The sequence below is a fragment of the Amblyraja radiata genome, chromosome 2 (assembly GCF_010909765.2).
Source record: "Amblyraja radiata isolate CabotCenter1 chromosome 2, sAmbRad1.1.pri, whole genome shotgun sequence".
Taxonomy (NCBI): Eukaryota; Metazoa; Chordata; class Chondrichthyes; order Rajiformes; family Rajidae; genus Amblyraja; species Amblyraja radiata.
In genome coordinates this window covers 47201995-47490352 of record NC_045957.1, presented here as the reverse complement: position 1 = coordinate 47490352, position 288358 = coordinate 47201995, and the positions used below count along the sequence as shown (strand labels likewise).

The following is a 288358-nucleotide window of genomic DNA, read 5'->3' as shown; positions in this document are numbered from 1 at the left end:
CCGATCACCAACCCCTCACACTCACCCCCTACGACGTATTCGTGGCACTGAGTAGGACTAATGCACGTAAAGCTGCTGGCCCTGACGGCATCCCTGGGCGCGTGCTCAGGGCCTGTGCTGCGCAGCTGACAGACGTCTGGACTGACATCTTCAACCTGTCACTTGCCCAAGCAGTTGTCCCCACGTGCCTTAAATCCACCTCCATCGTGCCAGTGCCAAAACACTCCACTGCGGCAAGCCTCAACGACTTCCGCCCAGTTGCACTTACCCCCATCATCACCAAGTGCTTCGAGAGGCTGGTCCTGGCATACCTCAAAAGCTGCCTACCCCTCACACTGGATCCCTATCAGTTTGCCTACCGCAAGAACAGGAGTACGGAGGATGCCATCTCAACGGCACTTCACTCCGCCCTCTCCCACCTCGACAACAGAGACACTTACGTAAGAATGCTGTTCATCGATTACAGCTCAGCATTCAACACCATTATACCATCAAAACTGATCACCAAACTCGGTAACCTGGGCATCGACCCCTCCCTCTGCAACTGGATACTGGACTTTCTAACCAACAGACCCCAGTCTGTTAGGTTAGACAAGCACACCTCTTCAACCCTCACCCTGAACACCGGCGTTCCACAGGGCTGTGTGCTGAGCCCCCTCCTCTACTCCCTCTTCACCTATGACTGCACACCTGTACATGGTACTAACACCATCATCAAGTATGCAGATGATACAACGGTGATTGGCCTCATCAGCAACAACGATGAGTCGGCCTACAGGGAGGAGGTCCAGCACTTAGCAGCATGGTGCGCTGACAACAACCTGGCCCTTAACTCCAAGAAGACCAAGGAGCTCATTGTAGACTTCAGGAAGTCCAGGGGCGGCACGCACACCCCCATCCACATTAACGGGACGGAGGTGGAACGTGTTTCTAGCTTCAGGTTCCTGGGAGTCAACATCTCCGATGACCTCTCTTGGACCCACAATACCTCAACTCTGATCAAGAAGGCTCACCAGCGTCTCTTCTTCCTGAGGAGACTGAAGAAGGTCCATCTGTCTCCTCAGATCCTGGTGAACTTCTACCGCTGCACCATCGAGAGCATCCTTACCAACTGCATCACAGTATGGTATGGCAACTGCTCTGTCTCCGACCGGAAGGCATTGCAGAGGGTGGTGAAAATTGCCCAACGCATCACCGGTTCCTCGCTCCCCTCCATTGAGTCTGTCCAAAGCAAGCGTTATCTGCGGAGGGCGCTCAGCATCGCCAAGGACTGCTCTCACCCCAACCATGGACTGTTTACCCTCCTACCATCCGGGAGGCGCTACAGGTCTCTCCGTTGCCGAACCAGCAGGTCCAGGAACAGCTTCTTCCCGGCGGCTGTCACTCTACTCAACAACGTACCTCGGTGACTGCCAATCACCCCCCCACCCCCCGGACACTTATTATCACTTATTATTATTTATTTAAATCATTTGCTATGTCGCTCTTCCAGGGAGATGCTAAATGCATTTCGTTGTCTCTGTACTGTACACTGACAATGACAATTAAAATTGAATCTGAATCTGATCTGAATCTGATATGGATTTCAGCAAGGCATTTGGCAAGGTTCCACACGGTAGGCTGCACTGGAAGGTTAGATCGCATGGGATCCAAGGAAAGCTTGCTGACTGGATAGAAAATTGACTTCATGGAAGGCGTGATGGATGAAAGACATTCTTGCCATAGAGGGAGTACAGAGAAGGTTCACCAGACTGATTCCTGGGATGTCAGGACTTTCATATGAAGAAAGACTGGATAGACTCGGCTTGTACTCGCTAGAATTTATAAGATTAAGGGGGGATCTTATAGAAACTTACAAAATTCTTAAGGGGTTGGAAAGGCTAGATGCAGGAAGATTGTTCCCGATGTTGGGGAAGTCCAGAACATGGGGTCACAGTTTAAGGATAAGGGGGAAGTCTTTTAGGACCGAGATGAGAAAAACATTTTTCACACAGAGAGTGGTGAATCTCTGTAATTCTCTGCCACAGAAGGTAGTTGAGGCTAGTTCATTGGCTATATTTAAGAGGGAGTTAGATATGGTCCTTTTGGCTAAGGGGATCAGGAGGTATGGAGAGAAGGCAGGTACAGGATACTGAGTTGGATGATCAGCCATGATCATATTGAATGGCGGTGCAGGCTCGAAGGACCGAATGGCCTACTCCTGCACCTAATTTCTATGTCTCTATGATGGTAAGTTGTCTTTTGGACTGGAGGCCTGTGACTAGTGGTGTGCCTCAGGGTTTGATGCTGGGTTCATTGCTGTTTATTACCTATATCAAAGATTTCTATATGATGTGAACGTGCAAGGCATGATCAGCAAATTTACAGATAATACTAGAGTGGATGGTATTGTAGATAGCAAAGATGGTCGTGAAAAATTGCAGCAGCATCTTGATTTGTTGGGCAGATAGGCTGAGGAATGGTTATTCGAGTTTAATACAGAGACGTGCAAGGAGCTGCATTTTTGGAAGTCTTACCAGGGCAGGACCTACACAGTGAATGGCAGGGCTCTGAGGAGAGTTGTGGAGCAGAAGGATCAAGTAGTGCAGGTTTGTGGTTCTTTGAAAGTGGTGTTACACGTAGATAGGATGGTCAAGTGGCTTTTGGCACATTGGCATTCATCAGTCAGAGTATTAAGTATCGAAGTTGGGAGGTCATGTAACACTTGTACAATACATTGGTGAGGGCACACTTAGAGTATTGTGCTCAGTTTTGGTCACCCTGTTAGAGGAAATACGTTGTTAAGCTGGAAAGAGTGGAGAAACAATTCACCAGGATGTTGCTCAGGCCCTGGGGAGAGGTTGAACGGACTAGGACTTTGTTTCTTGCAGTGCAGGAGGATGAGGGGTGATCTTATAGAGGTGTTTAAGATCATGAGAGGAATAGATAGGGTAAATGCACAGAATCTTTCACCCACGGTAGGGGAAATCAAAATCCAGAGGACATAGTTTTAATGTGAGGGGGGAAACATTTTAATGGACAACTTTTTAAACACAAAGGGTGGTAGGTGTATACGAGCTGCCAGAGGAGTTAATTGTGACAGATACTATCAAAACATTTTGACAGGTACAGGTGCACAACCTTTTATCCGAAATTCCAAATAACGAAAAGCTCCGAATAGCGGACATTTTTTCGGACCTTGAAGAAAGGTCCTTGAAGACGTTCACCGAGGGCGGCCCGCAGAGGTGACAGCGGAACCTCCGGTCGGTCCTCGAAGAAAGGGGAACTAAATCCCCATTCATAAAAGAGAAGGTGAGGGTATATTGCGCGGGAGGGTTAATAATTGACAATCTGCTGCTGCCTGCCCGCTGAGTTAAAATGTTCCCATGGTAGACTATCGATACACAGTGTATCGTGAGTCTTGCGTGGGAACTTTTTAACTCAGCGGGCAGGCAGCAGCAGATTGTCGCTCCCTTCAGTTTCACCCCACCTACACCCCTCTGCTTCCCGGCCATGTGTGTGACCCCTTCCCTCCCCTCTCCAGCTCCCCGCCCATTGCACCGGCGCGGGGGCTTTGCACTGTCTTCACGTCGGCGATGCCAGCAGGTCAGTGCCAGTCACCGGAGACGTCAGGACCAACGGGACACCGACCCCCAGGCCCACTGCAAGCATGGAGATCCCAGAGACGCACAGCCCAGCCCCGTTCCAACTCCAGAGGAACACGCTCCCCGTAGGGACAGAAGCTGATGGTGTGCAAGGTACGTCTTGTTCTTGGGGTTGCGGATGAGGGGGCGCAGCTCGGGCTGTGACGTCTCCGGCCACCCCCCTGTACAGGAGCTGAGACTACACTGTACCGCCCTTGCAGGTGAGCAGGAGAGTGGGGTTGTTTGCAGTTGCAGAGGGAGGGGGCAAGGGCGGTACAGTTCCCAGTCTCAGCTCCTGTCCAGGGGGGTGGCCGGAGACGTCAGGACCAACGGGACACCGACTGCAAGCACGGAGATCCCAGAGACTCACAGCCAGCAGCAACTCTAGCCCAGCCCCGTTCCAACTCCAGAGGAACCCGGGTTGCGGATGAGGGGGCGCAGCTCGGGCTGTGGGCGAACTGCCACTTGTCGCTGTAGCGGCCCATCGGGGAGCGGGTTCCCGTTGGTCCTGACTTCTCCGGCCACCCCCCTGTACAGGAGCTGAGACTGGGAACTGTACCGCCCTTGCCCCCTCCCTCTGCAACTGCAAACAACCCCACTCTCCTGCTCACCTGCAAGGGCGGTACAGTGTAGTCTCAGCTCCTGTACAGGGGGGTGGCCGGAGACGTCAGGACCACCAGAAGCCGCTCCCCGATGGGCCGCTACGGCGACAAGTGACAGTTCGCCCACAGCCCGAGCTGCGCCCCCTCATCGGGACACCGACCCCCAGGCCCACTGCAAGCACGGAGATCCCAGATCAGCAACTCCAGCCCAGCCCCGCTCCAACTCCAGAGGAACACGCTCCCCGTAGGGGCAGAAGCTGATGGTGTGCAAGGTACGTCTTGTTCTTGGGGTGGCGCAGCTCGGGCTGTGGGCGAACTGCCACTTGTCGCCGTAGCGGCCCATCGGGGAGTGGATTCCTCTGGAGTTGGAGGGGGAGGGGGGTATTGTGCTGTTTGATCGCCCCCTGCTATCCCAGGGACAGGGAGACACAGCGGCTTTTGAGAATAGTGGGCAATCACTTCCAAAGTTCTGCCCACACAGTCAGTACACCTCTCCTACACTTGTCTCCCGCACTAAGATCATCTCGCAGAGAATGATCCCAGCCTAACCCTCCCTATTCTCTCCTATTCTGCAAGAAAAAACTACATTGAAAACTCAAACTCGCGATCGAGTAACTGCCGGGATCGAGGCGCAAACTCGCGACCTTGCGGATATGAGCCGGGCACTCTACCACTGAGCCAGCCGTTAAAATCTACGCTAAAAATCTTCCATTCCGAAAGCCGAAAAATTCCGAATTCAGAAAAGTGTCTGGTCCCAAGGCTTTCGGATAAAAGGTTGTGCACCCGTACATGGATTGGATAGGTTTAGAGGGATACGGGTCAAATGCTGGCAGGTGGGATGAGTTCGATGTTGGCATGTTGGTCAGCGTGGCCTAGTTGAACTGAATGGCCTGTTTTCACGTTGTGTGACTGAGAGGGTGGTAGGTGTCTAGATCATGCTGCCAGGGGTGGTGGTGGAAGCAGATACAATTATGGCATTTAAAAGGGTTTTATATAGGCACATGGATATGCAGGAAATGGAAGGATATCGTTCATATTCAGGCAGATGAGATTAGTTTATGTTGCCCTCATGTTCTTTGCAGACATTGTGGGCCGACGGTCCTATGCCTGTGGTATACTTTTCTATGTTTTTATGTTAAAAAAATGCTCAATGTAAAACTTTGTTTGTTAAGTTTTGAGATACAGCATAGAAACAGGACCATCGGTTCATTGAGTCCACACCATCCATCAATCACCTGTTCACCCTAGTTTATGCTATCCCACTTTTCCATCCACTTTTTACACTGGGGACAATTTATAGACGTCAATTAACCCACAAATCCCTGCATATTTGGCATGTGGGAGAAAACCCACATCTTCACAGAGACGACATTCAAACCTCTCACAGAAAGCACCCAAGGTCAGGTTCAAACTCAGGTCTCTAGAGCTGTGAGGTAGCAGCTATTGCCACAATGTTCAGATTCAGAAGATGCAGAAAGTAAAGATGAGAGTTCAGCAAGCAATTAAATTGGCAAGTTGGTCATGATTTCAAATGGGTTAAATTGCAATAAGGGAACCTTGTTGAAATCATATTTAGAGTAGTGTTTGCAGTTTTAGTCTCTAAAACAAAGAAGGGGTGTACTGGAATTAGAATTCGCGCAGTATATTTTAACAGCATAGATTTCTAGGGCTATCCTATGAACAGCTTTGAGAAGCTTCGGCCCAGGTCCCTAGCATTTAGAAGAATGAAAGGCGATCTCATTGACACCTACTAGATTTTGACAGATTGACTGAATATGGGCTGAGCCTGTTTTTTCTTAGTGGGGTAAAATTAAGTAGATAACAGATGACAAAAATAAGATATTCGCCCAGAAGCTTTAATTTTTACTTTCCTTCACATTTACAAATTCAAGTGAGTAAACTACCTTCTATCTGTTCTAAAAGCAAAGACTTATGATCTTAAGGTTTATTTCTGCTACTATCTTATCTTCAAGGGTTAGCATGTAATTATGAATTACAATCAAAATTAATTGAGAAGGATATAGGTAATTCATAATTACATGCTAACCCGTGAAGATGGATCAAGGCTAACTAGTAAATACAATTGGAAACCACAAATTAAATTGCAAAACTTCATATAGATTTTAAAAATTTCAATGAAAATTTTAGGCAACATTATCAATATAATGTGTAATGTACAGTTTAATGTGGATAAATGTGAGGTTATCCACTTTGGTAGTAAAAACAGGAAGGCAGATTATTATCTAAATGGTGTCAAGTTGGGAAAAGGGGAAGTGCAACGGGATCTGGGGGGTCCTTGTTCATCAGGCAATGAAAGTAAGCATGCAGGTACAGCAAGCAGTGAAGAAAGCGAATGGCATGTTGGCCTTCATAACACGAGGAGTTGAGTATAGGAGCAAAGAGGTCCTTCTGCAGTTGTACAAGGCCCTAGTGAGACCACACCTGAAGTATTGTGTGCAGTTTTGGTCCTGTCGAAGAACATTCTTGCGATTGAGGGAGTGCAGCATAGGTTTAAAAGGTTAATACCCGGGATGGCGGGACTGTCATATGCTGAGAATGGAGCGGCTGGGCTTGTATACTCAGGAGTTTAGAAGGATGAGAGGGTTTCTTATTGAAACATATAAGATTATTAATGGTTTGGACACGCTAGAGGCAGGAAACATGTTCCCGATGTTGGGGGAGTCCAGAACCAGGGGCCACAGTTTAAGAATAAGGGGTAAGCTATTTAGAATGGAGATGAGGAAACACTTTTTCACACAGAGAGTTGTGAGTCTGTGGAATTCTTTGCCTCAGGTGGAGGCCGGTTCTCTTGATACTTTCAAGAGAGAGCTAGATAGGGCTCTTAAAGATAGCGGAGTCAGGGGATATGGGGAGACGACAGGAACGGGGTACTGATTGTGGATGATCAGCCATGATCATATTGAATGGTGGTGCTGGCTCGAAGGGCCGAATGGCCTACTCCTGCACCTATTGTCTATAATATAAAGTTATACTAGGAGTTATTATCCTTAATTTTTCATGCTTACCTGTAACTGAAAATGATGCATCTGCTAAGCTTTTGTCAAACAGTTGAGAAGGAAGGAAGCCTGAAGGAGAGGGAGATTGGTCTGATTCACCAGCCATTAGATTGTTGGGTGAACTCAGGTCTTCTCCAAATACTGCTTGCCATTCCCTGCCAAAGTCACCCTCTTCCAGTGATGTCCCATTTAGTATTTCATTCAGCAAAGCCATTTCATCCTTGTCGTTTGTTTGTGGTTCCATGGAGTTGATTAGTAGTTCTGTTGGAGCTAAATTTAAAATTGAAAAACAAAACACCAGAAATTGGAAAATGTAGAAGCAAAATGAAAAATGAAATCTCATTCTCAGGTATTACAGAACGGCATATTTGTGATGCATAAAATTATAACAACACTCATTTATAAGGAGAGCTTAATTTTGGAGAAAAAGCTTTATAATTATTATTCATTTGCCATACGTGTTTCAACTTATGTGGTATGAAAAATGCTGCAATGAAACAACAGCAATTTCTTCAATGTCTGTTTCTTGAAAAAAAAATTATATTTATTCCAAACACATTCAAAAACCATACTAACAATTCATTTTTCTTTTCACACGTCATCTCTCTGGGGTTTGATTTTCCATTGTATTTCCAGTAAACTTTCAGAAAAGTTTAGAACCAGTTTTCGTTAAATAATGTGGTTTAAATCTGTAATCTTCTTGACTTGTCCAGTGTTACTCACTTAGAAATGCTCTGCAATTGAATCCAGTGAAGCAGAAGCAAGGGAAAGATCAACAGTTTTGCACAAAGGCACTTCTGGTGTATAATCAGCCACAACTGCACACCGTCTGTGTAGAACCACAAGAAATGGGGGAAGATATTAAATGAATACTTTTCATCTATGTTTACTGAAGAGAAGATAATGGAAGCTAATGAGTTGAGACATAGGAATTGTGTTATCTTAGATCATATACGAGTTACCAATCTTCAGCCACAAGTGAAATTCTGGAAGACTGTCGGATGGCTAATGTTGTACCATTATTTACGAAGGGCAGAAAGGGAAGCCAGGGAACTATAACGAGCCTGATATCACAAATTGGTAAGTTGTTAGAGGAGATTATTAGGGACAGGATCTACCAGCATTTGGATAGGCACGGACTGAAGAGGAATAGTCAGCATGGCTTTGTTCATGCCTTGCAAATCTGATGGGAGATTTTTTTTAAAGAGGTCACCAAGAGGGTTGATGAAGGCAGGGCAGTGGACGTTAGCAAGGCCTTTGACAAGGTCCAACAGGGTATGTTAGAGTGCATGGAATCTAAGGAGAGAGTAGCTGACTGACTTCAAAACTGGCTTAAAGAAGGGAGTGAAAGAGCAATTGTGATGGGTTGTTTTTTTTTTTTAATTCAAGGCCTATGACCAGTGGGGTCAATGTTGGTTCCCCTTCTGTTTGTTCAATAGATTAAAGGATTTGGATGACAATGTAGTTAATGTTGATAGTAAATTTGCAGATAATACCAAAATTAGTGATACTGTTGACATTGAGGAAGGTATGTCTAAGTTTACAACAAATGCAGATCAGCTGGGAAGGTGGGCCAAGGAATAGCAAATTGAATTTAACTCTGACAAGGGTGAGGTGCTGCATTTTGGTATATCAGACCAGGGTAGGACTTGCACAGTAAATGTTAGAACCCTGGAAAATGTTGTGGAACAGAAATATCTGGCAGTACAGGCACATGGTTACTTAAAAGTGGTGAGTCAGGTAGACAGTGTAGTGAAGGCAGCATTTAGCTGAGAAAATGACATCATGATGCAGCTATACAAGTTGTTGGTGAAACCACACTTGGAGTCCTGTGTGCTGTTCTGGCAACCTGGCTACAGGAAGGATGTAGAAGAGATTCACCAGGATGTTACCAAGGCTTGTGTGAAGTTATTGGGAGAGGTTGTTGAGGTTGGGACCTTTTTATTTCAGTGTATGAAAGTGAGAGGTGACCTCATTGAGGTTTACAAGGTCATGAGGGCGTGCATAAACTGAATGAATTGAATAAAAATGTATTAGCCAAGTATATTCACATACAAGGAATTTGCCTTGGTGCTTTGCTCGCAAGGGTAAAAACACGATATACAGTAGTCAATTAAAAATAAAACACTATAATTTAAACGTGAATATAAAGTACCAGAGTAAAAAGAGGCTACAGACTTTTGGCTGTTGAGTAGACCTACTGCTCGTGGAAAAAAGCTACTGCTGTTTTTATGTCTGGCTTTGGCGGCATTGATAGTCCGGAGTAGCCTCCCAGGGGGAAGTACTTCAAAGAGTTTGTGGCCAGAGTGGAATGCTCACAGAATATTTTCCGAAGGTAGAGGACTTTAAAACTAGAGGTTTAAGGTGAGAGGGGAGAGATTTAAGAGGGACCTCAGAAGCAACTGTTTCACCTAGAGAGTAGATCATATTTGAAATGAGCTGGCAGAAGCCACTATACAAGTAGTTACGATGAAGAATTTAAAAAGACATTTGGACACATATTGATAAGGAAGGGTTTAGAGGGCTATGGGTTAAATGCAGCTGAATGGGACTAGTCCAATATGCCAACATGGCCTGCATGAACACGTTATGCCAAAGGACCTGTGACTATGCTGTATTGCTCTATCATTCTATAGAGGTTACATAGCTATGAGAGGCATAGATCAGATAGATAGACACAATGCCAACCTAGCATGGACAAGGTGGACCAAATGGTCTGTTTCCGTGTATTACAGCTTCATGACTCCTTGAGTTCATTAAAGTCTCACAGCAAGAATCCTAACCTTTCACCAATAATTCCAATATTCAGACCCAAACAATGATTGAAACTAGCTGGTCCATCATTAATCCTTTGCCAAAATTGCTGAAGAAATAAAATGCTTTTTGGTACCCTCCAGAAGCTTCATAAATTATTTGCTCAGATAAGTTCATAAATCATGGGTGCAGGACTAGGCCATTTGGCCCATCGAGTGTAGTCTGCCATTCAATCACGCCTGATCTATCTTTCCCTCTCAATCCCATTCTCTTGCTCTCTCCCCATAACCATTGACACCCTTACCAATCAAGAATCTGCCAATCTCTGCCTTAAAGATGCCAAATGATGGCCTCCCCATCCATCTATGGCAATGAATTCCACGGATCCACCACCCTCTGACTAAAAATATTCCTCTTCATCACCTTTCTAAAGGCATGTCCTTTCATTGTGAGGCTATGCCCTCTGGCCAGAGAGTCTCCCACTATTTATTTGTTCAGACCTTAAATTTAATTTGAATGCAATTTTCATCTCCCACCCTAAGCTTTTGATTTACCATCCAAGGGAGGAGACTGCTATTTACATAGCTTTTGATCTCACCTGCATTTGCCTTCCATGTTAATCTTTCTTTAAGGACTGAAGGCCAATTGGTAACAACTTTGTTAAATGGAAGAAATTCTGCCTTTACTTTAGAAGGTCCACAAAAAATAACTTGTTCAGCACAGAAGACTGGATCAGATTAACAAATGCAAAAGTGGTCATTGAAATGCACCAAGTGTTAATCCACATTTCAGTTTACACAAATGACCACACGATGGCCAAGTACACCTTTGTGTGACCCAGCTTCTGGTCCTGCTGGGTGATTTTCAACAAAGTTATGATGGAGTATGATTGGAAGGTCATAAGCGTTAATAAAATTACTGCTAATTTGTAAATACTTTCTCTTCGATGATTAGAAATAAGCAAATTTAAAGTATTTTTAATTCCAAAATAAAATTTCTCCTGCTATTACTGCTTCTGAGTTTTCTGTAAATACAAAGGAAACAATGAATTGGGCCTGGGAAATCAGAAAGGCCAAGCTCGAACAAGCTGTCGCAAACCTGTCACCTTGATGGGCCTACTCTACCCCATTTCCATTTTTATTATATTTTTCAATTTGAGTTAGATTGGTTATGTGTAACAACTAATGGGTAGCTTTGAGAACAAACACAGACAAGAGGTGTAATGGGAATTAGTTATGTCATACTTGATACATACAAAGTATCCATCAGAACTTCAGAGCATGGGGCTTTAAAATATTCATGGATGCAGACACAAAGGCATTTAGATATATTGTGCAAAACCCACTGGTGGAATTACATTTTGGAAACAATTATAGGAAACCAATGAAAAATTTATGTCATAAATATTAGAACAAAAGCATTATCAGAAAAGATGAAGTTCATCTACTCTTGCAACTAAATTGGTTGCAACAATACTCCATCCAATCATTATGTCAACAGAAATATGTAGGATCTTCATTTATGTGGCAGCTGTTATTATAACATCATTTTATTTTCTTCTAGCCATATACTGAATAATGTCACTCTCTGACCACATTGATACATAATAATAAAGCAGTTGTGAAAGAAACAACTGTGGATGAAAGGTTCATTTAAAATGTATAAGGCAGTTAGATTTGAAGGACATTCCTGCCTTGATTCTGTATTAACATTTATGTTTAATTTTCCTCTGACAAATATATTTTGATATTTAATCTCCCAACTCAGTTTTTCTTATTTGTGCCACTGTCACTCCGCATGCAAACTCTTTTGAAGAAGTGGATAAAGGCAGCAGAGAAATACCAGCTTGATCAAGCACATTTGTAGATCCATAACCCACCTCCTCCTCCCCCACCCCACCAACTCGTATCCATTTTAGAGACACAACTACATAAGTCACTTCAGCAGAGACTATTGCACGTGAAGCCATCAATTGTCGATGTCGGGTATGACATCAGGCTCATGAACAACTCTAACTAATTGTACAGCTGGCTTGTTCTCTGGAAACACTCCAATCAATCACAGTATAGTTACCTTGGAAGCTCTAATAACACCACTGGAGCACACTGGATCACTTTCACGAATGGGAGAGTTTCGAATGTGATGCAAGTATTAGGCCCCTATTCACCCACACAAATTGACAGGAATAATTTGAATGGATCCATTTGAATTTCTCAAAAACCTGGAATTGTGACAACCTCTAACTCTTGTAACGCTTCAAAAAAAGCCTTGGAAGATTATTACTTAAAGGGCCCGAATTAAATTGAAATTATGAACATCTCACTGTCAATATATAAATCTCACAGTCATCTTTCGCCATAGCTACACATCAAAATATTGTGAATCATATTTGCAGGCATTACCATACCTTTCCGTGAACAGGTGGTGGGGACTGTTCTCACAGGCTCTGATTTGGCAGAAAGCCAAAACAAAATGTATAAGAGAAAGCCTGAATTTCTGAGGTTGCAAAGTGAGAAGTAGTTAAAGAGCTCAGGAGAAACCCAGACCAGAAGAATTTTGTAATCAATGGATGTGTCAAAGTCAAGGTGTTGCCAATGTAGGTGAACAAGGGCACAATAGTGGGCAATGGAGACGGTGCAGGTTAGCACATTAGCAGCAGAGTTTCAGATGATCTTAAGTTTACATCTCAAACTTTCATCACAGAAAATGTTGGAGCTGGTGCCGAGAGAACCAAGTTTCTGGCAGAGAAATATAACAATAATAATTTGGACCTCCTGTATTTAGCCGAGAACAAACTTTCTGACAATTTAGAGACAGAAGGGCTGTCAGGAGAGGCGATGGGAAAACTAGTGTTGTTGGTGCACACATGGTAACTGATGCTCTATCTTTGAATATTTTTAAGACTCGGCATGCAAATGAAAAATAGGAGTTAACGATAATTCCCTCTGGGACTCCTGATGTAATTGTATGAGAATGCGAAGGGAAGCTGTTGTAGGCAAATGGGTGTGGACCCACAGTTGAACAATGTAGAGACATTAGAGCAGGGGTCGGCAACCTACAGCCCCCAGGCCGAATGCGGCCTAGATGGACCATTCTGCTACTACCATTGGACTCCACTCGGAGGCCATGACCTCTGTTGGTGTAGCAAAATGGATAATCCAGAAAGGCTCTAGAACCAAAGGTCCCAGAAAATCAGTGGTGGATCTATACAGTGGTGGGAGGGTGTCTGTGGGAGGGAGGTAAAGAGAATATGGATAAATCAGATTTGAAGGGGATGAAGTTGTACCAAAGTAGGAAAAGTATAAATGGTATCTGTGAAGAAAACATTCAAAGAAGGAAGTTGACTGGTTAGCAGTTTAGTGGGAAGATATTGAAAACTTCATCCCAATACAGAACAAATGAGTATTACAAATACATTTGTAAATGAGAGCCATTGTTTGATTTGATTTATTGTCATTGTCTTCAATTAAGAGACACCAAAATGCTATTTTCCTTACAGTCATACAAATAAAAAAACACAAAACACAGAATACAGTAGTTCACAACACAAACATCCTCACAGTGGTACCAAAGTTCCCCACTGTGAGGGAAGGAACCAAAGTCCAGTCAACCTCCTCACTGATGTTCCCCAATGTTCACCCGTGGTCGGGGCCTCCCGAGTCCTCCGCAGTCGCCGCTACGGGCGGCTTGATGTTCAGGCCCTCTTGCCGGGAACGATGAAACCCCGACGTCGATAGGTAGAACAACCTCAGCTGCCTGGACTTCTGAATCGGCCACCTCCCACCGGAGTCCGTGGCTCCCGAAGTCCACAGGCCGAGCTGGGTGGAGATTCACGCTGGCGACCCCCGGCAAAGGGTCCCAGGACTCAGCGATGTTGCTCAGTGCCGCCCGCACTGGGAGTCCACAGCTCCGCGATGTCAATGCAGCAGGCCCAACACTCCAGAGCTCCAAACAGCGATCCCAGATAAGGCCTCGCCCGCTCTGTGATGTATTCAGCGCTGCACCGCTGCTGCTGAAACTCTGGTCGGTCCCGGCAGGAAAGGCCGCGCCAATCCAGTTGGTAGGCCGTGAGGAGGGGGGCGAGGGCGCGACTCGGATAATAGTCGCATCCTCGCCAGGAAGTGACTGAAGGACGGTTTCCCCCTTACCATACCCCCTTCCCCCCACGTAAAATACTAAAAAAAAACAAGAACATACTTAAACATAACAAAAAATAAAAAAGATAACCAGACTATAGGCGGAGGCAGCCATCAACAGCGCCACCGGATGTGATTGGACATCTGTGACATGACATTGTGACATCATCACTGGAAGCTGCTGGAAAAAGGCTATCTGTGAGAAGATGTTTTTGGCTTCTTGTTTTTTAACTTCAATCATGAATAACTTGTGAAATATAGGGTGAAATCTTAAGTTAACCTAAATATGGCGTGGACGGTAAAATGTGTTAGAAAATGGAAAAAGATAGACAGACAGACAGACAGACAGACAGACAGACAGAGAGACAGACAGAGAGACAGACAGACAGACAGACAGACAGACAGACAGACAGACAGACAGACAGACAGACAGACAGATAGGATTGAAGCAGGCAAGAGTACAAGGTTTGATAGTGATGGTTTGGAGTAAAAAAGGTTATGTTATCTGTAGTGCTAGAATTGAGGGAACAAATAATTTAGACAGATCAATTCTGCAGCGTCGAGTGCAAGTTGAAAAGGCTGAGTTACTTGCCTGGCGCCAAGTTTAAGGACATCTTCTCAGGCTACAGAGGTAAATGTAATTGTCATGGCCGATGCTGGAATCACGCACGCACACAATGCAAAAGAATATGAGCAGTTAGGGTCCAATTAGTAAACAGAAATACAAAGGTGTTATCACCTAATTAGCAGAGAGTAGCATGTGTTGAAGGGAAATTGAAGAAGTTTAAGAGAAATTACAAAGCATAATGCAGGGTATCACGATTGGTAAGGTGACCATTTTTATTTTCTTCAATTTGAGTCAGTGCAAGGGAAAAGATAAAATGGAAGTATCTTTATTTAAATACATGCAGCGTTCATGCACAGGCTAGTAATAAATATGATAAAATAAATGTAATTGCAAAGTGACCAAGGAACAAGTGTGAATGAGGAGCTCAGAGAATTGAACACTGTAAAAAATTAGTACTGGAGAAATAATAGGACTAAAAGCCGATAAACTCTGTAGATACTGATGACTTGTTTCCCACAGTATTGAAGTGGACATAGTGGGTGAAATAGCTGTCATCTTTGAAAATATCACAGATTCTAGAGGAGTACCCACAGATTGTAAGATAGCATACTGTATGTGACCCTCTTATAATAGAAAGGGCAAACTAACGATAAGCAGCCATAAACCTGTGAGCACAATACCAGTGGTAGAGAAAATGCTGAAATCTATTATTAAGGAGGTGATCACACAGGGAACTCAACAAATAATAATAGCTTAGGGCAGATTCTAATTTTCTATACAAGGAAAATAATTTTAGGCAAATGTTTTAGTTTTTTTTTGCGGTTTTGATGAAAATAAATGAGGAATTATATTTGGACTTCCAGTAATTTTTTTTCTCATAACCACACCAGAAATTATTAATCGCAATTAGTGCACACTGTATTGGGAGTAATATATTAGCATGGACTCATAATGGATAAAGACAGCAGAATAAAAAAGTTGGAAGACTGTGAGTAATGGGGTCATCAGGAGATTGTACTACAGGCCAAACAGCACACCATCTACAGCAATGATTTGGATGAGGGTACCAAGTGAAATGTATACATTTTTTAAAATAATTAAATGCTTTATAGTACTGTGAGCAATGAGAAAGATGCAGACTGGCTTCAGGGAGACAGATCTGGTACACGAATAGGCAAACGCATGACAGGTAGAATAACTAGAATTATGTGAAAAACTGTAAGGTCTGGAAAAAAAAAAATATCAAGGCGTTGTTCAGGTGACCCCTGTTTTACAGCCATTCGGGTTAATGGAAATTTGCTCTTAAACAATTCAGAAATAATTCTCCAAAATTTACAAAATGCAATAACATCATCTCACAGAACCTGCATAAATAATAAAGTAAATAATCAAGTCACATTACAACTCTCATATCTTGATGCATGCGCAAATGTTACAGAAAATTGGGTTATGACCCTATTTCTACGCATGCAATCCCACCACCACAATCCAGGGATCACCTGTATTTTTTTTTTTAAACAATAACAGACGAGTAATTGCACTTTCTGGTTCTGGTAACATGCCAGAAGAGTAGGGAACTTGGGCTGGGAAGTGGCAGAAGTGACAACCAGATGGCGAGACTTCATTTAAAGAAAAGCTGTCATCACCCCTCCAGTTTCTGTTGATGCAAATATCCACAACAATCTCAGGAATGGCAAAGGCCTAATTGACAAGGGAACCATCTGACAATTCACGAACTGGAACACAGGATTAAATTAACTGGGATGGAGATGATAAATAATTTTTATTAAAGGATACTCTCACATCTTTGTAATTTGTTCCTGCCTATACACTTTCTTACAAGGCATATATTTAATATAATCAATGAAGCCTTTAATGAACTCGAAGAATGGGGTGACACAGTGGCACAGCGGCAGAGCCAGAGGCATGGGTTCAATCCTGAAGAAGGGCGCTGTCTGTATGGAGTTCTATATTTTCCCTGTAACTCTGTGGGTTTCCTCCCACATTCCAAAGGCGTGCAGGTTTGTAGGTTAATTAGGTTCCTTAAATTGTCCCTAGTGTGTAGGATAGAAGTAGAGTACGTGTGATTGCTGGTCGGTGTGGACTCATTGGGTCAAGGGGTCTGTTTCCACGCTGTATCTCTAAAGGAACCAAACTAAACTAAAAATAGATTATTTGACATGGCCTAGAAATTTCAGTGCACCCAAGAGTGCAATGAATAGTTGTTGCAACAATAGGACCAGTGACAGTTTTGGTTGTGAGTTGTCTGTTCCAAGTGGCTGTTCACCCAAAACCCAAAGACTCAGGAACAAACAAATATTTCCTGTTCTTTGCTATTTCTGAGCTCAACCCAAATAGATTCTAATTCTACATGGAAATCTGCTAAGCCAAGAACATGTCCTATCTCTTGGCCTTATTGATTGCACTATACCATCTCATTTTCCTTTTGCCTGTCCTTCCTAGGCATCAAATATCCTGGAACCCCTGCTATGGTCATCATGTAATTATGATTTTATCTAATCATAATTAGAATACACCATTTATTTTTGTAAACATTGGTCAGTCTGCACTTGCCAGGAACAGAAGACTGTAGCTACAAATTGAGAGTGGATTGTCTGGGTTTATTCTCACAACATAGGAGGCCGAGTGGTGAGTTTAAAGAGGTTTATAAAATTATGAGTGACAGATAGTCAGGGTCTTTTTCTCAGTGCGGGGGAGTCTATAACTAGTAGGCACAGGCTTAAGGTGAAAGGTAAGACATTTAAGGAAGATCTGAGGTGTAAAGAGTGTTTTTTCCCCTTTAGAAAGTGGTAGGTATCTGGAACGAGTTGCTCAATGGGGTCCTGGAGGCAGATACAATTACAATGCTAAAAAGCATTTGCATAGATACTTGAATAGGGAGATTTGAATAGAGGGATTTGGGCCTAATACAGGCAAATAGGATTAGCATAGGTAGGTATCGCTGTTAGCATGGACAAGGTTGACCAAAAGGGCCCATTTCTGTGCTGTGTGATTCTATGATGCTTCGATTCGTGCTTTTAATCTTCTTTCATTTACCCCATTTGCTGTGTGTCTTTGTTGTCCATTTATTTATTTACTTTGCTCACTACATTTCTAACTTTCACTTAATGGTTTATTTCTCTCTATAGAATTCCCTTTGAAGTGCCAAGCTAGATTAAAACCTTCCCGATATCCCCAGTGAGGATATTGGTCCCCACCCCACTGAGGTGCAATCCATCTGATGTCTGTAGGTCTCAGATACCCAAAGCATGCTCTACTCCACCACTTCTCCATCTGTGTCCGTTTGCCCTTTCTTTCTAATTCTGGACATTCGCAAGTGGTACAGGGAGTAAAGATTTCATAAGGGAATATATTGAATGATTGTATGGAGACAAAATGGGCTACAGATGCTAGAACCTGCAGAGAAAAACAAACTGCCTTGAAGAACAAAGCAGACCAAGCAGCAATTGTGGAGGAAAATGAGCAATCCATCCAGGTACTCTCTACTTGTGTTCACCTTTCCCATTTGCTCCTCGCCTCTTGTTACCGACACTCTTCACCTTTCCCCACCTGGGTCCATCTGCCCATCATCCAAACACCCATCTACTTGGGTTTCTCCTCCCATGGCAACATTTCCTATCCTCTTCCCCCTCGGCTCCACCCTCCATCATTTCCCCTGCGCCCCCATCTGATTCCACCCTTGACCCATTATCCTTTGTCTCACGCTACCCTCTCCATTGTGTATATACTGACCATGTTCCCTCCATCCTCTCAGTCCTGATGCAAGGTCTTAACCTAAAATGACAGCATACATTTGCCTCCACAGATATTTTGCAACCCACTGAATTCTTCCAGAAGGTTGCTTTTTCATCATCGAATCCATATTTGTTACGCTATTTTGTTGTATAAAATTCTTTAGAGTGCCGAATTCGATTTTTGTTATGTGGACAGCTGAGTCATTGAGAAACTGTGATATAATTCAAGGTCAGGATGGTGAGAGTTTTTGAAGCTGTTTAAGCTGTGGCAATACAAAGTAAGTGATGCCCTTGATTTCAGGTGGCTCAAAGTGAGGTGCAACAGTCCTGCTAAAAAGGCACTGCTTTGATCTCAAAATATTACAGCCCTTCGCGGTATGGGAAGTCTATACCTATAATGTTATCAACTCACAAGTTCAGGCCAGATGAGCAAAATGAGCTGTACTCCAAGCGAACACCTAGATATACTCGTAAATGATTATGGATTACTTTAAATAGTGCATGGAGCTGCTGCTTGCAGTACAGATACGATTTTCTCATCATAATCCACACACTGTGTTAGGTGCAAGTTTTTGATTCAGCATGGCAGGTATTGAAGTAATTACTGAGTACTTTAAGCAATTGCATAGTGAGTAGCACCATGAGTGTTGAAATAGTGCTGTTGTGAATTGTAATTCAAACAACAAACAGATGGGGACATCATGTTTAAATAAGATCTGTGCTTCACAATCTAATTACTAGCCACATGACTGTATCATATTTTGCTCTCTACTCATAAAAGTGTCAGGAAGGACAAGAACATTATCATGTTCCTCCTAATTTACAACCAAACATTTCAGATAGCTGGCTGTTTTTGTGATCAAGTTATTCATTTATTGAAATCAGGGTTGTGATTCAACTTTATTGACCACCAGGGGCACCATACGATTGGCAGCCTTGCCAACATTCTGTCTGTTTTTTCGTCTTTTTGTTCTTTTTAGTCTGTTTAAAAGTATGGTTTTGGAGGTTCTTAGTCTTTTTTAATTTTTTTATGAGGGGGAGGTGGGGAGAGCAAGGGGAAACTGTTTCTCAGTCACTTCCTGGTCAAGGATGCATCTATTCTACGAGTCGCATCTTCGCCCCCCGCCCCCACCATCTGGATTGGCGCGGCCTTTCCTGCCGGGGGCCGACCAGAGCTTCAGCAGCGGCGCAGCACTGAATTACCTTCACGGAGCGGGCAATGCCTTACTGGGGATCACCGTGTTGAATCTACGGAGTGTTGGTCCTGCTGCTTTAACATTGTGGAGCTGTAGTTGTGGAGCTTCTAGCCGCGGGCGGCGCTGACTTTAACATCGCGGAGTCCTGGGATCCTTTGCCGAGGGCTGCCAGTGTTGAATTTCCACCCAGCTCGGCCTGTGGACTTCAGGAGCCGCAGTCTCCAGTAAGAAGTGGCCGATTCGGAAACTCCAAGCCACTGAGAATGTTCCGACGTCGGAGTTCCAGTCATCCCGGCAAGAGGGCCCGAACATTGGGCCGCCGTGGCGGCGACTGCGGAGGGCTCAAAGGCCCCGACCACGGATGAACAAAGAGGAAGGTACACAAAATTGCTGGAGGAACTCAGCGGGTGCAGCAGCATCTATGGAGCGAAGGAAATAGGCGACGTTTCGGGCCGAAACCCTTCTTCGGTCTGAAGAAGGGTTTCGGCCCGAAACGTCGCCTATTTCCTTCGCTCCATAGATGCTGCTGCACCCGCTGAGTTCCTCCAGCAATTTTGTGTACCTTCGATATTCCAGCATCTGCAGTTCCCTTTTGAACAAAGAGGAAGATGACTGAACTTTATTGCCTTCCCTCACAGTGGGAAACATTGATTCCGCTGTGTGGGGATGTTCATGTTAAATTCTATTGTGTGTTGCGTTCTTTTATTCGTATGGTTGTATGGTAACTCAAATCTCACTGTACCAATTGGTGCATGTGACAATAAATGTAAACTAGAACTTGAAAATGGACAGGTGCAAAGTTTATGCATTAGTTAACATTACGACATAAATTTAATGTACAAAAATAATCCTGCGACTAAAGTTTAGGTCACATATTTTGGTAAATAGAGCTTGCTTTGATTCCAGTTATTTTATTGGAAACATCTTTAATGACCAAGAAAGCTATTACGCTGCATCACGTTGCAGCTCCTCTTCAGCAGTGTTTCAACACCAAAAGGTAGAGTTTAAAAACTGGGTACATCAATGGAGAGGTTGTGCCATAGATTAACTGCAGGTATTAACATGGAAGGCAAATTGCTTTATTATTGTTGGTAAATTATACATACCATGGCATATTCCTGAGATTTTTGCTTTCTAGAATCATAGAGCATGGAAACAAGCCATTCGGCCCAATTTGTCCATGCTGACCGAGATGGCCCATCTATGCGAGTCCCATTTGCCCGCATTTGATCCATATCTCTCTAAACATTTCCCATCCATGTTTCTATCCAAATATCTTACAAATGTTGCTTATAGACATGCCTCAACCATTTCCTCTGGCAGGTCCTTCAATATACTCACCACATTCTGTGTGCAAATGTTGCCCCTTAGGTTCCTATTATATATTTCCCCGAGCGTGGTTCCTCAAGAGTGAAAACATATTAGAAATCTATGCTTGTGAACGAATATATGTTTATATATATTTAATCTTTAGTCTGAAGAAGAATCCCAACCTAATCCTTGTCCTCCAGAGATATTGCATGCCCTGCTGAGTTACTCCAACATTTTCTGTCATTTTTGTAAACCAGCATCTGCAGTTCATGTATCTCTATGGCTATAAATTAGTTGACAGGGGGAAATGTGCAATCAATTGAGAACACTGGAGCATTGTAAGAATGTTTAGAGAAAGCAATGACAGTATACACATCTGTAATAATCCTTCAATGAAGATAAACAGATGCAGATGAATTCACCATATCTCTTCCGTAAATTAAATGTAAAGGATCGCACCCAACCTTGAATTGAATCGTATAAAGATAGCCATCTTACAGTTAACACTTTTTGAAAAAAAACACTACTTTGAACTGATGAATGACTAATTCACTTTCAGCTAAATCAATTACTTCAGATAAGTTGCGGCTTTTGTTTTGCACTCACCACTCAGAGACAATGTTGCCTTTTCTTCCTTTTTCAAATCTAACAAATCATCTATGGATTCTGTTGAGGGAAAGTTTTAGAAACAATTAACCGTCAAAGATCTCAACAAGAGAAAGGAGAAAGGAATGCCTGACAATAAATGCACTGAAAACGTTACCTGATTTATGCTGATTATTTGAAGATATTGGTTCCAAAGTTGAAAAGGTATCATTTCCCATTGCAGGAGACAGAGAAGTATCTGAAAAGGAACAAATAGAAATTCAGATTTCCAAAACTACAGTTACTCACCTGAAAAGTGCATTATCTCTGAAACTACTGAAGCTGAGGTTATACAAAATGTTTAGGGAGAAAATTTTAAAAATATCAACTACCATCAAGATAACTAAAAGAGTTCAACTAAAAATATTTTATATCCCAAATTAATAAATGTTTAAACAATGAAATTCCATTTCTTTATTTCAACTTTACTCAGTGTACAATGTAACTCTTAACACATTGTGTGTGGCACTATTTAAACCATTACTCTTCGTGCTCCACTGGTGGCTTTTCTTAAGTTAATGGGGAACCAGAACAGACACAGAATTTCATTCTAATGGACACCAATAACTAAATGGTGGGGGTTACTATTTAAAAAAAATAAGAACAGATGCTGGAATTGATTGAAATTACAGAGAAAGGCAAGATGACAAAAAAAATGTATTTTGTAAGACAACAAAAAATAATATTTTTCCAGAAGCTGGCTACAACATCTCCTTACATAACTAAACATGGGAGGGTCTAGGGAACAGCAATGCAGATCATTTTTTATGTTAAGGATCATATTTTATTTCTTACTTTTTCCATTTCTGATGCAAGTTATTAGTTGCAAAGAACTTGACAAAGCTTAAAAAGAACAACAGGGAACTTCTTTGTTCTGGTGGAAGACAGCCAGATTAATCGTTACAAAGCAAAAAGGGATTGTAATGGAACAAGAAAGAAAAGACAAGTCAGGAGTCAATGTAAATGGAAAATCAGAATCACTATCCGAAATGTTTTAATTCAGTGTCGAGTTTGGAAAGCACGATGTTGCAAGTCAAAACGTAAAATGGCATTCTTCCAGTTTATCATGAGCTGGACTGCAACAACGTGGAGATTTAGGAGAAAAGACCTGCACGCTGCAGCCAGCAGGGAATTCTCCATGCAACCACAGGCTACTCATCAGACGGATCTGGCTCAATGATTCTCTAGCAAGCAGAACAGAGGAAGTGAGAATGCTGCCCCCTTGTGTGGCTTAGCAAACTAATCTGGGAAAGGAAAACTCTAAGAACAACAATACAAAATATCCTCTCTGCCCAAATGACTATAAGAAATAAATAATAAAGAAACATCCAGCGATTTAGTAATAGTTCCTGATCGTTGATTGGCTGGTAACATAAAATTTGTACAAGGAGATTGAAAACCTTGTGGAAATCTTGTACTCCCCCTCCCCCATCCCCAAAGAAAATTATTGGAACATCAAATTATTGATCATTTGGTGTAGAGGGAAAACAAAACCCTACAAGATGACTTAAAGGAGTAAAATAAATATTTAAAAAGCAATACAAGGGGATGCAGAGAAATGCACAGTGGGCATTTCTCATGAATGAAGAGATGCACAGTGGGCTGATAAAGCACTTCTTTCTGAGCTTGAAACCTCATTCAGCACAATAACCTTCAGTCCTATTTGCAGAAATGCTGAAAGGTAAAGCATAACCTTTTCCTGTGTGATGCACATGAATGTCGCTGGTTTTACAAAGTAAGCTTTTCAAGATATAAAACTATACCTGAACTGTCAGATTCCTTGTTTTCCTTATCTTCTTTCAATGAGATAAGCCTGTCAGATGAAATAACAAAAAAAGTATAATTTATTAACTTGAAATTAATTCCATAATTTAAAAACTATGCATTAATTCTCAGCTTCTAAAAATGTATTTTAACAGAATGAGGAAGACATTAGGCAATTTTCAATATCCCTAATTTTCCATTAACTGAAAATTAGTTAAGGGTGACTACATTGGTGGTTTAGGGATCACATATAGGTCAGACTAGGTAAAGGTGGCAGATTTCTGACTATCCTCAAGCTTATGCAAAAGATTACGGGGGAAAGGATAACACTACTGTCCACAATGCCATGGACCTCCTTGCAGTGGAGTATTGGAGACTCCCCTTTTGGAATCCCTCCCTTCAATCCAAAATTGGATAGGATATTGGTCAATCCAAAAGCTATCAAAATCGAAATGTAATTGACGGTCACTTGTCATAAAAGGCAATTCACGGACAACAGACACATTCCACAGAAGTGCAGTCTACACGCTGTAGTAAAGCTGCCATCTATTTTAAACAATGATGCGTGCAAGATATATGTAGGGCCAGTTTATCAGAACCATTCTTTAGAATGTCAAGACCTTGAGGATGATTAGGAAAATCAAAGTCGTGACACATGGATCGGTACTGGGTTCACTGTTGTTCATTCTTTATATTAACAATTGGGAAATGAATGTAGCATAAGTTTGTGGATAACACCAATGGACAAATTTCATGCTGTTATTCTCCCCAACCATGTAACTTTTAAATATGGTAATTGTATCCATCTCTAGCACTTCCTCTGACATTGTTCTAAATATGTACTACCCTGTGTGAAAAAGTTGCTCCTCGTGTTCATTTTGAATATGGGAGGCGGAGAAGCATCTATGGCTACTAACCTTATCCATAACCTCCATGATTTTCTAAACCTCTATAAAGTAATCTCCTGAACTTCCTACATTCCAGGGGGGAGAACCCCCCCCCCCCCCCCACTCTATCCAGCTTATAACTCAAACTTATGGAATCGAGTAAGATTCCTGTAAATCTCCTCTGTACCATTTCCAGTTTCATGGCATCCTTCACTCTCTCCATAGCCATCCTGTCAATGAAGACAGGTTTGTGGATCCCCAGCTTTCCCTCCTGAAGTCAATAATCAGGTCCGTTGTTTTCCTGATGTTCAGAGCAAGATTGACATTCTGGCACGTTCAATCAGATTTTCAATCTTTCTCCTATACGCTGATTTATCATCACCCATTATTCGTGCAACAATAGTAGAATCATCAGCGAATTTAAAGGGTATTGGAGTTGTGTCTGGCCATGCAGCCATGGGTATAGAGCAGAGGACTGAGCATGATGCCTTGGTGCTCCTGAGTTGATGGTTTTGGAGGAGGAAGTATTGCTGCAAGATTGTGGTCTGCTGATGAGGAATTAGTCAGAAATTGACATAACATTGTGGACGCTGACATAATAACATGAAATTGAAGCTTGTCCAATCAGCTACAGATGTTAAGATTTTGCAAGGAAGATTGGTGGGAAAGTTGGGAAAAATCAGGAGGCTAGTTCTTTGCTCCACCCCAATGGGACACAAATTGGGTAATTTCAGCTTACATATTTGATGCTTCAGGGCTTTGTACAAAAGGTGTAATTATGCCATTCCCCGCTCAATGGCAACGCAGATAAAAGCAAAATAATGTGGATGCTGGAAATCCAAGTACAAAAATTACAAATCAGGCAAAATTATGGAGAGAAGCCGTTAACATTGCAGTTTGATGACTCCCACTCAAACACTATGTGGACTTCAAGTCTCCAAAAGGCACAAATGTAAGGAGATACAATACAAGGATGTGTCCTTTTTTTTACATGAAGGACGAGCAAAGCTCAGTTGCATACAATGTAAAGTTGGCACACATTTTATTATAAATTTATTACAAAACAGTCAAATGTAATTAAAGTGCAGCAGTCCTGCCATCATTTATTTTTACTTTTAGTTGTAGGATAATCCCAAAGAAAGACTTAAAGTAAGATTGCACATTTATTTAACAGAACTCTAGTGATGCAGTAGATAAACTAATTCCACGGCATAGTCAAGACAAAATACAGGGTGGCTAATCTCAGCTATGACGCACAACATTTTCATCAATTTCTAAATGATTGGGATGGAGGGAAATAAAAATGTAAATTAATTCCTTCTTAAAATAATCCTACGTAGCGTCCCCAGAACAAGAGTACAGCTGAGCTGTGATGGCTTTCATAATTTCAACTGACACTAATTTCCATTTAGATGAGTGAAGACTGCTGGTATATTTGGAGCCTTCAATCACTACTTTTAGAAGAATCAGTGTAAATGAAAGTGGGCAAACAAGCAAATATAGATTTGCCACCATGTAAGGACAGTATTCCAGCTATGTCAGAGAGTATGCCTTTTAACAAATTCCATTTTAGGGATATTTCCAATCCAACTTTTAATCTGTGGTGTTGCAATAAAGCACAATGCATTGCAAAAAATGTGAAGAAATAAAGTTTTTTTTTGGTTCAATTTTCTGTCAAACATAGTTTTCAAATACTTTGTAAAATATTCATAAAAACATAAAATGCATTATTCATTTCTGCTTCATAAATAATGCAGCAGTTTTCATTGTAAACTATTTAAATTATGCATTTCCAATTTCTCAATGCAACGTCTGCTGAGAAATCTCTCTGGTAAGTGGAAATTTAAATTTTAGTGTTAAACTGTGCCTTGATCCATTGCAATGCTACCAGCAAGACAACCATAATAAACAAAACCATTTGACAAAAATAATCCACATACATGCTATTCCACAAGAATATATTAAGATCTAAATATTATTCTGAGAAAACGGTTTCATTGGATCATACACATAACAACTTAGTAAAGAACCATGATAAGGAGATTTAAAAACAGTTGGCTTGAAGCAAACTATGTAATACTCCATGTTACAACAAATGACAACCAGCTGAAGCAATTAAAACTAAAACTATCAAAACATAAACAAAAACAATCAAATCTTAGAATTTAGACGTTAAAATTTATGCATTTCTTTATCTGACAAAAAATATTATATCCAAACAAGCACCATTGCAATCATTGCTGCACCAATTCTCTTGGGAGTGACACAAACAGCAGCTACTTCATTATACAAACAAAGTACCAAAAACCATGAAACAGACCAGAGATCGGAGTATGAGATGCAAACTGTCCCAATGGAATAAGGTTGTGCTTGGTCTCCTTGGTGGCACCATGATTGTTTGCAAAAGGGATCCAATTGATTCAGTAGGTCATCTACTGAACAAACCATGAGAGTTGGTTCAGCATCATGATATCAGCAGCTAGATGCAGGCCGAATGTAATGTGGCAAACCTGTCCTCATCCAACTATAGTTTCAGTGCAGCGTAACTCATGCTTAAACATTTCATTTTATTACAGCCTTCTTGACAAGTTTTTAAACAATTTACGAACCTTATATACAGACCATCTTTTTCTTCTGTTCAGTAAATTATTGGAAACAATTCTATTTTTATTTACACTCTTTCCAGATTGAACCTTTGTTCCTCTACTTGTCCCACCTCTTTTGGTTTGGTAAGTTAATCTCCTCTTGTCCCACCTCTTCATCACTTTGGTAAGTTAATATCCCCTTTATCAACTTTCCCTCCAAGAGCATTTGGTTATAATTGACATTTTCGTATTCAAAGGAAAAGTTTTAACCTCAAATATCAACTGTTTTCTTTGTTTCACACATAACAGCTTAATTTCCTGAGCATTTCAACATTTCCTGTTTTATTACAACTAATTCAGTTTTCTTTCCTGCACTAATCGAAACAATATTGTTTCACTCGAAAGCTTGCCATAAGCTCCCAATTGCCCACCATTACAGCACATAACAATATTTGTGTATCCATCTACTAGAATATCAGATTTCAGCCCTGAACTGGTTAAGTCTGAACTGGTTCCCATTAACGAACATAGAAGCAAGCCTCCACTCTTCACTTAATGACTGTTTCTTTATGAGAGACCGGCACCATCTGCGAGTCATATGTGTACAAATGAATTTTAAGCAAATTAAGCAAAACACAGTGCATGCCACATAACATGAATAACAATCTCTGGCCATAAGCATGTCACACACCACTTGAGTACCCAGAACAAATCTTCATAAGTGGGCAAATCGCACACATAGAACCTGTTTATTATTTAGCAACTGGGTATCATATTAAAACATCACAAAAATGTGTTGTGCAACATGAAAGAATTTCTAGTCGAAGGCACATGCGTCTGTCTGTGTGTAGCAGCCATGGCATAACAAAGCACTCCTTAGAAAATATATACAACACCCTTTTTGTGGCAAACCTCCTGAATTATTGAACTTCTTTCTCAATTGGGATAACAGCTTTTGCTGCAGACCTGACATCTGTGTGAAGAAAAGGATCCAACTTCAAATTTCCAGGATGGGAAGGTTTCAGTTTCTGCTATATTTACTCACATTCCAAATCTGAACAAAAGACAACACAAATCCTCCTACAACAGCAACATTTATATTTCTGCGTTCACAATCCTAACTTAGAGGAATGGCCATCAGATGCAAAAATGACATTTCTCCTTCTTATAATTTCCCTCATTCCTCAAGGATGCACACATGCAGATTTGTGTACTGGCACGGCCTGAGAGCTGCAAACTCTTCAGAAGTCCATAGGTTCTAGGAGCAGAATTAGGTCAGTCGGCCCATCAAGTCTACTCCGCCTTCAATCATGGCTGATCTATCTTTCTCTCTCAACTTCATTCACTTGCCTTCTCCCAATAATCCAACACTCTTACTAATCAAGAATCTGTTAATCTCAGTCTTAAAAATATCCATTGACTTGACCTCCACTGCCGTCTATGGCAATGAATTCCACAGATTCACCACCCTCTTACTAAAGAGTCCGACTAAGTTCACCCTACTGGACTCCATGGAATATCCCATGGAGCAGTAGAGGAACACCAGAAAGCTCCGGCAGCATTGTACCAGATGCTTTTGCTAACTTGAACGCTCACCACTAAAGGATCTCAGGACCTCAGCAAAGTAGCAAAGGTATTCAATAGAGGTTCTGAAACCATGGCAAAGAGCAATTCCAATGTTTTTCAGGAAACCCAGCCCTCCTCGTATTTCAACAATCCCATCATTTGTAAATCAGGCTGGGAGTGCACCACCAACATTCAGAAAAGCTAGCAAAAAGTGAAATACACAGGTACAAATACCTATTAGGTTATATTGGCTTTGCAATTGCTCCAATTCAACGTGGAAGTTACAGCTCGATGGTATGAAATATTTAAGACTGAATCTTATTCCTTATATGGAAGTTCAGTTACAGCAAGAATGGTGTGAGTATGCAAACCAAGTTCTTTTCAACCTGTCTAGCTGAATTCTACTCCTTTTCCTTAAAATCTATACAAAATCTATACAAAAATCTATACAAAATCTATACTAACTTACTCATCATCTTTATCAGATGCGTCCTTTGTTGCATTATTCTTTGCATTATTGTCGTCTTGTGATACCTGTTCCAACAATTTATTTACAGGTCCTTGTAAAATCTGCAAAAAATGAGATTCACCGAATATTATACATTCACCATAGTTTCAGCACATTTAAAGTGTTGCTGCACGAAGATCTGTCTAATTGCAATCAAATAAATTGACTATAGGGTCAATTAAATGATCCTACATCTCATAATAGAATATACTCTCGAGAGAAGGGGCATGAAAGTGGCATTTTATGAGTCCACTGTCACCCCTTTTATCTTGCACAATAATCATATTGAGTTATTTACTCAAATATTCCATCTTGGTTTCCACCTTGGTCAGCATGGACGAATAAGGCTGAATGGTTTGTTTCTGTGCTACATAGCTCCAGGACCTAGACCATATTACTCCACCTAACCTGTTGCTTGATCTGCACATTTAAAAATTATCCAAGATTGCCTTAAACCTCTCACCCTCCCTTTGCTCTTCTGCTAAAATATTCTTAAATATATCTCCATGCCTTTACTGACATTCTCTTGATGTCTGTATTGTTCGGCTTAGTGTTTATATATATACTGATAACACATTTGTGCCTACATTATGTTCATTTGATGACAAAAGCCACATTTGAGGCTTTCAATATCCTGGGTTTGTCCCCAACCCCAAATGTTATCTCAGTGACAACTATCAGAGCATCAAAGAAAATGCTTTCCATCCTGGAAACAGTATTGTTCTGTGCAACATTCTTCTCCTCCAGCTCCTACTTTGTGCGTTCTTGAACAAAGAGACATTTGCTGATGCGTATGGAGTGCGGTTGGGAATGTTTCCAGTGTACAGCTCAAATCTGGCTGATGCAGTTGCCGGCCTGAATTAAAAATAGGACAAATCAACAATGATCGGGTGGACTAACTGTTGTGTCTTTGTAAATTGTGGTCAGCTTTGCAAAATACCAAAGGAGTGAAGGTCTCTTAGTCTGTCAAAACATGTTAGAAACATCAGAGATGTTCAAAAATAATGCAGCACAGGGGCCCTGGAAATGTTTGTGCACAGCCAGAGCAATGCAACATCTTTCTTCACCAGATTGTTCCCCAGTTATCAAGCAATGAAATCCCCCCCCCCACTGTTACCAACTTTACCTTTGTTCAGGCTCCGCTGCAAGCCAACATATGGGATCCAGCAACTATGCAGAGTGACAAATCCACTGGTACCTGTCAACCAGGTCATCTCTAACTAGTGGCAGCAAATCTAGGATACCTAGCCTGAGGCTCTAAGATCAGTCGAACTTAGGCCTGGGTCTTCACACAGTGGTGGAAATCTAGACCTTTCACAAACATTTATTTTTCCACATTCATTTTCAAGAAATTATAGGCTGGTGACCCTTCTATCGGTGATTGGAAAATCATTGCAGTAGATTCTTAAGGATAGGATCTATTCACACATAGAAAACAATAGACTTTTTTGGGATTGTCACATCTCACATTTTGTACAAGGGAGGTCACGTCTTATGAACTTGATTGATTTTGAAGAGGTGACAGCTATTATTGATGACGATAGGTGATGGAGGTTATGAACACAGAGTTTAGTAAAGCTTTAGACAAGGCCCTGCACGATAGAATGATCCAGAAGATAAAGGCACATGGGATCCATGGAGTCTTAATAGATTGGATTCCAAATTAGCTTGGCCGTAGCAGACTGAGGACACTGATGAAGGAGTGTTATTCTGACTGTCTTTCCTAAGCATTAGTGTTAGGAACTTTGTTGTTTGTGATATATATATAAATATATAAATGATTTTCACAAACGGTACAATGACTTTTTCCTTATATTCTGGGCGATACTCTATGGTGTTCCAGTCTGATGAAGGATCCGTAGCTCAGAGCATCACATGAACCAACCTCCCTGTCATTGACTCCATCTACACTTCACGCTGCCCCACCAGCATTATCAAGCACCAGTCTCACCCCAATAACTATTTTCTCCCCACTCCCATCAGGCACGAGGTATAGAAGTTTGAAAATGCATACCTCCAGATTAAGGGACAGTTTCTTCCCAGTTGTAACGAGGCAACTGAACCTTCCTCTCACCAGCTACAGTGTGATCCTGACCTCCCATTTACCTCATTGGAGTCCTTTTAACTATCTTCAATTGGACTTTATTGGACTTTATTTTGCATTAAATGTTGTAGCCTATATCTTTTATCTGTATAAGGTGGATGGCTTGTGTTTTCTTTGACTCTTATAGCACGTAACAAAAGATTTTCACTGCACCTCGGTACAGGTGACAATGATAAATGAAACTAAACTAAAACCCAAAACATCGTCCCTCCATTCCCTCCACAGATGATTCCTGACCCGCTGACTTCTTCAAACACTGTGTTTTACTTAAGCTCCTAACATCTGCAGTTCCTCGTGTCTTTTTCTCTCTATGGTATTGTAATATTTGCTTTGTTAATGTCTTTCAGTCCAAGTATGTTTACTCATAAATGTAGTTCTAATAATCTCAAAAGCATTGGAGACCCTTTTCACCATAGGGAAGAGAAAACGAAACAAGGAAAAGTTAATAGATTTCGCCCCAAAATTTTCGTAGAGCAATAATGAACAAGCAAATGTAAATAGACATTTACCTTCAACATTGCAAACTCGTATGGCTGGTATCCTTTGAAACTTTCATGAATAGCTGCCATGGTGTGGGATGTCTTTTCCCAAAAATGCAGTAATGTCGTCTGAATCAGGAAAAAGAAGCAAACATTTAATGTAGTACCATTGTTAATGTTTTCACTACTTATATTTATCTGCCAAGTACTGAATATATAATACAGGATTTGAAAGTCACAGATCTCCAAATACCCCTTTGGCTTAATTCAGTAACGGGTAAGTTGCAAATCAAACTCAAGAGTAAAATAGTATACACAAGTTTTTGACAGCCACCCCTTTCAGATTTTTGGATTAATAGTATGGAAGAAGCAAATTTGCTTGACAGCTCCAGCAATGTCTTCGGTGTGCTCTTTGTGCAGTTTGCATATTCCCCGTGCAGGCATGTCACAATACTTACCTTCAGCGGTGCTGCAGTTCTGCCACTGGCTGTGTGCACGACTTTGGCGCCTTTGAGGGGGGGGCGGGAGATTAAAATGCCGTTTTCTCCTGCCTGTCCGAGATATATTTTCTTGGGCTGCTAGCTGATGCCGAAAAATTGTTCCGACTTGCGTTCTCGGAAGTTTAAAAAAAAAATCGCGGGACAATTTAATCGCTGGAGTCAAATAAAAAGGCGACTTCTAACGCTGTCAACGCTGACAACGGGACGGATCTCACGTAGATGATAACGTTGCAGGGAAGAGGCTAGTATGCAAGTACAAGGAATTAGGAAAGATAGCCGAACGTTACAACTTAATGGTCAGGAAATTGAATTCAAAGTCAAGAGCTTACACTTGAACTACATTGGGCATTGGTGAAAACACAGTATATAGAACTATAGAGTCAGAGCTATACAGTATGGAAGCAGGCCCATTGACCCAACTTGTTCATGTCAACAAAGTCATCATTCTGGACGTCCTATTTGCCTGCATTTGACCAATATCCTGCTAAACGCTTCCTATCCCTATATCTGTCCAAATGCCTTTTGAAAGTCCCAATTGTATCAGTTTTTGTATCGTTCCAGATATGGGCTGCCCTCTGATTGAAAATGTTGCCCAAGTCTCTCTTAAATCTCCCCTCTCTTGCTTTAAGTTTATGTCCTCTAGTTTTATAACCTTCTATATGAGGAAGAAGTTCGAGAATTGACTTTATCCATGGTTTTATGATCAATAAGTTCACCTCCAGCCTTCCATGTTCCAAATAAAAAAAGTCCCATCCTATCCAACCTTCCGCTACAATTCAAGATCACATGTCCAGGCAACATCCCAATGCATTTCTTCTGCATCTTTTCCAACTTAAGGACAAGCTTCCTGTGACAGCACTCCAAGTGTGGTCTTACCAACATCTTGTACGTTGTATCACGATGTCCCAAGTTTTGTACTCAATACCCTTCCCAATGAAGGTAAGCATAACAATTGGCTATTTCACCACACTGTCCACTTGACTCATCACTTTCAGGGAACTATGTAAACATGCACCTGTACTACTAGATCTCTTTTCTGTAACACTCTGCCATTTACTGGTTTATATATCTGGAGTACAGTGTACAGCATTGAGCTTCTTCTTTAAAGAATGATGTTAATGTCTTGAATACAGTTCAGTGAAGGTTCACCACACTAATATCTGAACTGAAAGGACACAAAGTGCTGGAGTAACTCAGCAGGTCAGGTGGCACCTCTGGAGAAATTGGACAGAAGACGTTTCAGGTCAGGACCCTTCTTCAGAACTAGGTGGGTTTTATCAGCTTGTCTGCCCTGGAGTTCATCAGAGTAAATGAACACTTGAGTGAAACATACAAGATTCTTAAGGGTCCTGACAAGGGGAAACGCATAGATATTGTTTCAGTTTGTGAGAGAGTCTGTAACAGGGGACAATGGCTTCACCTCCATCATAGACGATAGGGCTCTAAATTGCACCTGTAATTCGTATGCTCACTCTTTCCCCTTCATCCAGAGCAAGGAGAGGATTCCCTTTATACTCACCTTCCACCCATCAGCCTCCAAATTCAAAAGGTCATCTATCTATCTATCTATCTATCTATCTATCTATCTATCTATCTATCTATCTATCTATCTATCTATCTATCTATCTATCTATCTATCTATCTATCTATCTATCTATCTATCTATCTATCTATCTATCTATCTATCTATCTATCTATCTATCTATCTATCTATCTATCTATCTATCTATCTATCTATCTATCTATCTATCTATCTATCTATCTATCTATCTATCTATCTATCTATCTATCTATCTATCTATCTATCTATCTATCTATCTATCTATCTATCTATCTATCTATCTATCTATCTATCTATCTATCTATCTATCTATCTATCTATCTATCTATCTATCTATCTATCTATCTATCTATCTATCTATCTATCTATCTATCTATCTATCTATCTATCTATCTATCTATCTATCTATCTATCTATCTATCTATCTATCTATCTATCTATCTATCTATCTATCTATCTATCTATCTATCTATCTATCTATCTATCTATCTATCTATCTATCTATCTATCTATCTATCTATCTATCTATCTATCTATCTATCTATCTATCTATCTATCTATCTATCTATCTATCTATCTATCTATCTATCTATCTATCTATCTATCTATCTATCTATCTATCTATCTATCTATCTATCTATCTATCTATCTATCTATCTATCTATCTATCTATCTATCATCTTGACCACTTCTGGTCTGCATTGTAATTAAATTTGTGCAAAAAAACTACCCAATATCGCTAGGATTGTTTCGCCACGTTACTCACCGTTCTCCTCTGCTCCAAGCCACCAAGTTTTGTTCCGATCGGTGAAATATGAGAAAGGTTATGAAGGTTTAAAAAATCATAGGATCAGCAGATTGGTCTTCTCGCCTGTCAGTCACCATGAAGATAAAGTCCCTTCCGGCACCCGCTGGAGAATAAAGCCCCAGAGGCAGGGCTGAGTAAACAAGCCGTGCTGATTGAGTCTGCAAGAGTGGAGTCGAGAAAGCCGCTGTGTGGAGTCGAATAAGCCGCTGTGTGGAGTCGGGTAAGACGCTGTGTGGAGTCGGGAAAGCCGCTGTGTGGAGTCGGGAAAGTCGCTGTGTGGAGTCGGAGAATTTCGCTCGCTAGAATTTAAGAAATTGAGGGGGGATCTTATAGAAACTTACAAATTCTTAAGGGGTTGGACAGGCTAGATGCAGGAAGATTGTTCCCGATGTTGGGGACGTCCAGAACAAGGGGTCACAGTTTAAGGATAAGGGGGAAATCTTTTAGGACCAAGATGAGAAATACATTTTTCACACAGAGAGTGGTGAATCTCTGGAATTCTCTGCCACAGAGTGTAGTTGAGGCTAGTTCATTGGCTATATTTAAGAGGGAGCTAGATGTGGCCCTTGTGGCTAAAGGTTTCAGGGGGTATGGAGAGAAAGCAGCTACAGGATACTGAGTTGGATGATCAGCCATGATCATATTGAATGGCGGTGCAGGCTCGAAGGGCCGAATGGCCTACTCCTGCACGTATTTTCTATGTTTCTATAGAAGGTGCTGTGTGGTGCCCCTCCCTCCCACACCCCCCCCCCCCCTCCCCCATAGACTCCCCCTCCTCCCCACATCCCCCCATCCCCCTTCCCCCCTCCTCCTCCCCACACACCCACACCTCCCTTTATCCCTCCCACTTCCCCCACCCCCCACACCACCACCTCCCCATCACCACCCCAGCCCACCCCCATTCCTCCCCCATACCCCCCCCCCGCACCACCCACACACCACCCACACCCCTCCTCTGCCACACCCCCACAGCACCCCCCCTCCCCCACACCACCACCCCCTCCCACACCACACCCCCCTCCCCCAAACCACCACACCATGGTGGAATACTGCATTGGGGAATGGGTTGCATTGGGGGACCAGGCCTCCCGTTTGACTGGGACCCAACTTCAATATAACTTCCACCTCTTTTGACATATTCCACCATCAGAGACAAAGTTTCCTTCTCTTTCAGCATTTTTAAGGTATTATCCCCTCCTAGCTCTGGAGCTGTCAAAATCGCGAAGGGCTTGAGGGGCAATAGACATGGTAAATAGCAGGCTGGGTAATCAAGCTTAGCTTTACAGTGATAGGGGAAAGATATAATAGAAATTTAATGGGCAAACGGTTCACAAGGAGGATGGAAGGAGTGTGTATGGAACAAGCTCAGAAGAAGTGGCTGAAGCAGGTAAAATAACAACAGTTAAGAGACATCTGGACAGGGTATATGGATAAGAAAGGTATATGGACCAAATGCAGGCAAATGGGACTAGCTTAGATGAGCATCTTGGTCTGCAAAGGGTCGTCTTCCATGCTTTAGAATGATTACTTTATGACTAGACACGTCAAAGAGTCATGAAAGGAAGTCATAAATTCATGGTCAAGAACAAGGTTACATGCAGCTGATGGTCTTGGCACAAAGACCTCCTGAGGAAATGAAGGCAGAGAAGGGCTGTTTCCTCCACAACATCCTTGTTTGCTCTTTCACCCCACTAACATCCTGTCTTCTTAACATGACACCCTTCCAGTTGAATTGATACGCATTTTCTGCCTCACCTGGAAACCAAATGCACTAAAATTCTAAACACTTTGGGATCAATATCAAACCCACACATAACAGTTGAGAGAACCCAAATAAAAAATAATTCTTAAATAGCAAATCAAAATCAGACCAAATTCCCACATTGAGCTTTGTCCTGTTGTGCAAGTTAGGCCTCCGTCAATCTTATTTAATTGATATGTTCAGCAGGACCTCTGTGCCTCCAGACTCCACCTCCAAATCAAACCCTCCCACATATTTCCAACCATGTAAATATTGAAGCATTTGTCTCAATATATCACAAGCAAATTTCACAATTTATCCACCAAGTATGCAGTTTTATTAAGGACAGAAATTGCGGAAATACAGCCTCATTCATGTGTTATCATTTTTGTGCCTTGGCAAAATAACTCCTGCTTTACAACAAAAAGAGGCATCATATCTCTGGAGCAGGTCAGCGGTTAGACTCCGGCTCATTAAGTTAGGAAACGCAGAAAATTCAACCCAATTCCCAACGTATGGATGATGTCGCAACTCTGGTGCAGATTAAGGTTTACAGTTTAAAAGAAGCTGATTGGTCACCAAATTTGTGAATTTGAAATGTACGTTTTCAAATTTTTCTTAATTGATTTCAGCTTTACAATTGACCAGCATCCATAAACTAAAATCATAGAGTTATCATATGAAGGTGAACATTTGCTTATGTTCACTCAGTCACAATGACAACTTACTTAAACCCCGAAACAATGCAAAAGTTCAACAAATTTAAGTTTCAGTCTAATTTTGGCAATGTAACGATTGAAGATGAAAATACAATTTGGCTCAGATCAGTGCATTTTACTGTTGCATAATTATTCTCACTCCACAATAATAGTAAAGTTGGCTGAGATGAGGGTAATAAATTTTTACTTTTCAGCAGCTCATTGAATTTGTTGATTATTACAAGCACCTCTCATGATAAGAATAGGAAGCTCCAGTGCTTTTACCTGATAAGTTGCTAAAATGTGAGAAAGAAGATTGCAACGACTTGCTCCAAGTAAGTCTACTTTCTGGCACACGTCATTCTTTATTTTGTCAAAGTGAATCTTCGTATGACGAACTTGACCTTGAACCTTAAATTATACAGAAACCTTAAATTATACGTCATGACAACTTTGAACAAAAGCCACAAAAAATAAAAATCTCAATATATGTTTAAGAAACATGTGGCAAATGAAACTGACCCAGAAAGCATTTGACAAGATATTCACACAATTCTAAGTAACAAGGACATATTTTGGCTTGGAGAGAAGATTGGCACAGAAAGCAGTGAATAGGGATAAGTGGATCGTTTTCTGGGTGGCAACGTATGACCAAGGGGATATCTCAATGATCAGTCATGGGAGTGCAAATTTACATGCGTATAATGCCTAGAGAAAGAAAGTGAATATACTGTAGGCCGATTTATAAAGAAGGAATGGAAGAAGGTCCTTCAGCCTAACTTGCCCATGCTGACCAAATCCCCCATCTGCACTCGTCCTACCTGCCTGTGTTTGGCCCATATCCTTCTAAACCTTTCCTATCGATGTACCTGTTCAAGTGCCTTTTAAATGTTGCCTCAACTACCTCCTCTGACAGCTCTTTCCATATAGCCATCACCCTCTGTGAATTTGTGGACAATACAAACAAAAGGGGATGGCAAGTTTCAAGGAGGATCCAAACATTTACAGAGCAGTGAATGGGAAAAGGTTGGCAAATTAAATATAATGCAGGAAAATGTGAAGTTGTTTTTTTTAAAATAAATTAATATTAAGTGACAAAAATATGAAGTGACAAAAATCTGATGCAGCATTAAGAGATTATAGGTCTTTGTGCATGAAGCACAGAAAGCCCCTGCACACCAATGTAACAGACATTAGGAAATGCCAATGGAATGCTAGAACATATAGTACAGATAGTGCAGACACAAAGTGCTGGATTAACTCAGTGGGTCAGGCAGCATGTCCGTAGAACATGGATAGGTGACATCTCAAGTCGGAACCCTTCTTCAGACCTAGGTCTGAAGGAAGGACCCGACCCGAAATGTCAGCTATCCATGTTCTCCAGAGATGCTGCTTGACCCACTTAATCCAGCAGTTTGAGTCTGTTTTTGTAAACCAGCATCTGCAGTTACTTTTGTCTGCGTAGAAAAGTACAGCACAGGAACCGTCCTTGCTACCAACAATGTCTGTACTGACCACAAAGGTAATAATACACTGCACATCTGCCTGCATGAAGTCTATATCTTTCTGTTTCCAGCCTGTTTATATACCTCTTGAAGGATGCTATTATATCTGCTACCGCGACCTCGTCAGCAGCTTGTTCCAGGCAATTATCACATTATAAAAATCTTGCCTCGTAAATCTCCTTTAAACTTTATTTTTCTCATCTTAATACTACGCCCTTGTGGTGGTCCCTGGTGGTCAACCACTTGTGTTGCGAACCCTCAGCTCTGAGGCTTGGGTCACGTGAAAAATAAAGGAGCAATTAGTGTTTAAAAAATGTTGAGATTCTCTCTCCTGTCAATCAGACCATGAAAGCCATGCCTCTTCTGGTGGGAGGGGGGAGGGACTATAAAACTCAGAAGTGTGGGCGTGGAAGATGGGGGAGGGAGAGGTCACGGCTTGCTGTCTTTAGTGGCCTTGCACCCTGCTTGAAATGGTATGAAACTGCACGAATTTGGTGGCCTTGCACTGCTTGAAGTCAGGCACGTGCCGTCAGGGTAGGCAAGGCCCTGACTAAAATTATGAAATGGGAATTATTAAATATAAATCGTAAAGGCATGGGAGAATTATGTACAGTGCGAGTTTCTTGGCGGGTTTTTCAAATATGGATTGTCATTATTTTAAGAATATCTTAGGAAACAAAGAGTGAAGAATGGAGTTCATGTACCAATAACATGGTAAGTACAGCGCGCTCAATAGACCAATTGAGGTTACTCGGTTGTCGGAATTTAAGGATTTGCAAGAAGAGGCTGATATGAGCGAAGCCGGCGAGCGGCGGGTGAGGTGTTCAGATGGAGAGCACTGCCAGAGGTGAGCGGGCCGGCAGAAGGCGCTGAAGTGGCAGCCAGTTCTGCTGTCGGGTCTCAGCGGCCGCTCGCAGTCACCCGAGCTGTTTCCTTCCCCGGAAGTGGCGGCCAGTTCTGCTGTCCATGCCCGGAGCGTTGCGGCAACGGTGAGTGAGTCTGACATGATCTCTGACCCCCTCCTTCTCAACACTCCTGCCCTCCCTGCATCTTTAACCCCTGGCACAGACTCTCCACACGCTGTGAAAGGAACTCTCCATCCAATTGGTCCCTTGAATTGGTATTGTCATTCAATAAGATGACAACTGATTCAACGTTCTGGTGTGCTCCCGATTTTCCCACCATCTCTCCACCTGCCTTCATCCTCCGTCCCCCACCCATTCAGTAATTAAAAAATGAAGGAGATTTAGAAGCCTTGGGGAAATTGAATTGTTACTTATTTTTATTTTTTACGGATAGAACAATCTGCGCATGCGCAGTTTAAGATTTTTTTTTTAAAAGCCGACTGACTGCCTACCTTGAGTAATTACTCACGGCATGTGCCTGCTTGAAGTGGTAAGAAACTGCACTTGAATTTGGTGGCCTTGCACCTTGCTTGAAATGGAATTTCAAGGAATAGCCGTGAGTCAACTGCCAGCTCACCAGCCGCGAGTGAGTGAGCTGCCAGCACAACAGGCTTGAGTGACTGAGCCGCCAGCCCATGAATCCATTCAGCCCACAATGTCCATACTAGCCCTCTGGAAATCAGTCCCTTCAGCCCACAACACCCATACTAGCGCTCCAGAAAGCCCCCCACCACACTGGCCACCAATATTGGAATTGGTGGAGAGGTGGAATATTGCGTTGGGGAACCAGCCCCGTGTGATGCTGGGACCCAACGGGTCCCACAGTCTAGTTAAGTATAAAACTGTGGTTAAATGGGACGTAGATGGGGCACCTTGGTTGGTATGGATGATTTGGGCCTTTGGGACTGTTTATGTGCTGAACAACTCTATGACTAATACAATAGAGCATAGTTTTGAGATAGGAGATTTAAAAGGCCTCTGAAGATTAGACTTTTTTTATTTTTTAAAGAGGCATTTGATATTTGGAACATGCTGCCAGAGGTGATGGTGGAAACAATTACTACATTTAAGAGGTATTTGGACAGACATTTAAATAGGTAAGCAAATGGGAAAAATGTAGATGGGCAAAAAGGGCAATGACACGGTGGGATGAACAACCTGTTTCTGTGTCGTGCAACTCTTTTAAATGAGAGACACCGAACTGCCCTTTGAAAATTGCCACAGAGCTATTCAAGTACAATTAAGGATGATCATAAAAGGAGAGTTTTGCCAACAACACACACAACCAGCACATGCATAATGAGAAAGTGCCATTGAGTTACTAAGAATACTTGCAACAGACCATTAATTTGTAATAAACTATTTTAACTCCAGACCATTTGTGTACAGATGGTACATACTGAAGCCTCAAACCACAGTCTCAAAAGTGTCATGACAGAGTTCATATGAATTTCTCCAATTCTCTCGATCATGTCTGCAACTCCCTATTTTGTGGAAAATTTTGAACAAGAGCTGTTTGCTAGTTCAGGCCAGGGTCAAGCTGTGTTGACTAGAGGCAGGATGAGCAAAATCTGTTTGGTAAATAGTTCAGTTCATTTCAAATTAATTCAAGTTTATCATCATATGCATGAATGTTAAGATACAAGTACTATGAAAAATTCTTAGGTAGTCATGATAAGCATGAGAGGTGTTTTTAGTGTTTTGTGTTCTAGAACAAACAGCCATAAAGAAAGATGATTCAATTGTGACTTTTGAAATTAGGCAAGATATAGTTACAGAGGAAATAAAAAAAATCAGGAATACAGAGCAAGGGTATAAGAGACGGACTCATTGGCAAAGAAGTTACGAGGATAATAGCCTTTTTTGCATTGTAGAATTATCTGTTCTATAGAATTTTATCATGAAAATCCAAGTCAGTTTATCTAATGCAGCTGCGATATTATTGATGGGGTCAATAATATTTTGCTAACTGATGTTGTTAATTGTGCATGGATTTCTATCTCTTTCTGAAAATGACATTCTACAGAATTTAATGTTTGTGATGTACAACCAGCCATTTATTGCCATATCTGACTGGATTATATTGAGAATTATGTAGCACTGTTCTTCTCTTCCAAATCTGTTCACTACTCCAAGGAAATATTGGCAATGTGAATATCAATAACTGATTCCATGTGGGTGGCACAATGGCGCAGCTGGTCGAGCTGCTGTGTCACTGTGCCAGACACCCAGGTTCGATCCTGACCTCAGGTGCTGTTTGTGTGGAGTTTGCATGTTCTCCCTGTGCCGGGAGCAGGGGGAAGAGATAATGTGGCAAAGTTAATAATATATTCCCTTAAGCATGTCAGTAATTATTTTGTCCGTGCACTTCAAATTTTACCAGAGTTTTATATTTAACTAGACCAAGTGGGACCCGTTGGGTCCTGTCCACTCAACGTGCGGTTGACAATAGGCGATAGGTACAGGAGTAGGCCATTGGGCCCTTCGAGCCAGCACCGCCATTCAATGTGATCATGGCTGATCATCCCCAATCAGTACCCCGTTCCTGCCTTCTCCCCATATCCCTTGACTCCTCTATTTTTAAGAGCCCTATCTAGCTCTCTCTTGAATGCATCCAGAGAACCTGCCTCCACCGCCCTCTGAGGCAGAGAATTCCACAGACTCACCACTCTCTGTGAGAAAAAGTGTTTCCTTGTCTCTTTCTAAATGGCTTACTCCTTATTCTTAAACTGTGGCCCCTGGTTCTGGACTCCCCCAACATCGGGAACATGTTTCCTGCCTCTAGCGTGTCCAAGCCCTTAACAATCTTATATGTTTCAATGAGATTGCCTCTCATCCTTCTAAACTCCAAAGTGTACAAGCCCAGCTGCTTCATTCTCTCAGCATATGACAGTCCCGCCATCCCGGGAATTAACCTTGTAAACCTACGCTGCACTCCCTCAATAGCAAGAATGTCCTTCTTCAAATTAGGGGACCAAACCTGCACACAATTTCACTCTAGGTGTGGTCTCACTAGGACTCTGTACAACTGCAGAAGGACCTCTTTGCTCCTATATTCGATTCCTCTTGTTATAAAGGCCAACATGCGATTCGCTTTCTTCACTGCCTGCTGTACCTGCATGCTTACTTTCATAGACTGATGTACAAGGACCGCCAGATCCCGTTGTACTTCCCCTTTCCCCAACTTGACGCCATTTAGATAGTAATCTGCCTTCCTGTTTTTGCTACCAAAATGGATAACCTCACATTTATCCGCATTAAACTTCATCTGACATGCATCTGCGCACTCCCTCAACCTGTCCAAGTCACCCTGCATTACCATAGCATCCTCCTCACAGTTCACACTGCCACCCAGCTTTGTGTCATCTGCAAATTTGCTAATGTTACTTTGCATCCCTTCATCCAAATCATTGTTGTATATTGTAAATAGCTGCGGTCCCAGCACCGAGCCTTGCGGTACCCCACCTGTCACTGCCTTCCATTCTGAAAGGGACCCGTTAATCCCTACTCTTTGTTTCCTGTCTGCCAACCACTTCTCTGAGCATGTCAGCACTCTACCCCCAGTACCATGCACCCTAATGTTGCCCACTAATCTCCTATGTGGGACCTTATCAAATGTTTTCTGAAAGTCCAGGTACACTACATCCACTGGCTCTCCCTTGTCCATTTTCCTAGTTACATCCTCAAAAAATTCCAGAAGATTAGTCTAGCATGATTTCCCCTTCGTTATTCCATGCTGACTCGGACCGATCCTGTTACTACTATCCAAATGTCCGGCTATCTCATCTTTTATAATTGACTCCAGCATCTTCCCCACCACCGATGTCAGGCTAACTGGTCTATAATTCCCAGTTTTCTCTCTCCCGCCTTTCTTAAAAAGTGGGATAACATTAGCTACCCTCCAATCCACAGGAACTGATCCTGAGCCTATAGAACATTGGAAAATTATCACCAATGTATCCACGATTTCTAAAGCCACTTCCTTAAGTACCCTGGGATGCAGACCATCAGGCCCTGGGGATTTATCAGCCTTCAGTCCCATCAGTCTACCAACACCATTTCCTGCCTAATGTGGATTTCCTTCAGCTTCTCTGTCACCCCAGATCCTCTGGCCACCACTATATCAGGAAGATTGTTTGTGTCCTCCTTAGTGAAGACAGATCTAAAGTACCTGTTCAACTCATGCCATTTCCTTTTTCGGTCTTCAAGGGTCCAACTTTGGTCTTAACTAATTTTTTCCTCTTCACATACCTAAAGAAGCTTTTACTATCCTCCTTTATATTCGTGGCTAGCTTACCTTCGTACATCTTTTTTCCTCGTATTGTCTTTTTAGTTATCTTCTGTTGCTCTTTAAACATTACCCAATCCTCTTGCTGCCCGCTCATCTCTGCTACGTCATCTTTGCATTTTCAAACCAACACCACTTTTGCATTTTCAAACCAACACCACTTTTGCATTTTCAAACCAACACCACTTTTGCATTTTCAAACCAACACCACTTTTGCATTTTCAAACCAACAGCACTCTTACATTTTCAAACCACATTAAGGGCACTCACAGGTCAGTAAAACCACACTCGGTTTAGTAGGCATGTGTTCAGTGTTATTCACAGCTCAGACTGAGAGGCGAGACCTCTCGCTTCCCATCTTGCAGAGACTGGGGAACGCCCACACTTCCGGGTTTTATAGTCCCTCCCCCTCCCACCGGAAGGGGCGTGGCCTTTGTGGCGTGATTGACAGGATAGATAATCTCAACATTTTTTATACATTAATAAGTCTTATTTTTCATCGATGAGAAAAATCCTCTTCTCCTGCACAGTGGCAGGGGACTGAGTAAGATGGTCAAAAATCACAGCCGTAAGTGGTAGCGTACTTTCTAAAATCAATATACAGTGCAAACAGGAAGTGGTTAAGATTTGAGTTTTAATTATATAGATAAGATGTTTGCAAATTCGGGCTAGGGTCAGCTCAGATGACTGGAAGCAGGAAGAGCAAGATCCAATTGGTAAGTAGTTCAGATGAGTATGTTGAGGTACAGATATAATGAAAAATCCTGAGGGAGTCATGATTAGCAAATGGTTGATTTTGTAATAATTCCAGCCTAACCCATAATTTCATTTCATCTTTCTAGTCATCTCTAAATCCCATCCATGTTGGGAAGCATGGCAGGAATGGCTGCATACAATGACACCACTATCTATAACCAAAACAGGTTGTATATATTTCCCATCACACAAGCCCAAGAAAATATACTGCTATAATAGAAATAATAGCAAATATATAAGCAAATTCAAGTAAATTTACACACATTATATTAAGCAACTATCAGTAAATCACCCTGCATTTCACAGGGAGTAGTCATTCAAACACCAGTTTGCTGTGCTTTAAATCACGTTTGCCAAGGAAACTGTCTGCAGTCTGCAAGATGGATTGTGGTCTGTGAGACCTGCCTCAAGGCCCGTCACACCTGCAGGTCACTGACTGACCCAGCAACGTTAATAGGCATTTATTCGCTGAAGGCCAACTTAATGTGCCACTCCTGTCCTCATTCAGTATCCAAAAACAGCACAAGCATTCTTTCAGCAAGGGTAAAAATCTCATGATTTGGACCAGGGGACTTGTGTGACCTTCAGTTCGCCAGCACAGGAACACTAATGGAAATTGTAGTGCTAACTGGATGCGAGGGATAATTCATTTTTCTCAGGGGTTTAAGATCTCCATTTGCTCCAAAGACATACAGGTATGTAGGCAATCCGCTTGGTAAATGTGACATTTTTTGTGTGTTTGTGTGTGTGTGTGTGTGTGTGTGTGTGTATGTGGGAGTGGCTGGTCGGTGCAGACTCGATGACCTGAAAGGCCTGCTTCCGCACTGTATCTCTAGACTAAACTGATCTTTGGAGTGTGGAAAGAAACCAAAGTTCTCACCCACACAGGTGACGGGGAGAACGTACAAATTCTATATCGACAGCACCAGTAGCCAGGATGGAACCCAGGTCTCTGGCTCTATATGCGTTGTAAGGCAGCAACTCTACCGCTTCGCCACCATGCCACCCTTTCACTTCCCATAGATGTGATCTGATCTGCTGAATATTTCCAGCAGTCCGTTTATGTTTTAGATTTCAGGCAGACTTTGGATATCTAGTGCATTATTTGGAGAAGCAGACATTTACTCATCTAGTCAATATTCCTCTCTCAACCAACCTAACTAAAAACCGATCTGGCAGTCCACTGCTATTTGTAAGAGCTTGCTTCATGGTAAACCACTGATGCGTTTATCACTGCACATTCAAACAATGCTGGTGCTATATGCAAAGGATTTTTTTTTAATGTTGCCTATACAAATGCTGTCATTTTAAAGTAAAATTTCCACAAATTTTATTTACTGATTAATTTGTGGCAGGGGCTATCCTGTCATCAGGATACAAAGTAACTTTACATAGCAGACGCAACGCAAATTAATTCAATTCAAACCAAACTGTCCATGCTGTTGTTTATGCTCATTCAAGCCTCCTCCTGTTTTTCTTTACCTAAACCCATCGATGCAACCCTTCATTAACTTCTTCCTCATATTAAACTTAACTATAACATTCACTTCAAGTAATACATCTGGCACTAAATTCCATGTTTTTGTGACTCTTTGGGTAAAGGCATTGCTTCTGAATTCCTACCTAATTTCCTAGTAACCATCAAACTGTTGGTCTCGAGTTATACTGTATCCAAGTGGAAACATTTATCCCATCTAATCTTCCAAAATAAAATAATTTACACGGGAATGGAAATTAGAAAGGGTGGGAGACTCCTCTATTGCCGCTTAGAATGTTCTTCTGTTCCGACATCAGAGTTCCGATCATCCCGGCGAGAGGGCCTGAACATTGGGCCGCCGTGGCGGTGGCTGCGGAGGCTCAAAGGCGCCGACCACAGGTGAACAGAGAGGAATACTGAACTTTATTGCCTTCCCTCACAGTGGGAAACGTTGATTCTGCGTTGTGGGGATGTTCAAGTTAAATTCTGTCGTGTGTTGTGTTCTTTTTATTGGTATGGCTGTATGGTAACTCAAATCTCACTGTACCAATTGGTACATGTGACAATAAATATAAACTTGAACTTAACATGGAACCTGAATGGACTCAACGACCACCTTCCATGTACAAGCCATTCTGTGATTTTGGTTGTGGCAACATGCACAACTTTTACACCAGAGGAAGGAAACAAAGGTTGAGTGTGGAAAGGATGAAAGCAATCTGGATTAATGGTCAGAGCATAGAACTGGGAAGTGAAAAAGATCAGCCCATAAAACAAAGACCTAATTGGGCATCAGGGAACGATTAGGCAATTAATTCAGTGGAAAGAAAATCACCATTATATCCCAGAAAAGAACTGTGGGAAAATGTGAGACAGTTGAAGGAAATCACTGGAAGGGAGGTAACAAATATATTTAGATATGATAAGCAGGGAAGCAAAAGATAGCCCATGGAATAATATTATCAAAAAGCATGACAATTACAGAAATATGCTCACTTGAAAATGTCATGCCAACTTCAATACAGTACTATATAAAATAATGGGTGGTGTCATTTTATTGGCAGGACAATAAATTGAGGATATGTCTGCTTGTTCAGAAGGAGATCAGACTTTCAATACAATTCAAAGAGCAGGCAGCTTTTCCAATGTAACAGCTGGCATTCAAATTTCAACCAGACTCACTGTATAAATTAATTGGCCCCGTAGAATGAATGTAAGGAGTTAGGCAAAGGCTGAAAAGCAGGGCCAAGGGTGGTAATCTCCAAATTACCCCTGGTGCCACCTGCTAGCAACAGTAGGAATAAAAAGATAGGACAGATAAATGTGTGCTTTAGGAATTGGTGCAGGGGGCAGGGATTCAGATTTTTGGATTATTGGGACTTCAGCAGAGGTGACTGACACGATGGACTGACTGCACCTGAACTGGAGGACGACCAATATCCTTGCAGATGAGTTGATCAATGCTACTAGAGTGGCATAGGGGTGGGAACTGTACTATAAGGTGAGCAAATGGGAAGGTAGAGTTTAGATTATTATTGTCACGTGTACCAATTAAAAGACTATACATGATTACAGTCAAGCCATTCAGTGTACAGGTGTAGGATAAAGGGTAAAAGTTAATTGGATGGCGGTGGAGGCAGATATAATAGTGTCATTTAAGAGGCTTTTAAATAGGCACATGGATATGTAGGGAATGAAGTGATAGGGATCAAATGCAAGCAGATGAAATTAGTTTATTTAGGCATCATGTTCCACACAAAAAACATTCTGGATCAAAGAGCCTATTCTTGTGATGTACTTTTCTTGGTTCCATGTACTGCATCATTTATCTTATTGGTAGACATACAATAATGGAGTAACTCAGCAGGACAGGCAGCATCTCTGGAGAGAAACGTGACATTTTGGGTCAAGACCCTTCTTCAGACAATACTCATTTATCTCATTGTTGTTTATTGAGTCTGCTTGCACATAAATTGGCTGCCATGTTTGCTTCCAGTCTACCAATAACTAATCTTACAAAAACTTAAGATATGGAAGATGTACAAGCAAATATGTTTATTCTTAACATCTTAGCCAGATATACAAGTACAAACATTTAAAGAATCCAGCAACTTTGCATTTAAATTCTATCTAGAAACTGTGGTTCAGATATTAAATTTAAAAAAAAAATTCAAATTAACCAAATATAAATGGAGACTCAAGGACCTGAAGATGCTTGTTTACAAAAAAAAAGGCAAAGTGTTGGAGTAACTCAGCAGGTCAGGCAGCATCTCTGGAGAACATTAAGAGCTGACGTTTCTGATCGAGATCCTTGTTCTGATTGAATTCAAACCAAATACGAATGTTATGGGACACAAGCGACGTGCTCTTGCTGAAAACTCACACAGGCTTTTCACAAAATAGCCTTATATTTACACAGCAAATTAGAATGCAAATAATTCCACTATGTTTTAGATACCTGATTGCCATGATAAAACTGTGCATATTGTGGAAAAGCATCGAATTCCTGACAGAAAATGTGGGATTTTAGAGTTAAACAGTATCATGCAGAAATTCTGCATTTGTTGACAGCATCAACAGATAGAGTCAGAATGATACAGCATGGAAAAAGGCCCTTCGGCCCTACTTGCACACACATGTTCCAGCGACACTAGTCTCATCTGCCAGCATTTGGGCCATATTCGTCCAAACCTGCCCTATCCTTCTACCTGTCTAACAGAAGAAGGGTTTCGGCCCGAAACGTCGCCTATTTCCTTCGCTCCATAGATGCTGCTGCACCCGCTGAGTTTCCCCAGCAATTTTGTGTACCTGTCTAACTGCTTCTTAAATGTTGGAATAGTCCCTGCCTCAACTACCTTCTCTGGCAGCTTGTTCCATACATCCACCACCCTTTGTGTGAAAATGTTACCCCTCAAACTCCTATTACATTTTTTCCCCTTCACTTTAAACATATTTCCTCTGTTCCTCTATTCACCTACTCTGGGCAAGGGACTCCGTGGACCTACCCGATCTAATCCTCTCATGATTTTATACACCTTTAAAAGATCATCCCTCATCCTCCAGCGTTCCAAGGAATAGTGACCCAGCCTGCTCAACCTCCGCCTATAGTTCAGATGCTATAGTCCTGGCACCATCCTCGTAAATCTTCTTATACCCTTTCCAGCTTGACACATCTATCCTATAACACATTGCCCAGTACTGAACACAATACTTTAAATGTGGCCTCACCAATGTCTTATACAACTGCAACATGACCTCCCAACTTCTATACTCTGGCTGATGAAGGAATGTGCCACAAGCCTTTTTGACCACCGATCTACCCGCGACTCCATTTTCAGGGAACTATGCACCTGCACTCTGAGATCCTACTGCTCTACAACTACCCAGATCCCTACCATTCACTGTGCATGTCCTGCCCATGTTAGACTTCCCAACACCTCACATTTTTCTGCATTAAATTCCATCAACCATTCCTCAGCCCACTTGGCCAATTGATCAAGATCCTGCTGCAATTTTTCACAACCATCTTCACTATCTGCAAACCCACCCACTTTTGTATCATCTGCAAACTTGCTAATCTTGCTGTGCATGTTCTCATCCAAATCATTGATATGGACGCCAAACAGTAACGGGCCCAGCACTGATCCCTGAGGCATATCATTAGTCACAGGCATCCATTCTGAGAAGTAACCTTCCATTATCACCCTCTGCTTCCTCCCATGAAGTCAATTTTCTATCTATTCAGCTATCTCTCCTTGGATCCCAAGAAATCTATCCTTCCAGAGCAATGTACCAAGAGTGCCCGCCATAATGTTTGGGACAAAGACCCATCATTTATTTATTTGCCTCTGTACTCTACAATATGAGATTTGGAATAGAGACAAAAAAAATCACATGTGTTTAAAGTGCATATTGTTAGATTTTAATAAAGGCCATTTTTATACATTTTGGTTTCACCATGTAGAAATTACAGCAGTGTTTATACACAGTCCTCCCCCCCCCATTTCAGGTCACCATAATGTTTGGGACACAGCAATGCATATAAATAAAAGTAGTCACGTTTAGTATTTTGTTGCATATCCTTTGCATGCAATGACTGCTTGAAGTCTGCGATTCATGGACATCAACAGTTGCTGGGTGTCTTCTCTGGTGATGCTCTGCCAGGCCTGTATTGCAGTCATCTTTAGCTTATGTTTGTTTTGGGGGCTAGTCCCCTTCAGCTTTCTCTTCAGCATATAAAAGGCATGCTCAATTGGGTTCAGATTGGGTGATTGTCTTGGCCACTCAAGAATTGACCATTTTTTTAGCTTTGTTGCTTTCGCAGTATGTTTGGAATCATTGTCTTGCTGTAGAATGAATTGCCAGCCAATGAGCTTTGAGGCATTTGTTTGAGCAGATAGGATGTGTCTAAATACTTCAGAATTCATTATGCTCCTACCATCAGCAGTTGTATCATCAATGAGCCATTTCCTTCAGCACCCATTCATACCCAGGTCATAACACCCCCACCACCGCATTTCACAGATGAGGTGGTATGCTTTGGATCTTGGGCAGTTGCTTCCCTCCTCCTACTTTGCTCTTGCTATCACTCTGATATATTAATCTTCATCTTATCTGGCCTCAAGGCCTTTTTTTCAGAGCTGCAATTGCTCTTTTAAGTATTTTTGCGGCTAACCAGTGGTTTGCATCTTGCAGTGTAGCCTCTGTATTTCTGTTCATGAAGTCGTCTGCGGACAGTGGTCATTGACAAATCCACACCCGACTCCTGAAGAGTGTTTCTGATCAGTCGGACAGGTGTTTGGGGATTTCTCTTTGTTATAGAGAGAATTCTTCTGTCATCAGCTGTGGATGTCATCCTTGGCCTGCCAGTCCCTTTGCGATTCGTAAGCTCACCAGTGCTCTCTTTCTTCTTAATGATGTTCCAAACAGTTGGTTTTGGTAAGCCTGTTTGGCTGATGTTTCATTGACATAACTTTGGTCCTCATTTTGATAAACAGCAATAAAAGTTTCCAAGTGCGATGGAAAGACTGGAGGAAAGACTAGGTGCCGAGAGCTCTCTTACACCTGCATTAAGGAGGCAATTAAACACACCTTAGCAATTACAAACACCTGTGCCCCAAACATTATGGTGTCCTGAAATTGGGGGGGGGGGGGGGGGGGGGGGGACTATGTATAAACACAGCTGTAATTTCTACATGGTGAAACCAAAATGTATAGAAATACCTTTAATAAAATCTGACAATGTGCACTTGAACCACATGTGATTTTTTTGTATTACAAATCTCAAATTGTGGAGTTCAGAAGCAAATAAATAAGTGATGGGTCTTTGTCCCAAATATTATGGAGGGCACTGTATATACATCTGCAGCTCTGCCCTCATCGACCTTTTTGGTCACATCGTCAAAAAACTCAGATTTGTGAGATACTACTTCCCACATACAAAACCATACTGACTATCCCTAATCAGCCTTTCTCCATCTAAATGCATGTATATCCCATCCCTCAGAATACCCTCCAGTAACTTTCCAACTGCAGTTGTTAAGCTCACTGGCCTTTCGTTTCCTTTGTCCTCTGTTGTTCTGGAAGCACGGAATGAGAAGATTACATATATTTCACTGGCTGCTCTATCAAACTACAGAAGGTTGAAATGTTTAAGAAGGAACTGCAGATGCTGGAAAATTCGAAGGTAGACAAAAATGCTGGCGAAACTCAGCGGGTGAGGCAGTATCTACGGAGCGAAAGACATAGGCAACGTTTCGGGCCAAAACCCATCTTCAGACTGATGTGAGGGTTGGGGGGCGGGAAGGAGAAAGGAAGAGGTGGGAGCCAGTGGGCTGAGGGAGAGCCGAGAAAGAGAGGAGAAAGTAACGACTTTCTTGAGCAGTTTGCACCCCAGCGGTATAAACATTGACTTCTCTAATTTCAGGTAGTCCTTACTTTCTCCTCCCCTTCTCAGCTCTCCCTCAACCCACTGGCTCCACCTCTTCTTTTCTTCTTCTTCCTCCCCCCCCGCCCCGCCACTCTCACATCAGTCTGAAGAAGGGTTTCGGCCCTAAACGTTGCCTATGTCCTTTGCTCCATAGATGCTGCCTCACCCGCTGAGTTTCTCCACCATTTTTGTCTACAGAAGGTTGAAATGCAGTTTTGCAGTAAAAGGAACATTTAATTTGTGATTAACTTTTGAAAAACTTCGGTGGGAAATCTGAAGCCTGCCGGAGGTTTCTGAGTGTCAATGTTACAGCAGAGAAATTAGAAAATTCACATAAATTGTATTTGCCACAAAAATAAATGACTGATATTTAACAACATTTCACTTAAAAGATGCAAATAAAATAAAATTTGAAGAGAGGTGATTACTTTTTATAAAATTATCCAACAACAGACAAGATGGATCATATGTCACAAGGCCATGTGAAAGGAGCAGAATTAGGCCATTTGGCCCATCAAGACTACACCGACATTCAATCATGGCTGATCTATCTCTCCCTCCTTGCCCCATTCTCCTGACTTCTGCCCATAACCCCTTATCCCTGGTACTAATCAAGAATATCTCTGCCTTAAAAATATCCATTGACAGCCTCCATAGCCATCTGTGACAGAGAATTTCACAGATTCACTACCCTCGGAGTAAAGAAATTCCTTCTGCATTATAATAATAGATGTTCTACGAGCTTCTTCAGTCTAGTTTCTCCCCATAACCTTTGACACCATTACTAATCAAGATTAAGGCATATGTTTAATTGTATGTCTTCCATCAAAAATATGATGGAATTAAATTCAAAGAAATTACACCGTGGATACATGATTTTACATTTATACAACTGATTTCAAAAGGTTTTTTCCCCCCAATACTTTTGAGCATTCCATTCCCTGCCGATGATGTAATGATTTTGCACACCCTTTAGCTGGAAATGAATCCCACGGCATTTTTAAGGCTGCACTGTGAGAGTACAGGCTAGTATTTTGTTTGGATAAAATGAATCAATTACATCAATTTTAACTATGCATGCAAATGATTTGGTATTTTTCATTCATTTTGCATTAATTCATGTCCAAGGAAACAATGGGAAATCAAGAAAGAGATTGTAGGGTAGGGTGGATCCAGCAGTAGCAAACAGGTATGATGCAGAAGGAAAGGAAAATGTCCACCCGAGTTACTAATCATGAAAGAAAATAGCAAAAAACCCATCCTAATAGATCCTCACAAAAGATTTTCTCACAAAAGGATTTCAACCTGGAACATCAACTCACTACTTCTATCAGATCTCCCCTCAACCTCTGGAGAAAGCAATCCAAGTCTGTCAATCCTTTCCTTGCAATCGTAATCCAGGCATCATTTTGTTAAGTAGTACTAAAAAAAAATATTTGTAGATATATAGGTGTGCCCTTACATTTTGGTACAATCCAGAGAACATTAGACATGTCTTGATGGAAAGGGAGATAACAACATTTGATAGCAGGGTGTGCGGAGGATAAAGGAATGGGAAATGAGAATAGCATTATTCACATTAGCACTCTTTTCCAGTGTTAGAAACTATGTTCTTTGAAGTTAGTAATGTCAGCAGTACATTTCAAAAATGATTTGGTGTTGACTATAGAAATTATGGATTATCAAATATCAAATTACTGCCATATATCACTTGCACAATTCACATAGTTTGGACCCTTAGGTTGGTGGTATCGCACACAATGCAATTAAGATTGCGAAGCTGTTGAAAAGGTTAAATTATGCAAAGCCAATGTACAAGAAAAAAGCTCAGTTTGACTGGGAAAATCTGACTTCACATTAAGCATCTTTAAAAAAAATTTCAGGCAATGTCAGGCATTATTTATGGAAAAAAAGATAAAGTGTAGATGAAGTAACTCAGCAAGTCAGGCAGCATCAATGGAGAACATGGATAGGTGATGTTTCGGGTCAAGACCCTTCTTCAGTCTGCTCTCCAGGGATGCTCGCTGACCTGCTGTTCCTCCAGCACTTGTGTGCCTTTCTGTAAACCAGCATCTGCAATTTCTTGCATCTCATGATTCAAGGATCTGTTTCCAAAGGCCAAGAGATGTCAGTCTAGAGTCAAGTGTTTCATTGCCATAAGTACCAACAACTGAATGACAAAATTCTTACTGCAGCAGCATAAAAAGCCTGCATACACAATACTGTTATAAAACATAATAAATTATGTGTAGTAACATAAAATATACTACTACAAATATTTAATTCTGACGACACTTTTAATTAAAAGGTAGCATTAACAAAATATACCATATTATAATTTCTTACCTTCCTAAACTTTTCAAGATGCTTATACATATCAGGATCCAGCTCCTGAGAAATATCTTTCATCCACAGTAATGCTCCCCGGTATTCTGTGCGAGACTGTTCCATTCTATTCACGGTCAGCCAGGTGTCAGAAATGGCGCGGTACCTGAATGTTTCCACTTCCTGGTACAGTCGACATAAAGGACTACGGAGTGCTAGTCTGCGTCAGAAAAACTCAAGCAGCTATATATTTTATAAACAACCCATTTCACCCTTGTATCCCGAATTACTAGAACCCAATTACTTAGCATGAGAGTGTTTAAGAAGGAACTGTAGATGCTGGAAAATCGAAGGTACACAAAAATGCTGGAGAAACTCAGCGGGTGCGGCAGCATCTATGGAGCGAAGGAAATAGGCAACGTTTCGGGCCAAAACCCTTCTTCAGACTGATGGGGGGGGGGGGGGGGGGGGGGGGGCGGGGAGAAGAAAGGAAAAAGGAGGAGCCAGAGGGCTGAGGGATGGGAGGAGACAGCCCGAGGGCTGAGGAAGGGGAGGAGACAGCAAGGGCTAGCAAAATTGGGAGAATTCAATGTTCATGCCCCCAGGATGCAGTCTCCCCAAGCGGAATATGAGGTGCTGTTCCTCCAATTTCCGGTGTTGCTCGCTCTGGCCGTGGAGGAGACCTTGGCATGAGAATTGGATTGATCAGAATGGGACAAACATTAAAGTTGGGGGTGGGGTAAGGAGGGAGTGTACAATTGGAAGCAAGTCTACATGAAAAAATGAGGGGGGGAAATCTGTTATCAGTTTGAATTAATGTGATTTAAAAAAAACAGGTTGGGAGAAGTGAAATGCAGGTTCAATGAGACAAGTAATGTATATTTTTAATCCAAGGCATCAATTACTGATAACGGAGAAAAGGACATTTAAACAAAATATACAATTAATAGGGACAAGGCATGGAAATCAAACTGAACATTATAGACCCAAATCAATATTTAGAAACGAGCAATTCTATAGTATTCATAGTTATAACAGCAGGAACCTCCACTCCGCTCCACGGTAGCAAATGTAAAAGGATTCCAAAATAACATTGCTAAGATAAATGAACTAAAGAAAATTGTTAGCAACCATAACATTCTGCATTGTTGGAGCCAAATTCTCCTCTGCTACTATCCTATGACAGTATCCTCCTGCAGAGCTCGCTGTGCATATGTCCAAGTTTTTTGAGCTTCACTGGACACCCAAAAAGAGATTAAAAATGGAAGCATTGGGAGTAAGCCAACTGGCTCTTCCCGATGAAGTCAAGCAGCAGTGGACCGATTTCCAGCAGTTCACTAGCGGGTTGGATCTGCCGAGTTCCAGCGACTCCATTCATTACAGAATTACAGCTGAATGGCTGAGAGAGAAAGAGCAAAGATTGGGTATTGCAATTTCCGTGAATTTAATTTTTTATCCTAATGCAATTCATTTTAAGTATTTTAAACAGCAAGTTAGTATTTTTTAAACAAATAGCATAATTAGTTTGTTTTTTAATATTTTGCGAATATTAGTCACTCACCAATATTCATAATTTCCTGGGAACTTGGAGTAGCCGGCTGCCAATTCTCATACATTTCCTTGTATGAGACTTGATCAAGACCCATCTCGTGATGTCATGCATGATCTGTCGGCTCTATACTGAGCCAGATCAGAGACATATGGAGGCAAAGCTGTTGCTGGAAGGAATGTGTACACTCACTCCTCGTGAACAAAGGAGTGATTAATGGGGGATGCTATTCTCTTCCCTAGAAGTCCAGCAAAGTAGTCAAATAACATTAGGTGCAAGTGACGAAGCATTTTACAATAAAAGCAATTGATTTGGAATCCTTAAAACTCAATTAAAAACTCATTAGGAATCCATGAAAAATACTGGGCCCTGCAGTTACCATTATTAGTTTCAGATAAATGTGCATTTCTCACATTATGCCTTCCTTATCATATTCATTGCAATGGACCACTGGACAGGTAAGAGGCCTTTGGCAACATGCACATGAAGGGAAGAGGTAAATATTAAAATATTAGATTTATTGTCTTCACTGGAAAGCAGATAGATTGGAACTTTAGTGCATGTAAATAATAATTGTGTCAAATATGCTGCCTATAACTGATATCTTTCCACTTGCCTGTGTCCGGTGTCATTGGCCTATCTTACGATAAATATGGCATTTATTTGAATACCTTTGTTGCGAGGAGAAGCATAGTGCCTTTCCAGTTGCTTGCATCATTTTTCCTGCTCTGGTTTTATCCTGTGAACCCTGGGATCTGAGAAATCGGCCCAATTCATTTTCTTCCTGAGACAAAACTGAAAAGGAAAGATATGTTAAAAATAGTATTGCCATACTAAGAAATGCTTTGAGAATGGGTAACCCAGGATACACTGACAAAGGTGTCGAACAAGTTGAATGCTTGTGAATGGCTGATATTCACAAAAATATTCAACAACTGGTAAAAATGAAATTTCTGGCTTTATTTTTCCCAGAAGGAAATGTCAAAGTCTAGAGGCCGTAGTTTTAAGGGAAATGGAGCAAAGTTTACAGGAGACGTGCAGGGTAAAGTTTTTGTTTCAACACAGATGGTGCCGGGAACGCACTGTCAGAGCTGGTGGTGGAAGCAGATGATAGTGGCATTTAAGAGGCTTTTAGATAGGCATATGGATATGCAGGGAATGGAGGGATATGCATCACATGCAGGCAGATGAGATTAGTTTATCTTGGCATCATGGTCAGCACAGACATTGTGGGCCAAAGGGCCTGATCCTGCACTGTACTTTTCCAGGTTCTAATTTTCCAAGCTGCAGGTCACTAAAATGTAAAACAAAATTAAAGCATATTAAAAATAACGAACTACTCTTTTAATCAATTAGCTTAAAAGTTAATATAACCAAATCTTGCCAGTCGCTACTTTTCCTTACATTGTTCTTCCCTTTATCTGTATCCATGACATCCAGTATTTGTCAAACCTACTATTTTAAGACAGAGGTTGCACTTCTGTCTACTATGCTTTCAGTAGCGAAAGGTTCCTGTGTTCAAGGAACTTTCAATAAATAGAGCAACTTCCTGAAGTATTATCATCCCAACTAATGGCTCAAGAAAATTATGCTTTACATACTCTTTATATGAAAGGAGGCCAAGCAGCCTCTCCCCCCAAAAATAATCAAACCTCCCCTCATACAATGCCATTAAGTGCAATCTTAGTGTGTTTAAAAATAACACTCAACACAGTCTTTCTTCTGTTTATGAAATGTCAGAATTAACTTGGAAGGTATATACACCACCTGGGCCAATTCTGAATAATGCAGAATTCTCCCAGGTTTAATCACTGTCCACTGCAGTCATGTGTAGCCAACTAGACAAGGAATGGCATTCAAATATATTGGCCAAAGTTATCCTCGACTGACAAAGAAAAATTACAAGCTAGTTTCTATTGTAGTGGCCTGGTCAAGGTCAGGAAAAGGCCAGACGCCAGGCGGATTCAAAAAGAAGCTTTTTAATCCAACTGTCAGAGTACACACCACAACACCCTCGAGAGAACCCCTGACAGCGTCGTCGGGAAACCCCGTGGCAGACCAACGCCCCTGTCTCTCAATCGGCGAGGGGGGTGATCCAAGGAGTGGCCTCCCCCCAGGGACCGCCACAGGACCCCCCCCCCCCCCCCCCCCAAGTACCCGAGGTACGAAACGGACAGGAGGGCGTACACAGCGGCCAGCCCGGGTGCACACAACGCTCGGCCCCGGAACAGGCGACTGATCACCAAGTGCGGGGGACGAAGTAGCCAGAGGAGGAGGTACCCTAGACAGAGGCCGCCCTCGCTTACGGGGCAGCGCTACCAGCGCCGGCCGATCAATATCAATATGTGCTGGCTTCAACCGCGCAACTGAAACAGTCTCACGCCGACCCCCCATGTCCAGGACGAAAGTCGACGAGCCATGTTCCAAGACCCGGAAGGGACCTTCGTACGGCCACTGTAGAGGTGTCCGATGTGCATCCCTGCGCAGAAAAACAAACTGGCAGTCCTCCAGAGCAGAGAGAACGTGCGGACGGACGGACCCATGACAAGAAGTGGGCACCGGCGTCAGCTTGCCCACCGTCTGCCGAAGACGTTGCAGAGCGTCCGGTGGCTGTTCCACCTGGCCACGTGCCGGCGGGATGAACTCCCCAGGCACCGTTAACGGAGACCCATACACCAACTCGGCGGAGGAGGAGGCCAAGTCCTCCTTGGGTGCGGTGCGTATCTCCAGCAAAACCCACGGTAGAGCGTCTACCCAGTCTGGGTCAGTGAGCCGCGCCCTCAGGGCACCCTTAAGCTGTCGGTGAAACCGCTCCACTAGGCCGTACGACTGTGAGTGGTACGCCGTCGTGTGGTGCAGACGAACACCCATGTCCGACCACAGCTCTGACGTGAACTGAGGCCCCCGGTCGGAAGTTATGTCCAGTGGAACACCGAACCGGGCGATACAATGCGTCAACAATGCTCGAGCACAGGTGGTTGTTGCAGAATTCTGTAGCGGAATGGCTTCAGGCCACCGCATGAAGCGGTCCACAACGGTGAATAGATACGTCATGCCCTGGGACGACGGCAGCGGCCCCACGATGTCCACGTGAATGTGGTCGAAACGTTTCTGAGGAATGGGGAACTCCTGCAACGGCGCGTGCACGTGTCGTTGCACCTTGGCGGTCTGGCACGGGATGCAAGTACGCGCCCAATGTCCAACCTCGTTCCGCAGCCCGTGCCACATAAAGCGGGAGGCTACCAGGGCCGTTGTCGCCCTGACGGAGGGATGCGCAAGTCCATGGAGCACCGCAAACACCCTACGCCGCCAGGCGATGGGGACGATGGGTCGCGGAACTCCAGAGGAGTCATCGCACAGCAGCGTGGTACCCCCAGGACCACAGACAACGTCCTCCAACTGCAGGCCCGAAACCGCCGTACGATAGGCGGCCTTCTCCTCGTCGACAAGCTGAGCGGCTGCCAGGGCGGAATAATTGATCCCCTCACCGACTTGGAGAACCGTGTGGACTGCAGGTCTTGATAAGGCATCGGCCACCCTGTTGAATTTGCCCTCAACGAACCGGATGGAGGTAGTGTACTCGGACACATACGCCAACTGCCTCTGCTGCCGGGCAGACCACGGGTCTGATACCTTGGCGAACGCGAAGGTTAGCGGCTTGTGGTCCGTGAATGCAGTAAATGGTCTCCCCTCCAGAAAATAGCGGAAATGACGTACGGCGAGATACAGGGCAAGGAGCTCACGGTCGAAGGCGCTGTAATGACGCTGAGGACCACTGAGATGCTTGCTGAAGAAGGCAAGTGGCCGCCAGCAACCCTCAACGAGCTGCTCTAACACTGCCCCAACCGCAACCTCAGAAGCATCCACTGTCAAGGCGGTCGTGGCGTCCTCTCGTGGGTGGATGAGCATTGTGGCCTCAGCCAGTGCCTGCTTAGCCCTCTCTAATACCGCTGTTGCTTCCATGGACCAATCAACCTCCCTGCGATGACCAGCAATCAGGTGGAAAAGCGGACGCATGATTGCAGCCACTGACGGCAGGAAGCGGTGATAGAATGTGACCATCCCCACGAATTCCTGCAGGCCCCCAACTGTGGTCGGACGGGGGAACCGGCGGATAGCGTCCACCCTGGTCGGCAGAGGCACCACCCCTTGTGCAGTCACGCGTTGGCTGAGGAAGTCGATAGCCGTCACCCCGAAACGGCACTTGGACGCGTTGATAGCCAAACCGAAATCGCTGAGGCGCTGACACAGTTGATGGAGGTGGATGCAGTGCTCCTGTCGCGAGCGACTGGTCACCAGAATGTCGTCCAGGTACACAAAGACAAAGTCCAATCCGTGGCACACGCAGTCCATAAGCCGCTGAAAGGCCTGCGCGGCGTTCTTCAACCCAAACGGCATCCGCACAAATTCGAATAGACCAAATGGTGTAATAATGGGCGTCTTCGGGATATCGTCGGGGCGGACCGGAATTTGATTGTACCCTCGCACGAGGTCCACCTTGGAAAATACAGATGCTCCGGCCAGATGGGCATTGAAGTCCTGAATGTGCGGACCTGATACCTGTCGGCGACGGTCGCATCATTCAGGCGACGGTAATCCCCACACGGGCGCCAGCCCCCGTTCTTCTTAGGGACCATGTGTAGCGGTGAGGCCCATGGGCTATCGGAGGGACGCACGATGCCCATCGCCTCCATCTGGCGGAACTCCTCCCGAGCTAGACGGAGCTTGTCTGGGGAGAGACGACGTGCCCGGGCATGCACCGGCAGGCCAGTAGTGGGGATATGGTGCTCCACCCCGTGCTTGAGGGTGGAGGAGCGGAAGTGAGGTTCAAGAATGCCGGGAAAATCTGCCAGGATGCACGCGAAAGTCGCATCCACGGATGACAGGGGGCCATCAGGGCGTACTACAGGATCACCAGTATGGAGGAAGACTGGATCCAGCGTGACAGAGTGCATCAGGCGCCGCCGCTTGACATCCACGAGCAGTGAATGGGCTCGAAGGAAGTCGGTGCCCAGCAGCGGCTGGGAAACGTCTGCAATGACGAACCTCCACGAAAACGAGTTGCGGCCAAAGTTGAGGGGGATGGTGCGAAACCCGTAGGTGCGAATAGCACTCCCATTCGCCGCGGTGAGGAGGGGGCCTTGTTTGCCCGCACGGATGTCGGCGATGGAGGGAGGCAGAACACTCACTTCCGCACCAGTGTCGATGAGGAAACGTCCCCCACTGCGGCGATCCCAAGCGAAAACGCGATGAATCGAGCCGGCCGCCAAAGGAATCACTGACGACCGGCCCTTTAGTTTCCCGAGAATGAACAAAGCCTGGGCGACAAAGCCTGGCTGCAGCTCCCCAGCGGCGATGGTAATAGCACCAACCAACTTTGCTGGCGTCTGGTTGAACTGCAGGCGAATTAGGCTGGTTTGAGCGCCAGCGACCTCTGCTGGCATTAGTTCGAACTACAGGCTGGCCGTGCTGGAAGGACGTGTCTGCTGTGGAATGCGCAATGGCCGCCAGATTTTGCCGTGGGGGACGACCGGGAGCAGCGCAGACGCGGTGGATAGCGGTCCCGACCTGCTCTGAGTCTCCAAACGCCTCGGGAAGGCTTGTTCACCCAGCGCCCGCATGTCGGTAAACGGATCCCTGGCGAGCTGCATGCGAATGTCGGGAGGCAGCTGCTACAGGTAGGCATATTTAAACAGAAAGCACGGCTCATGGTCCCCCATTACGGTGAGCATGTCTTCCAGGAGGGCAGACGGCCGGCGGTCGCCCAGGCCGTCCATTCTGAAAATGTGAGCTGCCCGCTCGGCGTCACCCAGGCCAAACCTCCTGATGAGAAATGCTTTAAGGCCAGTATATTTATTTGTTACCGGGGGGGCCCTGAGGAAAGGCTTAACTCGCCTCGCAGTTAGTTGGTCAAGCGAGCCAACCACGTAATAGTACTTAGTCTCATCCTGCGTGATACCTCTCACAGCAAACTGTGCCTCTACCTGCTGGAACCAGGTTTCGGGTTCTTCGGTCCACAGAGTTGGGAGCTTCAGCGCAACAGCGTTATTATCCATCACGATGCGTGGTGAACGACGCGGGGTCACCAGTGTAGTGGCCTGGTCAAGATCAGGAAAAGACCAGGCGCCAGGCGGATTCAAAAATAAGCTTTTTAATCCAACTGTCAGAGTACACACCTCGACACCCTCGAGAGAACCCCTGACAGCGTCGTCGGGAAACCCCATGGCAGACCAACGCCCCTGTCCCTCAATCGGCGAGGGGGATGATCCAATGAGTGGCCTACCCCCCCAGGGACCGCCACACTATCCCCATTTGTTATCCACAGATCTGCCTTTGTGTAGGTAAACAGCCATGGGCAAAGACTGTACTGGACTCAATTAAGATGCTTTCCTCTGAGAAAATAGCTTGTTGATACTTAAATGTAGAAGAATGACATTTTGAGATGCGATACTTAAGCTTCTGTCCTGGTAATCACCATTCAGAGATAAACTGAGACGTAAAAATGGGGCAAAATATAATGATCTGATTACTTGGCATAATGTTTTGTGATCTAGCATTGATTAAAGTCTGTGAAGTATGTATGTTCCCTGTGGATCTCTCTGGATGTTTTGGTTTCCTCTCATGTTAAATAGAGATGCTGGTTGCCAGGTTTATTTTGCAATGTAAATGACTCGTATATGTGTAGTGGGAAATTGTACGAGAACAGATTATGGGAACATTTATTTGGGAAATAGCATTACTGAGAATATAACCATATAACAATTACAGCATGGAAACAGGCCATCTCGGCCCTTCTAGTCCATGCCGAACACTTATTCTCCCCTAGTCCCATCTACCTGCACTCAGACCATAACCCTTCATTCCTTTCCCGTCCATATAACTATCCAATTTATTTTTAAATGATAAAATCGAACCTGCCTCCACCACTTCCACTGGAAGCTCATTCCACACAGCTACCACTCTCTGAGTAAAGAAGTTTCCCCTCATATTACCCCTAAACTTCTGTCCCATAATTCTCAAGTCATGTCCTCTTGTTTGAATCTTCCCTACTCTCAATGGGAAAAGCTTATCCACGTCAACTCTGTCTATCCCTCTCGTTATTTTAAAGACCTCTATCAAGTCCCCCCCTTAACCTTCTGCGCTCCAAAGAATAAAGACCTAACTTGTTCAACCTTTCTCTGTAACTTAGTTGTTGAAAACCAGGCATCATTCTAGTAAATCTTCTCTGTACTCTCTCTATTTTGTTGACATCCTTCCTATAATTAGGCGACCAAAATTGTACACCATACTCCAGAATTGGCCTCAGTGTGGAGAGCTGCAATGGACTCTGGGTTGAATTATCTCCTTATATTACTACGGAAAAATGAGCATAAATTACATAGATGGTCATGGTGGAAACATGTTATTTGCAACTTCATGGCTTTAAACAGATTAACCCATTTGTAGTTACAATGAAACTTCCATCCTGGATTTCCCTTCACAACCCAAAATGGATCAGACTAAATATGGAAGGGAATTAGTCACTGCTTACTGCCCTAAGACATATTTGATTTAAATTACTTCCTACCATTACCAACATCTCTCCCACTCAACCTCACCACAACTACCCAGAATTGCTACTGGCTGTCTTTCTCAAGCAATAACATACAACCATAGTAAGGTAGCAGATTGAGCCAGTGGCCCAGCCCATCGTTTCCCAATCAGCCTCGCTTTTACCACAGTAAAGAGCCATTATAATATGATCCAAGCTACTACAATGTGACTCCCGGAGTAAGGTTAAAACTATTCTGGAAGGCAGGCATGACCAAAGCAGTAGTGAGGCTGATGAGAACGTTGAAGCAAATGCAGAAGTTAAAGAGACCATGTTCAGTAGACAGAACAGGCAGGAGCTCGGGGAACATCTGATGGCTTAAATTGAATTTCTTTCAACTCAGGGCATAGTTAGGGAAGAAGCTACATCCCTCTTAGAGGAGTTGTTTTGTCTTTACATTGTGCAAAACACAATCTTCTTTCTTGTAGAATGTGTGTTAATACATGTATAATCTATGGTTGGTATGCTGTACGAGGCTACATCCCTGTGATGCTGCTGCAAACACTATTTTCATTGTACCTGTAGCCTACCATACTTGTCCATATGTTAATAAACTTGACTAAACTCTACTCAAGGAACATGGAAGTGGGATACCATAGCAATCACAGAAATGTGGCAGAGGGAGAGACAGAAATGGCAGCTCACTGATCCGGGGTACAAATGCCACAGCATGAACAGAATTTGAGGGAAGCGAGGAGGTGGAATTTCGATTTTGATTTGGGAGAACATCATGATGGCACTTAGGAAGAATATTCCTGGGGTACCATCCGGTGAGGCTATCTGGATAGAATTGGGAAATAAGGGATTGATTGCTTTGATGGGATTGCACAATGGAACTCAATAGTCAGTGGGTGTAACACAGGTCGACACAAGAATGATAGGGTTGTATTAATGTGGGATTTTAACTTTCTAAAGATCAACCATATCCAAGGCATGGAGATCAAGGAGTAAAGGTATTTAGTTGTAAGAAGGTGGCAACAATGGTTGACAGGATGGTGAAGGCAGCATTTGGCTCACTTGCCTTTATTGGTCAGAGTATTGATTATAGCAGCTGGGATGTCATGTTACCGCATTACCAAATAGTGAAAGTCTGGGATACAGTGGATGTGAAAGGAAGTTTCTAATAGCTGAAGAGTCTAGAACCAGAGGATAGTCTCAGAATAGGACACACCTTTAGAAAGATGATGAGAAATGTATTTAGTCAGAAGGTGGTGAATCTGTGGAAATCAGTGCCATAGACGGCTGTGGAGGCCAAATAATTGGATGGAGGGAGAAGGCGGCGGACGCTGGCAAATGACGATGGTAAGAAGAACCCGGGATTGCGGGGGGGGGGGGGGGAAAGATCCTCCCCGCCCTCAAATTTAGCTGAAGAGGGTCGTGCAAGGAGATGGATGACAGTTTGCGAGATGACCGGAATGGTGGCGCCAACTGCAATGAGCCTTTGCGGCCAGATACAGCTGGGACTGTAAAATGGGGCCATAATAGTGCTTGTTGCATACAGACTCAGTGTTATTCTGTACATTCTGTAATAATTGATGGATTGTGCTTATGAGTGATGATAATCTTGATGAGTTATTACAGTATTTCACTGTACCTTGGTACACACGACAATAAACAAACAATTGAACCTGGCCTGTGCACTTGCTGCATGACTGCAGGGAATGCCTCATAAAATGCAAGAGAATTTCTCAGTAATAATGTCCTTTCCCCCAATCATCAATTTTTCACAAATCTCAGTGTCAGCAGATTTCATTAATTAAAAAAAAGATTTAGTTCACAAGGTATTTCTGCCCTTTCGAGTGGCTCCATGCCTCCTGGCGGCAATATTCCATCATCACAAATGCTGGCCAAGTCTTGCTGTGAGGATCTGTGCCAGGAACTGACTTCCCACATTCAATGCCCCCAACCTCATGAAGAAAGCCAAGGGCTTTAGAAAATTAAGCAGCAACTCCATACAAATTTCGCACCAGACAAAACCTGCACAAAACTGGAGCTGATGTACAGCACAGCCATGACCTGCGATAACTGGAAAACTCCCTGGACTTAATGAGCTTTTGTTCCCAATGAGGTTTGTTTCTAAACTACTGATTTTATTGAATTACATTAATAAAAACTAACTTTCACAAACATTTTTGAAAGCTTTATTTGTAATATTCAATTCTACATCTAATGACAAGGTAGTAAAAACGGGAAAGAGTGCCAATAAGATTTGAGAATTTTGCCAGCAGTCAAGCATTTGATTAATAAGGAGAATTTGGCTGGGTCATTGTTCCCCGGAGCATAAGAGACTGAGGGGTGAACTTAGAGGAGCATAAAATCATGCGGAACATGGATAATGGGAATTTGCAGTCCTTTTCACAGGGAAGGAGAATCAACAATCAGAAGGCATAGGTTTATGGTCAGTGGCCCATTCTTAGCCACGTGACCAAAAATATGAAAAATTGTGGAATACATCTTTTAAATCTGAAAACATTACAGCTATGTTTTGTACTATATATATGATTCATATATTTTTTTAAGTTTATCAAGTGAAATGTATGTTTTGCTGACAATGTTTGTTTAGGGTCAGAGGTCAAATATGACTGGTCACGGGTGTGACCTCACACGGAAGCATTTTTTTCCATAATTTTTATCTTACAAACTCTTACGAATTTTAAAAAACTAGCATGTTCATATCTTTAGCAGACATATATAGGAAGGAAAATAGCAGTGAATAAGATTAATCTCTTACAAGAATAAGCGAGTTCGGTATTCCGACTGCGCTAGCCCAGGTCATAGGTCACAAGCGAAAAACAGTCTCGGCAACAGCGGTGCTGCATTGTGTGCAGGCCTGCGTTTCGTCCATGGTCAGGCCCGGCTCTCCGTCGCTGCGGGTGCTGTTGAGTTGCTGCTGGGCCGTCACCACCCCGGTGTCCCGTACCTGTCCGAAGGTGTCTGGGGTGCCCCTGGGTTGGCGGGGCAACCCCGGACTTGCAGCCGGCGCTGCAGCCGCTGGCTCCTGCTTGGCTCTGCATGTCCCGCCGGGTTGGCCAGCAGTCCTCCACCTCCACCCCCCTCCCCTCAGTCCGACACCAAGATTTTGCTGAAGATGGGCAGCCGCCGGCCCTTATCGAAGACGGGCGACTTGGAGCCATTGCTGCTGGAGTCGTCCTGGTCAGAGAGAGAGTCTGCGGACGGGCTCCTGTTGGCCATGGGCAGGCCTGGCGCCCGCTGGAGCTGCTGGTGCTGTTGGTGGTCCTGGCGTTTCGGCAGTCCAGTGGCGTTTCGGCAGCACTTGCTGCGCTGGGGCCACAAGTTCAATCCTGGCTGTGGATGAGGCGCGGTTCTGTGTGAGTGCTGCTGCTGAGAGCCGGTCCACTCTCACCCCCCCCCCCCCCCCGGTCTCCCATTCGCCCCCGACAAATACAAACTTGAAAAAAGACCCAAAAAAAGACCCAAACTATACTCACTGAATCTACAGTGCTTTGTTCTATTTTTATTTATAGCGTTTGACCTTTGACAAATCCCATGATTCCTTGCATTTTTCGGAATATCGAACTCGCTTATTTTTTAATGTATTACTTTATGTGATGCCATTTGGTAACGTGTGTGACATTTTCAGAGCAGAGGGATATGGGCCAAACACAGGCAAATGGAACCATCTTAGATGGGCATCTTGGTTGGCATGGATGAGTTGGATTTCCACACTGTATTACTCTATGATTCCAGTATTAGCAAGGCCAACAAGCGCGTTGTTAAAATATTCAGTTAAATTGCGTGCATTAAATACATACAACAAATCCGTTTCTGATACTGTTCGATGACCTTCAGAAGTTCCATACATGTTCTTTGAATGGAATGGAATACCTAAACAGAATGAAAAAGCAGAACTAAAGTAATTGCATATACTGATGAAAAAGTTCAATACTTTTGGTGGGTCATTGGGGGGGGGGGGGGGGGGGGAATAACTTTAAACACCCATAATGGCAGCCAAGTCCCAAAATAAAGTTAACATCATAGTTCTGCAGAAGAATGACAGAAAACATGTTATAAATCCACCATCACATAAGCATCAAACCTAAAGCCCCAACGTGACAGAAGACTCACTACACAGAAGTCTGTATGCATTCTGTTGAGAAACCTCTCAATCCAAACGTGTAGTTACCATTGGGATAGACCTTATAGATCTGTACAGTTGTCAGTGCCCAAATAAGATACCTGGCTATATGTGGTGGAGTCTAATGGTATATCTAAATAAAAAGTCTAGCATAGATATTAATAACTGGGAGGAGAAAAAAAATGCAATCATTGCCCTGAATGCTGTAATTAACCAAAGTATTTAACAGTCTTTCTATATTGTATAATGAGATGGCCTTCACTGAAGAAACAGAGATCCCCTCTCCTGTCAAGCTTCAAATTGTTGAACAAAAAAATCCACAAATGTTACAAATCTGAAATGAAACTAGAAAATGCCGGAAATACCTAGCAGGTTAAGCAGTATCGGTGCAATGAGAACAAGTTATTGATTTTAGATTTGGTTTCATGTTTTTAACCTCATCAGAACTGTAGCACAATGAATATGTTCCTAATTAAAAATAGAACAGTGCAGCACAGGAACGGGCTCTTTGGCCCATTACTTTGGTGTCAAACACAATGCCAAGGTAATCTAATCTCCTCTGCCTTCATAATATCTATATTCCTCCATTTGAACCAGATATTTTTCCTCTTAAATAACGTTCTTCACTGTCCGCTATCACACTAATTTTGGTATCTTCTGACAACTTACTAATTATGCTAACTACATTCTTATCCAAATAGTTAATCTAGATGAAAAACATTAGTGACCACACCGATCCCTGTGACACACTGCTGCTCACAGGTCTCCAATCCGAAGAATAACATTCCGCTACCGCAAAGTTCAGGAAACGGGGCTGATGGGGAACTGGCAGAGACTATGATTGGGGGCCTGGGGTAGATCAGCCATAATGATATCGAATGGCAGAGCAGGTTTTATGGGCATGGTGGCCAATTCCTGCTCCTTTTCATGGTGTTCTTGCTGCACACATTTCCTTCAGTATTACTTAAAGAGCCTGTCTGAGCAGGCCGCTGCTCCTGGAGAGCAATGTGCACTGGCATGTTCTAGGGCACTACAAGGGCCCCAAACATGCACCTCACCCATTTGAGGAAGATGCTGGAGTCAATTATAAAAAAGATGAAATAGCAGCACATTAGGATAGCAGTAACAGGATCAGTCTGAATCAGCATGGTTTTATGAAGGGGAAATTATGCTTGACTATTCTTCTGGAATTTTTTGAGGATATAACTAGGAAAATAGACAAGGGAGAGCCAGTGGATGTAGTGAACCCGGACTTTCAGAAACCCTTTGATTAGGTCCCACATGGGGGTATTGGGGGTAGGAATACAGAGAGTATGGATTAACGGGTCCCTTTCAGAATGGCAGGCAGTGACTAGTGGGGTACCGCAAGGCTCTGTGTTGAGACCGCAGCTATTTACAATATACATTAATGATTTAGATGAAGGGTTTAAAAGTAACATTTGCAAATTTGCAGATGACACAAAGCTGGGTGGCAGTATGAACTATGAGGAAGATGCTATGAGAATGCAGGGTGACTTGGATAGGTTGGGTGAGTGGGCAGATGCAGTTTAATGTGGATAAATGTGAGGTTATCCACTTTGGAATACGAATGGAGCGACTGGACGTTTATACACTGGAATTTAGAGAGATGAGAGGGGACCTTATTGAAACATGTAAGATTATTAAGGGAAGTTGGACACCTCAGAGGCAGGAAACATGTTCCCGATGTTGGAGGAGTCCAGAACCAGGGGCCACAGTTTAGGAGTGAGGGGTAGGCCATTTAGAACAGAGATGAGGAGAAACCTTTTCATCCAGAGAGTTGTGAATCTGTGGAATTCTCTGTCACAGAAGGCAGTGGAGCCCAATACTCTGGATGCTTTCAAGAGGGAGTTCGATAAAGCTCTTAAAGATCGCGGAGTGAAGGGATATGGGGAGAAGGCAGAAAAGGGGACAGATTGTAGATGATCAGCCATGATCACTGTGAAGGGCCGAAAAGCCTACTCCTGCACCCATTGTCTATTGACCCTGACCAATGGAAAAATCCTGGTCACTCCACAAAGTGAACTAAAGGAAATAGCATTTTTTACCCGTTAAGAATAAAGACAAAGATAATATATTAATCATGTTTGTGTTTGCATATGCACTTAAGTCATATACTACATGGCTGAATATCACACTGCTACCTTAATTTAATACTTAGCACTCTTTTGCAGTAAACTCCAGGGCGGCACTATGGTTTAGCGGTAGAGTTCCTGCCTTACAGCGCATGCAGCGCCGGAGACCCAGGTTCCATCCCGACTATGGGTGCTGTCCGTATGGAGTTTGTACGTTCTCCCCGAGGGTTTTCTCTGAGATTTTCGGTTTCCTCCCACACTCCAAAGATGTACAGGTTTGTAGGTTAATTGGCTTGGTAGAAGTGTAAATTGTCTCTGGTATGTGTAGGATAATGTTAATCTGCAGGGATCACTGGTCAGTGTGGACTTGGTGGGCTGGGGGCCTGTTTCCACGCTGTATCTCTAAAACTAAAACACTAAAAACCTGTAGGTGGTACTGTCAATTAAAGAAAAAGATATTCCTTGGATATCAGTGGCAGATATAATTTTGTATTAGATTAGCATGAGGATGATTTAAAATAACAAAACCAAAATTAGATTAGATTACTATTGTGCAGAAAGTATAATGACTTCAATAAGTGGGTTGTAATAAATACCAGAGGTGCTGCTTCGTTATATAAATTAAGAACTTGATAACTAACACCAAATGAGGGTTGATTTTGTGGGCAGCAAAGATGAAATTTTAACGATGGAATTGCTGCATTCCACGTGCTGAATTAAGGCCTAAAAGCAGAGTTTGGCGATGGATGGGGGGGGGGAGAAAAAAATGCTGCAAGAGCGCCATCTGGAGGTCACAGGCCGGAAGTAATTTTGAAATAAATAATGTGTAGGAAGGAACTGCAGATGTTGGTTTAAACCAAAGATAGACACAAAAAGCTAGAGTAACTAAGCGAGCCAGACAGCCGGGTCAGCATCTCTGGAGAAAAGGAATAGGTGACGTTTCGGATTGAGATCCTTCTTCAGACTGAGAGTCAGGGGAAAGGGAAATGAGAGATAATGGTGATAGAGAGAGTTATAGAACAAATGAATGAAAGATATGCAAAAAAAGTAACAATGATAAAGGAAACATACACTAATCTTCAATTCTGTATTCTTTACTGAGGTGTTAAGATCCCTAACCTTTAATTTAAAATCACCGTTATTCTGGTACATGCTAATTTAAAAATAAATGCTCTTAGATGAAATGCAATTGCAATTAACAAAACAGTTTAGAAAAGAAGCAAAAAGTTTAAGTGAAACAAGAGCAATTCCTGATGTGCACATTATTTTGTGAGGTGACTTGTTCTTGCCTCCATTAATGCTGGGCTACTGCATGCTTTTGACACATGGATAAGGTTATCAGCTCCATCCTGGTATGCTCCTACTCCTATTTTGAGTTACAGGCCTGAGATTCCCATAAATCAGTGATGAAATTGCACTTCTTTCCAGGAGGTGTTGAGCACATCCTGGAATCTTTTCGTCTTGTCCACCAGGTGATCTCTTCCCAGGATGAGCTCAGAATGGAGTGGGTTTCAGTAGTATGCAAACAGTATGGCCAAACATATCTGACTGAATAGAACTATAGCCTCAATACTGGTGATGTTGGCTCAGGATAGGACACTCACACATCAGCAATGAGATTACTATTTTATTGCTGTGGTACACCAGCTTCCTGGTGAAGCAATGTGCAGCCTAGACTAATAGCTGAGTCTCACGCTGCGAGTTGACACAAGAAGTACCCCGAGTTAAAACTCGTGGTAATAACATACGATTAACGTACGGAACTCGTGGACGCAACTTAGAGACTCGTGGCGCTAACAGCAGGTACTTGTGAAACTTGTCAACTCTTGCAAAAAATCAAACATGTTTAAAATTTTCCACGAGACAATTTAATTCTTGTGGTTAAGAATTGAAACATTTTAACTCGTTGTAAGAACGTAGTTGCCCATGCGTTTACCTTAGTGTATCGTGAGTCTACCGTGGGAACTCTAACTCAGCGGGCAGGCAGCAGCAGATTGTCGCTCCCTTCAGTTTCCCAGGGACAATCACCTGCCATAACGCGAGAGAGATCATGCACTGTTGTAGGTCTCCTTTACACGTCGGTGTTTCTGTCTTTCTCCACTCATTGTTGGCCCTATCTGTCACCACCCCCACCTACACCCCTCTGCTTCCCGGCCATGTGTGTGACCCCTTCCCTCCCCTCTCCAGCTCCCCGCCCATTGAACCGGTGCGGGGGCTTTGCACTGTCTTCACGTCGGTGATGCCAGCAGGTCAGTGCCAGTCGCCCCGGGGCAGTCGCTCCCTTCAGTTTCCCAGGGGGTCGGGACGGGACTGGAGTTGGGAGGGAATGGTGGGGGGGGGGGGGGGGGGGGGGGGGATGGGTGGGTTAGGTGAGGAAAGTGGGGTTGTTTGTAGTTGTAGAGGGAGGGGGCAAGGGCGGTACAGTTCCCAGTCTCAGTTGCTGCTGGCTGTGGGTCTCTGGATTCTCCGTGCTTGCAGTGGGCCTGGGGGTCGGTGTCCCGTTGGTCTTGACGTCTCCGGCCACTGCCCTGGACAGGAGCTGAGACTGGGAACTGTACCGCCCTTGCCCCCTCCCTCTGCAACTGCAAACAACCCCACTCTCCTGCTTACCTAACCCACCCACCTTTCCCTCCCAACTCCAGTCCCGTCCCGACCCCCTGGGAAACTGAAGGGAGCGACTGCCCCGGGGCGACTGGCACTGACCTGCTGGCATCGCCGACGTGAAAACAGTGCAAAGCCCCCGCGCCAGTGCAATGGGCGTGGAGCTGGAGAGGGGATGGAAGGGGTCACACATATGGCCGGGAAGCAGAGGGGTGTAGGTGGGGGTGGTGACAGATAGGGCCAACTATGAGTGGAGAAAGACAGAAACACCGACGTGCAAAGGAGACCTACAACAGTGCATGATCTCTCTCGCGTTATGGCATGTGATTGTCGCCTGCCCGCTGTTCCTGACGCTAAAGCCTTCGGATCGTTGCCCTTTGTGTTGGCGTGGAGGGGGAGGGGAGTATTGTGCTGTTTGATCGCCCCCTGCTATCCCAGGGACAGGGAGACACAGCAGCTTTTGAGACTGGTGGGCAATCACTTCCAAAGTGTCTACCCACACAGTCAGTACACCTCTCCTACACTTGTCTCCCGCACTAAGATCATCCCGCAGAGAATGATCCCAGCCTAACCCAAGAGCCATGTCACCCCAGACAGATTAATGACAACCTCTCTCCACCTCAACTCTCGCCTGGGCACCAAAGCAGCTCAGGAGGCGAACCCTGAGCTCCGCCTCACAACAATCTGATGTGCACATCAGTCCACATTCAAAGATTTAATCTCCCGTCTCCCCGCAGTGTGTAGACATGGCAGTAAATTCAATTAAAACATATCAAACCTGTGTGTTTCAAACAAATCATAAGTATAACTGCTCTGGCACTGGAAGGTGCGCATTTTCCCTTTGTAGGTCACATCAATAGATGCGGCCGCGCTGAATTCTATCTTTAAAACAAAGCCACAGGATGGACAGGTCTTCTTTAACACTGTTGCTTATTAAAACATAACACTGTTGCTTATTAAAATAAACCTTCAATCAGGATTGGCTCGAGAGTAACTCGGGAGACGAACTTGGAACATCGCAGAAATGACAAGTAAACGGCAAACTTGTCATACCCGTGGGAACTCGGTTAAACTCTTGATCATACACTTGCAATCTCGTACACAACCATGAGTCTTTCACTCGGGGTACCTCTTGTGTCAACTCGCAACGTGAGGCTCAGCTTTAATGCCATTTTTTAAAGTGCAGGCAGCTACGTACTCGATAGCGTTCACACTCTAGGGTGCTATAACAGTTAGCATCCTGGTGGTGTGGCAAAACAGAAAGCACCAGTGTAATCTCAAAGGGGAAACATTTCCCATCCACCAAGATAGGAAGCCAAACACATTTCCTCCAGTTCACAAGTGCATGCATGCCTCTAACAATAATAAAATCTGACACAGTGAACAAATTTAACAAATCTTATAACCCACTGTTCCTGTACCATCTCTTAACATCAGCAATTTGAAACTGTGGTTCGCACCAGTGAGGGACTAGTACTGTACTCAGGATTATATAGGGACAGACCTACACCCACTAGTAATGTACTCGTATTATAATGTGGCAAATCTGCATCCATCAGTGTTATACCCATGCAAAGGTAATAGATCCATTCCCACCAGCACTGTCCACCAATGTTACATAGTTATTGGCTATGCTCCAGTATTGCAGTTGTATGCCCACAGCACAATACTTAAACCTCAGAATAGACAATAGGTGCAGGAGCAGGCCATTCAGCCCTTCGAGCCAGCACCGCCATTCAATGTGATCATGGCTGATCATCCCCAAACAGTACCCGTTCCTGCCTTCTCCCCAAATCCCCCGACTCCGCTATCTTTAAGAGCCCTATCTAGCTCTCTTGAAAGTATCCAGAGAACCTGCCCTCCGAGGCAGAGAATTCCACAGAGTCACAACTCTGTGAGAAAAAGTGTTTCCTCGTCTCTGTTCTAAATGGCTTACCCCTTATTCTTAAATTGTGGCCCCTGGTTCTGGACTCCCCGAACATCGGGAACATGTTTCCTGCCTCTAGTGTGTCCAAACCCTTAATCTTGTATGTTTCAATAAGATTCCCTCCCATCCTTCAAAACTCCAGAGTGTACAAGCCCAGCCGCTCCATTCTCTTAACATATGACAGTCCCGCCATCCCGGGAATTAACCTTGTAAACCTACGCTGCACTCCCTCAATAGCAAGAATGTCCTTCCTCAAATTAGGGGACCAAAACTGCACACAATACTCCAGGTGTGGTCTCACTAGGGCTCTGTACAACTGCAGAAGGACCTATTTACTCCTATACTCGACTCCTCTAGTTATAAAGGCCTACATGCGATTCGCTTTCTTTACTGCCTGCTGTACCTGCATGCTTACTTTCATAGACTGATGAAAAAGGACCCCCAGATCCCGTTGTACTGCCCCTTTTCACAACTTGACGCCATAATCTGCCTTCCTGTTTTTGCTACCAAAGTGGATAACCTCACATTTATCCACATTGAACTTCATCTGCCCACTCCCCCAACCTGTCCAAGTCACCCTGCATTCTCATACCATCCTCCTCACAGTTCACACTGCCACCCGGCTGCGTGTCATCTGCAAATTTGCTAATGTTACTTTGAATCCCTTCATCCAAATCATTGAAGTATATTGTAAATAGCTGCGGTCCCAGCACCGAGCCTTGCGGTACCCCACTAGTCACTGCCTGCCATTCTGAAAGGGACCCGTTAATCCCTACTATTTGTTTCCTGTCTGCCAACCAATTTGCTATCCATGTCAGCACTCTACCCCCAATACCATGTGCCCTAATTTTGCCCACTAATCTCCTATGTGGGACCTTGTCAATGCTTTCTGAAAGTCCAGGTACACTACATCCACTGGCTCTCCCTTGTCCATTTTCCTAGTTACATCCTCAAAAAATTCCAGAAGATTAGTCAAGCATGATTTCCACTTGGTAAATCCATGCTGACTCGGACCGATCCGGTTACACATCCAAATGTGCGGTTATCTCATCTTTTATAATTGACCCCAGCAACTTCCCCACCACCGATGTCACGCTAACTGGTCTATAATTCCCTGTTTTCCCTCTCCCGCCATTCTTAAAAACTGGCATAACATTAGCTACCCTCCAATCCACAGGAACTGATCCTGAGTCTATAGAACATTGGAAAATTATCACCAATGCATCCACAATTTCAAGAGCCACTTCCTTAAGTACTCTGGGATGCAGACCATCAGGCCCTGGGGACCATCAGCCTTCAGTCTACCCAACACCGTTTCCTGCCTAATGTAAATTTCCTTCAGTTCCTCCGTCACCCCAGATCCTCTGGCCACTACAATATCAGGAAGATTGTTTGTGTCCTCCTTTATATTCTTGGCTAGCTTACCTTCGTACCTCATCTTTTTTCCCCGTATTGTCTTTTTAGTTATCTTCTGTAGCTCTTTAAACATTACCCAATCCTCTTGCTTCCCGCTCATCTCTGCTACGTTGTACTTCTTCTCTTTTATTTTTATACTGTCCCTGATGTCCCTTGTCAGCCACGGTCGCCCCTTACTCCCCTTGGAATCTTTCTTCCTCCTAGGTATTAACTGATCCTGCACCTTCTGTATTATTCCTAGAAATACCTGCCATTGTTGTTCCACTGTCATCCCTGTATCTTTCCAGTCAATTTTGGCCAGCTCATTCCTCATGGCCCCATAGTCCCCTTTATTCAACTGTAAGACCTCTCCGATCCACCCTTCTCCCTCTCCAATTGTAGATTAAACCCGACCATATTATGGTCACTACCTCCTAATGGCTCATTAACCTCAAGTTCCTTTATCAAATCCGGTTCATTACATAACACTAAATCCAGAACATCGGACGAGGGGCCTGTCTGGGTCCCTCGAGCCAGGTCTGACATCAGCTGGGTTTCAAGGACAGGGCTTGGGCAGTTGGGAATGTCCAGTTCTCACAGATCTCCAGCTAGAATCCACTTCATTACCACCAAGGCAGAGCATCAAAGCAAACAGGTTGTTAAAATCAACTTTAAGGATATTGGGTTGTTGTGGACGTTCCTGGTCCTGCTTCCACAGCTTTTGTTGGTTTTACAGGAAAAAAAATGTATCATACAGCACAGCAAAATCTTTTCAGAAAGGGTAGGTAGGCCTGTTTGATCAATAACATCATTCCTGTATGTACAGAGGAATAACACCATATTGTATTGTAAAAGAGCTTAGACCTATTATCTAATATCCCCCAGTTTTTCATCATCACATCTGATGATTGATATAGAGGTAAGTAAGTTTATTGGCCAAGTATTCACATACAAGGAATTTGCCTTGGTGTTCCGCCCACAAGTAACAACATGACATACAGTGACAGTTACGAATGACTCAGAAAACACTAACCATTAATAATAATAGAACATTAATGATAAAACACCATTGATTAAGCATGCAACCCAACTAAGGTTCACATGCTGCACATGTTCTTCCTGCCTTCAAGAACATCAGAAACATAGAAGACATGATCATCAGCCAACATCATAAACTTTGCATCCTTGCTTTTAATTTCATCCCCTCGAGTGTAAAAAATATTTTTTACTTTTAAATGTCAAAAGTGCAGAGCCTTCTGCCTGCCTTCTGTCAGCACAAAGGGTGGAACCATTGAGGCTCCAGCATCAATTAAATGGAACAGATATAGTTTCCTTTGATAAACTAATATACCAATGCAACATGCCAGATGTAGAATGATTTAGTATTAGGTGGTCTGAAGATTACTGGAAGCAGAAATGAAAAACATTTTTTGTTTGAAGAGGAAAGGGCCTGATATTATTATGGGATTCTGAGAAAATGTTGTGTACAGTTATGGTCTCCTAATCTGAGGAAAGCCATACTTGCCATAGAGGGAGTACAGAGACGGTTCACCAGACTGATTCCTGGGATGGCAGGACTTTCATATGAAGAAAGACCGGATAGACTCAGCTTGTACTCGCTAGTATTTAGAAGATTGAGGGGGGATCTTATTGAAACTTACAACATTCTTAAGGGGTTGGACAGGCTAGATGCAGGGAGATTGTTCCCGATGTTGGGGAAGTCCAGAACAAGGGGTCACAGTTTAAGGATAAGAGGAAAGTCTTTTAGGACCGAGATGAGAAAAACATTTTTCACACAGAGAGTGGTGAATCTGTGGAATTCTCTGCCACAGAAGGCAGTTGAGGCCGGTTCATTGACTATATTTAAGAGGGAGTTAGATGTGGCCCTTGTGGCTAAAGGGATATGGAGAGAAGGCAGGTACAGGATACTGAGTTGGATGATAAGCCATGATCATATTGAATGGCGGTGCAGGCTCAAAGGGCCGAATGGCCTACTCCTGCACCTATTTTCTATGTTTAAACAAATTTATTTCAAGAAGTTCTTCAGCAGTAAAACTGCATCAGACCTTAGCCAATGTTTCCCTGCATGCCATGAAAAAGGTTGTGGGATTTCCAAATGCCATAACATAAGGAAAGTACTACCCCAAAACAAGCAAGTGTCCGGACCTACTGATGGTTGGATAAAACAGTTGCCAGTCAGCATTATTGAGAATATGTAGCGAGACCAGGCAGGTTGAGTAAAGTAATTTTTATTAGCAATAAAAACGGAACAAAAACTCGTGCAATACGCGTGGCTGACTCAGCTAGCAAAAACAGCTCCTGTTGCTGGGAGGAGTGCTGACGATCTAACTAAAAAGCCCTCGAACGAACCCCCGCGGTCACGTGACCAAGCCGACCAATGACGAGGGTTCTGTCCTCCCGACCCCACCACTAGGTGCCGCTACAAATACTACTAGATGCCGCTACAACTCCCTTAATGTGAATTAGAGATTTGAAATCAACTCTATTCATATCCAATAGGGTCACCCAAAAATTACAATTGTCTTTCAATTACAAATATTTTATCGGTGACTTTAAGCAGCCAATACTCTCCTTGTTATTCACCAACTACATTTTAAAACATCACAACACTCCAGTACTTGACAACCTATATTGATTTCATTTTCTAAATTATAAAACTTTGGAAGTTCTGGTCCTTCTCAATTATTTGTATAGTTTTGCTCTGCCCTGCAACTTCAAATCCACAAGTCTCGCATTCCCCATCTCAATCTTAGTTTTTCCTGACTCCAGTGTAATCACAACCATCCCTCCTCCATCACACAACCTTCGGCTATCTTTGCACTCTCAATCTTCCCCCTCAAGCCAAATTTGTTTCACAACTTTCCAAAACATATTTTTTGACCAAACTATTGGCCACTCCCAAACTCTCCATCTTTGACTTGGCATTTATTCTTTTACATTCAGTGCAATATATTGGGATTTTAAATGACACTTCATAAAAATACAATTTTTGTTGAGCAGTTTGAAAAATAAAGTGATTTTAACAAATTGGTCAAAGCAATCTTAATTCATAATGAACACTTAGATGTATTCAAAAAAAAGAATAACACTTTGTATTTTTACATACCTCTAATTTAGCATCCAGGTCTGCATCTGATGCCACGACATGTGCATCTTCTTTCTTCCCAGTGACCTTGATAAGGCTTTGCTTTGTTTTCCAGTATCTCTGTTGCATTTTGTTTACAACTGAACTGTCCTGGTCTCGGACGTATCGACTGTAAAGTTCTCGAGCATATCCACTGATTAGTGAAACAACCTGGGTTACTCAAAGTACATTTCATCTTAAATATCTCATTGTTCTGCCAGTTTCTTGCGCTAACCTGGATAAATGTCAAGCTATTCTAACGAGGAAGTGTATGGAATTGACCAACGATTAGGTACATCTTTGTGATATAAATCGATCACTTTGAGTACTTCACATTTCAAACCAATATGGTGATAACACAACATTATGTCATGTCACATAGCTTAGAGTAAACATCAGGAAGTTTTAACATCAAGGAAGCAGACTGGTGACAATTGCAGAAACTGGGTAAATTAATTTGGAAAGTAAAACAAGAAACAGAAGTACATAATCAATGATCAGTCTGAAGAAGGGTCTCGACCTGAAACGTCGCCCATTCCATTTCTCCAGAGATCTTAATATTATTTTACAGATCTTAATCTCGAGTATGCTCAACGATTACTCTGTTGAAAGGAATTTCAAAAGACCTACATACCTCTGGAGTAAAATATTCCTCTCGTCTCAACCCTGATATTCACCAACTTCCCCTGAGATTATCACCTTTCATTGTAGACTTGAGTCGGGGAAAACATCACTATTTCTACCTTGCCAATCCCCCTCAGAATCTCAGCTTCAATAAAATTACCTTTCATTCTTCCAAATCCCAGCTAGCCCATTCGTACAAATGTTCTGTCCCACACAGAACAATCCAGACATACCAGGGTACATTTACACCGCAATACCCCCAAGACACACTTTAGATAAGGAACAAAGGATAATCCCAACAATAGTGTGTTGAACCTTTGTTTCTGAAAATGCATGGACTCGGGCCACTTCAAATAAAAAGATCTAATTTGGGGAAATTGATTTTTTAATCTCTGGAATCTCATATACCTCTCATAAGGGATTAAATGATAGCAAGTGATGATTTGGCTCAAATATAGCAGGCTGAACAGACATAAATGGTATACATACCAAATTATTGAAGATTCTAGGAGGAAATGGATTTACTGACAAATAGAACAGTTAATTGGGGTGAATTCCATCCTCACCAACTGTGCACCGATAAAGGGAACAGCCTAATTCTCACCTTATTACATTTTTTAAAGAGTAAAAATTGGGTGGGTTCCAAAATAAAACAGATCCAATAGATTGATGCAAAGGGACCTCGTCTGTTTAGAATGACTATTGCAAACTCAATTAATTTTGATACATGTAAGGAAATGTCATAAATAGAGTTACATAGTTAATCACACCACTCATTTTAAAACATAATTGTGCTTGTAATGCATCTTCAAGTTGCTTTTCTCAGTTACTACCTTGAAGCCTGGCCTTTGGAAGTGATGAAAAAGGTGATAAAAAGGACACTAATCCAACGTTTTTCATTTCTGATTCTGAATTGATAATTTCCATTTCTCTTTGATCCTCTTCTCTGACTACATGTCCTCCCCAGGTTACAAATGTCCAACATAAACCTAACCATACATCATAAGCAAGCATTTGGAAGACCAGGGGAATGGATTTGCCAGTTGGTATATGACAGCCAGTATTTTGTGTGGGAGCTCAGTTCAGGGCATTATCTGAATGAATTAGTTAAATGCCCTGGTTTAACTAAACGTTGCCTCTGGTTAGCCCACACTTATATTTCTGGTTTGTGAACAGTTCAAATTATGAACAGTTTTCAGGAACATAGCCTTGTAGCAATATGGCAACGAGTGTTTCCAGAACATTTTTTAGACATTACAATAAATAGCAAAACTTACTAGTTTTGATGGTCCATGTTTCATCAGAACCTGAAAGAGATGTGAGATTTTAATTTTTTAATTAAATGTTCAGAATTGTACAGTTTTACTTGTGGAAATAAGCTAATATTTCCAAAACTATTTCCATTTTAAATTTGAAAGATAAAGTAAAAACCAGGAACTGTTTGACTTTCTTATATTTAATCATGCTTTTATGGTTCAAAATTAATTATTTCACTTCAAAAAAATAAATAAATAAAAAGTTGCTATAATTTAAATGAGTATAAAAGTATCAGTAACAGTAGGAGTCTTTCCACCAGGTGGCACCAGCAATGGTTGCCTCGCCATCAGTCTGTCTGCCTTTCTTCTTCGGTGTTTTTTAGTATGTGTTAAATGTGTGTTTTAGTGTTCTTTAGCTTGTTTTATGTGGGGGCTGGGGATTAAAGGAAACTTTTTCTAAACTCTTACCTCGACGGAGAGCGATTTTTTCCCATAGTGTATCTCCGTCCGCACTGCAGCCTAACATCGAGGAGTTGGCGGCCTTTGCTGGAGACCGATTTCGAGAGCTCCACCGCGGGAGCTGTGGGACTTTAACATCGCAGAGCTCGCGATCCCTTTGCCAGGGATCGATCTCTGAGCTCTACCACAGGAGCCTGCGGACGTTAACATCATGGAGCCCGCGGTGTCTGCTTAGAGACCAACATCGGGAACGGCAAACCACAGGAGCTTTGACCGGCCCGACGCGGGGGCGTCGACCACTGGCTGCGGTAGCTTCGACTGCCCCGACAGATGGTTCGACTGCCCCGACCGCGGGAGAAAAATGAGGGAAGGTTAGACTTTATTGCCTTCCATCACAGGGAGGTGTGTGGGGAATCAACAGTGGTGGATGTTCATGTTAACTTATGTAGTTTAATGTCTTGTTGCTTTTTTTGTATGGCTGTATGGTAATTTGCATATCACTGTACCTTAATTGGTACACGTGACAATAAAGGATCTTTGATGTATCATACCACACACAATAACAGAACAATAGCACTGAAGATACACAGCCACATTCTGAAGCTTATGCACTATATTTTCCCTTTCTCACCATTTCATGTTTAAATTCAAGTTTATTTTTAATCATTCATGAACTTATTTAGCTTCCTTTGAAAGCATCCTTTGCCTCAAACACCCACAAAACAAATTCAAATTGCGCTTTATGTCTCATTATGCTCCAGCATATCAGTTTCTTCCAAGTTCATTAATGGAATTTATTGCTGAATGTGTACATCTAATCTCTTACTCAGCATGTTAAACATATCTACATTCATCCTATCAAACATTGACATAGCTTTTATGAATCCTAATTAGATCAACATTTTTCTATAAAAAGAACTTTCTCTTTTGTCAGAATTTTATAGCATAGAAACAACCTGCTCTGCCCACTGCATCTATGTCAATCATCATGCTAATCTTATTTGCCTATATCATGTTCGTATCCCTCTGTGCTTTGCGTTGTGTGGACAATTTAACCCTGAAATCCCCTTATAAATCTCCTCCCTCTCATATTAAACCCATGCCTTTAGTTTTTGACCTACCAAGGGAAACAGACTCTGGCTATCTGCCCTATGTCTTACATAATTGTATAAACCTCTATCAAATAACCTTTCAGCCTCCTTCATTCCAGGGAAAACAGACCCAGCCTTTCTAAAATCTGATAGCACAAGCCCTCCAATACAAGCAATATCACTGTGAATCTTTCCTGCACCCTTTCTAGCTTAAAGACATCCTTTCTATTGTGGAGTCCAGAATAGCACAGGATACTCCAAGTGCGGCCTAACCAATGTACAACTGTAAATTGAAAGGTCGAGACCCTGAATGGCAAAGGTGTAGCGGCGCCTGCTGGCGCATGCAGGTATCGAACCCGGCGTTCGGAAGCCGCAGTCACGTAACTCAGGAGGGGCTGCTGTTTTTCGCGCGGTTTCGCTATCGCACGGCAGTTGAGTGCTGACCACCGTTGTGGCCAGACGTGTTGTAAGAACCTGTGAGCTAAGAAGCTATTTTCAGAATAAAATAAGTTATAAAACTTAGTTGTCGTTCTTGCGACCGCCAAAACGGTATGATTTTTCCAGCGTTTCTATAGACAGGGAAAATTGAACTTCAAATCCTCAATTTCCGCTAATTTTATTGAAATTCACTCGCGTTGGAGAATTTTGTGACATAAAATTTTCTTGTTTACCTACAATTCCACTTTGGTACTCGACTTAACGGGTATGAAAGTTTGCATCCCTCTCCCAGTCCTTCCCATCCTATCCCACCATAGTGGAAAAGCAATCCATGTCAAGTATTGTCTAGCCTGAAACTGCTCCTAAGCCTCCCCACATTGTTTTTATTTTTTTCCCTTTCATATTGATCCTGGAGAACGGTGTGATCCTTCAGAGTTTTGAATATTCTGCTCAAGACCATTCATAGTCATACAGGCCCTTCGGCCCATAACGATTAACATATCCTATCTACACTGGCCGCACCTGCCTGCATTTGGCCCATATCCCTTTGAACCTATCAATGTACCTGTGTAAATGTTTCTTAAATATTGCGATAGTGTCTGCCTTAACTACTTCCTCCCGCAGCTCGTTCCGTACACCCACCACCCTTTGTGTAAAAAAAGTAATCCTTTAGGTTCCTATTAAATCTTTCCGCTCTCACCTTAAAGGTGTCTCCTCTGGTTCCCGATTCCCCTACTCTGGGCTAGAGATTTTTTGTGTTTACCCAATCTATTCCTCGCATTATTTTGTACTCCACTAAGATCACCCCTCATACTCCTGTGCGCTAAGGAATAGAATCATAGCTTGCTCAACCTCTCCTTATAGCTCAGGCCCTCGAGTCCTGGCAACATCCTTGTAAGTGGTCTCTGCACACTATTTAACATGACATCTTTTCTATAATATCGTGCCCAAAACTCTAAACACAATACTCGAAGTGTGGCCTCACCAACATCTTGTATATGTGCAATGTGCAATGACAATAAAAGATATTATTATTATTATTATAACCGCAACTTGACCTCCCAACGTCTATACTTAATACTCTGACTGATGAAGGTCAATGTGCCAAAAGCCATTTTGATCACCCTATCTACCCATGATGCCTCTGTCGAGGAACTATGTTCCTGCACTCCTAGATCCCTCTGCTTTACAGCACTATCCTGAGCCCTGCCATTCACTGTGTAGGTCCTGCCCAAGTTAGACGTTCGAAAATGCAACACCTCACAGTTCTCTGTATTAAACTCAGCCCACCTGGCCAAGCGATCAAGATCCTGCTTCAATTTTTGACAACCATCGTCACTTCTACAATACCACCCACTTTTCTGTCATCTGCAAATTTGCTGGTCGTGCTTTGTACGTTCTCATCCAAATCATTGATACAGATGACAAACATTAAGGGGCCCAGCACTGAACCTTGAGGCACATCAGCAGTTACAGGCCACCAGTCTGGAACACAACCTTCCATCATCACCCTCTGCTTCCTTCCATGCAGATAATTTTCTATCCATTCTGCCATGTCCTCTTGGATCCCATGCGATCTAACCTTCCAGAGCAGCCTACCATGCAGAACCTTGTTGAATGCAAATTCCTAAAGGAAAATTCCATTGCTGCTGTGCTCTGGACACGACCTAAAAACATCTGAAATCTAACCATTAATAAAACAGGAAATGGAAATGTTAAAACAATTTCAAACAAAATATGAAGCATACAATTTAAATGGTACCACATGTTAAATGCTTAAATTCACTGGAAATATGTACCTGCAAAAGCAAATGATTATAAAAAAATGGTACAAAATGGACCTTAAATTATACTTTTGGACTGAGGTAGACACCACTGAGTAATATGCCTAGCCAACATCACTTGACAATTGGATTAACATTTCCCCACATGACATTCCAGTCTCCACACACCAAAACTGAGCAATTGTCACGTAAGCTGCCTCTGTCCCAACAGAGCCAACAATCTTCCATCCTGGATGTCAGTTGGGTTTCCAGGCGTGTCACTTCATGCACTGGCTCAATGCAAAAGACTTCCAGTCCTTAAAGTGAATCAGGTTTCCAATAGGAAGTACGGAGCAACATAGCCAATTCAACTGGGGCAGAACAGTGGTGCAGCCAGTACAGTTACTGATTCACATGTCTGACATGTTAGTTCCAGGTATATCTGTGAGAGGCTTGCACCTCCTCCCTATAACCACATAGGTTTGCCCTGGTGCTTGATATATCCCAAAGATAAGCAGGTTGGTAAGTTAATTCGCCGCAAGTTGCCTCTAATGTGCAACTAGTCGGTAGAATCTCAGGGGAGTTGATGTGAATGGGGAGAGAATATAATGGGATAAGTTTAACAAGTGCTCGATAGTCAGTGCATACTCAATACGCGAAAGGAACTGTTTTTGTGCTGTACGAATACAGTCGGCTAACCCGAAAGTGCTGAGTCCTGATCTTGATTGAAAAATTCTGTTTGAGATGGTGTTGAGCACACTCACCAAAACAGTGAACAAAAACAATCATAGAGATTACAAAAAGATCAGAATAAAATGGAGAATTTAAATTTCAACTAAGAATGGTACCAATTTACTTTTACACTGTATATACGAAAATCTCAGTCTAAAACACTTGTTCACAAATATCGATGGATATTTGTAAACTCTACATTATAAAGAAACAAACAAATTATTAAGAAATCAATACTAACCAAACTTGAATCAATCAATAAATTCAGTGAAAAAGAAATGGCAAATCAATAAATATTGCACAATTGAATAGTCATAAATTACTAAAGTCATTGAACCATGTGGATTCAGATATATAATCAATAGAGCAGTAGACAGTACTGAATATACTAAAGGGCAGGTTAACAAATCAATAATTTAATGGGGTAATAGGCAACTGTATTAGAATTAATAATGGGGCAATGGCCAAATCAATACATTAATAAGGGGTTTCAATCGTTTAACAGAGCACATTTAATCACCAGATCAGTTAGTAAATAGAAAAAAAGTAAATTGATGGTGAAATCAGCTCCAATCATAGAACATAGGGCAGCACATGGACAGGCCCTTCGCCCCACAATATTTGTGCAAAACATGATGATAAAGACCAACTGAGTGCACTTGATCCATATCCTTCCATCCCCTGCATATCCAAGATTCTAAAAGTTCCTTAAATGCCATTATAGTATACGCTTCCATAACCACATCCAGCAGCGTGTTCCAGGCACTCACCACACTGTGTAAAACAGCATGGCCCAGACATCTCCTTTAAACATTGCCCCTCTCACTTCAAAGCATAGTGCTTTAGTATTTGATATTTCCATCTTGGGAAAAACATTCTGAGTCTACCTTAGGTATAGTCTCTGTCTTGGTAAATTGAACAGAAGTTTGGGGGGAAAAAATGAATAAAATAAAAAGTAAATTACTAATTTAATATAGAAGAACACGAGTCAGCAGAGAAGGCACAAAGGAAAGGCATAGACCACCTCTATGGTTTCCCCAAGGATATGGAGAAACATGAGGTGCCGTATTAGGCTGAGACACAGGGGCACGCCTGGTATGAGGACCATGTCCAGGCTTCAAGGAAAAAAGGGAAAGTATACTTAATTGTTTGGGAAGGTTTGGGGAGCAGGCCAGAATGTTATGTCATTTTGTTTTAATATTCATCAGAGGAGGATAATATGTCAGGTTTAGGTGGATTATACCATCACCTGTACTTGTTGGCAAAAATTTGGTAATTACAACATGACATCATGAAACATTTTTACGGACATTAATATAGATTTTTCTACTGACACAAAAGCACAAATGAAAAGCATCAGGAAATATATTTGCAGAGAAGCATTTTCCCTGCACAATATAAAGTATAGATCCTCTGAAGGCATCATGCAGGAAGTCAAGGACAAGTTTTCATGCAACACAGAGTCTGACATAAAATTAGACAAAAGGCACTCAGATTAAAATTGTCAACTTTAAATTTACACATCCTATTTTAATGTTTTCATTATAAATATTGACAAATGAATTATAGAGAGTTATCAAGAGAGGCAAGAGGTTAGATTACTGGAACCTTGACAAATATATTTGTATTCTCTCTAGCCACAGGGATAGAGAGTAACAAATGTTATTTTCTTTAAGGAGGGAAATAGGGATAATCTGGGAAAATATAGGCCAGTGAGCCTCACATCAGTGGTAGGGAAGTTATTGGAGAGGATTCTTAGGAATAGGATTTACTCACATTTGGAAGAGAATGGGCTAATTAGTAACAGTCAGCACGACTTTGTCCATGGCAGGTCATGTCTCACAAACATGAATGAGATTGTTGATCATGAGATAAAGATGGTAGATGAGGGTGGGACAGTGGATGTTGTCTACATGGATTTTGGTAAAGCATTTAACAAAGTCCCTCGTGGTGCACAGAGTCAAAAGATTAAGATGCGTGGAATCTACAGTAACTTGGTATTTGGAACTGCCTTAGAAGACAAAACAGTTTGCAGATGGCACAAAAATTGGTGATGCTACAGACAGTGAAAGAGGCTGTTAAAGGATACAGATCAGTTAGGTTATGGACGTAGAAATGGCAGATGGAGTTTATTCCAGCAAATATGAGATGTTGCACTTTGGAAGAACAAATATAAGAGGAATATATATATAGTTAATGGTATGAACCCCTAACAGCACTTCTGTACAGATGGTTCTTGGGAACCAAGTCTGTAGCTCCATGAAATAGCAACACAAGTCAATAGTGGTAAAAAAAAAAAAAGGCATCAGGTATGCTTGCTACATCTGTCCTGATATTCAATATGAGTTAGGAAGTTACTCTGCTGCTTTATTGGACTTTGGTTAGACCATATCTGGAGTATTGTGTGCAGTTTTGGTCACCCTATTACAGGAGGGGTGTAGAGGCTTTGGAGAAGGTGCATTAGGGGGTTCATCAGGATGTTACCTGGATTACCAGATGCTGGTTTATACCAAAGATAGACACAAAATGCTGGAGTAACTCAGCGGGGCAGGCTGCATCTCTGGAGAAAAAGGATAGATGAGCATCAGAAATTGAGGGGATACCTTATTGAAGCATCAGAAATCATAGAGGCATAGTTAGAGTAAACTGTCAGAAACTTTTTCCCAGGATGGAAATGTCAAATACTGGAGGACATAGCTACAAGGTCGAATGGGGAAAGTTGATAGGAGATGCAAGAGGAAAGACCCCCCCCCCCCCCCCCCCACCACACACACACAAAACTGTATGTGTCTGGAACTCACTGCTTGCAGTGGTAGCAGGTACACTTGAAGCATTTAAAAGGCTATAAGGCACATACAAATGCAGCGAATGGAGGAATATGTTTGTTCCTGTGCTAGACTGTTCCATGTACTGCTCTACAAGTTGTTCATGAAACCTACTGGACACAAACTTGCCAAATTGTAATTACATTTATTTACTAGTGGTGATGTCGCAGCAATTTACAATCCCAATTATTGATGGAAAGTACATATAAACTAATATTTTTATTATAGCTTGTTTATATATTGCAAAAACTAAGCTACTACAAGACTGACCACAACTAAACCCACAAAAAGTCCATACCATTAATATGTAAGGAAAACACATAACATTGATTAGAAATGTAATTTTTTCACTGTACAAATGGTTGTGTTTTTTTTCTCCAATACAGCAATATCAGATACTTTCAATTTGAAATTACCAAGGTTAAAATGTTTTACCAGCTATGTTTATAATACGTTGATTAAAAAAATACCACCTTCTCAGAGTCTGGCTATTCTTTGCTTACAAATTGATGACTGTGTTACTTTTGATGGACAACCAAAGCAAATTTAACTGTAAATTCCCCATTCAGAGAAAAAAATAAGTTTTCAAATATCTTGCATAGAGACCTTTATTCATTAGCAATAAAGATATGATTTTTTTTGGCATAATTTCATCACTGACAATACATTCTCGCCGGAGTCGCCGGTGTATTTTTTCTTCTCTCTCTAGTCAGAAATACAGGGATAATGCAGCAGATCGAATGGGGGGGAAATGCGAGTTTCTGCCATCTTGACAGCAACCGTACAGACCCAGGCATCCGCCACCGGCTCACGCACAATTCAGCCGCACTCTTCCGAGCTGCCTTTCCATATGGAAACCGACCCGTCGCTCGTCAAACGCGTCGAACGAAAGAAAAACACCAAGCCTGTGACATGTCAGCTGCAGCCTCGCAATTAAAGTGCATACCTCATTGAGCTTCTCTTGCTAATGCTGCCATCGTCAACGTAGAGGAGGAGGAGGAGGAGAGAAGTCTACAAGCAATTTTGTTTTAAATTGCCCTATGTTTAAAACGATTAAATAAATTCCACCCTAGCAACAACATGACAATTGGTTGGGACGAATAATTGGCACCTACCTACGCGGCGGTGGCAGCAGCGGGAGGTGGCTCCGACTCCACCGGCTGCAACCTCCGCGCTCTCCCCGGGCCGCCCAGGTGTGTCCCTGACGCACGCGCGCGTCAACAATGTCCCGCGAACACGTGACGTTCCAGCAACCTGTAACTCCGCCGCCGGGATTCCTTCCACCTCAAGCCAAGCGCTCACGGAGTTTCCTCTCCCACAGCCGATGCACTGCATGTGTTGCCTGGCATCATATGTGGCAATCTTATATGGTATCCTATATGGTATATTTTACTGCATCTTATGTGATATCTCATACTGCATCTTATGCGGCATCCTATGTGGTACCTTATACTTCATCTTAAGTGGTATCTTATACTGAAGAAGGGTTTCGGCCTGAAACGTTGCCTATTTCCTTCCTCCATAGATGCTGCTGCACCCGCTGAGTTTCTCCAGCATTTTTGTGTACCTTCGATTTTCCAGCATCTGCAGTTCCTTCTTAAACATCTTATACTGCATCCTATGTGGTATCTTATACTGCATCTTATGTGGCATCCTTTGTGGTATCATACATAGAAACATAGAAAATAGGTGCAGGAGTAGGCCATTCGGCCCTTCAAGCCTGCACCGCCATTCGATATGCTCATGGCTGATCATCCAACTCAGATCCAATACAGCATCTTATGTGGCATCTTTTGTGGCATCTTATACTGCATCCTACGTAGCATTTATGTTGACGTGGCATCTCATACGATAGGCTTCCCAATAGCCAGCAGGAGATAGATGAACAGATATGAAGACAGATTGCGGAAAGATGCAAAAGCAACAGGATCGTTGGAGCGGGTGACAGTGGTGGTAATGCCATCGAATGTCAGGGGGTTTGGTTTAGTTAACAGATACAGCGCGGAAACAGGGCCTTCGGCCCACTGTGTCTGCGCCAGCCAGCGATCCTCATATACTAATGCTATCCTACACACATTAGGGACAATTTACAATTATATCAAGTCAATCAACCTGCAAACCTGTACGTCTTTGGAGTGTGGGAGGAAACTGGAGTTTACGGAGAAAGCCCAAGCAGTCACGGGGAGAACATACAAACTCTGTACTGACAGCACCCAAAGTGAGGATCGAACCCAGGTCTCTGGCATTGTAAAGGAACTCTACCGCTTGTTGGATATTGTTATTGCCTGGCACTTGTGTGGCACGGATGTTACTTACCACCTATGAAGTCGGGCCTGAATATTGTCCTGGTCTTGCTGTAGTTGAATGTGGACTGTTTCATTTTGTGAGAAGTTGGGAATATTGCTGAACATTGTGCAATTATCAGCAAACATCCATACTTCTGATCTTACAATTGAAGGAAGGGCAAAGATGAAGCAGCTGAAAATGGTTTGGCCTGGGATACTACCCCTAGGAATTTCTGCAGTGATGTCCTGTACCTGAGATGATTGACCTCTAACCAACACAACTATCTTCCTTTGTGCTAAATTTGATTCCAGCCAGCAGAGGGTATTCCCCTTGATTTCTAGTAACTCTAATTTAGCTTGGACTCCTTAGATTAGATTAGATTAAACTTTATTAAAATTGATGCCATACTTGATCAAACACTGCCTTGATGTTAAGAGCACTTACTTTCACTTTACCTTGGTAGTGCAGCGCTTTTGTCTATGGATTATACCAACACAATAATAATGTTGGGTGCTGGGTTAATTTGGCAGATCCTAAACTGTGATTCCACGAACAGGTTGCAGCTAAGCAAGTCATTGCTTCATAGAGCATTACAGCACAGAAACAGATCCTTCGGCCACCCTGTCCATATCAACAGAGTTGGCCTTCCATGCAAAAGTCCCACTTGCTTGCATTTGGCCCACAGCCCTCTAAACTCTTCCTATACATGAAGTTTGATAGCACTATTAATGATCCCTTCCATCACTTTGGTGATGACGGAGAGTAGAATATACATATTGAGCTGGCCTCAAAAATTCTATTGAATTTGTTAAGCATGATTTCCATTTCATAAACCCACTCTGCCTTTGTCCAATCCTGTTAATGTTTTAGTTTTCTCTTATTGTATGATTTCATAATAGGTGCCAGCATTTTTCCCGTTACTGATATTAGGCTTACTGGACTACAATTTGTCTCTGCCTTGCTTTTAAAATAGTGAGGTTATATTTGTCATCCAATATGTAAGAACTGATCTAGAATCCAAAGAATTTTGAAAGATGATCACCATGGCATCTACTACTTCCAGGGCCACTTCCTCTGGATAAAATAGAAATACTTGATCAAAATTTACCTAGCTAAATGGATTTAGCTTAATTAATCAGTCTTGCTTCTTGTTCCTTATTATTTGTTCTACTTATTTATTATTTTGTATTATATTTTTATTTAATGCATATATTATTACTTAAATATTACTTCCATGTAATTAATTTACTTTAACGAGTCTAATAGATCTGATTATTGCTTCATGTATTTAATATTGTTTCTTTGTTTAGTTTATTTATCAGATATTTTTCTTTACATGTCTGTTTTCCACCCTTAACAAATTTTGTTCTCAGTGACTCATTGCATAAAATGACTCAGCCAGCTGTAAGCTGCAGAATTCAGATTTGGCAGATATCCTTCCAATGTATGGTTTAAAATTGCACAAGCTTCCACTTGTTATTCCATTTCCACCCACAATAATTAGACCCTATTTCAAAGAATAATACAATAATAGAAAGAGAACAGAAAACTCCTTCATGCTTCAAAAACATCACCCTTTGGCCAAACCATCTCACTCATTTCAATTCCTTGTCCTGTCCCCATGCAACATGCTGATTCTTCCCTCCCACAAATATTTATCGATTTCTTCCACACTTGCTTGCAAGTCACTGTGGCCCCGGTTCCTACAGTCCTTTCTGACTCGCAAGTACCCTGGTTTGCATGCTCCCTTGAAACTTACCATTGCTTTGCTTCCCACACATCCTTTACCTAGTTAACCAAAAGATTTATTACTCTCCTGTGATAAAGAAGAGTGAGAAAATCTGAAGAAAAATGAAGTAACATTCAATGAAATGGCTTGGCTTGTATACTTTGGAATTTAAAGGATGATAAGCTATCTTATTGAAATATAAGATTATTAAAGGTTTGGACACGATAGAGGCAGGAAACATGTTCCCGATGTTGGGTGGGAGGGAGGGGGGGGGGGGGGGCGCCAGGGGCCACAGTTTAATAATGGGGTAAGCCATTTAGGACAGAGATGAGGAAAAACTTTTTCACACAGAGAGTTGTGAGTCCGTAGAATTCTCTGCCTCCGAGGGCAGTGGGGGCTGGTTCTCTGGATGCTTTCAAGAGAGAGCTAGACAGAGCTCTTTAAGATAACGGAGTCAAGGGATATGGGGAGAAGGCAGGAACGAGGTATTCCATAGGACTGGTGGTGTAGGCTTTCAAGCTTCTGTATCTTTTGCCAGACGGGAGCAGAGAGAAAAGAGAATTAGCGGGATGGGACGTCTCTGATTATGTTGGCTGTTTATCCGATGCAGTGTGACGTATGGTCTTTGTGATAGACTGAGCTTCATCCACAACTCTCTGCAATTTCTTGTGATCTGCGGCAGAGCTGTCTCTCAAACCAAGCTGTGATGCAACCCAATGTAAAATTATGAGAGACACAGATGGGGTAGATAGTCAGAATATTTCTCCAAGATGGCAATATCAAATACCAGAGGTGAGAGGGGCAAAGTTTAAAGGAGATGTGTGAGGCATGTTTTTCAACAGAGGGTGCTGAGTGCCTGGAATGCACTGCTGAGGGAGGTGTTAGAGGCAGATATGATAGTGGCATGTAACAGACCTTTGGATAGGCACATGGATATGCAGCAAATGGGACGATATTGATTATTCGCAGGCAGGTAAGAGTTGGTCTTGGCATCATGATCATCTAAGACAATGTGAGCCGAAGGTCCTGTTCCTGTGCTGTGCTATTCTATGTAATATGTTCAATGACTATGCTTTCTATGGTGCAACTGTAGAAGTTTGTAAAAGTCATTGGAGACATATGGAATTTCCTCATTCTCCTAAGGAAGTAGAATCGTTGCCACGCCTTCTTGGTTGTCGCATCAATATGGTTGATCCAGGACAGATAGTTGGTAATATTAACGAGGAACTTGAAACTCTCAAGCATTTCCACTTTGGCACTACTTATGGTGATTGGGGCATGTACTGCACCATGCTTCCTGAAGTCGATAACTAGCACCTTTACCTCGCTGACATTGAGGGGGAAGCTATTGTCCTAACATCATGCTACTAAGTTCTTGTATTTACTATTCAAGATCTATGTTCTCCTTTTCGTATTTTTAATCTTTCACTCAAGCTATTCTTTAATATCTCACACTGATTGTCACTTAACATCTTCATATCTCACTTAATATTTCACTTCAATATCTCACACTGAGTCTCCATCTCAACACTCAATAACAGTAATGGCAGTGGACAGAATGAGAGGTGGTGGAATAAGACAAAATTAGCGGAAACTAGACCAAGTGCGAACCTGTTGGGTGGGTTCCGTTCCCCCAACATAATATTTAAACAGACTGCGCACGTGCGGCCTGACAGGTTCCCGTTGTGACGCCAGAGATCCCCGTTGTGACGCGAGACATGGTAACCCTCCCCAACTGTGCAGGCACGGCCGGCAAGTGGGAGCGTGACTGCGACGTTTTTAAAGTTCAAAATGGCAATAAATTGTAAAATATAAGATCAATGTGAACGCATCACACTCTCCCTCTTCAGTCCCCTATTTCCCCTCCTCCATTAACCTCCCTCTCCCCAGCCTCCACCAACCCTCCTCTGCTTCCTCCCCTCACCCGCTCCATCCCCTCCTCCCTATTCCCCCTCCCCAACTCCATTACCTCACCATCCCTGTTCCTACCCCTATCCTCATCCATTCCCCCTCAACGCCCAACACTCCCCTTCTCTTCACCCTCCCTCTTCTTTCCCTCCTTCTTCTCCTCCCTCCCTCCATAACCCCTCCCCCCTCTTTACCCCCTCCTCTCCCTCAATCCCCCTCCTCCCGCAGTCATTTCATATCCCATACATGAGGCAGGGGCTGTCGAGGGGATGGGCCGAGTGGCCTGGAGCCGGGGGAGGGGAGTGAGAGGCTGAGGCTGTGGCCTAGTCCTTGCCCAGGGTCCCACTCCTCTTCCTTCCCGCAGGTCCAGAGTAGCAGCACACCGCTGCCCCCAGACCTAGCCCCAGCCTCAGCGCCACGGTCATTTCAAAACCCGTATTTGAAGTGGGGGCTGTCGGGGGGGATGGGCCAAGCAGCCTGGAGCTGGGGGGAAGGAGAGGTCAAGGCTGCGGGCCTAGTCCTTGCCCCGGGTCCCGCTCCTTTCCCTCTCCACGGGCCCAGAGCAGCAATGCTGCCGCCCCCAGACCTCGCCCCAGCCTCAGCCCCGCTGTCATTTCAAATCTCGCACACACAGATATCAGGCCCACTGCCCACACGCGGGAAGACCTTCAGTTATTTTAAAGTCCGCATGCGCGGATACCCTCAGTCACTCCCTCCCTCCCTCCGTTAATCCTCTCCCCTCCCCAACGCCCTCCTCTCCCTTTATCCCCCAGCTCCCCCACCTCTCTCCTCCCCCCCTATCCCACCCACGCACAATTAAAATCGCGATTTAAAAAAAATGGATTTCTCAATGAAAATTGTGACGTCATTGTGATGTCGAACGTGGCTGACTGGCGGGGCAAGTAGAATTTTTTTTTGTAAAGTGTTTTTTGTAAAGTTTAAAATGTCAATAACTTGTAAAAATATACCATCAATCTGAACAAAACTTGGCAATTGCACACCCCAAGACAATGGTGAGTAAGGTGGGCCAAAAATTGTAGCACTATCGTGTACCATTTTGCTGAAGTTTCCAGGACTCACTCACACGCAAACAAACAAACAAATAAACAAATAAGATGAGAGTTTTAGTAATATACTAGACCAAGTGCAGACCCATAGGGTCTGCTCCCCCAACGCACCCGTTCCCTACCCGTGGCCCCCACGGGAGGCCACATCCTCCAACTCAAGCCATTCCCGAATGCAAGTGAAGCTGATCACTGATAGCCGAGCCATTGTGACATCATCATTTGAAGCTGGTCATTTTAAATTCAAAGTATTTAGAGTTTTTTAAACTTTAATCAGTAATGTCGAGAACTAAAGCATCAAATGTTCAGTGAAGGTGTTCTCGGCCTCAACGGGAAAAATGTCCATCGGAATATGATAAAATTACCCCGTAGTGTTTTTGCGAAGTTGTAAAGTCAACCACATATACACACACATATACACACACATATTTAAGATCAGACTTTTAATAATGTCATGACATATGATACTAGACCAAGTGGGACCCATTGGGCCCCATCCCCCAACATGGGGGGGGGGGCAGGGGGGGGGGGGGGTCGGTGTGGGGTCGGTGTGGCGTCGGCGCTCACCCTAGACACAGGTTCCCCTGGAGCCAATCACCCCTTCACCCCCCACAATGAAAATTATGGAATTTATGGAGGCAATCAATCGTCCCCAGGATGGGGGGAGTGGGAGGGAGGGGGGGAAATGGGGTGCGGGGACAGGGGCAGGGTGAGGGGGCAGTGGCGGGGGGGCCGGGCAGCATGAGCTCGACTTGTGGGGAGGGGGTTGCAGGCCGCATCGGAGGAAAGTTCTGAAATTTTTTTTTGTAAAACGCCAATCAATCTTTGAGTCAATGAATAGACTTGACTTTTGACTCAACTTCCCCCCCGTCATACACTCCCCCCCATCCCCGTAACACACTCTCCCCCCCCCCCTGGGCTGCCCAGATGGACTGAAGATGGTGGCGCGCAGCATTCTCTTTCAAGCAGCTGCTGCCATTACCATTGGCAACCCCCAAAGCAATATTCCACCACTCACCAATTCCCCCAACGCAACGCGTTTCCACCACTCACCAGTTTCACCAAATCAACTCTCTCCCTCTCTTTTTTCCTAACTCTCTCTCTCTCCCCCTCTCTCTCCCTCTCCCTCTCTCTCCCTCGATGGCACCGCGCAGCATTCGTCTTCAAGCTTTTGCTGCCATTACCATTGGCAAACTCTCCTTTAAGCTGCTGCTGCCATTACAGTTGACAACGTCCCATTGTGATGTCATTGTCGCACTCGGCAGCTTGTGTAAATGAGAGCCCATCGTGATTGGTGGACTGTGAGATGGCATTGTGACATCATCACTGGAAGCTGCTGGATGACTCTCTCTCTCATGGGCCTGCCCCGCTTAGGTGATTTTTAGGCGACTGCCGGCAACTGTCATAGTCATAGCAGGTTGTCGAAAAACAGGCAACTGGACTAATGGGCCTGTCTCATTTAGGCGTTTTTTAGGCAACTGTTAGCCGGCAAATACGACAATGTAATTCACCGAAGTCAGCACCGGCAACAACCTACATCACCTGGCGACAATCTACGACATCCTGGCGACAACTTGTGTTAACCTGACGACAACTACGACAGCACCTACTTCAAGCTACATTCATTGGTGTCAAACCCACGTTTGCCACTGTCGGCGAAAAATTTTCAGCGTTGAAAATCCAGCGGCAACCAGAAAGAATCTATGAATCATTTTTGTGTGCTGCAAAATGGCAAAAAGCATTTCACTTCATTACACGTCGGTACAAATGTGACCAATAAAATACCTTTGATACCTTTGATACCTTTGACTCTTTGGGCGACTGAGGAGACTACTCACGAACATACAAACGACATCCCGTCGACGACAACTGATGACCATGTGATGAAAGCCTAATCGCCTGTAGTCGCCTAATAAATCGCCGAAGTGGGACAGCCATTTTTATCTTTTTAAAAAACTTTAATTATCAATAACGTGAAATAGGGTATCAAATCTCAAGGGAACCTGATTCTCGCCATGACCAGAAAAATGTGAGTAAGATTCTGTAAAAATTTCAGTGCTACTGCATAACATTTTGGCAAAGATACAAAAACACACACACACACACCCGTGCACACATACAAAATGAGACATTTATGTATATAGGTAGATAGAAAAATAAGTATGCAGGTGGAACATGAGTTAAAACCTACATTAGGAGTACTCTCCATCTATTATTATATAAAAGTCTGTGGCTGCCGGCATTCTGCCTGACTTGTGGCTGCCAGCCTTTGATTCGTTGCCACGCCAACACCAGATGCAGAAACGCCCAGATGTTTTCCATTTCGGTAGAGATGTCACTTTTCATTCCAAGTATCCACTCCTGATTAAATTTCGTCGTGTTTATGTACACATTTTTAATAAAATCCTTCTCCCCCCCCAAAAATTAAAAAAGAAACTGTCTTCTCACTCATAGAATGTTGGTGAATGTTCCATCGTGGGATATCACAATGCCCAATGCCCAATGCTCACAGATGTCCAATCGGAATGGATCAATTTACATATGCCTTTGCAGCAGCCCCAGCCCCTCCCCCCACCCCCGCAGCCTGTGTCGATGCGCATCATCACGTGTATGGGAATAGAGAAAGTGGATTGGGGGTGAAAGGGAATGGGGAACAGATGGACTGTCCCTACCCCTCCCCCTTCCACTCTCCCTCCCCACTATTTCTCCTCTCTCCCCCCACCCCTCTCCCCCTCCTTCCACACTCTTACCCCTCCCTCCCCTACCCCATCCCTCCCCCCTCCCCCACACCTCTCTACCCCTCCCCCATCACTCTCTCCCCCTCCCCATCCCTCTCTCCCCCTCTCCATCTCCCTCTCCTCACCCCTCTCCATCTCCCTCTCCTCACCCCTTTCCCACTCCTCCTCCCACCCCCATCCCTCTCTCCCCCACCCCCCTTCCCTCTCCCCCCTTCCCTCTCCCCCCTTCCCTCTCCCCCCTTCCCTCTCCCCCCTTCCCTCTCCCCCCTTCCCTCCCCCACCCCCTTCCTTCTCTCCCCCACCCCACGCCCCCTTTCCCTCCCCCACCCCTTTCACTCTCTCCCCCACCCCTTCCCCCACCCTTCTCCCACTCCCTGCACACTCTTACCCCTCCCTCCCCTACCCCATCTCCCTCCTCCCCTCCCTCCCCCATCCCTCCCTCCCCTCCCCCACACCTCTCTCCCCCTCCCCATCCCTCTCCCCCATCCCTCTCTCCTCCCCCCTCTCCATCTCCCTCTCCTCACCCCTCTCCCTCTCCTCCCCCTCCTCCTCCCACCCCCATCCTTCTCTCCCCCACCCCCCTTCCCTCTCCCCCCTTCCTTCCCCCACCTCTTTCCTTCTCTCCCCCAACCCTTCCCCCTCCACACTCTTCCCCCTCCTTCCACACTCTTACCCCTCCCTCCCCTACCCCATCCCTCCCCCCTCCCCCACACCTCTCTCCCCCTCCCCATCCCTCTCTCCCCCTCTCCATCCCTCTCCTCACCCCCTCCCCCACCCTTTCCTCCCCACCCCTTTCCCTCTCCCCATTCTTCCCCCTCCATCCACACTCTTCCCCCTCTACCCCCTACCCCACCTCCCTCCTTGCCTCCCTCCCCCTCCCCCACACCTCTCTCCCCCTACCCTCTCTCCTCCCATCCCCCACCCCTCTCGCCTCCCCCTCTCCATCTCCCTCTCTTCACCCCTCTCCCTCTCCTCCCCTCCTCCTCCCACCCCCATCCCTCTCTACCCCACCCCCTTCCCTCTCTCCCCTTGCCCCCTTCCCCCTACCCCCTACTACCTCTTCCACTTCTCTCCCCTTACCCACCCCTCTCCCTCCCCCACCCCTCTCTCTCCCCCTCCCTTCCCTCTCTCCCCCACCCCTTCCCCTACCCCTACACCTCTGTCCCTCTTCCACCACTCCCCATGTCCTTCTTCCACCACTCCTCCTACCCCTCTCCCCCTCCCCACTCTTCCACTTCTCTCCCCCCTCCCACTCTCCCTCCCCACTCTTTCCCCTCTCTCCCCCCACCTCTCTCCCTCTCCCATCCCACTCTTCCCCCGCCCCCCTACCACTCTCCCCCTCCCTCCACACATCCCCCCTCTCCCTCCTCCTTCCCTTCCCTACTCTCCCTCCTCCCTCCTCCTCCCTCTCTCCCCCTCCCCCACCCCGCCCCATCCCCCACCCCTTTCTCCTCCTCCCTCTTCATCTCCCTCTCCGCACCCCTCTCCTCCCCCTCCTGCCCCCACCCCCATCCCTCTCTCCCCCACTCCCCTTCACTCTCTCCCCCCACCCCCCTCCATCTCTCCCCCCGCCCCCTACCCCTGTCCCTCTTCCACCACCACCCTAACCCTCTCCCACTCCCTCCCCACTCTTCCCCTTCTCTCCCATTATCCCACCCCTCTCCCACCCCCACCCTCTCTCCCCCTCCCTTCCCCCTCGCTGCCATCTCTCCCCCACCCCTTCCCCTACCCCTCTCTCTCACTTCCACCACTCCCCCCTACACCTCTCCCCCTCCCTCCCCATTCTTCCACATCTCCCCCCACCCCCCACCCATCTCCCTCCCCACCCCTCTCTCTCCCCCCTCCCCTCCCTTCCCTCTCCCTCCCCACTCTACCCCCTCTCTCCGCTCTCCTCCTCCCTCCACACTCTTCCCCCTCTCTCCCCTACCCCTCTCCGCCTCCCTCCACACTTCCCCCTTTCCCTCCTCCCTCCCCTCCATCCTCCCCTCCCTCTCCTCTCTCCTCCTCCCCCACCCTCTTTCCCCCCTCACTAAAGGGGGTCACTAATAACAGTAAATAAGTAAGTAATTAAATAAATAAGTGTGGGGAGGGGGGAGGGTTAAGGGGAGAACAGCTGCAGTAGAGCAGAACAATGATGGAGAGCACTCAGTCCTCTTCCGAGTCCGGGGACAAGTTGAGAGAGTTAACAAGTTCCAAGAAAGGGTTCCATGTATCTAGGAATGTCATGGTAGAGCCTTTGAGAGAGAACCTAAGTTTTTCAAGCTTTAAATTGTAAAGCACCTCCTTAATCCAGCGGGCGTGTGTCGGGGGACGGGTGAGCCTCCAGTTACGCAAGATCAGTCTCCAGGCTAACAAGGTTGTAAAAGCTAGAACCCGTTTCACCGCAACAGAGAGGTTGGTGTTGGGAGGGGTACCGAAAATGGCTGACAGTGGGTTTGGAGGAATAGTCTGGCCGTAGGCTCTGCTTATCAAGTCGAAAGCACTCCTCCAAAAGGCTACTAGCTTAGGGCAAGACCAAAACATATGGCTATGGTTGGCAGGAGATTGATTACATCTGTTGCAGGTGTCCCTAACAGCGGGGTAAATTCTAGATAATCTTGCATTTGTGTAGTGGACTTTGTGAAGGACTCTGCATTGGATTAGGCCATGACGGGCACATATGGAGGAAGAATGGATTAAATCCAAGGCAGAGTCTTGCACGTTGTCTGACTTGGCGTTGACGTTGGGGGGTGGCGCATTTTCCATGGGGTCCGCTCTGGGCCCTGGTCTAAAGAAGACTTCCGGGGATAGAATGCGGACCCCGAGCTTTCACCAGTCCCATATGGTACACGTCGACTGATGGACGCGATGGGGTGCTGCTGCTTAGGAATGATTGTTTTTGGTTTGCTCGTCCCGGGGCCTGCCCTCATGAGACCGAAAGTTTTTTAAGGCCTCTTCCATATCCTTCATATGCTTTGTGAGGTTTTTGCCAAAGAGCAGTGGGTCTGGCTCAGTGGCTGGGGTTTTGCACAACCCTGCAAATTTAGGATTTTATGGCAGGTCTTATGATTTGTTTACGAAGGTTGTGGTCATCTCCGTATTTGTCCACGGAACGAGCAAACGATGTGATGGCTGACGTCAGGAGCCTGAGGATCCGCTGCAGTTTTAGCTCCTGGTTCCGAATATTTGCCTCAACGTGCCCCCACTTTTGGCTGTTTACAGCCGGCACTTTAAGGGACTCACAGTTCTCTGGAGCTGTATACGTTTCTAAGGCCTCATTGACCACCTCTCCTGTAGGGGCCTGTTGGAGAGGTAGTTAATGCTGGCCGCTGGTTTGGCCTTTAACGGCCTCCTGCACGTGGGGCTGCCACGTAGCAGTCCACCACACCTAGCAGCTCTTCCTGTTCCTGCACCCCTTGCATACTCCCGACATCTTCAGCCAGCGTCCCCTCTTCTTGACCAGCCCAGTCCTGGTCACCAAAGCTACCCTCGGGTAAGGAGGAAGCAATGGACAGTGCACAAGACACTGTGGAGGGAGTGCCTGAACTCCCCCTGCGAGAGCGCCCCTCACGAAGCGCGTCTCGCTGGAGCTCCTGCTCCAGAAGCCGCTTCATACGGCTCATGCGGCTGTCTCCCCTCCCGGTGCGGGTGGAGAGACGTCCCCGTCCGACAAGTCGGAAGCCACCGGCCGGATGCCTCTTCCGTGGCTTTACTTCCAGCCCACTGCTCAGGCGCTAGCGGGACTGGGCTCGGCACGGTGTCGGGGAATAGCGGAGCGCCGGGTAAGCGGTCCTACCGCCTTGTTGCTGCCCCCCCCAGATGGAACGCTCCTCCGTGGAGTCGAGCGGGGGACAGGTTTGTCCAAGAGCCTTTCTTCTCTGCCTGAAAAGCAGAAGGCTCCCTGTGAAAGAAAACCCGACCTCAGAGCTTACCTGACGGTCCGTTCTTTCTCCCCGTAGCGGGAGCGCCTGACTCCGCGCATGCGTGCAGAGCGGGCTCTTCACGTAGTCACTCACGTGACTCCGAAGTAAAATCTGTACCCTGTTCCTTTGATTCCTTTAGACCTGAGAGCTAAATCTAACTCTCTCTTGAAAACATCCAGTGAATTGGCCTCCACTGCCACCTGTGGCAGAGAAGACTACAGATTCACAACTCTCTGGGTGAAGAAGTTCTTCATCATCTCAGCCCTAAATGACCTACCCTTTATTCTTAAACTTTGACCCCTGGTTCTGGACTCCCCCAACATTGGGAACATTTTTCCTTTATCTAGTCTGTCCAATCCTTTAAGAATTGTATATGTTTCTATAAGATTGCCTCTCATCCTTTTAAATTCCAGTGAATATCAGCCCAGTCGACCTATTCTTTCATCATATGTCAGTCCCGCCATCCCGGGAATTAAGTACCTCATCCAGAGGAGAGCTTTTTCCATTCTAAGTTCAGATGGCAATACATTTGATGCAGGAATTCCTAATTTTATGCAAAATTAGCTGGGCATTTTCCCATTATAGTAAAATTCCACTAATCCGGAACACTCAGAATATCTGCTATGCTGGACCAGCAAATTTCTAAGCCTATCAGATGTTGTTTCTATTAATATGGTTTATTTAGATGTCACACAGTGTTACAAAGTAATTTCCAGTAAATTAGGAAAGTTGAAAGGGAGCGTGGGAACTGGGGTTCCAGTGGGTTGAATGAACTGGACACTGGTGAGTGGAAAGTGAGTGTGAGAAGTGGAGCGACAGAGAATTGACCGGCTGCATGAGCTAGGCACAGTGGTCAGGGGTTCTGAAGAGTCAGGCAGTCTATTCTTCATAATCAAAGGGGTGAAAAGTTACCGCAGGTTGGCAGGGAATCAGAGTTAAGGCCGCAATCAGGGCAGCCATGAACTTACCAAATAGCATTCATCAAATCATAGACATGGAAGCAGGTCCTTTGGCCCAACTCGTCCATGTCGACTAGGTTTGATAGTAGAGTTATGGGCCTGTCCCACTTACGCAAATTTTTCAGCGACAGCCGGCACCCGTCATAGGTCATTGCAGGTCGCCGAAAATTTTCAACATGTTGAAAATCTAGCGGCGACCAGAAAGACGCTACGACTCTTTGGGCAACTGAGGAGACTACTCACGACCATAAAGGCGACACCCCGGCAACATGTCGCGGGGTGAAGTCTGTATGATCGTGAGTAGTCGCCCAAAGAGTCGTACCTTGTTCTGGTTGCAGCTTGATTTTCAACATGTGGAGATTTTCGGCGACCTGCAATGATCTATGACGGGTGCCAGCTGTTGCCGAAAAAGTCACATAAGTGGGACAGGCCCATTAGACTAATTTCCCTGCATTTATCCCATATCTCTATGAACCTTTCCCAACCTGACCTAACCTGTCTAAATATCTTGTAAAAGCTACTGTTGCTCCTGCTTCTACATCATCCTCTGGGAACTCCTCCCACATATGTAGCACCCTCAATGTGAAGAAATTATCCCTTGGGGCCTTTTTAACTCTTTGCCCTCTCACCTTCAAAGTTCAAAATGTACAAAGGTATTTTATTGTCATGTGTACCAATTAAGGTACAGTGAAACTCAATTTACCATACAGTCATATTAAAAAAAGCAACAAGACACACAACATAAAAGTTAACATAAACATCCACCACAGCGAATTCCACATTCCTCACTGTGATGGAAGGCAATAAAGTCGAATCTTCTTCATGCTTTATTCTCCCGCAGTCGTGGCAGTCGAACCATCCACAGTTGGGGCGATCAAAACTTCCGCAGTCGGCAATTGAAGCCACCGCGCCGGGGCGGTCGAAGCTCCCGCGATAGGGGCGGTCGAAGCTCCCGCGATAGGGGCGGTCGAATCTCCTGCGGTTGGAGCTCCCGAAGTCAGTGCCTAACCAAGGGATTGAGAGCTCCACTATGTTAGTCTGCAGGTTCCTGCGGTTGGAGCTCCCAAAGTCAATCCCCAGCAAGGGGCCACCAGCTCCTCGATCTTAGGCCGGAGCGCGGACAGAGATACGATATGGAAAAAAATTGCATCTCAGTCGAGATAAGAGATTTTAAAAGATTTCCCCCAACCCTTCGATAACAATCAGCATGTGAGGACCTCTAGGCTGCATAGCCGGTCATAGTGCGAACTCCATCATCAAGTTCGCTGACGACACCACTGTTGTGGGACGTATCACTGATGGGGATGAGTCAGAGTATAGAAGAGAGATCGAGCAACTGTCCATATGGTGCCAGCACAATAACCTGGCCCTCAACACCAGCAAAACCAAGGAACTGATTGTGGACTTTGGAAGGAGTAGGATGGGGATCCACAGTCCCGTTTATATCAACGGGTGGATGTTTGAAAGGATCAAGAGCTTCAAATTCCTGGGCGTGCACATCTCTGAAGATCTTTCCTGGTCCGAGAACACTGATGCAATAATTAAGAAAGCATATCAGCACCTCTACTTCCTGAGAAGATTACAGAGAGTCGGTTTGTCAAGGAGGACTCTCTCTAACTTCTACAGGTGCACAGTAGAGAGCATGCTGACCAGTTGCATCGTGGTTTGGTTCGACAACCTGAGCACCCTGGAGAGGAAAAGACTACAAAAAGTAGTAAACACTGCCCAGTCCATCATCGGCTCTGACCTCCCTTCCATCGAGGGGATCTATCGCAGTTGCTGCCTCAAAAAGGCTGGCAGTATCATCAAGGACCCACACCATCCTGGCCACACACTCATCTCCCTGCTACCTTCAGGTAGAAGGTACAGGAGCCTGAAGACTACAACGACCAGGTTCAGGAATAGCTACTTCCCCACAGCCATCAGGCTATTAAACTTACGGTACACAAAATTGCTGGGGAAACTCAGCGGGTGCAGATGCTGCTGCACCCGCTGAGTTTCCCCAGCAATTTTGTGTTCCTTCGATATTCCAGCATCTGCAGTTCCTTTTTGAACAAGCTATTAAACTTGGCTCGGACAAAACTCTGAACATTAATAGCCCATTATCTGTTATTTACACTTTATCAGTTTATTTATTCATGTGTGTATATATTTATATAATGGTATATGCACACACTGGTCTGTTTTGTAGTCAATGCCTACTATGTTCTGTTGTGCTGAAGCAAAGCAAGAATTCCATTGTCCTATCAGGGACCCATGACAATAAACTCACTTGACTTGATATTCCATGCCATGTTGAACATTGATAGCAAGAAGCCTTGACAACAGCAATAACATTCTGATCTGTGGCTCATGGCAATAAGGTTTCAAAGTTTTCAAAGGTTTCAAAGGTCTTTTATTGTCACGTGTACCAAATAATTGTATATGCGAATTACCATTCAGCCATACTAGAAAAAAGCATAACATGAACGTCCATCACAGCGGATTCCAGACATTCCTCACTGTGATGGAAGGCAATAAAATTCAAACCTCTTGCTTTTTATTCTCCCTTGGTCGGAGCAGTCGAACCATCCGTCGGCGTTTGAAGCTCCCGCGTTGGGGCGGTCGAAGCTCCTGCGGCTTGGAGCTCCCAAAGTCGGTCTCTAACCAGAGACCGTGAGCTCCATGATGTTAAAGTCCACGGGCTCCCGCAGTTGGAGCTCTGAAGTTGTTCCCTGGCAAAGACACCACCAGCTCTGCGATGCTAAGTCCGCAGGCTCCCGAGGTTGGAGCTCTCGAAGTCGGTCTCCAGCAAAGACCGCAAACTCCTCGATGTTTGGCCGCAGTACGGACGGAGCTGCGACTTGAAAATAAATCACTTCTTCATCGAGGTAAGAGATTAGAAAAAGTTTCCCCCAAACCCCCCCCCTCCACACTCCTCATGTAAAACAAGCTTCAGAACAGTAAAAACATACATTTAGCACATATTATTAAAACAACAAAGAAGGAAGGTTCAGACAGGCAGCCATTGTTAGCGCCACCCGGTGGATAAGGTGATGTTACATGGGATATACACCACTCAGGTTTTGTCCGTCATGTCTGTAATGTTAATCAGATGTCCAGGACTTAACCAATGATGAACAAAGCTCTGCTGTCTTGATTATTCTTTGTACAATGTTGTTTAATGAAGTGGGGAATGCAATGACATGCTATAACCTTTGAAGCACAGCATCATTTCCTAAGCTTTCTGGTAAGAACAACACACCACTTAAGATCAGCTTTTGAACATACCTTTAAAGCAGCAGGTTTCTCTGAGTGATAAACTAATGTCCCTGTCCCACTTAGGAAACCTGAACGGAAACCTCTGGAGACTTTGTGCCCCACCCAAGGTTTCCGTGCGGTTCCCGGAGGTTGCAGGTGGTTGCCGGAGGTTGCAGGTAGTGAAAGCAGGTAGGGAGACTGACAAAAACCTCCGGGAACCGCACGGATACCTTGGGCGGGGCACAACGTCTCCAGAGGTTTCCGTTCAGGTTTCCTAAGTGGGACAGGGGCATTTTTTAACTTTACAGTCACCCATAGCATTGCCTCCAAAGAAAAACATACCACAAGCTTTGGCTACATTGAAGCCTGGAGCAGTTTCTTTATCCCTCATGATGAATACACAAGAGGATATCTTCATCCAATAGATCTACATTAAGCATGTGCTTCCTCGATGATTCATTTCAACTTCTTGGGAAATTTTCTGCCGCTGCAGTATCTTCATTTATGGACTCCACTGCAAAACAAATGTGATGCAGGTTTGTGTGTTTTGTGCAGTATTCAAACCAATCATTTAGTCTTCCCTTGCCTTCCACTGGATTGAAAAGGGCACAACCACACTATTAAACCTGTTGTAACCGACAGTTCAATTCCTGGGACATAGCTTTAGAGGCTAAGTTATATTTTGCCAGTGTTATTAAGGACAATTCATACCATTGACACTGCAATGTAAAATAAATAGCTAATGCCCACCTTCTGGAATCTTTTTTCACTTCTATGAATTAAATACAGTTTATGGTTCTAACGTGTGATTCTTTACAGGAAATGCAATCTTCAGAAGTGGCAGGACTTAAATCTGGACCATTTAACCTGAAGAATCAATGGCATTCTAGAGAAAATTTGTAAATTAAATACTCATAATTTGAGGAGGCTGCTATACAAGATAGAAGTCCATGGTATTATAAGTAAGGTGCCAGCAATGATAGAAGATTGGTTGATCGGCAGAAGGCAAATAGTGGGAATAGAGGGGCTTTTCCAGTTGGCTGCTGGAGGCGAGGTGTTCTGCAGGGGGTCAGTGTTGGGTACTTAAAAGTAGCAGTCGTTACTTTTCATTTTGTATGTTAACTAGACCAAGTGGGACCCATTGGGGCCCCGTTCCCCCAACGCAATAATCCACCACTCACCAGTTCCCCCAACGCAATAATCCACCACTCACCAGTTCCCCCAACGCAACCCGTTTCCACCACTCAATATTCATAGCCCCCAACTGCCCCCTCTCACGCACAAGGAAAGTTCTGGAAATGAAACCTCTCCCCATTCCATTCCCCCCCAATGAAAACCCCCCACGTGGGGGGGGGGGGGGGGGGGGTGGGTGGGTTGGGGAGGGGGGGGGGGCGGGAGATTAGGTGCTGGCCTCCCCCCCCATCCCACCCCCCACAAGGAAAGTTCTGGAAATGAAATCACTCCCCTATTCCACCCCCCACAATGAAAACCCCCACCGCCATCCCACCCCCCACAAGGAAAATTCTGGAAATGAAACCTCTCCCTGATTCCACCCCCCACACAAGGAAATGGGGAGCTTCCACCCATCCAACCCTCCCAAATGGAAAATCACTTTTTTTTGAGTAAATGAAACCTCTCTCCTATTTCACCCCCTCCCCATAATGAAAAACCTCCTCCCAAGATATCTAAATGGCACTCACCCGTAGCCCCCAACTGCGCAGGCATGGCTCATACACTCCCTCCCCCTCGTCACCACCCTCCCTCTTCCCTCCCCTCCTCCACTCTCTCCCTCCCTCTCCTTTTCCCTACCCTCAGTCACTCCCTCCCTCACCTCTCCCCTTTCACACTCCCCCACTAAACACAATGTTTAAATAACATTTCTTCTCCACTCCCTACCTCTCCTTACGACAATGTAAGAAATCTCTCATTGCATTGGGTGGAGCTTATCTCAACACTGTTGATTGGCAGCTGAGATCCCATTGTGATGTCATTGTCGGGTGGCGGAATGTTCATGGCAGCTTATGTAAATGAGATCCCATTGTGATTGGAGGACTGTGAGATCCCATTGTGACGTTATAGCTGCTAACTGCCAGAATCTCCCATCAACTATCCCAGCATCTGTCAAGTTATTCTTCTGTAAGTGGGTTTTTTAAGCTTTTAAATGTCAATAACTTGTGAAATATAGCATCAATCTGAACGAAACTTTATGCGGACGGATGGACAGACAGACGGAAGGATGGACAGACAGACAGCCAGACAGATAGATGATCAGGATGATGGAATTAATGCCTATGTGACCAAATTTACAGATGATGCAAAGATAGGTGGAGGGCCATGTAGTGTTAAGGATGAGAAAGGTTATGTGGAGAAGGCAGGAGCATGGGGTTGAGAGGGAAAAATAGATCAGCCACAATCTAATGGTGGAGCAGACTAGATGGCCTAAATGGACAAATTCTGCTCCTATGTCTTATGATCTTATGTAGCTACTTTAAATCCAGCTTACAGGAATTGGGGAAGAAAGCAATAAAAAGTAATCCAAAGTTTTTAAACTTATGAAACGAGTGCATATTCAGGACCTTTCAATCATCTTCTGATTGTGTGCATGAAAAGTGAAAGTAATGCAAATATCATTCTCTGCAGAAGCACTCTTGTTCTTGTAAATTTGCATTTCATTATATGGCTGGTTTATTTCTTCCCTTAATTACTGTGACTTATTGAATTATGCTTTGCATAAAGTACCTTTGTTTTATTTCTCATGCATGAATACAGTGCAAATGTAATGTCTGCCAACTAGTCAAAGGAAGTTAATGACCGGTTAACATTAGAGTTTTGCATCCACTCTTGTTAAAGCACCACAAATGTTGCATGGAACTAAGTGTGAATTTTACACTTTTATTTTCAGCTGTTAAGCGAGAGCGAATTAAACAGGACTAAATCTTTAGAATTGTTGCCTTTTAAATGTCTTTCTTATTCGGTTGAGATGAGTTCAGTAATTATTATTATAGGTAAATTGTGATTGGATGCTTTCACAATACGAAAATCCAATTTTGCAGAAGTGTCTATAGTTAAATCACTTCCATTCACCATTTTGAGTTGATTGTCAGTAATTAAATTGAACAAAAAGAGGGAAACCTAATTTCTCGTGAATTAATATGTTCTTATTTGGATTTAAAAAAACGATTCCAGAAATCAGTGAAATGTTTAGTTCCTTGGGACTCTGAGAGATGATTCAAATCCCATCATCTGTGACCAATACAATTTAATTTCAGAAAATTGTCTGTATTCTCACAGGGAAAGTTGTCACCAACTGTTTTAGCACTCAGGCTGAGAACCCTGAGTGTTTTGAAAAACTACATATGCCTCTTCCAGGAACCATGAAGAATGCAATCATAAATATTGTAGTTTGAATAGGTTAGCCATTGTTGGTTGGTGGACACAGCTTTGCCAACAAAACTTTAATAGTGAAGGTTTAACTTCTGTAAAATTATTTCACCTCTATCATTTCAGTCCCCAAGAAAATTAAAGTGACCTGTCCAATGACTACCACTACCACTCAGTAGATCAAACAATGATTCAATTATACTTTATTGCCACGTGTACCGGGGTATATTGAAATACTTTGTTTTGCATACAAGCCGGTAAAATCATGTAGCAGACCTCACCTTAGCAGTACACAAGTGTCAACACATTTTGGCGGCGAAAAAGTTATAAAAGTTCACCGAACAGTATTACCTACTGTCTGCTGTTGCACATGGAGCAGGCCTCCTTCGCCCCCCCGCCCATCTTACTCAGAGTCCCTCTCCGCTGTACAGGACAAGAGGATTTTTCTCATCGATGAAAAATATAAAAGAGTTATCAGTGTTTATAAAATGTTGAGATTCTCCCTCCTGAAGGCCACGCCCCTTCCGGAGGGACTATAAAACCCGGAAGTGTTGAGTGCCTCAGTCAGTCTCTGCAAGATGGGGGAGCAAGAAGGTCACGTCTCTCAGTCTGAGCTGTGAATAACACTGAACACATGTCTACTAAACTGTGAGTGGTTTTACTGACCTGTCAGTGCCCTTAATGTGGTTTGAAAATATAGTTTGGAAATGCTAAAGCTATGTCGCCTTTCGGTTGGAAATGCTAAAGCTGTGTTGCCTTTGGTTTGGAAATGCTAAAGCTGTGTCGCCTTTGGTTTGAAAATGCTAAGGCTGTGTCGCCTTTGGTTTGGAAATGCTAAAGCTGTGTCGCCTTTGGTTTGGAAATGCTAAAGCTGTGTCGCCTAATTAAAGTTGCCTTGCCTAATTAAAATTGCCTTGCCTAATTAAGGTTGCCTTGCCTCATTAAAGTTGCCTTGCCTTCTATATAATTAAAAGTCTAATCTTGACCACTTCCTGTACGCCTGTGATTTTTGGCCATCTTACTCAGAGTTCCCCTACTCAGTGGCTCAGTCTCTGTAAGATGGAGGAGGGAGAGGTCACGACTCGCTGTCTTTAGTGGCCTTGCACCCTGCTTGAAGTGGTATGAAACTGCACTTGAATTTGGTGGCCTTGCACCCTGCTTGAAGTGGTAAGAAACTGAACTTGAATTTGGTGGCCTTGCACCCTGCTTGAAATGGAATTTCAAGGAATAGCCGTGAGTCAACTGCCAGAACCACCAGCCGTGAGTGAGCCGCCAGCACAACAGGCTTGAGTGACTGAGACGCCAGCCCAAGAATCCATTCAACCCACAAAGTCCATACTAGCCCTCTGGAAACCAGTCCCTTCAGCCCACAACACCCATACTAGCATTCCAGAAAGCTCCTCCCCCTCCTCACTGGCCACCAATATTGGAATAGGTGGAGAGGTGGAATATTACGTTGGGGACCAGCCCTCCTGTGTGATGCAGGGACTCAACGGGTCCCACTTAGGCTAGTATTTTAATATTATTTTGCATTACTCAGAATTTGCATTACAATCTTGCACCATTTTGCCATTTTGCACTCATGGCTGTATTTATTGTTGGATTTATTACCACTGTTATTCTGTGAGCTTTATGGGAAAATGGAATTTCATTGCCCCCTGGTGTATATTCCTTAAGATAATCTAAAATTATGTTTGGTTTGATTGAAAGCTTTGAACAGAGTAATAACTTTCAAAGGTGCAATGCTTAGCATGCCCATTTTCGTTTAGAGTAATTCTTCATGAAATCTCTGAGAAATGCCATTGGTTGATGTAAATCATAAATGTGATGAATTTTGTTCTTTCAATAAATGGTAGGGAAGTGTGGGTGAAAACATTGGCCATCAAACCAAGAAATACATAAATAAATGTCCTGTTACATCTCAGACACAAGTATAAAGTTATGTAGGAATGTGTTGATTAATAAATTGAAAAATATTTTTGCATTAAATATTTTATTGGACATTGATATGATAAAGATTTATTAAATATTTTTAGTACTTGAATGTGAATGTCTCTCTTCTACGGACTTAATGAAAATCAGCGATTGAATCAATTTTAGTTTGGAATTTATTTGCACCCTATGATATCATGTCCATATTAAAATTTCCATGCAATTTATTTTCTTTATTCCAAAACTTTAAATTTATTTCATCTATGGTTTTCAAAAGGTTGAAGAGAAAGCACAAGCAGATAAATTGATGCACCACTTATCATAATAATATATAATGGTTTCACACAAAAGGAGAGGGGTCAGATTATCAAGAGGGTTCAGTTTACATAATGTGAATAAAAAGTTCATACAGTAGTTTTTGCAGCCACTTTTACAATAGAGCAAAATATGATCATAAATGCCTGAAAGAAAACAGTGCGAGTATATTTGGAAATCAATGCTCTGAAGTCAAGTGCTATGTAGAGCATATTGAGAAAGCTTGCATTTATATTACTCAAAAATAATGTCAGTCTGATGTGAAAACCATTTTTAAAAGTGCTCAGGATGCCTTATAGTTGATCTGAGAACTTTTACGTAAAGGCAAATGCTGCGCTTATCCTCTCCTAATACAGTGAATTAGCCACCCAGAGAGCAGATTTCTGAACATCCATTCAAGTCACTGTGTTGTAGATTGCAAGCATGGCCCCAGACTATTGTGCACACAGCTTCTTACATCCCGCAGTAAGTCTGATAACTGTAAAACAATTGAATCTTAAAAGATGTAATAAGATGAATAAAAAAATGAAATACTTTTGTTCCTGATTTATGGGTCTCCTTTGTACAGTAAAAACGTACATTTAAGTAAAATACAATCTTAACCTTCACTTCATAAAATTGATTGGCTCTAACGTACAAAGAACTGGTTCCAGGAGAGCCATTGGATAACACTTGTGTAGATGTCTTAGAATTGACTACTCATTACTCAAGTAAGCCACCACAATACTGTAGTTTGACTTCTCAAAGGAGAGATTATATTTTAAAGCCTTTTACTGCTACAAGGATTGGACGTGTAATTTACTCATTGGAGGCTTGACCTCACTGTAACAGATGCAGTCTGTGTGTAAAACACCTCTAGTTGGCAGCTGATAGAAACAGGCAGTCTGGGGGCAGCAGACTGCCATAGGTACTGATGAGAATTGAATGATATATTCATTAAAATACAATTTTAGCAGCAAGTTATATGGTTAACAAAGGGAAAAATATTGGAGAATTTTTATTAGGAGTGGAATTTTTGAATGTAGGCTTTGAGGGCCCGGCAAAAATAAGGTAAATTATTGATTTTCATTACTTGCATTGTTTAATACCTTTAATTATTTTAAAAAAATGTTTACATGTCATGAATTGATTTATTTTTAGGTGTTTAATAGTTAACTAATTTTTGTTTAATTTCATTTTTAATACCATTTAATGTTTTTGATTGCTAAAAAATGTTTAGAAGAAAAAACTTTAACAAATGGGAAGGTTGTGAGGCAATCAAAGTATGTCCACTGTTCCCAGAGGACTGTCATGGATAGGGCTTGTTCTCTCCTGTCCCTGCCTCACTGCTGGGCTTCTGGACCAAGTGGTCCAACAATTATGGTATTTTGGTTCCAGAAAAGGTAAGTTTGGAGAATATGGACAGGGTTGGCACATTGGTAGACTTGTTGTCTTACAGTGCCAAAGACCCGGGTTTGATCTTAATTATGGGTGCTCTCTGTGTGAACTTTGTACCTTCTCCCCGTAACCTGTGTGTATTTTCTCCAGGTGCTCCGGTTTCCTCCCACACTCCAAAGACATGAAGTTTTGTAGGTTAATCGGCTTCAGTAAAATTGTAAATTGTCCCTATTGTGTGTAGGATAGTGTTAGTGTGTGGGGATCGCTGGTTGGTGCGGGCTCGGTGGGCCGAAGGGCCTGTTTCTATCCCGTATCTCTAAATTAAACTAAACTAAACTAGACTATATGTAGCAGACCACACAGATAAAATCTGGCACTGGCAATTTATATGGCACCTTTCATGACCTCATAAAGGATGCTGTAATTGATGATGTACTTTTGAAATATAGTCAATATTGTAAAGCGCTGATGTAACTGATATGTTCACAGCAATAAGCACCAAACACTGTTATGTCAGTAACCATTTTGTTTTCAATTATGTACATTGCGAGATGAATATAGGACAGAATACTGGCACAAATCAACTACCACCTCAAAAAGTGTCAAGTATAGATACAGCTATCCAGGTGAGGAAATGGAGCAATAGAAACTTTCTGCTAGAGGATCAAGCGTTGAGGGAAAGGAATTATAGACAATTTGGGTCTAGAACTAAGTGGAGATGGAAGATAACCACTTGAAAGAGGGAAAGGGATGAGACTGGGGCAGAAGGTGATATGTGGGAGAGAGTAAGGATGATGGCCAGAGGGAACAGTTGGTTGAGAAGGAGCAGTGGATTTGGGAAAAAGGGGCAGGTGGGTAATGCATGGTAGCAGACAAGGGAAAAAAAGGCAGATGGCAAAGGTTCAGACAATTGCTGGAGTAGGGATCATATAAGGGCCTGTCCCACTTGGCCGTCATTTACACGACAGGCCGGTAGTGACTGACGCGCGACGGTCGCGTGCGTCATCATGCGTGCGCACAGCCGTCTGGAGCACGTGACGTCATTTGAAAATAGGCACAAAATGCAGGAATAACTCAGCTGGACCGGCAGCATCTCTGGAGAGAAGGAATAGATGATGAGATCAATCTGACGAAGGATCTCGACCCGAAACGTCACCCATTGCTTCTCTCCAGAGATGCTGCTGGACCTGCTGAGTTATTCCTGCATTTTGTGTCTATCTCCAATCATCTTGGCCCCGCTCTGGGAGTAGGAGTGGGGGTGGATCCGGATCCGCAACGGCCGTGAGCCCCAGGCCGAGTTCGGCGATCACTTGCCTGCTTCTGCTGCTGTCGGAGGTGAGACGTTGCGCCACGCCAGTGTGTCCCACTTGGCCGTCATTTACGCAATAGTGATACCACACGCAACTCCATACTCCTCCACGCCACTCCATGCACCCGACCCACACGCTACCAGGTCGCGTAAATGGCGCGCAAATGATGGCCAAGTGCGACAGGCGCTATAGGCAAACAGTGGTGGAATCTGATAAGTGAGAAAGATGTTAATGAGAACCATTAAGGGTGAAATAAGGGGCAGATGGTTCCAGATGAGGGAGGGAATCCGATGGATGAAATGTTTTGGCAGTAGCTGGATGGAACCAGGTAATGGAGTGAGACGGAAATGTGAGTTAAGGACTTGGGAGGAGAGCATGGGAAAGGGAACAACAATGGGAGGACTGGAGGTGAGTTAGAAGCAGAGAGAGAGAGAGAGGATAATTCAGGAGGAAAGGGTTCTCTGATGTTGGGATATTAAATAGCATTGGGTTGTAGACTACCCATGTGGAATATGAAGTAAAATATAAAGTGCTGGAGAAACTTAGCAGGTCAGGCTGCATCAGTGGAAGGGATGGACAGATGACATTTAGAGTCTGGACTCTTTGTCAGATTGATTGTAGTAGGGGGGAAAAAGCTGGAAAAGAGATGGGGGTGGGACAAAGCCTAGCAACAGATATGTGGAAACAGGTGAGAGTAGTTTGGTCAGCAGATAGGTGGACAGGGGTGAAATGTAAATGCAGAGGGAGGGATAAAAGTGGAATGAGAGGGGAAAGAGTAGGAGGGTTAGTGGTAGAAATGGTGTATGCTGGGACGAGGGGGGGGGGGGGGCAAGGGGGGATGTAGCTTAAAATTGGGGAATTCAATGTTCATACCATTGGGTTGTAAGCTATCCAACTGGAATATGATGTGCTGTTCCACCAGTTTGCATGTGGCTTCATTCGCAAGATTTCGCCCTGCTCCGCGATGGAAAAGTCCACGGCTGAAGCTCTGAACCCGACTCCAGGAAAGGCCGGTCCAATCCAAGCTGTTGGGCCTCGAGGGGAGGCGGAGAAGCGACATGGAAAAAGTCGCCTCTCCATCGAGGGTGACTGAAGAACGGTTTTCCCTTTCCCCTTCCCCTTCCCCTTCCCACCCCCCACTCCCCCCACTCCCCCACACAAGACACACTAAGAGACTATTCTGTAAATAGGACTGTGTCTTTAGTCAGAGGATGGTGAATCTGAGGAATTATTGTTCGGGACAAAGACCCGTCATTTATTTATTTGCCTCTGTGCTCCACAATTTGAGATTTGCAATAGAAAAAAATCACATGTGGTTAAAGTGCACATTGTCAGATTTTAATAAAGGGTATTTTTATGCATTTTGGTTTCACCGTGTAGAAAATACAGCAGTGTTTATACATAGTCCCCCCATTTCAGGGCACCGTAATGTTTGGGGCACAGCAATGTCAGGTAAATGAAAGAAGTTACGTTTAGTATTTTGTTGCATATCCTTCGCATGCAATAACTGCTTGAAGTCTGTGATTCATGGACATCACCAGTTGCTGGGTGTCTTCTCTGGTGATGCTCTGCCAGGCCTGTATTGCAGCCACCTTTAACTTATGCTTATTTTGGGAGCTAGTCCCCTTCAGTTTTCTCTTCAGCATATAAAAGGCATGCTCAATTGGATTCAGATCGGGTGATTGGCCACTCAAGAATTGACAATTTTTTCGCTTTGAAAAACTCCTTTGTTGCTTTAGCAGTATGTTTGGGATCATTGTCTTGCTGTAGAATGAGCCGCTGGCCAATGAGTTTTGATGCATTTGTTTTGAACTTGAGCAGATAGGATGTGTCTATACACATCAGAATTCATTATGCTGCTACCATCAGCAGTTGTATCATCAATGAAGATAAGTGAGCCAGTACCTTCAGTAGCCATACATGCCCACGCCATAACATCCCCGCCATCGTGTTGCACAGATAAGGTGGTATGCTTTGGATCTTGGGCAGTTCCTTCTCTCCTCCATACTTTGCTCTTGCCATCACTCTGATATAAATTAATCTTCATCTCAACTGTCCACAAGACCTTTTTCCAGAACTGTGGTTGCTTTTTTAAGTACTTCTTGGCAAACTGTAACCTGACCATCCTAGTTTTGCGGCTAACCAGTGGTTTACGTCTTGCAGTGTAGCCTCTGTATTTCTGTTCATAAAGTCTTCTGCGAACAGTGGTTATTGACAAATCCACACCTGAAGGGTGTTTCTGACCTGTCGGACAGGTGTTTGCTGTTTTTCTTTATTATAGAGAGAATTCTTCTGTCATCAGCTGTGGAGGTCTTCCTTGGCCTGCCAGTCTCTTTGTGATTAGTAAGCTCACCAGTGCTCTTAATGATGCTCCGAACAGTTGATTTTGGTAAGCCCAAGGTTTGGCTGATGTCTCTAACAGTTTTATTCTTGTTTCTCAGTCTCATAATGTCTTCTTAGACTTTTGTTGGCACAACTTTGGTCCTCATGTTGCTAAAAAGTAATAAAGGTTTCCAAAGGTGATGAGAGCTCTCTTATACCTGCATTAAGGAGGTATTTAAACACACCTGAGCAATTACAAACACCTGTGAAGCCATGTGTCCCAAACATTGTGGTGCACTGAAATGGGGGCACTAAGTATAAACACAGTTGTAATTTCTACATGGTGAAACGTATAAAAATACCCTTCAATAAAATCTGACAAAGTGCACTTGTGATTTTTTCTCTTACAAATCTCAAATTGTGGAATCCAGGGGTAAATAAATAAATGATGGGTCTTTATCCCAAACATTATGGAGGGCACTGTAGATCAGCCATAATTGAATGGCAGAGTAGACTTGATTAGGCAGAATTGCCTAATTCTACTACTATCACTTATGACCTTATGACCTAACCAGCAGGAATCCAATTGGCTGAATGACATCATTTGGTGAGAATTTTCATCTTCCAGAGGAGCAGGCCAAATAGGTAATTTTAGATGCCAAGCTATATTTCAGTCTTTTTCAGTTTTAATTACTTTTTAACATCTGCTCTGTATTCTACATAAATGTCCAAAAAAAAGAACATGTTGGTTGATAAATGGTTACTCTAAGTTATCCCTGGTGTTAGTGGGTGGCAGGATGGCTCGGGGTACATATGAGAAGGGATAGGTTACCGAGAATGGGAATGCTCTCTGAATGGCCTTCCTCCGTATCATAGGAATGATGAAAATAATAAAACCAGATGGAATAACGCAATCACAACAATAATGGTCACTCAGACTGTGGTGGGTTTATGGAACGAGCTGTCAGAGGAGGTAGTTGAGGGAGGTATACAAGGCAATGTTATATATTTGCATTAAGTGTTGCACCAGGTGTTATCCTTTATATGTGTACTGTGAACGACTTGATTGTATTCCTGCATAGTTTTTCTTGTTGGACAGCAGGCAAACAAAAGCTTTGTACACGTGACAATAAGAAACTAAACTGAACTAAATTATAAAAGCATTTAAAATATATTTGGCCAGGTGCATAGATAGGAACATTTTAGAGGGATATGGGTAAATTGCGGGCAATCTTGGTCGACAAAGGGCCTATTTCCGTGCTGTATGGCTGACTAACTTTAAATGGGTAAAGCAGGTTTTCAATATTTGGTTGGTGACAACCTGCAGCCACAGCGAGGCGCTGTCGGACCGCTCATGGCTCGATGCGCGGAGATGCGAGACTGAGTCATTAATCTGTCCGATGGAGACACAAGGGACTGCAGGCGCTGGAATCTCGAACAAAACACAAAGTGCCCAACGGGTCAGGCAGAATCTGTGGAGGGAATGGACAGGCGACATCTGGGACCTTTCCTCACCTGTCCCGTTTACCCGGATACCAGGGGCGCTTCTTTGATTCTGCTACCCCAGCAACTTGATATTACATGCTGTGCAGACTAAAGGGGGGAGATGGACAAAGGCGGCGGGTCTTTCACTGTTCTGTGTGGCCAGGGTTTAACCCTGTTCGCGCAAAGCATGTGGGCAGGTAGGGATCTACCGTCTGCGGCTGGGACAGTGGGGACTGGAGTAAACAAGAGGGGGAGGCGGAGACAGCAAAGCATTGCAAACGCAGGTGAACACCGGCATCCATGGAAGGTGACGCCTGAATAAAAGTACTCAGGTGCCGATATAACGAGCACCAATACATGGAAAGGGACAGGAAAGCGGGCACGGTCCTTTGAGGATGTTCTCAGTAGATGTAGATGATGGACGTGGGAGAAGGGGGCGGGGGAATAGTAGGTCCAATGGCCGGACACGTACACAGTGCATCCCATCTCCGGCTGCTGACCCCATGTCATGTGTAGTCGGGGGACAAGGCGCGGGGACGAATAGCCCGGGATGTGACTGAATGACTTCCTTGTGGTAACAGCGGCGGTGGGAAGGAAGCGTGCACGTCTCACTATAACCCGATTGCCCTTTATTAGAAATTCAGATTTGTTTTTGCTGGGATGTGCTTTGCAGAAACGGCAACGAGCCGGGCGGTTGACACAATGCTGTTCACCGTCTTCTTCTCCTTCGCTGGGATTATTCTCCCTTGCTTTCATTATATTGAATCATAGCGTGGAGACAGGCCCTTCGACCCAACTTGCCCACATCGGCCATCATGTTCCATCTACACTATTATTTGACATCACGGAATTCTTTGCACTTTTTACATTGCCATCAATATTCCTGATGTCAGAATGTGTCACTTTTCCCCGCTCAATGTTATCACCAGTTCATGGAGGTTGGAACTCTGTGTCCTCTTGGCTGCTGCCACCAAGCTCTCACTGCGGCCTGTCCGGATACTCATGGATATATGAATATAAAGGTCCATTCCCCTGACATCAGTCTGAAGAAGGGTCTCGACCCGAATCGTCGCCCATTCTTTCTCTCCAGAGATGCTGCCTGCCCGCTGAGTTACTCCAGCATTTTGTGTATACCTTCGATTTAAACCAGCATCTGCAGTTCTTTTCTAGTCCTGGATATGTTTGTGTCCGTGCGTGTGAAAGAGGAATAGATCTCAATAAGTGATATTAATTCTCGTCCTCTCTCGTTCTCGGGCCTATTCCTCCACCATGACCACTGCGTGGATCCAGTGCTGTCTTGCTCCATGTTCAACGAGGTTTGGACACACTTTCAGACACCCACCTCCCCCATCATAGAACTTGTCAAACACATCAACAGGCTTTCGGCCTATCCTGTCCGTGCCGACCGAAATATCTGCTTGACTCAGTCCTGCTTTCCAGTATTGGGTGGGCACTACTGCAGGTTGAAGATAGACCCAAAATGCTGCAGTAACTCAGGCATCATGTCTGAAAAAAACCTATTCCACCTCTCCAGAGATGCTGCCTGCCCCGCTGAGTTTCTCCAGTATTTTTGTCCCTATCTTCGGTGTAAGCCAGCATTTGCAGTTGCGACCTACACTACTGCAGGTCGTCTCCGGTGCTTTTCCGGGTTCCTCTTTATGTGCGGAGGGTTTCTGACTCCAACACACTCAGGCAGAAAGTTCTAGACCTTTGTCACCCACTGGATGCTTTTTTTCCCCTCTCCACTCCATTTTTTTGTAGCCAATGGTGCTGTGCCCCTATATTTCTGACCTTCTGCTAAAGAAAGTAGATCATGTGTTTGGTCACTGTACAGAATAGGATTAGTTTATTGTCACATACACTTGGGTGTAATTAAATTCCCTTTTCCCAAGAAGCTCAAAGAGTAAACAGCATATGCGGTAATGATAGATGCAACAAAACATACAACTGCGATGGTAAAGAGCAGTGGACTGTAGTGCGATCTGAAGTCATGCATAAGAAATACTTAAGTGCAATGCCGGTGGATAATAAATGATATGGAGTACGTGACAGCACCTCCGGGCGTGGGGCGTGAAAGATGTGATTGGTTCAGGATTCTGATAGCAGTGGGGAAGAAGTTACTCTTAAAAACTGAACATCTCCGCTTTCAAGGGGGGGGGGGGGGGGTGTCCTTGATGATACTTCCAGCCTTTCTGATGCAGCCCTGTGAATGTCCAAGTCCCCTGCCCTCCCCTTTCTTGTCCGTCACCGTGTGCTAAAAGCTAAAAGCATGCCCACCTTATTCCAATATTTTATTACTCTGCAGCTAGAATACTTCACTCCTGGTAACATCCTAACAGACCCACTCTGCACCTTCTCAGTACATCCAGATCTCTCGGCCATTGGAAGTACAGAACAATGCGCGGCCTAACTAATATTCTAACACAAACCTGGCAATGGCCGTCATGTTCTGTCATCCCTTATGCCTTCTAACCACCTGTCTTGTTATCATGAAGGATTTGCTGACACAAAGCGCCTGTTTCTTCACACTTATCTTAATACACTGCCAAATGCATTACCTCACTTCCCTGGATTAGACTCCATTGATCATTGAGCTGCACAACTGACCAGACCACCTCTATCCTGCTGAAGTCGAAAGCTTTCATCCCTTCGGTTTTTGCTCATAGCCAGTTTTAACTGTTTAGTGTAACGTCGCCTCAGAAGCGGATTCCTTCCCGTACATCTTCATTGGGGTCAGATCCTACTCCCCTCCCCGACAGAGGCGGGAATACGGTCAATTTTATGGTTTTAACACATTAACTATCTCCCCAAACAGAACTCGGTGGCGTGCAAATTTATCCTCCCCTAATCTAGCCACGGATCCCCACATTAGCTAACTGTTGCGAAAGGTGAAAGTGAAGATTTTCACCTCTTGAAGGAGTCATTTCTCTGTGATGTACCAGGACTTAAAGAAAGCGGATTTTGCATTGGGAACTTCCCGTGAGCTCACACGCGAATGTATCAGTGAAGAGTTTGTTTTTGGCTTCGTGATTCCGTGCACAATAATCCTGATACATTGCATGATCTTTAGCTACCCCGGGTGCATCTTTTAAATGTACGGACGAGAAGAGAATCCAGAGGTCGTCAGCTATTAGAGGGCAGCGGGAGACACTGGTTACGTTATTGTTCATCTCGCTCATTCCCCCCTTGTCGCCCGAGTTCCGACTTTGTGCCTCTGACATTCCCTCCTGCCATCGCTCTGCCTCTCCGTCAGAGTTCCGCTGAGGCGGACCCTAATGCCCCAGCGTGTACGGGAGTGATGGGGAGAGGAGAGTTTAGGATGCAGAATATCCATTATTGTTGAGATACCCACTCCCCAGGACTTTGTAACACGAGAGAGGGAGCGATGAAGCTCGCATGCCCCGAGCAGATTGGAGAGTTTCCTGAACCATAATTATATACGCGGATTGTATAATCAGTCATTGGTCTTTTTTCCCTAAAAAAACCACTCTCCGCATCCCATGTTGACACGGAACTAGAGTAACGTGAACGATGGACCCCAATGCAGCGAAAGCGGCCGATTACCCCTTACTATCATCACCACAGTTCACATGAATCAGTGCGGTTTTATTATCCGTCTGACAACGTTCCAGTAATTATATATTATGAATAATGGTGACATCAATTCAAAAGGAGGTTGATTGTGTAAACAGCGTGAGAGGTATTTTAGGATCAGAAGAGTGCAACTAATGAGCGGACTCAAAACCCAAGCGCGGCAAAAATGTTGAGTTCGTGATACCCAAACAAAACAATAACCTGCGCAGAACAATGGGAAGATGTACTCAAGGTGCTTCGAAATAATGTCTCGAAGTACTTCATGTATCTGTGGGAAATGCAGAAACATTGAAAAGATAACTGTTCGCTTTGAAGTCTTAATGAGGAAATAATCTAATCTGTCTTCAAAAATAACAACAAAGTGAATAGCAGCACAAAATATGCTAACATTATAATTCATCTGATGAAATCCTAGCAATCTAACAATTATAATCAGTGGCTGCGGTATGGTAAATAATAGAAACGTTATTCTTGGATAAATATTGAGCGCTGTTATTGCTAATCAGATGACGAGAAAAGGCAAGCACGAAACAAATAAACTGCACCGTGTGTGCGCAGATTTACTTTCTTCTGCCAGTCTGCACTCTGACCAATGAAGTAGCCCATTACACAAATGAAGAGATGGACGCCAATTACCTCGAGACATGCATTAACTAACTACCCTGACCATCTGACAAAAAAAAAAAAGACTTTTAAAAATCTTTGCTAAATAACGAGCCAAATCTTTGCTAAATAACGTTGTGGTTGGAGCTGCGGTGGGTTCGCGGTTTCTCTCTTTCTCTCTCTCCCTCTCTTTCTTCCACCCCATTTGCAGGGCCGATGCCCCCCTCCACTGTTGGGCTGGGGTTGGGGTGTTCAGCGGAGGGGTGCAAGGGGGGGGGGGGGGGGGGGGGGAGGAGGATGCTCGCTGCCGCTCTCTGATAGGCAGCCGGCTGCCCGATGTCACGGGCAGTGACGTGCTCGAGTGCAGCCAACGCGGGCTCGATTGGCGTTTGCAAGCGAGTTGAGGCGGCGGCAAAGAGGGGCTGATCACCAATGATCAGATTTAATCGTCTCTGAATTGAAACTTGGCAGGCACTGAATTATGAGATTGCTTCACTGTTTTGCTGGATTAATTCGCATTTAATCGTATTTTTTTTAATCTGAAGTAACCTTGTCTAGTGGTCATGGGGTCTATAATTTCATTTTTGTTTAGATGTACAGGCTGGTGAAAGATCTCTCTTTACTCTGGCGGATACAAGGTGGATCTATGTTAAGAAGCAAAGGGAAGGCAGAGGAAGTTTAAGAGGGGAGAATGCAGGCTGTTTATTGGTACACTGTCCTTCTCCTTCAGAGCACTCTTTACCTGGTAAGTTTTAGTCTACTTGATAATTTCAACATTCTAATAGGTTTTGTGGGAGCGATGTTGCTCTTTACATTGCAGACTTGAAAAGCACAGAATGCCGTCTGATGCTGGTGACTTGGTGGATTGATGTCGTAGGACAATTACAACGTTTAGCTCGGTGCTTCCTGAACTTCGCATTAATACCAAAAGTGCAGGTTTTTGCTGCGAGCAGAACCAAGGGGATTGTAAATGACAGTCATCTGGGAGTTCTCATTTCAGTCGGTAGATCTGAGCATAAACGCTCTCAAATTGGCTGTTTTTTGAAAAGCAGCATAAACCTGATCATATGTGCAGGGGGGGGGGGGGGGGAGATTCAAACCGGTGTATCATCATAGGGACCGGGGTGGAATTGAAACAACTCCTCTCAGAGTTACTCATACTTCAGGTCGACCTAGCAACGAGTAGTTTCAATGTGGAAAAGCAGGGTTTCTGATGCATCCTTACCTGTTCGAACTCTCTCGTTTCAAATGAATCGGATGTTACTTTTGTTCATATTGCGAAACAAGCATTGGTGTTGCCTCGTTGATACTTTTTCCAAGCCACTTCATTTTATTTGAGGTTTTTCTGGCGCCACGCATTTGTAATTATAGTGGGGGTTTTAAAACCCCAATAACGGGAAATAAGCAATGTTGCAGAACGCGTGGAGTTCTGGCTACTTACACTGGTGGTCTTTGTGGAGTTGTTTCTTGTAATGGAGAGGGGCAGTGGTTGCAGTTACAAAATTACGCCGATAGAGAGTGTAGGAGTTCTTCATGGGCACAATTCACAGAATGTGGAGAGGTTAGGAAAGAATACATTTTGTTGATAATACGGCGCCTCTTTTGGTACAGTATATAAATGCAATATTTCAATTATTTGTGTTTTTAGCACTGTGGCATCCTGAGGATGAAATTTGACCTTAAATCTCTAACTGATTACCCTCATATGCCCGAGCAAAATATTGCGTTGGTAGTTTTCCGGGATACATTTTAATTGGCACGTCCCTTAACTTGTTTGAACGGCCAGATAAATAATGTGGCAATGGGATAAGTTGCACGAAAGTAAAAGCAGGATAGAAAAGGGGCAAAAGATAAAAGGGTCAGGAAACGATAGCGAAACTAAAATGCTGCCGGGAAATTCCATGGTAAAACAAAGGGAAACAACTGCGACGTTAAATATATATTCATGTTTTAGATGTACACACATCATACTCTTAAAAAAAAAAATCCAGACAGTTGGAGCCCATCCAACTGGGACTCGTTCAGGGCTTAGGTATCTAATGTTCAACTTCTGAAACACACCGAGTTGGCTATTCTTACAGTGTTGGTACCTAAAGAATGAACGCTTCATTTCATAATTAAACAGCCTGGGACACTCCGCACACAACCACTCATCGTTTAAAAAATGTTTTTAAGGGAAGATCCTAGTGGAGAAATAGATTACTTTGTAACACTTAAAAATCTAAACACATCATGGGCGCTTGGTGAAATTGCCGCATTGGAGTACGGTCTGTTTTCATGTACTGTTTTCACGTTAGCTGCATTCATTTCCCCCCAATTGGGGGTCGGGGGGGGGGTTGTTAAAAACCATTCCATTTGCAAATTATGCTGATTTAATTAACGCTTAGTTACAAACTTCATTGGGTAAATTGCTTTCTGACTGCAACCTCGTTAATACAAAAGGATTTGTCTAATTCTTGCACATCTCAAGTGAAATTAAGTTTCCAATTAAACTTAATTATTAGAAAAGTACACATTTTAAAGAATTGGTATTTAGTCAAATGATTGCAGAAAATGTTTCAAAGACCCTAATAGAATAATTAAAATAGATTAACTTGCTTAGGGAGATCGTGCGGGGCTCGACCTATTGATCAGTCAGGGATTAAAATGAACTACAAGGCTTTAAACACACCGGCAACAAATAGCTGGCCTGTGATGGGCTCATTTCTGCTGGGGGATGCCAGGTAGTTATTGATCTGACTTCGAAGATCAGACGAACGGTTAATTAACACATGCTTGTGGAATATAAGCGAGGCTCCCCAAGATATATTGCTGTTAAACACGGACATGTTATCAGACATAATTTTATAACTGTAAACTGTAATATCTTTTGTATAAACGCAATCGTCAAAATAATATCCCAGCAACACAGAGATGGGCATTTAAAATAAAACTTTCCTTTAATTCCGATGCACCCAAACGGGAGGAAATGAACAATACGGAATTGCAGACCAAACGCGATCCAGTGTGTTGTGAGGTGGTTCTAACACTTTTATAATGAATAGGCCTGTACTGAAAAGAATAGGTAGCTTTCTTTCGCAGCTGGTAGTCATGTTCCAATCAGCACCGCCTCACCTCCACCATCACCCCACAGGGCACTGTCCCCGGGCCAGAAATCTCTCTTCCAAGGTGTCTGCCGGCTTTAAAGGACGCATTCCTGGACACCGGCCAACCATCGGACAGACACCAGGCCCCGGGCAAGAGAAGTAAATGACGAAACAACGGGCAGCTGTTTTATGAAAAAGGACGAGGACAATCTTCTGGGAGGCGTCTGGAGCATATGGCACACGCTCCGCTGTCGGAATGGGCAGGAGCCCAAAGCTATTCCTTCCAGCAAGACTCAAACTGTGACTCAAAGATGTGCAAGGATTCCCGCCACATTAAAACATAGGGAGGATATGGTATATGTTGATAGTACAAAATGGACACGTACTTGCAAGCTAATGCATGGATATATAGCATTGTGCAGTCCCGACTGTTTTGCTGGTATTCCCACATCTTTGCGCCGATCAGGGGAAATCCGGTAGAAATTATCCTGATGCCTACAAGAATGATTGACTTGTTATTCTTTGTACAATTGACTCCACTATTAATGCAATATGCACCTGTAAAGGTCATGTGGGCTCTCGGTTTACTGTTCACAAATGCCATTTAATTGCAACATGGGACTCAAAATAAGAAAGTTGCATTGTCTTCCATATTATCAATAATTTTGTCGACTGTTTCACCAAGGTTTATTACCACATTCCGAAGATCGTTTTACATTCTTGCGGGTGCATATATGACAAACCAATGCGGCATATAATTGTATATTTATTATCCGTTAAACTGTGTAACTCACACCCTCGTAAGCAAATGACAATTGTTGCCCTTTCAACATGTCGGCTTTCGGTGATATAGATGGCTGAGCCTAATCGACATCGCTTCGGACATTTATAACCAATTCATAGACTAGAGATTTTTTATAAAACACCATTCTGTTGTGTTGTAGCGAGGAATGCCAATATGCAAATAATAAAATTAAAATGATTAATATATTCAATATTTTCCCCATGAGTTAGAAAGTTTATTTTCTGCAGAGATATTTTAGCTCCGTTTTAAAACCATTTTATTTTACGTGTATGGACGGAGTTGGTTCATTATTTTGGGGCACAGCCACCATTCTCTCGTCTTCGTTTGATCAATGGTTGGCGCTGTGCTGTTCCCAACCCCCCCCCCCCCCCCCCGCTCCATATTACCCACATCCGATATTGACTAGATCACCAAAAGCCAAACCAAATCTAAAGGCGGTAGGAAGTACACACTCTACTATCAACAATGCACTTAGACTAACTACCCTGGTGACTTTAATTTGATTATGTTTGGTTGCCTGTCGAGGCCTGCGCGCACGTGTAAAAACGAGTGCATCAAACATGTTGCCCTCAGGCTAATTTCCCTCCAATTTCCTCTCCTGCGATTATATTCATTTTGTCTAGTTCATTTGATTAAAATAGTGACGCCAGCGTAAATAATAGTGGCGGGTATTTAGTTCTGTTAGGATTCCAGTGAACTCGGCTGTGATAACTTTAATATTGAAATTAAATGGATAAATGACTACAGTTTAAATGGATATCGGCAAGACTAAAATAAACCATAGATAGCATAAAGAGAGCTCGTTCAGTTTTGCATTACTTTTCTTACCCGAGCATTGTTTCGGGGTGGGCGAAGACGAGGCAAAAAAACAATGTAAACGTAAATCTCATTAAGAGATGGCCAAAAATTGAAATCTCGGGCGTGTCTCCACACATTAATTTCGGCACAGTTTGCGCTTACTTAATGCTTTTCATGGCATGGGTAGTGTTTTATTTCTGGTTAATACGAGCAGGCATATTGGAAGCTGCTGTTTCTGGAAAAGGCAGCCGGCCCTTAACAGTCTAAGCATTCCCAACTCCTGCTGATCCGTGGATTGGCATGCAGCAAGCAGAGCATTCTTAATAACACAATGCAAGATTATTCTGGCGTTTTACAACACGTCCTCTGTAATCCAAACACAAGCCTACACACCATTCTGTAAGAAATTGTATACTCAACGTGCTCGTGGTTTGCATTTTCTCAACGTGACAATAAAGTAAAACGCAAAAAGACTTTAATATTTGACAAATGTAATGAGCTTTCCAGTCAGTCAATGAATTCAGCTCGAATAAATTGTCTCTCATGAATATGTTTCCAGGATGAATATTATTAGCGACTTTTTGTTCTATTTGCCCTGCTACTCTCAACTCCAAAGGCTTGCGAAGCGTTTAGCCAAAAGACATGGAACCTTATTCAAAAGACGCTCTTTTGCTTTTCATAATGTTCTTCAAAGTTGATTAGCGAACTGCATGTAAAGAAAGATGGTAGGGCAAAAGATTGGAGTTGAATGATGCATGTACAGTCAGAATTCCTGTAATTAATAATGCGAGGTGGAATTAATATTATTTGGAGACTTGTCACTCGACCATTTGTCGGTAATATATTAAAGGTGCTATTTGTGCGATTGCAGCATGATTTCTTCGTTTTAATGTGATATCTTGCTCATCTGTTCGGTGTTGACCCTCAGCGTAGGCCAGCAATGCGACCTATGGGTAATATGTTGGCAGTAACTTGTTAATTCAAGATTTTTCTATCACATTCCATTAAAATGCACCATTTCAGCAGCAGCCTGAAGCCATGATATTCTAAATAGGGAGCGAAGGAGAATGATATTTGATAGGTGCCGAGGGGCTTTCCATCACTGTGTCCGTGGTCATGTTATCAGTGCTAGTCGTTCTAACGCATTCGCATCCAAACACATTGGATTATGAATGTTTTCTTCAGTGCAGAGGGAAAGCGAAAATTTCAGCGAAGTGGGCCAGAAAAAGAAAGTGACAGCCATGTAAAAACCTCGACTCTTTAACGCCAATTTAAATGCAATACCGAAATGGGTATTCACTGCACCATTCACATTACATGCTTACTTAATGGATATTAATTACAGTGTCTTGCAATGGATTAGACAAAATGATTGATGTAGCTTCTAGATTTACGATTGAGGGAAGTGCTCGTTTAGTAATTCTTCTTATTTATTCAGTGTCCCGGCGATGTAGTTATCTTTACATACAAACCAACAGTTCCCACTGACATAGTATTGTAGCCAATCTATGTTTAGGTAAAGAAGGCAAGGATCAGTATTCCACTGGCGATCTTATGCTTTTCTTAACCAGTTGGAATAAGACGAACTTCATTTAAAATGTGCTGAATCTAGAGTTTTGAAACAGGCGTTTTTCTATAAGGACATCTGTCATGCAACGCAAATGCATGGTAACGCTTTAAAATTACTCCTTATAATTTAAGGACAGATGCCATCTTACTGAATTTTCAGGACATCTCGCTCTTAGGCACTAAGAACTAAAATGAAATTGAACGCACTGCTTTAGCGTTGACTTAGTTCGTAAAGCAAACGCTGCCGACGTTTTCTTTGTGTGTGTTATTAAATATTTGCACAGTTGTCATTTGCCAGACGATGCACTTCAATTTCCCTCCTATTCTCTTTTTATATTAGAAAAAATAAATGAGATAACCTTAGATTTTTTTAGAGTCTTGAAAGCCACGTCTGACCTGAAGATTGGACATGCTGCCAGCGACTGGCAGGTTCAACGCCTATAGTTGTCTGTCTCAATTAAATAAGTATTGTCCCGGGAAATAAACGACTAACACATCCTAGCTCACCCCCTCCGACCAAAATAACCGCATTGGTTCTGATTCATTCAAAATCTTTGAAGTATTTTGAATTATCATTCTGTTTCCCTCTCCATAGATGCCACCTGACTCACTCGGTATTTGGGGCATTTGCTGTTCGTATTATTGAGAACAAGGTGTGAGATGCATGTTGCCAAACGCAAGACTAGTCAGTGCAGTACGGAAAGACAAACCTAATGTGAAAGGCCGTTAGTCATATTTATGGTGAAGTATTTATAGTTATTTACACCTTCAGTGCCGCAGCCAAAACACCACTACAAAGGGAATAATATACAGCTCCAGAACCATTCTTGAAAGACCAACAGACAATGACAACGAACAGAATTTAATTCCAGAAGTTCAGCTAGTGAACGTACTGAGGTTGAGGCGAATGGCAATCTGCACCAAATGCCCTTGAAATTAAACCAAATCTAGGAGAGGATCCAGATTGCATTTGATAAATTAGAAATAAAGTATGTTTTAACTGTGTAAGCAAATATTTCAATATCTGTCGTCACCGAATTGCCAAAGCTGATTATGGCGGAGACGGCAAATCTGAAATACAAACGATAAAAACTGAAATATTCTGTAGGTCCATCCCGATAGAACTGGAAATAGAATAAAACCCGATTTAATATTATGGATTAATTAACAATAATGAGTGTTGTGATTGGATTGTACAGTTACTTCACTGATCCACTTAAAGTCTCACAACAAACGTGAAAAAATGCTTTATGCGGAGTTAAACCTACACGAAGATGGATACAAAATGCTGGAGTAACTCAGCGGGTCATGCATCATCGCTGGAGAAAGGGAATAGGTGAGACTTCGAGTCAGCCCTTTAGAAAACCTGTCACGTCGTCGTTAGTTTCTATTGTCGATGTTAACAACTTGCAAATTATGAGGTTAACATGATATTATCTTTGTACAACAAATAGCACAAACAGAGAATGCCTCTCTAAAGTTCTCCACTAATTGTAGACTACCTTGGGAAGTGTTGACGACATGACAATCAAAGATCATAGAGCGGAGCTGATCTTTGATGACAATATGAGTACTTAGAACCCGGCCTGTAGTTAAGGATCATTAGAGGTGAAAATAACTTTGTTACATGAAACCACACAACACAGCAATGACTGCCAAATATGATGCCAATCCCAATACTCTGTATCCCTCCATACGCCTATCCAAACGTCTCTTATCACCGTTGAATCTACCTCGAACACCAATTCCAGTAACATGTTGCAGGCACTCACCGCCCTTTGTGCTAAACGACTTACACTGCACGTCTCCTTTAAACATTAAACAGCCTTCTCACATTAAAGCCATACCCTCTAGTTATTTATGTCTCATTTTCAGACCCACAATTGCAAATGCCGCGCACGATTTGCACAATTCCCCTAAATCATTCGCGATCAGTGAATTTTACTTCAACTCCTGTCTCCAAATAGTCGCTCGCAATTTCCGAGATGTAAGCAGAGTTGGTGAAACTCTTCGACACAAACGTTGCCATTGCACAGGAAAGAACGGGAGGAAGAAGAAGGGCCGTGCAAACTAATCCACGTCAAGAAGACAAAAAGCCAATGTGTAATGAATAATACTTCAAGGAAGATATTTCAAGGAAAATATTCATTAGAGTATTATCTGCGCTCTTCATACCCTTGCTATTCCTACTTGCTCACACGTTCTGGGGCTCGATTTGGTTAATGCTGAGCAGGAGAAGCTCCAGGGACACTGCGAACAATGTGTGGTGTGTAATGAGCGATGCCGGTTGAAGATCGTGACCCACAGCAATGGAAAACATAAATGCAGGGATGTCGCAGATGGCCCGTCGAATTACTTTTGTCTTCGGTTACTGATCCAGCTAATACCACAGTGGGTCTGGCTTGCTTAGCTTTGAGTAGGTGCGCTCCTCGAAAAATAAGATCTCTTGCTCTGGCGACCACCTATCGGAATGTGTGCTTGGGTCGTCCTTTCGATAACCAGAACCAATGCTCGAGAAACATGACAATGTCGAAATGCTTCGTTGTTCAGATCGGCTGACAAACAACATATTTTTTGGCAACATTTTGGAATCTACCGTTGGATAGAGGGGCAAGGTATCCGCCTGCTCCACAATAACTAAGAAACCAATTTGTCTTGTCTGTAAATATTATCAATAGCGCCGTAGAGCTTCAAAAGACTAGACCTTGCTCAACTGGCGACCCCTTTCCTACTATTGTCCACGTAGCACCAGATCGCGGTGGATGCATCGTTCAAACACGGCACCTATTAACATTACTTTATAACTATGGTCACATCACCTTCCATCCTACTGAGATCAGAGCTTCCGCTATTCCTAGAAGTTGACAGTTTAGAAAAAAGAATCGCATTATATTAGTTAAAATGTAATTAGACAGAACTTCTCATTCACACGGAGTCTCTCAACATCTAATGGAGAAAAGTGATAGGTGACTTTTCGGGTCAAGACCCTTCTTCACATCTATTCTTCTGAAGAAGTGTCTCGACCTGGACCTCGACCCTATTCCTTTTCTCTAGATATGCTGCCTGACCCGCCGAGTTACTCCAGCATGTTGTGTCTATCTTCGGTGTAAACCAGCATATGCAGTTCCTTCCTACACACTCTCAACATTTAATGTCGTTGATTGTAATGCATTTCAGTACATCGAACTGGATGGAAGAAAACAGGAGTGGGGGCAAATAGTCCGGTTCTCTTCAGCTTGCCCCGTCCTTCAAGATCTCTGACCTCCGCTTCTTCTTTGTACCACATCCTCACGGTCAACCCCTCAATCTTTCAAAAATGTATCTCCCTCCACTTTAAATATTTCTAACGATATAACCCTCACTATTCCTTGGGGTGTAGAATTCCAGAGTTTTACTGCTACGTGCATGCAAGTTTGTCTTCCCCCTAGCTTGGTTTAAATGACCAGACCCCTTATCCCTGGAGCGTTAGCGGCTTGGGGAAGACGTGATAATCGTATATACAAATTATGAAAAGCATAGATAGGATAGACAGTCAGAACCGTTGTCCCAGGATGAAAATGTCAAAACTGGAGGGCAGAGTTACTGTGAGGGGGACAAATTTTAAATGAGATGCGCGGGGCAAGTTTAATTTACGCAGAGAGTGGCCAGTGCCTGGAACGCGCTGCCAAGAGTTCTGGGCGAAGGCAGATGCAATCGTGGCATCTGAGAGGCTTTTGGACAGACACGTGAATATGCTGAGAACCAAGGAATATGGTTCACGAGCATCATGATCGGCATGGATATTGGGGACCGAGGGCCTGTCTCTGTGATGTAGTTTTCCATGTTCTCTCATTCGAGACTCTCCCACTTGTGTAAACATCTCCATTCCTCCAGACATTCTGCTTGTCGCGTTGCGTTACTCCAGTATTTTGTGTCCTCTACTGAGATGCTTCCTGTCCCGTTGAGTTACTTCACCATTTTGTGTCTATCTTCGGTGTAAATCAGTCTCTATAATTCCTTCCTAAACATCAATTCCTCTCTATCTGCGCCATTAGGAACTTACTTGCTTCCATACAATCGCCGCTTCTTCTAAACCCCCAAGAATACAGATTTCCCCCATTTGCTTCTTTGCCGGAACGACCCCCTCGACTTGATATTCGCCTGGTGAACTTTCTTTGAATTGCCTCAATGTTGCCACATCTTTTCATAGACAAGGAGGCCAAAACTGTGTGCAGTATTGCAGGTGTGGCATGAAAGTTTAAAATGGGATAGTTTTGGTATAAACTATCCTCCTTTTAAACGACAATCCACATTGCAGTGAAGGCTGTTATGCTTTTTCACATGTTCTCAATCGGAATGAAATTAAGACTGATTTACATAAGGACACGTTCTTTTAGCTCTGATGAACCGAACCGAATGAATAAATCGGGGTTTACGTCCCATATGGTGAGATTTAGAGAGGGAACTCGAGTTGAAAACCACCGTGCGATTTGAGAAAAGCGAAATGTCAAGGAGTAGAGGGCACGGCTTCAAAGTTTAAGGGGTAGAATTTAAAGGAGGGGTTTTTTTTAAACACAGAAAGTGGTGGATGCCATGGGCGAGCTGCGATAGTGGATTTGAAGACTTTTGTATAGGCACGTGGAAGGGGGTGGAGAGAAATGGCTCACGTGCAGGCAGATGAGAATTATTTAATCTAACATCATGTTGGACACGGATATTGTGGGCCGAATGGCCTATTTCTGTATTGTACTGTTCTATGCTCAATGCCTACTTTGTTTTATTGATGGATCTTGTTTGGGACGCCACTACATTAAAGGCGGAAAAGGGCTATCCCGCTACCAACACACCCAATTCATGCAAGCGAGTAAATAGTACTTGTGCATAGTTTGTGAAGTAAGAATACATTCGAAAAAAAATTGCTTTAATTCACTCACATTTCAGAAATAAACTCTCGCCGCAATAACAAAGTAGAGCATTTGAACAAACTTAACAAACCCACACAGTGAAAAAAAAAAAGCTGAGAATGCGTGGGTTGAATAGAATTTCCACTGCCAACGCTTACTTAGACGGTATCTTATGTAGTTGCTGTGTACATTTTGTTCTATGAGGATTATAGGGAACCATCCAGTGCTTCTGCGAGCCCGCTTATCCAGAGCCTGCCCGCTTATCCTCAGCCGCCCCATTGTAAACACATTGGTCCTGCATGATAACTTCTGCAGTGTCAAACATTAGTTTCTGAAAATTGAATGAAAACTAAAATGCAGATACCTTAAAATCATCTGTATAAATTTTTTAATTCAATGTCTATATTAAACGTGTCTAATATAGAACAACCCGCTTAGTTACTCCAGTACTTTGTTCTTGCTCAAGATTCCAGCATCTGCAGCTCTCAAAATGCCGCCATTTACACGACCTTCAATAACCGGAAGATAGACGTTTCAAATGCCAAGAACGGTCTTAAGGAGAGATCTGCACTCCTGAGTGTTGCTAATATATTCAGTTTTTACTAGGCCCGTATGTGTAAATCCAAATGAAGTAGTAGCGTATCACAGCATACAAATCTCGCAAACTATTGACCGCACTAAAACTTTAACCAATTGGTATACTATGCAATTGCAAGGAACCTCAAACTTATTTAATAGAATGAACAAGTTTGGGGTTGTTCCTCGTAGAGTCCGGAGGTTGCAGGTGGTTGCCGGAGGTTGCAGGTAGTGGAAGCAGGTAGGGACTGAAAAACCCTCCGGGAACCGCACAGAAACCTTGGGTGGGGCGCAAAGTCTCCAGAGGTTTCCGTTCAGGTTTCCTAAGTGGGACAGGGGCATAACTTTCCCTCGCAGCTTTCTCTGGGTTTACCCTTCTGCTCGTCATTCTATTGCCTACATTACGCCAAGGGTAATGAGTAGTAGTCCATTTAGAGGCTATTTCTGATTGGTATCAGTGGGCTAATTCCCATTCTGGATTTCTACTTTAGATGCACAATAATGTAACAACGTGCCCCAGAACAGTTGGCTAACGACTACTTCTTTGCTATAATGAGCTATTTAACTGAAACATTAACAGTTTAATCTCATGATTTCATGCAACTCCCACGGTGTTGGCAGGATTTGGACTTGCACCTCACTAATATTTGGAATACACATGAATTCGGAAACTCCGCGTCTTTCTTCTCCCATCAGCTGTTAATTATCCCTTACGATTTATAGCTCCGTGAATCCACGATCCAGTAATTAAGTCTATGCCGGAGACAATACAATGTCTGAGTATTTCGGTTATAAATTCCGAATGTGCAGCAGACGAGGATCTGGTCAAGTGATATTTATAATCTATGGAAGACTCGAGCACCGGTTTTATTAAGGAACTTCATAATGCCAACTCTGCATATACTGTGCTTTATTTTTGATGGCAACACCAAGAAAAAGTTCCATCTCACTACAATCCGCGACCAACCCCCGCCTTCACTTGCCCACCAACTCCTCTTCCACGAAAAATGGCTCTCAGCAGATACTTGCTCCTAAAACCCAGTCAATGAAAAGGCGACTGATAGATAACCTGCCAAATGCAATACTTTCAAAAAGGATCAGAACTCAAGCGCAGTGATCGTACACAGCACTAGACGTTATTTGTATCTTATTGTAGTGTGTCCTGTTTGAAAATAAGAAAGGATTCGATGTAATTTAACACAATCCTATGAACACTAATCTGCTGTTGATACAACGTGCCTCCAGAGAGCAGGCAGTTGACGAGTACCTGCCACTGAATACATGCTTATTGACAGACTGGACTGCGATCCATGGTGCGTTGATCAATGAAAAGTAATTGTAATTGAATATATTGTGAAAGTATTATGAGGGCATCTTTGGCAACACATTGTTATTTCACCCCATTCAGAATTCCGAGGAAAACATATGCAACTTCGCAGAAACAAACTTCATTTACATCACGTTTCACACTTCACTATTTGTATTGAATAGCACGAAAGCTGTCATGAATTATGCATGTCTTGACAATCGTCAGATTATTGTTATCACCGGGATATAGATTAACATTTTTATACGTTGTGACGAAGAATAGGTTTTATAACCAGTGACCACTTTTTTTTCAAGAACAGTAATACGCAATCTTTATTAACACATCGAACTTAACGTACATTTCAGCTCCAAACTTCCGACCCACCTCGCCCGAAGAAGGATCTCGACCCGAAACGTCACCTATTCCTTTTCTCCAGATATGCCGGTTGACCTGCTGAGTTACTCCAGTTTGATGTGTCTATCTTCGCTCAACACGAGGTTGCGTGCATTGGGGTGGGGTGGGGGGGCAATTCTTCCCAGATTATTATGAGACCATGGATTTCATGGTTTGAGTGCATCATTAGATTTTACCGAAACGTACAAAAAAAATGCAGTTGCTGCAATCTTGAGCAATACACAAAGCGCTAGAGTAACGCGGCGTGTCAGGCAGCATATGTGGAGGGGATGCACTGATGACATTTCGGTCCCGGGACAGCAAGGTCTTATCTTGTTTTTTAATCGTCAAGTGATCGCCTGTCAATGCTTACATTTATGACGATGGCTGCTGCCCTCAGCAGACCCAAGGTCTTACCAACCCCAGCAGCATGAGGGGGTCACGGTGGTTTCCCTGTTGGGTCCAAGGAGAGAGGTGGAAGTCGGGATGGTGCTGGAAGACCCTTTGATTTAAGTTATTAAAAAAATTATCCGGCTTGTCTTCGGACCCAATTTAAAAAAAAACAGAATCACGAGATGGTGCTGGGCAATCTGTGGGAAGCGCAGCCGACGGAACGGGCCAGAGCACTCATCAACTGGAAAATGTTTTAAACCAGGAGTACGGAGACAGGGAATAAACGAGTAGAGGGAGGGGGTGACAAAGGAAACAGGCAAATAGGAATGCTTGGGAAATGAAATCAGATAGGATGTTAGAGCACAAGCAACACGTCCTTACAGGAACCTCCGGGTGCTCCGGGTTCCCTCCCACATTCCAAAGACGTGCAGGGTTATACGACAATTGGCCTATTTAAAATTGCCCCTAGTGTGTAGGTAGTGGATGCCAAAGTGGAATAACATAGAACTAGAGTTAACGGGTGGGTGACCGATGACAGTGGTTAGTTGCGCTCCCTCAAACGTGCGCAGAGACTAGAAAAGGAGCAGGATGCGAATTAAAGTAATTTGTTGTCGAATTGGCGCATTTTTCCACTCTTGCCCCAGGTTGAACAATTTTGAAACTTTTGCCTTTTAGGAGTGCATATCCGATTTTGGTATTCATTCTTCACCAATTAACAATTTGCTTTCAGGGAATTGGCAAGTTGCCAATCACAATTTAACCAAATATAATACTATTACCAGTAGATAGACACAAAATGCTGGGGTAACTCAGCGGGACAAGCAGCATCTCTGGATAGAAAGAATGGGGGACGTTTCAGGTCGAGACCCTTCTTCAGACTGAGATACCAGTTTGTGGAGTCTGCACGTTCTCCGTTTGACCGCGTGGGTTTCCCCCCACATCCCAAATACGTGCAGGGTTGTACGTTAATTGACCTATTTAAAGTTGTTAGTATGTAAGGAGTGGAGGCCAAATTTGGATAACATAGAATTAGCGTGAACGGGTGATGATGGTCGGCACGACTTGGAAAGGCCTGTTTCCATGCTGTATCTCTAATCTAAAAAAATAAAACTGATACCAACAACCAACCACCTTCCCGATCTCCGTCCTCTAAGAATATCATTCTTCCACTTCTATCTCCGTTTCCCCCAGGATAAATGATGCTAATTTCCATTTCAAGTTTTGCCATTTGACCCTATTTGTCTCTTCGTGGATACAGCTTGGCGTGTTGAGCATTTCTAGCTTTCTCTGCTTCTATTACAGCTTTCTACCATCGGGAGTATTTTATCCTAAATTTGTAATGTAGCTGATGGTGGTAAAGGCTCCATTTCAGAAATATTATTTCTGAGTGGTATTTGAATGACTGCTATTGAGTTATTTTTGTTAATGATACTGGTTTTGTTCAGAGCCATGCTGATAGATTAAAGCATTGCCTTTATAACGAAGGGGCATAAAGGAGAGGGGCATTAGGTTCATGTACAATGGTACGTCACTCAAGGGAGGATTTTTCTACCTTTATCCGTCAGTAATGCTCATTTATTAATCATAAATATGCATCAGTATCCATGTCTTGTCCCAGATATGTGTTAGCACAAGTTCCTTCTTAGTGCATGTCTCACTTGCTGGTTCAATAGATGGGAGGCTCAAACTGCACCAGAACTAGAAGGTGCAGACTAGATGTCAATGGCAAAAAATGTCAAAAAAACACTTCAGCCACCTTCCCTCTCTTTCCCATGGCAATCATTTCCAGAGAGATCTTGCTTTCCCCATAAATAGTCAGATGTACTAAGCTTTCATGACCAATAAATGATTACAGGACTTCATTACCCTTGAAAACTAGGGCCTAATGCCTGGGGAACAATTGCCAAGCATCTTGTTGATCACATTAGATGAGATATGCTGATATTCTTCTGGTACAAAGAAGGGAGCAGAAAAAATGCACCTTTCAATTCAGACTGCATGAATAAGAGCAACATTTCATGCAATGTATTAAATGTTTCCAGAGAGTACACCATCATCTCTACCAGCCTATGCAGTCCAGTCTTGTTTTACTCAATCCAGCACATGCAGACATATCTGGCAAGGCATCATTTACTGCCCATCACAGATTGTCCCTGCATTGAGTGGTTTTCTAGGCCATTACAGTCAAGGGTCAGCCACAATGCTGTTGATTAGAACTCACATATAGACAAGCGGCATAATCCTGTGCTACCAAATTCTGTAGCCTGAGAAAATCAACTCAAAACCTTGGCGTGTGAAAGTGGTTATAGACTGAAATGCTCTATCTTATTTCATAAGTTCATAAGTTATAGGAGCAGAATTAGGCCCCGGCACATCGTCCACTCCACCATTCAATCTTGGCTGATCTATCTTTCCCTCTCAACCACATTTTCCTACCATTTCCCCATATCCCCTGACATGCTTACTAATTAAGAAACTGTAAATCTTCACCTTAAAATATCCATTGACGGCCTCCACAGCCATCTGTGACAATGAATTCCACAGATTCTCCACCCTCTGACTAAAGAAATTCCTCCTCATCTCCTTTCTGAAGGTACGTCCTTTTATTCTGAGGCTATGGCCTCCGGTCCTAGACTCGCCCTGGTGGAAACATACTCTACACATCCATTCTATCCAGGCCTTTAACTATTCAGTAAGTTTCAATGAGGTCCACCCTCATCCTTTGAAACTCCAGAAAGTACAGGTCCAGTGCTGTCAAACCCTCATCATATATTAATCCAATCATTGTTGGGATCATTCTCGTAAATCTCATCTGGATCCTCTCCAACTCCAGTACATCCTCCCTCAAATATGAGGCCCAAAACTGCATGCAATACTCCAAATGTGATCTGACCAGTGCCTTGTAAAGCCTCGGTACACAAAAATGCTGGAGAAACTCAGCGGGTGCAGCAGCATCTATGGAGTGAAGGAGATAGGCAACGTTTCGGGCCGAAACCCTTCTTCAGACATTGTAAAGCCTCAGCATTACATCCCTGTTTTTGTATTCTAGTCCTCTCAAAATAAATGATAGCATTGTGTTTGCCTTCCTTACTACCGATTCGACTTGTGAATTAACTTTTTGGGAATCCTGCGCCAGCACTCTCAAATCCGTTTGCAATTCTCTCCCAATTTAGAAAATAATCTATGCCTTTAATTCTACTACCAAAATGCATGACTCCACACTTTGCTACACTGTATTCCATCTGGACTTCTTTGCCAACTCTCCCAACCTACCCAGGTCCTTCTGCAGAGTCCCTGCTTTCTCTACACTACCTGCCCTACACCTATCTTTGTATTATCTGCAAACCTAGTTGCAAAGCCTTCAATTCCCACATCCAATTCATTCATCTACACACCGTGAATAGTGGCAGCCCCCAACACCGACCCCTCTGGAGCACTGCTAGTCACTGGCAGGCAACCAGAAAAAAACTCCTATATTACCACACTTTGCCTTCTGCCATACAGCCATCCTGCTATCCATGCTAGTACCTTTCTTCTGATACCATGGGCTTCTTGAACGGCCTCACATGCGGCACCTTATCAAAGGCCTGAAAATCCTGCTACATTCACATGGAAAGATGGCTAAATCTATCTGAAAATGATGTGTCAGTGATAGATTGACAGCATTTATAATCCCCAAAGTGATGTAAGAATATACAATTCATGACACATTTAATCCGTGATGCTTGATCATAACATATCTTGGAATATCAGTAATAGGTATTATATGTAACATATGAAAAACTTGCTTTATGACAATCATGAATCCAAAACAATAAGTAAAAGCATTTACTTCTAACGAATCATGTTTCAATGACACGCGCTACGATCACAATGAAATTGAAGTATTGGTGATGAAAGTCAATAAGGATTACCCTGATTTAAGATTGCAAGTCTCTGGTGATGATACAGTGGTCTGTTCAGTGGTGCATTATTGATCTGAAACGTTGCTTGCTTTTCCCTCTCCACAGATTCTGCCTAACGTGCTGAGTATTTTCAGCACATTGTTTCTCTCACAGAATTCCAGCAGCTGTCACTTTGTACCTTTTGGAAGTCTAATAGTACATTTGATTCGCAGATTATGAAAAGGATTTTTTTGCAGTTGCATAGAAGAAGCAAAACATAGTCATAGGAAATTAATGGTTTAGAGCAATATTTGTTGGAAAATAAATGACTGCCTGACTGTAGTATGACTCCAAGGTGCTACAGGTATTTACTACAGAATAAGTTATGGTAGTTTCCAAAGAAAATCAACTTTTAACATGGCACTATTATGCCATGCAATGTAATGGTAGCTATTCACTTTCCGAATATAATTTTATTTTAGGAATTTGCCATGTCATTTTAACTGAGGCATGGTAGAATCTCTTGATGTAATCCTGTATTTTTTTTCAAAGCACTGCTATCACACCATATCTTACTTTTTTGTGAAGGAATTTGGACAGTTTAGTTTTAAATGGATTTGATAATAGTTTGGTTATAAAGCCTTGTCTCATACAACTTGTGACCAACCCAACAAATGCCCTTTTTACTACTGTGCTTGTTTGATCAACTTTTCAAAAACATGTTTGATAATAATACTAGATAATTCTCTCAAAGACTAAAAACCTTTTTAGAGATGGAAACGCATTTTTTTTTCAGCTATAAGGAACAGTTTAGGTTATGCATATGCTCTAAGTAGTATTAATTATAAAGAACTCAAAGTTCTGGAGTAACACAGCGAGTCAGGCAGCATCTCGGGAGGACTTCATGGGGTCCTGACCTGAAACATTGCCTATCCATGTACTCCAGAGATGCTGTCTGACCTGTGGAGTTACTCCAACACTTTCTGTTTTTTTCTTTTTGTAAACCGGCACCCACAGTTCCTTGTGCCTCTATTCAGCCCAAGTATCATTACTCCCATTTGTTTATATATATCTAAATTTTAAATACTAAAGAAACAAAATTCTGATTTAGTATAATTCAGACCTAAGGCAGTGGTAATATGAATAGTCCTTTCCAAAGCAATAGAATACAACATTAAAACAGGTACATTTCAGCAAAAATTAGACTTTAGTGGCCTGGGCTTCCCTAAATTGACTGCAGCTGCTGGTAGGATGTATATGTTCCAAGAACAGTGATATCCTGCTCCACATCTTTATGCTCAAATGACAAATGTCAAAATAATCCCAAGGTTAAGTCTGAGGTTCATAATTCACGTCACACTGTTCATTTTCCTCATTTGAGTAGACCTACCGTTGCCTGAGACGGTTGCAGCCAGAACAATACTAAGATGCACTGCAAAGAAATCTTTATGTGACCATTGCACAACAATATGCCCAACTGGTTTACACAAGGTATTGTTTAATTGATATTGTTGCCTACTTTTCTATTATTTATTTCAGCTTCTTCCTTTTCCGAACCTGTTAACTCCCCGTGAAGTATTGCACCTCTCATGCATTGAATTCTTGAGCTTTACACCATCTGAAGTCTGAACATTGGGTGTTGTGATTTGCCTAGAGCCTAGAGCTCTCATTCTATTACACGAAAACTGCATTTTACTACCACCTTAGGATGGTTCAGATGAGAAATAACATTGAGATCATCCTAGTCAGCAATTTCAGTTTGAGGAAAGCAGCTGTCAGTTACAAAGTAAGATTATAACTTGATGAACAATGTAGTTTTAATTAATACAGTATCTTTAATGTAGGTTTGTATCACATATTCCAAATATATTATAGAGGGATGCAAGTGTATGTTTGAGATATGCTGCATGACAAGTAGAGTATTCTATGTAGAAGAGCAGGAAAAGAGAGATAATTTAAAATGAGGCGTTTTGTGCTTTAATTACCTCAAGGTGCTTTGTTCTATCACAAGATATGCTGAACATTTCATGAATATCAGGTAATAGTAATTTTATGACTCAAGATTTTTAGTTGGCGGACCATATATTTACATTGATCTATCTCCTGACACAGATCTTGTTCTTCCTTTCTTTATTAGCAAACTTAGTTTATATTTTGCCATTGAAATGTTTTCCTTTCCATTTGGCTGGCATGTGTCCCATAGCAGTGTTTGCCACCATTGAATGGATTGTGTCTACATTACCTTTCTCTACAAGAGAATTTAAGGGTGCCTTAGATATCTTTGGCACTTGTATATCATCTCCTCACCTGATTTGGCAAATGTATTGCTTTTATAAAGCAGAAAACAAGTAATGATACATTTTTGTTTGTTTTTTGCCTCTTGTGATATTTTCTTCTCCAGTGCATTTTCTTCTAAAATAGTGGTTGGAAGTCCTTTCATGCCTCAATCAATATCACTTAATGACAGGATGCTAAAAATTGGATGTGAGTAGCATGAGATGTTTAAATTTCCAAAGGTTGGGAAACATCGTTGCACTTTCTCGTGATAATAAGGGACAGAAGTTTAGGGGTAACATGAGGGGGAACTTCTTTACTCAGAGAGTGGTAGCGGTGTCGAATGAGCTTCCAGTGGAAGTGGTGGCGGCAGGTTCGTTGGTATCATTTAAGAATAAATTGGATAGGCATATGGATGAGAAGGGAATGGAGGGTTATGGTATGAGTGCAGGCAGGTGGGACTAAGGGAAAAAAATTGTTCGGCGCGGACTTGTAGGGCCGAGATGGCCTGTTTCCGTGCTGTAATTGTTATATGGTTATATGGTTAATAAGTATGAGATTTAATTCAGTTTATTATTGTCATGTGTACTGAAGTAGAGTTGAAATCCTATAAAACCCGATTAAAGTTTGTTCAATGTTCTCAAATGAGGTAGATGGAAGGTCAGAATCACATTATAGCTGTTGAGAGGATTGTTCAGTTACATGAGAACAGCTGGCAAGAAACTGTCCTTGAATCTGGAGCTATGTGATTTCAAACTTCGGTACCAGTTGCCTGATGGGAGAGGGGAGAGGGGAGAAGAGGGAGTAACTAGGGTGAGACTGGTCCTTGATTATGATGATGGACTTGCTGAGGCAGCGTGAATTGTTGATGGAGTCAATGGGAGGGAGGGTAGTTTGCGTGATTGTCTGGGCTGCATCCACAACTCTCTGCGATTTTGTGGTGTCTTGGATGAAGCTGTTCTCCAACCATGCTGTCATAAAATGTTTTCTACTGTGCATCTGTAGAAGTTGGGAAGGGTTGTAGGGGGCATGTCAAAGTAAGTAGAGGCATTGGTGCATTTTCTTAGCTATAGCTTTTATGTGGCTGATCCAGGACAAATTTTTGGTGATATTTATTCTTAGGAACTTGAAGCTTTCCACCATCTCTACTTTGGTGCCATCAATGTATACTGGGGTGTGTGTACTGTTTTGCTTCCTGAAGTCAATCACAATCTCCTTTGTCTTGCTGACATATGTATAAATATATTCAAACCATATACAGTATGATGTGCCACCCTGGCTACAAGATTGCTCTTATATCTAGACGAACATATCATGAATTCAATAATATTTTAGATACGTGCTTACATAAACTAACATGACACTCCACCACAGTGTTAAATTATGGCTGATTTGTCAGAAGTGATATGAAACTAGTTCCTATCTACCAGCAACATAAATGATTTTACATTTAGTCTGGGAACCTCAACAAATATTCCATCTCTGAGTTTATGAAGCTTAATAGAGGCATTTCCTGTTACCGGATGTGTTTTACTCATGTGTGCTGTATTTCTAACAATTTTTTTCAGTGCATTGTTCTCTGTCTGAAAAATTCCGATATTTGATTTCAGTGAAGTGAATTTGGAGGCACTGGCTTGATAATAGAAGATAGAGAGAAGATTACGAAATACTGACTCTGGCAATGATCTTTTACTGTGATATAGAAGTAGAGATATTGTAACTTGAAGTAAGTAGGTTAACAATTTGGCTTAATTGAATGAGTATTAACGTGAATGCAATGTTTTTAGAGTACTGGGAGGTGGAAGGTGGGAAATGTTCTCAAGTTGTAGAGTGGTGGGCTGCATTTCATGGTTGGAGATGAATAACAAGCAGTACCTGTTCACTTGTTCATATCTTCCACTTAGCAAGGGCTTCATGTGGGCTTTGGTTTTGTAAGTACATTCAAGGATGCATGGCACTATTGTTTTTGATTCTGTGTTTCTGACCAAAGATTAGTTATTTAGCTGTAGAATTAGGGCGTGAAAACAAAGAGAGATAAAAGAGTGACCAAAAATATAAACAATTTGTTTTAAAAACACTGGTTTAAAAAAAGAGACATTGGAGTGCTGGAGTAACTCAGCAGGTCAAGCAGTATCTCTGGAGAACATGAACAGGGGATGTTTTGGGTTGGGACCCTTCTTCACACACACATTTGTGTCAGTTTGTTTTTCAGTGTTTAAAACCTATCATAATAATAAAAAGATAACAGCACTGGAATCATTGCAGACATTGAGATCAGCCAGATCTTCTAGGCATGGCAATGATGACATTTTCAGCAAGATACACCTGAGCAGGTTTTTAGGAAGAAAATTCCTGATTTACCTAATTGATTGTTTGTGCACAGTTGTTGTGTGAGGTTTTCCAGGACACCAAATTATGTGTGTATACAGGTCTACTGATGGAAAGTGCACATGCATTGGGCATATTATTCCTCCAGTAATACTGGAATTCGCTGTCCAGTTTTACCTATACAGTTGTGTTTATTGCCAATCCTAGCAAAATATTATAGGTACACAAAAATGCTGGAGAAACTCAGCGGGTGCAGCAGCATCTATGGAGCGCAGGAAATAGGCAACGTTTCGGGCCATAACCCTTCTTCAAAAGCAAAATTCTAGCAAAATATTATTCCTGATATATGGTAGATTTTATGCCACAAACTAACTGATTATTGAAGAAGAGTCTGAAGAGGGGTCTGACCAGAAATGTCACCCATTCCTTCTCTCCACAGGTGCTGCCTGTTTGTGTCTAACTGATTATTGACTTTTGGTCTACATTTTGGATTGGGAGAAAATCGTTTTTCAAGATAAGGCAGATAACATAACTCATCTCTAAACTGCTGGACTTAGTCTTGTGGCCATGGGCTTCAGGACTTCTTGACTGGTCAGGGAGTTAGAATTGATCATAATATTTCTTCCACCTTAACTTCACACTGGTTTCTCTGGGAGTACTGTGTACTATCATTTGCTCTGCTCCCTGTACACCCATGACGATGTGGCCAAGTACAACACCAACTTGATCTCAATTTTGCCAATGATGCAACTGCTATCGGCTGGATCTACAACAATGATGAGATGAAGTATAGGAAAAAGATTGAGAACCTAGTGTTAGGACAATAACCAACCCCTTAATGTCTGTAAGATGAAAGAGTTGGTTGTTGACCAAATGAAACAAGGGGCTGAACTCAACCCAATCCTCATCAATGGAGCTGCTGTAGAGATGGTCAATGTTCAAGGACAAGCTTTTCCAGTAAGTAAAACTACGCATGCCTGGAACCCCCATGCATGCGTGGACTTTATTAAGTTGTTAAAGGCACATTACACATATCATAACACCCCCCCCCCTTTTTCCAAAAGAGAAAAACATACAGCTGTACAATGCATGCTCATTTGGCATATATCTGTCCAAGTGAGAAAAGAACACTTTTTCTAAAGTAAAATTTGCGCGGAGCTCGGTTGTGCCGTGGGACTGATTACCATCGCCCGGTGGGGTAACAACATATCGCCTCAGCGCAGAGGGAGAATGAGGAGGGAAGAGACAGTAACTTTAAGATTTTTGCCTCCATCACAGTGAGGAGGTGCCTGGTGAACTCACTGTGGTGGATGTTAATTTGTGTTTATTGTGTGTTTTGTTGTTTATTATTATTTGTATGGCTGCAGGCAACGACATTTCGTTCAGACCGAAAGGTCTGAATGACAAATAAAGGATCTAATCTAATCTACACATCTGTCCATTGGCTGGACATTGCTGTTTGTCCATTACATGCTCCCTGCCACAACACTTGCATGCTTTCGCTCTTGATTGTGCTTGCCTTGGCTTTTCTTAGGCTTAGCCCACTTGCTTTGATTGTGTGGGCATTGCACAGCCGTGCCTCTCTTGCCACTCTGCTGTCTGACTTTGTGGACTGCAGCAGCAGACCTGCTACTTCCAGTGAAAACTTGGAGATTTGACTCAGCAGTCTTGGCACTCTTGCAGATGTCGATACATCTATTGAGAGTGAGCTCCCTTTCCTGCAGCAAACATCTCCTCATCTGCGAGTCGCTAATGCCCAACACAATCTTGTCAAGGAGCAAGCTGTCCGTCATGCACTGGCAGAAATTATCGGCCTTCGCTAGTGTTCTCAGACTAGCAAGGATCGATTCAAAGTTCTCACTTGCTTCTTGCTGTCTCTTGTTGAAGAGGTGTCGCTCATACATCTCATTCTTCTCGCCAATGGAGTAGCTCTCGAATGTGCGAATGATATTGGCCAGTTCTTGGCTCTCCTCGTCGTTGGCGAACACAAAACGTCGTAAAGCTCCAGTCCTGACGGGGCAATTGTATGGAGAACCAATGGCGTCTGGTATGCTGGTGTTTGCCTGTCTAGCTGTGTGACCACGCTATAGTTTGCCCACATCCAACACCATGTTTGCCAAACCCACAATCACTCCACGGTTGACGGTTAATGGGGTTGGTGGTCGTATACTGCTAACAGGGAGGCGGACCAGCAGCGTGCTGTGGAGTGCTACCGGTGGCTGTCTACGTAGGCCGCTGGTCGCCCGTCTCCTCGTCCGCACTCGAGTCGGCTTGCTGCTGAGCAGCCGTCTGCCCCACCCTTTGGGTAGCCATGCCGTTTTCCGGCAGTTTTAATATTTTCCGTGTCTTAAATGCTGCTCACTCACCAATCCTACGGTGCTTGACAGTTTCACTAGTCCTCAGCTGCTAACTGTTCCAGCCGGGAGCTTCAGGTTGTGGCAGAAAAATGATTCTTTAAGGCACCACCACTGCCACCATGTTCAAGGGCAAGCTTTTCCAGTAAGTAAAACTCCTACGCATGCCTGGAACCCCTGCGCATGCGTGGACTTTATTAAGTTGTTAAAGGCACATTAGACATTTCATAACAGTCGACAGCTTCATGTTCCTGACCATCCATATCAGCAGCACTGTAAACTGGTGCCTTCACACACATGTGGTGACCAAGAAAATGCATCAGCATATTCCTCAGATGTCTGACAAGATTAGGCATGTCCATGAGGAATCTCTTGAACTTGTTACGGTGCAATATCAAAAGTATTCTGGGATACATCTCAGTTTGTTATGGGAAATGCTCTGCTCTTGACTGCCTGAACCTGAGAGAGTGGTGAAAATAGCCCAGTCCATCACAGGCTCATCACTTCCTTACAAACAGTCCGTCTTCACGGTGCATTGCTCTGAAAGGTTGTATCATAAAGGATGCCTGTTATCCTGGCCATTCCCTTTTCTTTCTTCCTTTTGGGAGAAGATACGGGAACTTGAAGGCTCAGATGCCCAGACTAAAGAACAGCTTCTTTCCCACTGCCATCTGACTGAATCAATCAACTTTTCCACACCCCATTACCAGAGGTGCTGCCACACACTCTTAGTATTAATTCCACTTCATTTGGTTATTCCACTGTTGTACTTTAATATTCTTTTTTACTACTGAGAATTTACAGTACAACCTTGTACCATTCTGCTGTTTTATACCTGTCATTTATTGTATTTAATACTGTATTTATCATTACTGAATGTATACTGTTTAGTCTGTGAGTTTCATGTGAACAAGGAATTTCATTTTGCCCTGATGTATATGATAATACAGCAATCTAATCTAATCCTTAGAAGGAAGCACTGGTTTTACCACGTTCTCCAAATTTGTTGAAGCACAGCCGTATCTTGTCGTATATATGTATAATCTGATTGGAACATATACATTGTTTAAGAAAGAACTGCAGATGCTGGAAAAATCGAAGGTAGACAAAAATGCTGGAGAAACTCAGCGGACGAGGCAGCATCTATGGAGAGAAGGAATAGGTGATGTTTCAGGTCGAGACCCTTCTTCAGACTGACAGTCTGAAGAAGGGTCTTGACCCGAAACATAGCCTATTCCTTCGGACCTTATACATTGCTACTTCATTCAAATTTTCAGTTCATAATCAATTGTTATAAATTGCATATTTCAGCATTAATGGGTAGTAGATATTGAGTTGTGCAACATTTATTTCTGCCCTGACCCTCAGAATATTGAATTGGTTCATCAATATAACTTTAACAGGGGAGGAGAGAGGTACTATTTTTGGCTTCTCGCTTTATTTAATTTTTGTAAGGCCTCTCTAACCTTACTGAATAGTTTTCTGTCATTGATATTCATTCTTATATATAGCTATTAAAAGGTAATTTAGAATGAAATTCAGCACAGCTGCCTCTATGGCACTATCATTATTGCGTTTCTAAATGTTGGCAGGCACATGTGACAAAGTTGTATGGACTGCTTTGAACTTTGCTTTATACAATTCATTTACAAAATTATAGTGCTTATTACTATTAGATATCATTACTTACAGCCAAAATTGGTTATGCTTTGTTTCCATAATTTTCAGAACTGTGATGCAGAGACATCTGGGTATACTAATTTTTGATTCATGGAAGACTAGTCTGCAGGTACAGCAAGTAATTTGGGGATTGGACAGAATCTTATTGTTTATTGCTTGGGACGTTGATATAAAATGAGGCAGGTTGTGCTCCAGTTTTAAAGGTCATTAGTGAGAGCGAATCGGTGGTGTTGTAGATAGTGAGGTCACAGATCAACAGGTCAAATGTTACAGTTCAACAGGAGATGTAATTTCTGTTTCTCCACCCTGTATTGGACTACCTGGACAATAAGAACACATATGTTAGACGGTTATTTACTGACTATGGCTTGGCATTCATTACAATCATTCCCTCCTAACATAATCAAACTCAGGGAACTGAGTCTCTGTTTGTCCCCATGTAACTGGATCCTCGACTTCCTCATCAGTGCAAATTGGCAACAACACTTTCTCAATAACCACAAACACAGAAGCATACACGGCTGTGTGCCCAATCCCCTGATCTTATCTCTTTATATCCATGTCCCTGTAGCCAGACACATATGCAACGCCATCTTTATATTCGCGACGATACCACCGTTGTTTAATGAATAACGGGTAAAGAGGGACAGGAGTACAGGATGAAGATTAAACATCGGATTGACTGGTGCTAGACCAACAATCTTGCTCTCAAGTTTTGTAAGACCAAGAAACTGATTATTGATTTCAGCTGGGGAAAGCTACGGCTCCACAAACCTGTTGTTATCGTTGGGACGGTGGTGGAGAGAATGAATAACTAAAAGTTCCTGGGCTTGCAATCACTGAACGTCTGTTCTGGGCCGAGAACATCGATGCATTCACTAAGGAAGCTCATCGAAGATTGAAGGGCCTATCCCACTTTCACAACCTAATTCACGACCTCTGCCGAGTTTGCCCTTGACTCATACTCGCACCCATGGTCATCACGAGGTCGTAGGTAGGTCGTAGGTAGGTCGTGATGCTAGTCGTAGGTACTCGTGGCATCAAATGGGTCAGGGCATTTTTTCAACATGATGAAAAATGTCCACGAGTAAAAAAGGTTGTGAATTAGGTCGTGAAAGTGGGACAGGCCCTTTAGGAGATTCGGTATATTGACAAATACTCTATTGAAGATTGTAGGAAGAAGTGTGGTAGGGCTCTATCGAACCTCAGCAGGTGTACGCTAGAGAATATACTGGCTGTTTACATCATGGTGTGGTGCAGCAACTGAAATTCCCACAAATGAAAGGTACTATAGGGGGTGTAGACATTGACCGGTCCATCACAGGTACTGACTTCCCTACCATTGAAATGATTTGTAGGAGACAACAGTATTATCAGTGACCCTCAACATGCCAGCAACACTCTCACTGTGCTACTCCCACGGTACAGGTGCCTGAAAACCATGACTAGCAGACTTAAGAACAACTTGTCTGAAGAAGGGTCTTGAAACGAAATGTCACCCGTTCCTTCTCTCCAGAAATGCTGCCTGTCCCGTTAAGTTACTCCAGCTTTTTGTGTCTATCTTTGGTTTAAACCAGCATCTGCAGTTCTTTCTCACACATTTTTTTCCAGCAACCATTATCTTGAACATCATAGCACTAACTTCAGCAACTATGATCTAAGGACTGTGTCTTTGGTTTCACTATTGACTTCAGTTTTACACCATTATGATTACCTGTTGTTATTTTAAAATGTATTATATTATTATTATTATTATTATTATTATTATTATTATTATTATTATTATTATTATTATTATTATTATTATTATTATTATTATTATTATTATTATTATTATTATTATATATTAATATGTGTTTTTGTGATTATGGGCCTATTAAGCCACAATTGTTATTGTTCTATTGTCGATATGATGGATAACCATTTTTGACTTGATCAATTGGAAATTCAAACAGAGAAAAGACAGATGGGGTTTAATCTGGAGTTGTTTGAGGTGCTGCATTTTTGGAGGTTAAATGTAAGAGGAAAATATACATTAAATAGTAGGTCCTTAGGAGTTATTGATGTACTGAGGAATCAAAGGGGGCAAGTATATAGCTAACAGAAAGTAGCAACACATGTTGATAGAAAGGTAAAGACGATATATGCATGCATTCATTAGCTGGGGCATTGAGTATAAAAATAGGGAAGTCATGTTATAGCTGTATAAAACTTTGGTCAGACATTTGGAGATTTGTTGCAGTTCTGGTAGCCACGCCATAGGAAATATTTGGAGAGGATGCAGAATAGGTTCAAGAAGGGTTTCGGCCCGAAACGTCGCCTATTTCCTTTGCTCCATAGATGCTGCTGCACCCGCTGAGTTCCTCCAGCAATTTTGTGTACCTTCATTAGGATATTGCCTGGATTGGAGAGCATTAGTTATGAGGAGAGGTGGAACACATTTATATTGTTTCCTCTGGAGCATTGAAGGCTGAGGGGTGAAATGACAGAAGTATATAAACCTATGAAAGTTTTAAATAAGATATAGTAAAAATAATTTCCTCAGGATAGAAATGTCAAATGCAGAAAGCAAAGGTGAGAGGGGGAAAGTTTAAAGGAGATTTGTAAGGCAAGTTTTTTTACGCAGAGAATGGTAGGTGTTTGGAACACTGGCAGGGAGTTGGTAGATACAGATATGACAATTATGTTTAAGAGGCATTTATACAGACACATGAACAAGGGGAATGGGATCAGCTAGACTGGCATCTTGGTAGGTGAATCATGGTGGACTGAATGACCTGTTCATATGCTTACCGTTCTATGTTCTATGATCTATGTACATTATAGGTCTCCTTATTTAAGGGGAAAATGCATTGAGAGCAATACAATGAAGGTTTAATAGATAAATATCTGGATGGGCAGGTTGTCTTATGAGGGCATAGGTTGGATGAAAAATTGGGCAGACCAGTGCCAGATTAAATGTGATCCCAACTATGAGGTGATGCATCTGGGAAGTCAAATAGGGAAGCAACATACAGGTAAATGATAGGGTACTAAGGAATGTTGATGAACAGAAGGATCTTGGAGTTCAAATCCACATTCCCCTGAAAATGGCAACATAGGGTAATAAAGAAGGCATATTGCATACATGGCTTCATAGATTGGCATATAATGCAAAACTTGGGATGCTATGTTGCAACTTTGCAAAACACTGCTTAGATTACAGTTGGAGTATTATGTACAATTCCGGTTACCACTGTAGGAAGGATACAGTTACACTGGAGAGAGTGCAAAGGAGATTCACTAGGATGTGACCTGGTTTGGAGGACTAATAATGGGGAAAGATTGCACAGGCTGGATTTGTTTTCTGTGGAGTGAAAGAAGTTGAGAGGTCACCTGATGCAGGTAAATCAAATTATAGCGGGCATAGATGAGATAGATCAAATATTTTCTTCATGATCCAAAAACAAGGGGGAATAGGTTTAAACTGAAGGAAGGTATTTTATAGGATATTTTTTACAGGAAAAATATGATATGTTTTATATATGATATGTTTTATAGGAAAATATTTTACAGAAAATTGTTGATATCTGGAACTAGCTGCCAGAGCAAGTGGTGGAATCAGGTAAAATCACTATGTTTAAAATACATTAAGACAGGCAATTAAATAGGCAAAAAATAGAAAAATATGGATATGATGCGGGCAAATGCAATTAGTGTCGATGAGTACAAAGGTTAGCATGGACACTGGGGACTGGCGGTCCCACTTCTGTGCTGTAAAACTCTTGACTGCCAAAGGTTGGTCATGCTAGGCTTACATCTGCCAGAGCTTGAAGGATTTTGACTGAATGGTGTGGAGATGATGTTTTCTCATGGGAAATAAAGAACTTGGGTCATTGTTTAGCAAAAAGGGATTGATCAGTTAATGCAGAGTTGAAGGGAATTTTTCTCAGAAGGTTATGAGTGTTTGGAATTTCCATTCCCAATGGGCATAGAAGCAGAGCCTGATATTTTTTACGGCAGAGATACACTGTAGATAGATTCTTGATAAGCAAGAGGATGACAGGTTACTGGAATAGGCAGGGATGTGGAGATTAGCCATGATCTTATTGAAGGGAAATCTAGGACTTTGAGCCTAGTTTAAATACTCACATTACACATTATTATTGGTTGCTTGTCTTTTCTAATTTATTTCTCCAAATTTATCTCTGACGTTAAATACATTTGAGTTTGACGATTTGTTTTGAAGTTGGAGCTTGTTAAACTTAAATGAGATTAGTGGCAACAGGAGGGATATATTTTACTCAATGTTATGTCGTTTAATTGCATTGCTTCATTCATATATTGGTGATGTGAGTCTATTACTGTCACAGTAAATGAAGATTAGTTTTGTGGTTCAAAACATGAGAAGTGTAGGAAGTTAGAAATTTATTCCCAATCCATGTGAATGATAATGCCTGTTGAAAATGCAGTCTCTCACCTGTGATGTTATGTCATCTCTAATGTATTGTGTACAATATCCAGAATGTAAATGCCGTTCAGAGAATGTTTACAACACTGCTACCTGGAACAGGTGGGTTTCATGTGGAAATATTGGCAGGCTAGGCTGTGAGAGAGGAACTGAGGCAAAAAATCCTGAAGGGATGGATGAGAAGAAGATGCTTCCTCTTGTGAGAGAATGATGAAATGAGAATCACAATTTTTTTTAAAGGCAGAGATAAGGCAAATATGTTTGTCTTGGAGGGCTGTGAGATCTGGAACTCTATTCCTCAAAGGTCTATGGAAGCAGTCTTTGAACATTTTTGAGGCAGAAGTAGATGGATTTGTGCTAAGCAAGGGGATGGATACACCCCAGGGGCAACATGGAACGCGGAGTTGAGGGTGCAGGTCAATCGTGATCTTATTACATGGCTCAGAAGACTGAGGCTAATTCTGAATGTACTGAGTCATAGTGTAGTGTGCAGTATTGGAATACTAGTGACATCCACCCATGGAGGTTTGTTTACCACTTGACCATGGCACATTAATGTATGATTAGATCATTTTTTGAGGAGGTATAAAGTGATCTTCTAATAATGATCCATTCACTGTCAGAATTCAACATGAGAATCTTTAATACTTCCAACAACTATAATTTAAAAAAAATCAAACTATATTGTCTGAATTCTGTATCCTCAAGACCATGAAAATGGATGGGTTAAAGCCAAGAGAAATTCCACATGTTAAAAATCTAGGAAAAAGAAACAACATTGACCCACATCCAGTTTTAATGGAGGTGAAATTAATTTTATTTTCAGAGACTGACTGAAATCTCTCAAGGAGGCTACATCTTTACATTTCACAGCGTTCTGAGACAGGAATACTTCAAGAAACTGGCAGTTGAAAGCAGGTGTGAAAGTCTCAATATATCTGGACAATTTGTTTACAGTTCAGTTTGTGAGCAAAGGGGCCATTAATTTTTCATGTAGGCCTAACAAAAATATCTGTTTACAGGGCTACAACTCACCTTCCCAACCTCCCTCATGTAGAGAGGGTCTGGCAGCTTAGTGAGGCGAAAGTCTCCCTTCGATAAGGAGTCTAGAATGAGGGGGCCACAGTCTCAAGATTAGTGGAAAACCATTTAGGAACTGAAACAAAAAGAAATGGGGCTTTGGCACTGATAGTACATCCAATGCATGTTTAACGTCTGCATTGAGTGGGATGTAAAATGCAGGCAGGATAGCCAAAGTGAATTCCCTCACAGGGAGTAGGGACGGATATTGATTTATTTAAAACTAGGATCAGTAGACTTCTAGATAATGGAGGAACCAAGCGGTGTAAGGCAAGGGCAGGGAAGAGGCAGAAGGTCATTCACAATCAGACTGGCTCAAGAGGCCAATCACCTATTCCTCTTATATTTTGTTTTAAGTCCCTTCATAATGGATTCTTCTGATAATTGGTCCACTGATAACTAGCAGAACTCAGTGAATCAGGCAGCATCTATGGAGTGAATGGACGTGATGTTTCAGGCCTGGACTCTTCCTTAGATGGTATTTTGGATTGGAAGCCACTTTCATACAATCTAAAGAAAGTTTCTGACCTGAAATGTTGCGTGTCCATTCTCTCCACAGATGCTGTCTGACCTGCTGAGTTCCTCCAGCACTTTGTTTTGCGTAAGCTGATTTTTTGTTTAATTGGGGGCATCAAATGGCATAGATCACAACTCCAATATATTGTGTGTGTTTTGCATTGATTCCTTCATAAAGATGCAAATTTTAGCTTCCGGACCAAATTAATTATTATCTAGGCAATGTATTGATTTGAGTATTAATATGCCAAAGTGCAGATTTGTTTTTTGTACATTGTTCCAGAGTTAGAATATTAAATTGACTCTTTTTAAATCAAACTGATGTCCTGTACCTACTTGTCAGGGAACATACAGGGGTTTTAAATGCTTACTTTATAATCTGGTTATTATAATGTTAAGTCACCGGTTATTCTTCTCCTGCCATCACGTTGAAATTTCATATTTAAGACTTTCCATCCTTTACTGGATGTTAAGTTGTACAGAATCAACCTATCTTCTTTTCATAAGGTTTTCATTTTGTTATGCATACCATACATTATTTTCTTTATTACCCTTTAACTAATTATTGTCCTGTTTGCTGCATTGTCAAGCACATACAGATATGGGCACCTTTCTTCAGTCATAAACTAGTACTCATGTATTAACATTTGCAGGAAAAAAGCTCTGACTGTTCATAGATTCGTAAGTTTTAGGAGCAGAATTAAGCCATTTATTGCAGGCAGCAGATCAGCCTTCCTGAGAGTGAATCCATGGAAAGCAACTTACCAGGATAGAGTCTCTGGTCATGTCCTTAGTGCCTGTACAGGAGTATACATGAGCATCTTTAACCCTTCTCTATTCCAGTCTGAAATTCCCACTTGTTTTAAGAAGACCATTATCATCTCAGTGAGTCCCATACAAAAACAAGGTAGCATGTCTCATTGACTACCATCTGGTGGCTCTTACATCCACCAAGTTCTTTGCGAGGCAGGTAATAGTGCATATTAGTTCCAGCCTCCCAGACAGTCAGGATTTACTGCAGTTTTGTAACTGGTCCATGGCAGACTCCATCTTCCAGGCCTGACATGCATCCCCAGAACATCAGGATAACAAGGACATTTCCTCCAGTCCTATTGATTGGTAAATATCTAGAAAGATCACTGGACTTTAGTGATACTTCCCGCACAATATAATATTGTAGATAGCATCTGCAATATTATATTGCAGCATCTGCACTTCCTTCTTAAACATAATATTGTAGATGACTGCAGCCTTGACCTATACCTTAGATTATGTAATTGAAAACTATGAATAACATTGAAATTGCATGCTCCTTGCTTGATAAATTATTCTGGCAAGTTTTGTATAATAATAATAATAAATTTTATTTAATGGGCGCCTTTCAGACATCTCAAGGACACCTTACCTAGATTAATAGGAATAAAAACATTTAGTCAGAATAAAATAAGTAATAAAGACATCACAGAGACACAAATTAAAAATAGAATTCAATCCAAAAACAGAAAATCAAAAACACAGTGTGAAGAGAGAGCAGCGGCAGCCAAAGCGCGCCAGCGTCCACTCTCTCTTCACGGCAGCCATCTTGGACATAGACTTACAGGATTACAATAGACAAAAAAATCATCCCCCCACAGTGGATACCACTGTGGGGGAAGGCACAATGTCCAGTCCCCACCCCATGTTCACCCCAAAGTCAGGCCTATTGAGGCCACCGCAATTGCCTCTACGGAGGCCCGATGTTCCTGGCCGTTCTCACCGGGTGGTCTTGCCCCGGCGTCGGGAGAGTCCTCTCGGCGGCTGGGCCACCTGGAACGGCCGCTTCCTGGTTGGAGACATCGGCTGCCGAAGCCGACAAGGCCGCGCCGGTTTGGAGCTCCCAGGCTCCCGATGTTAAAGTCGGCGCCGCCTCTCCGCACTGCCGCCTCTCCGCACTGCCGCCTCTCCGCACTGCCGCCTCTCCGCTCCGCAGACCCGCAGCCCGGAGATGTTGCTCTCGGCGGTCCAGCTCACCAGAGCTCCAGCGCGTCGCTCCAGCGCGGCGACCCAGGCAAGGCATCGCCCGCTCCACTCCGCTCCATGATAGCGCTCCAGCGCTGTGCCGCCACGAGGCCGAGGTGCTGGGTGGTCCCCGCCAGGAAACGGCGCTCCAAGCCCACTGGTAGGCCACGAGGACGGGTCGACGGGCAGCCCGGAGAAAAAGCTGCCACACTGACCAGGTAGGGACCTAGAAATAAAGTTTACACCTACCCCCCACATTAAAAAGTCCATATCCCCTACAAACAAAAAACAGGACTCACTAAAAACTATTAAAAAAATGAATTAAAACGGACGGCTGCTGGCTAGCAGCCGTTCACCAAGATGGCTCCTCCTCTAATCATGTTTATGTTAGTTTGTATATTGTATACTATGTTAGTGTTGATCCTAATGCCCCTGTCCCACTTAGGAAACCTGAACGGAAACCACTGGAGACTTTGCGCCCCACCCAAGGTCTCCGTGCGGTTCCCGGAGGTTGCAGGTGGTTGCCGGAGGTTGCAGGTAGTGGAAGCAGGTAGGGAGGCTGACAAAAACCTCTGGAAACCGCACGGAAACCTTGGGTGGGGTGCAAAGTCTCCAGAGGTTTCCGTTCAGGTTTCCTAAATGGGACAGGGGCATTACTATTTTAAGATATCATCGGGACTTCATGACTTCATTGATGGGGTGATTTGTTCATTCATGCTGTAACTATACTTGGATGTTTACTTATGGAGAAACCAGGGTAAATAAATATCACCTTCTCCATGCTATGTCCCTGGTATTAAAATGCTTCCCTGGTACTGTTGGTCAAGGAATTCTAGGCGGCATGGTAAATTGCCCCTCGTGTACAGGATAATGTTAGTGCACAGGGATCGCTGGTCAGCATGGACTCAGTGGGCCGGAAGGGCCTGTTTTCACATGATATCTCTAAACTAAACTAAATTACAACCACTGATGATGAAGAAATTGTGATATATTTCCAAGTCAAGATCAGTGTGCTTGCAGCAAATTCCAGAGAGCTGGTGTTCCATGGATTTGGTGTTCTTTTATGTGCAGGTATTTGAGGTGCTGTTGAAGCCTAGGGAGGTGCTGGGGTGCACCCTGCATGTGATACAAGCTGCTGCTATGCTACTGTTTTTACTAGATTTAACCAGGTGGCATGGTTGCTAATAATGCCACTTGCTTTGTGCTGTAACTATACAGCCTCCCAGATGGCGAACGGAAATCAGAAACAACTGCAGTTGCTGGAAATCTGTAAACAGAATATACTGGAAATATTCTGCAGGTCAGCCAGTATCTGTTGACAGAGAAAATTTGTTTTCGACCCAACTAGCGATCTCCTTACACTAACATTATCCAACATACACCAGCAACAATTTACAATTATACCAAGCCAATTAGCCTGCAAACCTGCGGGAGGAAATCGGAGCTCCCAGGGAAAACACTTTCGGGTGACGGGGAGAACGTACAAACTCCATACAGACAGCACTTGTAGAATGGATGGAACCCTGGTCTCTGGCACTGTGAGGCAGCAACTCAGCAGCTGCACCACCGTGCTGCGCAGAATGAATGAACATTTTGAGATTAAGACCCTTCATCATAGGTGGAAAAGGGATTTTTAAGTTGGAAAGAGGGAGGAGGCGGAATGGACAGGACAAAGAGAATTATTTCCTTTGGATAAGGAGGTATTCCTTCCTAAAGGGAAAGAATGATTCTCAGATTGCCCAGGCAATTCCCATATTAATGGGACAAATAAGAGTGAGAGAAAAGAATGGCACATGTTAAAGGTGTGAAATGCAGGTCAGAAATATTGTGGAATCTGAAGCCAAAAGGAAACTGTTGGAAATAATTAGCACTTCAGACAGTGCCTGTTGAGAGAGAAAAGCTGAAGTAACATTATAACTGGGTAACCTGAATGGAACAGGTTAGTTCTGATACCATGGCACATTGGCACAGCATTGGAGTTGCTGCCATACAGCACCAGAGACCTTGGTTTTGATCCTAACTATGGGTGCTGTCTGTACGGAGTTTGCCTGTTCTCCCCATGACCTACATGGGTTTTCAAAGGGTGCACTGGTTTCCTCCTACACTCCAAAGCTGAACAGGTTTGTAGGTTAATCGGCTTGGTAAATTTGTAAAATTGTTCCTCACCTGCGGGGATCACTGGTCAGCACGGGCTTGGTGGGCCAAAGGGCCTGCTTCTGTGCTCTATCTCTAAACTCAACTAAACAGGAAAATCAAGTTTTCTGAAATTGTCGGTTTTGATAGAGTCCTCATGGCCGCCCAAAGGGGGGGGCACGATGGGTGCAGTCGCACCCCCATTTTATTCCAGAGTAAAAAAAAATCCTAAGGGAAATAAATTGGAGTGCAATCAATGTTTCTACTTTGAAGCAAATTACCCGTAGGAGGCCATAGGAGTCCGTGGATATATCGTAGCGGCTCGTTATGCCAGCCGTAGGTACTCGGGGCATCAGGTAAGTCGGGACGTTGTTTCAGCAAGATGAAAAATGTCCATGAGTAAAAAAAATAGCCCCAAGTACCTACGGCTGGCATAACGAGTCGCTACGATATATCCACGGACTCCTACGGCCTCCTACGGACTCGTTATGAACATTCTGCGAGTTTGAAAACTCGGGAGAATTTGTGAATAACTTGGGAAAGTGGGACAAGCCTTTAACACAGACTAACAGTAACAGGTAATCAAATCAACACATGAACTATTTTCTAAAAAAAGGCTTTCTTTACTGCAAAAACTTACAGTATTTTATTTGCAGTTTTTGCATGCTCCTTTATAAAATTTTACATAACATTTTACAACAATACAACTTGATTATTAAAATAAGGACAACAGCAATTCTTGATTTAAAAAAAAATCTATACAACAATGACCCCAATCATTCCATTCCACCCACTCATTACTCTTGACTCTTGACTCAACCAAAATTAATTCTGAAATATTGGTCATAAATTTGGTGCAAACCTGCTCCAAAATAAGGCTCAGAATGCACCAGAGGGCATCTAAAACCCCAGAGCTTCCAGGTCCCTTAAGTGGAAGTTGAAATGCTATTTCTCAAGCTTATGTTGGGCTCTGTTGGAAAAGTGCAGGAAGCCACACATACACAGTGTCATGAAACCAGGTCATATTGAGCTTAAGGGTTGTTGAAATCGTGATCAATCCATGCGAGTAGACTAATCTATTGCACTTCTGATAAAGGGTTATCGAGAGTGAATAGATTTGAGAAGTCAGGGAATTATTGTCAAAGAGCAGCCAGCAAGTTTTGAACTTGCAGGAAATTCAAGGTTGCGGCAGTTACATGGAAAGGTGCTGGTGGTATTTCCCAAATAGTTATGGCTGAATGAATCTTTTTACAAGTTTTGTGTTCGAAACTGAAACTGTACTTCCTCAAGAGATATTGGAAGAGTGCAGGTAAATATGAAGAGAACTGTTTCTTTCCCGACATGTCCTTGAGTGAGCCATCAGATTTTTCAAAGTAAAGATCATCCCAAGAATTTATTTCCAAGAACATCAATAGCTCATCATCCAACATCAGTGTGTGCAAGATTCAGTCTTTAGAGAGCCTGCTGATCTTCCTGACGTACATCCATTTCCAGGTCGCTTGTTACAATTCTAATGCCGTCTCACACAATCTTCTTAATCCCATCACACTGTCACACCGTGATGCTGATGTTATTATTACTGGAGCAATTGCATGGAATTACTTAGAGTGTGAACGGCAGAGAAAGGTGATTCAGGTCAATGCTGAATATTTATTGCAGCCCTCTCCATCTCACTCTAACAAAATATACTTTGATTCCTTCAACCCTCATTTTTCACTTTAATTACATCTTTGCCATTGCCTCAACTACTCATTGTAGAATTGCATAGTTTAATCAATTACTGGATGAAATTCTCCTGATTTCATATGCGAATATGAGCGTAGTTACGGCCCTAGATTTGTTCTTTGCGAAAGTGTAAACATTTTCTCTGCATCCATATCGTCAAACCCTTCCAGTATTTAAAAAAACACTTATCTTGTTTTTATTTTTTTAAGTATCAGGTCACTGTTCAGCTTTTTATTTCAGTAAATAAAACATTGACATCAATTTTTCCTGATTGTTTCAGTCTTTTACTTCTGGTATCTCCCTTGCAACGTCTTCTGCCGCATTTTCAAGGCTCTGTGATCTCTGAACACTGGTCAACTGAGTATCAACCACATGAGATGTGGCATCGCATGAGGTTGTGTATCTGTCTTTTGTAGAAACAAAGAACTGCAGATGCTGGTTGACACCCAAAAGGACACATGTGCTGGAGTATCTCAGCGGGCTAGGCTGCATCTCTGGAGAACATGGACAGGCGACTTTTCGGGTCTGGATCCTTCCACAGGCTGATTATGGGGGGTGGGGGGGGGAGGAAGAAAAGGGGAGAGGCAGCACAAAGTATGGTAGGAATTAGGTGAACATTCGAGGGAGGGTCGGATAGGCAGATGATTGGAATAAACACCAGAGACAAAAAACAGAAGGTGTGAGACAGGTTTGAAGAGTTGCAGAATGTGAAACAGGGAGAGGAAAGTATCAGGTGGGGGATGGGGTGCGAAATAATGAGTCCACATGGGGCACAAGGAGGAGGGAGAAGGGGGGGGTTTGGTGAGAGAAGGGGGCGGGGTAGTATAAATTTGGAGAATTTATACCGTTAGGTTGTAAGCTACCCAAGCGGAATATGAAGTGTTGTTTTGTGTTGTTTTGTGTTGTTCTCTGTAAGCGGAACCTCCTTAACAGCCTCCCACCAGTCTGTCAGCAGCCCTTGTTCTGAGTCCAAAACAGACCTCAGAGCAACCTGGATGTTTCAAAGCAACTGCTTGCCAAGCACTCCATGAGGATCACGTGGAGCTTGGACTGCTGGCAGCCTACGATATCACAGCTGAAGATACCATCTCAGTTAGTAGTAATATCAGTTCCAGATTGTCATATTTATTTGTTTGGTGCATTCTGTAAACCAGCTGAACCATCAGTAACTGTGAAATGCAGGGAGCAAGGTCAGTTGTTAGGATGGCACAGTGGCGCAGCGGTAGAGTTGCTGCCTAAAGGGCCTGTTCCACGAGCATGCGACTCCATGTGGCAAGCGCGACCTAACGTGGTCGCTTGAGCCGTACGGCCTCGCAGGGCCGGTCCCACTTCGATCGCCGGAGCCGTTTGGAGTTGTGTGGAGCTGGTTCCGACATCGCGTGGGGCTCCGAAAAACTGACCGTGTTCAAAAATTCCGCACGGCAATGGCCTGCCGGCCCGCAGCCGCCTCGACGGGCATATGCAGCGTCTCAACGCCGTACATCACGCGCGAACTTCCCGCGGACTTCGCTCGAACTTCACGTCACTCACTCGACCTCCGCGCGGCCCCTGCTTCTGGTTTGGCCGCGCTCGCCACATTCAGTCGCATGCTGGCAGGACCGGCCCTGTACGGGGATCACTCGAAACCGCGCGGCCCCCGCTTCCGGTTTGGTCGCGCTTGCCACATGCAGGTCGCATGCTCGTGGGACAGGCCCTTTACAGCGCCAGAGATGGCGGATTCGATCCTGACCACAGGTGCTGTCTATACGGAATTTGCACGTTCTCCCCGTGACCGTGTGGGTTTTCCCAGAGTTCTACTCCAAAGATGTACGGGTTTGTAGGGTACTTGGCTTTAACAAAAATTGTTCCTCGTGTGTAGGATAGTGCTAGTGTATTGTAATCACTGGTTGGCACGGACTTGGTGGGCCAAAGGACCTGTTTCCGCGCTGTTTCTCGAAACTAAACTAAAAGAACTAAACACTTCCCACAATTCATCCTTCTCCTTTAAAAAATGTGGTGCAGCCAGCTACAACCCTTTTGTAACCTAGGTACTAGGAGATATACTTGGTTCTAAAGGGCCTGTCCCACTTGGGTGTCATTTGCGCGTCATTTACGCAACATCATTTATGCGTCATGACGCATGACGTGCGCATGGCATGCATTTTACGTGCATGGCGCGTGGTGAGGCGCGGTGGCATAGGCAGTGATGCACGGTAGCGCACGCCGCCCCAGGATTTGGGGATTCTCAAAATCCTCGCGTGCCACCTGCGTAACGTGCAAATGACGCCAAAGTGGGACAAGCCCTTAAGTTTACATAACTCCTTCAACCCTTTTGCCAATCCAGTGTCAAACTCTCCTCTGATAAACGTTTCTGCACCGCACCAACAGGATGTGACACCATGACAATGGATTACATAGAACAGTACAGCACAGGAACAGGCCCTTCAGCGCATAATATCTGTGCCAAACATGATGCCAAGCCTAACACTTACCTGCCTGCATATAACCTATACCCCTCCATTCCGTGCTGATCCATGTGCCTATCCAAAAGTCTGTTAAAAGCCATTATTATATCTATTGGATTGCAAGAACATTTATTATATTCATTTGCTTGCGTTTTATCTAACTTCCATTTCTTCCCTCACTTACTGATTAAAGTGCATACTAGACTGCTGCGCAGCATGTTTACTTGGTCATTATCTCAATATTTCCCAGCATTGATAAAGCAATGAAAACAGATCATTGCTCATCAAGCACATAGTATGATATGGTGGCCAATCTCTAGTCTCTGCACACAATGCTGTTCTGATGATCAATAATAGCATTCGTGTTATCTTCCTGCAGTAGGACAAGTCTTTTTGCTGTATTTATAACTACTGTCATGTATTTATTTATTTGCTATCAAATGGTGACTTTAAAGTGCAAAGCAATCTATGTTGATACATAATTGTTGTACTGTCTGAAACACGTGATGTTTAATGATATTAAAATATTCCTTGCATGTGATAATACCAAACCCCTGCATTGTGTTCATTTATATCCTTTTAATCACTGCCTCGTTCCTTCCTCAGCAGAAATTTCCTAAAGCCATTATATTTTATTTCATTTCAAGGTATTTCTCCATATTACAGATAGTAAGGCAAGTAACGGAATAAAGCTTTGAAACAAACATCCTTCAGGAATGACTAACAAATCCCACTTCACAGTAGTAACAGACAGCACATGTCAAAAATCTATCTCGCATGGTACACATTGTTGTCAATGGATTCTTCATAGCAAATATAAAATACATCAGCCAAAGAAGACATTTTCATATCCAGAGCGTTAAAGAAACAAGTTTGGACTTTAGTTGACACATTTAATCAAGAAGAGTGTATAGAGGATATGACATGGATGTGTTTTTTAATATATTTGTCATGATAAAGTTTCTTTCTTTGTCTGAAGAAGGGTCTTGACTTGAAACGTCACCTATTCCTTTTCTTCTGAGATACTGCCTGACCCGCTGAGTTACTGCAGCATTTCTTTGGTGTAAACCAGCATCTGCAGTTCCTTCCTACACATTCTTTTTTTTCATATTGGTTTAGTCTGGTTGTTTGTCTTGGCATCGTGAAATATCTTGCTCGCTTCCTTCTTTGTGGGTATAGTGTAATGGGATGTGCATCAACTCTGTCTTATCTGTTTCTAGGTCGGTGTCACTATGGTGATGATTCTTTCTTATGATGCCTTGGTGTCCACCAGCTACATCAATAGTGCCATTTACACCATTATAGGTGATGGATTGGCCATTTTCTGTGTAAAATGATGTTTAACTTCATTTTCATGTGTCAGGAAAACAAGAGGTTTTATTCGGGCTATTTACAAATGGAGATGTGTGATGGCTTTATCTTATGTTTTGACACAGCAGAAAATAATTCTGGGTTTAAACCCAATTGGTAGAGCAACCAGCCAATAAGAATCTGCAGTGAAAGAGCTGGTATTTATTAGTTTAACATTTAAAAAACTCACATAATCTACAAAGATTTATCATTTGCTTCCGAATGCATGGTTTACAGCTGTTGTATAATCTGCTTACTGGTAATATCTTGTTCTGTGTGTAGTGTCTTTTATTGCACTTCATCGAGAAGGTTTTGGCAGCACTATCCATTTTAGACCTTTTCCAATATCTTCTTTGACTGATCTTGACCGGGAGTCACAAAGGTCATTTTTTTTCAGGTGTAAACAACGCTACTAGCTGAGAATGGCTGAAATTAGCTTCAGGTCCAGATGAAAGTGTAGACCTAATATTCCTTAACACAAATGCAATCTGAAGGTACTAGAAAGCTACACAAAAGTTGGGGATTGTTTAAAAGTAAAATATATAAGAAACATAACAATGCTCATATACACAGAGGAACATCTCCAATGCTGTCTCAACAAACTAGTGACAATAACCACAGTTATCTCTTGCACATTCTGCAGAGTTTCAAAATATATAATTTAATTCAGTGGCTAAAATTACTATTTCTGTGTTCCTGAGGCAAGCAGAGCTGGGAGGACATGGCCTGTGATGAATTAGTTGGGTAGCATTGGAGACATTGCAAATGAATTCTGCTGGGTAGGCAGGAGAAAAAAATATCAGACAAGATGCTACACTGCTGATTACTGATCACTCTTGTAATGTTTCCCCTATTTATGAAACCTGCGCACATACTACAACCTTATTCTCCAATAGAATAATCTCATGATTAATACTTTATTGATTCACTTGTGAGTTACCATTGCATTCGGACCACTATCCTGAATAAGTTTGATTCTGAAGAAGAAAGGAGAAAATATCAATCAATTATATGAAAATGTGAACAATGAAAGATGCTAGAAATTGTATTTGAATAAAATAGCTTAGTTTTGTTTAGAGATACAGCGCGGAAACAGGTCCTTCAGCCCACTGAGTCTACACCAACCAGCTCCCGGTACACTTACACTACCCTACACATTAGGGACATCTTATAATTTTTATCGAAGGCATATTAATCTACAAACCTGTACATCTTTGGAATGTTGGAGGAAACCGGAGCACCCGGGGAAAACCCACATGCTCACGGGAAGAATGTACAAACTTTGTACAGAGAGCACCCATAGTCAGGATCGAACCCGGGTCTCTGGCATGGTTCGGCAGCTCAGTTAATTATAAATGAATGACAAAATATAATTGCACCTTCCTTGTTTAATGGGCTCCTGCACTGCTGTTGTTTCAATATGCTCATGCTGCTCAATTTCTCTTGCTTAGCTTCCCTGAAATCACTGGAGTTCAGATCAATGTGTTTTTATTACATTCTAAGTGAGATAAACTCGTGGATCGCTGAGAAGATTTCACTTGGCAATGTTCTTTCTTCAAGTAATCTTAATATATATATTTCAGTATTGTTAAAATGACATAATTTTGCCACCTTTATCTCCTAATATTTTTTTGGCAATTCCCCACCGTTCACTAATACGTTGCTGAGACTGACTGAAATACCATTTTCCAAGAGCTCTGTTAGCATTATTTGTATTTCAATTAATTAAAGTGTTTAAAATGATAATGGATCTGATGAAGTGGCCACAAAGAAATTACTTCCTCTGCTGGGGGAATCCAGATCAAGTAGACATAATTTTAAATCAGTTGGGTGATTTTTTGAAGTAGAATTGGGAACACAATTTCATATAAAAGGTAGTGATAATATGGAGAATGGTCTTTCAATAGGTTTTGGATGATGGTCGAAATTAAAATTTAAGACTTAGATTGATTGATATTTGTTAAGTAAGCACATTGAGAGATATGAATCAAAGATAGATAATTAGAGCTGAGGTACGTATCACCCACAATGTGATCGAATGGTAACTAATGCTCCAGGGAGAGAATAACCCACACTTATTCTTATGTGCAAAAGATTATTTGTTATTGCTGCAGTGCAGAAGCTGATAGTGATTTGTGTGAAGTAATTTTGAATTAATAAAATCAATGTGCTGTTAATATGCATCGTGCAATTACTGAAATAGGAAATCAAGAATTTAACCATCCTTAGTTTAGTTTAGGTTTTGTCACGTGAACTGAGGTGCAGTGAAAAGCCTTTGCTGCCTGCTAACCTGTCAGCGGGAAGACTATACATGATTACAATCCATCATCCACAGTGTACAGATGCATGATAATGGTAATAATGTTTAGTGTAAGATAAAGCCCAGTAAGGTCTGATTAAAGATAGCTCAAGGGTCTCCAGTGAGGTAGATAGTAGCTCAGGACTGCTCCCGAGTTGTTGATAGAATGATTCTGTTGCCTGGAAACAATATTTGCAATGATCCGTTGCACCTTGCAAAAAAATCATGACTCAACTTATTTTATCCCTCGAGTGGATTCCAAGGTGAAAAGTTACTTGCTGACGTAATTAGGATCTTCGTGGCAAGTATCCCTGCAGCACAGAATCTTCTGAATACCAAAATGTAATTATCCCAACACAGAAATTCTACAAAAGATTTTCATAGTCAGAGAACCTAGGTCCTATTTTTAATCCAGCTATCCAAACTACCAAAGACTGAATATTTCTGACTTGTTTATATCATTCAGAGACATTATAAACAATTAAACACTAAACAAACTGTTCACTTTGATTGGAAAACCAACATTTTAAAGTGCTTGAAACCAAATGAAATTATGATGTAAAGTTGATTAATTATATGGAAATATGCACAATACCTTAATACATTGTGGGTGTCCCCAATGAAATGAATGAGGTTACTGCTCTTGTACTAGGGCTAATCTGATGCATGCAGAGCAGACAGATTTCCCCAGCATAAAGGGTGAAGAATTGCATGATGTGCATGCAGGGAGCATCCCAGCAATGGAGCCTAGCCTGAACATTCCAGCAACACACAACGTTTGGAACTACCTCATTCATGTAGGAGTTCTGTACTTCTTTATCCTATTTATTGGAATGCAAGAGGCCACTGTGTATAAAACGTGTCTTGCAATATGGTGCATATATTTCATGATTCTAATACTGCTCTAAAATCTTTATTTTCACATGATCAATAAATGAAAGTTACATGTTGTAGCAATTCTTGGACCCAGCGAGTGTCTTGTGTTATCAGGAGAAGAACCTTGAGCAAATGGAGATTTCATCTTCTGTAATCCAAACGTGTTTTTGATCCCTTCCCAGAGCTGTGAAGTCTCATTGGTCTGTGATGAATTAGTTAGGTTGCATTGGAGACATTGCAAATTAATTTAGCTGGGTATAGAGCGGAAGAAAACCTATCAGATAGGATGCTATGCTCACGATTACTGATCCAGATTTGCTGATTTTAGATAGCAAGTCTCTATCCTTGAAGACTGCATTCATATTTTTGAAGGTTACATTCATGCCTGAATGTTTCAATGAACACGCAAAGCTGATGAGCTTCTTTGTTGCCAACAGCACTGACAAAACAATCCTGGGAACAATTGTATACAGGTAGGGAATAATAAAAGATTTTGGAGAACAAAATGGAGCAATTGGACTCATTGCACCTGTTTCAAAGCTAGCTGAATATTCAGTCCCATTTTGATATCATATTCTTGATGGCTAACCCTGTCAATAGTACATGCCACAATTCCCAAAGGGGAAATTTTAGAACAGTTTTACAATACCTGAAATATGACATGGAATTCTTGGAGTATTCTGCTTATTGCTTCAGAGTAGATGGTAGTTGGAAAAATGCACAAATTTGACCTGCTGGTTTAATTTGAGAATTAGTTCCTCACATAAGAATCTCTGACACAACTATCTCTCTGATCAAATAGAAAGCTTTAATAAAATTATGGCACCTCAAAAAGACATGCCATTGAGTAAGGTGGCCCAGATTTTCCTGACTGGCAGTTCAAACTCACAGCTGGTAGAACTGCTGCCTCACAGCGCTCGGAGACCAGAGATTGATCCGGTCCTTCAGTACTTCTGTGTGGGGTTTACACTTCTTCTTGTGACCGCATAGGTTTCCTTGGGCTTCTCTGGTTTCCCCCCACATCCCAAAGATGTGTGGGTTTGTAGGTTAATTGACCTCTTTAAATTGCCCCTATTGTGGGGAGTGGATGTGAAAGTGGGATAAGATGGAATTAGTGTGAACGAGTGATTGATGGCCAGTGTGGACTTGGTGGGCCAAGGGGCCCGTTTCCATGCTGTATCTTTCAATCAATCAACATGGAAGGTCAATCCTGCTTGTCCAGATGGTCCTAGAGTCGAACAATAAGAGACTGAGCAGCAAAAGGGTCTCTAAGAGCATGATGGAGTGACATGCATGGGTTAAAATAAATCCCTTCTTAACTATTAGAGTCATAGAGTCAGTCTATTTCACACCTTACTTCAGCTTTGCCAAAGCTGTCAAGGTTATAAATGTGAAAAAGAAATAGAAAATGCTAGAAACACTCAGCAGGTCAGGCAGCATTTGTGGAAAGAGTAGTTTGCCAGATTATAAATGATGCTGAATGCTTCCAAAACACTTAAGGTGCACAGGGTAAATTGTTCAAGGTCTTAAAAGCATGCAGATGCCAGGAGTTCTATCAGTCTCAGATCAATTAAATGTTTGGATATTCTGGATCCCTGAGGATAGCCAATAGCTGTTGCTGCAATGCACTCTCAGATCTAGGAGACCCGCACCAGCCAAGGGGACTATGGTTGGAGTTCCCGGCTCTAAGGCTGGGTTAGACCTCCCACAAGGACAGCACCCCATCAAAATCAATGGGAATAAGTAATGACTGCAAATACATTCTTTTATTGAAGGTCAAATTACTTAAACATTTCTGCATATCTGCATTTAATTGTTTTAAGTTTACGTAAGTGCACTCAGCATTTTAGTTCTTTTCAAATGAAAATTTTAAAGCTTTTTCAGTATTTTTATTCAATAGTTATCGAGTCCTTTTGAATGTGTGTGAATGTCAGAGACACTCACAGTTCCTTTAAGTAACAGGGTTGGCAGCCAGTGAACCAGGGAGCTGGGCCATATGACTGACAAAGCCATTCTGGGCTTGCAACGGGCCATTGCCCTGGTGGGAGCCCAGTGCTATACTATGCTGCTCTGGGTCACACCGCGTGCTGAGATACAGCTGCCCAGACAGAGTCTGCCTGTTCTGTCTCAGACAGGCATTTGGGAAGCTTCAACTGATTGTATAGTAATTGATTTTTTGCTTTATTAGTCTCAAGAGCTCCAGGCAAGGGGTGTCCTTAATTAAGAAGTATGAAAATTCCATGGAGTCCCGCTACTCTGCTCAGTCCCTGAATGCTGGGATTGCCATAGCTGATTGGTTCTCTGAGCAAATCTCCTGTCTCCCTCCCTGGTCGGAGAATCATTACCTGACCTGGAGCTATATGAAATCTGATGGTGCCGTTAATAGAGTTGTGAACATTTTGTTTAACCCTCTTGAGGTTCCTGAGCATTTAGTCTGAATGGGAAGCTTTATCCTGCGTTGGCAGCTGGTGGACCTGATCTCACAGCATGGACAGGTTCTCTGCTTCCCTTCTTTTGGCTCAAAAACATATAATCACGCTGACGTCTTGGGGCCTTCCCACAGAATCTATTGTTAGTCTTGGTGATCAAACAAGATGAGAAAAGGTGAGGGCTGGCTATCTCAGTCTGCATTCTGAGAACGTTTCCCACCAGGGCTTCAAACACGACTGTCAATCGCATGGACTGCACTTTATTTTCCCAAAGTGATCTTCCAGGAGGTGAGGCTGCCTATCGGGAACAGTAATATGGATGTATTGAACATTTATCCTTTGGCCACATCCAATCTCTTACACCACCCTTAATGACTTGAGCTGAGGGGTAAGAGTGCCTTCTATCTGGCTCCTTAGGTTTATGTCAGCCACAACCGTGAATCTACCATGAACCCATTTATTTAAATAAGGTTGCTCGTCCTAATTAAAAAGGCAAGTGAAGTCAATTTTTCATTTGTTTTCCAATAAGAACAGTTTAATGTGCCCTAAATTTATTTATTTTTTACTCTCGAATTATTTCTGTTTTTGCATTTATTTAAATTAACTTAAGCTGCTTTTAAATGACACGGATTATTGGACACATTCTCTCTGCCACCCCTCCTGCTTCTCAAAGCATGCGGTACTGTGTGGTGATTGGGAATTCCTTGGCTGCTATTGGTTACAGGCCAGTATGAGGCAGCGAGTAGGTGATTGTGCTCCCTGCTGCTCAGCAAGTGTCTACCTTCATGAGGTGCTAGCATTTATTTTGAGCAGACTAGAATATAAAAAACGGGATGTAATGCTGAGGCTTTATAAGGCACTAGTCAGACTGCATTTGAGGTATTGTGAGCAATTTTAGGCCTCACATCATGAGGAAGGATGTGCTGGCATTAGGGACGATCCAGAAGAAGTTTACAAGAATGACCCCAAGAATGATTGGGTTAACACATGGTGAGCATTTGATGGCACTGGGCCTGTACTCCTTGTAGTTTAGAAGGATGAGGGGGCACCTCATTGCAACTTACCGAATAGTGAATGGAGTGGATGTGGAGAAAATGTTTTCACCAATGGGAGAATCTTGGACCAGAGGCCATCGCCTCAGAATACAAGAATGTATCTTTAGAAAAGAGATGCGGAAGAATTTATTTTGTCAGTGGGTGGTGAATCTGTGGAATTCATTGCCACAGAAGGTTGTGGAGGCCAAGTCAATTGATATTTTTAAGGCAGAGATTGATAGATTCATGATTATTGTGGTTGTCAAGGGTTATAGGGAAAAGGCAGGAGAATGGGGTTGAGAGGGAAAGATAGATCAGCCATGATGGAATGGCGGAGTAGAGGTGATGGGTCAAATGGCCTAACTGTTCCTATTACTTATGAATTTATGAACCTATGAACTTATAATGCACAATAACGTTTTCTACAGATATCTACAGGAGAATACTTGGTTGCATCACCATGACAATAGGCATGCAGAAGTCAGTGCACTGTTTTGCCTTGATACCTTTGTTTTTTTCTGGATCACAGGTATCATATGAAAGGTCCTTTCCAAATCAAGAAAAACAGTGCTGGATTAAGCATTGTAGCACAACAGGTAAAGGCGAATTGGACTCTACCTTAGCCTAGTTGTCCAGGTGTTCTTGAGATGAGTTTAGGGTCGGAGCAATGACGTCTGCAATGGACTTGTTGTGATGGTTGGCAAAATGCTGCGGATCAAGGCTGGTTGGTAGATTCATTCTGATTCACTCGAAGGGAATGATGATTTTACATCTGCCATAGTGACTGTTGATTCAGGCGCACCGGTGACTGGCAGGGCAAGTGGCAATCCACCACTGACCTCTATTCAAAGAGAGCGTAGAATGCCTTGAGATCTTCTGTGAGGGATGAGTTATTGGCATTGATACTGCACATCTTCACTTTGTAGATCAATATAGCGTGCAAGCCTTCATCCTGTTAGGATCATCTGAGGAAATATTTGCCTGCTGGAGTCATCCAACATTTCAGCAAACCATTGTTGATAGAGATGTTGAAGTAGGGCCCAATATGTTTTCTGTTAAAGTGGCAGAAATACATACAATCATAAGAGCATGAGGAAAGTAAGCAGGAGTAGTAGGTCACTTGTTCCTAACACTTGCTTCTCTATTCAGTAAGATCATGACTTCAACATCACTTTACTGCATTAACCTTGAATTCTGTGATTCCTCAATATTTAAAAATCTCCTTGAATATTGTCACTGTTCAAGTCTCCATGTCCACTTAATTCTCACAGCATCAACTCTGCGTCCAAGGAAACGATTGGTGAAACGTTGTTGCCTTCTGTTCATTGCAAGTATACCCTTACTTACAGTAGATGTTGAGAACAGGTTTTTTACACGTTATTTCAGGTACAGTATGTGCTCAACAGGGCTCTTCCTAATTTGATGGAGGTGTCTTTCCTCGTGTTTTAAAGACTTCCAGCAATAAAGACCAATGTGCTATAAATCAAAAAACTATGGATACTGGAAATCTGAAATACAAAGAAAATACTACAGCACTCAGCAGGTCTGGCAACATCTCTGCAAAGAGAAGCTGAATTAACATTTCAGTTTGAAGTCTCTTCATCTGCTTGTCTTCCTAATTACTTGCGCTAGCTACATGCTAGCTTTCAATCATCATGAAAAAGACACCCAGATTCTTCTGAACACCATCAGATCACAATTAGCATCACCCACAAAGTAATTTACTTTTCAGTGTTTTCTACAATGTGGATGACTCAACATGTCTTCCATATGATATTCCATCTGTTGCGTCCTCAGTCATTCTTTTAGCATCTTCAAATACCCTTTGAGCCTCCAAAACCCGCAATGCCACCTAGCTTTCTATCATCTTTGAAAGAAATAAAGGAAATCAATGCTTAACGTCCCACTTGGGTGCAAAATGTACAGCAGAGTTTGTTTTTTAATTAGTAACTGGTTCCTTTTGCTCAGATACCTTTGCTCTTCCCTCCTTTCACCTGTTGCATCTGCTGTCTCCCCTATTCTTCTTTCCATAACTATCATCTTCACCATTCTCTGTCTGCAGTTCCTTTTAACTTTCTCCTTTCACATCCTGCTCTTTCTCTCTCCTCATCATTATCTCTTGCCTGGGTTTGTTTTCTAAGCTCTCATTTCTATTTCAGAGTTTCATTGAAAAACAAACCTTTTCACTGAACCTCTATACATGTGACAATAATAAACCTAAACCTAAACCTAGTTTCCTTTCTGCCACTTTTTATTCTTATCTTCCATAGATATTTGGAGTGACATGGGAATGTGCAATAGCAGAAAAGGTTATTGCAGTCGATGAAAAATACTCCTGATGCTAGCTCTTGTACTCTCACACAATTCACTCAACTGATATCATCTCTTTTACATGTGAAGGATGGAATGGGGAAAGGGGGAACAGACTGGGAGGATGTATCAACCAAGTCACTGATAAATTTGCATCCTCTCTTTTAAAATATAGCCAGGTACAAACTTTGCTGATTTTTTGTAATCATGTAACTGCTGTCAATTGCGACTTCAAAAACTGCTACACCAAAATAGGGCAGCACAGTGGCGCAGCGGTACAGCTGTTGCCTTATAGCACCAGAGACCCAGGTTCAATCCTGACTGCGGGTGCTGTCTGTACAGAGTATGTACGTTCTCCCTGTGACCGTGTGGGTTTTCTCTGGGTGCTTCAGTTTCCTCCCACATTCCAAAGCCGTGCAGATTTGTAGGTTAATTGGCTTCTGTAAATAGTTCCAAGTGTGTAGGATAGAACTAGTGTAAGGGTGATCGATGGTTGGCGTGGACTTGATGGGCTGAAGGGCCTGTTTCCACGCTGTATCTCTAAACGACAACAGGAATACATAGCAATATAACAAATTCCCACCATCATATGAGTGAATTTAAATCTTATTATCTACTTTGACTAATTACATTACATTTACCTCCCCCCTCCCCCAGTTATTCAATTATCTGCTGATGGAAATAGGCTCTTTCTATCCATTCCGTCTAGCTGTTGTATTATTCTCTTTTCTCTTCCATAGATAACATCCTCAATCTACTCAGTCAAATAAATAAATAAAAACATATTTTACGACATATATCATGAAAAGCAAAGAACCTGGTACTGAGCCCTACAGAATCCCACTGGAAGGATCATTACAGCAATGACACATTTTGCCTATTTGATTCCTGCCACTGTGCCAAAGGGCTCCAATTTATATTCCTTTAAATCTCATGTGCTTGAACCAACTTTTGTGCCAGTTTTGGAAATAAATTGGACCGTTGAACCTACTATCCTTTGAATAAGATCAAGACTGATCCAATGTTATCATTAAAGTGCCTGTCCCACGAGCATGCAACTCCATGCGGCAAGCGCGACCTAACGTGGTCGCTTGAGCCGTACGGCCTCGCGGGGCCGGTCCCACTTAGATCGCCGGAGCCGTATGGAGTTGTGCGGAGCTGGTCCCGACATCGCGCGGGACTCCGAAAAACTGACCGTGTTCAAAAATTCCACGCGGCAACAGCCTGCCAGCCTGCAGCCGCCTCGACGGCGTATGCACCACCTCGACGGGCGTGCACAGCGTCTCGACGCCGTACGCAGCGTCTTGACGCCGTACGTCACACACAAACGTCCCGCGGTCTTCGCTCAAACTTCACGTCAGTCATTCGACCTCCGCCCGGCTCCCACTTTCGTTTTGGTTGCACTCGCTGCATGCAGGCACATGCTGGTGGGATCGGCCCTGTACGGGGATCACTTGACCTCCGCGCGGCCCCCGATTCCGGTTTGGTCGCGCTTGCCGCATGCAGGTCGCATGCTCGTGGGACAGGCCCTTAACACCACCTACCTGCTCTTTCCCCCATTCCCTTGACTTCCTCGTAGTTTCATCACCTGTCAATTTCCATTTTGAATGTCTGCACCTTAGCAGCTCTCTCTCGAGTAGAACATTTGAATGTTCGTCCTTCTCAGAGCTGAAATTGCCTCACATCTCCTTAGATGGTCTACCCTTTACTCTGAAACCATGTTCTCTAATTTTACTTCGGAGTCACGTGAGTGACTTCGTGAAGAACCCCGCCTACGGCGCATGCGTGTCATATCGCATACACGCATTGAACGTGTCGGACCTGGGGAGAACGTCCCCTTGAACGGGAGAGTTAACAAGCCGGTCGACGGCAGGTAAGTGATTCTGCATTTTCACCGTTTTTTAGGAATGGATAGAGGACGCAGAAAGGCTGTGAAGAAGCTGCAGGATGTCGGCGGTAAAGGTGCTGGGGACCCGCAGCAGCAGCCGACGGCACAGGCAGTTTGCGTTGAGCCAGCTGTGCCAGATTCAAACCCCGCGCCGGGAAAAACTAATTCTAGACCGGGCGGGAAGGCGAAACGCAAAACGAACCGCTGGGAAAGTGAGCCCGAAAAATCGCCGGTAAATACTTACTTGTATAGCAGTGATGATGACCAGCTGCAGGGCATAGAGCAGCCGGCAGCGATCGCATCTGCAGAGCTCGGAAAACAGTACGAGTGGCTGCAGCATGTGGGGCCGTCATCTATCTGTTTGGAGGAGTACCGGGACGGCGAAAAACGGCGTTTGCAGCGGCCGGGAGCAACCAGAGCCGGTAGGCATGGCGACGAGTTGCGATTTAAACCGTGTGCGACTAGTGCCCGAGGGCACGAAAGTCGGCAGGAGCGGTGGGCTAAAAAGAAACACCCGCGAGCGACTAGTGCGGGAGAGCACGAAAGTCGGCTGGAGCGGTTGTGGGAGGAACATCTCCATAGTGTCAGGCTCCAGAAAATGGATAAAAGCCGCACACATACAGGTGTAAGTCCCTCAGAGCATGGCCAGAAAAGGCTGCTGGACATATCATCCTCATCTGAAGAGGGTGTTCAAGGGCTGCCTGACTCGGACTCTGAACAAGAGTCAGAGCCACGTTCCCATATGGAGGATGAGGGAACACAGTTGCTGGACATGGTGCACACATATTTCCAGCAAGAAGAAACTGGAAAAGACCTAGAGGCCAGGATGGCGGCCAGCATTGATTATATGACGACCCATCACCTCAAAACTGATACCTTAGCTGAGGTATGGGCAAGACATTTACCTCCGCGAAATTGTGCGGCTCTGAATGTACCCAAGGTGAACCGAAGCATTTGGAGACACGTGGGGCAGGATATTCGGAGTCTGGATATAAAAATACAGAATGCTAGTAAAGGACTCTCGGCGGGTATAACAGCTTTGGCCCGTAGGCTGGAAAATGTGGATATGTCCAATGACATGAAAGACGCTTTAGCACTGTTTTGCAATGTTCAATTTGAACTGAACAACATCAGGAAAGGGGCTATTCAGCCAACGTTAGACCCAAAATTTGCAATCCTGTGCAAACAGAAAGCCATAAAACCTCAAAATTTGTTGTTTGGGGGTGACCTATCAAAACAGGTCAAAGATTTGGAGGAAGAGGCCAAAACGTTGGGCCTAATAAAAGCGACCAAAGGATATGTCGGAAAACGGTATCATCCTTATGGGACGACTAAAAAAGCAAGTACTAGTATGTATAGTACGAAAAATTGGAGAGAGGCCAGAGGAAACCAGCAACAGCGTCCTTTTTTAGGGGTTGGCCCGGGACGCCCACAATGGAAAATGCGGAAGCCTCCACTTCAACATTTACCCCACTTTCAACCTCAAGGCCCTCCGCAACCTCGGTTAAGACCAAGAAAGTAACACCACCAATAACCATGGAGGTAGGTGGGTCTGTGCCTCAAAAATTAATAAGGAGCACAGAACTTGGAGGGAGGTTGCAATTTCATTTGGAAGCATGGTGTAAGTTAACTGTGGATAGGTATATCCTTAGCAGTATTAAGGGATATCTTATAGAGTTTATACACATACAAGAACCTCCAGTACAACATACACCGGACAGAACTTATATGCTTACCAAATTAGACAGAGCTTTGGCATTTCTTAGACAACAAAACTATAGAGTGATGGCATATTTGGATGATATCTTGATTGTGGGGAAAACTTATGAATTGGCTAGTAGAGCAGTGGTTGCCACAAGAAAATTGATGGAACAGCTGGGATTCATTATCCATCCAATTAAGTCAAGATTAACACCTGCAACTAATATTGATTACTTGGGGTTCACTATTAACACACTTGATATGTTAGTGACTTTACCTATAGGGAAAGCCACTGAGTTCCAAAAGGATTGCACAGAGCTTATTAATACCGTTAAACCATCCATTAGACGGGTAGCCAGGATTATTGGGAAAATTATAGCCACGTTTCCTGCCATTCAATTTGGACGATTGCATTACCAAAATTTACAGAGAGAAAAAATTAGAGCACTAAAAATTAATAGAGGCATTTTGATAGGCCTATGGAGCTAACAATTAGAGCTATAAAAGAACTACAATGGTGGGAACAAAATGTTATATATAGCTCCAACCCAATAGTTATTCCAAACCCATCTGTGGTATTACAAACAGATGCCAGTGCACTGGGTTGGGGAGCAACGGATACCATCTCGAGCTCTGGAGGGAGATGGAATATACAGGAAACTAACCTACTTACCACAAAGGGTATAAATTACTTAGAAATGTTGAGTGCTTTTTATGGTTTAAAATCTTATTGCTCGGGAATGATTAACCAGCATGTTAGATTGCAGATAGACAATACCACGGTGGTGGCATATATAAATCATATGGGTGGAAATATATCAATATCCTGTGATGAATTGGCAAACCATATTTGGGAATGGTGTATCCAAAGGAATATTTGGTTATCGGCTACGTATCTACCAGGGATACTTAATTCAGTGGCAGACGCCAGGTCACGAAAATTTAATGAAAATACGGAATGGATGTTAGACAGAAAGATATTTGCTGATATCACAGCAAAGTACGGAAGGCCGGATATTGATCTTTTTGCATCCAGGTTAAATCATCAGTTACCTAGGTATATATCATGGGAACCAGATCCTGAGGCAGAAGCTACAGATGCATTCTCTTTGCACTGGGGGGAAATGGTTCATTTATGCATTTCCTCCTTTCTGCCTCATCAATCGGGTACTACGGAAAATTCAGCTAGACTCGGCATCTGGGATTCTCATAGTACCTGATTGGCCTACCCAACCATGGTTCTCGGTGCTGCAGGATTTGGTGCTTACACCATATATTACTTTAAAACATAGTCCTCAGTTGCTGGTGCATCCGGTGACTGGGGACAGCCATCCTTGCCATAATTATCTAAATTTATTGGGTTGTAGACTCTGAAGGAACCATTTCGGCATATGGGTTTATCTGATAGAACTGTGGACATGATCACAGCAGCACAGAGACTTTCCACTCAAAAACAATATTTATGTCATGTCAAGAAATGGACTAAATACTGCCTGGACAACAATCTAGACCACAGAAAGGTGGATATTCCAGCTGTCCTAGAATTCCTCACAAGCCTGCACTTTGAAGGACTCAGTTACAGCACGGTCAATAGTGCTAGGAGTGCCTTGTCCAGTTATTTATGGGAAGGCACAGAAAGACAGGGTGTCGGCTCACATCCTCTAGTAATAAAACTGCTACGAGGCATCTTTAACACTAACCCACCAAGGGCTAGATATAGCCAAATCTGGGATGTGAGCGTAGTCCTAAAAAATGTTACGGAATTGGTCACCGGCTACGGCATTACCGCTAAACTATCTAACTATGAAAATGGTTATGCTTATGGCGCTGGTCACAGCGCAAAGGGTCCAGTCATTACAGAAGTTAAGATTGGATAACTTGACGGAGGCGACAGGAAGGCTGATTTTCGTGATCCAGGGCCTTATTAAGCACAATAGACCAGGATCAGCGGGTCAGGTGATAGAGTTCATAGCCTATCCACAGGATGAACGTCTCTGTGTAGTAAAACACATCATGTTATATATGGACAGAACGAAGGCTATCAGAGGCAATGAAAAGGCTCTTTTAATTAGCCATAAGAAGCCATACCATAAAGTCTCGACTCAGACCATTTCACGGTGGCTGAGATATTGCTTAGTTCAGGCAGGAGTGGACACTAATGTATTCAAATCTCACTCCACCAGGGCTGCATCTACATCAGCAGCTAATCGCCTGGAGGTACCGATGGACAATATCCTCAGAACTGCAGGATGGTCATCAGAGAAAACGTTTCGCACATATTACAACAAACCAGTTAGGAAAGAAGAAACGTTTTCGGGGAAAAATTTTGAGTTCTATTTAATTTACACCTGAAGCTTATAAGGTTTATAAATTGATTTAATCAATATTATTTACAATTTTTGCTTAAAAATGTTGGTATCATTGTGTTTTTTTTTAAATACCAGTAACAATTTCTCCCAAACTACCAAGGCAGTTGTGAAAATTGGACTCGTTCCACGGCATGAGGTCACAGAGCTTTGAAGTCTTCACGAAGTCACTCACGTGACTCCGAAGTAAAATAGTAAGATTAAACGAGAACTTACCAGTTTGAAGTTTGATCTTTATTTTATGAGGAGGAACGTTGAGGGACTACGTGCCCTCCGCTCCCACCCTTATATGGTCATATCTTAAACTGGTATCTCTTTAATAATCTTACTATCTTAGGTCATTATTTTCTATCTGTGACCTCACACCGCTGCTTTGAAGAATGACACGCATGCGCCGTAGGCGGGGTTCTTCACGTAGTCCCTCAACGTTCCTCCTCATAAAATAAAGATCAAACTTCAAACTGGTAAGTTCTCGTTTAATCTTACTATTCTAGATAACTCACAGCTTCTCAACATCGACAGTATCCTGTCAATCCTTTCTTTATTTATTTTTAACCTTTTTCTATGGTTTGTTTGTAAACTTATTATTTAATTTATGTAAAGCACTTTGGTGTCAATGCAAGTTGACTTAAAATGTGCTATATAAATAAAGCAATAATAATAATAATAATAATAATAATAATAATAATAATAATAATAATCCTCCTCAAAATCTTAATTCCTTCAGTAAGATCATCATTAACTCTTCGCAGCTCTAAAGAGTTGTGCTCTTTAGAGTTTAGAAGAATAAAAGTAAAGCAAATGTGCATTACTTCTGTTTATACATCAGCCCCTTCTTCCTACAACCCAGTAATTTTTTTCTGCCCTGCCTCCAACGCAGGCATAATTGACCAGTTTGAGCCTTGCTAAAATTCATGTCGACTACATCAAATCCACTCTCCTCAGTGACCACTAAAAAATATTAAATCAAATTTGTCATACACAGTCAGTTAATAAATCCATCTAATTTTGTTCCTGATGAATCTGTCCCTTAAATAATCATTAATACTGTCCTTCAGAATTGTTCTAATTTCTCAACATCAAGGTTACATTGACTGGCCAGGAATTCAGTGACACGTCCCTTTTACCTTTTATAAACTATGATATAATGTTATTAGTCTTCCTGTGCTTTAGCCCATGTCTTTAGACCAGGAAGATGGGAAAATAATTTGTACACCATGTTATATCCTGCTTTCTTGCCCATAACTAGCGAGGTTTCCCCCAGTCTGGTTATTTATTGATAGTCAAAGTTGCAAATCTCCTCAATATCCTCAATATTTTATCTCTCAGTATGGTTACTTCATTGAATATATTGCTCTGTTCCTCCATTGCTAGCAAAGTTTCTTTATTTTTTCTCAGTATGCGGATGTCATTGGTAATTCATTGCTCATTTGTAATTGCTGCTGTACTAAGAGGCAGATTAAGTGCCTTGCTGGATCTGGAGTCACATCGATGCCAGAGCAAGTTACAATGGCAGATACACAACATGAATGAACCAAAGTGCAGTTTGGATAATATAATAGTTTCATACTGTTATTACATAAACTCACTTTTTGTTTGAATTCCAGGTTTATTTAATGCCTGCACAATCTCTAAGCCACCTTTTAATGGCTTGATTGTAACCTCGCTAGCTGCTATGGGTAGATTCAAAGTCGTGACCCTTTGAGAGATGAAATGTATCTGGATTTGCTAATGAGAACGCAGGCTGCTTGTCCTGCAGCTGAACCATCAAGACACGACGCCTTCAAATGTCTGCAGCAGCCTCCTACTCTGTGAAGGCAAACGTAGTCTTTAAAACCAATAATCACAGCTTTTGCCTGCATACACAGGTTTTGAACATTCAGATATATACGAAGCAGGAGTTTGATACTTGGCCCCACAACTGCTCATCATTTAAGTTCACTGCGAATGTGATTATTATCTCAACTCTGCTTTCCAGTCTACACAGCCTAACTTTTCATTGCTTTGCTTATCTACCTACCATTGCTTTAAAAATATTCATAGTTTTTCCTTCAACTGCTCTTTGATAAAGAGATTTCCAAAGATTGGGGAGAAAAAAACATCACCGAATCCGTTCTTTAAATGGCCAACTTACTTTCATTCAGTGAAAATAAGAACAGAAGGACCTACGAGCACAAATGCATAATTGAGGTTTTACATCTGACACAAACGTCCTAATTTTGCTTTATTCTACCCTCTATACTCTTGTTATTAATAAACACCATGGTGATAAGAACAATTAGTTCAATTTGCCTGCAAAAATTTAGCACAAATGAGGTAATAATTTTTAACTCTGCAAGAAATGTCATGGCATTATTTTCCTGTAATTATGGCAAAAAGCATGTATGCCAGTGTTAATCAGGATTGAGGTCTCCAATTGTAACCCAAACAAACATTGTTACAATTTGCCTTCATTCCATGAGACTAAAGAGAGGTTCTGGTCCAGCCTGTAATACTTTTGAAAGGTACCATTTGCTTCTCATCTATGCAGATTGTTGCTCACTTCTCAGTTACCATTTTACTCTGAGTATAAACAGGACTCGAGGGCCTGGGCTATAGGGGGAGGTTGAGCAGGCTACAACTCTATTCCTTAGAGCGCTGGAGGATGAGGGGTGATCTTATCGAGTTGTACAAAATCATAAGAAGAATAGATTGGGAGGATGCACAGAGTCTCTTGCCCAGAGTAGGATAATTGTGAAACAGAGGACATAGGTTTAAGGTGAGGGGGGAAATATTTAATCGGAACCTGAGGGGTAACTTGTTCACACAAAGGGTGGTGTCTGTATGGAACGATGAGACCATTGAGGCAGGTAATATCGTAATGTTTAAGCAACATTTAGACAGGTACATGGATAGGACAGGTTTAGAGGGATATGGGCCAAACGCAGTCAGGTGGGACTAGTGTGGATGGACATGATGGTCAGTGTGGGCACGATTGACCGAAGGGCCTGTTTCCACACTGTATGACGCTATGACTCTAAGAATTTCACCCTGAAATTGTCAAATAATTCCACATGCCAGTCCCCCCTCAGAACCATCGGATTAACACCAACCACATTATCAACATTTTCATTCTCAGTGTTCTTTTAGTTTTCAGTTTTAGTTTAAGAGATACAGCGTGGAAACAGGCCCTTCAGCCGACTGAGTTCGTGCCAACCCGCGAGCACCCCGCGCACCAGCACTAGGGCCAATTTATAGAAGCCAATTAAACTGCGGATTAGTACGTCTTTGAAATGTGGAAGGAACCCGGCGTTCCCGGTGAAAACCCACAAAGTCATAGGGAAAATGTAGAAACTCCATGCAGGCAGCACCGGTAGTCAGGATTGAGCCCGGGTCCCTGGTGCTGTAAGGTGGTAATTCTACCACTGCCCCATTGTACCGCCCCTGTTCTGTAATGATACATAGAAACATAGAAAATAGGTGCTGTACTGTGTGTCATCACTGTTCATTTTCCGGCTGATCATGGTGGTGTCATTTGCAAACTTGTAGATGGAGTTAGAGCTGAATTATGCCACACATTCATGAGTGTACAGGAAGTATAGTTGGGGACTGTGAACACATCCTTTGGAGCACTGGTACTGAGAGTTATTATGGAAGATGTGTTGTCACATATCCTCACTAATGGTGGTCTGATGGTCAGAAAGTCGAGGATGCAGTGGCAGAGGGGGATGGGGGTGCTGACTCGGAGGGAAACCTGCAGGTGATGGTGTTCACATTTGCCTAGTGTAGTTATTATAGAAACATAGAAACATAGAAAATAGGTGCAGGAGTAGGCCATTCAGCCCTTCGAGCCTGCACCGCCATTCAATATGATCATGGCTGATCATCCAACTCAGTATCCCGTACCTGCCTTCTCTCCATACCCCCTGATCCCCTTTAGCCACAAGGGTCACATCTAACTCCCTCCTAAATATAGCCAATGAACTGGCCTCAACTACCTGCTGTGGCAGAGAATTCCAGAGATTCACCACTCTCTGTGTGAAAAATGTTTAGCTCATCTCGGTCCTAAAAGACTTCCCCCTTATCCTTAAACTGTGACCCCGTGTCCTGGACTTCCCCAACATCGGGAACAATCTTCCTGCATCTAGCCTGTCCAACCCCTTAAGAATTTTGTAAGTTTTGTAAGATACAATGGTTTCAGTAGTTCCAGAAGGTGTATTTGCAGACAGTTCATAATCTGCGGGTTGCCATGGAGCCGGTGTGCTCCCTCACCCCTCCTCTTCAGCTGCTTCACCATTTCAGACAGATGTTTTGTTTTCGCATTTCAAATTTAGCTCTCTTATCAGCCTTTTCACTGGCATTTTATTCAGCTGTTACTGTTTCATAGTTTCAAGAATTTGCTTACTTGCATATATTTATGTTTGAAATAAAAATGTTTTTGGTTATATTTGAGTGGTAACTTATGCAGTTTATTAATTAATTTGGAAAACGGTTATTACAAGTTTAAGGATTTTTGTTAGTGTGCAGTCCATCATGTGCATTAGGTGATTTATTTAAATAAAATCAAAAATGAGATTAATAGTTAGTTTAATGGTTTAAAATTCTGCTTGTGAACTAAAAACAAATGAAGCTTTGAAAATAAGTAATTGTCCCAAACAGAAACAGCTTAAATTAAAGAGCTTGTTAACAAGCTTAGTTAATGATGTTTTCAAGAGAGAGTTAGATACAGCTCTTAGGGCTAGCGGAATCAAGGGATATGGGGAGAAAGCAGGAACGGGGTACTGATTTTGGATGATCAGTCATGATCATATTGAATGGCGGTGCAGGCTCGAAGGGCCGAATGGCCTCCTCCTGCACCTATTTTCTATGTTACTATGTTTCTATGAAACACCCAACACTGATTTAAGTTGGAGGTGCATCCATTTTCTGGTTGGGGCTAGTGCAATGATCTTAGAGTGAATTTCTATGTGTGCCAATCGCTATATGCATTTGGATTTCTCCAGTTTCCCCCCTGGTTATGCTAGTTTCAACTGAATTGGATTCTTCTCACTGTAAACAAGCCCGCAGGCTATAATCAGTCTGAAGAAGGGTCCTGACACGAAACATCACCTATTTCTGGGAATAATTCAGAAGATGCAGGATTTTTTCATCTCAAAGTGGAAGAAAGATTCAAAGGGGAGAATGAGGTGACTGTGGCTGACAAGGAAAGTCAAAGACAGCATAAAACTAAAAGAGAAGGCATATAATATAGCAAGGATTAGTGGGAAGCTAGAGGATTGGAAAGCTTTCAAAGACCAGCAGAAGGTAACTAAAAAGGGCAATACAGGGAAGCTAACCAATAATATAAATGAGGATAGCAAAGGTCTCTTCAGATGTTATAAAGAGTAAGAGAGATGCAAGAGTAGACATTGGAGTGCTGGGAAATGATTCTGGAGACATGATAATGGGGTATAAAGAAATGGCTGAGGAATTGAATACGTTTTTTGTATCAGACTTCACAGCAGACAACACCAGCAACGTACCTAAAATTGAAGAGAGTCAAGGGGGGGGGGGGGGGGGGGGGGGGGAGTTAATGGAGTGGCTATTGCCACTATTTCCCGCTTCCTCCGAGAAATCACCTTCCGTAATCTAAAATCCATTGATCCCCTCCATCTCTCTGACCTGCTCTCCACCACTCTCCCCCTGGACTCAGCCCCCATCTCTCCTGATGATCTCACAAACCATCTCAACTCCACCTTGTCTACCTCCCTTAACACTATGGCCCCCCTCAAAACAAGAACCGTAACTTTCAACACATCTTCACCCTGGGACACACCTGCACTTCGTAAACTGAAACAGACTGGTCGCCAACTCGAACGACTCACAAAGAAATCATCTCTCACAGTCCACCTTGAAGCTTACAAACTCCACCTCACTGATTACAAAGATGCCCTCATTGCTGCAAAATCTGCCTACCTCTCCTCCATATTCACCGATCCCTGCCTAAACCACATAACCCTCTTCTCCACAGTGAGCAACCTCCTCAAGCCTCGAGCAAACACTCTCCCTACCTCTACTCCGGCTCTCGGCAACTCATTCCTCCACTTTTTCGCTGATAAAATCAGCACCATCTATCAATCTTTATCCCCTATACCCGACTCCCCAGCATCTACTCCACCACCTACCAAGGTCCCTCCTTTCAACATCTCCACTGACCTCCTCACCCTTCCTCCACACTGCTTCCTCTCCCAGTTTGACCTGGTCACCCCTATTGAAATCGCCAAACTCATCAGCTCTTCCAAACCCACTACCTGCTCCCTCGACCCTCTCCCCACTCTCCAGCTGAAGTCCTGCCTCCCCGTTCTCTGCCCCTACCTCACTAATCTCTTCAACTCCTCATTGTCCCAAGGAATTGTCCCCTCCGCTTTCAAAACTGCTGCTGTCACACCAATCTTAAAGAAACCTGGCCTTGATCCCTCCTCTCTCATTAACTACCGCCCAATCTCAAACCTCCCCTTTCTTTCAAAAACCCTGGAGCGTATCGTTGCGTCGCAACTTCATTCCCACCTCCTTGCGTATAACCTACTTGAACCCCTCCAATCTGGCTTTTGCCCCCTCGATAGCACAGAAACTGCTCTCCTCAAAATCCTCAACGACCTCCTCACCTCTGCTGACACTGGTTCCCTCAACATCCTCATCCTCCTCGACCTGAGCGCAGCCTTCGATACAGTGAACCACAACATCCTGCTCACCAGACTCAAAGACCTCGGCATTGAAGGCTCTGCACTCAGCTGGCTCCGTTCCTACCTTTCCAACAGATCCCACTTCATCTCTCTCCACAACCACACCTCTGCTACAGCCACAGTCACTCAAGGCGTTCCCCAAGGCTCCGTACTCGGCCCCCTCCTCTTCATCATCTACATTCTCCCCCTTGGTCAGATACTCCGCCACTTCAACCTGGACTTCCACTGTTACGCCGATGACACCCAGATCTACCTCGGCACCAAATCCCCCCACAACCCCCCCTCTCCCATTTCAACTCCTGTTTGTCAGCTATAAAAACCTGGATGCAACATAACTTCCTCAAACTCAACAGCGATAAGACAGAATCCCTCCTCATAGGCTCCAAAGCCACACTCAGCAAAATCAATAACCCCACTCTCACCATCGACGGCACCACTGTCTCCCCATCTCCCAAGGCCCGCAACCTTGGCGTGATCTTTGATTCCACCCTCTCCCTTGAGTCTCACATCCGCCATGTCATTAAAACCTCCTTCTTTCATCTCCGCAACATCGCCAAACGCAGACCCTCTCTCACACCTCCCGCTGCTGAAAGACTCATCCATGCCTTCATCTCCTCCCGACTGGACTTTTGCAACTCACTTCTTCTTGGCATCAGCTCCACCTACATCAACCGACTCCAACTGGTCCAGAACGCAGCCGCCGGACTCATCACCCACACCAAATCCTGGCATCACATCACTCCAGTCCTCAAACAACTTCACTGGCTTCCCATCTCCCACCGGATCACCTACAAAATCCTGATCGTCACCTACAAAGCCCTCCACCATCTGGCCCCCCCATATCTCACTGACCTCCTCTCCCCCTACCAACCCTCACGGTCCCTCAGATCCACATCAGCCAGTCTCCTCCCCATCCACAAGTCCAACCTCCGCAGTTTTGGGGACAGAGCCTTCTCCAGGGCAGCTCCCAGGCTCTGGAACTCCCTCCCCCAACTGATCCGCAATTCCGTGTCCCTCACCATCTTCCAGTCCCGCCTCAAAACCCATCTCTTCACCTCTGCCTATCCTTAGCCCCACGTCCCCCTCCCTTTTCATCTGTGCATTAATTGCCTCATATTGTGTTTTGAATTGTATTCTGTCTTTACTTTGTGTACTAGTCATGTCTCTACTATTTATTTCATACCCCTTACATGTTTTTCCTCTACCTGCTAAATTTTTGTAAGGTGTCCTTGAGACTCTTGAAAGGCGCCCATAAATAAAATTTATTATTATTATTATTATTGCTAAGGAGGGTGTTCTTGGGAAGTTGAAAGGTCTGAAGGTGAATAAGTCACCTGGGTCAGATGGACTACACCTCAGTGTTCTGAAAGAGGTGGCTTAGAGATAATATAATAATAATAATAAATTTTATTTGTGGGCGCCTTTCAAAAGTCTCAAGGACACCTTACAGAATTTAACAAGAGTAAAAAACATATAATCGGAGTAAAATAAATAATAAAGACATCACCAATACACAAATTAAAGACAGAATTCGATCCAAAGACAAAAAAATCAAAAACACAATGTGAAGAGAGAGCAGCGGCAGCTAAACCGCGCCAGCGTACACTCTCCCTACCGACAGCCATCTTGGACACAAACTAAAATAATCACTTACACACAAAAATCATCCCCCCGCAATGGTTACCACTGTGGGGGAAGGCACAATGTCCAGTCCCCATCCCCAGTTCTCCCAAAGTCAGGCCTATTGAGGCCTCCGCAATTGCCTCTATGGAGGCCCGATGTTCCTGGCCGTTCTCACCGGGTGCTGTTGCCCCGGCGTCGGGAGAGTCCTCTCAGCGGCTGGGCCACCTGGAATGGCCGCTTCCTTACCGGAGACCGCGGCTTCCGAAGCCGACAAGGCCGCGCCAGTTTGGAGCTCCCAGGCTCCCGATGTTGAAGTCGGCGCCGCCCGCTCCGCTCCGCAGACCCGCAGCCCGGAGGTGTTAAACTCGGCGGTCACAGCTCACCGGAGCTCCAGCACCTCGATCCTGGAGTGGTGATCTTTCAAGAGTCAAGAGTGGTTCCAGAGGACTGGAAAATTGTAAATGTAATGGGCCTGTCCCACCTAGCGATTTTTTTAGGCGACTCTCATAGTCTTGTCAGGTCGCTGAAAAACTGCGACTGGACCCCCCCCCCCCCACGACAATGTCTACGACAAGCTACAAAAATCTACAACGTAGTCAACGTCAAGCTACGTTAAGCTCCCGACAATCGGCGACCCAATTGTCGTGACTTAGGACGTCCACCTACGACCACACCTACGACAACCTACGTCCACCCGCGACAAGCTACGACCCTGTCGGCATCAACTGAAGCCAAATTGCAGAAGCCCTCATGCTGAAAGATCAGCAAGACAGAAGGACAAGAAGAATGGGGAAGAAGAAGCCGAAGAAGAGGTCTGTGTGGTTGAAGCCCTTGTTCCAGAACAGACTCAGGTTGGGCCACTATGACAACCTGATGACTGTGCTCCAGCAAGAAGATGAGGCTGCATTCAGAAACTTCACCAGGCTTCCTCCTGACCTGTTTCAGGAGCTGAGGACATGGGTGGGCCCTCTCCTGGTGAAAAAGGAGACCTTCACGAGGAAGCCACTGGAACCAGGCCTGCGCCTACCTGGCATCAGGAGACTCCTACAAGAGCCTCGCCTACAACTTTCTTGTGGCCCACACACCATCAACAAGGTTGTCTGAGAGACCTATGAGGCCATCATCAATGCTTATGAAGATGAAGTCATGGACTGCCCTAGTACACCAGATGAGTGGAAGAGAGTGGCGCAGGGCTTTGATACCAGAGGAACTTCCAGCACACATGTGCGGCAGTGGACGGCAAGCATGTGGGCATCAGGTGTCCACCCAAGGAAGGTTCAATGTACTTCAACTACAAGAAGTTCCATCGTACTCATAGATGTGGTGAATGCAAACTACAACTTCCTGTTTGTGGATGTGGGCACACCTGGCAGTGTCGCAGATGGTAGGATGTGGAGAGAGACCTCCCTTGGGCAAGCTCTGGAAGAAGGAACAGCAGGCTTTCCTGATCCAGGTCCTCTGCCAGGAGAATACAACCCTGACATCCAGTACACACTGGTTAATGGATGATGAAGCCATACCCTCACACGCAGATGCCAAGGGAGCAGAGGATCTTCAACTACAGACTGTCCAGGGTTAGGAAGGTAGTGGAAAACGCCTTCGGCATCCTCGCCAGCAGATTTAGATGCTTGCTGACTACGATGGAGCAGGAGCTCAAGAATGTGGAGACCATTGTGTACGCATCATGCATCCTCCACAACCTGATCCGTACCAGACATGCAGCATCAGCAGCCATGGTGGAGGGTGACCGAGCAGACAACCAGACTGGCACCATCACACCAGGCTCATGGAGAACTGGAGGACAGGCTGCATCGATGGTGGCACTGGAGAGATTGCCAGGAAACACCAGCAAAAAGAGAGCCAAGGACCAGAGAGACCATCTCGGCACTTACTACAACTCCGAACTAGGCAGTGAACCATGGCAGAACAAGATGATCTGAAGACCAGCGGCAAACAGCCCACACCACAAACACCACAAAGCCCACCACTCCAGTAAGAGAACAAACCACAATAAAAGTCGCTTTTCAGGGCCACCCACATCCTCCCAAAACACTTTAATTTTAAATGCAGTACAATGCTTGTGTTTGTGTTTGTTTCATTGATCAAAATATATGAAAATAATTTGCTTTTCAATGCAGTGCAATTCCCTTGTGTGTGTTTGCTTTATTGATCACAATATATGAAATTTAAATATTTGAAAGCGATGCCAGGTGATGCTACTTTGAAAAATAATATCTTCATACATCAATTTGCCGTCAATATGTCAAGCATTTTCTTTTTTGATATTGAAACATACAAAAGTTTTAACAACAAAAATGCTGATCAGAACATGCAACGGTGCGTACAAAAATATTATAATCACATAAAAATTGAAATCATCTATAATAAATCTGTAAAGAATCATCACTTTAACAAAAGAAAAGTTTGATTTATTATGATTATAAAGAGATTGATTAGTAGGACTGGATGTTACAATCCCTAATATTCACTACAATTGGCATTCTTGGTTATGACCACTAGGTGAATTTGCTAACAATCAGACACATCTTCAGTTGTGTGCCTCAACGTCACTGGGTGTTTTGGCCTTTTATCACAAGACACCCTCAGTCGAGGCAGGCCCACCGCAGGTTAATCAGACCTGGGTGTGTGTCTTATTGTTAGCCTCTAGATGGTCACGTGGCAGCCCAGACAGCATCTTTCCTCTTCAGCCACAGCCAGTGACTGTTCCGTTCGGCGGCATTGGCAAGTTCTTTTATTGCCCTCCTTTGTGCCTGCCCTTTGACTCCTACTTTCCTCAGGAGCCTTGCGGTAGAACTGGCTACAAAGCCCCTGCACCCCACCTCCACTGGACACACCCTTACCCTCCAACCTCTCTCCTCTGCTTCTGCTGCAAGGTTTGAAAATCAAAGCTTTTTCCTTTCATAAGCCTTGTCCACAGCCTCCCCCCATGGGACCGTCAGCTCAATGATGAAAACACGCCGATAGGAGTTGGACCAGAGAACGAGGTCTGGTCGCAGGTTGGTAACTGCGATTTCAACTGGGAACTAAAGCCTCTGGCCTAGGTCAACACGCATTTCCCAGTCCCTGGCTGCATTCAGTGGGCATGAGTTGAGAGGCGAGGGGTTAGTACTCCGTTTCTTTCCTTCCCGGATGAAGGGAATGTTATCTGGGCATTGTAGGCATGACGTTGGTGGTAAATCTCTTGCACTCGAGTTCAGCTGCCAAACACCTCAGCACCTGGTTGTGTCGCCAGGTGTATCTGCCTTGTGTTAGGCTGCTCTTACAACCGACCAGGATGTGCTTGAGGTTTGCTGGAACTGCACACAGGGGGCAGGCTGGATCCTCTCTCAGCCAAAGATTTAGGTTTGTGGGAGAGGGAAGGACGTCATATGTGGCTCTGATAATGAAGCTCAACTTATTTGACTCCATGGTCCACAGCTCTCTCCATGAGATCTTCCTCCTCTCAATGCCATCCCACGTCATCCAGCGGCCTTGTTTGGCTTGGGATATGCCTTTGGCACACCTGGCTGCTTCTTCCTGGTGGCGCACCTCCTCCACCACCAGATGCCGACGTTCAGCTGGAGTAGCCCTTTGCCAGGTAGGTTTCATTGCTCCCAGGCCAAAGCCCCCTCGGCCTTGTTGGACATGGCCCACAATGTCCCGGTGTTGGAGGGTGGATTTTGCGTCCAGTACCACTGCTGCTGGAGTCCATTTCTTCCCTGTTGCTTGGGTTGGAGCGACACCTCTTATTATTGGGTCCCGGGATTCTGTTAGTGTCATGTCCAGCCTCACTTTGGCACATTTGTATTCCTCCACCAGGCTTGAGACTGGCAGTGAGAGGGCTCCATTCCCATAGAGCTCTATGCTGCTGAGGCATCTTGGTAGCCCAAAGAGCATAAAACAGTGCTTAAAAAGTCTTATAATTGCATAAAATATGAAATTCTCCATGATAAACCTATAAAGAATTAACAATTAAACAACAAAAAAAGTTTGAATTTTTACTAGATTATAAAGATCATATAACACTGCTTCTTCTTCTTCTTTTTCTTCTTCTACTTCTTCTTCTTGCGTATGGCGTGCACAGACTAAAGTTGTAGGACAACTTGTTCTATTTGATCTTATTTGATTGTGCACATCGGGTTGATTGCATTCATTGGAACCGATAGGCCAGTTGGCCTGCCTTCAGTGAATGGTAAGATTTTAGAGTCCGTTATAAAGGATGAGGTTTCTGAGTACTTAGAAGTTCATGATAAAATAGGCCAAAGTTTTTTTAGTTTTTTCTTAATGAGCTGAATAATTTGGAATTATCTTTTTAATCATGACAATATCAAATGGTCCTTCAACAATGACTTAGTTCTTTTCACTAATGTTACAGTTCAGAGGTTTGCTACATTATTGCCTTATGAGGAAAGGTTGGATGGTTGGGCTTGTATCCGACTGAGTTTAGGAGAGTGAGAGTGATCGAGAGTTCAAGTGTGTCATCCGCAGCAGCAGTGAAACAAGGAAAGTCATACTTACTGCAGCATTCCAGGCACATTCAATGCAACAATGCAAAAAAATAAATATACAATAAATTATCAGATAATCTAGGTAAACAAGACCATGATAGTGCAAGCCAAAGTACATAGTGTGAGGTGCAACCTTAGTCGTGCGTCCATTGTATTTTGATGCTGAGGTAGGGTTGTGCAGAATGGTTCAAAAGTCTGATGGTTGATGGGAATAATATTTTCTAGAACCTGCTTCCAAACTATATCTGGGAGACAAGAGCATAACCAGGATGGTTTGGGTCTTTGATCATATTTGCTGCCTTCGAGCGGAAGTACTTCCTGTAGATCCCTTTGATGGTGGTGATAGATCTTGATTGAAATATAATATCCCCACAGGTCTTGTGTATAGAAAGGAACTGCAGATGCAGGCTCACACCGAAGATATATACAAAATTCTGGAGTAACTCAACGGAACAGGCAGCATCTCTGGATAGAAGGAATGGGTGATGTTTCGGGTCGAGACCCTTCTTCAGTCTGAAGAAGGCTCTCAACTCAAAATATGACCCATTCCTTCTCTCCAGAGATGCTGCCTGTCCCGCTGAGTTACTCCACTTTTTTGTCTCTATGACACAGAGACACAATGTCTAAAGCAGAATACCGACCCGAAACATCCCCTAACCATGCTCTTCACAGAAAGTACCTGACCCGCTGAGTTACTCCAGCACTTTGTCCTTTTGCATGTTATCCAGATTCTGCAGTTCTTTATTTCAACGCATTCAACGAAATTTGGTTTCTGCAGCCATACAAAAAAAGAACCAAGACACACACCAACACAATTCAATTCACATAAACATCCATCACAGTGAGTCCTCCTCACTGTGATGGAAGGCAAAACTTAAACATATCTCTCCCCTGCACTCCCCTCTCCCCCCCATGTCAGAGTCAAAGACAGAGTCAAAGCCCCTGGCGGGCGATGTTAAATGTCCCGCAGCCATTAAAGCCACGCCGGGTGATGCAAGGCCACGCACCGGGTCTTGGTGTTGGAGCCCCGGCAGGCTCTTGGTGTTGGAGCCCCGGCGGGTGCTCACAAAGTCCCGCGGCCATTCCAAGCCGCGCGGGGCGGTGCTGTAGGCCCCGCTCCAGGTGATGTAGGCCCCTCTTCAACCCCGCAACTCGGGCGGGAGAAGTCGCCGTTGCGGAAGCCCCGAAAAGCGGTCTCCCACCATGGACCCGCGGGCTCCCGGTATTACTGTCCACAGACCTGCGGTAGGAGCTTCCGAAACTCCGGGTGTCGGGTCACAGCAGCGCTCCACCACAGCTACACCCGCTCCGGACTCGGCCAGCTCCGTGATGGTGAGTAGTTCCGCAGCTCCGCGACTGGAGCCCCAGGTCATTCCTGTTGGAGGCCGCTCCACGTTGCAGCCCCAACGACAACGGAGACCCGACAAAGAAAAGGTCGGGTCTCCCGTGCAGGGGAAAGACCTTAAAGTTCCCCCACCCCATCCCACCCCCACACACATACCCCGACAAAAAAAACAATAAAAACTACATAGAACAAGACAGAAAACAATAAAAAGACAGACGGACTGCAGAGGCCGCTGCTGACAAGAGTCACGCCGCCCAAGATATGACAAATGACAAATGACAATAAAAGGTAATTAAAAAAAAAAAATTAAATTCATTCTATTAGCTGGAAATTTGTTAATGGATAAATAATTTATGCAATTTAAAGCATGCTTATTAATACATTCACAAAAACAATATATTGTTAAAAATAATTGCATTCTTTAACATCAAATTTCTTTGTACATAGACTTTTTAATATTATATAAAGATTTTCGGAAAACAATTATTCGTACTATATTGTGTGACGTTCAATAAAAGAAATGTGCATCTGGCAAGCAATCACACTGTAAAATTCATCAAGTTCCACATGCCAATATTTGTATTAATGTTACGTTACGAACAATTTCAGAGTATCAAGTTAAATTAATATTCATAAATATTATTACTTCTCTGAAGGGAGGTTTATTGAAAAGATGACAGAAAAAAAAAGGTTTTTGATTGTATAAAACATCTTTGAAAGTTCCTGCCTTATACAGATCAATCAGAGGATATGAAAATTAAGCATGAAAGTGGATGAGACAAAGTGTACCTGGGAAACCCCTTCCTTATTATCAAACCTTATTAATGTTACGAGAGGGAGGTGCTATTATCCAAACAAATATATTGGGGACAGGAGTCACATTCTCAGCCCTTAGAGCATACTCCTTACTTTAATAATATTATCATTAACCTGGCTGTAAATTCAACTCCATTTTCCCCTGCACCTGCAGTAACCTTTCACCTCCTTGCTTGTCAGATGGAAATCTACCCTCGCCTTGAAATTATCACAGACTCTACTTCTGCCCGCAAACGACGAAAGGCATTTCTAAAATTCATGACCCATTGGGAGAAGAAAAACACTTTGCCTTGTCTCTGTCCTAAATGGATATCCCCAGAGATCAGGATAGTTTCCTAATCCATCCTGGAAAGACCTGTGAGGATAGACACAAAAAGCTGGAATAACTCAGCAGAACAGGCAGCATCTCTGAATAGAAGGAATGGATCATATATACGTCATTGGGTCATTCTGGAGCGCTAGTATGGGTATTTTGGGCTGAAGGGACTGGTTTCCAGAGGGCTAGTATGGACATTGTGGGCCAAATGGATTCTTGGAGTGGCAGCTCAGTCACTCAACCCTGATGTGCTGGCAGCTCACTCACGGCTGGTGGGCTAGCAGTTGACTCACGGCTATTCCTTGAAATTCCATTTCAAGCAGGGTGCCAGGACACCAAATTCAATTGCAGTTTCATACCACTTCAAGCAGGGTGCAAGCCACCAAATTCAGTTGCAGTTTCCTACCACTTCAAGCAGGGTGCAAGGCCACCGAATTCAAGTGCAGTTTCCTACCACTTCAAGCAGGGTGCAAGGCCACCGAATTCAAGTGCAGTTTTTACGACCACTTCAAGCAGGGTGCAAGGCCATCGAATTCAAGTGCAGTTTCATACCACTTCAAGCCGGGTGCAAGGCCACCGAATTCAAGTGCAGTTTTTACGACCACTTCAAGCAGGGTGCAAGGCCACCGAACTCAAGTGCAGTTTCCTACCACTTCAAGCACGGTGCAGGGCCACCAAACTCACGTGCAGTTTTCTGCCACTTCAAGCAGGGTGCAAGGCCACTGAATTCAAGTGCAGTTTCATGCCACTTCAAGGAGGGTGCAATTACACCGAATTCAAGTGCAGTTTCCTACCACTTCAAGCAGGGTGCAGGGCCACCAAATTCAAGTGCAGTTTCCTGCCACTTCAAGCTGGGTGCAAGGCCACCAAATTCAAGTGCAGTTTCATGTCACTTCAAGCAGGGTGCAATGCCACCAAATTCAAGTGCAGTTTAATGCCATTTCAAGCAGGGTGCAAGGCCACCAAATTCAAGAGCGGTTTCATGCCATTTCAAGCAGGGTGCAAGGCCACCAAATGTAAGTGCAGTTTCATGCCATTTCAAGCAGGGTGCAAGACAACCAAATTGAAGTGCAGTTTTATGCCATTTCAAGCAGGGTGCAAGGCCACCAAATTCAAGTGCAGTTTCCTACCACTTCAAGCAGGGTGCAAGACAACTAAATTGAAGTGCAGTTTAATACCATTTCAAGCAGGGTGCAAGGCCACCAAATTCAAGTGCAGTTTCACACCATTTCATGCAGGGTGCCAGGCCACCACATTCAAATGCAGTTTCATACCATTTCAAGCATGGTGAAACCACCAAAAAACCACTATAAAAACACACAAAACACCACATAAACACCACACTCACAGTTCAGTAGGTATTCAGTGTGTTCAGTTGATTCACAGCTCACACAGAGTCGTGACCTCTCCCTCCCCCATCTTGCAGAGACTGAGGCACAACCACACATCCTGGTTTTATAATCCCTCCCCCCTCCAATTGGAACGGGCGTGGCCTTCATGGCGTGATTGACAGGAGAGAGATTCTCAACAATTTTTTAAACACTAATAAAACTTTTATTTTTCATTGATGGGAAGAATCCTCTGCACCTGATGAGCGGCGGGGGACTGAGTAATATGGCCAAAAATCACAGCCATAAGTGGTTTTATCGTTATAGTTAAAATCAATATATAGTGCAAACAGGAAGTTGTCAAGTTTCCAACAACAACCATTTTTGTTTGCAGTGCAGCATTTCAAAGCAGTTACCACCACCAACAACACCCATTTTTGTTTGCAGTGCAGCATTTCAAAGCAGTTACCACCACCATCAACAACCATTTGCAGTGCAGCATTTCAAAGCAACCACATTTTCATTTTCAAACCACATTAAGGGCACTCACAGTTGAGTAGACATGTGCTGTGTTATTCACAGCTCAGAGAGACGTGACCCTCTCGCTTCCTCCATCATGCAGAGACTGAGTGAGGCACAACACTTCCGGGTTTTATAGTCCCTCCCCCCTCCCAACAGCAGGGGCAGCAGAGAGAATGTCAACATTCTTTAAACATTAATAACTCTTTTATTTTTCATCGAAGGGAAAAATCTTCGTCCGCAGCGGAGGGGTACTCTGAGTAAGATGGCCAAAACTCACAGCTGTAAGTGGCAGCTTTTTTCAAAAATAATGAAACAGAAAACAGGAAGTGGTCAAGATCTTACTTTTAGTAATATAGATTCTTAATTACCCTCAGATATAGTGTGTGCAGGCTAGTCTTGCTCGATCTCTCTTCTCAGTTCAACGTATCCTTAAGCCAGGAATCAATCTAAGCTTGGCACTAATGGACCAACTATATCCTTCGTTATAAATGGAAATCAAAACTAAACATAGCGCCCAAAGTAAGATCTCTCCAAATCTCTGTACAATTTCAGCAAGACCTTTTTCAGTTTAAATCCCTTTGCTATGAAAGCTAATGTACTGTTTGCCTTCAGAAAAAAAAATCTGCTGGATCATTAATTTGATTCCATGTAGATTTACCAAAACATGAGCACCTCCTTACTGAATAACATCTACATAGGTCAGCTGATAAAACTGACCTCTGCAGTTCCTTGTTTCTACATTTCACCGCTCCATTGTGAAATCTCCTTAAAGTATGCCTCCTTTAAAGAAGTTCGCTTCCTCTCTCTAACAGGAGTTCTGTGAGTCCCTCTCTCACTGTTCCCCATTTATGGACTGTAGAGAGCACTTTACTGTATCCATGTTCTCCTGAGATGCTCCCGTTGAGCTACTCCAGCACTTTGTGCCTTCTTTGATAAAACAATATGTCACTGGATATTCGGATGAGCACAGGCCCAATTTAGGTTGCTGTTCGGTGTTGAGTTCAGTGTCGAGTTCAGTATTGATTTGGTTCTGATTGGAGTGCTGCTATTGTTTCATTAGCCCTGCATTAGGAAATCAACACTAAAAATAACATTCCTAAATTACAATTTAGACACAGTGTATGATTGTGAAAGTGCATAAAATGTGGACCAAGATCAGCATCAATCAGATGGCTTAAAAAGCTCATACATAATGAATGAGCACTTAAATAATTATCAAAATGACAACAGGCAATCAAGCTGTATTCCATTTGGAGCTTAAAAAACAGAAAATGTTTTCATTTATTTTTTTGTGTGTGCAGAATTTGCTGCCTATCTGGTTTCTTGAAGCATTTGGTCACAGTTTAATCTGGACATGTGTGAGATATTGCACTTTAGGGGGTCAAATGGACAAGTAAAGTATACAATGAATGGCAGGACATTTCAGAGATTGATGTACAGAGGAATCTTTGATTGCAAGTGGATAGAGTGGTAAAGAAAGTGTACGGTATGCTTGCATTCATGGTTTGGGATGTCGAGTATAAAAACAGAGTTCCTGTTGCAGTCATATAAAACTTTGGTTCGGCCACATTTGGAACATTGTTTGCAGTTCTAGTTGCTGCATTACAGGAAGGATGTAGAGGCATTGGAGAGGATACAGAAGAGGTTCTTCAGGTTGTTTCTTGGATTGGAAAGTATTAGCTATAAGGAGGGGTTGAACCAACTTAGCTTATTTTCTCTTGAGGCTGAGGGACGACCTGATAGAAATCAATAAACTTGCTTTGTCTTTGATGGTGTTAAGCTTCTTGAGAGTTGCCTCTACAAGGAGATGAGTTGCTGCTTCTGACCTTTTCGTATGATTAGCTTTTTAGTATGAGTGCAAATATATTGCTAAATCACTTTCACTGCCTGCATTATAGTGACTTTGACTTCATCTGAAAACCTGTGTATTTGTGTGTGTGTGTCCATCCATGTACGCACATGTATGCCAAGTCCCATGTTTTATGTGCACATAAATAAACATGGTGGCAAATGACACAAAGTTTAATGATTTAACATATATTGCAGAAAGAAGAATAAAATATTAAAGATTTTTTTTATTTTCTTGGGGTGGAGGAAGTTGAAGGGAATGTGCAAAATAACAAGTATTTTAGATAGGTTAGATAGTCAGAAACTTCTCTCCATAGCAGATATGTTTAAAGTTATAGGGTATTGGTTTAAGATAAGTGGTACGAGGTTTGGAGAGGATCTGATAAATAATTTCTTCACCCAGAGGTGGTTGGAATCTAGAATGGACTGCTTGAGAAGCTCACAAAGTGCTGGAGTAGCACAGCAGATCAGGCAGTATCTCTGGAGAACATGCATTGGTTACATTTTGGAACTCGAATCTGAAGTTCTTTGTTTCTACTGCTTGTAAAAGTGGTGGAGCCAGGTATTGCAATGCATAAAAACATTGCAAAAGAATGTAAGTAAAAAAAATCCACAAAACAATTAGGTATAAGAATTAAGATTAATTAAAGTAACAAAACACTTAACTGCACTTATTTTTCTAATCCAGGTCAGTGTCTTTTGTTAACCATGGGCTGTATAAATATTGTGCATCCAAACCCTCAGCTCATTTGATCTCACATTTACACTGTAGATACAGTGGTGGAAGTGGGAGATTAGAAACCTCTACATGAGGTGTAGCAGGAATATTTTATGCAGATGGGTTTTGTGTTATATAGTCTTCAGGCTACAATTATACTGTCATGGCAGTTGGTATGAAGCTTAAATTGTTGGCATTGCTGCTTGCACATACTGATGTTCTATCTATGAGATTGCAGGGTGACTTGGACAGGTTGGGGGAGTGGGCAGATGCATGGTAGATGAAGTTTAATGTGAATAATGTGAGGTTATCCACTTTGGTAGCAAAAACAGGAAGGCAGATTACTATCTAAATGGCGTCAAGTTGGGAAAAGGGGAAGTACAACGGGATCTAGGGGTCCTTGTACATCTATCTATATCTATCTATATCTATATAATATTAAAACTGTGTGGCTGCTGGCTGGCTGTGTGTGGGTGTGTGTTTCTGCCTGACTTGTGGCTGCCAGCCTTTGATTCGTTGCTACGCCGACGTGAGACCCAGAAACGCCGAGTTTTTTTCCATTTCGGTAGAGATTTCACTTTTCATTCCAAGTATCCACTCCTCATTAAATTTTGTCGTCTTTATGTACACATTTTTAATAAAATCCTTCTCCCCCCCCCCCCCCCCACTCACTAATTTTGTCGCCTCCTGCTGGCCAGCGACCATAACGGCTGCTGGCGCCCGCATCTCGCTTCAAAGACGCCGTTTAAAAACAGCCGCACTGCTGATTTCTGAGCCGCTTGAGTTGGAGGACCACGTCTCCCGTGGGAGCTACGGGTAGGGAACGGCTGCGTTGGGGGAGCAATCCCAATGGGTCTGCACTTGGTCTAGTCAGTCTATGAAAGTAAGCATGCAGGTAGAGCAAGCAGTGAAGAAAGCGAATGGCATGTTGGCATTTATAACAAGAGGAATCGAATATAGAAGCAAAGAGGTCCTTCTGCAGTTGCACAGAGCCCTAGTGAAACCACACCTGGAGTATTGTGTTCAGTTTTGGTCCCCTAATTTGAGGAAGGACATTCTTGCTATTGAGGGAGTGCAGGTTAGGTTTACAAGGTTAATTCCGGGATGGTGGGACTGTCATATGCTGAGAGAATGGAGCAGCTGGGCTTGTACACTCTGGAGTTTAGAAGGATGAGAGGGGATCTCATTGAAACATATAAGATTGTTAAGGGCTTGGACATGCCAGAGGCAGGAAACATGTTCCCGATTTTGGGGGAGTCCAGAACCAGGGGCCACAGTTTAAGAATAAGGAGTAAGCCATTTAGAACGGAGACGAGGAAACACTTTTTCTCACAGCGAGTGGGAACGGGGTACTCAAGACACAATTGTGGAGATTTTTTTTTTAACATTACAAATCACAGGATGATGTAAGTTTTCTGATATAAAAATAGAACTGAAGAAAGTCTGTGGAATTCTCTGCCTCAGAGGACGGTGGATGCAGGTTCTCTGGATGCTTTCAAGAGAGAGCTAGATAGGGCTCTTAAAAATAGCGGAGTCAGGGGATATGGGTAGAAGGCAGGAACGGGGCATTGATTGGGGATGATCAGCCATGATCACATTGAATGGCGGTGATGGCTCGAAGGGCCGAATGACCTACTCCTGCACCTATTGTCTATTGTCTATTGTATTTATCTTTAGGAACTATAGTATTGCAGGCGTTACCTCCGTGCTTCTATTTCTACTAATACATTTGCCAGATCTGGCTGATGATTATTTGGTAATGTGGAGAGACAGGCTATGAATTGATTTGCTTGGGAAGAGCAGACCTATATCGAAGCCCTTAATGTGAACCGGAATGTGATAACTTCCCAATGTCTTTATTGAGTCATAGAGCATGGAAACAGGGCCTTTGATCCATCTCGTCCATACTGACCAAGACGCTACATCTAAGCTTGTCCTATTTGCCCGCAGTTGGTCCATATCCCTCTAAACCTTTCCTATATATGTACCTGTCCAATTGACTTTTAAGTGCTGTTATACTATCTGCCTCAACTACCTCCACTGGCAACCTATTCCATATACCCATCACTGAGTGAGCAATTTATCTCAGCAAGAAAAATGAAGTGATCCCACTAGTAAGTGAAATGAAAGAAACTTCAGATGTAGAAACTTGATTCTAGATAACAAATAATACTGGAAATACTCAGTAGGTCGATGATGAGGCTTTGACCTGAACCTTCTCTTCTCACTGATGCTGCCTGACCTATTAAGTATTTCCAGCATTTTCTGTTTTTATTTCAGAAGTGATATAATAACCAAAAGAATTTGACAGAGAAATTTAAAAGGAATGTTAACAGAAAAAGTGCAAATCAAAAAAATATAAATATAGCAATAAAATATTAATGGCATACTGGCATTTTATTGCCATACTGTTTTTGCCATCGGTTATCTTTATGTTGCAATGATTTATTGATAATATGCATGGACTATGATCAAAATTGAATTTTCCAAAGTGCATCCCTAAGGACATTGTGAATATGATGTACTGTCAAAGACCTGTTTCTATATTGTTATAACATTATCTGTGTAATTTCTTGTATAAGAGAATAAGAACAATCTCATCAAGAGTGCATTCCAACAGAAGCCAATTTATGTGTGCTGAAACATATAATTATCTGTTTTGTTGTGTTTAAATAATGTTGATGTGTATTTACTTTCTATTTGTAAAGACTGGCTGAACTTAAACCTCAGAGAATTCTATATAATTAAAATATGAGATCAATGATGCAATGTAAAATGGATAGAGGACACAGATGTAGCAAACAGATTGATTTATACATTCTGAAATGATCAATTATTTCTGCAATCACAGTGACTCCGAGAGTAGATGTACTCTGGTGAGCCACAGAGAGGAGGTAAAACTCTGGCCTGATCACTGAATTTATCAAGGTGAGTTTAGATCACTATGAGCTACGGAAGTCAGCAATTGCGAATTGTGTTGCTCTGAATGCAGGGCGGCATGGTGGCAGAGTTGCTGACTTAAGGGCCTGTCCCACTTAGGCAATGTTTAGGCGACTGCCGGCGACAGTCACAGTCGTAGTGGGACGCCGAAAAACCTGCTTCTCTGGACCCACCATATGACAATGTCTACGACAAGCTACCACCTGCTCGATGACAAGCTACATCAACCGGCGACACAATTCCTCGCAACTTGGGACGTCCACCTACGACAACCTACGAACACACAGGCGACAATCTACGACAACTGAAGTCATCTTACGTCCACCCACGACAAGCTACGACCCTGTCGGAGACAACTGAAGCCAACTGAAGACAATTCAGTCGCCGGTTGACATAGGTTGACGTCGGTAGTCGCCAATGGAATTCACCGAAGTCAGCACCCGGCGCCAACCAACGTCACCTGGTGTCATCCTGGCGACAATCTACGACAGCACCTACGACAGGGGAAGACAGACAACGTCAAGCACATTGTAGCCGAAAGGTTTTGAACATTTCAAAATCCAGCAGTGACAAGAAATAAGTCACAACACTTGAGGAGACAACTCACGACAATAAAGGCGTCATCCCGTGCCACCCCGCAATCATGTAGCGACAGCCTATTTTTCCGGCTGTCGCCGAAAAAATCGCCTAAGTAGGACAGGCCCTTTACAGCGCTTACAGCGCCTACAGCGCCAGAGACCCGGGTTTGATCCTGAATACGGGTGCTGACTGTATGGAGTTTGTACGTTTACCCCATGACCTGCATGGGTTTTTTCTGAGAACTTCGGTTTCCTCCCACGCTCCAAAGATGTACAGGCTTGTAGGTTAATTGTCCTGGTATAAATGTAAATAATGTACCTAGTGTTAATGTGCGGGGATTGCTGGTTGGTGAGGTCTCGGTGGGCCGAAGGGCCTGTTTCCGCACTGTATCTCTTAAACTAAAACTAAACTGAATTACTATTCAATGAAGCTTATAATGTGTAAATATGTGGATGTTGGTTGTTGAATACTCTAACCTAGCTGTGGATTGGTTGTGGTATTTTGGGTACAATACATGGAGCATATTTGTGCTCTAATGCCAAAGTTGGGGTTGTACCTTAATGGATTCATTTATGATTGGCAGATAGTTCTTTAGTTTTTCTTATAATTTAGTTGTAAACATTACCACTTTGTATTCATGTTCTGTGCCAAAGTATGCATCGAAATGCATACTTACATTCTTCACCTAGAGATAATCACCATAATGTTCGCACTTTAGGATGTGATTTGCAGCCATTTTTGATGTGAAAACCTAAATCATAACCTATCCATAAAATATTGATTTGGTTTCTAGCATTGGCATTGCCATATAATTAATCATTCTGACAAATATTGTGTTCAGATTTAACTAAATTTAGAGCAAAGCACCCTGTGCAATGTACATTTGATATCCATTCGTAACCCTTTTTAGCGTTTAGGTGGTCCTGGCTTGCGATTTAGCATCTGTACAGATCCAGTTTCAGTTTTATGCCATTCCTGGTTTGTGACTGTTGTGATCCCCTTCAGCTTCAAAGAAGTATTGGCACATAGTAGAGAACAATGAAGGGCTTGAGAGAGGTGTTCCTCGTGTTCACACGGAGAGGGCAGGGCAGAGATGTGCACAGATTAGCGGTCAGAAATACCCGATTAACAAGTTCCCCTTGGGTTTTGTACTTAATCAAAACAAAATGAATCAGATCAAAACTATTACACAGTCAGAGTCTAAACTAAGATACAAGGATCCTTAGTGATGTTGAATGTACTGTATTTTTTAGAATCTATTCATTGTTTATAGCTAGTTCAATTGAGAAACTGATAGCGTAAACTTTTGGTACCAAGCCACTCTATTGCTTCGATCAATAGGCACTGATAAAGATGATTTTACTGAATCAACCATTAGGATTGGGGAAACATTTTCCACTTTGTATATCACTAAATTATTCCCCTTCTGTTAATTAAAAAGTCTAACATTTCTTTCCTGCAAGTACAGAAAGGGATTCAACCTCCTGCAGTGTTCATGCAAGGTTTGGGCAAGTATGTAGGTATGACTCGTGAATCTCTAGTGGATTAGTGGAGTAGTAAAATGTTCACAAACATACTTTTAATGATGGAATGGCCTCTGCATAAAAGATTCCCTCATTCTGACATTTTAATGTTTGAACATTAATTTGAAAAGGCAGCCTTATTAACCAAAAATATACTTGCTCAAAAAAAAATTAATCTGTTTAAAATCTAATCACAGTAAAATACAATTATTTTGTTCCATCATGTTATAGGCTGTTTATGTTTCTATATTGCATCCGCACACACCTGAACATCACAGCTGACCTTTCAAATATTTGCATCCTGTACATCATCTAAATATCTTCTGCTGATTGGCATTTATAGCTGCAATTTTTGGGAATGTTTATTTCCTCCCACATTGTCGTAGAATTTAAATTGTTAAGGTTTCAGTGACATACAATTTTAGTTACTGCATCATTTTATTCAAGTTTCTGTCTGAAAAATGTAAAGGTAATGAAAAGTGTACCTACTTGTAACTTTTAATTTGCAATTTGCAATGCTTCATGGCTATGGAAAAAACAGCAATTAGAATTGTATGAATAGAAATTGCAGTGTACCTCTGCTGGCATGTACAATTCCCCTTTTCACCTGCTTTGGCTAGGGCCAATGTGAGGCACGTGCTGATTTATGAACTGTAATGATAAGCAGTAATATATAATCAGTATTTTTGGAAATAGTTGGGCTCTGGGAAACCTTGAATGAATGACAGATATTATATTACTCCATTTTGATCATGAAAGAAGAAAAAATATATCAGCAATTGATTATGAAATACTGATTTCTCATGTAATACCATATTTTGTCAGCAGATGTTGCTTGGGCAAGTTCATCTTAAAAAAAATGCAAATAGAAAAATAATGTGAAGAAATCAGTAAGAAAAAATTCCTTGAATAAGGAGAAATTATGCAGCCAATTGACATGAACTTTGAATTCTCCTATTTCACGTACCCTCCTACCCCATCTCCCCTTCTCATCCACTGAGTTCCTGCTCATCACTGATACTAATCCTAACCCCCACCACCCAGTGCACCTTTCTTTCCACTCTCCCCTACCTACAGTATGCTGATGTCCCTTACCCCACCCCCCTCCCCCACCACCAGCTCATTGCTTCCATCCCTCCCTATCCTGATTCTCCCATTTTTCTTCTCCCTCTAACATCTTCTACCCACCATCCTTCCCTATGGTTCTACATTACACTCTCCATCTTCTTTCCTCGTCAGATTCCACCATTTTCATACTTTTGTTTTATCTACCTCCTGCCTTGGTTACTATCTCCACCAATCTCTTCCGCACCTGACTCATCTGCCGATCAACCAACCCCTCCTTATCCGGATCCAATTATCCCTTGCCAGGTCTTGCCCCACCTCTTCCCCTCACCTCTTTCCACTAGCTGGCTCCCCTCTCCTCTAGTCTTGAAAAACTCTCAACCTGAACTGTTCATCCACAGATGCTTCTTGACACACTGAATCTCTCCAACTGTTTTTTTGCTCAACGTTCCAGCATCCACATTTTCTTGTATCTCAAAATTATATATTTATTATTGTAGACTATTTTTATACAATAATGAATATAAATTTTCATCCATATTGTGGTGGGGCAGGTAAACATGGGACCTCTAGGGCAAGGAAGGTATAATTTTTATCACGTAGAACCATGCAATGGAGTGCTTATAATTGAATCAGGAACCTGATCATGATGAAGGAGCAGTGCCTAAGGCAGATCATGTACACCGGGGAATCTTGTCTGAGGTGGTTTATGAAGACTTACAGGGAAAGTTCACCACCTGCAATACATCTGCATATGTTCCCAATAGCAGCGAAGGTTACCAAGGCCTCCAGCATTCAACTCGCACATTCCCAGGCACACAGAAGCAGTGAGCTGCTTTTCCAAGTACTACTCCCCTAAAGGTAAAACACTAGGGTGTTCCATGAAAACACCAATATTCTCTTGAGAGTCATGTTCTGAATTACACAGCCACGTGTGTGTTGATGCACACACAAAACCACTCTGCATAGATGTCAATTTAATTGGATCCTATAATTGGGAACTGAGGGCCTTGTGCTGTAGTCATGGTGAGCTCAGCACTTTGTTAAGGTGCACAAAAATGCTGGAGAAACTCAGCGGGTGCAGCAGCATCTATGGAGCGAAGGAAAATAGGCAACGTTTCGGGCCGAAACCCTTCTTCACTGTGTTACATTTTCAATATCAGCATGGCTCACTGCATCTGCTGCTGCAAGTGAGTGTGGTGGCAGTTGAATCTCAGACATACAATGCCTTCACACCACAGCTGCTGCTACTACTTGTTATTATTCTTGTTCTTGAAGTGAGCACACAGCACACTAAGAGTACTGAGACTTAATTACCTATTTACCTATGGACACCAATACATAACAATCCATAGTAATCTATGTGTGTGAAAATATTTATGTACATATCTCATGGGGTAATCTTGTTAATATAGAGCTGACCAGGGATTCTTTGTATAACTTCCTGTGCCACAGACTTGACAGCACCAGTGATGAAGAGAAAAATGAACAATGCATTGTCCAAGAGATTGAATAGTGAACATTTTTGTTTTATGCCATGGTTTAAATATAGATCATGTTTGCAATAGTTGAAAAGTTTCAAATAATTTCATTGTCCTATCTGGGACACATGACAATAAACACTCTTGTTTAGGAGGCATCAAATAGAATCGAGCTGAGGTGAATGTATACAAATACTTTATTTTTAGTTTAAGAAAAATGAAGTAGAACGTTGCAAAATGAGAACAGTTTTGCTCACTGTTCTGCAATCTGCAATCCTGTATTGTACAAGAATTGCATAGCTCCTGACCAGGTGGAAAACAAGACACTTGAGTCAGCCCAAGTGGTCAAAGGACCCCTCAGTTGTGGAGATTTTTTTTTAACATGACAAATCAACAGGATGATGTAAGTTTTCTGATATAAAAATAGAACTGAAGAAAGTCTGTGGAATTCTCTGCCTCAGAGGGCGGTGGATGCAGGTTCTCTGGATGCTTTCAAGAGAGAGCTAGTTAGGGCTCTTAAAAATAGAGGAGTCAGGGGATATGGGGAGAAGGCAGGAACGGGGTACTGATTGGGGATGATCAGCCATGATCACATTGAGTGGCGGTGCTGGCTCGAAGGGCCTAATGGCCTACTCCTGCACCTATTGTCTATTGTCTATTGTCTATTGAAATTCTAAAATATATTTGGAAGAAGGATTGAGAAGAGGTTTTCTTTGCCGTTTGAAAGAGAGGCCAAAGGCAGTACAGAAAGCTACTTCCATAAGTGTTGTTGAAATAATGCTGGAGATGGAGGCTGGTTTCAAGCATATTTGGGAGTCAGAGCAGGGACAGTGATCAGAGTTGACAAAGTTGCCCAGCCTTCTTGGAGGCAAAACTAATCAACATCCATGTGAGGGTGGAAATTTTACAACTCCAGGAGATTCGTGTGAGCTATAACGACATACTTTCACAACCTTCCACCAACTTTCAGATATTTAAGTGGCTAAATTCAGTGGACACCAAAATCAGTTGGGGGGATTGGGGCGGATGATGAATTGTATCTGCTGACTGCAAATAGGAAGCATGACCACGCTATGTAGTGAGTCTGTCTCTCCCTCCACCTCTTCACCAGCTGCTTGTTATGTTGTACGTGCCGTCCGCTCTTTCTCTCAATGATGCAAGGGGAGCAGTACCCAATGCAGCTGTGGCTGGAAGCAACTGGTTGTTGGAAATCCCTTGAAACTAACAATAATAATAATAATAATAAATTTTATTTATGGGCGCCTTTCAAGAGTCTCAAGGACACCTTACAAAAATTTAGCAGGTAGAGGAAATACATGTAAGGGGAATTAAATAAATAGTAGAGACATGACTAGTACACAAAGTAAAGACAGAATTCAATACAAAACACAATATGAGGCAATTAATGCACAGATGAAAAGGGAGGGGGACGTGGGGCTAAGGATAGGCAGAGGTGAAGAGAGGGGTTTTGAGGCGGGACTGGAAGATGGTGAGGGACACGGAATTGCGGATCAGTTGGGGGAGGGAGTTCCAGAGCCTGGGAGCTGCCCTGGAGAAGGCTCTGTCCACAAAACTGCGGAGGTTGGACTTGTGGATGGAGAGGAGACCGGCTGATGTGGATCTGAGGGACCGTGAGGGTTGGTAGGGGGAGAGGAGGTCAGTGAGATATGGGGGGGCCAGATGGTGGAGGGCTTTGTAGGTGAGGATCAGGATTTTGTAGTTGATCCGGTGGGAGATGGGAAGCCAGTGAAGTTGTTTGAGGACTGGAGTGATGTGATGCCAGGATTTGGTGTGGGTGATGAGTCGGGCGGCTGCGTTCTGGACCAGTTGGAGTCGGTTGATGTAGGTGGAGCTGATGCCAAGGAGAAGTGAGTTGCAGTAGTCCAGTCGGGAGGAGATGAAGGCATGGATGAGTCTTTCAGCAGCGGGAGGTGTGAGAGAGGGTCTGAGTTTGGAGATGTTGCGGAGATGAAAGAAGAAGGTTTTAATGACATGGCGGATGTGAGGCTCAAGGGAGAGGGTGGAATCAAAGATCACGCCAAGGTTGCGGGCCTGGGGAGATGGGGAGACAGTGGTGCCGTCGATGGTAAGAGTGGGGTTATTGATTTTGCTGAGTGTGGCTTTGGAGCCTATGAGGAGGAATTCTGTCTTATCGCTGTTGAGTTTGAGGAAATTATGTTGCATCCAGGTTTTTATAGCTGACAAACAGGAGTTCATATGGGAGAATATGTCCTTCAGCATCTGCTGTTGCCATGCCCTGGAGATTTGACTACTTAAATAATATATAGAAAGCGCAAAACATTGATAGAGTTGTAGCAACCGTCAGATAGCAACAAAACAGGTAATTGATAATTTCTTTAAATAGCACAGGCTGAAGAATGGTGGGATCTATTCAGCTTTTGAACACGTTCAATAATACAACGTTGGAGAAATTGATTCCAATTCCGGAAAATGCCACTGCAAACTAATTGAGATTATTGTGTGGCACTTGTAGATTTTGCTCATATTCATTTATGTCTTAAATGACATCTCCCTGCTACAGAAAGATTAAAAGAGTGGGGATTTTAAAATGTGAAGCACAGGTAAAAGTTGATGGAGAAGAGAATGTAGTCTCTCCCTCTCCTGGTTAGTTCCTGCTATTGGAAATACGTCTGAAATTGGTATTGGTATTAGTTGCCTTTGGACAAATTATCATCTGTGAATCATCTCACAGGCGAGCTCTACAGAATAGTTGCAGGGAGTGGAGAGAAGCCACTAGTTGTACCTGGCTGTTGTTATCCAGAATATTGATGACAGGGATCTTTATAAAGCTTGGTTTATGCTCTATTGTGGACCCAGGCTGTGGGGTGCTGAGGGTGAGAACATCACAAGGCTCCTATGTACTGTTGCTCTGCATTGGAAACATGCTCATTCCCCTCTCCACAGTCTATATACAATAGCAATCCCAGTGATTCCCATTTGTGATAAAAGATTATCTGCAATTGGAATCCGGGTTAAGAAATCGAACTTCTAGTGTGATTCATTTTGCCTTAAGGCCCTGTCCCACTTACGTGTCCTTGGCACGCAAATTACGCGACCTCGTCGTCGCGTTGAGGCGCATGGGCATTGTGTGGCCGCGCGGGGCCGGTCCCACTGAGATGCACGGAGGGGTATGTAGTTGTGCGCGATATCGCGCGGCGCTCCAAAGTTTTGTAGCGAACAAAATCTTCGTGCACCACCGGTCTGTCGCGTAAGTGACGGCCAAAGTGGGACAGGCCCAAGACTCTGGCGTGATAAGGACACGTAAGTGGGACAGGGGCTTTAGTTACTGGTAGAAGCACAATTTGTCCTGTGAAAGAGGCCTTTTACCTATGCAGGTCACGATAGTTTGGAGTTGCTGTTTCTACAGGCCATACCTGGGTTATAAATGCCCGACTTATGGACACTGTACATATAAACAAGCTCCCATAATATTATTGACTTCAGAAATCAATATATGAACTGTTGTTTGTTTCCTATGCACAGCACATAACTTGAGTCTGTAGGGTGGCAAAGTGGTGCAGCTGGTAGAACTGCTGCCTCAGAGTGGCAGAGATCCATGTTCAATCCTGACCTCGGTTACTGTCTGTGTGGAATTTGCTCATGCTCCCTGTGACCCCGTGGGTTTCTAACAGATGCTCCACTTTCCTCAAAAATTTGTAGGTTAATTTGAATCTGTGAAATTGCCTCCAATATGTAGGAAATGGATTAGAGAGTGGGGTAAAATTGAACTAGTATGAATGGGTGATTGATGTGTGGAGTCTGTGGGCCTGTTTCCATACTCTATCACTGAACTGACCTTCTGGAAGAACAATTCCACTGGGAAAGTAGATGGAGTATCATACTAAAATTCTCAAGAGGTGTACATGTATTTTCAAAGGGAAATGATGACTAACAAACTGGATGTCAGAGAAACTAGATTTGAAAATATCAGAAGAAACTGATTGTGAATCAGTGATTGAGACCAGGCATTAAAAACATCACCACAACTCTATCTCCCTTCCAGCAGTCCTAACGGGTGATAATGCAAGGTCACTCTTCCATGCACCTCTTCATGTGCTTGTTGCCTCCCTTATTTTATTTTATTTTCCTACCTGGCAAGCTTGCACCAGATGTAAAGTATTGATTGAGTTTGAAACTCGAACACTGAATGTAAGGAAACTCTGTCTAATAAAAGCAACAGCACAATTCATTCTGCTAACGAGCCCTGGTCACTTAACCTCACTGCCTCGATAGTGACAACAATGATGCCACAGAGAATATTGACTGCATTGAATATTGAAAATAATGTCTCCTGGCCATTATTTCTATGTTGCATTGAGTCGGTGAAACTTTGTAGCAAAGAAGAACTCCATACAATGTCCCGTGGCATCAATCTTGAGCTCTCTGGAATTATGGCTAGGATATTAACAGCTTATTGATTTCATTTTAGTTGTAAGGTAGAATATATTTATCTGTTCATTTCTAAGATAAGCCGAATAACTATTACTTGGCATTCGGCTATTGGCTGTGGGAATCACTGTAGTCGAGAGATAGTGCAGTATATAAACAGAATATTGCAACAAATCAGCAGTAATGGCATGCTAAAGATCCTGTGCTTGAACAGATATGTGGGCTCACATATTCTGTCACAGTGGCCTGCTTATTAAGATCACAATTGAGTTCTAAGCATAGATGGGGGAGGGGGGATTTCATTTTTTGTTTCTCTAAGTAAAATCTCTTTTAGGTTCTGCAGTTTTTTTAGTTTAGTTTAGAAATACAGTGCGGAAAAAGGCTCTTCAGCCCCCCAAGTTTGCGCCGACCAGCGATTAGAAATATAGAAACATAGAAAATAGCAGGAGCAGGCCATTTGGCCCTTCGAGCCAGCACCGGCATTCATTGCGATCATGGCTGATCATCCCCAATCAATAACCCGTGCCTGCCTTCTCCCCATATCCCTTGACTCCACTAGCCTCTAGAGCTCTATCTAACTCTCTCTTAAATCCATCCAGTGATTTGGCCTCCACTGCCCTCTGTGGCAGGGAATTCCACAAATTCACAACTCTCTGGGTGAAAAAGTTTTTACTCACCTCAGTCTTAAATGGCATCCCCTTTATTCTACGACTGTGGCCCCCGGTTCTGGACTCGCCCAACATTGGGAACATTTTTCCTACATCTAGCTTGGCCAGTCCTTTTATAATTTTCTATGTTTCTATAAGATGCCCCCTCATCCTTCTAAATTCCAGTGAATACAAGCCCAGTCTTTTCAATCTTTCCTCATATGACAGTCTCGCCATCCCAGGGATCAATCTTGTGAACCTACACTGCACTGCCTCAATCACAAGGATGTCCTTCCTCAAATTAGGAGACCAAAACTGTACGCAATACTCCAGATGTGGTCTTACCAGAGCCCTATACAACTGCAGAAGAACCTCTTTACTCCTATACTGAAATCCTCTTGTTATGAAGGCCAACAATCCATTAGCTTTCTTCACTGCCTGCTGTACCTGCACGCCAACTTTCAGTGACCTGTGTACAAGGACACCCAGGTCTCGCTGTACCTCCCCCTTACCTAACCTAACCCCATTGAGATAATAATCTGCCCCCTTGTTTTTGCCACCAAAGTGGATAACCTCACATTTATCTATATTATACTGCATCTGCCACGCATCTGCCCACTCACTCAACCTGTCCAGGTCACCCTGCAATCTCCTAACATCCTCTTCACAGTTCACACTGCCACCCAGCTTTGTGTCATCCGCAAACTTGCTAGTGTTGCTCCTAATTCCCTCTTCCAAATCATTAATATATATGGTAAACAGTTGCGGCCCCAACACCGAGCCTTGCGGCACTCCACTCGCCACTGCCTGCCATTCTGAAAAGGACCCGTTTACTCCTACTCTTTGCTTCCTGTCTACCAACCAATTTTCTATCCACGTCAACACCCTACCATATGCTCTAATTTTAGTCACCAGTTTCCCGTGCGGGACCTTATCAAAGACTTACTGAAAGTCTAGATACACTACATCCACTGGCACCCCTTCATCCATTTTACTTGTCACATCCTCAAAAAATTCCAGAAGATTAATCAAGCATGATGTCCCTGTCATAAATCCATGTTGACTTTGGCTAATCCTTTTACTGCTATCCAAATGCCCCGTTATTACCTCTTTAATAATTGACTCCAGCATCTTTCCCACCACCGAAGTCAGGCTAACTGGTCTGAAATTCCCAGTTTTCTCTCTCGCTCCTTTCTTGAAAAGTAGGATAACGTTACCTATCCTCCAATCCACAGGAACTGATCCTGAATTGATCGAACTTTGGAAAATAATCACCAATGCGTCCATTATTTCTAGAGCCATCTCCCTGAGGACCCTGGGATGTAGACCATCAGGCTCAGGGGATTTATCATCCTTCAGTCCCATTAGCCTACCCAATACTATTTCTCGCCTAATGAAAATTTCTTTCAGTTCCTCTACCCCCTTAGATCCTCTGTCCTCCAGTACATCTGGGAGATTGTTTGTGTCTTCCTTAGTGAAGATAGATCCGAAGTACCTGTTCAACTCTTCTGCCATTTCCTTGTTACCCATAATAATACTTTCACCAGTGTCTGCCTTCAAGGGACACATATTTGACTTTGCTACTCTTTTTCCCATAACATATCTAAAGAAGCTTTTACTGTCCTTCTTTATATTCCTGGCCAGCTTCCCTTCGTACTTTATCTTTTCAGCCCGTATTGCCCGTTTTGTTTCCTTCTGTTGTCCTATGAAAGTTTCCCAATCCTCTGGCTTCCGGCTACTTTTTGCTGTGTTATACATCTTTTCTTTTAGTTTTTTTCTATCCCTAACTTCTCTTGTCAGCCATGGTTGCCTCCTACTCCCCTTAGAATCTTTCTTCCTTTTTGCAATGAAATGATCCTGCGTCTTCCGGATTATGCCCAAAAATTCCTGCCATTGCTGTTCCACCATCATTTCTGCTGGGATCCCTTTCCAGTCTACCTTGTCCAGCTCCTCTCTCATGCCTTCATAGTCCCCTCACTGACATTTCCGATTTAACCTTCTCCTTCTCAAATTGCAGATTAAAACTAATCATATTATGATCACTACCTCCAAGCGGTTCCTTTACCTCGAGTTCTCTTATCATATCTGGTTCATTGGACAACACCAAATCCAGAATTGCCTTTTCTCTGGTCGGCTCCATTACAAGCTGCTCTAAGAATCCATCTTGGAGGCATTCTACAAACTCTCTTTCTTGGGGTCCTGAACCAACCTGTTTTTCCCAGTCTACCTGCATATTGAAATCACCCATCACCACAGTGGCATTACCTTTGTTACATGCCAGTTTTAACTCCTGCTGCAACTTACACCCTACATCCCGGCTACTATTTGTGGGACTGTAGATAACACCAATTAGTGTATTCTTGCCTTTACAATTCCTCAACTCAATCCACAGTGACTCTACCTCATCAGTCCCTATGTCCTCCCTCGCAAGGAACTGAATTCCATCCCTCACCAGCAGAGCTACCCCCCCCTCCTCTGCCCCCCTGTCTGTCCTTTCTATAGGATGTATAACCCTAAATATTAAGTTCCCAGGCCCGATCCTCCTGCAGCCACATCTCAGTAATCTCCACAATGTCATATCTACCAACCTCTAACTGAGCATCAAGCACATCTACTTTACTTCTTATACTTCGCGCATTCATATACAATACTTTTAATTCCTTACGCATCTCACCGTTCACATCGATCCTTATTACACTTGGCCATACTCTCCTATCCCTTTGTGAGCTTTCTTTCCCGTTAATTCTGGGGTCATTAACTATTAACTAACCTTTACTCTATTTCCCTTTAACTCCGTCCTTGACTATCCCATTTGACACCCCACCCTCCTTATTCAGTTTAAAACCACCCGTGTAGCAGTGGCAAACCTGCCTGCTAGAATGCTGGTCCCCCACCTGTTAAGGTGCAATCCGTCCCTTTTGTACAGTTCCCCCTTACTCCAAAACAGATCCCAGTGGTCTAAGAATCCAAATCCCTGCCCCTGCACCAGTTCCTCAGTCACACATTCAGGTCCTGAATCTCCCTGTTCCTGCTCTCGCCAGCACGAGGAACTGGAAGCAAACCGGAGATAACCACCCTGGAGGTTCTGCTTTTCAGCATTTTTCCCAGCTCTCTAAAGTCACGCTTCAGAATATTCATCCCCTTCTTTCCGACATCGTTTGTGCCGACACGCACTACCACCTCCGACTGTTCACCTTCGCCCTTGAGGATTTTCTGCACTCTGTCCGTGACATCCTGGATCCTGGCACCAGGGAGGCAGCACACATTCCTCGAATCCCGTCTGTGCCGCTTTAACCCCTGCCCGTACCTCTCACAATGGAGTCTCGAACTACCATGGCGTTGCCTGACGTCAGCCTCTTTGGTTTTGGCTCAACAGCCCTTTTTGCTTCGCAAGCCAGTCCTCCGCTCAGTGTGTAAACGTCTTCTGTCCCGACAGCTTCTAAGTGGGTGAACCTGTCTTTGTTTGTCGGCCAGTTTTGTCGGCCTTGGATACAGCCACAATTGCCGTTGTCCAGTTACTCTGGTCTGTCTTCACGAGTATTCCGCTCTAACCTGTCAAGTTCTTTCTCCACTTGTTGCTTTAGTGCATATGGTACAGGTCTTCATCGACAATACACAGTTCTCACATCTTGCTTAAGTCGAATGTGTGCAGAGTACCCCGTTATTCCCGTGTAACTGTTAGAAAAAATGTTTGCATGTTTGCTTATGAAGTTTTCAAGACGTGATTTTGCACAATTCGATGCTGAATATGTTCTTCCAGTCTAACTCTGTTCTACTCAGCCAATCCTTTCCAAGGAGTGTTGGTTTATTTCTGTAGCTGGCCACTATAATGGGCAGTGTTACTGGCTCACCATTATGCTGAACTTTACAGTTCATTTGTCAACATGTCTCCAAAACTTCGCCCGAGTAGGTTCTCAGCACCTCTCAAACAATGGTATCTGTGGGAACTTTGTTTCGTACAGGTCTTTGCTCATGACCGAACAATCTGCTGCTGTGTTGATACACATATTGATTAACTGTTCATTTATCAATAGTTTAGTTCGAAAGTCCTTGCATTGGCTGGTGTTGGTTGCATAAATGGTGTACAACCCAAGTTAATTTCCATCTGGGATTATCTCCAAGTTGTGAACTCCTCTCTGGTGTTGTCGCTTGTTTCCCTCAGATTGTTAGTTTCCTGTTTTAAGCTTGGCCCGACATGCTGAGGCGATATGGCTTTTCTTCTGGCAGTTATAGCATTTGGCCATTTTGAACGGACAAAATTGGGATGAGTGATTACCGTTGCAACGATAACAACTGGCTGAACTCGGCTCCCCGCCATACTTTGGTTTTGGTTTAGCGCCTCTTGGTTTGGCCATAGGCACTGCCTTGTGACTACAAACGGCCACTGCAGTCCATGGTGGACGAAACTCGCGAGCATTCTTTGATGCAATCTCCATTGTCGTAGCAATCTTGCACGCTTTCTCGAATGTAAGATCTGGAGTGATCATGAGTTTGGACTGCATTCGTTCATCCACTAGACCGCAAACAAATCTGTCGCGTAGTGCATGTTCGAGAAAGGTTCCAAAGTTACAGTGCAAACTTAAGTTTTTCAAGGTAACAATGTACTCTTTGATTGTCTCATTCTGCTTCTGGTTTCCAGTGTCAAATTTATAGCTTTCTGCAATTTCCAGAGGCTTTGGGTTGAAGTACTCCTCCAACTTCTTCATAATGTAATTGAATGGCACCTGTTTTGCCTTTATGGGTGCAAGGAGATTCACGAGTGTGCCGTACACTTCAGGACCAATCTCCGTGAGCAGAATCGCTTTTATGGTAATTAAAAAATTGGATTAATCTGGGAGTAGTGTAAAATGGGTGGTTGATGGTGGGTGCAGATTCAATGGATTGAAGGGCCTGTTTCTTTTTTTTTAATATTTAATTTTTATTTATAAGAAGCAAATGTATAACAATAGAATCAATGGCATATAAAATTATACAGTTATTGTACAGCTTCAATTTTAACTTTTTAGCTTTAGTTGGAAGAAAAGAAAGGTGAAAAAGCAAGAAAGAGAAAAAGTGAATGTGCAAATATAGAACCCCTAGACTACCAGTGGTGTAGCCACAAAGTGAATAAATGAAAGAAAGAAGAGGTATAGAAAAATAAATAAAAATAAAAGGACATAAAGAGAATGAAAGAAAAAAGTGGTGATATACTTGCCTCACATCCCTCCCCACCCACCTCACGCAACCCATAATTAGATTTAAATCCAAAGTTGTGTTGTGCCATACTATCCTTGTAATAAATCAATGAATGGTGTCCATGTCTTCGAAAAATGATCTGGTTTTTCTGCCAAGACAAGTCTAATATTTTCAAGACGTAGCGTCTCGGACATGTTTAAGAGTAGGGACTGATGTATGTTTGAAAAATTTGAGTATTCGTTTTTTCGTCGTTATCAGGCCATAATTAAGGAAACGTCTTTGAAATGATGATAGCTCAGAGCAGGCTTCTGACATACCTAGAATGATCAATTCCTTATCGGGATCCAATTTTATTTTTAGTGTTTTTGAAAAAATGTCACAAATTCCTCTCCAGAAATTATGTAACTTTATACAAGAGACAAAGGAATGGGTTGTAGTTGCTTCCTGAAGAAGACATTTATCGCGAAGGGCCTGTTTCTGTGCTGTATCTCTCCGTGATTGTGATGGCACATACCCACTTGCTGGTTGCTGTGCTTGTTCCAAAGGAGATTATCAGAGTGTGTGATCAAAAGGGTGAATGGATGTTAGATGGGGATGTGAAAAAAACCCAGCATTGAAGGAAGTAAATTTAGATGGATGATGGGGTTGATAGCACAGGCGTGATACATGCGTAGTTTATTTGGACATGTCCTGCACCAACTCAACATGCTCTTGCTAACGTCCTGCTAGTCCCCTTTGTTATCAGATTTCCTCTCTCATTGCCAGGAAGGCGTTACTCACTTTCCCATCCATGATGAAGCTTTAACTTATGTCTGTACAACCTCCCAACTCATTCACATTCCACTTTTGGATTGGATCCTTGAATGAGAATCGTCAAACGTCAAGAGAGTCAAAAATGTTTAATTGTCATAGATACTGACAATGACATTTTTACTTGCAGCAGGTATTTACACAGAGAGTGGTGGATGCCTGGAAAGCAATGAGAGGGGATGGTAGTGGAGGCAGATAATATAGTGGCATTTAAGAGGCTTTTAGATAGGCACATGGATATGCAGGGAATAGAGAGATAGGGAGCATGTGTAGGCAGTAGCATAACAGGCCTATAAAAGCAATTCACACAGATTATATATAATAAACAGTTTAACAAATTAATAACTACAATACTAGAGCAATAAAATCCCAAAGTCCTTAGTGCAACCACAGACAGTCCATTCCTTCTCTCCAGAGATGCTGCCTGTCCCACTGAGTTACTCCAGCATTTTGTCTCTTTCCTCGATTTAAACCAGAATTTGCAGTTCTCTCCGACACAGACAGTCCATAGCAGCTCATTATTGAGGATAGTGTTGTGCTTAGTATTGCGTAGTGTTCAGGAACCTAATGTTTCTTGGGAGGAAACTGTTCTTGAACCTGGTGTTTATGGTTTTCAGACTCCTATATCTTCTTCTCAATGGTGAGAGCATGGCCAGGGTCCTTGGGTACTTCAGTTGAGTTTGTAACGTGCTCAGATTCAAGATTCAAGATTCAAAAACTTTATTGTCATTGTGCAGTGTACAGTACAGAGACAACGAAATGCAGTTAGCATCTCCCTAGAAGAGCGACATAGAATATGAGCAATAAATAAATATATTTACGTGCATACAGTCATAGTAGAGCAATTATTTTTTTCCTGGTGGAAGGAGTGTCCGGGGGGGGGGGGGGGGGGTGATTGGCAATCATCGAGGTACAGTGTTGAGTAGTGTAACAGCCACAGGGAAGAAGCTGTTCCTGGTCCTGCTGGTCTGGCAACGGAGAGACCTGTAGCGCCTCCCGGATGGTTGGAGGGTAAACAGTCTGTGGTTGGGGTGAGAGCAGTCCTTGACGATGCTGTGCGCCCTTCGCAGACAACGCTTGCTTTGGACAGACTCAATGGAGGGGAGTGAGGAACCGGTGATGCGTTGCACAATTTTCACCAACCTCTGCAGTGCTTTCCGGTCGGAGACAGAGCAGTTGCCATACCATACTGTGATACAGTTGGAAAGGATGCTCTCGATGGTGCAGCGGTAGAAGTTCACCAGAATCTGAGGAGACAGATGGACCTTCTTTAGTCTCCTCAGGAAGAAGAGATGCTGGTGAGCCTTCTTGACCAGAGCAGTGCTGGGACACACAACAAGCTATGAGATACAGTATATGCTAAAGAGATGGCCCTGTGAAAACATCTCAGACATTCTTAACCAGCTTTAAAGTATCCCAGCAGGTATTCCAAAATCCTGGCTCTAAATGTGCCTGGTGTTAGTAACCCTCCATTATGACAATTGCTGATATTGAAAAGGAAATCATATTGATTTATATACCTTTGTAAAAGGTCACTTACAGTTTAGGACTATCACAGTATTTAATAGCAAAAGTTTGTTTCTTTCCTGCCCAAATAAAAATAGTTATATAATGCACATGAATTTAGATAGAATTTGGGTTTGCATGCTGCAGAACAATCCTTTAGTCAAAAAATATTTCTCATGATCAAGCAAGCAAACTTCCATTGCACGGATACACTGGAAGTATAGATCAACATTGCGTACCATGTCTAAAGGGTTAATTTATGCTCAACCTCACTTTCATCTAGGAGTCAAGCAAATTACGTCCTCAGAGCTGTTTGTTGCTATTGAGTCACAGCAGTACATTATGAGAGAAAATACTTTCTCAATCTGAAGAAGGGTCTCGACCCGAAACATCACCCATTCATCTCTCCAGAGATGCTGCCTGTCCCGCTGAGTTACTCCAGCATATTGTGTCTATCTTTACTTTCTCATCTGTTCTTTTTAGGTTTTACTTGTCAGCTTGAGAGTGTGCCTCATCAATAACTGGAAATTCACTGCTAAAATGTTGCGTGCTCATTTGGAAAGCATAGTCTTAAATAAGCATGCTGATCATTAGCTCATTCAAGAAGCCTGCACATAAATTACCCAGCAACTTAGTTTGACATGAAATAAATCCAATAGACAGCTGCACTGGCATCATTTTTGTCTTGGATATGTACAACAGGCCCCCATGTCTAACAGGTTCCTTCACAGCAACAGGTGTACCTGAGAAGACTTTTATGTTGTCTAAGAATTTCAAATCACAGATCCCTATAACCTGACACAGAACCTGTTCCATTTAAACATCTGTGAGAGTTGGCTAAATGTACATGAAGGAACTGCAGATGCTGGTTTAAACCGAAGATAGGCACAAAATGCTGGAGGAACTCAGCAGGACAGGCAGGATCTCTGGAGAGAAGGAATGGGTGGCGTTTCGGGCCGAGACCCTTCCTCAGACTGTGACTTAGACTCAGCGTGTGTGTAGGCTGTTCTCATCATACTGCCCATTTACATAGGCAGGTCAGACCATAGACATCTTTACTAGTTATTGACATCCAACATTTGTAATCAGCTGAAGCAAATAGTAAACCCATGGAGAGACAAAGGACTGCAGATGTTGCAACCTTGAGCCAAAACACAAATTGCTGGCGGAAATCAGTGGGTCAGGTCATGCAGCATTGGGGAGAGAATGGACAGGCGATGGTTTGGTTTGAGACCCTTCCTTTGACTACAAAAATAGCTGGTGGAATTCAGTAAGTCAGGCGGCATATGTGGAGGAAAATTTACAAGATGGGAGTAAAGTGGAAATAGCTGGCAGACAGAGGTGGGGAAATGGATGGGGCAGCAACAGCTGGAAAAAGAGATGGCTCCAGATAAAGATTGGTTGATGATCAGATGAGTCAACTGGAGGGGAGTAGAGGGCTGAAGGTAGTATCCAAGGTAGAGGTGATGAGTGGAGAAGGCAAAATACTGTAGATGGTGAAATCTGATAAGAAAGAACGGTGATATTTTCATAATGGTGATTGGATTAAACTGTTAAATGTAGAGGGCTGGAATTTGAAATAGAAATAACATTGAGGACATCGGTACATACAATCATTAGGGAATAACTTGGAATCAAAATTGTTGTCCCTTGGGGTCCATTCTTGTTGAAAATCAGGAAGTGGCTAAAGTTTCTGTTCCTTCAGGGAATTATGGGCCTGACCCACTTACGTGACTTTTTCGGTGACTGCTGGCACTCGTCATAGGTCGTAACAGGTCACTGGAAATTTACAAAATGTTGAAAATCCAGCAGCGACCAGAACAAGGTACGACGCTTTGGGCAACTACACAGACTATAAAGTCTTCACAAAGGGTGTCGCCTGTATGGTCGTGAGTAGCCTCCTCAGCCGCCCAAAGAGTCGTAGCGTCTTTCTGGTTGCCGCTGAATTTTCAACATGTTAAAAAATTTTGCCGACTTGCAACAACGTATGACGGGTGCCAGCAGTCGCCAAAAAAGTCGCATAAGTGAGACAGGCCCATAAATCTTACAATGAATTACTGTGTAGTCCGCATGTAAATACATTGCAGAGTGTAAAGTTCCTGTATTTCCATGACTGACACCCAATAAACCCACCAGCAAACAATAGTGCTTAAAGATACAAATTAAATTTTAATGGCATGGGAACACTCAGTTTGTGCCAAATAATATCTGTAATACTGTAAGTGTACTTTCAGATGTGGCAAATTTTATTAATTCAGCTATGAATTAATGTTGGAGATTTTTTTTTACAGTTACAAATGATCAAAGTTGTGATCTGTACATCAGTTTTTTTTAAACTGTACTTAAACTACTGTTGGAAACACAACTAATTATGTCAAGACTGGTTAGTTTAGTTTCGAGATACAGCATGGAAACAGGCCTTTCAGCCCACCAAATCCATGCTGACTATAGAGCACCTGTTCACACTAGTTCTATGTTATCCCACTTTCCCATCCACTCCCCACCATCTAACCTGCAAACGTTTATGCATTGGATATCAACGAGAACAATGAGATTGTTACCTGCTGCTGTTTTACTAGCACATTGGTTGCAACAACAACAATGACAATGAAAATACAATAAATTATCTGTTATTTTAATGTTTTCTACTGTCAAATTGTATTTTTGGCTTTGTCAACTTGCTGAACTTGCTCATTCAACGTACTGCAATTCTAATGCACAGCAAGAAATCCCAAGAAGGTAAATGCCATGCTGTGTTATACTAAATTAGATAATGAACTGCAATTTCCTGAGAGAGGGACAGGTTTTGTAGTAAAATATTGACACGGTTAGATCTTACAGTGTGTAAAATCTATTCTCCAAATTGCTTTCATTACTCTTTTACAACAGAACATCAGTATGATATTACAATGCAGACCACCTACTGGTGTTTTTAATCTGCAATAATTGTAAATGGATGACATTCATCTAAGACAAAAAGTTTCATGTTAATTACACAAACAAAAGATGCATGCTGTTCTGATTTTCAATCATAAAATAGGGCTGATGGAATTACAAAATGCAATTGCTTGAAATGAGGTTGTGGGATTCTAATGTGCATCCTGAATTCTCATTCCCACTGGAAAGATTAGCCAGTTAATATTTCAGCAAAGTAGTGGAAAGAATCACAAACAAGTGTGATGAATGTCATTTTGTTGGTGTATCGGGAAACCATGCAAGATTATGGTCACAGAGCTCATTTTTAAATTTGGTATAATAAAAAGGAACAGTCTTTAAAATATGAGTAGCTTCAAAAGTGAGAATATTCTAAATCCATTTATCAGGATCTGGGATAGACACAAAAAGCTGGAGTAACTCAGCGGGACAGGCAGCATATCTGGAGAGAAGGAATGGGTGACGTTTCGGGACAATACTGGTTAGGGATAAGAGAAACGAGAGATATAGATTAGATTAGATTAGATTAGATTCCTTTATTGTCATTCAGACCTTTCGGTCTGAACGAAATTATGTTGCCTGCAGTCATACACAGAACCAATAAAAACAAAACATACAATAAACACAAATTAAACATCCACCACAGTGAGTTCACCAAGCACATCCTCACTGTGATGGAGGCAAATTCTTAGTCTCCGTCTCTTCCCTCCTTGTTCTCCCTCTGCGCTGAGGCGATCGATCCAGGCCGGAGATGCCGCCCTCCAGTCCAGCAGACCTCCGTGGTGATGTCGCCGCCGCCGAAAGCCGGAACCCCGCCACAGCATCAGCTCCGGGCCACCGCCCCAGCTCCGGGTCTCGCAGTCTCAGCTCCGGGCCGCTGCCCCAGCTCCGGGTCCCGCAGTCTCAGCTCCAGGCCGCCGCCCCAGCTCCGGGTCCCGCAGTCTCCGCTCCAGGCCGCCGCACCAGCTCCGGGTCCCGCAGTCTCAGCTCCGGGCCGCTGCCCCAGCTCTGGGTCCCGCAGTCTCCGCTCCAGGCCGCCGCACCAGCTCCAGGTCCCGCAGTCTCCGCTCCGGGCCGCCGCACTAGCTCCAGGTGGGAAGGGGTGTGTTAACCAGGGAGTTGTGGAAGGAACGGTCTCTGTGGAACACGGAAAGGAGTGGAAATGGGAAGATGTGGCTAATGGTGGGATCCTGTCGAGGTGGCTGAAATTTCAGAGGATTATGTGTTGTATGCGATGGTTGATTGGATGGAAGGCAAGGACTCGGGGGACTCTATCTTTGTTGTGACTAGGTGGATAGAGAGCAAGGGCAGAGCTGCGGGTTACCGAGGAGACACAAGTGAGGGCCTCATTTATGATGGTAGAGGGGAACCCATGTTCCTTAAAGAATGAGGACATCTTGGATGTTCTAGTATGGAACACCTCATCTTGGGTGCTGATGCGGCGTAGACGGTGGAATTGGGAGTAGGGGATAGAGTCTTTGCAGGAAGCAGGGTGGGAAGAAGTGTAGTCGAGATAGTTGTGGGAGTCAGTAGGTTTGTAATAGATGTCAGTCAATAATATATTTCTTGTGATGGAGAGTGTGAGATCAAGAAAGGGGAGGGAGGTGTCGGAGATGGTCCAAGTAAATTTGAGTGTAGGATGAAAATTGGTGATGAAGTTGATGAAGCCCATGAGTTCTGCATGGGTGCAGGAATTAGCACCGATGCAGTCATCAATGTGAAGGAGATGGAGTTTGGGGATAGGGCCAGTGTACAGGATCTGGGCATTGCTGGCAAGGTCACCATTTGTTGCCCATGTCTAATTGCCTCTGAGCAGGGGGTGAAATGCTGCCTTGAAGTGCTGCAGCTCTTTTTGTGACGATACTCACATAATGCTGTGACAGGGTACACAAAATTGCTGGAGGAACTCAGCGGGTGCAGCAGCATCTATGGAGCGAAGGAAATAGGCGACGTTTCGGGCCGAAACCCTTCTTCAGACACAGTTTGCTTTCAATGGTTCATAGGTTCAGGGGTAGAAGTAGGCCATTCGGCCCATCTAGCCTACTCCACCATTCAATCATGGCTGATCTATCTTTCCCTCTCAAACCATTCTCTTGCCTTCTCCCCATAAGGCCTGACACCCTTACTAATCAAGAATCTGTCAATCTCTGCCTTAAACATGGTACATCTGTAGATGTTTATAAGAGTAATTGGAGACATGCTGAATTTCCTCAATGTCTAGAGGAAGTAGAGGCGTAGATGTGACTTCTAGACTGTCACTTCAGTGTGATTATTCATGACAGAACTTTGGTAATATTTACTCCAAGGAACTTGAAGCTCTCAAGCATTTTCACTTTGGCACCATTGATGTTGATATTAGCATGTGCTCCACCACGCTTCCTGAGGTTGATAACGTGTTCCTTCTTCTTGCTGATATTGATGAAGAGGTTCTTGTCCCGACACCATGCTACTAAGTTCTCTACCTCCTTCCTGTACTGTGTGTCATCACTGCTCATTTTCCGGCTGATCATGGTGGTGTCATCTGCAAACTTGTAGATGGAGTTAGAGCTGAATTATGCCACACATTCGTGAGTGTACAGGAAGTATAGTTGGGGACTGTGAACACATCCTTTGGAGCACTGGTACTGAGAGTTATTATGGAAGATGTGTTGTCTCATATCCTCACTAATGGTGGTCTGATGGTCAGAAAGTCGAGGATGCAGTGGCAGAGGGGGATGGGGGTGCTGACTCGGTGGGAAACCTGCAGGTGATGGTGTTCACATTTGCCTAGTGTAGTTATTATAGAAACATAGAAACATAGAAAATAGGTGCAGGAGTAGGCCATTCAGCCCTTCGAGCCTGCACCGCCATTCAATATGATCATGGCTGATCATCCAACTCAGTATCCTGTACCTGCCTTCTCTCCATACCCCCTGATCCCTTTAGCCACAAGGGCTACATCTAACTCCCTCTTAAATATAGCCAATGAACTGGCCTCAACTACCTTCTGTGGCAGAGAGTTCCAGAGATTCACCACTCTCTGAGATGTTTTCCTCATCTCGGTCCTAAAGGATTTCCCTTTTATCCTTAAACTGTGACCCCTTGTCCTGGACTTTCCCAACATCGGGAACAATCTTCCTGCATCTAGCCTGTCCAACCCCTTAAGAATTTTGTAAGTTTCTATGAGATCCCCCCTCAATCTTCTAAATTCTAGCAAGTACAAGCCGAGTCTATCCAGTCTTTCTTCATATGAAAGTCCTGACATCCCAGGAATCAGTCTGGTGAACCTTCTCTGTACTCCCTCTATAGCAAGAATGTCTTTCCTCAGATTTGGAGACCAAAACTGTACGCAATACTCCAGGTGTGGTCTCACCAAGACCCTGTACATCTGCAGTAGAACCTCCCTGCTCCTATACTCAAATCCTTTTGCAATGAATGCTAACATATCATTCGCTTTCTTCACTGCCTGCTGCACCTGCATGCCTACTTTCAATGACTGGTGTACCATGACACCATCCTTCCTGGTGATGGAGATCATACATTTGGGATGCACTGTGCTGCGCATTTTACAGACAGTACATGCTACAGCCACTGCATCCTTAATACTAAAGGGAATGAATGCTGGATCACGGACAATGATGATACAGAGTACAGGAAGCAGGTAGAGAACTTAGTAACATGATAGCAGGGTATCTATCAACTGGGGCTGCAGGGATGGGTTTGGGTTGGAACTGCAGTTAACCAGGGCAAATGGAACTAATTCCACATACGCCTGGCTTGTGCCTTGTAGATGGTGGAAAATATTTGCAATCTCAGGAGCTGAGTAACTCACCATGAGATACCCAGCCTCAATCTGTTCCTGCAGTCACCACATTTATGTTCTTGTTCCTCCATCTCCAGCATCAATAATGTTCCTCCAGTTGTTGGTGATAATTGTTTTGGATTACACTTTCTTCAGCATTGATGTCTTTACTTCAATTGAATCTAAAGGCTGGGTGGTTTGAGTCTCTCTTGTTGGAGATGGTCTTTGCCTGGCACTTTCAAGGCATGAATATTATTTACCATTTTGTACCCTTTTATAAGTTTTATTGCACAAGGCATGGTTTTGCTTATTTGCTAAGTTGTTGATAGCAACCACCTTCATTTGTGAGGTTTGATTCAACCATTGAGATGTGATCCCCTTGAGACCCATTGACCATTGCTTCCAGGTCTGTTTGATGCCTTTTGAGTTGGTAAATTATGTTCTGATGTCAAAGGCAGTTAATCTCACCTCACCTCTGGAATTCAGCATTTTGTTCCATGTTTGGACCATGGCTGTGATGGAATGTGGATTGAAATCATGCTGTGAACTTTAGACCGGACTTTTGTGAGCAGGTAATTGATGAGTATGTGCCTCTTAATACTACTGTCAATGACATCTACCATGGCCTCACTGATGATTGTGAGCAGACATATTGGGCAACACTTATCCAGCGCAGACATGTGCCGCATAGTTCGGTAGATGCCGATGTTGTCACCACACTGGAATAACTTTTCGAAAGGTGAAGCTGGTGCTGAATTTCGGGCACTAATCTTTTATATTACAATTAAGAAGCTTCTGCTCCTACTGTTGCATGCAGTAAACTCAATAAGTTTGCGATATCGTATGAAACTAGTTTAATTGCCTGAGGACAGGTGGCCATGATGGTGCTGACCGAAGGAGGAAGTTGAAATGAAACATCTACTCGGCAGGTTTAGCTGAACACAGTTGTGAATATTTGAGTCTGTTTTTCTGCTCACATAGCGGGTCCTGCCATTGTTCAGGTTGAGGATGTTGTTGAAGTCTTGTCCTCCCATTCGATCTTGAATTCTCCACCGCTCTTCATAACTAAACATGGCAGGACTGCGGATCTTTGATCTAATCATTGGTTGTGAGATTATTCATTCATGTGCATTGTTTGAAAATCTCCCCAAATGACTTAAGATAGTGGAAGTCTGAAATAACCCATTCTGATGGAGGGTCTCAGACCTGAAACATTAACTATTTTTATGGACGTAGCCTGATCTGTTGAGTATTTCCAGCATTTATTGTTTTAGTCTATTGTGTGCTGATTTTGCTATTTTGCACTCATGTTCCCTGTGTTGGAGCTTCAGTAGAACGGCACTTCATTTTCAGATCGACCTGGTGGTGTTCACGGCATGCTTTCTGCTCTCCTCCTCTCTTAACTTAGTAATCAGGAGAAGGTTTCCTGGCCATAATCGATCTGTTACCATGGGACTCTCTTGGGTCAAGAGTCAATGGCAAGGACTCCAAGGACTGCTCCCTCCCACTCTGCTGCCACCTCTGGTGGGTCTATTCTGCCAAGGAATGTAATCTTTCCAGTTTATGTGATGGAAGAGCCTATGTGTCTGTAAGGAATGACTGTGAGTGCAACTATATAAAGCTATTGTGTTCAAAAGGGAACTGCAGATGCTGGAATATCGAAGGTACACAAAATTGCTGGAGGAACTCAGCGGGTGCAGCAGCATCTATGGAGCGAAGGAAATAGGCGACGTTTCGGGCCGAAACCCTTCTTCAGACCCTTCTTCAGTCTGAAGAAGGGTTTCGGCCCGAAACGTCGCCTATTTCCTTCGCTCCATAGATGCTGCTGCACCCGCTGAGTTCCTCCAGCAATTTTGTGTACCCTTATATAAAGCTATTGCTGTTGGCAGAGTTCTCAATATTTTGGCACTGGTTCCCAGATGTTATGAGGAACATATTCTGTTGTGCTGCAGCAAGTAAGAATTTCATTGTTCTATCTGGGACATATGACAATAAAACACTCTTGACTCTTGACTTTGCAAGGTTGACTGGGTTGGGAACATTGACCCCAGCAGTCCTTCCAGATGAACCAAAGGTTCACATGCACCTCCTCTAACCTCATCTGCTTAGTCTCGTGTGCTTGATGTGGCTCGGCATGACCAAGCATAGACTCTGTGATAGTTTTGTCAAACACTTGCACTCGGTCCGCCAAGGCTTACTGGGCATCTTGGTTGCCAACCATCTTATCACTTCCCATTCTGATACCGACCTCTCTGTCCTGGGCCTTCTCCATTGCCAGAGTTAGGCCACATACAATTGAAGGAACAGCACCTCTTATTCTGCTTGGGTAGCTTGCAACCCAATGGTATGAACATTGAATTCTCCAATGTTAGATAATTTAAGCCCCGCAACTTCCCGCAACCACTCCTTCCTCCCCCCCCCCCCCCCGGCTCTACCCATGCCATGACTCACACCTATTTCCCCCCAACTTCTCCCCGTCCATCTACATTCCTTCCTCTCGCTTCACAATTCACAACTCTTCAATGCTTTTGTCGCTCAGCTTCTGTCTTTTCATCTCTGGCCTTTGCCCAACTGCCTATCAAAACCCCGCCTCATCTATATCCACCTATTACCTGCCAAACTTTGTGCTGCCCCTCCTCTCTTCCAGTTTCTCACCCCCCTCCCCGCTACAATCAGCCTGAAGAAGGGTCTCAACCCAAAAATGATCCATCCATTTACTCCAGAGATGCTGCCTGACCCACAGAGTTACTCCAGCTATTTGTGTCTCTATCCTGACCTCTATTCAGCAAGTTTCAATGAGACTCCCCCTTCATCTATCTAAACTCCACCGAGTATTGGCCCAGAGCCGTCAAATGCTCATTTCTTTCCTTCTCTACCATATCAGGGATATTTAAGATATCCCTAGACCAAGTGGGACCCGTTGGGTCCCGTCCCCTCAACGCGCGGTTGGGGAGGGGGGGGGGGGTGGCCTGGGGGGGTGAACTTCAGCATCACACACACACACACACACACACACACACACACACACACACACACACACACACACACACACACACACACACACACACACACACACACACACACACACACACACACACACTAACCCCCCCCCCCACACACACACATTAACCTCCCCTTGATATTATATTAATATTATTCATTCACTCCTTTAACCCTCGCCCTATCCACTCACACATAACCCCCAACTGCGCAGGTATGGCTAGAGGGGGAGGGGGTAGAGAGGGAGGGGGTTAGAGATTGAGGGGTGGAGGGGGGGCGCGGCAACACAGGGAGGGCTAGTTCCCGAATGCACCACTCACCCATAGGTCCCAATATTCACCACTCCCTAGAGAGGGGGGGGGGGGCAGAGAGGGAGGGGGGGGCAGAGAGGGAGGGGGCAGAGAGGGAGGGGGGCAGAAAGGGAGGGGACACAGAGGGAAGGGGTAGAGGCAGCACCTACCCAGATTGTAGAGCAGCAGCCTCCCCACCAGGCGCCGGGCCCGAGTGAGGCTGCGGGTGGTCGTGTACCCGAGCGAGGCCCCCTCCCCCCCTTCTTCTCCCTTCTCCTCCCCCTCTCCTCCCCCTGTCCTCCCCCACCCTCCCCCCTCTCCTCCCCCCCCTCTCCTCCTCCCCCCTCTCCTCCCCCTCTCCCTCCACCCCACTCTCTCTCCCTCCTCTCCATCCCCCCTTCCTCTCTGCCCCCCCTTCTCTCTCTCTGCCCTGGGGAGGGGGTAGAAAAGGAGGAGGAGGGGGTAGAGCAACAGCCTCCCCTCCAGGCGCCAGGCCTGAGCGAGGTTGCGGCCGGTGTGGAACCGAGCGAGGCCGCGGGCCGGCGTCGAGCCGAGGACCTCGAGTGAGGTGGCAGGCGATCGCCAACCCGAGGGAGGCTGCTGGCGGACGTGGACTCGAGGGAGGCCACGGGCGGGTGCCGAGCCGCACTCGGCCCGCGGCAGCAGCCTCCCCACCAGGCGCACGGACACTGAGCGGGTGGGACCACTCTTCATGCAAGAAGAAGAAGAAGAAGACTCCGGCCAAATAAGAAGAAAGCTCGGAGCGATCTGAGGATGGTCAAAAGCAGCGGAGGGCCGGACGATCGTGGCTTCCGTGAGGGGAAACCCACCTGCGTGACAGACGATCTGGTGGGGGAGACGGAGAGGAGGTCGTTCCCGTGATGGCCAAAGATTTCCAGGTGGGATCGGGATCACCAGCGAGGAAAAGGCATCACGATCCCCCGAGTCCCTGCGATCGATGGAGGAATCGCAGGTCTCCATAGATGGCCTCTCCCAGAGGGAGTAATGGCCGCCACGGCCACCTTCCCACCGCGCTGCATAGGCAGGCAGTCAGATCCATTGTGATGTCATCAGCAAGGCTATCTCGTTTATTTTCTAAGTTATTTGAGATTTGTGAACATTTTCAATAATAATTCGAGAAATAATGCATGAAATTTTCAGATACGCCGATTTTTGATTTCACGTGATAAATCTCGACCGGAATACGTAAAATTTTTTAACGTTAGCACGTCGTTTCTTTGAGATGTGATCGCACACAAACAAATAAATAAACAAACAGATACACACACACACACGCACGCGCGCGCACACACGCACACACGCACACATATCCACATCCAAGATCAGAGTTTTATAGTTATACTAGACCAAGTGCAGACCCGTTGGGTCTGTTTCCCCAACGGCGTTTGCGGGGGGGGGGGGGGGTGAGAAGAGGGGAGGGAGGGGAGAGAAGGAGGAGGAAACGTGATAGATCTGGGAGGGAAAGGAGAGCGGGGTAGGGGGTGAGAGATGGGGCGAGAGATGTGGGGGAGGGGGGATGGGGAAGATGGGGAGGAGGGAGGGAGGGGGAGAGGGGTGGGGGAGAGAGGGGAAAGAGTGGGGAGGGAGAGTGGAGGGGGAAGGGGGAAAGGTGGAAGAGTGGTGAGGGAGGTGGAATGGGGTAGGGGGAGTGATGGAAGAGGGACAGAGGGGTAGGAGGAAGGGGGCGGGTTGAGAGAAGGAAGGGGGTGGCGTAGAGAGGGAAGGGGGGTGGGGGAGAGAGGGATGGGTTGGAGAGGGAGAGGGGTGATGAGAGGGAAACATAGAACCATTGAAATTAAGTGCAGGAGTAGGCCATTTGGCCCTTCGAGCCTGCACCACCATTCAATATGATCGTGACTGATCATCCAACTCAGTATCCTGTACCTGCCTTCTCTCCATACCCCCTGATCCCTTTAGCCACAAGGGCCACATCTAACTCCCTCTTAAATTCAGCCAATGAACAGGCCTCAACTACCTTCTGTGCCAGTGAATTCCAGAGATTCACCACTCTCTGTGTGAAAAATGTTTTTCTCATCTCGGTCCTAAAAGATTTACCCCTTATCCTTAAACTGTGACCCCTTGTTCTGGACTTCCCCAACATCTGGTACAATCTTCCTGCATCTAGCCTGTCCAACCCCTTAAGCATTTTGAAAGTTTCTATAAGATACCCCCTCAATCTTCTAAATTCTAGCATGTACAAGCCGAGTCTATCCAGTCTTTCATCATATGAAAGTCCTGACATCCCAGGAATCAGTCTGGTGAACCTTCTCTGTACTCCCTCTATGGCAACAATGTATTTGAACATTTGGCATTGTGACATCACACAATGGAACGTTCACCAAGTGCTTGTGCTCCTGCAAAGGCATATGCAAATGATTCCATTCCGATTGGACATATGTGAGCATTGGGCATTGTGACATCACACGATGGAACGTTCACCAGGGGCTGGGGCTGCTTCTATGGGTGAGAAGCCAGTTTATTTTTGAAATATTTTGGGGGGGGGGGGGGGAGAAGGATTTGTTTAAAAACGTGCACTTAAACATGACGAAATGTAATGAGGAGCGGATACTTAGAAAGAAATGTGAAATCTGTACCGAAATGGAAAAGATGTCGGCTATTCAGCTTTCTCCCTTATCCTTAAACTTTGACCCCTTGTTCTGGTCTGCCCCAACATCCGGAACAATCTTTCTGCATCTAGCCTGTCCAACCCCTTAAGAATTTTATACGTTTCTATAAGATACCCCCTTAATCTTCTAAAATCTAGCGAGTACAAACCGAGTCTATCCAGTCTTTCCTCATATGAAAATCCTGACATCCCAGGAATCAGTCTGGTGAATCTTCTCTGTACTGTCACTATGGCAACAATGTATTTGAGCATTGGGCATTGTGACATCACACGATGGAACGTTCACCATTGGCTCGGGCTCCTGCAAAGGCATATGTAAATGGATCCATTCCGATTGGACATATGTGAGCATTGGGCATTGTGACATCACACGATGGAACGTTCAGCAGGGGCTGGGGCTGGTGCAGCTTCTGTGGGTGAGAAGCCAGTTTAGTTTTGAAATATTGGGGGGGGGGGGTGAAGGATTTGAGTAAAAACGTGCACTTAAACACGACGAAATGTAATGAGGAGCGGATACTTAGAAAGAAAAGTGAAATCTCTACCGAAATGGAAAAGACGTCGGCGATTCTGCGTCTGGTTTCGGAGTTGCAGGGAATCAAAGGAAGAAACGCGGCCGGAAGCCGTACATGTAAATGGATCCATTCCGATTGGACGTCTGCGAGCGTCGGGCATCGCGATTGGACGTCTGCGAGCATCGGGCATTGTGACATCGCACGGCGGGAACGAATCGAAAGGCAGAAAGGCAGCCGGACGGATGTCGGATGTATGGGGCGAGAGTTTTATATAATAATAGATAAATAGATAGATAGATAAGAATAAGAATAATATGGCAGCTATCGCTCACTCCTGTTGTTTTCCAAGATTGGATCTAGCTACATTCTAATCATTTATAACTTCCTATAGCTCTAAAAGTGTGTTTCTTTGCAATCATACAAATTTGTCAATGTTACAGTAATTGGCATATTTTAAAAGTGCAATCAATTGTCCATTTAGATGTTCATGTACCATTCAGATGAGACTGATATTGAACTTAACAAATCACAATGACTAATCATTAATGCTGTGAATGCATTATTCATTAAAACACTTTCTGTAATGTTTTTATATACATTACATTCATATACATATATCCTGTAAATGTTATTTTGCCATCTAGTGTCAGACTTTCATAGTGCACTAGTCTGAATGTGGTTGATGTTTCTATTAAGTCGCTAACATAAGCAATCATTTGGTCAATGTTGAGATGTCAACTGTGAATTTGGCAGACAGGTATATGATAGCTCAAGCTCATGTCTTCAATCATGTTTCATTTGAATGGAATGATAGAAAAAGTTGTCTGCCTCCTCATTTCCTCTGCTCCTCATGAGTTGTGTGAAGCTATGACTTTGAAATGGGATGCATGTTGCATTTAGTGATGTGTGTAAGCCAAGCTGAAGTCTGAAAGTGCTAGCAAGCTGTCATGCATTGTGAGAAATGTAAGTGAAAAGGAAGGGGTGATGATCTCCAATGAGCAAGGTTTTACTCTCCCAATACTCTCTCTGCCCAAAATGTCCCTCAATTATAGCAATGTGTGAAGGGCAAGGAGCCCGCTCTCCTGCCTGATGTTGTTGTGAATACGTGACAGGTGACACGGGCTTTTGGAAGATGAGGTACTAATACTGGGAAGATCAGCAGCTGCAAAGCTGCAATGGGAGTAGAAGAAAGTGCAGGATTTGGATGAATATGCTGATAGAGGAGACAAAAATACTGAAACTACACGTGAAGTGGAGCTAAGCGCAAGCAGTAAAGTGAAAGCCTTGCCATGGCTTTTCTTAAGAGGTAATTGTTCTTCCTCCACTGCAGCCAGGTTCTGTGGATGATTATTCTGACCTGCTTTCCGTCACTATCCGTCACTTAGGCATCTTTCCAAGAAAGCTTCCTAAACCACAGAGGAAATAAAATATCCTTGCCCTTGCCAATCTCTTCCCCGGAGAACAAAGCATTATCAGAAAACTGAGGGGTGGGCAGGAGGGACATTTAGGTGAGGTGCAATGTTGTGGATCCTTGTATCTTCTGCTGTGCCTTCCATTGTCCACAGTGTTCAGCCCCTCCTGCCTTTGGGAGGTTCACCTTCATTTTAAAAGATGTTACCAATGCGCCTCTTATGTTACAAGCTGCCATTAAACAGAGCATGTCCTCACAATCCAATCTGCAGCATTATTGTAAGAATTAGTCACCCCCTTGAGGAGTGTTGTTAATTACTGTCAGCTATCAGAAACATTCAGCCAAGCACAATAAAAGACACAAAGTGTTGGAGTAACTCAGTAGGTCAGGCAGTATCTCTGGAGAACATAAGCAGGCGATGTTTCAGGTTGGGATCCTTCGTCAGACTTATTACAGTGCGTGTGTGTGGAAGGGGGGGGGGGGGAGCTGGAAGAGAGGAGGGGGGCAGGACAAAGCTTGGCATGTGATAGGTGAATACAGGTGAGGGAGTTTATTCGCATATGGTTGAACCAAGGCCAGAGATGGGCAGAAGATTGAAGGCTGTGAAATAAGGAGAGAGGTGTTGCAAAATGTGAGGCCAGAGGAAGGGTTATCAGGGGAAGGGGGAAGGGGGTTTGGATAGTGGAAGAAAGTTAGGAATAAAATGTGAAAATATGGAAAGACTCAGATAGTCAGGCAGCAACTGTGGAGAGGGAAAGATATTACAATTCATGTCAATGACCTTTATCAGAATGCTGGATCTGACTAGAGTACAGTTGGGTGATATGTTTAGGTGGGGGTAATAGGAGCTTCATTTCTTGATGAATTAATTACTATCGACCATCTGATGAAACCCACTTGTTAGTTCACATCTGGTTCTAAATCTGATCTTTTAGCAGAAGATTGTCGCACTGAAGGGATACTTTGATTAGTTTATTGGAGATATCCTTTAATTCTAATACCTTGAGCATCTGATCACTCTTGCTTGGCAGCTGTGTTTCTGCAGCCTTAAGTTCTACAGCTTCCCCACCACGCAATCTTATTTTCTTCCATCAAAACCCTTAAAATTGACCTCAGACCAAGTACTATATCTTCTCATTGCTTGCTTCTCTACTAATGTTTGTGAATGCCTGATGAAAGACCTCAGAACGTTAATGACATTTACATAAAATAACCTTCCTGTAGACTGATGTTCATACATAAAAGACCACAATTTGAATATTTTTTACATGTGCATTATTTTTTTTGCTTTTGGGTTTAAAATATCTCAAGGTGTGCAAAGTTTGTGAGTTGTGGATGGCATCTGCTGTGTATGTACTTGTGGAGGTTGTGGGTGTGGTTGGAGGAGAAATATCATGGCTTCAAAAATTCCTATCAGTATGTTACAAAGTTCTTAATCTCCTGAGGGGAATGTGATTGCTGGGTCAAATTATTTTGGGTACTACCTATTAATAATTATTTTGTACTGATAATTAACCAAGACAAGAGTTTGCTAACTTAGCAAATATTAAGAGCTCATCAGATATTGCCACCACAGTGGATCAGAAGGTGAGGGCTTAATGCAACTGAGGGACAGATCCGTGTTCAAAATGCTATCTTTAAATGTGGTGCTTAGTTCATGACAATGTGCCTGTTGTAAATGTAGATGTGAAAGATTCTCAGCTGCTGTTCAAAGAGCAGAGAGCTTGTCTCATTCCCATAGCAACATTCATCTCTTAATCAAACAACCTTTATATTTTGTTGTTTTCAAGATACTCTGTAAGAAGAACATTTGTTATTTTAGTCTTTTTAATAGGCAATGTACATCAAAGAAATTTGAACCACTAACGAATTTCTGATTTGGTCATAGAAATGCAAACCGTTTTAAAATTATCAATGTTTGTGAAATAATATAATCAGCAGAGCAAATGAGATACTTTTCTCATATTTCTGATAACTGTGGAATAAAAATTCAATTCTAATTCTTTTTTTCCCCATGATTATAGGTAACATGTGTTCATGAAAACAACCCTAAAAAATCAGACCTTCTAAAAACTGGCAGCCCTAAGAACACGCAAAAGCATATATGGACAGAAAGTACCAAAGATCTGTCTATCAGTCGCCTGCTTACACAGACATTATCTGGCAAAGAGAATACTACTGCTGTGGACCTGCACTATGAAACTCCAGTACCTTATTCTGACCAGGATATTTGGGATTGGTTACGGAATGCCTCAGATCAGAAGGAACCTCACCCCCGTGCTAAGAGACGCCCTATAGTAAAAACAGGAAAATTCAAGAAAATGTTCGGCTGGGGAGACTTTCATTCCAACATCAAAACCGTCAAGCTCAACCTACTGATCACAGGCAAAATAGTGGACCATGGAAATGGTACTTTTAGCGTCTACTTCCGTCACAATTCCACTGGCCAGGGGAATGTTTCGGTCAGCTTGGTGCCCCCTACAAAAATTGTGGAATTTGACTTGGCTCAACAGACAGTGATTGATGCCAAAGATTCAAAGACATTTAACTGCCGCATTGAATACGAGAAAGTGGACAAGGCGAAGAAGACAACGCTTTGCAATTACGATCCATCGAAAACATGTTACCAGGAGCAGACCCAAAGTCACGTGTCATGGCTCTGCTCCAAACCCTTTAAAGTCATATGTATTTATATTTCATTTTACAGTACAGATTACAAACTAGTGCAGAAAGTGTGTCCAGATTACAATTACCACAGTGACACTCCTTATTTCCCCTCTGGCTGAGTGGGTCTGATAAAACGGTTATTGTAATTATGTTACTGCAATGAATTCTATATCTTTGTCTTCATTTGTATGAATGGTTTGTACTGTATATAGTTAATCTAGTATTATCTGAGCTACCTACAGTATGAACATTATTGTGTAACCGTCTCTCTTGCTTGTTTATGGGTTTAAAGAGCAAATGCAATGAAAAATAGCCTTTTATTTGTGTAGCAGTTATAGCTTACAACAAACTCATGTACAAAGAAACAATTATTAAAATTAATGTAACTGGTGGAAAAACAATTTAAGAGGTATACATATGCCATATTACTCATTGTCTGTATTAAAGTATTTTATTTCTGGAAGATGATATGTAAATAGGAATAAAATACTAAAATATTTCAGTTTGAAAACATGGATACACCCTAATTATGTCACATTAATAACCCCTGCCATTTTCCCAAGGAATTTCCTTTTTAATTGATGTATGTGTGAATGTGATCTTTTTTGCAGAAGGATATAATCTGGCTCAATCTTGATGGGAGAGGCAGATTTTCAAACAACACAACTTTACATTGACCAAGAATCTGATCATTGCTACTGATATAATTATTCTCAATAGGCCCAATGAATTTGAGTGGTGGTGTCTCCTCTGTATTAGTTATAGCACCCTCACAGTTTAACAAATATTTTCAACTGCTGACAAAGTTGACTCATCTGAATCCAGTCATTTCTTCCAAGTAATTGTTCTCGAAATCAGGCTGCACATCAAACTCCAGAAACAGATAGTTACAACACTTTACAGTCGAACCTAATGCAACAACTAAAACTGAACACTAATTGTTTAAATATCAAGCTGGGGTCCAATCTTTAACAATGAAAACGAAAACCCTATCTGATTTTAGCGAGAAATATGTTATTTATTTATATGTGAGTGATGACACCCCTGTTAAAAAGTATAGCATTGGTATGTGGCTCAGGTAAATGAGGAGAAGTGTTATTGTAGAGATCTCGACCAAGTGACAATGGATAATAGTAAGCCAATAATTTCATTCATAACCAATTTTTACACACACCAATTACATTTTTAATTCTAAAACAATTATTTTGAAATTTTCATCATGTCTAGTTCAGCTTCTACTAATAAATTAATGAATTGTGTCTAATATCAGTTAATTATTTACATACATTTTTATTAAGTATTCTTTATTGACATGGTGTATGCTGTCCCATCAGTAGAGGAAACATTGTCATGAATGATTATCTCCAGCTAAAATTAGCAATTGCTTCTCACGCATATCCTAAAGGGTGGGGTCAGTAGGTGGGGTTGACATTTGTGCACGAAACGTTGCAAAATGGCGCAACATGGGAGAGATTGAGTTTCAGGTTTATCAGGTACTGAACTGGAGACCTCACTAAAAGAGGTGCAAAGGAGTAGAAATATTCTGTATTCATAGAGGACTAGAGGATCGCCAGATGTAAATGCAGTTACAAAGGTTATCCACGATGCTAAAAAACCAACATCCTGAGATGAGTGGCCAAGGTTGATGAATACATCTTTTAGGATCATGTGTTCCCATCTGCATGACTGGCCTTGGATGCAGCTCAACTACCTCCAATTCTATCAATGTGCACCATGTCCATGACTTAACAACAATGCAGTGACATTACACTTACATAGCAAGTTGGAAACAATCGATATTATGACGCTGACTTCTAAGGCCCACTTTAATATTTAATTGCGACTTTGCACATGACCCTCCTAACGTATGTGACAACCAGTGATGATGATTAAATGCCGAGATACAGATACAGATATATACCTGTATTTTTAATAACTTGCTCATACTGACAATAGCCAGGATTCCACTCTGACAACTACATCATCCAGCGGTCTCGCTGAAGGAAGCAGGGAAAGATTATTGATGGTGGAGGTGTGACTGTAGTTTGGACTGGAGGTGCTGTTGGTCAATATTGAAATACCTTGTGCTGAGGCTGTGGGGAGGCTCATACCAATGAAGGTAATGAATCATTACATTCTCCTTCTCATAATCCACCTCCCCAAACCCTTGAACATACGCACACTTCCCATTTCCAAGCAGCGGTGGCATAAACATCTTCTCCCCCTTCTCCATACCACATCCTCGATCTTTTTCATCCCAGGTAGTTCAGAGGATGAAGGGACAGTTGTCACCCATTCCATATTCCATCAGCTCAATTACTGACACCGCAGATAATGAAGAGGATCAGAGAGACAGGATTTACCGGTGGTAATGGACTGGGCACAAATGGCCTACAATTGGTGCAAAGGTGAAGATAATGTCAAAGCTAGTCAATTTGAGGACTTGGTTGAGGACTTGGTTGAGGCAAATTGTAGAAGAATGTGAACACTTTGTGGACACTTTGTGCATTGGAAGCCTATCAGGAAGCCTGTATTCAGGGTAAGGAACTAGAACATGTCACACAACAATTTGGCACAAGTTAGTGCTCAGCATTTGGAGCCCTCCGCTTTCAGGTCATGTTGCAGTTATACCATGCCCTCCATAATGTTTGGGACAAAGACCCATCATTTATTTATTTACCTCCGTACTCCGTACTCCACAATTTGAGATTTATAATAGAAAAATCACATGAGGTTAAAGTGCACATGGTCAGATTTTAATAAAGGCCATTTTTATTCATTTTGGTTTCACCATGTAGAAATTACAGCTGTGTTTATACATAGTCCCCCCATTTCAGGCACCATAATGTTTGGGACACCGCAATGTAATGTAAAAGAAAGTAGTCATGTTTAGTATTTTGTTGCAAATCCTTTGCATGTAATGACTGTTTGAAGTCTGCAATTCATGGACATCACCAGTTGCTGAGTGTTTGCTCTGCCAGGCCTGTATTGCAGCCATCTTTAGCTTATACTTGTTTGGGGGGCTAGTCCCGATCAGTTTTCTCTTCAGCATATTAAAGTCATGCTCAATTGGGTTCAGATCGGGTAATTGACTTGGATACTCAAGAATTGACCATTTCTTAGCTTTGCAAAACTCCTTTGTTGCTTTAGCAGTATGTTTGGGATCATTGTCTTGCTGTAGAATGAACTGCTGGCCAATGAGTTTTGAGGCATTTGTTTGAACTTGAGCAGATAGGATGTATCTATATACTTCAGAATACATTATGCTACTACCATCAGCAATTGTATCATCAATGAAGATAAGTGAGCCAGTTCTTTCAGCAGCCATACATGCCCAGGCCATAACACCCCCAGCACTGTGTTTCACAGATGAGGTGGTATGCTTTGGATCTTTGGCAGTTCCTTCTCTTCTCCATACTTTGCTCTTGCCATCACTCTGATACGTTAATCTTCGTCTCAACTGTCCACAAGACATTTTTCCAGAACTGTGGCTGCTCTTTTAAGTACTTCTTGGCAAACTGTAACCTGGCCACCCTATTTTTGCAGCTAACCAGTGGTTTTCATCTTGCAGCGTAGCCTCTGTATTTCTGTTCATGAAGTCTACTGCGGACAGTGGTCATTGACAAATCCACACCTGACTCCTGAAGAGTGTTTCTGATCTGTTGGACAGGTGTTTGAGGATTTTTCTTTATTATAGAGAGAATTATTCTGTCATCAGCTGTGGAGGTCTTCCTTGGCCTGCCAGTCCCTTTGTGATTAGTAAGCTCACCAGTGTCCTTAATGATGCTCCAAACAATTGATTTTGGTAAGCCTAAGGCTTGGCTGATGTCCCCAGCAGTTTTATTCTTGTTTCTCAGTCTAATAATGGCTCCTTTGACTTTCATTGGCACAACTTTGGTCCTCATGTTGATAAACAGCATTAAAAATGTCCAAAGGTGGTGGAAAGACTGGAGGAAAGACTAGGTGCTGAGAGCTCTCTTATACCTGTATTTAGGAGGCAATTAAACACACCTGAGCAATTACAAACACCTGTGAACCCATGTGTCCCAAACGTTATGGTGCCCTGAAATGGGGGGACTATGTGTAAACACAGCTGTAATTTCTACATGGAGAAACCAAAATGTATAAAAATGGCCTTTATTAAAATCTGACAATGTGCACTTTAACCACATGTGATTTTTCTATTACAAATCTTAAATTGTGGAGTACAGATGCAAATAAATAAATTATGGGTCTTTGCCCCATCATTATTGAGGGCACTGTATAAGACGTTGGTGAGCCGCTCATAGAGTATTGTGTTCAGCTCTGGACAGTATGTTATTTCAAAGATGTTGTCAAGCTGGAAAGGGTGTAGTGAAGATTTACGAGGATGTTGCCAGAGCTACAGGGCCTGAGCTACAGGGAGAGGTTGAGCAGGCTAGGACCCAATTGCTTGGAGCACAGGAGAATACAATATCATGAGAGGAATTGATCGGGTAGACGCACAGAGTCTCTGTGTGTTTAAGGCGGGGGAAGGGGGAAAGAATGAAAAGGAACATGTGAGGTAACATTTTCACACAAAGGGTGGTGGGTATATGGAATGAACTGCCGGAGGAGGTACTTGAGGCAGGTACTATCTTAATGTTTAAGAAACATTTGGACAGGTACATGGATTGGACAGATTTAGTGATATGGACCAAATGTAGGCAGGTGGGACTGGTGGAGATGGGACATGTTTGTTGGTGTGGGCAAGTTGGGAGGAATTTGCACACAGTATCACTCTATGACTTTATGACTCTATGACAATGGAACTCCATCATCACAACTGTGGACCTAATCACTGGTGTTTGAGATTGACATCATAAGAAGATATGAAATAGCGGAAGTGGACCACATGCCCCTTGAGTCTCCTCCAGTATTCACTTTCCTGTCTATCTCCATGATTACCTGCAGTCTAAAATATATCTATGTTGGTTTTAAATCTACTTAATTACATGGTTCTCCAGGATCCTCTGAGAGAAGATGTTTCGGCAACATCTTCCTTTTGCTGTGTCATCTTGGGATGATGCTCCCTGGCTCGAGATTTCTCAGTGTGGAAACACCCATCAGCCACACAGTGTTTAGGTGCAAAGATGGCACAGTTGGTAGAGCTGCTCACAACGTTCAGAGACCTGGGATCGATCCTGATTGTGCAGTCTTTGTGAAGATTATATGGGTTTCCTCCAGGTGCACTGGTTTCCACCCAAAGCCCAAAGATGCGTGGGTTTGTAGGTTAATTGGCCTATGTAAATGACCCCCCAGTATTGAATGGATGTGAAATGCAGGATAACATAGACCAGAATGGATTGGTTGGTATTGACTTGATTGACTGAGGGGCCTGTTTCCTTGATGTACCTTTCAATTCAATTCAATTCAAATCTCATAGAGGGATCCATGCAGAAGTCCTAGTGCAACCCAGGCAGACATGACTTGTGCTGGTTAGCACATAACAAAAGCTTTTCACTGCAACTTGGTACACATAACAATAAACTAAACTAAACAAATCTTGCACATGTCTGGGAGCAACTAGTTTATGCATAACTCTGAGAACAACATTGAGTTCTTCGCAATTCCCATGTCCAGTAAGTCTTTCCAAGATTTTGTGATATTAACAACAACATATAGTACTGGATTTGTAGAATTGTACTATTGAACAAAAAGAATGAATCTGTCATGAATTAGAGCCCCTTTATTTAATATTAGCGATGCACAGGTAGAGTAATGGTATGGGAGGAGTTCTTATCTACATGTGTATTCAGCCATGTAAGACTTTAAGTGGAGCATTGAATTCCACAATTACCTGAAAATGATATTCGACCATTGTATGCTAATTTATATAATCTCCCAGACTCAAATAACTACTCTCCATTTCTGATCTATCCGAATGTAGCTGCACTTCTGGAGTGCACCCAAGGAACTCTCCTTGAAATTCTGCCACTCATCAACATCACATCTGTTGGTCTTATTCAGAGATATGCAAGCAGTTCCTCCACATGTAACTGCAGTGACCTCGGTACATCTGACTGTGGCCATTGGATTCCCTACCATCAGCTATCCAAAAACCATGCTCTGCAGTACACATGGCAATACTCATATGCTTCCTTCCTGAAGGGTTTGCTTTAAAACAGACTTGATCTGACATTTGATCACTCTTCCTACTATCTCCTTTATTGTCCAATGATACTGTACATTTGTGACGCTCCTTGGAATGGTTTCTCGAGTTAAAATTACCACATCAATGTTTCATGAACTTCTTATCCATCTTATTGTGCCGAATTCTATATTCCAATGAACTATCTTCTTCATTGTTCCCTCTCCCCTCTTCCCAATTTCCCAACGTTTCAAAATTTCTATTATCCTCAATGGCACTCGAGTAACAATTTATGCCTTTTGTGAAAAATAGTTATGTTCCAAAATGCACAAGACTTCGAGTTTGCTAACAGAATAATTTTCACAATTGACTGGAAGTCCTATCAGCTGACTATAAGTATACAGACAAAGTCACAGAGAAGCATATCTATGCCAAGTCACAGGGTAGCTGTAAACTTTTTTTTCCCTCCACATTTGTCTTATCTCTTTAGCAGTGCTCAGTTTGGTGAATGCATAAATTTCAATGCTGTTATCAACAGACTGGTTGATACATTGGTTCTTGAGTGATATGTTTGCCGGTGCACATAATGACCTGTCGGTTTATTAATGTATCACATTACACCATACAGTTCAGTTCACATAATGACTTTACAGACATTACTGAATCATGGTTTGATGCTGCAGTAACTCCCAAACGCAAATAATCTCTGTGCCATTTTTAAGCAGAGAAACGACTGAGATGAAACTAGGAGATGTTATCTTGAACAAAGCAAGCTGAGGGAAAATGAATAACATTAACATTGTACACAATATAGGTTTGTTTGCATTGTAACGGTCAGAGTATGGAAAATGGAAGGACTTGAAAGAAATTATGCATCAGAAAGATAAATCAGAAACGTGGCTGTATGCTGGACAAGAGTGAAGAATGAATATTGTTTCAATTTCAGCCATGTCCAGTAGTTAGAAAGCACAAAGATGCCCATTTCAGTGAAACATAGAAAATAGGCACAAGAGCTGACCATTGACTTTTCAGGCCTGCTCCACTGTTCAATATAATCATGGCTGAGAATTCCACCTCAACACACAGTTTCTGTCATCACTTTGCACCCCAGAGGGTTATATCTTGGAAGGACAATTCATGCATGCAAATAAAAGAGCTTCTGTCAAGTTCACCACCTTTGATTTTTATTAACTGCACTTGGATTAGTGGAGTGGGTAACAGGCTGATAATGGAAATGTTGATGTAGCCGGCACATGAAGGCGTATCCGAAGAGCCCATGTGCTTGAGATGCCAGGCTTCTTTAATACATGGATCAAAACTACAAACAAAATTAGTCCTCTGGGAATATCATACCACAGCTTCTCCAACAGAAATGGAAGAGTGAAAATGAAGGACAAGGATAAAAATATTATTTTCTGGGACATTTGTACTTACCAATCTATTGATTGAGGCAGGGAGAACTAAAATGGAGAAATAAAGTATGTAGATTTGCCAACTGGGATAGAGGTATTGCTGGGTACAGTGATAGGTACAAAATAGACTAGGTGGATGTGTTGAATGTAGGTGAGCACGCTGGGAAAGATTCCTGTTACATGATGAACTTAAAAGGAAAAAATAGAGCAAAAATAATTTCATCAAGAATATGTCCAGAGTACAGGGCACCTCTGACAAAAATTGAGCACAAGCAGAGCAATGATGGTGAGCAAAGCATTAACCTTAGGGTATTCCACAGAGTGGAGGTGGCAAAAAGGTGGTTTTGCATTCTGCAACGTGAGTCCTGCAATATATATTGCCTCCCTGGTACCAGGGTAAAAGACATCACAGAGCAAGGGCAAAGTATCGTGCAGGGGGAAAGGGACTGTCAGCAGATGTGGTGCGTGTCAATGTCACATGAGAATAAGGGATGACCTCTGCAAGCAGATGTCATAGAGTTATAGGTCATACAACGTGGACACAGGCCCTTCGGCATAACCTGCCCACACCGACTAACATGCCCCGTCTACATTAGTCCCACCTGCCTGCATTTGGCCCGTATCCCTTTAAGCCCATCCATGTTTCTTAAATCTTGTGAAAGTACCTGCCTCAACTATCTCCTCCAGCAGCTTGCTCCATACACCTACCATTCTTTGTGTCAAAAGGTTGTGCCTCAGGACCCCATTAAATCATTCCCCCCCTCACCAAAAACTATGTATCCTCTGGTAAAAGACTGTGCATTCACCCCATCTATTCCTCTCGTAATCTTATACACCTCTATAAGATCACCCCTCATCCTCCTGCGCTCCAAGGAATAAAGACTCAGCTTGCTCAACCAATATCTCAGGCCCTGGAGTCTTGGCAACACCCTCATAAATCTTTTCTGCACCCTTTCCAGCTTATCAACAACTTTCTTATAATAGGGTGACCAATACTGAACACAATACTCTAAATGCGGCCTCACCAATATCTTGTACAATTATAACATGACTTCCCAATGTCTATATTCAATATTCTGACTGATGAAGGCGAATGTGCCGAAAGCCTTTGTGACCACCCCATCTACTTTTTCCTTCGCTCCATAGATGCTGCCCCACCCACTGAGTTTCTCCAGCATTTTTGTCTACCTTCATTCTATTTTCCAGCATCTGCAGTTCCTTCTTAAACACTATCTACTTTTGATGTTACTTTCAAGGAACTATGTGCCTGCACTCCTTGATCCCTCTGCTCTACAACACTCTCTAGAGCCCTGCGTAGGCCCTGTCCAAGTTTGACTTCCCAAAATGCAACACCACGCAGATCTCTGTATTAAACTCCATTATACATTCCTCAGCTCTTCAGCCCTCTTGCCCAACAGATCAAGATCTTGCTACAATTTTTGACAACCGTCTTTGCTATATACAATACCACCCACTTTAGTGTCATCTGCAAACTTACTAATCATACTAATCATGCCTTGTACATTCTCATACTAATCATTGATATAGATGGCAAACAGCAGTGGGTCTAGCACCAAACCATGAGGCACTGCTAGTTACAGGCCCCCAGTCTGAAAAGCAACCTTCCACCATCATCCTCTGATTCCTTCCATAAAGCCAATTTTCTAATCAGTCAGCTAGCTCTCCTTGGATCCCATGCAATCTAACCTTTCAGAGCAGCCTATCATATAAATCCTTGTCAAATACCTTTCTGAAATCTATATATACAAGATCTAAATGAGTTGGGAAAATGTTTAAGAGCCAGGGCCTCATGAGTGGTAATCATATTCTGGCAAATGTAGAAATAGGAGGAGCATGCAGGGAAATTTACAAATGTGCAGAGAATTTTAAGCTAGTGTGAGGGGAGGAAAATTGAGATGGATATGAAAGAGCATAAACGTTAGGAGAGGTAGATGGCACCAGAGCAAGAAGACATGCCCTTTCGCTATGACTAGAGTACAAGAAAGTACAAGAGTGAAAGTAGGTCTACAGTGTATTGTACATAAACACTTGAAGTATATTATACTGGGTTGGAAAGCTATATGCACAATTAGTAACATGGGAATATAATGTGAATGCAACTAATACATGACTAGAGAAAAGAACAGGGCGGGGTGCTAAATATTCCCTGATATATGGTGTCCAGAAAAGATAAGGAAGGGAAGAAAGGAATGAGGGAGAATGACTGTATTGATTGAGGAGAATTTTGCTGCGCTGGAGAGAGAGAAAATCCTAGAATGGTCAGTCACAGAATTGATTGGGATAGACTTAAGAAAAAACAGTTATGATTATACCACTTGGAAAATGGGCACCCGGCTAGTATAGAGTAGGGGCAAGTTGGCAGGAAAATTGTAAAAGTGTGGCACAATAATAACTGGATACTTTAAACCATTCCATTATAAAGTGTGAGAGTAATAATGTAAGGAAGAATGAAGGAGAGGAATTTTTGCTTTAGAGAAATAGAATGGCATTAAATTCTGATCCTAGGCTGGCACGGTGGCACAGCGATAGAGTTGTTGCCCCACAGCGCTTGCAGCGCCAGAGACCCAGGATCCTGACTACGGGTGCTGTCTGTATCGAGTTTGTATGTTCTTCCCGTGACCATGTGGGTTTTCTCCGATATCTTCAGTTTCCTCCCACACTCTAAAGACATACATGTTTGTAGGTTAATTGGCTTGGTATAAGTGTATAAGTGTAAATAGTGTATATTATTCCAAGTGTGTGTAGGATAGTGTTAATGTGCGGGGATCGCTGGTTGGTGCAGACTCGGTGGGCCGAAGGGCCTGTTTCTGCACTGTATCTCAAAACCACACTAATCTAAACTAAACTAAATTGGGAAGGAGACATTGGTGCTAGGTGGGCCATGTGGAGGATGTATGAATGGACGAACATTTAAGAAACAGTAACCATGGTATGATAAGGTTTAAAATTGCTATGGAAAAGTTTATGAATTGCTTTAAGGTGAAAATAGTCAGTTGAAGAATGGCCAATTCTAGTGAGGTGAGGACTGATCTCAACTAGATAAACTGGAATTAAAGGTTTCAACGCAAAGTTTTAAATGAGCCATAGATGGCCTTTGAGAACAGGTTGCTCAGATATATTCATGTTGTTAATGTAATGGGAAGAAAGAAAAGTAAAAAATAGGAAATGAGGGGGCATATCAACCAAGATGGGTGATTAGCATAAAAAGTGATCGCTTGGGCAGTTTACAACCCAGGGGTATGATTATTGATTTCTCTAACTTCAAGTAACCCCGACATTCCTTCTTTCTCCATTCCTACCCCACCCAAGTCACACCAGGTTTTCATTTTCACCCAACAAACAGCTACCAATGGCCAGTTTCCTTTTTCATTGTTACTTTTTTGCATATCTTTCATTCATTTGTTCCATATCTCTCCACATCATCGTCTATATCTCTATATCTCTTGTTTCCCTTTCCCGTGACTTTCAGTCTGAAGAAGGGTCTCGAACCGAAGCGTCACCCTTTTCTTCTCTTTAGAGATGCTGCCTGTCCCGCTGAGATACTCTAGATTTTTGTGCCTATCTTTGGTTTAAACCAGCATCTGCAGTTCCTTCCGACACATTGTGTCTGCACCAATAATCTTCTCTAAGTATGCAAATAGTTAGGAAAGTGAGAAAGCAATTACTGACTAAAAAGAAGATTCATTCATCGGTCTTTAATCTGAGTACATTGGTCTTTTAGTGTTTGCCCTAAAGTACATTGATCTTTTATTCTGACCTCTGGTGCAATTTGTGGAAAGTTAAACATCCATAGAACAGTACAGCATAGGAGCAGGCCATTCTGTGCACAATTTGTGTCAAACATGATGCCAAGTTAAACAAAGTGATCTCCTCTGTCTGCATGTGATGTTTAACCCCAGTATTCCCTGCATACTAATGTGCCCACCTAAAAGCATCTTAAAATGTTCCTATTGTATCTGCCTCCACAACAACCTCTGATGGTGGAAGTACATTTCAGACACCCGCTGCTCTCTGTGTAAAAAACTTGCCTCACACATCTCCTTTATACTTTGCCAGTATCATCTTAAAGCTCTGCCCTTCTAGTATTTTATCTTTCCTGTCTGGGAAAATATTTTGATTATCTCCTCTATCTATGCTTCTTCTAATTTTAAATACAGCTATCAGATCTCCTCTCAATCTCATGTGTTCCAGTGAAATCGATCCAAGTTTGTCTGACCTCTCCTTATTGCTAATACTCTCTAATACATGCAGCATTCTGGTAAACATCTACTGCGCCCTCTCCAAAGCTTCCACATCCTTCCTGTAATGGAACGACCAGAACTACACGCAAAACTCCAAATGGGTCCTAACCAAATTTCTGTAAAGCTGTAGCATGACTTCCTGACACATACTCAATGCCCTGACCGATGAACACAAGCATACCATACACCTTCTTTAGACACTCTATCTAATCGTGTTGCCACTTTCAGAGAGCGATGAACTTGGAACCCAAGATCCATGTGTACATCAATGCTGTCGAGGGTTTTGCATTAACTGTATACTTGCCCCTCATATTCAACCTCCCAAAGTACAATCCCTCACACATACTCGGAATAAACTCCTTCTGCCATTACTACGCCCATTTCTCCAAATGATCTATATCTTGTTGTTTACTTCGGCAGCCTTTCTCACTCTCCCCAACTCCAACAACTTTTATGTTCTCTTTAAACTTAATAACCAACCCATCTTCTATATGTGACCACTTACATTTCATTTGGATGTTCCAATGTCCTCCCACATCCTAAAGATGGGTAGGTTGGTGGGTTAATTGAGCCATTGTAAATTGCTTCAAGTTAGTGATATAATATGGGAGAATAAAGGGAGAATATAATGGGAATAGTGTATATTATTATAAGTGGCTTCCTAACGGTCATTACAATGGGCCAAAGGGCCTAATTCTACGCGGTATGACTTTACAATGCTATAAGAAAATTGCGTGCAGACTTAACAAAAGAGGATATTATTGAGATATGGATAGGTTTAAATTGATAACAAGGAGGTAGTGGAAAGGCTATCTGTATTTAAAGTAGATAAGGAGAAGTGGAGGGGAGGAGGGGAGAGGGGGAGGGGTGAGGGCGAGGGGGGGGGGGGGAGGGATGGAGGAGGAGATGGAGAAGAAGGAGAAGAAGGAGAAGAAGGAGAAGAAGTAGAAGAAGAAGAGGAAGATGAAGAGGCCCTGCCCATAGTCTTTCAAGCATTTGTAGATTCATGGGCAATGCTGGGGAAAGTTTCAAACAGCACAGCTTATTGAGAAAAGCATGTTGGGATAAGCCCAGTAATTACAAACCAACCGCTCAGGTGAACCCCAGTCTTGAGGAAATTTTAGAGACAAATAATGCAATTAGAGGCAAGATTCACTGACACTTGGATAAGCACAGATTGATTTAAGGAAAACTGATGTGGATTTGTTAATGGCAAATCATGTTTAACTACCTTGAAAGGGTTTGTTGACGAGCTAACAGAGAGGATTGATGAGGTGAATGCAGTTGATGTGCTGTGTATGGACTTTGATGAAGTGCCGCATTAAAGGCTTGTCATCATCAAGATTGAAACTCATGGAATAAAAGGAGCTGTAGCAGCAGGGATAGGAAATTGGCCAGATGACAGGAAACAGGATAGTGGCAATGGGCTGTTTTTATGGAGTGGAAGGAGGAGTAAGGTGTATTCCTCATTGTCTGGTATTAATATAACTTGGAGTTGGGCGGACACAGCTCAGTTTCCAAATTCTCAAATGACAGTAAATCTGGAAATATAATAAACCATGCGGAGGTAGGTAATGATCAGACAGTCTGGTGATATTGGCAAACATATGACCATCGAAACCTAAGGCAGATAAATATGACGTGACAATTTGGAGGAAAGAACAAGGAGGGAAATGAACCAGATTGTACAATTTTACAAGAACAGGAGGATTTGAGGGATACATGCATAGGTAATTGAAAGTGGAAAGGTAGGTTAAGAAAATAGTTTAAAAATGTCTGGGATCCTGGTTTTTACCTATAAGACATACAGTGCAACTACATGAAGGGTGAATCTTTATATAATTGTGGCTTGACACAAGTGAAGTTTTGTGTCCAGTTCTGGGCATCTCATTATACGAAGAATATGAAGACCTAGGATGGTGATACAGTGGTAGATTTGCTGCCTTATAGCGCTTACAATGCCAGAGATCCAGGTTTGATCCTGATTACGGGTGCTTGTCTGTACGTAGTTTGTACATTCTCCCCGTGACCTGCGTGGTTTCTCTTTATTCTCTTCAGTTTATTTATTCATGTGTGTATATATTTATATTATGGTATATGGACACACTTAAACCTGGTGTTGTACTTCCGGTGGCACTGGTGCCAGCAGCCTCCACCTACAGCCCGGTATCTTTTTGTTTTTTTGTTTATTTAGTTATGTAAAAGTGTGTTTTTTGGTGTTTTTTTTGTGTTTTGATGTGGGGGAAGAGGGCACGGTGCGGGGGATACCGTCCTTCAGCCGCTTCCTGGTGAAGACGCGACTATTATTCGAGTCGCGTCCTCGCCCCCCCCCCCCACCACCAGCGGCCTAACTACTGGATTGGCGTGGCCTTTCCTGCGACCAGAGCTCCAGCAGCGGCGAGACAGCGCTGTAACATCGCGAGGCTGGCGATGCCTTACCGGGGATCGCCGTCTGGAGCCCAGAGTGCTGGACCTGCTGCACCGACATCATGGAGCTGCGGTTTGCGGAGCTCCCAACGTGGGCGGCACTGATGGACAGCGCGGGGTCCTGTGACTCTGCCCGGCTCGGCCTGCGGACTCGGGAGCTGCGGACTCCGGCTGTGGGAGGCGGCTGATCTGGAGGTCCGGGTCGCTGAGGTGGAGGATGTTCACCGTCGGGGTTCGGCGTCGGCGCTCCACCAGCCCGGCGTGAGGGCCTGAACATCGGGCCACCCAGGGCGGCGACTGCGGGTGCTAGGAAGGCCTCGACCACGAGTGAACATCTGGGAAGAACGGAGGGGAGGCTGGCTGGACTATGGTGCCTTCCTCACCTTGGTGCCACTGTGTTATGTTGTGTCGTGGACTTTCAGTGTTTGTGCTTTTTTATAAATTCTATTTTATTTATTTATTTATTTTTTTGTTTTTGTTTATTTTATTAGAAGTTAATACAATACAAAACAATACAATGGCACCTAATTTTAGGTGCCAACTATGTCATACCGTAATCCATTCTATGTACAACCTCTAGTTTTATGTTATGAGTAGGCAAGACAAGAAAAAGAAAACAATAGAAAGGGGAAAGAGTGGAAAAATAGATGGTAGAGAGTAGACAAATGTGAAGTGTGGATATAAAAAATAAAAATAAAAAAATAAAATAAAAAAGAAAAGGTGGAAAGTAGAAATAGAAGAAAAGGCCCCTTAAAAGAGAATTTTTCAAATCTATATTCGGAGATGTAGATCTATCCACGTCATGAACTGAAATCAGCAATCCTTATGGTACCGCTGCATCACATGATTCCAAAAAGTCGATGAAAGGAGACCAACTCCTTAAGAATTGGTCATATTTATCCATTAGTCGGAGTCTCATTTCTTCAAGGCGTGCTATGTCCATCATATTCCTAATCCACATTTTAACAGTTGGTATGGTTGTATTTTTCCAAAATGTAAGTATCAATTTCTTTCCAATTATTAACCCATAATTAAAAAAAACATTTTGGTCTTTATTTAAATTGGTATCTTCTCCTATTATTCCAAATATAATCCATTCCATTTTGGGTTCTATTCTTGACTTGAAGAGCTTTGTAAATATATCAAATATATCACTCCAAAATTTATTCAACTTTGTACATCCTACAAATGAATGTGTTAAATTAGCGTTTTGAAACAAACATTTATCGCATCTGGGAGAGACGTTTGGATAAAATTTATTCAACCTCGTTTTTGAATAATATAGTCTATGTAATAATTTGAATTGAATTAAATTATGTCTTGTATTAATAGAACAGTTATGTGTATTCATCAAATACTTTTCCCATCTATCCTTCGAGATCTTTATCATTAGCTCATGTTCCCTATCTTCCCTTAGTGCTTCTGTTGAGGGTGATTCTCTATATAATATATTATTATAAAAGTATGATATTAATTTTTGTGAATCAGCCTTAATATTCATTGCTTCTTCTAAAGGGTCTAAAAATATAGTTTGAAATCTATGTATATATTTCTTCATAAAGTCACATACCTGTATATATTTAAAATATTGATTATCCTTCAATTTAAATTTAAATTTTAATTGTTGAAATGATAACAGTTTACCCAATTCATACATATCCCTACCTTCCTAATCCCCAGTCTATCCCATTGTTGATATGTGTTGTCGATGAGAGAAGGTTTGAATGCGGGGGTGTTCAATAGTGGGGTTAGTACTGATAAATTATTTAATTTCAAGGATACTTTTATTTGTTTCCAAATTCTTATTATATTGTGAATAATTGGGTTCTTCTTATATATTATACTATTCAATTTTATCGGTGAGAGCAGGATCGTTCCTATATCGTGCGGATAGCACTCCTCTTTCTCCATTCTTATCCACTCCAACTGCTGAGTGGAACTATCCAGCCAGTACATTATGTTCTTAATATGCACTGCCCAGTAGTAATACATAAAGTTAGGTAATGATAAACCCCCAACTTCTTTAGATTTGCACAAATGCTTTCGTTGAATTCTATGTGTTCTGTAATCCCATATAAAATTAGTGATAGTGGAATCTAGTTTTTTGAAAAAATATTTTGGAATATATATTGGGATCGCTTGAAACAAATATATTAATTGTGGTAAGAAAGTCATTTTTATAGCGTTAATTCTACCTATCAATGAGAGCGGAAGTGTTTTCCAAAATTTAATCATATCATTCAGTTTATTTAATAGTGGTATAAAATTGGCACTAAATAATGATTTGTGTCTTCTCGTAATTTGAATACCCAGATACTTGAATTTTTCTGTTGCAATTTTGAAGGGGAATTTTAGTAAGTGTCTCGAATCCTGTGGTTTTAAAGACATAATTTCGCATTTATCCCAATTTATTCTATATCCTGAAAAAGAGCCGAATTCCTCAATTAGTGTTAATAAGGTGGGTATACTCGTCTGTGTATTAGTAATATATAAAAGAATATCATCAGCATATAGTGAAATTTTATTCTTTGAATCCTTAGTGTTATATCCGTGAATATTCGGGTGATTTCTAATCTTTTCGGCCAACGGTTCTATCATAAGGGCAAATAGCAATGGTGATAAGGCACACCCTTGCCTATTACCCCTTGATAAGTAAAATTTTGGAGATAGCGTATTGTTAGTTAATATTCTTGCCGTAGGTCTATCGTAAAGTAGTTTAACCCATCTAATAAAATTCTCTCCCATATTGAATTTTTGAAGTACCTTGTATAAATACTGCCATTCTACTTGATCAAATGCCTTCTCTGCATCCAGCGTGATAACTGAAATATCTTCATTGTCCTCATTATGAGAGTACATTATATTGAAAAGCCTTCTCAAATTATTAAATGATTGTCTTTTGGGTATAAATCCCGTTTGATCCGTATTTATTAAATTGTTAATATAAATATTTAGCCTTCTGGCTAGAATCTTTGCTAAAATTTTCTGATCCGTATTTAGTAGTGAAATAGCTCTATAAGAACCCGGTTCATCTAAATCTTTATCTTTTTTTGGTATAAGTGTTATTGTTGCTTCTGCTAGGGTTTCTGGTAGTTTATTTTCGGTATAAGCCTGCATGTATAAATTGAATAATCTTGGTATAATTGACTCCTGAAATCTTTTATAAAATTCATTACTAAAACCGTCTGGTCCTGGGGTCTTCCCATTTTTCAGTGAGTTTATTATTTGTTTTATTTCTTCACTAGTAATCCGTGCTCCTAAATGCTCTTGTTCTAAACTATCCAATTTTGGGAGCTTGCAATTATCTAAAAAATTTGTAATTTTATTTACATCTGTATTTATTTTAGATGTATATAAATTGTGATAAAATTGGGCAAACCTCTTGTTAATATCCTTAGGCAGTGTTAAAAACTCACCCTTATCTGATTTAATAATAGGCTGGCTGGACTATGGTGCCTTCCTCACCTTGGTGCCACTGTGTTATGTTGTGTCGTGGACTTTCAGTGTTTGTGCTTTTTTTTAAATTCTATTTTATTTTTAATATGTTTTATTATTTATTATTATTTATTTATTTTTATTTTTATGATACTGCCTGTAAGGGAAATTCATTTCGTTGTCTCTAACTGAGACAATGACAATAAATTTGAATACAATACAATACAATACAATACTTATCTGTTTTATAGTAAATGCCTACTATGTTCTGTGTGCTGAAGCAAAGCAAGAATTTCATTGTCCTATCAGGGACACATGACAATAAACTCACTTGAACTTGAACTTGAACTTGACAGAGGAGATAGAGAAAAATCTTTCTATTGGTGAAAGAGTCAGGAACCAGTGGCCATATATTGAAGGAGAGTGGCAAAAGAACCAAACTGTGCTTGTGGAGAATGGGTTTACACAGCAAATGGCTAAGGTCCAGATTGTACTGCTAGAAGTAGGTACTGGAGGCACATCCAGCTGCAGCATTCAATACAGTGATAGATGATAATTTAATAACAAACACCTTGCAAGGATATGGGTCTCGCGTGGGCAGATGGCACTATGAGGATTGCATTGTGAAATACCAACATACACCAAATAAGGCCAGATAACCTATTTCCTTTTGTGTGATTCTGTGAAAAAACAGAACATTGAAAGATCTTGAATGCTATGCAACTCTAACCTCAACTACGAAATATTGCTGTCTTTGGTTGCATTAAGTACTTCAAGTTTTTCTGTAGTACTATTGGGATTGTTAATTTACCATTTTTTTGTCTTATTCTATATTATCTATGCATACCGAGCTTGCAGGTCTGTTATGCTGCTGCAAGTTAGAATGTCAAGGTTCTGCTGCGGTATATATGATAATTAAACACTCTTGATACTTGATCCAAGGTAGATTTTAGAAAGAGGAATGATTACACCAAAGAAATATTGAGCCAGGTAAAATATGATTTTTTTAAACAAAGATTTACACATTCATGTCATTGAAATGGATAGGAAGGACGTACAGATACTGGTTTAAACTGAAGATAGACACAAAATGCTGGAGTAATTTAGTAGGTCAGGCAGCATCTCTGGAGAGAAGGAATGGGTGACGTTTCGGGTTGAGACCCTTCTGAAGGGTCTCGACCCGAAACATTACCCATTCCTTTTCTTCAGAGATGCTGCCTGTCCTGTTGAGATATTCCAGCATTTTGTGTTGATCATTGAAATGCTGAACATAATTTGGTTTAAAATTATGGATACTACAGGTGAATAGAAATAAACTAAAATTAAAGAGATATACAATTTGCGATAGGTGGAAAGTACTAAGGTTGAAAATAAATTAAAACAGGAATAGGAAAACAAAGAGTATAGTATTCCACTGCTGTATCAATCAAAGGAGAATTGCTTAATGTGCAGTGGAAGGTTCAGGAGATTCAAGAGAGCTTAACTGGAAATAGCATCAAAAGGATGTGAATCCAAGAAAAGTGAAGAGGCAACGCAGATAAGTGTCTGTACACAAGTCACCAAAACCACTGTTGGAAAAATACAAAAAAAAGCAATAAAAAAGGATCATGTAATGTTGACTTTTCAAGGGGCTGATCTGAAAGGTTTGGTTAGTGGTGGGGGGAGGGTAATCACGTTTTAATGTGTTTTTTGATGTCAGATCTGAACACCATACTTCAAGAGTGAAATTTCTTAATCAGCTCTGATTAAATACATATAGATATTTATCTATATAATTAAGTCTCACCTTGACCCTGTCTGCGCTGCATATTGATTTTAGAAAAAACGCTACCCTGTATCGCTGTGATTTTTGGCCATCTTACTCACAGTCCTCCTCCGCTGAGCGAGCCTAGAGCATTTTTCCCATCGATGAAAAATAAAAAAGTTATGAGCGTTTAAAAAAACCTTGTGATCAGCTGATTGGTCCTCCCACCTGTCAATCACCCCAATGAAGGTAACGCCCCTTCTGGGGGGGGGGGGGGCAGGACTATAAAACCCCGGATGCCTGGATGTGAGTCAGTCACTACAAGATTGCAAGGGTGAGGCCACGACTGTCATTCTAAGCTGTGAATCAACTGAACAGTGAGTCTGCAATGTACTTGCAATAAATGATTTGTTAGCCCTTAATGACAATGCCATGAGTTGTTTGTCCTGCTGCCCTGTCTGTGCTTGAAACTGTAATGCTTTATTAGGTCCGACTGTGTTTGGAAGGAATAAATGCTTTATTAGGTCCGACTGTGTTTGGAAGGAATAAATGCTTTATTAGGTCTGACTTTGTTTGGAAGGAATAAATGCTTTATTAGGTCTGACTGTGTTTAGTCCAAAAGTCCCGCTCATTTTGTGACTTAGTGGACAGGTCGTGCTGATTGCGTAATTTCCGGTGAGTGCAGAGCTCGCGCTGATGGCACAATTTCTGGTAAGTGTAAAGGTCACACTGATTGCGGAAGTTCCGCTGACAGCGGAAGCCCCACAGTGGAGAGGCCGCGCTCAGCCGTGTGAGTAGATTCAAGAAAGTTTACTGTCACATATAATGTGAGTGTGTGAGTGAGTGTGTGTGTGATGTGGAGTGTGTGTGTATATTGGAATTGGAGGAGTCACTGGGACAAACCCGAGACCACCACCGTGTGGTTAAGACTGAGCTTCCTGGACAAGGCTAAGGCAGCCAGTACCTCCACTCAAGCCAAGACTGAGTGGCCGGGGCTAGTCCGAGGCTGCCATTGCTGCTTACCTTCCCTCAGGCAAGCAGAGATTGCAGTGCCTTCTACTACGTGACCAGGACTGAGCTGCTGGGACAAGCTCAAGATCACGTCTAGTCCCCCAAGTGGAACACGTGACAATAAACTAATCTCACTCAATTATTCTTCACCCTGTCCCTGAGGGATTCTACAGAAGGAGAAGATATGCCATATAATATTTTAAGAAATGATTTGTCTGGATTGAACTGCACAAATCTTGATCTTTCTGCTTACAGCTGTGTGTGCGCTTGTAGATTGTTTTGGAAATGCCAGCTTTGTACAGTGAAGGACATTTATTAGTCAATGTATGTTTTATTGTGGTAATTATCTGGAGATACAGTATCTTGTTATCTTTAATTAAACTCAAACTTTCAAAAAAATTAAGGTTGATTAAATTCCAAAACTGAAGATTAAAACTGTTGAAAATTGAAGGTATTGATGCTATTTGTTTCGCAAAAGGATTGATATATTGAGGATACATTTTCTTTCAGTTTACTAGTTTACTCAGTCCAAGTTTATTGATTGCTGAAGGGTTATTCAATGCAACATGTTCTTGTTATTTCTTGCACAAATAGTTATTTTTTTAATATCAATTCATTATTTCAAGGTAGACATAAATGCTTGCATTAAAATGGTGGCCAAAGCATTTTGATATAACTTAATTAATAATACCTGCACACATTTGTGGATTACATTTCCTCCATTTTAACTTTTAAATTTGGGTTGGAAAAATATTTAATTGACTTCAGCTGATTGCAACCAGTGATTAGTCAGAATTCAGGAAGCAAATAGCCAAGAAGAAAAAACACAAAACTGAGCTGTGATTAGTGCTCGCAGAATGAAAGTGCACCTGCCAATTAATTGGTAACTGCACAATTTTTCACATTCTGCTAGAACAATTAAAAGCTTGTTAGCTACTAATGATTCTAAATGACAGCAAAACACTAAACTGGTGGTGGTTCAAATAAAGGGCTTTGAATGGTAATTTCTAATGTATTAGGTAGAATATGGTGGTTAATTCAGAAATTCTAAACCACTTATCATCCATGGTGAAGCACATTAATGCAGTCATTCTCTCTCTTTGTATTTAAAGTGGCTTCACCAAGTATGTGGATGAGGCAAGCAAAGTAACGACAATGGTTGGATGTTTTGGATCAAAGCCAATTATTTCAATGTAAACTTTGGGTAAGTACTAGCTTTAAGCTTAAAACCACCTCCATCGTGCCAGTGCCAAAACACTCCACTGCGGCAAGCCTCAACGACTTCCGCCCAGTTGCACTTACCCCCATCATCACCAAGTGCTTCGAGAGGCTGGTCCTGGCACACCTCAAAAGCTGCCTACCTCCCACACTGGATCCCTATCAGTTTGCCTACCGCAAGAACAGGAGTACGGAGGATGCCATCTCAACGGCACTTCACTCCGCCCTCTCCCACCTCGACAACAGAGACACTTACGTAAGAATGCTGTTCATCGATTACAGCTCAGCATTCAACACCATTATACCATCAAAACTGATCACCAAACTCGGTAACCTGGGCATCGACCCCTCCCTCTGCAACTGGATACTGGACTTTCTAACCAACAGACCCCAGTCTGTTAGGTTAGACAAGCACACCTCTTCAACCCTCACCCTGAACACCGGCGTTCCACAGGGCTGTGTGCTGAGCCCCCTCCTCTACTCCCTCTTCACCTATGACTGCACACCTGTACATGGTACTAACACCATCATCAAGTATGCAGATGATACAACGGTGATTGGCCTCATCAGCAACAACGATGAGTCGGCCTACAGGGAGGAGGTCCAGCACTTAGCAGCATGGTGCGCTGACAACAACCTGGCCCTTAACTCCAAGAAGACCAAGGAGCTCATTGTAGACTTCAGGAAGTCCAGGGGCGGCACGCACACCCCCATCCACATTAACGGGACGGAGGTGGAACGTGTTTCTAGCTTCAGGTTCCTGGGAGTCAACATCTCCGATGACCTCTCTTGGACCCACAATACCTCAACTCTGATCAAGAAGGCTCACCAGCGTCTCTTCTTCCTGAGGAGACTGAAGAAGGTCCATCTGTCTCCTCAGATCCTGGTGAACTTCTACCGCTGCACCATCGAGAGCATCCTTACCAACTGCATCACAGTATGGTATGGCAACTGCTCTGTCTCCGACCGGAAGGCATTGCAGAGGGTGGTGAAAATTGCCCAACGCATCACCGGTTCCTCGCTCCCCTCCATTGAGTCTGTCCAAAGCAAGCGTTATCTGCGGAGGGCGCTCAGCATCGCCAAGGACTGCTCTCACCCCAACCATGGAAACATTGCAGACCATGGAACAAAAGTTATAGGAAAGGAATATATTGCTTTCCCTGGTAACAGAGAAAGCAGTATATCAGCAGATCCAATTTAATTAGTGGTTCACTGAATACAATTTTGATGAACTTAATTATATCAAATGATGAAATAAGTATCATGAATGATTCCTGTGCTTCTTTATTTAATTTTGGACTACTAAAATAAATTGTTTCGTAGCAGATAAACTGGCTGGATTTTAGACAATAGACAATAGGTGCAGAAGTAGGCCATTCGGACCGTCGAGCTAGCACCGCCATTCAATGTGATAATGGCTGATCATCCCCAATCAGTACCCCGTTCCTGCCTTCTCCCCATATCCCCTGTCTCTGCTATCTTTAAGAGCCCTATCTAGCTCTCTCTTGAAAGTATTCAGAGAACCGACCTCCACTGAGGCAGAGAATTCCACAGACTCACAACTCTCTGTGTGAAGAAGTGTTTCCTCATCTCCGTTCTAAATGGCTTGCCCCTTATTCTTAAAAAGTGGCCCCTGGTTCTGGACTTCGACAACATCGGGAACATGTTTCCTGCCTCTAGCGTGTCGAAACCCTTAATAATCTTATGTTTCAATAAGATGCCCGCTCATCCTTCTTAATTCCAGAGTGTGCAAGCCCAGCCGCTTCATTCTCTCATATGACAATCCCGCCATCCCTTGTAAACCTACGCTGCACTCCCATAATAGCACAAATGTCCTTCCTCAAATTAGGGGACCAAAACTGCACACAATACTCCAGGTGTGGTCTCACTAGAGCCCTATACAACTGTAGAGGAATTTCTTTGCTCCTATACTCAACTCCTCTTGTTATGACGACCAACATGCCATTCGCATTCTTCACTGCCTGCTGTACCTGCATGCTTACTTTCATTGACTTATTAACAAGGACCCCCAGATCCCGTTGTATTTCCCGTTTTCCCAATTTGACGCCATTTAGATAGTAATCTGCTTCCTGTTTTTGCTACCAAAGTGGATAACCTCACATTTATCCACATTAAACTGCATCTGCCATTCTGAAAGGGACCCGTTAATCCCTACTCTTTGTTTCCTGTTTGCCAACCAATTTTCTATCCATGTCAGTACCCTACCCCCAATACCATGTGCCCTAATTTTCCCCACTAATCTCCTTTGTGTGACCTTATCAAATGCTCTCTGAAAGTCTAGGTACACTACATCCACTGGCTCTTCCTTGTGCATTTTCTTAGTTACATCCTCAAAAAATTCCAGAAGATTAGTCAAGCCTAATTTCCCCTTCGTAAATCCATGCTGACTCGGACCGATCCTGTAACTGCTATCCAAATGTGCCTCTATTTCATCTTTTATGACTGACAATGCAGGAAATGTCATCGGAGAACATAGAGTGACGAATTGCAGCAGATTATGACTTAATGTTATAGAAACTGCTCATTACATTATGGATTAAAACGCACTTTGCTGAGAAACACTCTGCAGGACAGGCGGCGTCTGTAGAAAGAGAGAGCCAGTTAATTTTGCAGGTTAAAGTCCTGACTGTTTCTACTTCCACAGGTTTTATCCGAGCGAGTAAATGTTTTCAGCTGTTTTTTTTGCTTTTACTGTATTTCAGATTTTGAGCATATGCAGTGCTTTTGATTTCATTTCCTATACTTAGTTAAGTTTAAAGAATGAGCAGATGATTTCTATGGTTTTTCCATTTAAGTTCTATACTTGTGGAATCTTACATTTCTCATTGGCAGCAATATAGAAATCGTCACGTTTATGTGTTGGCAGGAAGGTGATGATTCTTTTTGCACTCGGAAGGTGTTGGGTTTTGGAAACATAGAAACGTAGAAAATAGGTACAGGAGTAGGCCATTCGGCCTTTCGAGCTAGCACTGCCATTCAATATGATTATGGCTGATCATCTAAAATCAGTACCCCGTTCCTGTTTTCTCCCCATATCCCTTGATTCCGTTAGCCCTAACTCTCTCTTGAAAACATCCAATGAATTGGGCTCCACTGCCTTCTGTGGCAGTGAATCCCACAGATTCACAACTCTCTGGGTGAAAAAGCTTTTCCTCATCTCATTTCTAAATGTCCTAACTGTGACCCCTGGTTCTGGACTCACTCAATATCGGGAACATTTTTCCTGCATCTAGCCTGTCCAATCCCTTAAGAATTTTATATGTTTCTATAAGATCCCATCTCATCCCTCTAAATTTCAGTGAATATAAGAACATAAATTCTTGACTGAATCGACTGAAATGAAGGTAGAGTCAGAATCCCTCATAACAATTTACTCCCTGTAAACAGTGAATAGATGTGGACTGGAAGGCTGTGGCGGTGTTTTGGTTGAATAACATTTGTTTTTGATTAGCACAAACATGATCGACTGAATGAGCTCCTCCTTTGTCTTTGTCTTAAATTCTCAATGACTTTATTCTCTAGCACCTGGCATTCTAGGAATTACTAAACTAAAATCTGAAATGGGTGGATTATCTTGTGAGAAACAGTTGGATAGCCTCAACTTGAATCTGCTGGCATTTACAAGAGTGAAAGGCTTTCATTGAAACTTCAATGACCTTGTGTTACCTTGATAGATTGGTTGCAGAGAGGATTCAGAATAAGATTGGTTTGTGTTCATATACACCAGGGTGCAATGAAATTCCTTGTTCACATCAAGGTCAAAGTGTAAACAGTGTACATGCAGCAATGATAATAAATATAGAACAGCAGAATGTTGCAAGATTATAGTGCAAACAAAATTAGAATACAATAACAGAATAACTGAATGAAGTGCAGTTAAATGCACATGGCAGCAATTTCAAGAAAATGGTGTGAAAGAGGTGATTGGTTCTGTAGTTTGACAGCAGTGGGGAAGAATGTGCTCTGGATGTCATGGGTTTCAAGTTCCTCTACCTTCTCCCAGGAGGAAAAAGTGAGAAAAGGGAATGACCAGGGCAGCAAGCGTCCTTTACAATACCTCCATACTTCCCCATGCATCACACCTTGAAGATGGATTGGATGGAAGGAATTGGGAGAATCCAGAATTAGGAGCCAATGTTTGAATTAAATGGATAAGGCACCCATGAGAAGAAATTGGTCTGAAGAAGGGTCTTGATCCGGAACGTCACCCATTCCTTCTCTCCAGAGATGCTGCCTGGGCCGCTGAGTTACTCCAGCATTTTGTGTCTACCTTTGATTTAAACCAGCATCTGCAATTCTTTCCTACGCATGAAAATAAATGTTTGCTTTACTTTCTTCAAAGGAAGTAGAGCATTAGAATGCACTGATGCTTTATGCTAGGTGTGAAAGGTGATCAAAGATTGCTAGGAATATGGAGATGAGGTTGCAATTGGAACAGTTATTAATAGAGGAGCAGGCTTGAGGGCTCAATTGACCTGTTCCTAGATATATGTAAGCTTGAGATTCCTCAAAAGATCTTATTACTAAACATCCATTGATGTTTAGATTTCAGGGCAACCAAGTCATGCACATTAAACATGTTGTACCAGTAATAATGACAGGATGATTGTGTCTGGTGAAATTGTCTGAAGGGTTAACATTGATCAGAGCACTGGGTTAATGTCTATCCTCTTCTTCAAACTAGTTTCCTTGGATTTTTCACATCATTGGAGAATGGATGAGCCCTCTGTTTAATGTCTCATTGGAAAGACAACATCAATAGCAATTCACCACTTCCTTAGTACTACTCTGGAATGTAGCCTAATTTTTTCCCCTCAGTGTTTCAACCTGTAGAACCTGAAACGGATTGTTAGTCTGTGTTTGAACATCACAATGCAAAATCTTAAATCATTTCTCTGGTAGAAAAAAAAATGATATACAAAGTAGAGAATGGGTAAATATATTATAACCGGTTACCTGCATGTGCTGCTTTCCAGTGCCACATTGGGATTTGCTCATGTAAATATTCAATCATAAAATGAGGCAGGCTACACAGACATTGAAGCATGCTGTTCCTGCAGAAGTGGCCCCAGCAGAATAAGGGCCACCCTTAAATTAATTGCAGCATTTGGACAGCATTTATCCTCACAAATGATCAAATTATTCACATGCCACATTTATCGGGCTGCTCCCACTCCCACGTGAGAAGGCAATGCAGCTGCTCGGAGACATTCTTACCATGAGCACCAGGGAGGCAACTCACAATTCTGGAGACCCATTCGTGGCCACGGAACTTCCTGTCTGTCCCCCTAACTATTGACTCTCAACCCTCCCTAACTGTGCTTCAGAGCCAGTTGTTGTGCCACTCACCTGGCTGCTGCTGCTTCCCTCTGCAATGCCACTGCTCCCCCTTCCCACCCCCTACCCCCAACAGATTCCAAAATGAGATGCTTGTTAGAGAGGGGAATGGCCACAGAGAAGTCTTGCATTATCTGCCTTTCCTGGTGGCCACCCAGCAACCTGCTACCTTGCATTCATTCTAACACACACATTGTTGCTCTTTCTTTGCAGTCATTGACACAAACGTAAGAGAAGGAACACTTCACTTTTTAACTAGCCATGGGCATCGACATCACCAATTAACATCTATTAATTCTGGCTGGAGTTCATTCAATCCCTTACAAAATGCTGGGGCTGTTGTATCTGGAGATGTAAATACTGGAGTGCAGATATATTCCGAGATCCATTTTTAATAAAATTATTTTACCTGTAGCTCACTGCACCCGTGCATATGATAATAAACTCCTCAATTTGACTACTTCCTGTCCAAAATAGCCAAAGGTTAAATTGTAATCATGAAAGGTTCTGGAAAATCTCCTCTTTGTGGAATGTCAATTACTTGCACTTTAACACAAAAAGAATCTTCCTTCTTGAAATTGGAATGTCATGTCCAAATGTCATGCTGTCACCCAATACCTGGTAATGTTGAAGGGAAGAAGATTTAAAAGATGCTTCAGGGATTTCACATTCACTGTATGTATGGAAATTTGGCAGAGAATAGGTTTCAGGTCCTTCACACTGTACACCTTGAGATTTTCTGTGAACTGTAATTTTAATTCTCCATCCACTATGGCATGAACCTGGTGAACATGGGCTGTTCATTTTCCAGGGTTCTGAATGATTCAATCAGAAGGATGCCCACTGTCACAAACTTAAACAGGCAAATTAAGTGCCTTTTTTCATCGTAGCTGATCAAGTTGCTCACTTCAGAGGGAATTGCTCCAAGATTTGCCCCCAGTAGAAATCTTGTGCCCAATGTCTAGTACTCAACCAGCCTTGTCCACAAAACCTGGAGACGCATTGTCCTCTTCCTGAGTGGGCCGCCGGTTAACAGCGATGCGGCTCTGATCTCTGTGCCTGTACATTGTAAATGCCCAAACGTGCTCGACATTGCAAATGCACAAACATGCTGGAGGTCATATGCTGGTGCATCAGTTATTGCATCTGCCCTCCTGACCTGCTTCTAACTCAATGCAGGGAGGATCTCAGTTGTGCTGAGATAATGGGCTCGGATCAGCAACCCCTTACCTTTATATCTGCTGTTGCTGCAAAATGTAACCTGATTCAATTCATTTGAATATGGATTGAATGAACAGGTAAGCAAAAGTACAGTTTAATTTAACAATGTGCAAGGAGTATTACATTATATTCTTCGCACAGCTTCTTAACACTTAAAAGAAGTTATCTGCTGATCAGTGACATTTGGACAATTGGGAAGGCCTTTAACACTGCACACTGCCAACGGCAATCAAATGGGTCAGGCAGAATCTGCCATTTTATTGGCACTCACTGGCTGGGCAGCATCGGGGCAGAGCTGTGTTGGTGAGGCCTGGAGATCAGCTTGTCCTTTGGGTTGGAATCATTCAGACGATGAACACAAGGCATGGGCTGAGTTGAAAGTGGCCCATTTTATCCAACGGGATTGTTTTCAATGCTAATCCCATTTCATGGCAGATTACAAAGTAGGCTCATTTTTGGCTCCCTTGCATTTCTGGGTGAAGCACCCGCTTCATGAATGTTGGAATCTTCTACCTCTCTAAAAGAAGCAGAGCTGAAGTTGATCTTCATTCTTCAATTTCCTGGATGTGCCTATCTCTAAAGATATTTCCTGGTAATTGGTTCATGGTTATCATTTACTGCTGACATAAAGTTTTATTGGTGAGTAAATTTTTAATCTTTTGTTGATTAAAACTTAAAAATTAGTGCAGTAAATATAACCATAATTGTCCAGGACAAAATGGTGAAATACTAATGGAAGGGACTATTTGTACCAAGCAGCTACTTTCTGAAATTCTTGAGTGCTAAACAGCTGTGCTAAAAGTAGAATTTGATACATCCTACACACTGTTAAACTAATACTTGGTCATTAATCTCTCTGCTCTGATTTATAGAACTATTGCGATTTATAGAACTGTCGGGATTTATTATTGTAGTCAGTGATGTAATTCTTGAGGAAATTTCAGAATTGAAATAGTATATGAAATGTAATGTGATAGCTACACTGAATTTGTAATACTGCTGAGCTGCCACGGATAACCCTTAAGCCATCGCTAATGTATTATATAATACGACAAATAATGTACTGTAACATTTAGCTCTTTTCACATGGTAGCACAACCAAGGGCCTTCACAATGCTGAGTCACTTGAGATATGAGAGAAGATATTTTTTTAAAACACTACCTTAATGGAGAAAAATAGAGAGCTAAGGAGATTTAGGGAGAAAATTCCAGAGCTTTGCAGCTGTCAATAATGAAATGATTAAGTTAATGACTATCGAAAAGGCCAGGGTGGGACAGGCACAGTTATCTTGGAGGATTAAAAGGCTACATAATAGATTCCATAAATAAAAAGGGGCAGTATAATCAGATTGAATAACAAAACGAGTTTGTTATTTAAGCATTGGGGTTATGGGTGGGGGAATTGGTGTAAGTTAAGAAGCAGGCATCTGTGTTTTAAATGATTTCATATCTACAGAAATGGAGGGACAGTAGGGTCGGTCTCAGTCTACCCCACGCCAGAAGGGGGAGGAGTTGTACAGTTTGATAGCCGCAGGGAAGAAGTATCTCCTGTGGCATTCTGTGCTGCATCTTGGTGGAACCAGTCTGTTGCTGAAGATACTCCTCAGGTGGACCAGTGTGTCATGGAGGGGATGCGCTGTATTGTCCAGATTGTTCTGTAGTTTGAAGAGCATCCTCCCTTCCAAGACCGCCTCCCATGAATCCAACTCTGCCCCCAGGATGCAGCCAGCCTTCCTGATGAGCTTGTTAATCTTGCTGCCCCAGCACACGGCAGTGAAGAAGATGACACTGGCTACGACCGATTGGTAGAACATCTGCAGCATCTCACTGCAGACATTGAAGGAGCGGAGCCTTCTCAAAAAGTACAGCCGGCTCTGTCCCTTCTTGTCCAGGGCCTCAGCATTCCTGAACCAGTCCAGTTTACTGTCCAGGTACACTCCAAGGTATTTGTACTCCCTGGTAAACTGCACATCCACACCATTGATGGAGAAAGGGGACAGGGGTGTTCCCCTCCTCGTAAAGTCTACCACCAACTCCTTAGTCTTGTCGGTGATTCAGCCCACACCACTCAACAAAGTAGTTGACTCCACCCCTGTATTCAGCTTCCCTCTCCTCGCCGATTCAGCTCTAGAAATTTGTAGTATGGTTACCATGAAGGATGTATTTTAACATAATCGTCCCAATTTTATGTGTTTTTGTTTGTGTGGTCTTAGTTTGGTGTTAGCACTGTGTGTAAAATAGCTTTAGCACACCATTTTCTGTGATGTCCAAATTTCGAATGACATTGCCAAAGGGCAGTATAAAAATGACAAGTAAATAGGGTTTACTTAAAATACTTGCAGCAGATCTTTGCCTAGAAATAGTATCATTTTGCACATGGAAGAAATTCTCAAAAGATCCAGATAATTGCTCAATCTTTTTATGATGAACCATCTACAATGGAAGGTCCCAGCTAATCAAGAATATGAAAGTGGGACTGATGGTAATCTGTATGATCATCAAATTCCATGCATCCATTTGACCAATCTATCTGTGCTATTAGCCTTCTGTCATAAGCGAGTATAAATATAACTTCTGTGATAGAACTCTTACAAGTAGCTTAATCCATTGTGAATTTAAGATCACAGTCCTGACTAGCTTCCACTTACAGATGACATTTCCATGGTCCCAGAAACAACTGATTCATTCATATACATTCAAGTAACAGAGACTTCAATCCTCTCCATCAGTGCCTCTGTTTAAAGGTGCTGATTGGCACATTAACAATGGGATTTTGTTGAAAATCTACAAAAAATGCTAGTTTATCAGGAGAGAGATTTAATTTAATTCCTAGCCGATTGGTGTATTAACATTGTGTTTATTACTTAACAGACAATAATCAAAAGTTAAATAATCTGCTTGCTGTCTTTTGATATTTTATTTAAAGGTTGTATCATCTATTCATTCTTCTTGTGTCCTTTTTGAGCTGTTTCCCAAAATAGCCTCACACTTGAAGTCTGAGAATCGTTGATGCAAATCTTCAACAGATTTTTATGGCGCATCAATGTTCTTTTTGAAGGTTGCCAATTTGAATTACACAAAGCATTCTAGATGCAGTCTTGTTGTTATTCATGGTCAAAATGTCTCGGTGACTTTTAATCAGGTGTCTTAAAGCACATTTGTATTATTTGTTTTAAATGTTTTTTTATTTAGAAATTTACATTGCCTGGATATTTTCAGTGAAAATCAGCTTAAAACCTTTCCTCTAGTCATGGACATGTGTGTATTTGCTATGCTTGTGTCAAATTGTTTGCAATATATGCATGACCTGAATTATTATTCTTGATGACTTCACACCAAACATCCCCACCACACAGATTTAATCTGTTTCAATCTCGTTAATTGTGAACATTTTCTTGGATTACTCGTGTGCAAATTGGGACTGGAGGGAGAGCATTTGCTGCCTCAGTCCGTAAGGTGTGGTGTATTTTCTTAACGGACACTTTTATTTTGTTACTGAAACTGAGGACAACTGACTAAAGGCTAAAAGAAGAAATTGTAGGTGTGCAGCAGTCTTCAACCATTTCAATAACTCCAGCCTCACAGTAATGAATTGGTAGCCTGCACTTCATTCTGCATCCATCAGTAATAGATATGGATGTGTTCAAATGTCAAATTATTAACACTTTTTAGCTTCCCAGCGAGCTGTTGGGGATGGTGGTTTAAAAATATCCCCATAATCAATACACGAAGCTCGGCAACCAATCTGTGGATGATCCCACAAAGCCAATGAAATAATTACAGGATAATATTCAGAGACACAAGGAACTTACTGTAGATACTGGAATCTTGAGCAAAATGTAAAGTGCTGGAGTAAATCACCAGAAAGCGTCTGTTGAGCAAATGGACAGACAACATTTTGGGTCAAGACCCTTCTTCAGACCAGATAATATTTTACTGATGTAGTTACAGGCATAAACTCATATTGACTAGCACAATTTGACCAAAAATGTTCTTGATGTCTGGAACCTTCTAGAATCTTGCAGTGAAAAATTGCTTAACTTCCCTCATACCAGTACTGCTGTGGACAGGGAACTCTCTTGCCTTGAATTTAGATGAAGAGCAATTATAAACTTTGGGAGTGGATGACATTGTCATCATGGTATTGTTTGTTTCGCATGCTTGCTAGTTTTGTTGCAGATAACTACTTAAATCCTACTGGGGTTGCTTAATGCCAGAAGCTTCAAAGCTCGGAAAGTTAAAAACATGAAAAGCTAAATGTTAACAGGCTTCCAAAAATAACTTTTATTTTCACCGATGTCGACAGGTTTACTGTTTATGTCCAGCATTTTCTGTAATTCTAATTTGTACATGCTTGTTAACATTTCACTCTGTCAGTAAAACACAGGTTGCAAATTACTTTGTTATGTATCCTACTGTCAGCAATATTATTCCATTGCTATTTCAATCTTGCTTAATTTGTGGGTAGACACAAAATGCTGGAGTAACTCAGCGGGACGGGGAGCATCTCTGGAGAGAAGGAATGGGTGACGTTTCGGGTCGAGACCCTTCTTTAGACTGATTGCTTAATTTGTGCTTGTCTTCCAGACCTCCAACTTACATTATCATTTATATATTAGCTCAACAGTGTTTGCTGTTAATTGAGTTGAGCACAAAATATATTCCCCTCATCCTAACACGTCCATGCCTACCATCTAATTTACCAGCACCTGTTCCTGATTTCCCATTGTTAGGTAATTCAAACGTGGGCCAAGACACTTTCAAACTAGTCATGAAGCCATGCAGCATGAAAATGGGCTCTTCGGCCCACATTGTCCACACTGCCTAAGTTGGCATACTCAGCAAGTCTGCCTGCATTTGCCCCATTGCCCCCTAAACCTTTCCTATCCATATATCTATTGAAATGTTTTAGAAAGTCTTCATTTTGTCTGCTTCTACAGCTTTTGTTTGGCAGCTCATTTTGAATGTGGACTACCTTCTGAATGAAAACGATTGCCCTTGAGGCTGCTCTTAAATCTCTCCCATCTCACCCTAAGCGTATACCTTCTAGTTTTGGAATCCTCTGCCCCAGGGGATAAAAAGACTGAGTTACATTTTATCTATGGATCTCATGATCTGTACATTTCAATGAGGTCACTCCTCAGCTACCTACACTCCAATGAAAATAGTCTCTCCCTATAACCTAAGACCACTAGTCCAGGTAACATCCTGGTAAATATTTCTGCCCCCTTTCCAACTTGATGACATCCTTTCTATGACTGGATTTCAAGAACTAGCCAGAGTACTTGAGTATGGCCTTGCTTACAATTTTTACAGCTGCATCATGACATCCCAACTTTTGTATAAGGTACTCTTCCCAATAACGAAAAATGTGCCAAAGGCTTTCTGCACCACACTGCCCACGTAATGCGCCACCTTTGAGACAACCATGCACCAGATCTCTCTGCTCTGCAGTACTCTCTCGGGCTCTACCATTTACCATGCAAGTCCTGCCCTGGTTTAACCTACCAAAGTCCAAGTACTCATGCTCACCAGAGTTAAATGCCATTTGTTATTCCGTGGCCCACCTTCCAAATTGATCTAGATCATGTTGTATTACAGCAGACGCAAAAAGGCAAGGTGGGCAATGTGGCCGAACGCAGAACGTCCCAGCAGGCCCTGGCCTGTAGGGGAGAAGCCGCCAAGCCCGGTCCCCGCTCATCTCCCGGAGATCTGAAGAGGAAGGAACAGGAGACAATGGTCCTGAGGAGCAAGGCCGGTAGATAAGTGAACTGGAATCATGCCTTTTGCACCCTTAAAGTTGGTTGTGGGAGGCACTGGCAGCGCACAAAGGTGGCTTGGTGAGGAGAGGGACATTGGTTTATTAAATGATCCAGATGATGACAACCACTGGAGGCCCTGGAAAAACCTGGGGCTCACCTGGATCGGGCGCCGCTCCATTGGAAATGGCGCCAAATCTGGCGACTCTAAATATAATATCACCGTGTTTTGCATATGTGACAATAAAAGCCCATTGAAACTTGGATATCCTTGCTCACTGTCTACCATACTATCATTTCTGGTGTCATCTGCAAATTTACTAACAATGTTAAATGTATTGTCATCCAAATCATTAATGTATATAACAAGCAGCAGTGGACTCAGCACTGACCCCTGTGGAACTCCACTGGCCACAGGCTTCTATTCATACAAACTACCCTTTGACTACTTCCTCCAATTATTTTTGTGCTGAAAGGGGAAGGGGTTTAACTCGAAGGGCAGGGTCCGATACTCACTGGACTATTAATGGGATGAAGGTTCTGCTGTATGATTGAAAGATTATATGGATTAAGTTTGTGCTCATTGGGATTGGGAAGAATTAGAGGAAATGTGATTGAAACTTTAAACGTTCTGAGGGCTGTGTAGACTGGTTGCGGGCAGGATGATTCCCTCAGCTCGGTACCCTGGAACAAGAGGTCATAGGGCTAGACAATTGGGGCTGGAAAAAAAAATGTCCTCACCCAGAATGTGGTGAACCTTTGAATTTCACTACCACTGAGAGCTATATCGGTCAACTCACGTAATATCTTGAAGACTGGGATGGATGCATTTCAAGATGCAAAAGTTATCAAAGGGAATGAGGATCTGCCATGATCACTTGCAAGTAGAAATTGCTTGTAGGGGTGAAAGGCTCCAATTTTCTATGTCTCCATAAATAGTCAACTCCTGCAACTTCTGGGCCATTACCATGTATGCCACACTGGCATTTCACAGTGAACATCATTTCTAGGCAGGTCGTAATACAATCTTTTATGTAAGAAGGAACTGCAGATGCTGGTTTAAACCGAAGATAGGCACAAAAAGCTGGAGTAACTCAGTGGGACAGGCAGCATCTCTGGAGAGAGGGAATGGGTGACGTTTTGGGAGACCCCTATTCAGACGTTGAACAATTCCTGTTCCAGGCGTACACTGGCCCTATCCCCGAACTCTATCTCCGTTACATTGATGATTGCATCGGTGCTACCTCATGCACCCATGCAAAACTCATGGACTTCAACAAATTCACCATACAGTTTTTTATCATTTGTTTGCTCTTTCCCTGTAGTCACTGAGCCAATTTTCAGAGCCTATGACATTGCTGAGTTAAACATAATTCCTATCTAGGAAGGCCAGTTAATTATTTCAAAGCATGCAAAAAAATTGCTCCCAATATTATTTCAACCGGAAACCTTGGATGAACCATGAGGCACAATCCCAGGTGAAGGCCAAGACCACTGCATACAAGTTAAATGATCCTGGGTGGTGCAAATAAGCTCGCTATGATCTTTGCAAAGCCATCAAAAATGCAAGGAGAGAATACGGGGACAAACTTGAGTTCCAGTATAATCATTCGTAAACACCCGCAGACTGTGTACTATAACAAACTGCAAAGCAAAGTCAGGCAACGTTGCTGGTGACAGTGTAACCCTACCTGATGATCCTAAGACATTAAGAAACTCAGTGAAGAAACAGGGCTTTTGGCCCACTGAGTCTGCACTGACCAGCGATCGCCCTGTACACTAGCACTATCCTACACACTAGGGACACTTTTCTTTTACAGGAGCCAATTAACGTACAAACCTGTACATTTTTGGTGTGTGGGAGGAAACCGGAGCAAACAGAGAAAACCCATGTGGTCACAGGGAGACGTACTGCACGCGTCGTCAGGATTGAAATATGGTCTTTGGCGCTGTTAAAGCAGTAACCCTACTGCCATGACACTGTGCCGCCCTATGTTCCAGAAGGCCAACGGTGACATCCATGCCTTCAGACTCGAGTGTGTCCCAGGGTCACTGCTGCAGATGCTAGATCGGCCTTCCTGAGGGTGAACACACGGAAAGCAACTGGCCCAGACTGAGTCCCGGGTCACGTCCTTAGGAACTGGCTTGAGTGTTCATGGACATGTTTGATCCCTCCCTACTCCGTTCTGAGGTACCCACCTGCTTAAAAAAGACCACTTTCATCCCCGTTCTGAAGAAAAGCTAGATCTCACGCCTTAATGACTACCATCCTGTGGCCTTGACATCCACCATCATGAAGTACTTTGAGAGGCTGGTTCTGGAACACATTAAATCCAGCCCACCAGGCAACCTTGATCCACTGCAGTTTGCCTACCGCCACAACATAGAAACATAGGGCCATTCGGCCCTTCGAGCCAGCACCGCCATTCATTGTGATCATGGCTGATCGTCCCCAATCAATAACCCGTGCCTGCTTTCTCCCCATATCCCTTGATTCCACCAGCCCCTCGGGCTCTATCTAACTCACTCTTAAATCCATCCAGTGATTTGGCCTCCACTGCCCTCTGTGGCAGGGAATTCTACAAATCCACAACTCTCTGGGTGAAAATGTTTTTTCTCACCTCAGTCTTAAATGGCCCCCCCTTTATTCTAAGACTGTGACCCCTGGTTCTGGACTCGCCCAACATTGGGAACATTTTCCTGCATCTAGCTTGTCCAGTCCTTTTATAATTTTATATGTTTCTATAGGATCCCCCCTCATCCATCTAAACTCCAGTGAATACAAGCCTAGTCTTTTCAATCTTTCCTCATATGACAGTCCCGCCGTCCCAGGGATCAATCTTGTGAACGTACGCTGCACTGCCTCAATCACAAGTATGTCCTTCCTCAAATTAGGAGACCAAAACTGTACGCAATACACCAGATGTGGTCTTCCCAGAGCCCTATACAACTACAGAAGAACCTCTCTACTCCTATACTAAAATCCTCTTGTTATGAAGGCCAACATTCCATTAGCTTTCTTCACTGCCTGCTGTACCTGCACGCCAACTTTCAGTGACCGGTGTACAAGGACACCCAGGTCTCGCTGTACCTCTCCCTTACCTAACCTACCCCCATTGAGATAATAATCTGCCCCCTTGTTTTTGCCACCAAAGTGGATAACCCCACATTTATCTATATTATATTGCATCTGCCACACATCTGCCCACTCACTCAACCTGTCCAGGTCACCCTGCAACCTCCTAACATCCTCTTCACAGCTCACAATGCCACCCAGCTTTGTGTTATCCGCAAACTTGCTAATGTTGCTCCTAATTCCCTCTTCCAAATCATTAATATATATGGTAAACAGTTGCTGCTGCAACACCGAGCCTTGCGGCACTCCACCCGCCACTGCCTGCCATTCCGAAAAGGACCCGTTTATTCCTACTCTTTGCTTCCTGTCTGCCAACCAATTTTTTATCCACGTCAACACCCTACCCCCAATACCATGGCTGATAACATCTCCCTGGCCCTGCATCCTGGACAAGAGAGACACCTATGTCAGACTTCTATTCATAGACTACAGCTCTGCTTTCAATACTATTATCCCATCTAAGCTCATCTCCAAACACTGCAAGGCCACCAGCATAATCAAGGATGTGTCTCACCCTGGTCACTCCCTCTTCTCCCCTCTCCCATCAGGCAAGAGTACAGATCTGTGAAAACACACATCTCCAGATTCAGGGACAGTTTTGTTCCCAGCTGTTATCAGGCAACTGAACCATCCTATCACCAACAAGAGACTGGTCCTGACCTACCATCTACCTCACTGTAGATCCTTGGAATATCTTTTAGTTTAATTTAGTTTAGGGATGCAGCGTGGAAACAGGCCCTTCGGCCCACTGAGCGCGCTGAGCAGCGATCCCCACATATCAACACTATTCTATACACACTAGGGACAATATACATTTATAACAACCCAATTAACATAAAAACCGTCTTTGGAGTGTGGAAGGAAACCGAAGTTCTTGGAGAAAACCAACGCGGTCACGGGGAGAACGTACAAACTCTGTACACACAGCGCCCGTAGTCGGGATCGATCCCGTGTGTCCAGCAACTCAACCACTGCAACACCGTGCCACCCTTTATCAGACTTTACAGGATTGTATCTTATATTAAATGTTATCCTCTTTCTGTACACTGTGGATGGCTTGGCTGTAATCATATATTGTCTTTTCGCTGACTGGCTAGCAGGCAACAAAAAAAAACTTTCACTGTTCCACAGTATACGTGACAATAAGAAACTAAACATTGTTCTTCCTGGCGCTATGGTTTTGCCAGCATTTTAATAACTATCACGTTAAATGTGTATTTACTAAACATTTAGATCAAGAGAGAAATTATGGCTCTTTATGTTCTGTGAAGAACACAGAGTATTAATTTGGTCTTGTTCCAAGCAGTTTCATTTGTGTTGTTTTCCAACTTCCCATGTCAGTTACATTACCATAAGGTCTCCTTCTGCTGTGAGCAGCCAGATGAGGTTTGATCAGGTTTTCAAATTGCAGCCAAGTGCAGCGTATGCCAGAAAATAGGTGGACATTACAAATCTTGCTAATGTTGTCAAATCGAACTAATCATATGTTCTCAGAGGATATGTACTGAAAGTCTAAATTTTCTGACTATAGAATTACTGATAATGTTTTTATTGTCGGTACTTTTGAGTTGAATATTTCAGTCCTTGGCGTAATTCAGAGGCAGAAAACAACATAAAAAGATGGTAATTACCAGTCAGTTTTCCTGAAACAGATCCTGAAACAGATCACTGGGAATGATTCATGGCATTATTAGTATAGTGACAGTTTCATTACAAACCATTTATTTAATTATCAATACCATGTCCCTTTCTATAAAGAAAGCCATATGTTTTATCGACTGGACCTGCAAGTAAAGCTATTTGTAATACTGGGCATCATTTCAGTGCTCAACTGAATTCTGATCAGGGTTCATTATATCTTACCATTTGACATTTAGCATATAATTTTATTCATGCTTTTTTTTCAAAACCATGCAACATTGAGCTTTTAAGCATAGCCTTAAAAAAGGTGCAAAAATGCAAAGATCAGAGCAGATGAAGAGAAGATGCAGAGATTTTCAAGGCTCCTGCAATCTTCTCCCTTGCTTCCCTGTGGGGATGATACACTGGCATAATTTAGCTCCTTCCCAGTCTTCTACCTTTTCAAAACAGTCTTATATATTTTGGAGTTGTAATTACTATCCCCAAAATGGTCTTCCATTGTCACGTCAGTCACCTGGTGCAGGCTTACTTCATGACACAATGTTCATTATGTTCCCTTCTCAGGTTGGACTTTCTGAAGAAGGTCTTAAGAAGGGTCTTGTCCCGAAACGTCATCCATTCCTTCTATCCAGAGATGCTGCCAGTCCGGCTGAGTTACTACAGCATTTTGTGTCTATCTTTGCACTTTCCGCATACTGTTTCAAGAATGGATATACTGTAGCTCACAAATTCTGGCCCATCTGAGCCTATGGCACTGAACAAGTCCCAACCATAATTAGGGGGGGGGGGGGGGGTTAAAGCCACCCACTAAGATAACCCTGTTGTTTTGGCATCTCTCAGTAATCTGTCAACATATATGCTCCTTTATCTGTTTGCCATTTGGGAACATAGTATAATCCTATTAGAGTGCTTGCACCTTTCTTATTTCTAAGCTCTACCCATATCACCTCAGAGAAAGAAGCCTCCAGTAGGTCCCCTCTGAGTGCAGCCATGACAGTCTCCCTGATTAGTGGCACAACTCTTCCGTCTCTATTGCCTCCCTCTCCATCACATCTGAAATGTTAAAACCCCGGTGTATCGAGCTACCAGCCATGTCCCTCTCGCGAATACGATTCTGCAAGGGTCACAACTTCACAGTACCATGCAGCAATACGGGTTGTAAGGTCACCTGCTTTCCGCACAATACTCCTTACATTGAAATAAACTCACTTGTCAACTTGTCCCCTGTTTTGTCAACTTCATCCATTTCTACAGTGCGGGCAGTGCACAGAAATTCGGGTATGAAAGGCAACAAGAAGCCTGCAGACCTCTATTTCAAAATGAACATCCAGGGCCTGATCAGATATATCCAAAGACTGCAAGAAACTAGGGAGGACATTGCGGGAGCCCTGGTTGAAATTTACGAGTCGTCATTAAATACAGGAGAGGTGCTGGAAGACTGGAGGGTGGCAGACGTTGTGCCTCTTTTTAAGAAGGGCTGCATGGAAAATGCTGAGATCTATAGGTCGGTGAGAACATCTGTAGTTGGAAAGTTACCAGAGAGTAATCTGAGGGATAGGAAATACAGGCATTTGGATGGGAAAGGGCTGATTAGGGATAGTCAGCATGGCTTTGTACGTGGGAGGTCATGTCTCACAAATCTGATTGATTTTTTTGAAGACGTGACCAAAAATGTTGATGAGGGCAGAGCTGTAGATGTTGTGTACGTGGATTTCAGTAAGGCGTTCAACAAGGTTCCGCATGGTAGGCTGCTCTGGAAGGTTAGATCGCATGGAATCCAAGGAGAGATAGCTGAATGGATAGCAAATTGGCTCCGTGGACGGAAGCAGAGGGTGATGGTGGAAGGTTGCTTCTCGTACTGGAGGCCTGTGACTCCATATCTCTCCATTTCCAGCATATCCATGTGCTTATCTCAAAGCCTCTTGTATGCCACTATTGTATCTGCCTCCATGACCACCTTTGTCAGTGCTGTTACTGAGAAACAAAGGTGCATTAAATAAGTGGCAAAAAGGGTCTTCCCTTATTGAGAGGCAGAACTCTATGCTTGAATAGTTCTGCATTGTCCCTCTGAAATTCCAAGTGCCTGCATCACCCCAAGTGATCAAGAAGGAACTGCAGATGCTGGAAGATCGAAGGTACACAAAATTGCTGGAGAAACTCAGCGGGTGCAGCAGCATCTATGGAGCGAAGGAAATACGCGACGTTTCGGGCCGAAACCCTTCTTCAGACTGACGGGGGGTGGGGGGGAGAAGGAAGGAAAAGGGGAGGAGGAGGAGGAGCCCGAGGGCGGGCGGGTGGGAGGGTGGGAGGAGACAGTTGGAGGGTTAAGGAAGGGGAGGAGACAGCAAGGACTAGCAAAATTGGGAGAATTCAATGTTAATGCCATCCGGACGCAAGGTCCCCAGGCGGAATATGAGGGGCTGTTCCTCCAATTTCCGCTGGTGCTCACTCTGGCAATGGAGGAGACCCAGGACAGAGAGGTCGGGAGGGGGAGTTGAAGTGCTGAGCCACCGGGAGGTCAGGTTGGTTATTGCGGACTGAGCGGAGGTGTTCAGCGAAACGATCGCCCAACCTCCGCTTAGTCTCCCCGATGTAAATCAGCTGACATCTAGAGCAGCGGATGCAGTAGATGAGGTTGGAGGAGATACAGGTGAACCTTTGTCGCACCTGGAACGACTGCTTGGGTCCTTGAATGGAGTCGAGGGGGGAGGTGAAGGGACAGGTGTTGCATTTCTTGCGGATGCAACGGAAAGTGCCCGGGAGGGGGGTGGTGCGGGAGGGAAGGGAAGAATTGATGAGGGAGTTGCGGAGGGAGCGGTCTTTGCGGAAGGCAGACATGGGGGGAGATGGGAAGATTTGGCGAGTGGTGGGGTCACGTTGGAGGTGGCGGAAATGGCGGAGGATTATGTGTTGTATTTGCCGGCTGGTGGGGTGAAAGGTGAGGACCAGAGGGACTCTGCCCTTGTTGCGAGTGCGGGGATGGGGAGAGAGAGCAGTGTTACGGGGTATGGATGAGACCCTGGTGTGAGCTTCATCTATGGTGGCGGAGGGGAATCCCCTTTCCCTGAAGAACGAGGACATTTCCGATGCCCTGGTATGGAATGTCTCATCCTGGGAACAGATGCGGCGTATGCGGAGGAATTGGGAGTAGGGGATGGAGTCTTTACAGGGGGCAGGGTGGGAAGACGTGTAGTCCAGATAGCCATGTGAGTCAGTGGGTTTGTAATGTATATCGGTCAGGAGTCTGTCCCCTGCGATGGAGATGGTGAGGTCAAGGAATGGTAGGGAAGTGTCGGAAATGGTCCAGGTGTATTGGAGTGCCGGATGGAAGTTGGTGGTGAAGTGGATGAAGTCAGTCAGTTGTGTGTAGGTACAGGAGGTGGCCCCAAAGCAGTCGTCAATGTAACGGAGGTAGAGGTCGGGGATGGGGCCCTGGTACGTCTCGAACAAGGATTGTTCAATGTACCCGACAAAGAGGCAGGCGTAGCTGGGGCCCATGCGTGTGCCCATAGCTACGCCTTGTGTTTGGAGGAAATGGGAGGAGTCAAATGTAAAGTTGTTGAGGGTGAGGACCAACTCCGCAAAGCGGAGGAGAGTGTCAGTGGCTGGGTATAGGTTGCTCCTCTGGTCGAGGAAGAACCGGAGGGCTCCGAGGCCATCCTGGTGGGGGATGGAGGTGTAGAGTGACCAGACATCCATGGTGAAGATGAGGGGGTGAGGGCCCAGAGAGTGGAATGCGTGGAGGCGGCGGAGAGTGTCTGAGGTGTCTAGAACATAGGTGGGGAGGGATTTGACCAAGGGGGATAGGAGGGAGTCAAGGTATGTGGAGATGAGTTCGGTGGGGCACGAACACGCAGAGACATTGGGTCTGCCGGGAGAGCCGGGTTTGTGGATTTGGGGAGAAGGTAAAAACGGGCCGCGCGGGGCTGGGGAACGATGAGGTTGGAAGATTGGTCGGGCAGGGCGTGGGAATTGATGAAGTCGGTGATGGTGCTAGAAATGGTGGCCTGGTGCTCGTCAGTGGGGTCATGGTCCAAGGGTAAGTAGGAGGAGGTATCCGAGAGTTGGCGCGTGGCCTCAGCTTTGTAGAGATCGACGCGCCAGACTACCACGGCACCTCCCTTGTCGGCTGGTTTGATAACCCAATCTGGGTTTTTGCGGAGTGATTCAACGGAGTGATCACCCCAAGTGATGTTGGCTGATATCTATCATGTACCACAGTTTTTATTCAGTCTGCAATTTGAGGTAGACTATTAACAGAACATCCTCTCTTCAAAGGCAATAGCTCTTTACTAACAGTGTGTTGTACAATAATGTATCAAAAATCATTTGACATGACTTCATAGTACCACAAAGTCAATACGTTGTTTATCCTTCAAAAATACTGTAAAGGAGTGGACTGACACACTGCAACCTTTACTGAGTCTTTAATTAAGGCACATGTTACACACGTCCCAGTACTGACTGCATCTAGTCTTCAGGCGTACTGGGACAAACAGGGAGGAACAAGGGGAGGATATCACAGTTATACTGATATGGCTGGGCGTGGTTAGTGGTATTGAGGGAGGAGAACGCGGCAAGCGGACTGACCGGGGCATGCAGGGAGCTGAGGGGTAGTTAGTAGTGGGAGGCTCGAAACGCAACGGAGGAGCATAGGGGGCCGCAGGAGGAGGCTGAGGCTCGTTGACAGCCAACAAGTGCTGGCGACTACGGCAGTAGATAGTTCCTTCAAAGTCCACCAAGTAGGATCTGGGTGAATTGTCCACCCCAACCACGGTTGCGAGTTGGGAGAATCCGGTGGCTGTCTGCATGCGGACGACCTGGCCAGGCAATAGTGGTGAGAGAGGGCAGCAGGACTTGTCGTGAGAGCGGCGCTGTACTTCATGCCTTTGAGTAATCCGTTGCTGGACGGCAGCAGGCTGGAGGACCTTGGGGACTAGGGATTGCTGGGCGATCGGCATCGGTGGGCGAAGAACGCGGGACATCAGACGTTGGGCAGGGGATCGCATGGTATTGTCCCTGGAAATGTTACGAAGGTTTAGCAGACCCTGGTAGAAGTCACCATTGGAGAGACGAGACTGCTCGAGCAAATTCTTGGCACTGCGGACAGCACGTTCGGCCAGGCCATTGCTCTGCGGGTATTCAGGGCTGCTGGTGTAGTGAGTGAAGGTCCACTTCACAGCGAAAGCTTTAAATTCTGCACTGGTGAATTGACGGCCGTTGTCGGTCTGCAAGCGGACCGGGGACCCAAAAGTGGCGAAGTGTCGGCGCAGCTTACTGATGACCATTTCAGAGGTGATAGCAGGGAGAAGGTCCACCTCGAACCAGTTCGAGTAGGAGTCGACCAACACTAGGTATTGCTTTCCACGCCATTCGAATATGTCAGCAGCCAGCGATGACCAGGGCATAGCAGGGGCGGGCTGCTGCAGAAGTGGCTGGCGCTGTTGATGTGGGGCAAGAGTGTTACAATCAGGACAGGAGGCTACTCGGGCCTTAATGTACTTTGCCATGCCGGGCCAAAAGTATTGTTCTTGGGCATGTGAGACAGTGGCATCGGCTCCGGGATGCCCCATGTGGGCAGCGTTGTAGTACAAGTCGTACAGGGAGGCAGGGACGACCACCTTGTGACCCTTGATGATGATCCCGTCCCGGAGCACTAGTTCATCTCGAACCAGAAAGAAAGGGTGGACACCAGCAGGCAGCGAGGTGCGTTTGCTTGGCCACCCCCGCTGGATGACAGTAGCGAGCTGTTGCAGGTCTGAGTCGTTGGCAGTGTGCTCAACCAGGCACTGGAGCTGCTTAGAGGGAACAAAGTTGACATTGAGTACCTGCAGATCCTCCTGTTCATAGGGATGTCTGTCGCAGGAGGACCGGGGGGCCCTGGACAGTGCATCGGCCACATGCATCTCAGTGCCCCTCTTGTAAACGATCTGAAAGTCGAACCGCTGGAGTTGTAGCATCATTCGCTGTAGTCTGGCTGGAGCGATGTGGATGGGTTTATTGAGGATTGTCACCAAGGGTTGGTGATCCGTCTCGACGGTGAACTTGGTACCGAAAAGGAAGTCCTTGAACTTGGAGCAGGCGAACACAACCGCAAGAAGCTCCTTCTCGATTTGTGCATAGCGCTGCTCAGTGTCCGTCATGGTTCGCGAGGCATAAGAAACGGGCTGCAACAAGCCATCATCATAGAGCTGCAGGCAGGCAGCACCTAGCCCGAAACGGGAAGCATCACACGTTACCACAATTGGACGCTGCAGGTCGAAAAACTTGAGAGTCGGCGTGCTGATCAGCTTTGTTTTGAGGAAGTCGAAAGCCTGCTGGTGTTGGGGAAACCAGGACCAGGCAATGTCTTTTTTCGTCAGTTGCCTCAGGGGTGCGCTCAACTCGCTGAGGTCGGGGATAAACTTCCCCAAATAGTTGACCATGCCCAGGAAACGCTGCAGGCTGGCAACATCTGTCGGGGCAGGCAGCTTGGAGATAGCGTTGGTCTTCTGCGGATCAGGTTTTAGCCCATGGGCCATGAAGATGTGGCCAACATAGGGTACTTCAGCTACACGGAACCTGCACTTTGACGGGTTAAGCTTTAAGTTGATCTGGCGAGCGCGGTCTAGAATCCGTCGGAGATGGTGGTCATGCTCAAGTTCAAGTTCAAGTTCAAGTGAGTTTATTGTCATGTGTCCCTGTATAGGACAATGAAATTCTTGCTTTGCTTAAGCACACAGAAAATAGTAGGCATTTACTACAAAACAGATAAATGTGTCCATATACCATGATATAAATATATACACACATGAATAAATAAACTGATAGTGCAAATAACAGAAAGTGGTTGGTAATAATCAGAGTTTTGTCCGAGCCAGGTTTAATAGCCTGATGGCTGAGGGGAAGTAACTATTCCTGAACCTGGTTGTTGCAGTCTTCAGGCTCCTGTACCTTCTACCTGAAGGTAGCAGGGAGATGAGTGTGTGGCCAGGATGGTGTGGGTCTTTGATGATACTGCCAGCCTTTTTGAGGCAGCGACTGCGATAAATCCCCTCGATGGAAGGAAGGTCAGAGCCGATGATGGACTGGGCAGTGTTTACTACTTTTTGTAGTCTTTTCCTTTCCAGGGCGCTCAAATTGCCGAACCAAGCCACGATGCAACCGGTCAGCATGCTCTCGACTGTGCACCTGTAGAAGTTAGAGAGAGTCTTTCTTGACAATCCGACTCTCCGTAATCTTCTCAGGAAGTAGAGGCGCTGATGTGCTTTTTTGATGATTGCATTAGTGTTCTCGGACCAGGAAAGATCTTCAGAGATGTGCACGCCCAGGAATTTGAAGCTCTTGACCCTTTCAACCATCGACCCGTTGATATAAATGGGGCTGTGGGTCCCCCTCCTACTCCTTCCAAAGTCCACAATCAGTTCCTTGGTTTTGCTGGTGTTGAGGGCCAGGTTATTGCGCTGGCACCATATGGACAGTTGCTCGATCTCTCTTCTGTACTCTGACTCATCCCCATCAGTGATACGCCCCACAATAGTGGTGTCGTCAGCGAACTTGATGATGGAGTTCACACTGTGGTTCGCTGAGCAGTCATGGGTATAGAGTGAGTACAGCAGGGGGCTAAGCACGCAGCCTTGAGGTGCTCCCGTGCTGATTGTTATTGAGGCTGACACATTTCCACCAATACGAACAGACTGTGGTCTGTGGACGAGGAAGTCAAGGATCCAGTTGCAGAGGGATGCGCAGAGACCCAGTTCTGCGAGTTTGGTAACCAGTTTGGAGGGGATGATTGTGTTAAATGCCGAGCTGTAATCAATGAATAACAGCCTGACATATGAGTTTTTGTTGTCCAAGTGGTCCAGTGCGGAGTGGAGGGCCAGCGAGATCGCATCCACCGTTGATCTGTTGTGGCGGTACGCGAACTGCAGTGGGTCCAGGTTTTTGTTGATGTAGGAGTTGATTTGCTCCATGATCAACCTCTCAAAGCACTTCATCACCACCGGCGTTAGTGCCACTGGTCGATAGTCATTGAGGCATGTCACCTTACTCTTCTTGGGCACCGGTATAATTGATGCCCTTTTAAAGCAGGTGGGGACCTCAGACCTCAGAAGTGAGAGGTTGAAAATGTCCGTAAAAACTCCCGCCAGTTGGTCCGCACAGGTTTTTAGAACACGACCGGGTATACCATCAGGACCAGGTGCTTTTCGGGGGTTCACCCCTCTGAAGGATTTCCTGACATCGGCCTCTGTGACTGAGACTGAAATGCCATCGCAGCGAATGGGGGATCAGGAAGGCACATCAGTATTCTCCCTGTCAAAGCGTGCGTAAAACGCATTGAGCTCATCAGGGAGTGATGTTACACCGGCATTCGAGCTGCCTCCTGGTTTTGCCTTATAGGAGGTGATTGCATTCAGACCCTGCCACAGCTGCCGAACATCTGTCTCGTCCTCCAGTTTGGAGCAGAAGTCCCTTTTGGCCTTTTTGATGGCCTTACCAAGGTCGTATCTGGTCTTCATGTAGGCCACTGTATCATCGGACGTGAATGCCCTGTGTCTGGACTTCAGGAGAGTGCGGATCTCAAAGTTCATCCAAGGTTTCTGATTGGGAAACACTCGGAAGGTTTTTGTAGGGATGCAGTCCTCCACACATTTCTTTATGAAGTCTGTAACGACTGTGGCATATTCGTTCAAGTCCGTTGCCGAGTCCTTGAACATTGCCCAGTCTACAGACTCCAAACAGTCCTGGAGTTGTTCTTCTGCCCCCCCCGACCAGCTCTGTGCTGTCCTCACTTCTGGGGGTGCGCTCTTTAATTGCTGCTTGTAGGCAGGAAGAAGCAGCACCGCGGTATGGTCGGATTTACCGAAGTGAGGGCGAGGCATCTTTCCCATAGACCAGGATATCATCCACAATAATGGCACACGGCAGACCAGCAAACAGTTGCTCCATGGAGCGTTGAAACTTCGCTAGCGGAGTTTATGCCGAATGGCATCCGCAAAAATTTGGGTGTGCCAAAAGTGGTTAAGTCTGAGGAGCGTTTGTCTAGGGGTATTTGCCAGAACGAGCTCCTGGCATCGAGAACAGAAAACACCGTGGCCTGACCGACCTGGGCAGCAACATCTTCTACAGTCCTCATAGGGTAGTGGGGACCTTTTATTGCCAGATTCAAATCTTTTGGGTTTATGCACACCCGTATTTCGTTCTTACCCTTCTTCATGGTGGCGACCATGGTGGAGACCCATTCGGTGGGTTCGCTGACGGCTTCAAGCACCCCCATGTCAACCATGTTCTTCAGCATGGCCTCGACCTTGCCCTTCATGGCAAACGACACCCTGTGTGGAGCACGGACCACTGGTACGACCGATGGGTCAGTTGCGATCTTGTATACAAGTGGCAGCTTCCCCAGCTTATCATCGAAGAGGTCAGGGTACTCGGAGAATGGATTCTGCATCACACGCACTTCGTGGACCGTACGGTCGAAAGACACCAGACCGAGATCCTGACATGCCTGATTGCTCAACAGAGTCACACAGTCACAGTCAAGAATGAAAAACGACAGGTCACGGGATGATTTCTGCAGCACACAGTGGAAGGTGGCCCTCCCCACAGGTGTTAGCTCCTCTCCCCCATAAGCACGCAATATGGAGCGATCAGCAGTCAACAGGTCATTATTTCTTATCTGTTTGAATAGGGATGTTGACATAACATTCACCTTCGCCCCCGTGTCGAGTTTAGCACTGAAGGACTTGTTGTTGACAGTAATGAGTACAGAAGGATCGGGGAGGCGAGATCGGCCATGAAGGAGAGTGTAAACACTGGCATCTCCCATGGAACAGCTGGGCTCAGAGTCGAGGGCAGTGTCGACAGAAGACTGGGAATCGAAATCGTTATCAGCTTGCTGAAGGTTGTTTAAAACTTGTCTAGGAGCTGAGGGAACGTTCCCACGGGAGCGACAGGCAGCTGAAAAATGGTGCATCTTCCTACAGAAATTGCAAGCTTTGCCAAATGCTGGGCACTGCGACTGCATGGAGTGGATATAATTGCAGTCGGGACACTTCTTGACAAGCGGGACCCGAGGGGCATAAGTCGGCCGCGGCGTAGGGCGAAAGTTGCCTTGTTTACGACGGGGCATAGCAACACCAGTCAGATTAATAGCCCGATTGTCAGATCCCCTCTGCCCATGTGGCGGGGCAACTACTTCAGCTATGCGGCATGCATGCATTGCCTGAGTCAGGGTGAGGTCTGGTCTTTGCAGCAGATCTGCACGTAGCTTCTGATCTAGCATGCCGGTGACAAGGATATCTCTGGTGAGCTGATCACGCATGGTCTCGAAACGGCACCGCTGAGCAAGGTAGCGCAGGTCGGCGATAAAACATTCAACAGGCTCATCAGGCTGCTGTTTCCGCGTGAAAAATCTAGCCCGCTCCAAAATGCGGTTGGAGGGCAAGTCACAAATCTCCGCAAACTTGCGTAAGAGACATACCGGGTCATTTGCAGATTCCGCCGGCTCGCCGACCTGGTCGTTGTCATCCAGGACCGCTGGATTATAGTTGAAAGTCTGAGCTCATTTCATAGCATCGGGACCGGCAAGTTTCAGCAGGAGCGAGGCTTTGACCGCTTCAGGGTCATTTCGGTGCACGATGTTGATGAAGTGGTTGTAGTCCATCACGAAAATAGCCCAGCGTTCCGCAATGTCAGCGTCAAAGACAAGGGGAGAGGGCTTTCGGCATGAGAATGCCATGATGAATAGGGAATTAAACACTAGTTGGACTAGGGACAAATAAAACCCGAAAAACAGGAGGACCGTGTTTAACTTCTGACACCATGTAAAGGATGGAGTCTGACACACTGCAAACTTTACTGAGTCTTTAATTAAGGCACATGTTACACACGTCCCAGTACTGACTGCATCTAGTCTTCAGGCGTACTGGGACAAACAGGGAGGAACAAGGGGAGGATATCACAGTTATACTGATATGACTGAGCGTGGTTAGTGGTATTGAGGTAGCTACATTATAGGTTGCATGCATAAACCATCTACAAATACCATTCCAAAAAATAAACTATTTGCACTCATGAATTTATAACAACGGTTAATTGCTGTTGCCTACTCAACCTCTCCCCTTAGCACAGACCCATGAGCCCTGGCAACATCCTCATCAATCTTTTCTGCACCCTTTCCTGCTTGCCAACTTATTTTCCATAACATGGTGACCGAAACTGAACACAATATTCTAAATGTGGCCTTGCCAGCATCTTATATAACTGTAACATGACCTCCCAACTTTTATACTCAATAATCAATACTCTGACTGATGAAGGCCTATGAAGGCTTATAAATAACAAATCGCCCAGGTAATTGTGCCTTTCCTCTGAATCAGCTCATCTATATCTATATAACTAAAAGTCTCATCTTGACCACTTTCTGTCTGCACTATAAATTGATTTTAGAAAAAACGCTACCGTATATCGCTATGATTTTTGGCCATTTTACTCACAGTCACCATCCGCTGAGGCAGTCCTGAGGATTTTCCTGATCAATGAAAAATAAAGCAGTTATGAGTTTTTTTAAATCTTGAGATCAGCTGATTGGTCCTCTTGCCTGTCAATCACCACAATGAAGGTTACACCCCTTCCGGGGGGGGGGGGGGCAAAACTATAAATCCCCGGATGCCTGGACATGAGTCAGTCACTCTGGAAGATCACGAGGGAGAGCCTACAACTGTGATTCTAAGCTGTGAATCAACTGAACTGTGAGTCTGCAATGTACTTGCAATAAATGATTTGTTAGCCCTTAATGACAATGCAATGAGTTGTTTGGCAATTTGTTGGCCTGTACTGTGCTTGATATGCTATGAAATTGAGTTTGGTGGCCTGCACTCTGCCTGAAATGCTATGAAATTGAGTTTGGTGGCCTGCACTCTGCCTGAAGTGCCATGAAATTGAGTTTGGTGGCCTACACTCTGCCTGAAGTGCCATGAAATTGAGTTTGGTGGCCTGCACTCTGCCTGAAGTGCCATGAAATTGAGTTTGGCGGCCTGCACTCTGCCTGAAGTGCCATGAAATTGAGTTTGGCGGCCTGCACTCTGCCTGAAATGCTATGAAATTGAGTTTGGTGGCCTGCACTCTGCCTGAAATGTTATTTCAAGGAATAGCCGTGAGTGAATTGCTAGCCCGCCAGCCCTGAGTGACTGATCTGCCAGCCCACCATCCCTGAGTGGCTGAGCTGCCAGCCCACCAGCCCTGAGTGACTGCCAGCCCACCAGGCCTGAGTGACTGCGCTGCCAGCCCACCAGGCCTGAGTAACTGAGCTGCCAGCCCAAGAATCCATTCGGCCCACAATGTCCAGACTGGCCCTCTGGAAACCAGTCCCTTCGGCACACAACACCCATACTAACGCTCCAGATAGCCCCCCCACCCACCACTGGCCACCAATATTGGAATTGGTGGAGAGGTGGAATATTGCGTTGGGGGACCAGCCCTCCCGTGTGAAGATGGGACCCAACGGGTCCCACTTAGTCCAGTATATAACTAAAACTCTGAGCTTGTGCTCTTCCACTTTGTGGGGTTTTTCTATTTGTGCAAAAACGGTACGCGATAGCGGTTCACCAGTTTACTCACCGTTCTCCTGTGCTGTAAGTGCAAAAAGCTTTGTTCCAATCGGTTGTATATTGTAAAAGTTATCAAGGTTTAAAAATCTTAAAAACCGTGCGTGTGCAGATTCCTTCAGTCAGCGCCATGCAGATTGGTCTCTTCTCCTGTCTGTCAATGCCACGCCCGGGATGGCGACGCCCCTTCCTGCCCCATCGGCGGCGGCCTGTTCCGCTTCACTCCTCCCTTCCCTCCTTGTAACTTGTCTATTGTCTCCCCCACCACCGCCGGGGCCGCAGGGGGGGGGGGGGGGGCATCCCGTCTCTCTCTCCCTCATCATTCACCCCTCTTCCCCACCCACCCACTGCGGCAATGGCCGTCCCATCTCCTGTCCCCCAGGGTCCTCCACTGCCGCCGTTGCGGTAACTCACGCTCACGGCTTTCTCGGAGGAGATCTTCTCATCCAGCTCATCGAAACTCATGGTGCCCACTGTGACGAACACCGACTCCATCCTCCTTCCCCCCTCCCCTGTGGTCCAGCGGCGGCAGCGAGCAGGCAGGCAGTCGGGTGGGCAGGGCGGGGACGGGCCGAGCGGCGGCAGCAGGCGGCCGGACAGGACGGGGATGGCCCGAGCAGCAGTTGAGCTGCAGAGGGAGGTAGAGTCGGGTTGCAGGGTGGCCGAGCAGTTTGCGTGGAGTTTGAGTAACAAACACACGATGCAAACTGGTCCAATCGTCAAGTCAATGGGATCTAAACCACAGCTAACAATGAATGACCTGTGGAGGAAGGAACTGCAGATGCTGCTTTTTATGGATGGAGGGAGGGAGGGGAAAGGAGAGGGATGGAGAGGTGAGGGAGTGATTAGGGAGGGGATGAGGAGAGGGGAAAGATCCCGGCGAGGTGAGGAGGGAGAGTGGGGAGATTGAGATAGAGGAAGGGGTGGGGAAGGAGAGGGGGAAAGTGTGGGAGTTGAGGAGAGTGGGGGAGGAGGGGGGAATAGAGGGAGAGGGGGGGAGTGGGGGAGGTGGGAGTGTGGAATAGAGGGAGAGGAGGTCAGGGGGATAGTGGGGGGTATAGGGGTGCGGGGGGGATGAGGGTAGGGAGTGGAGAGAGTTATGGAGGGAGGGAGTGACTGAGGGTAGGGGAAAGGAAAGGGAAAGAGAGGCGAGGGAGATATTGGGGAGGGGTGGAGGAGAGGGGAAATAAGAGGGAGGGTGAAGAGGAGGGGAGGGTGGTGCTGGGGGATTAGGGGAATGAGCCGTGTCTGCGCAGTTGGGGGCTATGTGTGATTGGTGCA

At 43.3% G+C, this 288358-nt stretch overlaps 2 protein-coding genes and 1 long non-coding RNA gene across 5 annotated transcripts in view; 1 reads left to right on the top strand and 2 right to left on the bottom strand.

Annotated features, from left to right (window-relative positions):
- ica1 (islet cell autoantigen 1) overlaps positions 1 to 88783 on the bottom strand; it is a 97068-nt gene extending 8285 nt beyond the window's left edge. The window contains exons 1-13 of one of the 3 annotated variants that reach the window (XM_033045791.1): positions 88694 to 88783; positions 80292 to 80321; positions 78373 to 78544; positions 66907 to 66979; positions 56214 to 56337; positions 54015 to 54213; positions 37094 to 37219; positions 31531 to 31629; positions 28879 to 28979; positions 23371 to 23420; positions 21726 to 21806; positions 21569 to 21628; positions 7252 to 7512 (exon numbers count right to left, since the gene is read on the bottom strand). In XM_033045791.1, coding sequence (XP_032901682.1) covers positions 7252 to 7512; positions 21569 to 21628; positions 21726 to 21806; positions 23371 to 23420; positions 28879 to 28979; positions 31531 to 31629; positions 37094 to 37219; positions 54015 to 54213; positions 56214 to 56337; positions 66907 to 66979; positions 78373 to 78544; positions 80292 to 80308 — 1363 coding nt within the window. In that variant the 5' untranslated portion in view covers positions 80309 to 80321; positions 88694 to 88783. Of the gene's footprint in view, positions 1 to 7251; positions 7513 to 21568; positions 21629 to 21725; positions 21807 to 23370; positions 23421 to 28878; positions 28980 to 31530; positions 31630 to 37093; positions 37220 to 54014; positions 54214 to 56213; positions 56338 to 66906; positions 66980 to 78372; positions 78545 to 80291; positions 80322 to 88524 lie in introns of all 3 variants that reach the window. The other 2 variants (XM_033045772.1, XM_033045782.1) reach the window with 2 other exon arrangements.
- A 33316-nt stretch (positions 88784 to 122099) lies between these two features.
- On the top strand, positions 122100 to 236268 carry nxph1 (neurexophilin 1). The gene is made up of 2 exons (XM_033045759.1): positions 122100 to 122468; positions 235115 to 236268. The coding sequence occupies exons 1-2, from the start codon at positions 122415 to 122417 to the stop codon at positions 235874 to 235876; spliced, it is 816 nt and encodes a 271-aa protein (XP_032901650.1). The 5' UTR covers positions 122100 to 122414; the 3' UTR covers positions 235877 to 236268.
- An 8415-nt stretch (positions 236269 to 244683) lies between these two features.
- Positions 244684 to 263514, bottom strand: LOC116984217. Its single transcript, XR_004414929.1, has 3 exons — positions 263504 to 263514; positions 259179 to 259183; positions 244684 to 244775 (listed from the first exon to the last, which is right to left on the bottom strand). It is a non-coding gene; the product is annotated as an uncharacterized LOC116984217 (long non-coding RNA).
- Positions 263515 to 288358: the final 24844 nt, after the last annotated feature.

What these genes read in the sequence shown, in the direction of transcription:
- nxph1 (XM_033045759.1), top strand. Translation starts at nt 122,415, where the DNA reads ATGCAGGCTGTTTATTGGTACACTGTCCTTCTCCTTCAGAGCACTCTT. An exon ending in TTCAGAGCACTCTTTACCTG is followed by an intron (nt 122,469 to 235,114) that starts GTAAGTTTTAGT and finishes CCATGATTATAG; the next exon opens with GTAACATGTGTTCATGAAAA.